General features: G+C 30.3%; 2 protein-coding genes across 4 annotated transcripts; one reads left to right on the top strand and one right to left on the bottom strand.

Moving 5' to 3' along the window:
* Positions 1–54,173: 54,173 nt before the first annotated feature.
* LOC107453924 (gonadotropin-releasing hormone receptor-like) lies at positions 54,174–243,583 on the top strand. Its single transcript, XM_043048890.3, has 3 exons — positions 54,174–55,867; positions 230,307–230,490; positions 241,740–243,583. Exons 1-3 carry the CDS (start codon positions 54,833–54,835, stop codon positions 242,111–242,113), a joined length of 1,593 nt encoding a protein of 530 aa, XP_042904824.2. The 5' UTR covers positions 54,174–54,832; the 3' UTR covers positions 242,114–243,583.
* Positions 54,886–93,914, bottom strand: LOC107453925 (uncharacterized). 3 transcript variants are annotated; one of them, XM_087154023.1, is made up of 10 exons: positions 92,847–93,913; positions 91,287–91,512; positions 87,484–87,800; positions 80,694–81,685; positions 73,605–73,723; positions 71,293–71,392; positions 70,189–70,302; positions 68,390–68,662; positions 64,051–64,315; positions 54,886–55,099 (listed from the first exon to the last, which is right to left on the bottom strand). In XM_087154023.1, exons 1-10 carry the CDS (start codon positions 93,885–93,887, stop codon positions 55,091–55,093), a joined length of 3,456 nt encoding a protein of 1,151 aa, XP_087010149.1. In that variant the 5' UTR covers positions 93,888–93,913; the 3' UTR covers positions 54,886–55,090. The 3 variants fall into 3 exon arrangements, with proteins under 3 accessions (XP_087010149.1, XP_087010148.1, XP_087010147.1); XM_087154022.1 differs by lacking the exon at positions 54,886–55,099 and adding an exon at positions 61,120–61,347 and having other exon boundaries at positions 71,293–71,389; positions 92,847–93,914; XM_087154021.1 differs by lacking the exon at positions 54,886–55,099 and adding an exon at positions 61,120–61,347 and having other exon boundaries at positions 92,847–93,911.
* Positions 243,584–277,675: the final 34,092 nt, after the last annotated feature.

The raw sequence follows: 277,675 nt of genomic DNA, 5'->3' as shown, positions 1-277,675 counted from the left end.
AATTGCCGTTTGAAACTACTTTATATTAAATTCTGCTTAAAATAATGCTTGAATTTGATTTTATTTCAATTCTTATTTCTCGTGGATTCCTCATAAATACATAAATAACTGTGGTTGGCTTAAACTTTCATTTCATTTTCATTCCATTTATTAAAACTGCATATAAAATTGTCATCATTTGTTATTGTGAGAGTAAACAACCAATATCAATTCAATTATTATAGTTTCTTGTTGTTTATAAAGTTCATATTTTAATTTTAACTTCATAAAAATAACTTTTCTAACGGTTTTAAAGAAATTAGATTTAGTGAAGATGAGGAAATAAAAAAGGATTTGACGATATGTAATGGAATTGACTGGTACTAAAAATTTGGCGACTTCTGAATACTAGAGAAAAACATTATTTAATACATTTTTTGAATTGATATAACATTACATTGGTGTTTTTAATTTAGGTCATTCGTATATATCTCAAAAATCAAATATTCTTTAAATTAGTTCATAGTTTCCTCACAGAAGCGATTGCGAAATTTTGAATGACGTTAAATGTTTCTGTTATTTCTGTTCACTTATTGCTTTCTCCCGATTTTTGAAGCAAGAATTCCAATACCTTATGTTTTTTTATAAAGTTAATTTAGTTTAGATTGCTCATTGAAATATTTTAGATTGATCATAATTTTATAGTTTTGTAAAATTTATTTCGAAAAATTTTAATGGAGAAAAATTACAGCTAAAAATTGTAATCGTTTCCATAGACAAAACTTAAACGTTTCACTTGAATTTACTTTTCATTTATTCAGTTGTTTGGATTTGTTTTATATTAATATTATTACTGCGCAACGTCAAACGCATTCATAACAAATTTAAATTAATTGACTACTTAGAAATTTCAGATCAGGTTAAACATTTCAGAACCACGAAAATTTTTTGAAAAATAGCATACGTGATGTATTATAAAATTTCATGCAATTATAAAACGTTTTCATTCCTAATTCCGTAAGATTTCTATATTTTTATGTATAACCTTAATGTAGCTAAATAACCTAAACCTTAATGTAAAATGTAACCTTAATGTATGTATAGACGGCTCATAAAAAGTTGGTTTCTGATTGTAGAAAATTATTTAATTTTTAATTATATTCATAAATAATTTGTTTTTGAAATGAGTTATATCTTTAAAATGTAGGAGAACGGGTTAATATATATATTTCATTTTTTTTTGAAATTTTAATTCGATTGGTCATATTATTATTCGAAATTTAAACGTTTACATTGCCGGAATAAGCTCTATTTTTCCATGTTGTTAAACTATCGAATATAGAAACACAATTTGCTGTAAGTTAAATTTGGCTAATAGACACATTAGAAAAAAAAAATTTGGATTTAATTTTAAATTTTTATACGAGTTAAGTCTTAAAGCCTAAAAATACTATTCATACTGAGACAAACAGGAGGGCCGAGCAGAATACAGATTTGTGCATTTTATTGACTGATGAAGAATTAGTGAATCTTTTTCTACTCATAAACTGATCTTAATTACTATAAGTGACAACTGATCCGCAGTGGCTCAGGGGATACAGCGTTCGCCTTCCAATCAGGTAACCTGGGTTTGAATCCCCAGCGATGGCTGGTCGAAACGAATCCGCATCCGGCTTGCACCGACCACAGTGCTGACGTGATATATCCTTAGTGGGAGACGGATCATGGGTTAGAGTCCTTTTGCTGTTCGGCTAACCGTGGGAGGTTCCTGTGGTCCTCCTCTCCATGTAACGCAAATGCGGGTTAGTTCCATCAAAATGTCCTCCACGGAGGCTAAATTTCTCCCTATACTTGATCCAGGAGTTGCCTTGTCTTCTGGATAGGGTTCAAAATGACAAGGCTAAGGAATTAAACATTAGTAGTCGTAAACCCAAGAAAACTGGGTCGACAGTCCAATGGCGGTTGTAAAATAAAATATAAATGACCACTGTTTGTTTTTGAACACGTTGAAGAGGCAATTTTCCTTTTTTTTAGGTTTCTAATTTTAAAAAAATTTAGTTTGTTATTTTTCGGAATGTTAATTTAAAATTTACAAACTTATTAAGTGAAATTAAGAGAAACATGTTTAATTATTCGAGTTTAATTTATTATAACAAATTATTTGCTGAGCGGGCCTCTATGTGACCTGTGCACTAAGATGTAGTCCATAAAGATAACTTAATCCTTGTTAATTACCCTTTATATTTACAACCAATTGTGTAATTTACTAGAAAGGAGAAATATAAAAGCATTGTAAAAAGCGTTCATAAATTTATATTTTAGTAAGAGTTGCAGCATATATTCTATTTTTTTTAATCAATAACTAAAAAGAAAAAAAAAATTGTAAAGAAATTTTCGTTCAGGCAAAAACTTAGGTTTAATGTTTCCACTGAAATGAAATTATTCCAGTTGTTTTCATAAAAAAAAACTGAAAATGAATTGATGTTTCTTTATCAACATAAAATGAGTTTCAGCTGATCCATTTTAGAATATTTTGGATGTTGTAGAGTTGCATATTTTTGCCTTATTACATTATTTCATAAATATTTCGCGGTACTTTTCGGTGAGCTAGGCGCATGGAAATTCAACTAATTATTTTTAATTTTATTTTATTTGAACTGTCAATAAGTTATGCGTACTAACAGTGTCATTAGTACACTGTTAAGAAGTTCCAAGTAACACTGTTACAACGTCATTTTTTTAATACTTATTTAGATTTTTTTTATGAACATCTCGTTTTCCCAGTGTTTAAAAAAAATAAAATAAAAAAGTAGTAAAACTAAAAAGTAAGCAGAGGTGTACATTTTTTTCTTCGAATTTCCACTTGCACCCTTATTGTTATGGGGGAAAAGTACCTTTTCACTCATCCTGAGTGTATTTTCCTTAATGTTTAATAAATCAAAGTGATCTTAGTGTCAGTCGTAACCTTTTACAAAGAAATAACGCAAAATTTTACAAAAACTAATTCACCATTTTATTATTCTTTTTTCATCCATTCTTCAAAAAAAAAACAAAAAAAAATGATCATATCTATAATATCAAGCTTTTAGCTCGCAACATCAGAAAATGCGTGTTATTACATCACGTGACCCTGACACCTTCCCCCCAGAGTCATATTAGATCCAAAGATCGAATATGGCAAATAATTTAAGGGTCACACTTTACACATAAACAAACTATGTTTCACATTCACCCAAATATTCACTGAATCTTAGGTTTAACTTAACACTAGGTATTTACTTTAATCACCTAATAATAATAATAGGAAAAAATGTTCAGAGTCTTATTTTAGTTTATATTTACAGTCTGGACAATGCATCTGCATTACTAAGTTTCGATCCTTTGATGTGACTTGCCTCAATATCATGGCGTTGAATGGCTAACGCCCATCTCTGCAACCTCGGGCTTTGGGGTGTCGCACTCGTCAGAAATACTAGGGGATTATGATCAGTTAATAAAATAATCTTAGCACCACAGAGTAAGGTTTCAAATCTCTGCAAAGCCCAAATAATAGCATAAGCTTCCCTTTCAATTGTAGACCATTTCTGTTGAGTTGAATTCAGCTTCTGGCTACCGAAAGCTATGGGACGAATATTTCCTTCTTCATCTAACTGACCTAAACAACATCCGACCGCATTTTGAGATGCATCCGTATGCAAGTAGTATGGTTTCTCTATGTCTGGGACTTGAAACTCTGCGATCTTACATAGCGACGTCTTCAATTCCTTGAATGCCTTCTCAGCTTCTTCGCTCCAAGGAATCTCATTAGGAACTTTCTTTTTAGTAAGCTCTGTTAGTGGAAGAGCAATCTTTGCGAAGTTTGGAATATACTGCCTGTAAAAGTTGCATAATCCCAAAGCACTTCTCAGTTGTTTTTTGGTTTTGGGTGCCTCTAATTTCTGTATTACTCTTATTCGTTCTTTGTCAGGAGCATGTTTACCTGAACCAATAATATGTCCTAAGTATTTAACCTTTTGTCTAGCAAATTCGCACTTTCTCAAGTTCACGGAGAAATTAAAATATTCCAATCTCTTAAAAACTTCTTCAAGATGAATCAAATGTTCCTCCCACGTATCAGAAAATACTGCTAAATCATCGATATAAGCACAAGTGAAATCAGACATGGACTGAACCACTTTAGACATAGCTCTTTGGTAGGTTGCAGCAGCATTTCTTAATCCAAAGGGTAATACATTCCATTGGTACTGGCCTCGGTGAGTTCGGAATGCTGTGAGGTGTTTGCTGCCGTTCTCCATCGGTATAGCCCAATATCCCTTCAACATATCTAGCACAGTAATGAATTTCTTCTTTCCTACTAAGAAATTCAACTCCATCATATTTTGCATTGGATATGCATCCGGAACGGTAAGAGCATTCAAACTTCTGAAATCAATGCATAACCTGATTGTTCCGTCTTTCTTATGAACACATACTACCGGGTGTGCTATCTCACTTACCACCGGTTCAATCAGTCCTAACGCTAGCAATTCATTGATCTGTGCATCCACTTTCCCCTTTAAGTTTTCTGGTATCTTATACGTTTTTGGTTTCATCGTATCCTCCTCAGCTTTCAGCTTTATCGCATGTTTCCCAACTTTAGCTATCCTTATCTTCCCCGAAAACAACGTTTTGCGTCTATGTAAAAGATCTTTCAATTGATTTTGTTGCATTTTGGGTAAGTAATCCAAATTTAATCCTTTCAATGCTTCATAGCTTTCCACATCTGTAGGAAGAGTTGGTGTTTCGTATATTTCACCAAATTCATCATCAATATCATAGACAACTCCAACTGTTTGAATTCTCGCTTTGTATTCTCTCATTTTGTTAACATGCAATAATCTTAAATTTCCTTCAGGCATTTGCAAATAATACGAATTCGGTTTCACTCTTCTAATTACCTTTACTGGACCTATCCATCTGGCATATAATGAATTGGATGAATCATGCATTAGCACAAGTACTTGATCTCCTGGCGCAAATTCCCGGTATTTTTTCCTTCTATTGTAATATTTGGCATAATTACTTTGTTGCACATCACTTGTTAACCTTGCCTTTTCGGTTGCTATTTCTAATTTTCCTTTTAACTCTTTTAAATATTCCTCCGCTGATCCTTTCAAATTCAAAGGTAAAAACATATCTCCGGCCCAAATTGACTTCAAGATAGATAACGGGCCTTTCGGTTCTCTCCCGTACATTAGCAGAAAAGGTGGTACTCCTGTAGTTGCATTTGGAACTTCTCGATAAGCCCATAGTACAAATGGTATATGTCGATGCCAATTTCTTCCTACTTCTCTAATAATGTGATGTAGCATATTTTTGAAAGTTTGGTTCCATCTTTCAATCAATCCGTTCCCTTCCGGATGGTATGGCGTTGAAAATCGCGGACAAGCTCCTAAAACCTTCAAAAACTCTTGCGTTAAACTTGCCGTAAAATTTGTCGCATTATCCACCACGATTACTTCTGGAATTCCTGTCCTACAGAATATTTCGAGCAGTGCTTCACATGTATTCCTTGCCGTTAACGATTTGAGCGGGACTGCTTCAGGCCATCTTGAATGTTGGTCCATCAAACAAAGGATATATTTATGTCCTTGTGCTGATACTGGATCTAGAGGACCAATTAGATCTACGTTCACCACTTGGAATGGAAGTTCAGGACGTGACACAGGTGTTATCGGAATTTTGTCTACTGAACGAACAACTCTTCTACCTTGGCACCCATGACATGAGCTACAATAAGCTTTAATTTCCTTGACCATCCCTGGCCAATAAAAGGAAAATTTAATTCTTTGAATTGTTTTACGAGCTCCTAGATGTGCTCCGAATACTGACTCGTGGGCAATTTCTAGTATTTTACCTTTTCTAATTTCGGGAATTACTAATTGTTGTATTCTATTCCCGTCCAACAGCTCTTCATGGCATAGTATATTATTTTGTATCACATGCCCTCCTTTATTTTGCTTCCCCAATTTCCATGCTTCTTGGAGAGTATCGCAACTTTGTTGTTGTATCTTGAATCGTTCGGTTTCATTTCCATTCTTTTTATCACCGCATTCACCTACTGTTGGCTCCTGCTGCTCTTCTCCGTCACTTGCACTCATATATAACTGCTCCTTTCGGGAATCTGATCTTAGCTTCATAGCAGCAGTAAAACTGGGATTGTATACTCTTTTTTGTTCTAATAATGCCTCATAAGTTTCAGCATCCAACAAAATGTCAGCATTTAACCCATTGACGGCTGCTATCATCGTTTTAATTATAGGCGTAATATATCCTTCCGTTACCAAAGCGATTTCCACTTCTTTTAATTCAGCTTTTAGACTTTCGCCAAACGCAGGTTGTAGTATTATATGTCCTTTGTAATCCACTTCCTTACCCACTATATCGTTTTTAAATACACTTATTTGTGCACCAGAATCTACTACAGCTTCGTATTCATTTCCATTATATGAAATTCTAACTTTCTTAAGGGCAGCTATTTTTGGTTGAACGCCTTTACATTTTTTGTTTCCTATCATGACTTCACCGTTAAATCTTGCAGTGACTACTTTGCTTTCGATATTTCCATTTCTGAGTACCTTAACTTCGGATACTTGCCCTTCCGATACTTGAACCTCGGCCACTTTGCCTTCAATGTTTCTTCTCCTCTCTTTATTATCTCTACAAAATCGTGCCAAGTGTCCTACTCGTCCACAATTAAAACATGTGACTGGATTTTGGGAAGAACTCCGCTTATCAATTCTGCCATGGTTGTTATGCTCATGTTTATATCCTTCTCCAAATGTATGATATCTTCTACTAACCATGTTTGGTTTTTCCCGGTATAAGTTCCTATATGGTTGAGAAGCAATGAATTTAGTAGTTTGGTTATATTTCCTTGCATTCTCGTACTCATCTAACTTCTCAGCAAGTGTGTCAACTGAGCAAATTCTACTCCACTCATCAATAAAATGATTTTGTATGTCTCCAGGTACTCGTTCTTTTATCTGTTCGACAATGACAAGTTGTTTCAGGCTGTCGAAATCATTAATTTTTAGTCCCGAAACCCATTCGTTAAAATAGTTCGCCAATTCAAATCCAAAATCTCGCCAAGTGCTCTCAGCCGCTTTACAATGTCTCTTAAACTTTATTTTAAATGCTTCTGGGCTCAATTTAAACCTTTTCAATAACATACATTTTACATGTTTATAATCATTTGCTTTTTCTTCAGTCTCCCTTGCAATTAAATTCGCCATTTCTAGAGGCAATAATCCAACAAGATGCGTTACCCAATCTTCTTCTTTTATATGGACTCTTCGTGCTTGTCTTTCAAACAATATTAGATAAAAACTTATATCACCTTCTTTTGGATCAAAAGTACGCATTAATTTTTGCAATCCACCAGGTACATGTTCTCTTGTTTCTTCATTTCGAGAGCTGCTCGTCTCTCCTATAGTACCAGTATGTACCAATGAAGCTTCTATCTTCAACCTCTCCAATTCATATTCCTTTTCTTGCCGCTTTAATTCATCTTCCCTTTCCTGTTCTCGCCGCTTTAATTCACCTTCCCTTTCCTGTTCTCGCCTCTTTAATTCATCTTCCCTTTCCTGTTCTCGCCGCTTTAATTCGTCTTCCCTTTCCTGTTGCTTAATTTCATATTCTTGTCGCCTAATTTCATCTTCTTTTTGTTGGCGCTTTATTTCTTCTCTTCCACTAACTATTCTTTTTAATAATTCCTTCACAAACTCCTCTTCGTACTCCGTACTTGCCAATATAATCTTCTTTAATTCGGTAACTCTCATGTCTTCCGTTGCCGTTTCTCCTAACTCTTCCGCCAAACACTTCAAATCTACTTTTAAAGCTCTTCCTAAAAATGCCATTTTTCACCTACTACTTTCTAAACTGCACCTTCTTACAAAAAAAAATGCCACTTCCTAAACCAATTTCAAGACAATCTAAATAACTCACTATCTTCCATCAAACAACTTGAAATTCATAGAACAAACAACTACCAATCTTTTATTTTGAAATCCATTGGGGTCTCCCCGCGCATTTGTCAGTCGTAACCTTTTACAAAGAAATAACGCAAAATTTTACAAAAACTAATTCACCATTTTATTATTCTTTTTTCATCCATTCTTCAAAAAAAAAACAAAAAAAAATGATCATATCTATAATATCAAGCTTTTAGCTCGCAACATCAGAAAATGCGTGTTATTACATCACGTGACCCTGACACTTAGTACCAAAAATGATGTGTCAACAAAGGACATTAATGGGAATTTGAGAAAATTGAATTTAGAGACACTAGGCGAAGTGTTTTTCGTTTCGAATTAAAACCATGTTATTTAAATTAGAAGTAGAATAATTCAAAATTTTTATATTATTGATTTTAAAATTCCACAGGGAATTTTCCATGAAAATCCAGTATTTTTGAATTATAAAATTTAAGAAATATTAAAATTTTTATTAAAATATTTCTTCTTAATGCTTTTTAGTTGTCCTTTTTATAATTGGAAAATGAAAATTTGAAATTAAAATTTTGCCTGGATTATTCATTTATTTGTTACAATAGAAATTTTTTTACAAGAAAATTTTCTGTCACAAATATTTTCCCACCCATTTTTTTAATAATGGTATTGAATATTAAAGTGGAGCCCTTCATCTATTGGTCCATTTTAAACGAATCATTGTCTAGCATTAGTGCGCATGTACTTAAAAAGAAAACATACTCTACCACAGTGTATTAAATCAATTCTATTTGAAATATTTTGTGTGTATGCATTCTGATTAATATACAATTCTATATCAAAGATGTTCAAGAACATAAGAAAAATGTAAGTAGTTTTAAAATAAAATTTAGTTAAGATTAATAAAAATTTAATTTATAATGCTTTTAAATATTGACTTTTTTTTAAATATGTATGAATAGTTTAGTCCTTTACATTTACAAGGAAACATAAAAGAAGATTACCACTCTAAATTAAAAATTAAGTCGTAATTTATTTCAAAAACTTTACATTTGAGAAATTATTAATTTAAAATTTAAGAGGTCATTTGTATGCAATATATAGATCCCTAATATGAATTAATTTAAGTTTACTATGCTTATTTAAATTATATAAAGAGATATTTATAGAATTATACTGATATTCATTAAGTATAGTTCCGCTTGTTATTTATTATTTACCTATAAAAATATTTTTAACTACCGCTTGAAACTACTTTATATTAAATTCTGCTTAAAGTAATGCTTGAATTCTATTTTTATTGAAATAATTGCTTCACGTGGATTCCTCATAAATACATAAATAACTGTGGTTGGCTTAAACTTTCATTTCATAGTCATTCCATTTATTAAAACTGTATATTAAATTGACATCAGTCGCAATAATGAGAGTAAACAACCAATATCAATTCCTATCATTATAATTTCTTGTTGTTTCCAAACTTCACATTTTCATTTTAATTAAAAAAATAATTTCATTTAAAAAGAATAAACTTTTCTAACGGTTCTAAAAATATTAGATTTAATGAAGATGAGGATATAAAAATGGTTTAGATGATACGTAATGGAAGTGACTGTTAATAAAAATTTGGCGACTGCTCAAAATAAAAGAAAAACATAATTTAATAAATTTTTGACTTTATATAATAATACATTGGAGTTTTTAATGTCGGTAATTAGTATATAACTCAAAAACAATATTTCTTTTAAATTATTTAATAATATTTAAAAGAAATATTGTTAATTTATAATTATTTAATAATTATTTAATACCTCACACAAGTGATTGCCAAATTATGCATGGTAGTAAATATTTATGTTATTTATATTTACTTATTGCTTTCTTTGATTGTTGAAGGAAGAATTTTAATAGCTCAAATTTTATATGAAGTTAATTAATTTCAGTTTGATTTTTGAAAGATTTTAGATGCATCAGAATATTTGCACTGTGGTTTCGTTCAGTTGCTTTAAAAACCTTCTTATTAGAGAAAAATAAAGCTAAAAATGGTGATCGTTTCCATTGACCAAACTTGAACTTCTCACTTGAATTTTCTTTAAGTTTATTCAGTTGTTTGCATTTATTTGATATTCATATTATTACCGTGCAACGTCAATCGCACCCATAACGAAACCAAATAAATTGACGTTTTAGAAATTTCAGATAAGGTTCAAATGTTTAGAACCACGAAAAATTTGAAAAATAGCATAGATGATTTATTTTAAAATTGCATGCAATTATAAAACTTTTTCTTTCATAATTCCGTAAGAGTTTAAAATTTTTCTTACGTATAATCTTCATAAAGTTAAATAACCTTAGTCTTAATGCAAGAATGTAGCCTTAATGAATGCATAGACGGCTCATAAAAAGTGGATTTCTCTTAGTAAAAGATCATTTGAAAAATTAAATTTAAATACAATTTATAAATGATTGGTTTTTAAATCAACTATTTCTTCAAAATTAAGGAGAATTGGTTAACATATATGTTTCTTTTCGGTTCTTTAAAATTTTTATCCGAGTTCTCATATTTTTATTCGAGTTATAATACCAGATGCGTTTAGTAAATTTGTAGCAATCATTTTGTTGCCGGGACTGAGAATACTGCCTATTTGATTACAAAAGGGCTTAAATATAAGTTTTAATACCAACACTACCGGAATAAACTCAACTTTTCTAGGTTACTATTTTATCGAATATAAAAACATACATTGTTTTAACTTAAATTTTTCAAAAAAAAAATTAAAGAACGTTAAAAAAAATTGGATTCAGTTTTTTAATTTTTATACGAATTAAGTCCACAAGGTTAAAAATAATATTTATGTTGTGACAAACAGGAGGGCCGAACACAATACATATTTAAGTATTTTATTGACTGACGAAGATTTAGGGCATCTTTTTCCATTCATAAACTGATCTTAATTATTGTAAGTGACCTCTGTTTGTTTTTGAAAACGTTGAAGATGCAATTTGCGATTTTTGAAGTTTCTATTTCTTAAAATAGTTTCATTATTTTTCGGAATGTTAAATTAAAATTTACAAACACATTAGGTGAAATATAAGCGAAACATGTTTAATTTATAAATAAATTATTCGGAAAGCGGGCCTCTATGTGGCTGATGCACTAAGATGTAGTCCAAAACGATGATAACTTAATCCTTGTAAATTACTCTTTATATTTACAACGAATAACGTAATTCACTACAAAGGAGAAATATTAAAGCGAATTTTAAAAAAAAACGTTCATCAATGTATATTTTAGTATGAGTTGCAGCGTCTATTCCATTTTTTTTCAATCAATAACTAAAAAGATATAAATTCAAAAAAAAAAAATTCGTTCTGGAAGAAAATTAAGTTTAATGTTGCCACTGAAAAGAAATTATTCCAGATCCTTTCTTAAAAAACTGAAAAAGAATTTATGTTTCGTTATCAACATAAAATGAAGTTTAAACTAATCCATTTTAGAGTATTTTGGATGTTGCAGAGGTGTATATGTCTGCTTAATTATATTACTTTAAGAATTTGTTACGGTACTATTCGGTGATCTAGGCATATGGATATTCAACTGTTTTTTTTTTTAAATTATATTTTACTGTTAATAAGTTAATGCACTAACGGTGCTAATATTACACTGTTAGGAAGTTACAAGTAACATTGTTATAGTGTCATTTCATTTTCGTAACACTTATTTAGTTTCTTTAGGAACATCTATTTTGTCCAGTGTTTAAAAAAATAATTTTAAAAAAAAGTTATAACACAAAAAATTTGGCAGTGGTCTATATTTTTTTCGACTTTCCGCTGCTTGCACCCTTTATTGTAATGAGTGAAAAGTACCTTATTCAATCTTCCTGAGTGTATTTTCTCTAATATTTTATAAATTAAAGAGATCTTAGTACCGAAACATATGTCTCAACATAGGTCATTAATGAGAATTTTCAGAAAATTCAATTTCGACGCACGAGGCGGAATTTTTCTTTTCAAATTAAAACAATGTTATTTAAACTAGAAGTAAAATAGTTCAAAATTTGTATATTATTTAATTCAAAATTCCATACTGAATTTTGTTTGAAAATCCTGCATTTTTAAACTTAAGTTTATTAAAAAATTTATTTACATCTTTCTTATGAAAGCTTTTCAGTTGTCCATTTTATAATTTGGAAATGTAAATTTTAAATTACAATTTCGTCTACTTTTCTTACATTATTAAGGTTTCTATAAGATTATATTTCCTCACAAATATCTTTTATCCAATTTCATTAACAATAGTATTGAATAGTGAAATGGAACCCTTCTCCTATTGGTCCATTTTAAACGAATCATTGTCTAGCATCAGTGCGTATGCACTTAAAAAGAAATTACACCATTTTAAAGAGTGCAATAAATCATTTCTATTCGAAATATTTTGTGTGTATCTGCTCTGAGTAACATTCAATTCTAAATCAACGATGTTTAAAGCGATCAAGAAAATGTAAGCAATTTTAAAATAAAATGTAGTTGATACCATTTTCAATTAAACAAATCAAACTTTTTAAGTTTCCTTAAATTTTGGGTAATAAGTTCGAAATTTCTCACAGAGAGAGAGAGAGAGTAAAAAATCACCATTCTAAATTAAAAATATTTGTCAAAATCTATTCAAAACACATTATACATAAGTTAAAAATTTATTTGAAAGTTTAAAATTTAAATAGATACAATAATGCAATTCACTCCAAATGCAGATGGTAGTACCATAATTTAAAATATAGCCATATAATTTAGTTTAAAAAAGGAAATATATTTATCTTGAATTAATGATGCACTGGTAAACAAAATAAATATTTTGAATTGCTGTTTAAAAATATTTCGATAAATTTTACTATGCTTAATTGAACGCTCAGTTTAAATTTCATTTAAATTAATATTTCACGCGGATTTTGATAACTTTAAAAAATGAGGTTAGCCTAAACCTGCATTTCAATTTTGTTTAATGTATTAAAACTGAATAATCAATTTATATACATTGGCATTGTGGAATAAACAAACTATAACTATTTTTATTATTAATATTCCTTGATGTGTTTTATGTTACACAGATTTCATAAAGTTTTTGAGATGGAAAAGAAATGAAATTTGGCGACTGCTCAGCACTAAAGATTAACTCTTATTTCTAAGATGTTCATAGTATATATTTTTCTACTAATGTTTTGAGTGCAAGTAATGGGAAAACATTTGTATAATCGGAGTTTCATTAGATTCATACGTTGTTACCAAACACAAGCAATCGCCAAATTAAGAATTGGGGAAACTTTTTGTTCTGTTATTTATCTCATTCTGCTTTCTCTCAATTCTTGTTGCAAAATTTCCAAAGAACTTACATTTTTTTAATATTATAAGATAAATTTTAGAGTGATCTTAAATTCATACCTGTTACTGTCAATAAATCTTAATTGTCTTTCTTTAACAACGATATGGAAATTGCTTTTTATTAAGTGCTTCATTAAACGCAGCAATAATTAAATTTCATTAAATAATGCTCATTTAAGTTGTTGGGCTTCATTAAACTCAAATATATACGTATCAAACTTTTTTACGATGTCTATTAAAATGCTTTGTTAGTAAAAGCTTTTAAATTTGGTGTTTTAAAGAATATTAACTTAGAAAATATATTAACATCCGGAAAGAAAGACATTTTCATAAATAAGTCGTAGTCGTGTTTAGAAAGTTGAAGGAAAAAAAAACTTTTAACATCTTTTGCATATTTTTTTTTATACTTATAGAAACATTTTTTGTAACTTTTGCTCTGAATAATATTCTGAATAGTAATACGAGCTTGACTTTAAACCCAATTAAATACTATATACTTTTATAAAAATGTATTTTACCATCAATTATGTATTTTTACACAATTTTTAAATGATTGATTCTCCCCGTTTCATACATTTTTGATTTTCTTTGTAAAAAGAAATCCTGATATTTCATAAGAGAGATTTCTTCTTGTAAATTATTGTATTTCAAACCTTAAAACTGTTTTGCAAAATATCATAAAACAGAAACAGTTATAAAAATTCCTATTGTCAATATTCAGTGTATATTTAGGAGGATTTTAATTTCTAAAGCACAGTTTTAAGTGTTTAGTGTATGGCATAAGAGTTGGTCAAAAAAATAATAACTTTTTCTTTGACCAAGTTTAAACGTTTTACCTGTATTTCAGTTTAAAGTTAAAATTTCGCCACCAGCATATTATTTCCAGTAAATTAATTTAGCTACCATTCTTACACAAATTTCTCATTTTATGTTATCATTATTTTGTTATTAAACACATTTTTCTTCTAGTTAAGAAATGCATCATAATGTCATCCTTGTTTTACGTAAATCATACTTTAATATTCGATTCTTATAAAAACTCATTGATGGAGGCAAGTATAAAGGTTTTTATTTGTATTGCTGCCATTTATTATTTTCAAGAACTACTCAAAAGTAAAGTTTCTCAATGTTTAGAAGAATACTTACTGCTGCAAAAAAGGTTTCGATAATTAAAAAGCACTGCCTCCCAAAAGTTGTATATTGACTAGTATATCTCACGAGAATTTTTTTTAGATATTTTATGCATCATCTTCATTCCCCGCAAAAGTCTATCGCAAAAGTCTAAGTTTTAAATGTCTTAAAAAACAGCAATTGTTTGTAAATTTTTCAAATTATTAAAAATTGTGTTATGAATACAAATTGCCAATCAAAAGTTGTGCATTGAATGAAAAATTCTTTGTGAAATGTTTAAGAAATTTTAAGAAATTAAGCCATATTTTCACACTTTGCAACAACTGTGAAAAATATAAAATTTTACAAAAAGTGCAAATTTTTTAAAAAAAAACGAAATTTTCAAAAAATTGCCAGGAAAAAATGAAACACTTCGCCAACGTTGGGTATTTTTTGAAATATTACTCATGGAATGTTTTGATTTTTTTCTGGTTCATTTTCTTCTCTGATCAGTAACGGGCTCTGGAAGTTTTTTTTCCTCTTTTACTTAGAGTTTTTCGTAATTATAATACTATTATGAGGCTTATAAAATTACAACAAAAAGTAAACAAGAGAGAGAAAACTAAAGAGCATCGATTTAGAAACATAACATTGATGGCTAATTTACATTTTGAAAAAAAAAATCACATTGCAGTATATACTTTCATATCAAAGGAAGTTAATTCTTTTAAGTGGGTCGATGGATCTGATTTTTTTATGTCAACTCAATGAACTTTGCTTAGCGTACTTTGAAAGCTTCCCACGTCTTAATGATACCAAGTGTGGTGGATATTTGGCAGAATAAACTGTTCATTAAATATTTCTGATCTGTACTGAGATCAGAAATGTTATATTTCTCACTTCTGACCAATCTTTTGCAATTCGTTGAAACTTGTGTTCACTGATGAACTCTTGCCCATTGGTCAGACAAATCCTTAAGGACCCACTCTCGTACCGTCCATCTAATTCATAATACCACATTAATAGCACATTTTAGAGAAATTCGCCTATCACCCATCATTGCAGACCTTCTTCGAACTCCATTGAAGCAGAAAAATAACGCCTAATTTCACACATTTATTATAGTTCAGTCACAATCAACTACAATAAACTGAGAAGCATCATTTCCTTAGCAACGATTTTATTTCGACCCAAGTTTTGCTCTAAAATGGCTCATTAAGGGCTTTATATGAACGTGCACCGAACAATCAGTATTTGGATATCAAGATTTTTTAATATAGGTCTTATAGGGCCAATAGAGGGCTTATATTATGATGAATAATACATAAATTCTACATAAATTCTCCAAAGAAACTACATTCCACTAGCCACTATGAACTGAGAATTTGAACTAAACTTTTGCGAAAGTTTTATAGTTATTTTATATATTTATCGCGCATTATAAATTTATTAGCTACACTTTTCGAATGCAAACAACACAATCGTGTTTTTTTCCCTTTGAGTTTGAATTTTCACCCAAATGGAAATATGCTAGTAAATTTTAAATTTAAAACACCTTCAAATTTGAGAACATTTTGAAACTAGATGATCAAAAAATTAGTTTAATTTTTTTTTTAATTTTTAAATGGAATTCATTTAATTAATGCATTAAATACAGTGATCACATTGTGCTGTTACAGCCCCTAGCTAAATTACTAGACACATTATAAGATTCTATGTAAAATCTTAATTATCGGGTGATAATATACAGCTTTATTGTTTCTATGCGGCTGAAACCGGTTCACACTTGTTTGCGTTCGTGTATCATTTGGTTAACATTGTAAAGCAATACGATAAAAATAAATGCAAATAGGAAGTACATAAAGAATTTCCTGCATAAAAACCCATTACATGTTCGTTTAATTATTAAAGTCTTGAATATAAACTTGTGTAAAACATGTAATTATTAAAACACTACAGAGCGTTTAATAATTTGGTCTGATTATTATAATATACCAAAATAATACATGATATAATAAATATTCCATATTTATACATATCGTCGAATTTGTCCAACTATCGAATTTATATTATCTATCGTCTTATTTAAAAAATTGATTTACGAACGTTAACAAGTGCAAACCGGTCTCGTAAAAAAACGATAAAGCTATACATAGAGTGTCACCTGATAATTAAGATTTTACATGGAGTCTTAAAGTTCGTCTAGTAATTTTGCCATTGATTGTAATTTAAGTTTATAACCTAAAAATGTAATGCAAATTAAAATTAAATATTATTTCCTTCTTTTTTCTTTTTGTGTGTGCGTGTAGGTTCCGACGGGGAGGAAAGAAAGGGAGTAAAGAAGAGAAGGAAGTACTGGTTGAGAATGAAGAAGTGAAGGTCCAGGAAAAGAAAGAAGAAGAGTTTGTGCAAAAACCATATTGCGCAGAAGATCGTGTGGAGGCTCGATTCGTTGAAGAGTTCGACCGAGTAGGCAACAGCTACCTAACAGTGAAGCCGCCTGCTATTTGGTATCCAAACACTCACACGGATGATTTTGGATGGTTTGAGGAATCGACGTACAACAGCAAGAAGTTTCATGAAATCTGGCAATGGATTGAACCGAAAGATCTGGGTTGGTATCCCTACGAGGATGAAGGGGAGAATGATTACTGTTTCGCTGAAGAGGAAAGAAAAGACCCGAAACCACGACTGTCGGTTAGAGGGCAGGAGGTGATGAAAAACGACAGGATGGGGGACTGGTTGGAAAAGACATCAAGGCAAAAGTTTGCAGCTGCTCATTACGACATGCATGGTTTTGAGAAAGAATGGCATTTTTATGATGACTTCGAGTGGGCAGAGCCTGATGATGAAGTCGGATTGAGAGTAACAGTAGAAGATTTGTGGGACGAAGATTGGATTTCTACAAATTACTGAAAGGTAGAAGCGTAAGAGTATCTAAGTTACAAGTTAGGATTTAAGTTACAAGTTAGGATTTAAGTTACAAGTTAGGATTTAAGTTACAAGTTAGGATTTAAGTTACAAGTTAGGATTTAAGTTACAAGTTAGGATTTAAGTTACAAGTTAGGATTTAAGTTACAAGTTAGGATTTAAGTTACAAGTTAGGATTTAAGTTACGAGTCAGAATCTAAGTTACAAGTTAGTATCTAAGTTACAAGTTAGAATCTAAGTTACAAGTTAAGATCTAAGTTACAAGTTAAGATCTAAGTTACAAGTTAAGATTCAAGTTACAAGTTAAGATTCAAAATACAAGTTAAGATATAAAATACAAGTTAAGATCTAAATTACGATTAAGAATCCAATTGAAAAAATAGTTATAAGAAGAGATATAAAACACTAAATAGCTGTGATAGATGATCTAAATAGCAAAACTGCAGGCAGTTAGAATTAGTCTAAAAAGCAAATTAGCACTATAAGAGGATCTAAATAGTAAAAAAATATCAATAGGAATGGATCTAAAAGACATAAAAAAAACTTAACAATCAGAAAGGATCTAAAACAGCGGTTTTCAATTTTTTTCGGCTACGGAATCCTTATTGATTAGCCTTTTTTTGCAAGAACACCTATCTTAAAAAAATATATAAACTAAAACAATTGTGAAAGTTATAAACAATAGGAGATAAATTTAATTTCGAAATAGTTAAAAAGAAAAATATAGAGCCAGAGTGGGTCAAGAGAAAGAGTGTTCGCATCTACCTGAGGTTACCTGGGTTATATTTTAGCAATGTATGTTTCATAAAGTAACTATGGGCAGTGAAGACTCGGGATCCTTAAAGCAACCCAAAAAGTAACTATGGGCAGTGAAGGCTCGGGATCCTTAAAGAAACCCCCAAAAAAACTATGGTCAGCGAAAGCTCGGGAACCCTAAAGAAACCCAAAAAGTAACTACGGTCAGTGAAGGCTTGCGATCCTTAAAGAAACCCAAAAAGTAACTTATGGTCAGTGAAGGCTCGGGATCCTTAAAGAAACCCAAAAAGTAACTATGATCAGTGAAAGCTCGGGATCCTTAAAGAAACCGAAAAAGTAACTATGGACAATGAAGGCTCGGGATCATTAAAGAAACCCAAAAATAATATATGGTCAGTGAAGGCTCGGGATCCTTAAAGAAACCCAAAAAGTAACTACGGTCAGTGAAGGCTCGGGATCCTTAAAGAAACCCAAAAAGTAACTTATGGTCAGTGAAGGCTCGGGATCCTTAAAGAAACCCAAAAAGTAACTTATGGTCAGTGAAGGCTCGGGATCCTTTAAGAAACCGAAAAAGTAACTATGGTCAGTGAAGGCTCGGGATCCTTAAAGAGACCCAAAAAATAATTTATTGTCAGTGAAGGCTCGGGATCCTTAAAGAAACCCAAAAAGTAACTATGGTCAGTGAAGGCTCGGGATCCTTAAAGAAACCCAAAAAGTAACTTATGGTCAGTGAAGGCTCGGGATCCTTAAAGAAACCCAAAAAGTAACTATGGGCAGTAAAGGCTCGGGATCCTTAAAGAAACCGAAAAAGTAACTATGGTCAGTGAAGGCTCGGGATCCTTAAAAAAACCCAAAAAATAATTTATGGTCAGTGAAGGCTCGGGATCCTTAAAGAAAACCCAAAAAGTAACTTATGGTCAGTGAAGGCTCGGGATCCTTAAAGAAACCCAAAAAGTAACTATGGGCAGTGAAGGCTCGGGATCCTTAAAGAAACCCAAAAAATAATTTATGGTCAGTGAAGGCTCGGGATCCTTAAAGAAACCCAAAAAGTAACTTATGGTCAGTGAAGGCTCGGGATCCTTTAAGAAACCCAAAAAATAATGTATGGTCAGAGGAGGCTCTGGATCCTTAAAGAAACCCAAAAAGTACCTATAGTGAGTGAAGGCTCGGGATCCTTAAAGAAACCCAAAATATTGCTATTGAGAGGGTATGTTTGGGATTGTTTAAACGAGTTTCACCGTGTTTAAACGAGATTTGCTTTTTTTTTAAATGCTGTTGAACTCAATTTTAAAACAACGGGAATGTTAGGACTGTGAAGTGTTTACATCACAGATTGTGTAAGCACTTAAAAAAATTAATTCTGCCTGTTTTTATTTGAAAAAAACATGCTGATAGTGAGACACATGTCAGAAGGCTTTGCTTTGCCACCCAATGGTATGAGTGTACGGGGAGTAGAAAAAAATGATCAAAAACTCTTGCTTTTTTCACGGAATCATTTTCAAAGAAGTTATGAATTCAAACTCTTCCTCAATAGAAAAGCTGCATACAATTTTGAGAGCTTTTTTCGAAATTTAAACCACAGATTCCATTTAAGTTAGTTAAGATTCATTTATATTATTCTCTTGTTCGCCCTCTATATTTTGATTACGTCATTACAATTTTGGAATGTGGACCTTTCTAAATTGATTATTTAAGATAAAAAAAGAAAGTGAAGAAACTTTCATCCATTCTGTTTATAATATGTTCGGCTTGTTGTGTTCAAAAATCAAGTCTTAAAACGTTGCATGAATGTCGTTACATTGTTCAGCTTTTCTATTTACAAAATGTTTGATTCCTAATTCAATGTAAAATGTTTTCTTGAGATACGCTGGGCTTCTGATTTTTTCTACTCCTCGGGGGGCTGCTGAGAATGTCAACAACCGGGAAGAAAAAAGTAATCGCAGCCCCTTCGGGGAACTACACTGACTTTTCAATAATTAATGGCTGTATGCAGTAAAGATAACTGATTGAAAAATTTAAATTACTTTAATTATTCCTTCCTTGTATTGAATATAATATTTTCCTTCGTATTATATAACTGAAACCAATTTTCTTTTTTTACATTTTGAATGACAAATGTAAAAAAAAAAAGATGTATTCGAAGAAGCATTGAAAGGAAATCAAGCAAAGAATAAAAATATAAGATTAAAAAAATTACTTTATGCTAAAACTTTTAAACAGATAATAATGTTTCAATTATTTTGTTTATAATGAACATAAGTCTTTTTTTTTATGTTGAAAAGTCAGGTGTTAAATAACCTTGCCTCCTCGATTGGCGTTCCCTGGGCAACGCTGCAGTTGCAAAAAGAGAATTGTTGAAATCTCTTCAACTGTAGTGGCTAAGAGGTTATATGTAGCAGTGGAATAGCAACTAAGCAACTAATTGTATATAAGGCAAAAAAAATGCATAAACAGTGATGGGTACAAAAGAAACCAATAGTTCCAACTCCAAAAATGCTTCACACAAATTTAAAGATGACATGCAAGAAGTTATCTCACCAAAAGGAAGCAATGATACAGAATCTATGTATTTTTATAAGATAAGATACATGCCTTACAGCAGTGTTCCCCAACCATTTTAACACTTCGGACCTGTCAACGTTTGATAATTTTACAGCGGCCCGTGAGGGGGGGGGACGTTGATTGTTTATATTCTAGATTATTTTGATTTATGAATTTTAATTTAATTGTATTTAAACATGCCTCCAAAATAAAATACAGTTACACTACAAAATAAATATAAAGCGATTTAAAATTTTAACTTACGTTGAATCAATGAGTCACGATCGAGAGAGAAGACTTCATTAGTTCCAATGTAAATTTTTTACAGTTATGCTGATTGATTTTTTTTAATTAAAACTAATTGAAAGAGAAAATAGTTGTATGTTTTTTTTCTCTTTTCTTTTTTTTCACTTTTTAAATCATTAAAAAAATTTACGGCACTACCTTCGGGGATCCTTTTTTCTTAGAAAAATAAAATTTTAATGGAACGAAATTATTCTTAATTTGGGGTATAAACCTAGAAATTTAAATTCCGCTTCAATGAAATCGGCGGCCCGGAACCATTTAATCCACGGACCGGGGATTTAGGAACACTGCTTTACAGCAGTAAATAGTAGAAAGCTCATTTTGGAGACTATCACTTCATCGACAACCCATTTCATCGACACCACTTTATCGACAGACTACTTAATCGACAGACTCATTTTATCGACAGGTTCAATTAATCGACAGGGTCATGTCGTCGATAGGATAATTTTATCGACGGAGTCATTTCATTGACTAGGTCATTTCGTCTATAGAATCGTTTCGTCGACAGGTTCGTTTTATTGACAAGGTCATTGATGGACTTAGTCATATTGTCGAAATGATCATTTCGTTGGCAGGGACATGCGCAAATTTGAAACTATTTTTAGGGATACTTTCCTCTTCATCACAATTTAGAGTATTTTTACGCCAGATATCTATGCATGATTCCTTATCGCCTTACGAGATCATCCCCAACAATATCAATTATTTTTATTTTTTGAAATGCCGGATTCTATTTAGGCAAAGTATGAAATAATCGTCCTGATGAGGTTATTATGTAAATGATGTGCATGTTACTGTGAATGACCAAAATCGGTGATTGTTGACTTTCACCAGCGAATGCTGACAATCAAATTAGTAGCTTTGATGAATGTCCGAAATATTTAATACATCCGATTAGATATTAATTTATTCGTGGATATAATTAAATTTATTCGATATTTTAATACTTACTGACTATAGATTAGAACAAACATCAATGTTTGGAGTATTGGGAAAATATATAATGGGGAATGGCACTTGACTTTAAAAGAACATCAATGTAGGGTATAACGGGCAAATGTATACCGAGCAGTGGCACTTGACCTTAAAAAACAACAGTGTAGAGTATACCGGGAAATGGCACTTAACCACACCTAGTATGACTAGACCTTTGGTAAATGTCCGAAATATATACTAGATCTAGTGCCACTTTTTTCTATAGCTTAAATATTTAAAAAAAATTAAACAAAGCGTTTGAATCAAATTTAATCTGATAACGAAATTATTGCGTTAAAATTAAAAAATAACAATAAAAACTGCGCCAGATAAGAGTAATTGAAGTAGTTGCTTTATACAGCGCATGTGCGGAAAAAAAATTTAAAAAAAAATTATACGGGTGCATCTAAAACGGTATGAATATCCCAAGACACCAAAAAATTGATATCGCCTTCTCGTTGAGCTGCACACTCAGTTAAAAAGAAAACAAAACTTTTGTGTGCTCTATTTGTAGTTTTCAAGTATTTCTTTCTCAGATAAATTGTTTATTTTTTAAAGTAAGAGCATTATTATGGATTAGCATCATAAAGCCATTTCCTATATCTACTGAAAATGATTTTCGATATAGCAAGTGAATGAAGGTGGAAAGAACAAGGAACAAAATGAACTAATGAATCTCCAAAATATTAAATCCTAAATGAGAGAATAACGATTTTAATTTGGAACGGAAAATTACATATTAATTTCGTTTTTCAAATAAATTGATAAGTAGTTGAGAAGCGTTTAACCGAGAACAGCTGATGTATCCAAAATCTACTTTCCTATATCAAAATTGTAATAGAACAATACTCGTTTTCAGGGTAGGTAACGATCGCCTTTAGATCAATACAAAGCCTGACAGTTGTCAACTGTCTTTTGTGGCTAAATTGTGAAGTTAACAATCAAATTATTTTTAATATCAAATTAAATTAATAATTTATAATATTGTAAGATATAGGCGTAATGAAAATGTATTACAACAAAAATTTACAGTCTATTTCATGAGCAGAAAACTCAATTCTTGGCTGCAAAAATTGTTAACAATTTTTAATTTAACTTCAGCAAAACGATGGACTTAAGTGTAGCTACAACAGCAATAAAAATACTTATAGATCTTAAATATCATCATAAAATTCATCGTTTACCCCTACCTGCCTTAGAATAAGCTTTATATAATGTACACAGTACAAGAATAACAATTTCTTAATTTTAACGCTATTATTTGCAATTAGAAATTAAGAAAAATAATACTTATAAGAGAGAGAATATTTTAGTGAAATTAAAAAAAGCTAGGAGGCTTCGCCCCCTGCTCGCTGACGCTCGCCAACCCCCGGAACTGCTTTCGAAGTTGATTTCGGATTGCTTCGCAATCCGATGCTCGCTTTGCTCGCTCATTGGATGCGTTCTTAACGTCTAGATTTTGTATACTTTTTTGAGCATTGAAGTTCCGAAAACTTTTCACTGTAGAAAATTCTAAACCTGTGCATTTCAATATTAATTTGAAATTGCAAACAGTTCACATATTTTTCTTAATCACACTATTCTAAATTTCAGTTGTTGAGAAAAGTAACTGTTGTATTTGTAGTAGTACTGAACGCCGGATGTAAAGCATCGGCTTCGATGAAGATAATTTTGTGAGAATTTTTTTGATAATTCGGTGAGAATTCACCCGATTAGCCATATGATATTCACTACGTGCTCTTGCGCGCCGAAGCCTATCAATTAAAAATAAAAACTGTTACCAACGCTAGAAAAAAAATATCATCGGTTTTATTGATACATACGTACGTATTAGCGTTTTATATAATAAGATAGATTCTTCCGTTATAACAAAGTACTAGCCATTAGTACAGAGAGGCAGAATGCCATTTTTATTCTAACTTCACAACATTAGAAAATATTTAATTAGGTTTACTATTACCTTCTTAAAATTCTTCAAAAAAAATAATGTTTCCACTACTTCGTATTTTAATTAATTTTTTTTGCTACGTGACAAGATTAATGGTACTGTTATTTAATATACTGTTCTGACACTTTATATCGAATCCATCGTTTTTTAAGCATACACAGTAAAAGATTTCATATCAAATTATGGTAAAAAGCAAAGGCACTCTGAGCCCAGCCTCCATGAAATTTTACGATCAAATAAAGTTTTCCTTCAAGTTTTATACCGTAATTTTTACAACGATATTTTCTTAAATACAGTTGATTTTGGAATTTTATAGTAAATATTACTGTAAAAATAATGGTATATCAGATTTTTGTTACTCAAAATTTTGCTATATAATTAGAACTTTCGGTAAAAAGTACTCGCACTCCGGTTGCCGGTACTTCTTTGTCTTACAGTGTGTAAGTTTTTCGAAAACTGCTACACTGCAGCATACTGCCTTTTTTTATTACAGCTGTTGCTTACAAACATTTCAATTTAAAATGTCCTTTATTACCCACATCGAGTTTGAAGTTTATGGGTGACATAGTTTTCATTTTATTTTTCATAAATAAATCATTTTGAATTACAGTACAGTGGGTGATCGGTTAACGAACAGATCTGTTAACGAACAAATCGGTTAACGAACACTTTCACGAAAGTTTTTTGCGTTCGGATAACGAACACATATTCGGATAACGAACACTTTCAAAAAAGATTTTTTGAGTTTGGACAACGAACGGATAATGAACAAACGAATTCTAACGAACACTTCTCGGCCTGAAGAGAACTTAATATTAAGCATTTGTTATCATTTTGCATACAAAATAAGATCACTGAAAGGGGAAATGTTTAAAGCATGCTTAGTATATTGATAATTACTAAATTAAACTTGAATTAACAATGAATTTAAAGGTCATTCAATAATTATTATTATGAGGAGCTGAAGGAGTAACGAAAATCACATCTGCGACGCAAAGAAGTGCCATCCATGATAAAATGGAGAGGTTGCTTTTAGTTGATGATGATAAATGAGTTGATGATGATGAAATGAGGATAAATGAACTGGAAATGAAACGAGATGTAACTAGTATGCCTATCATTCAAGAGAAGGCTAGAGAAATTTTTGAGAAATTGAAAGAACAAACTTCAGGTTCGTCATCCGAGGAGTTAGAATTCAAGGCTACCACTGGCTGGTTTACAAAGTTTAAAAGAAGGTCTGGAATTAAACATGTATTAATGCGTGGTGAGTCTGCTAGTGCAGATAAAGAAGCAGCTGAGAAGTACTGTCTCAAATTTCAAGAATTCATTGAAACGGAAGGGTATCGTCCACAACAAATTTTTAATTGTGATGAAACTGATAGGTTTTGGAACCTCATGCCGATCCGTACCTACATCACGAAAGATGAGAAAAGTGTTCCAGGGCATAAACCAATGAAAGACCGATTGACGTTACTTTTGGGAGCTAACGCTAGTGGTGATAAGAAGCTTAAACCACTTCTCGTTTACCACTCTGAGAATCCCAGAGCATTAAAAACAAATTCCGAGCAAATTGCCAGTAATGTGGAGATCGAATCAGAGGGCATGGGTCACGCAGTATCTTTTCAAAGAATGGCTATTTAAAGTTTGTAACCCGAGCATCAAGGACTACCTTGATGCCAATGACTTGCCGTTGAAAGCACTGCTGCTATTGGACAATGCACCAGGACACCCAAAGGATCTTGAAGATAATTTGTTGACAGACTTTCCCTGGCTGACAGTTCAGTTTTTACCTCCGAATACGACTTCTTCAGCCGATGGATCAGGAGGTTATTGCGGCTTTCAAGAAATTGTACACTCGCGCGCTGTTTCGTCGGTGTTTTGAAGCAAGCTAATTCTCCTCAACAATGACTTTAAAAAAGTTTTGGAACGAAAAATTTGACATTCTTGAAGATATTCGTATCATTAAAAAGGCGTGGTCAGAAGTCACACAGCGGCAGTTGATTTCTGCTTGGCGGAAGCTGTGTCCATCCTTCGTTCAAGGAGACGGAGGTGATCAGGGAGACACCCCTGAAATTATGGATGAAATTTTGACAACTGCTAGAGATCTGGAAGTGGAGGTGAACGAGGATGACATAGAAGAGCTCATAATGGGATATGAAGATGAACTGACGACGGAAGAACTCCAAGAAATTTTGAATGAAGAACACCAAGAAACACAGCGAAATGTGTCTCCTTCTGAACAAGAGGAAGACGAAAGAGGACCAATGCCGACATCTGCCATTAAAAATCTTTTGAAAAAGTGGGAGGATGTCAGAGCAATGGTCTTAGAATGGCACCCAAACCAAGCTGATGTCAGTAGGGTTGGGGATCTTTACAACGATAATGCTATTAATTACTTGCGGAAAAACCTGAAAAAGAGAGAAAAGAAATCAACATTGGACATGTTCTTCAATGCCCCATAAGCAAAAAATTTAAAGGACTGATTAATATGCAAGACTATATGTATGTATTATTTTTAAAAAAACTTACTAAGAAATCATACATTTTTTAAAATTTAATTTTTAGGGTCTCCAGAACGAATTTATCGATTTCACATAGAAGTCTATGGTGAATCGATGATCGGTTAACGAACAATTCGGATAGCGAACATAGTCTCGGAACGGATTATGTTCGTTAACCGATCACCCACTGTATTTTTAAATATGCAAATTTAACTACATTAATGTTTTTCTAAACTTCCTCCTTCTTAATGATTTTCAGTTGCGCTTTTTATAATTGGGAAATGTAAATTCAAAATTAAAAATTTGCCTGGTTTATTCATTAATTTTTTTACAGTATAATTTTTTTTCATTAAACTATGTTCTCTCAAACATTTCTTTCCCCCTATTTTATTATAACAATGGTACTGAATATTGAAATGGAACACTTCTTCAATTGGTCCATTTTAAACGAATGATAGTCTAGCACTAGTGCGTATGCACTTAAAAAGAAATTACTGTATTTTAAAGAGTGCAATAGATCGTTTCTATTCCAAATATTTTGTGTATCTGCTCTGAGAAACAAATTCTAAATCAACGATGTTTAAAGCGATCAAGAAAATGTAAGCAATTTTTAAATAAAATGTAGTTAATACCATTTTCACTTAAACAAATCAAACTTTTAAACTTTTGTTAATTTTGAGTAATAAGTTTGAACTTTCTCACACAGAGAGAGTAAAAAATCGCCATTCTAAATTAAAAATATTTGTCAAAATCTATTCAAAACACATTGTACATAAGTTAAAAATTAATTTAAAAGTTTAAAATTTAAATATATACAATAATGTAATTCATTCCAAATGCAGATGATAAAGTGAACTAGAACAATTTCATAAACCGAATTCGTTGATTTGAGTTTACTTTAGTACCGTAATTTAAAATATAACTCTCATTTAAAATGAAATATATTTATCTTGAATTTATGATGTGCTTGTAAACAAAAAAAATAATTTGAGTCAATGTTTAAAAATACTTTGATAAATTTGACTATGCTTAAATGAATGCCCTATTTAGATTTTATTTAATTTAATATTTCGCGCGGAGTGTGATAGCTTTGAAAAAATTAGGTTGGCTTAAACCTGCATTTCACTTTTGTTTAATCTATTAAAGCTGCATATTTAATTTATATACATTAACATTGTGGAATAAACAAAACACATCCATTTTTATCATTAATGTTCTTGGAAGTTTGTAATGTTAATAAGATTTTATATAATTGCTGACATAAGAAAGAAATATGCGATAAGTAACGGGACTGAAATTTGGCGACAGCTCAATACTAGAAACTAAACCTTATTTCTAAAATGGTCATGGTATATATTTTTCTTTTGACGTTTTTAGTGCATGTAATGGGAAAACACGTCAACATTCTAAGTTTTATTAAATTCATACGCCATTACCTAACACAAGCAAACGCCAAATTTAGAATTGTGAAACAATTCTCGGTAATTTATGTCATACAGCATTCTCTCCATTCTTGCACTAAATTTCCAAATAGCTTAGATCTTTATATAAAATTATGAGATTAATATTTATTGTATAAATTAATATTTATTGACTTGCTACTACAGTCATTAAATATTAATTGTCTTTCGACAACATCGATCTCGAAATTGCTTTATTTAAGTTGTGCTTCATTAACCGCAAATATAAGTATATCAAAGTCTTTTCCACTGTTTATTAAACTGGAGTTTATATATATTTCCTCCATGCCCTTCAACACATGAAGAATTTCGAGTGCCCATTAGATTACGAAAAGCCAAGCTCCTATGTCTAGTTAAATAATAATTCTCAATGAAAGTAACAATGAATGTAATAATCATAGCATCGAAACACAGCAATAAAAATATTTATAGATCTTAAATAATTATCTAAGCATAAGTAAAATGATTCGCATGGTATTTTGCGAGTAAATTTAACAAAAATGTAGATTTGAAACATGTTAAGGAGTGTCAATTCAAATTTTTCTGTTTTGGCGACGAGGAAAAACTGTGTTACATTTTTATATGTTAGTTTTCGAATAGTTTTGTTACCAAGAGTTTTCAAGGAACTAAATGAATGCACATGCGATGTTTAGGAAATTACTGGGGCGAAAGTGGCAGATTCCTACAATATTTAGCAACTACCTATAATATTTAAGAACTACCTACAATGTTTAACAAATACCTACAATATTTCACATTTCCTACAATAATTATTAATTGGGAAACACTGGCATAAAATCATTATAACTTAGCAAGAGTGTTAGCGCTTGTTCTTTAAAAAAGTATTTTTTTTCTATGCATAGAGTTTTTTAAAAATAATAATAATAATAAAAATAAAGAATTAATTCCTTTTTATTTCCAGTATTTATATTAGACACATGATAGTTAACAGAAAATCTAACCTCGAATTTAAGCGTAAGAACTATTACTCAACAAAAAAAGAAAATAAAATTCTTGGAATTAAAACTTCCTCTACTTCTTGACTAGTCTATATGCTCAAATTTTAACTAGTGGCTACACAACTAATTCAAAATGTTCAGTTTATTTGCTATATCGTAGTTATTTGCGGTTTTTTCTAAATGTAAAAATCATAAAAACCAATTAGACAGGTTTCCTCCCCTCCTCTGAATAGGAATTTATAGAACCATTTTTTCAGTCGATCATTTCTATTGCATCACATACCCAGAATCATTTTGAACTTTTTTTTTCCTCTCTACATTATCGTTGTTTTTATTTTATAAGGTAAAAGAACGAATTTATAAATGTTTAAGGAATCCATAGGATAAAATAAAGCTATAAAACAATAAAGTGTTATAAATAAATAATTAAATAAGCTGGGGATGCGAGAACAAGTTTTTTTGTTTTAAAACGTTTCAAATATCTATATAATATCTGGTAGAGAGTGAAAATTATAGATTAAAATTAAGAAAAGATTTGGGGCATTTACATGTAAATTTACTACGCACATTTATATGTGACCAACAATTTCCCAATTTCAGCGTTATTAATCGCACTTATAGAAAGAAAAACAAAGGATTCAAGAAAAAGAATATTTTATTTATGTTATATTATTTAAAACAAATAAACTTTTATTTTAATTCACTATAATTTTCAAGCATTGAGCATGACCGGGTATCGAACCCCGGATGCTCAAGAAAAACAATTTCTTGATTTTAATAATTTAGACATAACGGCCACATCAGACTTGACTGTCTACATTAAAACAAGCATTAACTAATTTCTAGCGCTTTTTCTATGGCTGTATTGCACCACATTGAGACCTTTAATTAGTTTATAATTATTTCCTTTAATAAGGTAGTAAAATATATTATATTATAATATTGGATCGGGTTTGAAAATTAAAGATTAATATTTAGGAGAGGTACGAGGCAATTTTTATGCACAGTATACGATCAACGTTTTCCCCATTACTACGCTATTATTCGCACTCAGAAAGAAGAGAAATAATAATTATAAGATAAGGATTATTTTATTTACTTTACAATATTGTGAAATAAATAAAAAAAAATATTTATTGTTATTAAAAATAATTTTTCAATATTGACCATGACTGGGATTTGAATCCTGAATTCTCAGGACTAGCAATTTTTTCGCTTCCAATCATTTAGTTTAAACAGCTACACCATACCTGGCTGCCTGACTTATAACAAGCTCTTTTTTTTGGCACCATATTGTAACTCATTGTGGACTCTTTAATTTCTGTATAATTATTTCCCTTGCTACTGTGGTATAGTATATCATAATATAATATCTGGTCAAGTTTGAGAGTTATAGGTCAATATTTAAGAGGAGATATGGGGCCATTTTTACGTACAGTATATGAGCAACGATTTTTCATTTCAACACTGAAAAATAATAGTAATAAGAGAAATAATACTTGTGTGAAATAAAAAGTGCAGAAATAATGAAAAATGAAAATGCTTTCGTAATAAGAAGAAAGTACCATTAATACCGAGAGGCTGAATACCATTTCATTCATATTTCACTGTTCTAGAAAATAATAAAATAGGTTTACTATTATCATCGAAATACATCATTGCTATAAAAAGAAAAATTAAATTTTCACTGCATCGTATTATTATTTTTTGTTACGTCACAAGGTTAATGGTACTCTTATTTAATAAAGTATTCTGACATTTTATATCAAATCCGTCCATTTCTAAATGCACAGTGCAAAAAATTTCAAATAAAATTTTGGTAAAAAGTAAAGGCTAGTTTTTAACTATAACTATTGGCTACAAACGTTTTAATTTAAAATGACCTTATCAACCCCCATCGCGTCCGCAGTGATGGGTGACGCAGATTTAATTTCACTTTTTTTTAAATAAATCATTTTGAATAACAATATTCTAAGTAATCCCATTGAATTACAATATTTTATTTCAATCATTTTAAAAGGTACCGTTCCAATTCAAATTGTAATATTACCAAATTTTGCTAATTTCTAGAAAAATGTGTTTTAAATATCACGCTCGGTTTTATTCACTTATTGTAAACAATTTAAACTTACTCATTGAAAGAAAAAAAAGCTTAAAAAAAGCAATGAGATTCGTAATGATAGTAATCTTAAATGGTATAAAAACAACTGAACTATCAAAGGTAAAGAAAAATTGTATTACAAAAACATTGCATAAATCTTATAATAATATGGTTTAATTTAAATTATGTACTTCAGTCTAACTTCTGAAATTTCATTCCATTAATTTCATTCCAATGAAGTAAAGCATTCAATGAAATTCATGACTGACATTGTTATTCGGAATACTTATCAAAACATCAAAGTGTCATCAAAAATATATATCTATTGAATAACGTTTCAGAAAATAAATTTAGAAATAGTAGGAAGCTGTTTTTTCATCACTAAAACCATTCTATTTAAAGTTACTGAAATAAATTAGACATTTCAAAATTATAAAATATATAATTCTATGGAAAATTATTTCATATAAATTCCATATTTTTAATTTTGGAAATGTAAATATTTTTAAAAATTCATTTAACAAGTTTCTTTGTGGAGCCAAACTTATTTTTTAAGCTGTCTAGTTTTATGAATTTTCTTGGATAAATACACGCTGGAAAATTTCTATTATCTTTATACGTGGAAGTTTAATTTTGAATTTAAAATTTCGAGTAAAAATTATTATTTCAACCATATTTTTTATTAAAAAAATCTCGTACAAAAACACAGTTCCTTCAATTATTCTAAATAATGCTATAAATTTTAAAATAGAAACCTATCTTCTATTGGTCCATTTTAAGCGAATCATAGCCTAGCATTAGTGCATATGTACCGAAAAGGAAAACACCATACTTTACCACAGTGCATTAAATCATTTCTATTCGAAATATTTTGTGTGCATTTGCTCTGAGTAATATTCAATTCTAAAATCAACGATGTTTAAAGCAATCAAGAAAGTGTAAGTAATTTTCAAATAAAACTTAATTAAGATCAATTAAAATCTGAATTACAATGCTTTTAAAATTGAACTTATTGAATTAGAAGTGAAAATTTAGTCCTTCACATATAAAGGGTACCTTAAATGTCGATTACCTTTCTGAATTAAAAGTTAAGCTTCCTTCATTTCAAAAACATTACACATTAGACATTATTTATTTAAAATTTAAGAGGTCAGACATTATTATATAATATATAGGTCCCTATTATGATTTAATTTAAGTTTACGATGCTTATTTATATGATATAAAGAGATATTTAAAGAATTTTGATGATATTTATGAAGTATGATACCATTTATTATTTACCTAAGAAAATGTTCATGCAATTGTTTGAAAATTTTTTAAAACTCCCGTTTGAAACTACTTTCATTAAATTCTGCTTAAAATAATGCTTGAATTTGATTTTATTTAAATTCTTATTTCTCGTGGATTCCTCATAAATACATAAATAACTGTGGTTGGCTTAAACTTTCATTTCATTTTCACTCCATTTATTAAAACTGCATATTAAATTGACATCAGTCGTTATTGTGAGAGTAAATAACCAATATCAATCCCCATTATTATAGTTTCTTATTGAATATAAAGATCATATTTTGATTTTAACTTCATAAAAATAACTTTTCAAACGGTTTTAAAGAAATTAGATTGATTGAAAATGAGGAAATAAAAAAGGATTAGACGATATGTAATGGAAGTGACTGGTACTAAAAATCTGGAGACTGCTCAATACTAGAGAAAAACATTATTTAATACATTTTTGACTTGATATAACATTACATTGGTGTTTTTAATGTATGTCATTCGTATATATCTCAAAAATAAAATATCCTTTAAATTAGTTCATAGGGTGCCTCACACAAGCTATTGTGGAATTTTGAATGACGAAACTTTTTTCTGTTAGTTTTGTTAACTTATTGCTTTCTCCCGATTTTTGAAGCAAGAATTCTAATAGCTTGCATTTTTTATAAAGTTAATTTAGTTTAGATTGTTAATTGAATAATATTAGTTTCATCATAGTTTATAGTTTTGTTCAATTTCTTTCGAAAAATTTTAATAGAGAAAAAAAATAGCTAAAAATTGTGATCATTTCCATAGACAAAACTTAAATGTTTCACTTGAATTTACTTTTCGTTTATTCAGTTGTTTGCATTTGTTTCTTATTTATATTATTAATGGGCAACGTCAACTGCACTCATAACAAAACTTAGTTAATTGACTCTTTAGAAATTTTAGATCACTTTCAATATTTTGGAACCCCGAAAAATTTAAAAAATAGTAGAAGTGATTTATTTTAAAATTGCATGCAATTATAAAGCGTTTTCCTTCATAATTCCGTAAGATTTTTATGTTTTTCATATGTAAAACCTTCATGTATTTAAATAACCATAATGTAAAATGTAACCTTAATGCTTGTATAGACGGTTCATAAAAAGTGGCTTTCTGTTATTAAAAGATTATTCAAAAAATTAAATTTTCGTTCAGTTTGTAAATAATTTGGTTTTTAAATCAACTATATCTTCAATATTTAGGAGAACTGGTTAATAAGCCTTTTTTTTTAGTTTCTTAAAATTTTAAACCGAGAAGTCATATTTTTATTCGAGTTATAAAAGCAGAAGGGTTTAGTAAATTTGCAGCAATTATTTTGTTCCCGGGACAGAGGATACTGCCTATTTGGATACACAAAGGCTAAAAAAAAGTTTTAATGGCTACACAGACGGAATAAGCTCTACTTTTCAAGGTTATTACAGTCCCTGGCCAAATTATTCGACGCGCTGTAAAATTCTACGTAAAATCTTAATTATGAGGTGATACTATACGGCTCTAGTGTTTTTGCTCGACTGAAACCGGTTTGCAAACCGGTTGTTATGTATCAAACATTAACCGACATTACATTAACCATAAAACTATGGTTTTAGTTTGGAGGTGTTATTTTGTCTAGTTTTCTGCCCACTAATAAGGAGATGAGTGCCTTGAATCGTGAATGTAAAGAGCGTACGTGAAGGAAAAAAAGAAATTTTGAGATTTTTTATTCAGATTTTTTTTCAAGCTGCTCATACCTTTGTTTATTGATTATTACCTATTTTTATGAGTGTATCTTTTTTAATGTTTCCTTATAGTGTAAAGATATTACAACCAGAATTCAGAAATTTCAATGTTATTAAATATATAATTATATGATAAAGTATTTCTTATAAATTCCATGATTCGAAATTCGGAAATTTAAATATTTTTTAAAAAGTCATTTAACAAGTTCTTTTGTTGTGCCAAATTTTATTTTTTACACTGTCTAGTTTTATGAATTTACTTAGATAAATACATGCAGAAATTTTTTTATCATCTTTATACTTGAAAATAAAATTTTAAAATTTTTTATAAAAATTATTATTTGTACTATATGTTTTATTAAAAATATCTCATAAAAAAACGATTCTTTCAACTATTCTAAACAATGTTATTAAATATTATAATGGAAACCTATCTTCTATTGGTCCATTTTAAACGAATTATAGTCCAGCATTAGTGCATATGTACCGAAAAGGAAAACATATCATACTTTACCAAAGTACATTAAATCATTTCTATTTGAAATATTTTGTGTGCATCCACTCTGATTAATAAACAATTTTATATCAAAGATGTTCAAGGCAATAAGGAAAATGTAAGTAATTTAAAAGTAAAATTTAGTTAAGATGAATAAAAATCAAAACTATAATACTTTTTCAAATCAAACTTATTTATTTACGAATGAAAAATTTAGTCCTTTACATTCCCAAAATAAGTTAAAAGAAAATTACCATTCTAAATGAATTTGTTAAGTCTCCATTTATTTCAAAAACATTACACATAAGAAATTATTTATTTAAAATGTAAGACATCATTATTATGTAATTGATAGGTCTATTATGTTTTAATTTAAGTTTACTATGCTTATTTCTATAATATAAAGAGCCATTCTAAGAATTATACTAATAATTAAGAATGATTTCGCTTGTTATTTACTATTTACCAACGAAAATGTTCATGCAATTACTCGAAAAATCTTTAAAATTGCCGTTTGAAGCTATTTTATATTAAATTCTGCTTAAAGTAACGCTTGAATTTGATTATATTTAAATAGTTGTTTCACGCGGATTAATCATAAATAGAAAAATAACTGTGGTTGGCTTAAACGATCATTTCATTTATTAAAATTGCATATTAAATTGAAATCGATCGCAACTTTTACAGTAAACAACCTATATCAATCCCTATCGTTATAATTTCGCGTTGTTTCCAAACTTTTCATTTTTATTTTAACGTCATGAAATAAAGTTTTTTAAAGGTTATATAAAAATTAGATTTAGTGAAGGTGAGGAAATAAAAAAGAATTGGACGATATGTAATGGAGTTGGCAGGTACAAAAAATTTGGCGATTGCTCAATACTAAATAAAAACATTACTTAATAATTTTTTGACTTTACATAATATTACATCGGTGTTTTTAAAGAAGATAATCAGTATAGATCTGAAAAATCAAATTTCTTTTCAATTAATTTATAGTTGCTTGCGAAATTTTGCATGGCGTTAAATTTTTCTGTTAGTTATCACTTAGTGCTATATCTCGATTATTGTAGCAAGAATTCTAACATGCTAATTCATTTTAGATTGATTATCAAGATTGATCGTTGAATAATTTTAGATTGGTCATAATTTTATAATTTACACTGTAGCTAAAAATGGTGATACATCCATTGACCAAACTTTAAGCTAATTCAGTTGTTACTATTTGTTTCATATTTATATTATTTCTGTGCTACGTCAATCACAACGATTAAAAAACTAAATTAATTGACGTTTTAGAAATTTCAGATAAACATTTCAAAATTTTAGAACCACGAAAAATTTAAAAAATAGCATGGGTGATTTATTTTAAAATTGCATGAAATTATAAAACGTTTTAATTCCTAATTCCGTAAGATTTTCTGAATCTTTCTTATGTATAACCTTAATGTAGTTAAATAACCTTAATGTAAAAAGTAACTTTAATGTGTGTGTAGACGGCTCATATAAAGTGGTTTCTGTTAGTTAGAAATATTAATTTTTAATTCAATTTATAAATAATTTGTTTTTTAAATCAACTATATCTTTAAAACTATATTTTATAAATTTAGGAGAACTGGTTAATCTATATTTTAATCGTTTTTTGAAATTTTAATTCCATTGGTCATATTTTTATTCGAGTTATAAAACTTGAAGTCCTTAGTAAAATTGTATAAATCATTTTCTTGCCAGGACTGAGGATTCTGCCGATTTGATTACACAAGGGCTCAATTATAACTTTTAATGCCTACACTGTCGAAATAAGATCTACTTTTCTAGGTTCTCGCATTATCGAATATAAAAATACACGTTGTTAGAAGTTAAATTAGACTAATAGTTTTTAATTTTAGGAAGAAATATTAAAACAATTTTAAAAAATAATTCATAAATTTATATTTTAGTATGAGTTGCAGCGTTTAATCTATTTTTTTCAATCAATAACTAAAATTAAAAAAGAAATTGTAACAAAATTTAACCAAGGAAGAAATTTAAGTTTAATGTTGTAACTGAGAAGAAATTATTCCAGTTCTTCTCTAAAAAAACAAAAAAAAATTATGTTTCTTTATCAACATAAAATAAGTTTCAGCTCATCCATTTTATAGTATTTTGGATGTTGTAGAGTTGCATATGTTTGCTTAATTATATTACTTCATTAATTTGTTACGGTACTTTTCGGTTAGCTAGGATAATGGAAATTTAACTGTTTCTTTTAAATTTATATTTTACTTAAACTGTTAATAAATTATGTGCACTAAGTGTAAATATTACACAGCTACAAGTAACAGAGTAATAGCGTCATTTTTTTAATGCTTATTTATTTTATTAAGAACATCTTTATTGTCCAGTGTTAAAAATAATAAATAAAATTTAAGAAAAAAATAGTAACAGAAAAAAGTTGGCAGAGGTCTATATTTTTTCGACTTTCCGCTTGCACTTTTGCTGTTATGAGGGAAAAGTACCTTTCTACTCGCCATGAGTTTTCTTTTCTTTAATGTTTAATAAATCAAACAGATCTTAGTACCAAAACATTTGTCAACAAAGGACATTAATGAGAATTTGAAAAAATTCAATTTCAAAACACAGGGCGAAGTTTTTCTTTTCGAATTAAAACCTTGTTATCTTAATTAGAAGTAAAATAATCGCAAAATTTTTATATGATTGAATTTAAAATTCTGCAGTGAATTTTCCATTTAAATCCAGTATTTCTTACATTTATAAATTTAACTTGATTAAAATTTTTATTATTTTCTTTCTCCTTAAAGCTTTTTAGTTGTACTTTTTAAAATTGGGAAAAGTAAATTTGAAATTAAAATTGGTACTTACGTATTAACGCAACCGGGCCAAAATTCGCATAAATCGCCAAATTTGGCGACCCTACTTACGGCAACCCTACGTGTTATACGTGGTTTTTCGTAAACAAATTATTTTGCTTACTGGTTAGATCAGTGGTCGGCAAACTTATTAGCCAAAGAGCCAAAAATGAGCATTACAACAATATTTAAAAAAATTGGGAGCCAAATCTGCTTGTTTAGTAAACTTTTATTACACTAAATAAGTAGTACGCTAAATAAAACTAAATTTCATACTTAATAAATATTTATTAATGCGAACACTGCCCCACTTCTTTAGAAAAAGTATGCGATCTCATGCTTGTGGTATCTTTGTATCACACCGGAGTAAGCCGTAAACATACGAACAATTTCAGCTGGTAGCTTGTACATGGTTTGGGTGAACGTTTACGAAAACTAATAAAATTAAACTCGATGTTCGTTACGTATTTTTACAACAATATAAAATTTTAAATACCTATCGATCTTTTAACTTAAACAAAAAATTATACATGTTCTCGATTTATAGAAGAATTTTAATTTATCAAAATAAGATATAATTTTTTTCTTACCAAGTTTTTTTTTAAATGAAAATATTATTGCGCCTTCCGTGGATATTTGTGATAGAGCAGCACTTAAGGAGCTAAAGAGCCACATGCGGCTCTGGAGCCGCACTTTGCCGACCACTGGGTTAGATTGAATGCCGTGAAATACTTTATTGTATTTGTAACGAGAAATAATGCACTATGTGATGTCGAAATAATATGTAATCTAAAAGGTTATTAAAATATATGCTTATAATTTTGTTTATAAAATACTTTGCTTTATAAAAAAAAATTGATTTCAATTTTTTCCACTTACGCCAAATTTGGCGATTTATGCGAATTTTGGCCCGGTTGCGTTAATACGCAAGTAACTTAAAATTTCGTCTGGTTTATTTACTTATTTTTTTTACAATATAAAATTTATATAAGACTATGTTTTCTCTCAAATTTCTTTTCCCTATTTCTTTAACAATGGTATTGAATATCGAAATGGAACCCTTCTCCCATTGGTCCATTTTAAACGAATCATAGTCTAGCTTTAGTGCGTATGCACTTAAAAAGAAATTACTGTATTTTAAAGAGTGCAATAAATCATTTCTATTCGAAATATTTTGTGTGTATGTGCTCTAACTAATATTCGATTTTAAATCAACGATGTTTAAAGCGATCAAGAAAATGTAAGCAATTTTTTAATAAAATGTAGTTAATACCAATTTCAATTAAACAAATCAAACTTTTAAAGTTTGTTTAAATTTTGAGTAATAAGTTTGAAACTTTCTCACACGGAAAAAGAAAAAAATCAACATTCTAAACTAAAAATAAAAGTCATAATCTGTTCAAAACACATTATACATAAGTTAAAATTTATTTAAAATTTAATTAAATCGATAGCATAATGTAATTCACTTTAAATGCATACGGTAGTTCCAGAAGTAACAGTTAGTACCATTATTTAAAATATAGCCATATAATTTCTTTTAAAAAATGAAATATACATATCTTGAATTAATGATGCAGTGGTATAAGCAAGATAAATATTTTGAATTGCAGTTCAAAAATACTTCGATAAATTTTACTATGCTTAAAAGAATGCTCAATTTAGATTTTATTTAAATTAATATTTCACGCGAATTTTGATAGCTTTAAAAAAATGAGGTTGGCTTAAACCTGCATTTCAATTTTATTAATGTATTAAAACTGAATATTCGATTTATATACATAGCATTGTGGAATAAACAAACTATATCTATTTTCATTATTAATATTCCTTGATGTGCTTAATGTTAAACAGATTTCATAAAGTTGTTGAGATAGAAAAGAAATGAAAATTGGCGACTGTTCAGCACTAAAGATTAACAATTATTTCAAAGATGTTTATAGTATATATTGTTCTACTGATGTTTTGAGTGCAAGTAATGGGAAAACATTTGTATAATCGGAGTTTCATTAGATTCAAACGTTGTTACCAAACACAAGCGATCGCCAAATTAAGAATTGGGGAAAATTTTTCTGTAATTTATCTCATGCTGCTTTCTCTCGCTGCAAAATTTCCAAATAACTTACATTTTTTTAAAATTATAACATAAAATTTAGACTGATCTTAAATTCATACCTGTTACCGTCAATAAATCTTAATTGTCTTTCTTTAACAACGATATGGAAATTGCTTTTATTTAAGTGCTTCATTAAACGTAGAAATAATTAAATTTCATTAATTAAAAAGCACAGTGGTACGACAGCGAAACCGCACTTTTTAAAAAATTATTCCTAAGCGCACAACGGTCAATCTCCGAAACCAATTATTTTAAAGTATTATTTTAACTTTTCTAAACATCACCAGATAGCAGCACTACACTTAGATTATATCTTCCTTTGAAAAAAATAAAAAGTTTTCAAGGCTCTTTTTCATTACTACAAGTTTATTTTTTTTACTCAATAAAATACAAAAAAAGTTTGAAGTATATCACTCAGATTTGTTGTTTATGAGCTCCTTTTGACACACAAATTTTTCCCAATAAAGATTCCTCAGAAAAGTATTTAATTTTTACGTTTATTCTTTTTGGTTTCAGAGTGAGGCCACTGTGCCCCTAGAACATTACATTCACCAACTTGTGTCTTTATCCTTTTCCCCCCTTCATTCACTCAGATAGTGAAGTGGGTAAAAATTTATTAGGGTTTTTTCTTGCATGGGGCTTATAAATGGAGAGCAATGTGTCTCTTATCTATTTCTATTGAAAATAAAGTCTATTACCTCAAACTTCTTATCTGAAACAAATTTATTCTGCTCATTTGAGTTCTTTTTGAATAAGCGAACAGTCGAATTTAGTTGATGATATATCTATTTTCTACTTTCACAATTTTTCTGCGTTTCATTTCTCTTAAAAATTAAGAATTTAAATTTTTTTTTTATTATTATTAATTTATATTGTTGATTACAATTACGGGATGAGAGTTTTATTCTCAATAATAGAAAAGTTCCTTTGTTTTGAAAACTATTTCAAAATTTAAGTATTTTAGTAGCAGTTTTTCCCTATCTAAATGTCTCGCCGTAAAGGACTTGGAAGGAATATAAGGAATAATTAATATTATAATATTAAATATAAGGAATAATTAAATTAATTATTTGCACAAGATAATACTGAAGAATAAAATTACATTATTATATATCACAGTGAATGCTGCAGTAAGATATTTACTTTTTATTACATTTTATTATACATTTTATTATATATTTTATTTTTATTATTATACATTTCATTTTTATTATTATATATTTCTGTACTATTTATTTCATCGTAATATTGTATAATATATATTATATTTTACTTAAAAAAATCTTTGTGTTTGAAATTCATACGTTTTATTTGCACTAATTTATATTTTATAATATATTATCTTTGTATTATATTATATTTGTCAAAGCCTTTTTTGGTCTTTAAAATTATATAAATAATATTAGCATTTAAGTTCATTGTTTGATTTCTGAAAAGTGAAAATTTATTGTAAAAAAAGTTAAAAAAGATAATATTTTTTATCACATGAAAATGTTCTATGTGGACAATGGTTAACCACCGAAACCACCACCCCCTTTGTGGGACAATGAATCAGAATTTTTTTTTAATGTAATTTTCCCCTTTTTAGACCCTATGCATCATAATTAGTTTCTCAATTTTAAAAAAATATGAAAATTTATGTTCGCGTGCCTCAAAGGGTTAATGCTCATTTCAGTTGTTGGGACTTATATATGTATCAAACTTTTTTACGATGACTATTAAAATGATTTGTTAGTAAAAGCTTTTGAATTTGGTGATTTTAAGACTATTAACTTAGAAAATATATTAACGTTCGGAAAGAAAGACATTTTCATAATTAAGTCCTTGTCGTGTTTAGAAAGTTGAAGGAAAAAAAAACTTAACATCTTTTGCATATTTTTTTTATACTTATGGAAGCACTTTTTGTAACATTTGCTCTGAATAATATTCTGAATAGTACTACGAGCTTGATTTCAAACCAAATTAAATACAATGTACTTTTATAAAAATGTATTTTTACACAATTTTTAAATAATTGATTCTCACCGTTTCATATATTTTTGATTTTCTTAGTGAAAAAATCATGATATTTCATAAGAGAGATTTCTTCTTGTAAATTATTATATTTCAAACATTAAAACTGTTTTGCAAAATATCATAATACAGAGACAGTTATGAAAATTTCAATTGTCAATGTTCAGTGAATATTTAGGAGGATTTTAATTTCTAAAGCACAGTTTTAAGTGTTTAGTGTATGACATACATGGCATAAGAGTTAGTGAAAAAAAGGATAACTTTTTCTTTGACCAAGTTTAAACGTTTTACCTGTATTTAAGTTTAAAGTTAAAATCTCGCCACCAGCATATTATTTCCAGTAAATTAATTTAGCTACCATTCTTACACAAATTTCTCATTTTATGTTATTATTTTGTTATTAAACACATTTTTCTTCTAGTTAAGAAATGCATCATAATGTCATCATTGTTTTACATACTTTAATATTCGATTCTTATAAAATTTCATTGATGGAGGCAAGTATGAAGGTTTTTATTTGTATTGCTGCCATTTATTATTTTCAAGAACTACTTAAAAGTATAGTTTCTCAATGTTGAGAAGAATAGTGACTACTGAAAAAAAGTTTTCGATAATTAAAAGGCACTACCTCCCAAAAGTTGTATATTACCTAGTATATCACACGAGAATTTTTTTCAGATATTTTATGCATCATCTTAATTCCCCGCAAAACCATTAAAATTTTAAATGTCTGAAAAAACAGCAATTTTTTGTAAATTTTTCAAGATATTAAAAATTGTCTTATGAATACAAATTACCAATCAAAGTTGTGCATTGAATGAAAAATTCTTTGTGAAATTTTTATGAAATTTTAAGCTATATTTTCACACTTACCAACACTGTAAAAATATAAAATTTTACAAAAAGTACAAAATTTTTAAAGAAGACGAAATGTTCAAAAAATTGCCGGAAAAAAAATAAAACACTTCGCAAACGTTAGGTACTTATTGAAATATTACTCATTAAATGTTTTGATTTTTTTCTGGTTCATTTTCTTCTTTGATCAGTAACGGGCACTGGAAGTTTTTTTCCTCTTTTACTTAGAATTTTTCATAATTATAATATTATAATGAGGCTTATAAAATTGCAACAAAAAGCAAACAAGAGAGAGAAAACTAAAGAGCATTGATTTAGAAACGTAACATTGATGGCTAATTTACATTTTGAAAAAAAACATGACATTGCAGTATATACTTTCATATCAAAGGAAGTTAATTCCTTTAAGTGGGTCGATGGATCTGATTTTCTTATGCTAACTCAATGAAGTTTGCTGAGCGTAGTTTGAAAGCTTCCCTCGTCTTAATGACACCAAGTGTGGTGGATATTTGGAAGAAGAAACTGTTTTGCTTATAGTCATTAAATATTTCTGATCTGTACTGAGATCAGAAATGTTATATTTCTCACTTCTGACCAATCTTTTGCAATTCGTTGAAACTTGTGTTTGCATTTGAACGCTTGACCATTGGTCAAAAAATCCATAATGACTCAGTATTGTACTGCCCATCTATATCATAATACCACATTAATAGCACATTTGAGAGAAATTCGCCTATCACCCATTGCAGTATTTATTCGAACTCCATCATTGAAGCAGAAAAATAACGCCTAATTCTCTACATTTCATATAGTTCCGTCACAATCAACTACAATAAACTAAGAAGCATCATTTCCTTAACAAACATTTTACCTTGATCCCAGTTGGGCTCGAAATTGGCGCAATATGGGCTTAATATGAAGATGCACCGAATGACCAGTATCGGGATGTCTAGATTTTTCAATATTGGTCTTATGGGACCAATAGAGGGCTTATATTATGATGAATAATACATAAATTCTACAAAAATTATACATAAATTCTACAAAGAAACTACATTCCACTAGCCACGATGAACTCAGAATTTTAACTAAACTATTACGAAAGTTTTATAGTTATTTTATATACTTTTCGCGAATTATAAATTTATTAGCTACACTTTTCGAATGCAAAAAAAGATACACACTCTTGTTTTTATGCCTTTGAGTTTGAATTTTCACCCAATGCAAATATGGTGGTAAATTTTAAATGTAAAACACCTTCAAATTTTAGAACATTTTGAAACTTGATGATCAAAAAATTAGTTTAATTTTTTTTTTAATTTTAAAAAGGAATTCATTTAATTAATGCATTAGTTACAGTGATCACATTGTGCTGTTACAGTCCTTAGCTAAATTACTAGACACATTATAAGATTCTTTGTAAAATCTTAATTATTGGGTAATAATATACAGCTTTATTGTTTTCACGCGGCTGAAACCGGTTCACACTTGTTTACGTTCATATATCAATTGGTTAACATTGTAAAGCAATACAATAAAAATAAATACAAATAGGAAAATTATAAAGAATTTCCTGCATAAAAGTTCATTACATGTTAGTTTAAATATAAAAGTCTTGAATATAAACTTGTGTGAAACATGTAATTATTAAAACACTACAGAGCGTTTAATAAATTGGTCTAATTATTATAATATACCAATAGAATATCCGGTATAATAAACGTTCTATATTTATCTATATCGTTGAATTTCTCCAACGATCGAATATATATTATATATCGTCTTATTTAACCAATTGATTTACGAACGTAAACAAGTGCAAACAGGTCTCGTAAAAAAACAATAAAGCTATATATATATATAGTGTCACCTGATAATTAAGATCTTACATGGAATCTTAAAAATGCGTCTAATAATTTGGACATTGACTGTAATTTGAGTTTATAACCTAAAAATGTAATGCAAATTAAAATTAAATATTATTTCCTTTTTTTTTTCTTTTTGTGTGTGTGTAGGTTCTGCCGGGGAGGAAGGAAAGGAAGTAAAGAAGAGAAGGAAGTACTGGTTGAGAATGAAGAAGTAAAGTTTCAGGTGAAGGAAGAAGAAGAGTTTGTGCAAAAACCATATTGCGCAGAAGATCGTGTAGAGGCTCGATTCGTTGAAGAGTTCGACCGAGTAGGCAACAGCTACCTAACAGTGAAGCCGCCTGCTATTTGGTATCCAAACACTCACACGGATGATTTTGGATGGTTTGAAGAATCGACGTACAACAGCAAGAAGTTTCATGAAATCTGGCAATGGATTGAACTGAAAGATCTGGGTTGGTACCCCTACGAGGATGAAGGGGAGAATGATTACTGTTTCGCTGAAGAGGAAAGAAGAGACCCGAAACCACGACTGTCGGTTAGAGGGCAGGAGGTCATGAAAAATGACAGGATGGCGGACTGGTTGGAAAAGACATCAAGGCAGAAGTTTGCAGCTGCTCATTACGACATGGATGGTTTTGAGAAGGAATGGCATTTTTATGATGACTTCGAGTGGGCAGTGCCTGATGATGAAGTTAGAATTGGATTGAGAGTAACAGTAGAAGATTTGTACGACGAAGATTGGATTTCTACAAATTACTGAATGGCAGAAATCTAAGAGGACCTAAGTTAAAAGTTAAGATTTAAGATAAAAGTTAGGATTTAAGTTACAAGTTAGGATTTAAGTTACAAGTAAGGATTTAAGTTACAAGTTAGGATTCAAGTTACAAGTTAGGATTTAAGTTACATGTTAGGATTTAAGTTACAAGTTAGGATTTAAGTTACAAGTTAGGATTAAAGTTACAAGTTAGGATTTAAGTTAAAAGTTAGGATTTAAGTTACAAGTTAGGATTTAAGTTACAAGTTAGGATTTAAGTTACAAGTTAGGATTTAAGTTAAAAGTTAGGATTTAAGTTACAAGTTAAGATCTAAGTTACAAGTTAAGATCTAAATTACAAGTTAAGATCTAAGTTACGATTAAGAATCTAATTAGCAAAATAGTTGTAGGAAGAGATATAAAACACTAAATAGCAGTGGAAGATGATCTAAATAGCAAAACTGCAGGCAGTTAGAATTGATCTAAAAAGCAAAGTAGCACTATAAGAGGATCTAGATAGTAAAAAAATAGCAATAGGAATGAATCTAAAAGACATAGAAAAAATAGGAAAACTTAACAATCAGAAAGGATCTAAAACAGCGGTTTTCCTTTTTTTCAGCTACGGAACCCTTACTGATTAGCCTTTTTTTGCCAGAACACCTATTTTTAAAAAATATATAAACAAAAAAATTGTGAAAGTTTTAATATAGGAGATAAATTTAATTTCGAAATAGTTAAAAAGAAGAATAGAACCAGGGTGGATCAAGAGAAAGAGTGTTTCCTGAGGTTACCCGGGTTATAATTTAGCAATGTATGGTTCAAACGACGTGCCACAGTGCTGACGTAAAATATTCTCAAACGTAGACGGATCACGAGTTAGAGTCTCCTTGCCGTCAGGTTAACAGTGGAAGGGTTTCATAGTTTTCAACTCCATGTAACGAAAATTCAAATTAAAAAATCCCTTGTCTAGTCGTTCATCATTGGTAGTCGTTCTAAATTAACGACTACCAATGTTCGACTCCGCAGCCTTGTAATTTCAAACTCAGCCCAGAAGACAAGGGATATGTATACGTATCCCTTGTATATATATCCCTTGTCTTCTGGGCTGAGTTTGAAATTACCAGGTTGCAGAGTCAAACATTGGTAATCGTTAACTCAGAATTGGTTCTGCTGCTCTACGTCGGTTATAAAATATAATAAGAGGAATGATTGGGTAGGCTGACAACATCGGCTTTTAAATTAAATAAATAAAAAACAAATTAAATAATTAAATTGAAGAAATTTTTTCTCGATTTTTCCTTATTATTCTAAAATTAGGCATAATAAATCCCACAGTTTAACTCACACTTCCAGAGCTGTATCTAGATTAGTTTTGAATTAGTTTTTAGTGTATTTGCATTAAACATAAACTGAAGATAAAATGAATTAGCCGAATTATGGTTTCCGTTGAAATGACAGCTTTAAAGATATGCTTAGAAACTTGATAATGATAACCAAAGCAATATGTAACAAAGTTAGTTATTTTAGTTTGTTTCATAAATATAAACGAATTATTAAAGAAAAATTAATATTTATATAAAATTTATAATCTAATTCGATGTAAATATAAATACAATTTTTAAGCTATTATTGTGAGATCGTAAAAAAAAATTCTTAACTCGAGGAACCCTTTTCACCCATCTACGGTACACCATTTGGGAACCGCTGATAGAAGTAAAGATTTCGTACATATGATAAAACTAGACTAAACACAAGTTAAAGTTACCGGAGAAGGTTAGAATTAATAAGATTAAAATACTGTAAACCACTAAAAAGAAAAAGCGATGAAAAATAATACTTTTTTTCGCTGAATTGACTGCAAGGTTTAAAATCCATGTGTTTAAAATGGTAGAATTAAGAATCGAACCAGTCTATCTAAAAAGAAAAATTTATTTTCAAAATCCTCAAACAAAATCCAAGACGTTACTATCATCAGTGAAGGCTCGGGATCCTTAAAGAAACCCAAAGAGTAACTTATGGTCAGTGAAGGCTCGGAATCCTTAAAGAAACCCAAAAAGTAACTATGAGTAGTGAAGGCTTGGGATACTTAAGGAAACCCAAAAAGTAATTATGGTCAGGAAATGCTCGGGATCCTTAAAGAAACCCAAAAATTAACTTATGGTCAGTGAAGGCTCGGGATCCTTAAAGAAACCCAAAAAGTAACTATGGTCAGTGAAGGCTCGGGATCCTTAAAGAAACCCAAAAAGTAACTTATGGTCAGTGAAGGCTCGGTATCCGTAAAGAAACCCAAAAAGTAACTATGGTCAGTGAAGGCTCGGGATCCTTAAAGAAACCCAAAAAGTAACTTATGGTCAATGAAGGCTCGGGATCCGTAAAGAAACCCAAAAAGTAACTATGGGCAGTGAAGGTTCGGGATCCTTAAACAAAATCCCAAAAAAACTACGGTCAGTGAAGGCTCGGGATCCTTAAAGAAACCAAAAAAGTTACTTATGGTCAGTGAAGGCTCGGGATCCTCAAAGAAACCCAAAAAGTACCTATGGTCAGTGAAGGCTCGGGATCCTCAGAGAAACCCAAAAAGTACCTATGGTCAGTGAAGGCTCGGGATCCTCAGAGACACCCAAAAAGTACGTATGGTCAGTGAAGGCTCGAGATCCGTAAAGAAACCCAAAAAGTAACTATGGTCAGTGAAGGCTCGGGATCCTCAGAGAAACCCAAAAAGTACCTATGTCAGTGAAGGCTCGGGATCCTCAGAGAAACCCAAAAAGTACCTATGGTCAGTGAAGGCTCGGGATCCTCAGAGAAACCCAAAAAGTACCTATGGTCAGTGAAGGCTCGGGATCCTCAGAGAAACCCAAAAAGTACCTATGGTCAGTGAAGGCTCGGGATCCTCAGAGAAACCCAAAAAGTACCTATGGTCAGTGAAGGCTCGGGATCCTCAGAGAAACCCAAAAAGTACCTATGGTCAGTGAAGGCTCGGGATCCTCAGAGAAACCCAAAAAGTACCTATGGTCAGTGAAGGCTCGGGATCCTCAGAGAAACCCAAAAAGTACCTATGGTCAGTGAAGGCTCGGGATCCTCAGAGAAACCCAAAAAGTACCTATGGTCAGTGAAGGCTCGGGATCCTCAGAGAAACCCAAAAAGTACCTATGTCAGTGAAGGCTCGGGATCCTCAGAGAAACCCAAAAAGTACCTATGGTCAGTGAAGGCTCGGGATCCTCAGAGAAACCCAAAAAGTACCTATGTCAGTGAAGGCTCGGGATCCTCAGAGAAACCCAAAAAGTACCTATGATCAGTCAAGGCTCGGGATCCTCAGAGAAACCCAAAAAGTACCTATGGTCAGTGAAGGCTCGGGATCCTCAGAGAAACCCAAAAAGTACCTATGGTCAGTGAAGGCTCGGGATCCTCAAAGAAACCCAAAACATTGTTATTGAGAGGGTAGGTTTGGGATTGTTTAAACGAGATATGCTTTTTCTTTAAATGCTGTTGAACTCAATTGATAAACAACCGGAATGTTAGGACTGTGAAGTGTTTACATCACAGATTGTGTAAGCACTTAAAAAAATTAATTCTGCCTGTTTTTATTTGAAAAAAACATGCTGATAGTGAGACAAATGTCAGAAGGCTTTGCTTTTCCACCCAATGGTATGAGTGTACGGGGAGTAGAAAAAATGATCAGAAACTCTTGCTTTTTTCACGGAATCATTTTCATAGAAGTTATGAATTCAAACTCTTCCTTAATAGAAAAGCTGCTTACAATTTTGAGAGCTTTTTTCGAAATTTAAACAACAGATTTCATTTAAGTTAGTTAAGATTTATTTATATTATTCTCTTTTTTGATTATGCCATTAAAATTTTAGAATGTGGACCTTACTAAATTGATTATTTAAGACAAAAAAAGAAAGTTAAGAAACTTTCATCCATTCTGTTTATTATATGTTTGGCTTGTTGTGTTTCAAAATCAAGTCTTAAGTCGTTGCATGAATGTTGTTACATTGTTCAGCCTTTCTATTTACAAAATGTTTGTTTCTTAATTCAATGTAAAATGTTTTCTTGAGATACGCTGGGTTTCTGATTTTTTCTACTCCTCGGGGGGCTGCTGAGAATGTCAAAAACCGGGAAGAAAAAAGTAACAGCCCCTTCGGGGAACTACACTGACTTTTCAATAATTAATGGCTGTACGCAGTAAAGATAACTCATTGTAAAATTTAAATTAATTTAAGTATTCCTTCCTTGTATTGAATATAATATTTTCCTTCGTATTATATAAGCGAAATCAATTTTCTTTTTTTTTACATTTTGAATGGCAAATATAAAAAAAGAAGATGTATTCGAACAAGCATTGAAAGGAAATCAAGCAAAGAATAAAATTATAAGATTAAAAAATTACTTTATGCTAAAACTTTTGAGCATATATTATTGTTTCAATTATTTTATTTATAATAAATATAACAGCCTTTTTTTTAATGTTGAAAAGTCATGTGTTAAATAACCTCGCCTCCTCGATTGGCGTTCCCTGGGCAACGCTGCAGTTACAAAAAGGGAATTGTTGAAATCCCTTCAACTGTAGTGGCTAAGAGGTTATATCTAGCAGTGGAATAGCAACTAATTGAACATAAGGGCTACAAATGCATTAACAGAGATATGTATAAAAAAAAACTCATAGTTCCCACTCCAAAAAAGCTGCACACTAATTTAAAGATGACAATCAAGAAATAATCACACCAAAATTAAGCAATGATACATAAGGTATGTATTTTTATGGGATCAGCATATATATCTTAAAGGGGTCTGGTATATTTTATCGTCAATCACTTCATCCACAGACAATTTCATTGACAGGGTCAATAACTAGGTCAATGTATCGACTGAGTCATTTTATCGACTGAGTCCGTTAATCGACAAGGTCATTTCGTCGACAGAATTATTTCATCGAAAAGGACATTTCGTCGACTGGATAATTTTTACGATAGGGTTCTTTCATTGACTGGGTCATTTTGTTGACCCAGTCAATGCAATTTTGAAACTATTTTTAGGGATTGTTTGTTTCTCTTCGTAATTTACTGTATTTTTATTATTAATTAGAATAATACTATAATATATCATTTATACCAAAGCAAATCTTTTTACTAAGTAGCAATTGCCATAAAAGAAGCGTTTTTTTTCCCCTTAAAAAATTTATATCACCCACTCCTTTAGCTGTACATCCAGTTAAAAAGACGAAACTTTTGTGTGTTCTAGTTATAATTTTCAAGTATTTATTTCTCGGATAAATTGTTTCTTTTTCAAAGTGAGGACATTATTATGGATTCGCATCACAAAGGCAATTGTGATAATTACTGAAAATGATTCTTGATATATCAAGTGATTGAAGGTGGTAAAAACAAGGAATAAAATGAATCAATAAATCGCCAAAATATTGAATATTAAATTAGAGAATAATCATTTAACTTAGGAACTGAAAATTGCATTTTAATTTTGTTTTTCAAATAAATTGATAAGTGGTTGAGAAGCGTTTAACCGAGAACAGTTGATGTATTTAAATCTACTTTTCTATATCTAAATTGCACGAGAGCAACACTTGTTTTCAGGACAGGTAAGAATTGGTCAGATCATTACAAAACATGACATCCTGACCGTTATCAACTGCCTACCGTGGCCAAAGTGTGACGTGGTAATTGACTTTTTGCTCTTTTACTATTTATTCTCTTTTGTGATTTCTTTAAACAACCAGAAATTAAATAACACTTTAAAATGAAATATCGATAAGTTGTTAGGGTTACCGAGCAAAATGATTATTTTTAAATATTATTCTAATAAAATTGGGTAGTGAAACCACATTTGAGCTATTACATAAAATTTTTTTAGATCTTTCAATCGAATAAGCTTTCATATAATAATGCAACAATCAAGACGGTCAAGTTAGTGTGACAATTATAAAGGTTGGTGAGGGAAACGAGCGGGGGGTTGAGTGCAGTAGTAATGTATAATATTTTAGGGATTTATCTTCCAAACTTTCAAAACCTCTCATATTTTAGATTTCAAATTCTCATTTAGTTACGAAAGAAACGTTTTTAAACTCTGACCAATAGAGATTGAGGTTAACCTGTTTAGCACCAGCGAAATCAGAAACATGCATTGCAACATTTTTGCGCACTCCAAGAGAATATGCACACACGCGTCTAGGCGTGCTATATATATATATATATATATATATATATATATATATATATATATATATATATATATATATATATATATATTTAGGAAGTGATAGTACACACCTAATCAAAAAAATTTTATCAAAGAATGCATGGTCGAAAACAAAACGCAAAAGTGCTGGTGCATTTAGAAAGTTGTTTCATGCAAACGTGAAAGCCCCATTCCTGTTGCTAGTTACCGCGCTGCGAGTTATTATTTGCATGTTACGGGAAGAAGAAGAACGCGTATACAAATTTTCGTCATAATTCATACATAAAAGCTGCTGATTAGAGAGTGCATTGTCAATCGCGGTAGTTACGCATCTGAAGATGTTGCCCTTCTCTCATAAGGAAAAAAGCCGATATGCATTTTGTCTATGCATTTGGTTTCAACAGAACTCAGCACCATCTCATTGTGTACGAGAAGTGCGAAGCTATCTGGACGTAAACTTTCCGAACCGGGCGAGGTGGTCTTATAGCTTGGCCACCGTGCCCGGCAGATCTTTCATGTACCGATTTCTTTTTATGGGGACAGCTGAATGCTCTTATGTATGAGACTCACATTGAATCTGCTGAAGAACTTGTCGCCAAGCTTTCAGTCGCTGCAGGGGAAGTTCGCGATATGACTGGTGAGTTTTAGAATGTTCGCCAATCTTTTCTTTAGCGTTGTATTGCGTGCATAGCCAATGCTGGCCATTGTTTTGAACACTTATAGTAATCACATGTCATTAAATTTAATTTTATAACTTAATTTCATCGCTCTTTGTGTGTTTTAGCCTCATATAAGAATGAAACTTTTGACGTTCTATAACGGTTTTGTAATTTGTTTTCGACCATGCATTCTATGATAAAAATTGTTTGTTTGGGTGTGTACTATCACTTCCTAAAATTTTGCCCATCTTCTTAGAATCACCCTGTATATATATATATATATATATATATATATATATATATATATATATATATATATATATATATATATATATATATATATATATATATATATATATATATATATATATATATATATATATATATATATATATATATATATATATATATATAGCTCAAGAAATAATGTCAAAAAGAAAAAAACAAAGAAAATTAAGAAAAACAAATTTTATTTACTGCGCACAAGGTGCATGTAAATAGAACTCATAAAATAACTTTCAAAATGCAGAGAAAACATGGAAAAAATTAACAGAATAATGAAAAAAGAGAAATTATAAACTTCTTTAAATTATCCAGTATAATATTACCTTGTTCGCATCCATTTTCGGGCCCACCCTTGATAACTAACAAATCAAACACGCTTCAGTACGGCAATAAGAACGCTTTATAAGACAAAGTCCCACTATTTATGCTTTAATCTTAATTTGCGCTTCTGTTTTCATGTTTTTTAATCCGGCAATCTTGTTAAGAAAGTATTTTAAATCATTTTTTAAAATTTTTCCGTTCATGTAAGTTCATTTGAATTCGCTACTCGCTTTATAGATTTCGTTTTATGTTTTCTTCTGATTTTCTTAACATTTAAATTTTCTGTTTTTAAGTGATACTTATTACTTACTAAGTTCTATTCTATTTTGTTTTTTAAAAAAGTAAAAATTTTGAATTCTCCACACACTATTGTATTGATGTATTTTGCTTTGGATATATTGATGCAATATTAAAAAGCACTCCTTTTTACGGATATAATCGTGAGAGCTGATGAAAAGATTGCATCTTTCTTTCTTTTCCGGATTTTTATAATATTATTTCTTTATTGGATTTTTATTATTATTTTTTCTCTTTGTTCATTATTTTGTAATTTTTTCTATGACTTCTCTTCATTTTCAAATATATATATATATATATATATATATATATATATATATATATATATATATATATATATATATATATATATATATATATATATATATATCAAAGAAGCGAGACAACAGCCTCTGAGTTATCACGCGCCAGATGTCGCTCGCCATAACGAAATGCAACGAACTTTCTCGATGGGAAAGAAGAGTTAGTCAGTTGAAGTTGTTTCTATGTGAAACTGGAACCTGTGTGGTTCGATCTTAATTGCTTACGAGTCTTTGTGACTCATGTTATTATTAAAGAATAAGCATAACCATTAATGGTGTTGGTTGACTTCATTAATGGTAACCAATACCATTACACACACACATTATATATATATATATATATATATATATATATATATATATATATATATATATATGAATGAATGACAAACCAGAAAGCAGTAATCACGTGTTTAAAGAGTTGAAAATGTGTATTTATTTATATATTAACATCTTTCAATACCCTTGAGAAAAAAAAAACAAAATTAAAAAACAAACAAACATGAAACTGAGAGCGCATATTGGAAGTTCACGCCTGTAAGACATTATTCGAAATTTATTGTAGATTTCAACCGCCATCTAGCGAAAATTAAAAATTGAATTAAAACATTCCAAATTGGTGTCATATGGTTCATGGGATACTGGAGTTTCTCTCATATAATTATGATACGTGTGTCGTAAAGAATGAATCACGTCATCACGACTTAAATTGGTTAATAGGACCAAACGAGGGATTAGATTATTCTAAAATCAATACATCTGAAGAGATGATGAAGTTTAAAGGAAAGATGAATGATTTCCATAATTAGAAAAAAAACTTTTTTTTTCTCTCGATTATACTCCCCCCCCCCTTTCTCTTTCTGACTTCTATAGTGCAGCATAACTTCCATATCGTAAAAATTACATAAACGACTATTTTCTTGTCATTTAATACATTTGTTTTCAAAAAATTTCACATGTGTGTAAAAATAAAGTGTTATTGTTGGATCAGCTTTTACAACAATTAATTTCTCTCTAATGTAAATTACAGTTTTTTAAAAGAAAAAAGTTCCATAGGAGCTACATCAATTTATAGTTTGTCAATAATGTCTAAACTTCATTCAACTCCTCCGTGAATAACGGAGAAATATTTCCTAGAGGTCGCTGTTTCTGAAAGTTGGAGGCGTAGTTGAAACCCAATGAAATCGCGGTGTTTCAAATCACTCTCTCACACAAAGCATCGGCTGCACATCTTCCTCTGGCCGGACACAGCCAGTAGGAACTTCTTCCGGACTATCAGGCACTTATAACTTAACTGCACATAGTCGGAAATTACTGCATATTTTTCTAAATTTTTCGACGGCTTGCAATTGATAAACAGGGACTTAGTTTCCAATTTTAATTAGGAGTTTTTGAATTTATAAAAAATTACTGTCATTTAGTTAGTTAAACAAAGCTATCATTGATTTGTATAATTTTATTATTTTCGATACTATTTCTGAATAAGAACTTTAATAAGTTTGTTTAAATAAGTAAGCAAAGTGAAATCTAAAATAAATTTAGGAAAAAAATTTCGGATCTCTGAAAACTTTGTGAGAGGCCTTTTTAAACAATTTTTTATTTATAATAAATAACAATTTGAAAAAATAAAATAAGGCAAAAATTTATTGATATTTTTAAAACTTGGTATTTAATTGTTTTTTATTTATGTATAAATTATTATTTATGCAATTTAGCCTCAGCAAGATATTAACGATTTAGATTTGTGTTGTTTATGTTAATGGAAAAAATATTTTTAAAAATAACTTTGCTGTTTATATGGATTTTAGAGTGTCAGATAGCACTCAACTGTTGTTGAAAAAACTAGCACTTTACTTTGAATTTTAAATATGCACACAGTACTCATCGTCATCATAATAAACTTATTAATTCAAATAAATGCGGATCATCCTAATGTAACCATTGGAACATTGCATGCTTTTAATGAAAAAAATCCTACTTTAACAAACAGTATTTTTGCTAAAAATCTTTCTAACGTAAACTTGGGCATCAAGAAAGTACAAACTTTAGATATTAGTAATGAAATTGTAGCAAAATCCATTGTAGTTACCTTGTCTTCGATAGATGTTCCACGACCACAGCACTCTTCAAACAAGCTGAAATTTGAAATAAATTTAGTCAATATTAAATTGTCTGCTCAAAATAATGAAAAGGATTATTTTACGAAAACATTATCCAATGTTAAATCGTCTGCTGAAAATATTGAAAGCGATAACTTTTCTAAACGCTTAGCCAAAGTTAAATCGTCTGCTGAAAAAAATGAACACGATTTTTTTAAATCAATTAGTGAAAGTAATGAAAACGATTATTTAGAAGGACTGTTTAGTCCACAAATACCTTTACCTGGCGAGGAATACTTTGTTACTGTGGACTCGAGTGAGGCCACTGACCAAAACTGTACGTATCAGAATCAAACTTGCGAGGACATTCTAGAACATGCTCCAGTTTTCGAACAAAAAACCCTGATTAAGGTTGTTATTTTAACCTTAATTGCTGGGTTTGCTTTGGTTGGAAATATAGCAACATTATCGTCCATTGTAATCACCAGGCGACAGGCGACGTCTACGGTGTATACATTATTGGTTCAATTGGCCATTGCTGACATTTTAGTAGCCACTTTCTGCTTGTTAGCCGACGCAATTTGGAAGATAACGGTGCAATGGTATGGTGGAAACTTCCTGTGCAAGTTCGTAAAATTCATGCAAATGTTCTCACTGTACTTATCTACGTATGTGTTGGTGCTAATCGGATTTGACCGATTGAGTGCCGTTCGTTTTCCGATGAGCAGAGCTCGATCAAAGAACTATATTCGAAATGGAATTATTTTTATTTGGATTCTCAGCGCATTTTTCAGCTCACCACAAGTAAGATCAAATTTTAGTATTTTTTCTTAAATATAAGTATGTTTAATGAATGAATTTCTTGTATGTTAAAGTAGAAAAGTGTTTCAAAGTGTACAAGTTTTCTGTTAAAGATATCTACGATTCTTTTTAAATTTTTTTTTATAAATTTTAAAAAAATAATGGTTTTATTTCAGTTGGTGAAACATTTATTTATTTTTAATCGCAAGCGCAAAATGTTTGTAGTCAACTCAACCTGATTGTAAAGTTTTGAACTCTTTTTTTTTTCTTCATGATAATTTTTCTACATGTTTCTTTTCCATACATTAAAACAATATGTCTTCAATATTATAAGAAATAACTGAATCAACTTTGAAACACTTAAGTTTTAGATAAATGTTTAAGTTTTTTTTCTAAAATTTTAAAAAAATGAATTCAAATAATGAATGTTTTCAAAAAATAATAAAAATTAAAAACTATTAGTTTAATTTTTGAAAGCATTTGCTGAACGAAAAAAAAATATTTTTATTAAAGAATTAAAATTTGTTAGTATCTTTATATATCATGAAAAGATGATCGTTCTTTTTTATTGTACAAAAAGAAAGCGTTGACAAATATTGACATCATGATCATGACATATTGAATCAATGACAATATGAACAAATATTTGTCTGACATCAGTATACATACAACTAATAAAATTTTTTTATGATATTTAAAAAAAACCTATTTATTTAACCTTTTTTTAAACAAATTTACCAGTAATTATTAACCATCATATGTTACAATTATTTTCTATTATTGTTATGTTTTTTAATTCTGATTATTATCAAAATATGAGACTTAAGGCTTTCTTTTAAGTGGCGTTTTCTTTTGCTTAATTATTAAGTAATAAATAATATTGCCAATTATTCAACATTTTATCATTGAGATATTTTTAAGATTTTATGATTATGATTAAGAAACTGATCTAAAATTATTAAACAATAATTTATTTTTTTAATAAATTAAAAATTTAATTCTTTAATAAATTAAACTAAAATTTAATTCTTTTATAAATTTTATGTAAAAATGTGTTTATTCAACGTATGAAATTAAAACAATAAATACCAAAGCACTATTTAAAGTTCTAAAGTAATATTAGAAATAGATTTTTCGTTAAATTGCTAAATAATATCCTAGGTTGAAAAATATTATAACGTGTTTTTTAACTAACAAAAATTAAATAAAAATTGCAAAAGGCAGTTAAGGGTTAAAGTTGCAAAGATAAACGAACAAAAGGATCTGATTTAAATATTATCCTACTAGAATCGGAACTAAATATGTGGAACCAAGTAAGTGTTAACACAATAAAACATTTTTGATTTTTTTCCTCGATAATTTGTAATTGTAATATAAAAATCTGGTTATCATTAGTAAACAAAGTTCTTTGGGAAGTATTCTTGGACTGGGTATAATATTTATATTTAATTATATTTTTATTTAATTATAATTTTATTTAATTATAGTATAATATTTTAAATTTTATAGAGAACTATAAAAACCTGTAAAAAATATTGTCTATTTAAAATTATTTTAAAATCTCCAATGGTAGACTAATGAATAATTTATATGCTAAAATGTAACAATAGAATGAAATAAAAAGTTTTAACATTTCAAATCCATTTTAACATTAGTTTGCAAGACGTTAGAACGATTCAATGTTTTATTATATAGGCAACGTTAACTACTTGGCGGTATCACGGACGAGCCAAATATTCAGAAAATATTTACTCCTTCATTCAATATTATTTCTTCGAGTAACCTAAGATTTACAGTGTGTTGAAGTGCTATATTGCTGTACTATTGCTCTTGTTATAGGCCTTGACGTCATTGTAATCTTTCTGGCGGTGTAGTATTTGAGCTGACAACATAGTATTCTTTATGAGATCTATTAATTTGATTTGATAGTAATTGATCGTAAGACTTGATAACAATTATGTTATTCGAATAATACGCACGCTGTGATTTATTGGTATAGGACTTTTTTTTTTAAAAAAAACTTTGTTTTCCATTTGTATTCAAAACTATTGACATCTGAAACTCTAGGCAGACATTTTTTTCCAATTTTTCTTTCCGCGAGTTCAACACGTGTAATTTTTCATGTGTAATCCAACGTGTATCACGTGTAAAATTTTAAGAGTTCCTCACTTTTAATTTGTGTGTTAATATTTTTTTTTTTTTTGTTTTTAAGAAAATTTTGAAAATAAAAGGTATTTTAATCTCTTACGTAACCCTTGAACATACCCCATTTTTGTTTTAAAAAAAGAAAGAAAGAAAATTACAAACCCTACTCACTTTAGGTGCTTACGCAATATTTGAGCAGCCTCTTAATATATATATATATATATATATATATATATATATATATATATATATATATATATATATATATATATATATATATATATATATATATATATATATATATATATATATATATATATATATATATATATATATATATATATATATATATATATATACCGTAAACCGGGGTGAGTCTACCCATCCTGGGGCGAGTCTACCCATTTTAGTTTTATTTCATTTTCACTATTTTAAATTGCAAATAAAATTTTTTTTACCGACGGAGGACTTAGTTCAGACTCTAAGGAAGATGGCGCTGTAGTAGTTTGATCCGTTTTTATTTATTTGGTGTCTTTTTAACCGACCTGTTCAAACGTCTTTTGAGAGATTTGTATTGAAAATCAGGAAACTTTAAGTTGGTGCTCCGTAAGTATATTATTATTGTTACTATTTTCACTTTGGTTAAGTGATAAACTTATCTAAGACTAAGATTACATTAATTTTATATGAAAAAAAACAAGAATGTAAGTTTTGCTGTTGTAAACAAAAAGCCAGAATTCGCGGGGCGAGTCTACCCATTCGTATTTAGTTTTAATAAAGCATAATAATATAATTTAGAACTTTGTTTATATTAAAATTAAGTCATTTTAAATTAATTTGAGGATATTATTTTAATTCTGCATTGATAAATTTATCATTAATAAGAAAATTTATAGGTTAAATATAAATGTAAATATAAAATATGTTTATTTTACCTATTTTTTCAATTTTTATATTACAAGATTTTTATATTTCAATTTTTATATTACGAGAGCTCATTCAACGAGAAAACATTGTAAGAAAAATCACACCTCCCAAAAGAATGGGAAAAGGATTTTTCATGATTCCCAATGTTTGAATTTCGATTTTGCTAATAATCTTTAATTATTATTATTTATTAATTATTTAATTGTAAATTTATATTAATTTTAATTTATTTTTATCAACAATAATCAGAAAAAATGTTATTTTATAATGTTAATGATTATAAAAACAAAACTGTGATCAAAATGTGATAATCGATCAAATACTCAATTTGTGTTATTTTATGAATAAAAAAATGGAATATATAATAAAGTTATAAATTTTACTTCATAAATATCCTATATAGTAACTAAAATAACAATTTAATAGTAAAATTTGATTATTTATAATGTTAACATTCATTTTAGTAGAATGGGTAGACTCGCCCCATACGAGAGATTTGTCAGCAGTTCTATAAAAATATACAGTAACAGCGTAACTGTTAATATTTTCTAAAATCGATTTCACAGCTTTAACCCTTTCGCGCCGACTGTCACAAATACGTGACAGCATAAAACCGTATCAATCAGGGTAAAAATATAAAACTGGTAATCAAATTATTTTCTTCGCAGTTTATTTGTGGGCGGAGTTATAATTGTTTGATTTATTTAATTCACCATTACTTTATTCAAAATAAAACTATTTAGTTATGCTTTGAATTAACATTGATTATAGATATGATTAAACTAACAATAATTAAAGTAAAAGCAAAGTAAGTCTATCAAATTAGCAACGACTACATTTAAGTTACCGTTTTTTATTTAATTACAACTTGATTCTGATTTCGTACGAATGCTTTTCTGAATCACCCGTCCTCAAGGGGTTAAAGAGGGATAAATAGCGATTCCGAAACACCTATTAAAAGCCTTTTTTCTTTAATATTTACAAAAGTTTGACCACTTGAAAGTTGACAAACTGAAAAAATGGGTAGACTCGCCCCAGTTTACGGTATATGTTTTGCTTGTTCAATCTTGGGGTTATATTTTCCATTTTAACATCAGAATAATGATTTACAAAAGAAACCATTTTAAATTCTTAAGCATTTATAATTCAATAAGTTCTATAAATTTTTTATAATGAAGAAAATGAAAAAAGTGGTCGAATTTTTTAATAATAATTTTCAGACAATCCAATTTTCTTTCAAAGAATTCACTTTAATTACTTTTTGAAATCGCTACGAAATATTTGGCTTTTAAAGTATTTCCTGCTTATACGATATTAATGCTTTGACGTTGATGTGGGTTTAAACATGAAAGTAATTAATTAATCAATATTATACGTATGCGACCTTATGAAAATTGAGAAAAAAATCATGTAATCATAATTAAAGCAGGAAAATGAAATTTATAAAATATAAGGGGAAAGTAAATATTTAATCAATATATGAATAATAAACGAACGATATTTATTTCTAATAGAAGCATAAAATTAATGGGGATTTAAATATACGGTTTATGTTTTTAAAATACTTATAATCTTATGAATAATAAAAGCAACATAATGAATTTTTCATAATCTCAAAGATTTAAATCTTCTTTATTTGAATCAAATGCATTGTTGATTTTTTTAAGAGCATGTTTAATAAAAATTCTTAATTCATAAGAATTGTGATTAGTTATATCAACATTTATTTATTGAAGTATTGATGTATTTAATAAGGCTAAATGTAATAAACTAATTTTGCATACTTCAAGAGAAAAAAAAGGCTTGAAATCAACAAAATTACAAGAAGTAGTAAAACATTGTGTAAAAATGGGAATAATTATGAAAATAAATAAATAACGTTTCAAGATTTGGAATTTGATTCACTCTTACGCATTGCTGAAGTTGTTTATTGATAGTTGCCTTTCATTTAACTTTTCATGTGCAATTCTGATTATATATATATATATATATATATATATATATATATATATATATATATTGGCGTAGTTTAGAAATAGAGTAAAAAATAAATTTTAAATAAATAAGAATAAAAGGAAGAATAAAACAATTTATTGCTCTCACAAGTAAATAAACTGAGTGTTCGTTGTTTTCGCGTGATTTTGGCTATGTAATACAAAAAAAAATATGTAATTACACCAATGTAGCTTTAAAAGCAATTTAATGTGGGAAATACAAACGAAAACAAAAATAAATGTTTCGACCATCAAGATATTTTGTTATTATCAAAATGAACGTCTTTTGACCAATGCACTGGCCGATCCTCTGGCCTGGCGAACATCCTCTATACTGGCGAGCTCATGTAATGACTTCATGCAAAGTCGTTGCAATTCTTCATCGGTAAAATCAGATAAATAGCTTGGATCCAACACCTGATACCATAAAAAAGAAAGTATGTTCCTAAGAATTAAAATTGGAATACGTAAAGCTCGAAAAGTGAAACTGTTAGTTTACTTATTTTCCTATAAAATTTAAGAACGGATGTAAGGAAGTGCATAGAGTGCCAGTTTTTATCACAATCTAAGTAACTCTACTTTACAAAGTAATTATCTAAGTAACTGTTATTAATTTAAAGCATCTTTCCCTTTCGAAGATATTGAATTCAATTCATCATGAATCACATAAGCAAAATATAAACATTTGAACTGTACAAAGTATTTAATTTGCAGCATATTACCTTCCATTCAAATTATGAAATATAGAATGAAAATTAAATTTGATCGGTAGTTTTTAATTGGATCAGTTTAATTTTTACGGTCCATTGTAAAAGGATATTAATTGAAAAAAACTGTATTTTTCAATAGTTACTTAATATACCCTACAAATAAGCTCCTTCTTTGAAGAATTTAGTCTATATATTAGCACTATGCCGTCCGCTAGCGTTTGGACAGCATAAACCACTTTGACCGTTTGTAGACCCTCTTTCGGTTTCGACTCCACCCTAGAAACAATTCTACCTTGACCCCAGTTGTGTTCAAAATTGTTTCCTCCATGGGTCCAAAATTGGCTCCTATATGGGTCCAAAATTGGCTCCTATATGAGTTCAAAATTAGCTCCTATTTGGGTGCAAAATTGTCTCCTATATGGGTGCAAAATTGGCTCCTATATGCGTTCTATAAGAACATGCATCGGGGGATCAATATTGAGATGTCAATATTTTGCAATATTGGTCCTAGAATGGCCTATATAGGGCCTACATTGAGCAGCGTAAAACCTATATTGGCTAAATAATGGCTATAAAATGTCGGGTGCATCTTATAATTCTATATAGGACCGATATATTGGTTGTAAAGTGACTGTAAAATATCGAGGGAATAGGTAATTTCTATACAGGACCAATATCGGAAAAATAAAGGTCCTTTGAACCCTTACTGAGCCAATATTCATGAGTATTGGCCCAGTGAGCGCCCAAGTTATTTTTCTGCTAGGGTATACACAGGCGTATCTAGACGGTATCAAAAATACTTGTTTAGAAAAATGGACACTGCTCAAAATGCATGTTTAAGAAAATGGACACAGCTTAAAATGCGTGTTTCAGTAAATGGACATTTAGACTGAAACACGCTTTTCAGTAAAAGTGTCATCATGTTTAAAAAAAAATAGACAGATTTGATTCCGTTTATTTGTTAAAGAATAAACAAATGAATTCTGAAAAATCAGGTTGCATGTTATCACTTGGCACATATTATTTAATTAGTCATTTTTAAGACTTTAAAAGTGAAGTCAGCAGCTGTTTTTACAAAGTTGCCACGGGTGATATAGGTTTCGTAACAGCAGTGGAAATTTACGTAGTAGGAATTCAGCGTTTTAAAATTCAGTTCTAACTTAAGAGTTCTGAGTATACGCAAACGTCGCCTTATGTGTTACATTTGTAATGCATTTAGCCATCCAGACTCTGAAATTCAGGACTTAGCTCAACAATTATTTTTTATAACCGTCGTTGAACAACCTACCCAATTTTCGGGTTTACGACTACTAATGTTCAACTCCGTAGCCGTGTAATTTTGAACTCAATCCAGAAGACTAGGAAACTCCTGGGTCAAGTATTGGGAGAAATTTGCCTTTGTCGAGGACTTTTTGATGGAACTATGGTACCGGGCCACACATTTCACTCAAACTGAATTTAAATTCCTAAGTTTACACCCCAAATTAAAAATATTTGTGCTTCATTAAAACTCTATTTATTTAACACGTTCACGCCGAGAAAAGTGAAAATACTGGTACGGGAAAAGAGAAAATACTGGTAGAAGAACTATTTCAATATTAGATAATATTCGGGAGGAGTTAATCTATTCTCAACAATAACAATTCATTGTAAGAAAATTTATCACGGCGAAGAAGCAATTCAATATAAAAATTGCATCCGTTAAAAACAATTCGTAGTTATGGTTTTTTATTATTCCCGGAAAAAAACTAAAAAATGAAATTTATTTGTTACCAGTTTTTACTCCGGTGCGCTGCCAAAATGAGACAATCTATCGTGACCCACCGGTGGGTCACCCCGGCGTGAACGTATTAAAAAAAGGGGACCCCCGAAGACAGTGACATAAATTTTTTAATATTTTAAAAAGTTAAAAAAAAAGAAAAGAAAACCTCCGAAACAATTTTGTCTTACAATTAAAATTAATAAAAAAAAATCAATCATCATAACTGTAAATATCATAAATGAAACACGAAAGCGCGGCTCGAAATTTACAATGGAACTAATGAAGTCTTCTCTCTCGATCGTGACTCATTGATTTAACGTTCCAGTAAGTTAAAATTTTAAATCACTTTATATTTATTTTTTGGTGTAACTGTATTTTATTTTGGAGGCATGTTTAAATACAATTAAATTAAAATTAATAAATCAAAATAATCTAAAATATAAACAATCAACGTCCGTCCCCCCAGCGTGACATTGTAAAATTATCAAACGTTGACAGGTCTGAGGTGATAAAAAGGATGGGGAACACTGATCTAGGTAATAAAATGGTTCAGCGCATTGTGCTTTCATGCAGAGATAATTCTAGAAACTTGTAACATACCTATCGGGAAACAATGCTATTCGAAAAAATTCCGGAAATGTTACTTACTGATATGAATCCTCTTCTAATGTGCTTCAATTCATCTAGGCATTTTTCGACCAGTATCCACTTCAAGCACCGTTCAATATACCAGAACTTATTCTCTTCCGTCACTAATGTTCCTTTCTGCAAACCATACTCCATTGATTCACCACCCAGAGAATCCTTCACCGTGAACGACATCTTACGATCTGAGATATCATTTTCTTTTATCCATACTAATTTCTGGTAGAACAAAGGATCAATTTCTTCTAGATCTTCAAGGCATAGCGGCCTGTTATGGGAAAGAAAAACTAAAAATAACAGCGAAGATTACAGAACATAGCAATTTCTTCTATATTTAACATTTAGTAAGATTTTAACATGTTGAAGTTTCTGTATTTGGCGATAATTTTCGAGTGAAACTTCATTAATACTCGATAAACTAATAAAATGTAAATTAAGTCTGTTTTAATGTTTGAGGTGCAAAAGCTCTTTAGGTGCAAATTCTCTGGTGCAAAAGTTCTTTAACACTTTATTTACCGCTTCCCTGACTATCCCGAGTTAACTCCGATATGTATATATTGCAAATATTTATTATCCCGAGATAACTCGGGTATGTATGTATTACAAATATTTATTATCCCGAGATAACTCGGGTATGTATTTATTGCAAATATTTATTATCCCGAGATAACACGGGTATGTATGTATTGCAAATATTTATTATCCCGAGATAACACGGGTATGTATATATTGCAAATATTTATTATCCCGAGTTAACTCGGGTATGTATATATTGCAAATATTTATTATCCCGAGTAAACTCGGACATAGCAGAATTCGTCAATACGTTTTGTTTTATCACGTTTTTATTCGACCGGAAGCAAAGCAAAAAATAATAATAATCTGCTGTGATTGGAAGTTTGCCAACAATTGTTTGGGAGTTTTGCTATTTGTCGAACTGTAGACGTGTTTTGTACAATTGTATATACGATGGTCGATGAATTTACACAGAAAAAATAGTAAACAAAATGGCGTCCATGAACGAAAGTGAAAGTAATGCAGATGATTTTTCACATTATGAAGATGTGAAGCAATACAAAGACTAATATTTAACTTTTTTCATTTGCCCGAGATAATTTGAGGTAGTAAACTGATGGCAAATTAAATAATTTTTACACATAAAAAAAATTAAAACTTGTGTATTATGTTTTGTTTTAGATCTTTGTATTTATTAATCAAATAAAAAAAATATGTTGATTTTTTGAATTTTTTTTTTTATCAAAAAAATTGGTAAGGGAGGGAAACGGTTAACTATTCTATAGCAAAATTATAAAGTTTAAAATTTACGATCTATGATGTCATTTTTTTTATCCATACTAATTTCTTGTAGATCAAATTTTTCTAGATCTAGAAGAACTAATAAAATGTAAATTAAGTCTGTTTTAATGTTTGGTGATATTTTTCTTGGTCTCGAGTAAAAGTTTTTTAACCCTTTAATAACTAATCTATAGCAAAATGATAAAGTTTAAAATTTTCATATTCGGCGATAATTTGCTGTGTTTAGGTGGATTAGTTAGGGGGATACAGTAAAATTTTAAAATATCAAAACTTTCCAATTTGACAATAATTTTCTCTGTTTCCGGGAGAGGGAGATTTCATTAACGTTATATTAACACAGCAAAAACAGGGTGTGTAGCGAAATTATTCAAAAAAAAAAAAAAAAAAAAAAAGAAAGAAAGAAAATAAGCACATTTTAAGTACTCAAAAAATATTTTTAAGCACCTTAAAAAATTTCATAATTAAGCGGAGTAGGAAAGTTTTTGACAATTAGCGGTTTTATCTTGTTTTAACCGTCATGTCAAAAAAAAACAACCTTTTGCCAAAAGCCTACCAAATAACGTGAAACTTTGAATCACGTAAAACGAATTGCGTTTTCATACGCTACGGACTGACTATAAGCCGAAATAGATTGGGGTTGAATTAATTGTGAAAACGTTGAATAGAACAACGTGAACTGTGTCTTTTTGCATTATTCGAAGCGAAAATCAACATAGCGAAGGAAAGATCTCATTTAGAAAAGGGGAAAATTAAGCACACCCAATGAAAAAAGCACCTGCAGAGATGAGAGAAGTCAGATATATATATATATATATATATATATATATATATATATATATATATATATATATATATATATATATATATATATATATATATATATAGAGAGAGAGAGAGAGAGAGAGAGAGAGAGAGATACAAAAAAGTGCGATTTTTAAACTTGTATACCATGTGATTATAAATCCTGATGATTAATTTTAAAATCGTATGAATATATGAATATGAATCACATGCATGATTTTAAATTGAGAGAATATAAATCCCGATATGAGGCTTTTAAATCACATGAATATGAAACTCTATATAGTATTTAAAAAATGCGAAAATACAAATCATGATGCGTAATTTTTAGATCACGTAAATACGAATCACGATGCATAATTTTTAAATCGCGCGAATACGAATCCCAATGTCTAATTTTTAAAGCACGTATAAATACGAAAATCAATGTTTGATATTACAACCGCAAAAACGAATCACGACATTGAACTTAGAGAGAAACTTCAGAGGGAGGAATGAGGACTTCAATACTTTTGCTCCGCGGAAAATTAAATTCCTCATAAAATATTTTAATTTGTGCAAAAAATATTTTCCGCTGAAATTAGCGGAAAAAATGGAAAAATCTGAAAAAAAGCGGAAATCCGCGGATCCGCGAAAGAATCACATCCCTGGCTCACCTGTAAAGGCTTTTAAAAAACGAAAACAAGCACTTTTTAAAAACGCTACGCACCCTGAAAAATTATAACGCATCAAAAATTTTATACATGGCAATAACTCGCTTTATTTGGGGGGGGGGGAGGGATTTCCTTAGCAGGGTAAAAGTGAGTAAAATTATAACTCAAAAATATTATCTTTCTTACCCTAAAATATTTATAACTTCAAAATTATTAGTTCTATATAGTATTTAATTGCATTCTATTCCGTGGAAAAATTCCCTTGTCTAAACACCTATGTCAATAGATCCACGTCTAAAATTGTGTTCTTCTTTAACCCATAATAGTTTCCAAATTATTAGTTTCATTGGTTCCGTCTCATTCGATTCTGCCGGAAATAATTCCTCGTTTGATAGAATATTTAAGTTTCTTGTTCTGCTGACACACGTTTATGTAACTCACTATGAGGAGGGCCCTAGATATTTTGTTCTTGGTGAAACATGGGTAAATACTTGGGAGAAGCCCTATTTTTTTGTAATTTGCCATCAAAAAAATGATGAAATTTTTTTTAAAAAAATCTAAATATTTAGAGAAGTTTTTTGTAACATTTAATGCGTTTCAATATGTATATAATGCTTGACACACATCAAGGCAATCATAAAATCTCTCCACATTTCATGTAAATCGCTTCAATGTGGCGTCATACCATCAAAAGTTTTTTCTAGGTTCTTAATCATTATCATCGATTTTTCTAGATTTTTAACAATTAACCGTGGTGGCTCAGAAAAAAGAACGTTCGCTTTCTAATAAGGTGAACCAGGTTCGAATCCCAGCGATGGCTGGTATATACAAATTCCGCATGCGTCTCGCACCGACCATAGTTCTAACTCAAAATAGTAGTCCGTAGACGGATCACGGGTTAGAGTCCACTTGCCGTCAAGCTAACCATTGGAGGTTATCGTGGTTTTCCTCTCCACGTGCCGTACTCATACACCGAAGAGCCATTACATTATGACCACCCTGCTAATAACATGTAGGACCACCTTTGGCCCTTAAAACTGCTAGCACCCGCAGTGGTATTGATTCCACAAAGTGCTGATAGGTAGTCTGAGGTATCTGGTATCAAGCGCTCACCAACTGGTCCTGCAATTCCCTCAGATTGCGAGGGGGTAGCGTAGCAGCACGAATGTGGTTTTCCAAGTTGGACCACAAATGCTCTATTGGATTAAGGTCAGGTGAGTTTGGGGACCAAGACATGACTTGAAAGTCACTGGAATGGTCCTCGAACCAATCCATGACGATTCGACACTTATGACATGGTGCATTATCCTGTTGGTAAGCACCATCCCCCGTAGGAAAACTGTCTCCATGAATGGGTGAACCTGGTTTGCAACTATGTTCAAGTAACTTACAGACGTCAGGAATTGTGCTATCAGGATTATGGGTCCTAATGTGTCCCATGAAAACATTGTTCCTGGGCGAGAAACCATGAAAACCTGGGAGAGCCCATTGTTATAGATGCAGGGTGGTCATAATGTAATGGCTCTTCGGTATATATATATATATTTCACGGTACAAATCTGAAGACTTACCTGTCTAGGAAGCAGTTGAAGAAGCACTTTGGGAACTTGACCTTGACAGGGTGCTGGTGCACAATGGTGAGGGCCAAGACTACTCCGGCAAACTCAAACCACCGAGGATGAGAATGTGTTCCGTGATTCGGATACAAATAAGTAGAATCTTCGCTGGGATTGCAGAACAAGCCTTTGTGCTCAACAGAGAACAGCCTCTCCGTCATCAGATTGAAGAACTCGTCGGTCTGGTCTTCTTCCAGTTCCCTTCTCTCAAGACCAGAAAAGCTCGAACTAAAACAAAAGATTATGTATTTAAAAATGAAATTTACAATTTTAACATGACGTTTTTAAAGTGGACTAAAAAGAAGAACTCCTTGGTCTGTGCGATGAGAGTCACATTGACCATGTCAACCTTCACCTATGTTAAGGTAGCAATTCATAGAATCGAGTTAACATGTCTCATAAACTAGTGAATTGGAATTGTATTGTTGTAGTGGTAGACACACTACAGTACTACCCCACCAGAATTATAGCTGTGATAGAATTTGATGAACGGATACTACTAGTTGACTCATTGCTGTTTTGTAAAAATCCGGGAGAGTTGTATTAAGATCACCGTAATTTTCAGTGGTGATCGTGAGAGTTGTATTAAGTTTACGGTCGTGGTCACTCCTGTGTTGCTTTTAGCAGTCGAGTGTATACGTTTTACGTTGTGTGCGATCGAGACTGAGAAGCAACAGCGTGAGGAGGACAATGTCGCAGTCACCAGTATCAAGTCAACTGTTCAATGTGAACCATCCATCGAAGTAGGCGTGTTCACATCACGTCCGGGTCACCAATGTGCTGAGAGTCACATCGACCATGTCTTATATACTAGTAAATTGGAATTGTATTTTTGTAGTGGTAAACACACTACAGTCTGGTTATTTTTTGATTCTCTATTTATTTGTGACCAAAATCAAATATTAAATATTTAAATGAAATTAAAATATTTAAAAACTACGTTTTTTAAAATGGAATAAAAAAGTTAAAACACTTCGGCCTGGATTTCCGACTCTCTCTAAGACTAAAATAAAAAATTAAATATAAAAAAAATAATATATAAAATATTTTAAAGCAACGTTTTTAAGCGATCTAAAAGTGAAAACTACTTGTTCTAGTTCTAATCCGAGTCTCTTTTAATAAGATCCGAAAAATTTGAGCTGCAGTAAAAGATGAAAAAATTTGATGATGATTCTAAAAATACTTTTCAATCGAGCTAAAAGGAGTAAAGAATTTTATTTTTTGTAATGCTTAAAGTGGCATAAGACATATGGCGCATAACTTTCGAAAGCGTCGAGCAAAGTCTTATTGGTAATAGTAGTTAACTGTGTGATGCGTTCTGTATTGTTCATATTCGGCGTAACAAAATATATATGTTTCCTTTTTTAATTCACTTGAAAAACGCAGTATTTTATCTCCCTCACTCATTAGATCAATTTATTAGAAGCACTGTAGTTTTCTAATAATTTCATGTTTCGCACAAGTTTATAGGCAATACTTTTATATTTAAACATACATGTAATGGGGTTTTTACTCAGGAGATTTTTTTATATACTTCCTATACCAATTTATTTTTAACGTATAGCATTGCAATGTTAAAACCAGTTGATACCGGAGCGTAAACAAGTGCAAACCGGTTTCTGTCGTGTAAAAAGCTGTATAGCATCACCTGATAATTTACAATTTTACATAGAATCTTATAGTGCGTCTAATAATATGACAAGAGACCGTACAAATAAAACTAGAGTTATATTTTAGATAACAATAAATCTTACATTCTGTCCGTGATGTAAGCCTTTATGAATCGATAATGATTTAACGGAACCCTTGAAGGTGCCATCAAAAGCAGGAAAGCGTCTTCCAGAAGTTGATTCTCTCGAGCTTTGAGCCTGGATTCAAAATAAACTCGCATTAATATCAATAAGTTTGATTGCATTTTTAAAATAAATTATTCAAAACTTATAGAAACGATTAAATTCAAAAAAGAGCAACTGGTTTTTTTGATAATTCTTTTTATTAAATTATGGAATATTTACACAAATAAGAGAAATTACAGACTCTTTTTATTTATAAGAATTGAATTTTAATTTAAAAACTTACTGTGTAAATAGAATTCAGTTCAATTAGGTTATCAAATTATTGCATAGCGGAATAAAATTTAGAGAAAAATGTTCCATATTCGTGTATTTAAAATGGTATTCAATCGCAAGGAAATTATTTTTATAAATAAAGGAAAAATAAAAGATGCATAACTTCATACATTCCACAGCTGAGATGGAAAAAATAAATACAAGGTAATTAAGTAAGGAGGTCGCAAACGTGGTTTAGAGGAATTGTGTATCATAAGAATTAAAAATTGCGTAGCTACCCATGCCCGGAATTTCACCGTTATGAACTGACTATCCATGCGCAATTGATAATTTTATTTACATAAATTACTTTAATTTTACTTTACTGTTCCGTTTTGCGAGAATTAAAGTCGAAAGTTACACTTAAACAGAAAGAAAAATAGTTGTTTTGTCTTAAACTTTTGACTCTTGTTCTGCCTAAACTATCGGGATCTTATTTATTGAAGGCCCAGAGTACAAATCTACGAAAAAAATTACTTTTATTCAGAGACTTCTTTTTGTTCGATTTCGTAATTTAAAATATCATCTGTTACTTGACTCTTCTATTTAAAATTGTTTAAAATCGTAAGCATAGTCACCGACAGGTCTCCAGGAAACTGTAAGGGGAGTTAAGTTAGACAGACAGTATCTTTATAACAACATCGATTACATATTAGCATTCAAAATTGCTTTTTTGATGCATGCTAACTCAATTGTTACCATAAAGCTAACTTAGAACTTGAAAATAATAAAAAACAATGTACAGCATACACTAAAGCAGGGCCATTAAATAATTCGCTGTCCTCTAGGTTGTCGTATAAACTCCACAACTTATCAATTATAGTATGCTTCCTTCTCTGTGCAAAATCTTCTAAATGAGAAAAAAAAATTTATTCACGGTGATTATAATTAAAGTTTCATATTCAAAAAGCTGCAAAAAAGAAACTGCTGGTAAGAATGACTAGCTATCTTCTTTGAATATAATTAAAGCAATGAAAAGTCATTTTTAGGAAACAATAGTTCTAAAATTAGCCGATAGACGGTGCTGTAATTTTCTTGTATACTAAACGTTGACTGCCTCAAACATGCTTTTTTCTTTTTTTATATTTTTTATAACCGTCGTTGAACAGCCGATCCAATTTTGGATTTAGGACTACAAATGATCAACTCCGTAGACTTGTAATTGTGAAACAAACCCAAAAGACAAGGAAACTCCTGGATCAGTACTCCTAGAGGTATTGATTTGTATTGGGAACATGGAGGACTCAGTGCCTCGACAGATTTAACGTGCAGCAGTCACCATTAACTGCACGGAGACTCTTCTTCCAAAGGGGATCGAACCCAAGACCTCTTGGACATGGGCCCCGTTCCCTACCCACCCGGCTATCCCAGCCAACGGTAACACTATAGTAAAATTCAAATCTGCGTTAAATGTAAGACGAAAAAAAGGCTCGTTACAAATATGCACATAATGTGTAGAGGCCAGGAAATCCTCCTCTCCCACGGCTGTAAACCACTTCATTGGAATATTTACTTCCCGATGTACACAGGCCAAAACATTGAGGACAATATCGTCGCCGTTAAACTAATTGAAAAGCATAAAAGTTAATATGACATCGAAAACAATTTGTACAGACAGGCGTCCGAGAGCAATGTCGTCACAAGACAGAATTAATGTTGTAAATAAATTAATGTTGAAAAGATGTTTAAAATTTGCGGTTCGAATCCCAGCGATGGATGGTCGATACGCATCCGGCTTGTGCCGATCACAGTGCTGATATAAAATATCCTCAGTGGTAGACGGATCATAAGTTAGAGTCCCCTTGCCGTCAGGCTAACTGTAGGAGTAATATAAATCTAGGTATTTTTGAAGAAAGTAGTATTTAGTTTGGTAATGTGTTCGATTGTGGGCAATGTCGTCGGTTTTCAATCTTCCGTAAAATGATTTTTCTTAGTTTTTCATACACTCAGATGAAGCATCAGATTATTTAAATAAAAATAACCGAGCAGTTATTTTTATTTAACAATAGTAAAATATTAATAATAAAAAATCTGCCTTTTAAATCTATAAAGCAACTTAATATACGAACAACACACTAACATTGCATTAAAAGTATTAACTTAATTCAGTAAATTGTAAAATATCTCTTTATATTCAGTCGTTTCGGGTGTTAAACATTTTGTGACAACTAGCAACTTGACAATACAAAAATATGTGAAAAATGTACAGGTTGTACAATGGAATGAATATTTTATATATATATATATATATATATATATATATATATATATATATATATATATATATATATATATATATATATATATATATATATATATATATATATATATATATATATATATATATATATATATATATATATATATATATATATATATATATATATATATATATATATATATATATATATATATATATATATATATATATATATATATATATATATATATATATATATATATACTGTTTTCATTTATTTCGTCTAACTACGTCAAAAAATTCCGTATTCTTAAGTTTAAATTTCTTTTCAAGTGCTATTAATTGCTTTTCAAATTTGGGTAATCATTACTTCGCTACAATTAAAATCCATTTAAGAAATGTTCTTAAATAAAATGTTAAATATATACAATTCATTAACAAAATACTCACCATTTTGTTAAATAGATCAATTTAAGAAGAAAAAAAAAGGAAAATTACAGAGATTGGTGAGCAGGGTTATATTATAATGAAATATTGTATAAATTTAAATACAAATGGCAAATTTTTTAAATCAATTTGTTCAAACCTATATCATCTTTAAGTCATTGAAAACCATTACGAAGTATATTTTAATTGAGAAGTCATAAAAAATCACCCAGCATATATTAATGATAAAAACAAATAATAAACACAAAGTTGATTGTAATGTAGTACAGTAAAAGAGTAGTTTTATTTGAACATTTATAAAGAAATCATTGAAAAGCGCAATAAGTTAAATATTTTGTACGATATGGATGAAATTATTTATAATCACGCTAATAAAACACATAATATAATAAAATGTTCAGTGTGGGAAAATTACCTGATTCTTCCTCGGTTTTCAAATTCTGCGCACTTTCTCTTTGTATCAAGCTCTCCATGGAAACATGTTTTTGAGGTCCGAATTCCTTTGAGTGCTTTGCAGCGATTTCTTGCACTATTCTGAAAAGGGGGGGAAAAGACAGCTTTTTTAACCGGCTTTTCGAACCTATCTTTCTTCAACGAGCATACTACTTCAGTAAATGATAAAACTTTGCACATAATTTTTGTTTCTGCGTATACTATATATATATATATATATATATATATATATATATATATATATATATATATATATATATATATATATATATATATATATATATATATATATATATATATATATATATATATATATATATATATATATATATATATAATTAATCTTGAATTTGCACTAGGCATATAAAACTGGCAAAAATGATATAATATGATCAAGCAGTATTTTTTTTTTTTAGATTTATCCGAAGTACTCGTAGTACTTCAGGGTATGCCCCAAAAAATAGGACCCTTTAGACATTTTAAGTCTGGGGTCCCAAAATACACTCTATAACAAAAAAATCGACGCACCAAGAAGCAATTATCTGATTGCGTTGAAATTTCGTATGCATGAATGTTTTGAACAGATCAGGCTGGGGATGTATCGTTCATCGAAGACGTGTTTGGAGACACACAGGGCAGAGGGGGGATCCTGCCTTCACACCGGCCCTCAACAAGGCATTATGGTCTGGGGTGAAATTTCCTTTGACCTCTTTGGTCGTCATTAGAGGTACACTTACTGCACAGCGGTACGTCGACGACATCCTAAGACCTGTTTTGCTACCGTTCCTTTTGTAGTGACCTGGGCTGGTTTTTCAGCAGGACAATGCCAGACCACATAAGTCACGTGTTGTTATGAACTGTCTGCAAGCTTGTCAAACTCTGCCTTGGCCTGCCAGATCACCAGATCTCTCTCCCACCGAGCATGTCTGGGATATGATGGGAAGGCGATTGCATCTGGCACGAAATGTTGATGACTTCGTTCGACAATTGAATCAAATTTGGCAGGAAATATCGCAAAAGACCATCCGGGAGCTCTATCGGTCTATGCCACGGCGTGTGGCAGCTTGTATCCAGGTTAGATATGCATACCCTCCAACTGCTACGGAATTTCCGTAGTTTCAGAAATGTTCTTTTCACACGGTAGCAAAATTAATGTCTTAATATTTAAAAAAAAATAATTTTAGCGTAACTTGTCCACTATTACTTATAAAAGTGCAAGTCATATGGCTAGATTCTTAAGTTCTGATAAAAGTTTTATGAGAGATCCATTTGCTTTAAAAATTTCTACTTTGGTTCGCTACCACTAGAAAGAATTATTTTCAAAATCCTCATAAGTTGGAGGGTATGGATATGGGTCAACACCTTATTGAACTTGTTACTGTAACTCTGCAATAAATTATTCAATTGTTCTGAAATTTTAATCATTTACTATTCTGTACATTGTCTTCCTATCCACCAGTTTTCGTTTCAATCGGAGAACTCCTTCTTGGAGCGTCGATTTTTTTGTTATAGAGTGTACCTTAGTGAAAACTTAAAAATTATCGCACAGAATATTCTTTTACTGATACACCCTTAGAGGCGAATTTTCTAAAAGAAATTTTGTTTTCTAAGATCAAATAAGGCGACGCATTACCTCAGACAGAAACAATAGTAGTACTAGATTGGTTTTATGAAAAAGGCCCTTACCTTATGAGGCCCTTGATCTTAAAAAAAATAGATCCGTGTAGGGCAGACCGAGTAAATGTATACCGGGCAGTGGCGCTAAACCTTAAAAAACAATGATGTATGGTATACCGGGCAAATGTATACCAGGAAGTGGCACTTAACTAGACCTATTACGGACATTTACCAAAGCGACTATGATATTGCTAACATTCAGCGTTGGAAGTCAACAACCACCCATTTCAATCACAGTCACATATAGGGGAGAGTCGGGTAGCTCCGCCCAGCGGGTACCCCCGCCCACCGTCAATTTCATAAGTATAGAATGTTTTTTCAAGTCAATGGGCCATCGGACATTGAAAATAATCCTTTTTTAATATAACAATTAAAGTTTCAAGTATTTAAGAATCTGTTAACATGGTAAACAATAGTTTTGAAAATATGTTGAACACAGTAGTCATGAAATTAAGAAAAATTGGTTGAATGTTTCGATTAAACTTCATTTTAATACTAAAAAAATAATTTTTTCTATACATACAGCATTAAAGTATGACGTCTTAAGTTTAATTTGCAGGCTTTTATGTGAAAAATTGTTTGAGTAATTACAAATTTACAAAAAAATTGGATTTCGGGTATCACCGCCCAATCTTATTTCGTCGATAAATGTACGGTTGCATAGATTATTATTTTATTGCTTCAAATTTGAATATTATATGCATTTTTAACAACAAATATTGTTCTAACTAAATGATTGTTAATAAATGATAGAATTCACTAAAAGTATATAAATATGTAATAAATAAAATAATTTTGTGATAAAAATGATAAATGAGGTTTATCTATTGTTAATACATTGGTCACTTTCATTTACACCTGAAAATACAGTCAAAAAACAAAATTTTTGGAACTGGGCGGGGCTACCCGACACAATTTGAAAAGAGCTGTAAAACATTTTTTTTTTTAATTTCTATTTTTTTAAGTTAAACTATTCTTTTTTTGGTTTATTCTATTTGCATTATTTAATTAGATAATAAAACAATAGAAACATACAAAAATATTGATTATTACTCAATATTATACGGAAATACACTGGTTATCATAAATTAAGGAAAAATCACAAAAATAGCGATAACTCTTTCAAAAGTAAGCCAAAACGTGCAAAATTTGCATATGTTGTCCACTAAGAGTAGCTGAGTAAAATTGCAATATGCAAATTAGTGGCGCTGCACTCGGCTTACGTCATCTGCCTGGAGCATAAAAGTCCAAGTTTGAGAGAAAGCACACAAATTTTACTGTGATTGCGACATTGAAAATCTGAGATAGCCAATTCGTAATAATGACCTCTAGGCATCATTTGCCTGAAGAACTACGATGGAGAGCCATCGGGAGACTAGAGGCAGGGCAGAGTCAATCAGAAGTGGCCAGATGGCTAAATGTGAGTCCATCTGTGGTTCATAGACTTTGGAGGCAATTTCAAACCACAGATTCGGCATCTAGGAGGTTCAGTCAAGGACGGCCAACTGTTACGACCAGTGCCGATGACCGATATTTGACATTAAGTGCACGCAGGAATAGAACCGCTACTCCGACACATCTTAGATCCTCTCTTGCTGCAGCCACCGGAAGGTTGGTGTCAACGTCAACTGTGCGCAGAAGGCTCCACGAAGGTGGTCTGTATGCGAGACGACCAGCCATTTGCGTGCCGCTCACATCACGCCATAGGAGAGACCGTTTGCAGTGGGCCCGACAACATGTCCACTGGACGTCAGATCAATGGAGGCCTGTTCTCTTTACGGATGAGTCCAGGTTTAGTCTAGAAAGTGACAGTAGACGTTATTTGATATGGAGAGAACCTGGGACCCGTTATCATCCATCAAACATCCGTGAAAGAGATGCATACGGAAGAGGCAGTGTCTGTGTTTGGGGAGGCATATCCTTAGGAGGGCGCACATACCTCCATGTCTTTCCAAGGGGAACCGTGAATGCTCAGGTTTATCGAGACAACATCCTTGATGCTTATGTGCGCCCATATGCCGGGGCAATTGGTGATTGCTTCCTGTTACAGGACGATAATGCAAGACCACACAGAGCTCGCATTGTTGATGATTATCTTCAACAGGAAACAATTACTCGCATGGAGTGGCCAGCTCGATCCCCGGACTTGAATCCTATCGAGCACGTTTGGGATGCTCTAGGGAGGCGTGTATCTGCCATCAATCCGCCCCCTCAGACCCTTGCCACGCTTGCAACTGCTTTACAAGAGCAATGGCTCTCACTTCCTATTGAACTGATAGACCGCATAATTGAAAGCATCACACATCGCTGTTTGTGCTGTTTTGCTTCTAGAGGCAATCATATTCCATATTAAAGGTACTTTTTCTATTGCAAACCGATACTTCCAATTTGTTTATTTTATACATGTGCTAATTTCTATACTACTATTAATGTCTGATAATTTCTTTTTATGTTGTTTAATACCTTACTATGTGTTGTATATTGTGGGTAAGTTTCATAAAATTCCATGTGTAATTTCTTGAGTTATCGCGATTTTTGTGAATTTTCCTTAATTTATGATAACCAGTGTATAAGCAATACTCCTTAAGTGGGCGGGGCTACCCGGCTCTACCCTACATGTAGAAATGCACTACTCAATCAATTTGTTTTTAGATATCAATGATAAAAAAGAGAAACAAAACTTTCACATTCAATAATTCATTAAATTATTTGCCCCTTTGCCATAAAAGTACAGTCTCAACCTTTCAGAGAGTACTTTCAATAATTCTTAGCATGACACTGGTGGTATTTTTTTTTATCCCCTTAGAACAGGGTTTCTTAACCTGTGGTTCATGGACCCCTTAGGGGTCCATGGGTCATATTTTGGGGGTACGCCAACTACTTTTAAGACGATTGGATCAATAATATTTAAATAACATTGATCTTTTTTTCTAAAAGGTGAAAATACATACATATTTGAAACTAGGTGATTGAGATACCCCAAATTCAGTACGGACCCTCTAATATCCCTATCATATTTTTAACATTCTACACCAACCGGCTTTCAGTTTGCACTATCAGGGACAACCCCCTGATTACGTCCAATTTGCTATTTTTATAATCCTTTATCAACCCTTCATTTTTTGTGAGTCGATCTTTTGCCCTTTCTTCTTAGATATGCCAGCAATCCTCCACAATATGAGGAGCCACATTCGCAAACCATATAAAAATTTAACATTTTTAAAAACACAAAGCAGCCTTCGCATTTTATTTCAATTGGAAATAAAGTAAAGTAAAAATAATTGATGGTTTTTGCAATAATTTTTTTACAGGGGGGGTCTGTGAGTTCTCAAAAAAAATTTAAAAAGGGTCACATTATACCAAAAAGGTTAAGAAACACTGCCTTAGAATGAAAAGGACATGCAAATTTCTTTACTTATTTAAATAGCTTTTCTCATCCCTTAACACAGATGTCCAATTCTGGTGAGATTTCTGCCATTTTCGGTTAATCTGGTTGTAAATATACCAATTCACGGTGAACTTTACAACATGGCAGCTTATCTTATTGGATTCAACATGCAGGTAGTTCTACAAGTAAAACTACCACATAAAGGAAGACTGTTATCCAAGATAAGGGCAGTATATATATATATATATATCCTAAATAAGTATAAATTTGGACAAAGGTTTGCTCCTCACCATAATTATGCTTCAGCCTTTTTTTGCAACGGATGTCCAAATACTTATTAGTAGTCGATAATACAAGGTATATCATAACTTAACTACTATATTTAAGTTGAGAAAATTAACTATTATATTATGATAATGTGTACATTTTAACTATTACAGTGCCTGGGCAAATTATTAGGCACACTATAAGATTCTATGTGAAATCTTAATTATCAGGTGATACTATACAGCTTTATTGTTTCTATGCGGCTGAAACTGGTTCGCACTTGTTTACATTCGTGTATCAATGGGTCGAATTGGACGATATATAATATAAATTCGACGGTATATTACATAAATATAGAATATTTATTATATCAGGTATTATATCAGAAGATTATAATAATAAGACAAAAATATTAGACGCAGTGTAGTTTTTTAATGGCTGCATGTTTTGCGCCGATTTATATGCAATATTTTTATATTTAAACTTATATCTAAATGTTTTTTATTGAGGCTTTTCTTATATACTTCCTGTTTGCTTTTATTTCTAACGTATTGCCTTACAATATTAACCAACTGATACACGAATATAAACAAGAGTAAATCACGTAAAAACAATAAAGCTGTTAATAATATTTCTGAAACCCAACAGATGGCGTTGTGAAATCATTAATTGTAATCAGTTTCCTCCATGCCACTGTATCATGAACATCTTCCATGTTTTGTTATTAAATATATTATGTTAAAGGCGTTTATAATGGCTTAAACCCCGTCGTATTTAACACTGAATCTTTTACATAAGACTCATCTTCCAATTATTGACTTAATAATTTGCCTGCCTTTCGGAATCCAAAATTTCTCTCGTACTTGTGATAGTGTGTTTGAAATACCAGAGTGTACTGTCTTTCACTATCAGTTCTGTAAATTCAGTTTTTGATGGAAATAGTATAGGGTATTTTTCATAATAGTTCAAATTGGGGTGTCTTCCACCGACAAGTAGAATTCCTTTAGTAGAAATGAACGGATTTAAGTTTCTGAAATTTTATCAAATCGGTAAATTCTGTCCTTCCTTTAAATAATCTATATCCTTTCAGAAGTTCTTTGCTTGTACGTGTCTCAACCATAATGTTTTTAGCTTCTTCTAATTCTTCTGCGGTTAAAACATTTTTGATTCTATCTTCTTTCTTTAGTCTCAAATTTGTTACAAATCTTCAAATCCAGGCTGTTATTCGGAAAACCTTCTTAATAGAACTAAATTTATGGATATCGAAAATTGAATAGTGAGCATTATTTTCACTTGCATAATTTCAGTGTTAAATACGACGATCTCGGGGTTTAAATCATTACAAACACCTTTAACATAATATATTTAATAACAAAACATGGAAGATGTTCATGATACAGTGGCATGGAGGAAACTGATTACAATTAATGATTTCACAACGCCATCTGTTGGGTTTCAGAAATTATTATTAGTATTAACATTGAGAAATATTATTAACAAAAGCTGTATAGTTATCACCTGATAATTAAGATTTTAAATAGACTCTTATAATGCGTCTAATAATTTGGGACTGTATATTTTGTTATTTAGCAGATTTTATTATGTAAGAAGTACTAGGAACACGAAACAACACTTGCAACACGAACGAACAAACAACACGAACAAACTTGAGAATATGCTAAAAAAAACATTTAAAAAATAGCTTTCAATCTTACTTACTCTAAATGAGTAGCCGCTGCCGATTTTCTTGGCGGTGTGTAGCGTTTACTATAAGGAGGGTGAAAAATGGGATCGTCTTCTTCGAAATTTTGGTGATCCGCTTTCAAGGAACCTAAAGTGTCCAGAATATTCGTCACCCACCTTTCATCTCTTGCACTTTGATCCGAATTCCTCTCCCCCAATGTTACTTTGATGCGACCATTCGGAAGAACTTCTCTAATTTCAACCAGATGCTTGTCTTCTAGGTCAACATCCTTATGAAGCATGGAACCTTTTCTATAGTAAAGAGCAGAAGGCACGGCTACTGGACTTAGTTGAGTGGACAAACACTCACTCAAAGAAAATATTTCATCGCCTTCATAGGAAGATGAGCTTAGGTGGTCACTTTCGTCCTGTTTTGGTTTTAGGTTTTCTTTATCATCCATTGGGAATTTCTCAGCAATATTCTCACTTAATTCTTCAGCCAAAACGGGTTGTGGCGTTGTTAAATGTTCTGACTCAACTGATTGAATCGTTTCATATGGGTTACTTGGTTGGTTGATTGTTCCATCTAGGCGATCGTCAGGAGTATTCGTTTTATCTGGACTAGGATGATAATTGTTCACTTCATTTTGATGATCATGATTAGTAGTTCCATTTGGGTTATCGTGAGTTCTGGATAATGTATCAATATCTGGACTATGATGATAATTGCTCACTTCATTTTGATGATCATGATTAGTAGTTCCAGTTGGGTTATCGTGAGTTCTGGATAATGTATCAATATCTGGACTATGCTGATAATTGTTCACTTCATTTTGATGATCATGATTAGTAGTTCCAGTTGGGTTATCGTGAGTTCTGGATAATGTATCAATATCTGGACTATGATGATAATTGTTCACTTCATTTTGATGATCATGGTTAGTAGTTCCAGTTGAGTTATCGTGAGTTCTGGATAATGTATCAATATCTTTCATAAGTGGCTTTACTTGCTGCGTATCTAGTGATTCCTGCAAAAAATATCATCTTATTTTATATTCTAAAATAAAAAAGAAAGCAATCATAACAGTAAGGCTTAAGAATATTAATAAATAACTCAGTAATAGCACCGCAAAGTGACCATGGAAAGTAAAGCGTATAATAGTACATATTAGACGTGTGTTGACTGAAAATTTCTATTTTAAAATGTGCTATGAGAAGTATTTCACTGAACAAATAAAGAAACATTTGATAAGATTGGTACAATACAGTCCCTGGCCAAATTATTCGACGCACTATAAGATTCTATGTGACATCTTAACTATCAGGTTATACTATACAGCTTTATTGTTTTTACGAGATAGTTTGCACTTGTTTACGTGCGTGTATCAATGGGTTAAATTAGACGATATATATAAATTAGATGATTGGATAAATTAGTACTGTAGTGTTTTAATAATGACATGATTTGCACGAGTATATAGGCAATACTTTAATATTCAAGCATATATGTAATGGGTTTTTATTCAGGAGATTTTTTATATACTTCCTATTCGTATTTATTTTTAACGTATTGCATTACAATGTTAATCAATTGATGCACGAACATAAACAAGTGCAAACCGGTTTCAGTCACATAAAAAACAAAGCTGTATAGTATCACCTGATAATTAAGATTTTACATAGAATCTTATAGTGTGCCTAATAATAAGGACAGGGACTGTATTTCACTGAATAAATGAATAAATATTATTTGCTTAGATTGGTACAATATATTAGAAGGTTTCATGATTCCAGTGTCGATATGTTATACTTAAAGTTCGAAAGCCGTTAATATTTGAGTATCGTTTAAGTTCGAAAGTATGTTTCTCTCTTTCCATTAACCAATTCGTTGATTGTTTGATTGAATTTATTGACTTGATACTTTAGGTCAGCGGTTCTCACTTTTTTTGTTTGTACCAGAATTCTTTTGGTGGAAACCTGGCCTTAAAAATAAGTTTCATTAGAAATGGTGAACATTTCATATAAAGACATATTAGTAATTATTTTGAAAATATACGATGTAAGGAAGTATTGTCATCGTTTTATTAATGTTCATAAAATATCATTAATTGTTAATAATATTCATCCCGAATTAATTTATAAAGTCATGAAATGACGCTTTATCAGTTATATTAGATTCGCAAGTCAAGAGCAATTTCTAATCTAGTTTTAAATTTGTTTTTCTTCTTTTTTTTGCATGCAGTAACTGAAAAAAGATGCGGAAAGTTACGAATTTCATAAAAAGGAAAATATATAATTATTGACATTTCTGTATATTGTTAAAATTGAGTTATTTAATTTCGAATTAAAACGCTAGATAAGAAATACAAATGCAATTTTTGAATAATTTTCATTCCTCTATGTAATTTATACTAAATATGTATGACATTAGAAAATATCTGTATGTATTTTTTTTAAAATTTGTCTTTATTATTTTTGCTGGTATTTTACATAAAGCGCTTTATCTCCGAGACCATCCCAACCTTCTCATTCATTGTTTATGAGTTCTAGCCTGATGTATAAAACATACTTACAACAAATAAAACTATTATAACAAATGAAACTATTCTATGATATATTATTTCAGAATGTTTCTAGGAAACGTCCATCATTCAAAAAAATGTTGAGAACATCTAAATTTGACTGCTTTATAATCCCAATAATTTCTGTACTTCCTACTTAAAACTATTATAAAGAGGATGTCAGAATGAGATACCGATAATAAAATCTAATTCAATTTTACACAGGGTTTCTTAAAGGTAACTTCACGTAAACTTTATTGATGTCGAATACACATTCTGGTTTAAATTACTTTAAGGAGTTCTTAAGCATGCTTCATTTACATTATAGAAAACTAGTTGGCTCCGCCCCTTGCTCGCTGACGCTCGCCCTGCTTTGATGGCGGCCAAAACATAATTATATTTCAATAAAACATTGGCAAATTTCAACAAAACATCGGCCAAAACTTTATAAAATTGCAATGAACCAAATAGAAGCAAAATTAATAAACCCAATAAAATGCATTTTGAATCGAAACAAAAATTAATGGAGTGAACACAGAAAGAATAGAAAAAAAAAACAAGTCACTTCTTCATTAAGCTTGAATATCCTCAGAATAAGGTGCACAGAGTTCTCTAATAGCAGTTAGATACTGTCTATATTTATCATGAATAGAATGTGTGTACCTCCATCGCCACATAAATTCGGCGAAATACGAATCGAAAACGGCGTCTGTGGTACCGGACTGGCGGTGACATTTCTTTCTAAAGTCCCTTTTTATGACTGCCCACACACCTTCGATCTTATTGACCAGAAACAAAAGTAACCTTACCAGCCGGTATCCAACGTAGAACTAACGGACCTCTGAAGTTACATGTACAGATGAACATTTAAAAATAACGCTAAAATCTAAACCAATCAGAATCACGATTGGGTTTCAACATCGCCCATCTTGGCGATCAACCGCGATCACAACTTGGCGAGAATCAAGAGGCACCCTCAAATATAGGCAACCACTTTATCTTAAAATGTAACATAGAATTACATTATTCTAGTAATAATAATAACAATCCTCTTAAACTCTTAATTCAGAAAACAAACAAATTCCAAAACGTAATAATAATAGTACGGGTAAATACCTTTAAATTAGGGATACCAAAATATTTATAGGAAAACAATACCTTTATCACTTATATAAATTGTATGCTGATGACAACCAAACCAATATGAAAACTGATGCGGAAAAATCGATCCTACCATGTGATTTTTCGGTCCATAAAAATGCACCGTCAACAATGGATAACTGCCACCATCATTAGATTTTTATATACTAGTGGGCTGCGCCCCCTGCTCGCTAACGCTCGCCAACCCCCGAAAATTGCTATGTAATCTCATATGGCTTGCTTCGCAAACCAAACTCGCTTCGCTCGCAACTAATTTAGGGACATTGCAAATGCACAAAATTCTAAGAATTCAAAACAATCATTCAAATCCATATAATAACTTTTTTTAAAAAAAAAATTACATCTTTTTAGTAAATACTTAGTCATTAAAATAAATTTGAATTCAAATAAATGACATGTAATTCGTTAAACCTATTAGAAATGTGTTATAGTATAAAATCTTAAGATAAAATTTCTAAAACTGATATCTCTTTTTAAAAAGGTTAAAATTTTGGCTATAATTAAGTCTATTAAATATTGAAATAAGTAAATTGCAATGGAAAAATGTGCATAAACAAATAAATTCTAGTAAAACAAATAAATTCGTGATATAAATCAAAAATCGTCAAATAAATTCGTAATATATAAAATCGTGAAAAAAAGCGCTTTCGACAAAATACTAAAATAGAGATCTATCGACAAAGACTACTCACTTCTGCCTAGCTTATGCTCTCTCTGGTTATTTCAGTTTCCGTTTTTAAAAGCGCTACATGTTGAGCCATCTCAGCTAGATTTGGCATGTGACATTTTTAGCGGCAATCATGGGTCGATTTTCTAGCCTTGTCATTCGGGGAGTTGTAATGAGGCTTTTTTTTTGTCGCCGTGTAAGAGAAATATGTATATAGATAGTTTGTTATTTCATTGAAGTGGCATATTTAACAAAGCCTAGTATTGTAAAACTGACATTTATTAGGGTGAAGGTTTCTTAACATGAGAATATTAGGTACTTATTCGCTTCGCAAGGGCCTGAAAAGCTATTAATTTAGTACCTACATTAGTATATTAGGTGCAGAATCTATTACCTCAATACCAGGAATACGTATGTGAATACAAATAATTATGCTTCATTGGCATAAATCGTAACAATAGTTCTTACTTGTTTTAGCATTTTATTTTTTTATTTTATTTTATAACCATCGTCGAACAGCCAACCCGATTTTTGAGTTTACGACTGCCAATGTTCAACTCCGTAGCCTTGTAATTTTGAACTCATTCCTAAACACAACGGACATCCTGAATATAATATTGAGAGAAATTTGCCTTCGTGGAGAACTTTTTGATGGAATTAAAACGCGTTTCATGGAGAGGTAGACCACCAAAACCCTACCATGGTTAGCCTGACGGTCAGGGAACTCTAACCTATGATCCATTGAGAATATTTTACAGTAGCACTGCTGTGTGAGGAGGAGGCGGAATTCGTTTCGACCTACCAAAGCTGAGATTCCAACCCGGGTCATTTCATTTTAAAGCGAGTTCTATATACACTGAGTCATCACGGCTCTTGTTTTAACATTTTAATCTATTGTGAATTTTACGGCACCTTATAGGGCAAGACCAGGAAAATTTGTTACTGGCTAGTTTTAGCATACTTTTCCAAATATTGAACATTTTAAACAGTTAAAATCTATGTAAGATACTTCCTTAAAGTATTTCACGAAAAATGGGAGGTAAATGAGTCACAGTGTCCTCAGGGAACAGAGAATTTGCCTCACAATGAGATGACCGAGGTTCGAATCCCAGAGGTAGTTGATAGATACGAATTTTGATTCCGACTCGCACCGACCACAGTGCTAGAGTAAAATATCCTCAGAATATAGTGGATGATGCGTTAAAATGCCCTTGACGTCGGGATAAATGTTAGAGGTTTCCGTGGTTTTCCTTACCAAGTAGCTTTAATGAGAGTTAATTCTATCAAAAAGTTCTCTACGAAGGATAGTTTGTCCTAATGCTTTATCCAGGAGTTCTATTGTCTTCTGGGTTAGGTTCAAAATTACAAGACTACGGAATTGAACGTTGATAGTCGTAAATTCAACTGTTCAACGCCTGTTATAAAATTATAAGATATGGCAAATACTTAACAGTTTATTTCTGCAATGCAAATGAATAAAAAAAATAAAAATAAATGCATAAATATAATAAAAAAATAAGTAAAATATAAATAAAACATTTGATTAAGAAACAAACGTCAAGTAAAGTCATTATTTTAAAATATACATAATAATTCAATATTTATTAAAAGCAATAATACCAAAATGCACATAGAGTACATAAATGACAAAAAAGTGATGATTGGTAGACAATTTCTTAATCGCCATTTGTTATATTTAATCTCCTTGAGTGCTGGTAGCAACCATTACAGCCCGATATCCAAAACGGATAATTACCGAATATTTTATGTATCGCAGCAATAATGTACTACGATTTATCTTATATTTTAACTAGCTTTCATCTCTGAAAATGTGAAATCATGTCATGAAAATATCGGCCACTTTCTGCAACCTAGAGTACTTAGGTCAGAATAATTCGTTCACCAGGAGTTGGTACCTGGCTCCACCTTCTCGGACGCTGAGTTCACTTCAGAGTGGAGTAAGAGGAGAAACATCTCCGCGCTTGAAATTGAGACAACCCTTAATGCGTGCCAAACGCAAACAGTGAATTTATTATACCTATCGTTACTCAAGCTAATTAAACATATTTTTAATTTAAAAACTGCTGTTTTCTCTGCAAAACGTCTCAAAAAGGACAAACTATTCGCTCAAAAGAGAGAAATATGGTCAAATTTATGAAATATTTAGTGTTAAAATAATGCACATAAATATTGCGAAATAAATATTTTTGCAATAAGATCGCCAAATAGCAACCTTTTTCACATCCTTCTCCCGAAAATAGCGAAATAGTATCGTCCGATACCACGTGATGCAGGCGGAGCCAAGTGCCTATAACGAACTATACTTGGGGTTTTAGTTTGATGACGATGCAAGTTTTTCTACTTAACTTTTTTTCTTAACTTTAAGTTCAAAAAATATTTTACTCGATTACCCCTAATTTTTAAACAAATAACATACCCTTTCTTTTTCTCCTTTCTCTGTTGAGAACTTTTCATTGGCAGTCGCTCTGGCATCCCTTTTTCTATCGACGTTTTGCACCGCGATTCGAATACTTTCCTCTGCAAACTTCTTCAAAATTTCATTCAATTCTTTATGGCTGGAAGTGACGTGACTCAACATTTCACTGCGTGTATCTTTTTCTCGGTTATCGTGAAAATTATTTTTATCATCGATGAATTCTCTTGAAACTTCTACTTTCCCTTTCACTGATGAATCCTTGAAGCTCTGAATGACGATATTCAATATGGAAGAGGCCTCAAAAATCCGAGAATTATCTGAAAAGCAAATTAGCTTTCTCTTTGAGAATAGAATAAGAGTTTTAAAGACCTGTTTATACTATTCAAGTTCTTGGACGAAGATTGATAAAAACTTATTTTGCTTGGATCGTCTAAATGATCATCCAAGTTCTTGGATAATAGTGGAGCATGTTCTACTTTACATCCAAGTTTTTTCTCCCTTAACCAATCAGCTTAACTTTCATGACGTCAACAAGCAGGCATCAGATTATGTCATTTTGTTGTCTGTTTTCACATATTTTAGTAGAAATAGATTAATCTGTTATGGTATATTTGTGCTATTATGATTTTATTCGAATTTATTTAGTAATTTTGAATTCTTGTAAATATGATTTTGTAATGTTGAATATGAACCATGCGCATGCGCTGGTTTTTCATCCGACCCATCGGTGACCTTCAAGAACTTGTCGACGAATCATCCAATTTCTTGGAGAGAGAAATAATTCCTTCAATTTCTCGGATTCAAGAACTTAGACCGTGTAAACAGGCCTTAAGGCTTTCGTCTCTCTCCACACTTTTACCCTCCCCATTGCCATAGGAACGGGAAATCTTGGTTTTTCCCCATGCAAAATCAGTTCGAAAGCGGGGGCTCAGGAGATTGAACTTTCACCTTGTAACGAGATGAAAATGTTCGAATATAGTTCGTTCACCAGGCATTGGCACTTGGCTCCGCCTTCATCACGTGATATTCGATTATACTATTTCGCTTTTTTGGATAGAAGGATGATTATAGAAGGATGTGAACGATCCAGAACAAGGTTGCTATTTGGTGATCGCATGACAAAAATCTTATTTTATAAATTTGACCATATTTCTCTCTTTTGAATGAATACTTTGTCCTTTTTGAGACATTTTGAAGGGAAAACAGCAGTTTTAAATTTAAAATATATTTAAACAGCTTGAGTAACGAAAGGTATAATAAAATTCATTGTTTGCGTTTCGCGCGCATTAAGGGTTGTCTCAATTTCAAGCGTGTAGATGTTTCTCCTCTTACTCCTGCCCTGAAATGAACTCTGAGGTCAAAGGAGGTGGAGCCAAGTGCCAAATTCTTGTGAGCGAACTATATGAACAGTTCCACGAATGAACAGTTCCATAAAGAAGGCGAATGTTTCGGTGTTACGAATATTTCTCAAAAGCTGGAAACAACAGATAATTTTAAGAGGGGAGAGTGTGGTAAAAGCATAGAGAACAAATACAGGGTGCCCCGAAACGACCGCATAAACTCTGCACAGTTAGATTCCTCGTTGGGAGTACATAAAAACTGCCCAAAGAAGCGTTCCTGTACGATCCATAGCTTACGAGAAAAATACAAAAAACAAAGTAGGACGTCACTGCCGGTGCAAGAAAAAACACTTTATTGGACATATCTACGGTGTACTCAAGCCTACCTCGATATGCGCGGCAGACACTTTAAACGTCTGCTTTAAATTGTGCACAGTATACTGCTGTTGATATGTTCAATAAAGTGTTTTTTCTTGCACCGGCAGTGACGTCCTACTTTGTTTTTCGTATTTTTCTCGTAAACTATGGATCGTACAGGAACGCTTCTTTGAGCAGTTTTTATGTACTCCCAACGAGGAATCTAACTGTGCAGAGTTTATGCGGTCGTTTCAGGACACCCTGTATAATAAAGCGCCATAATTTACCTATTACCATTATCCCTTTCCCTTTGTTATTTCAAAGAAAGGAAATCGACGCAGGAATTTCAAAACTAAAAATCTTGAAATATGGTATTTTACTGTTTTATTTTGGCAGACAGATTTGTTAAATGAGGTCCTTAAATATTTCATGAGTAAGTTCATTTATCCCTTTTAGGAATTACATATTATTTATTGCCCATTGACAAAATGGGTCTTGTTTTGAGTTTGATGGCGTCATCACACTTTTCAATTGTGTTTAAGAGTAATACTAAACAGTGTGCATGCGTTGCTATGACGATCGCTGCTGTGTGATGATTTTTTTAGAATTCTTTTTTTTTCACTTTTAGTTTGTTATGCATTAAGATGGTGAGTTTATTTTTGAGATATGGGACCAGAGAGATCCCATAAATACTTCTTGAGTTGCGAATAAAAAAGAACTTCATCATTTGAACGATATTTTTGTTTTTACTGTTTTAATTAAGAATCAGAAATTCCAACCTACAGTTCAAATTGGATCGTTTTCAATACTAATTCAGGTGAATATCACACATAAAGAGGGTCCCAAACTGATTGACACTTTCCCAAAGGAAAAAAGTAAGAAAAAAATAGATGCCAAGGCCTAAACTTACCGAGGCTGAAAGAGCTAAAGTCAAGGAACGTAGACGGGAAAAAATTAGACAACAGCCATTTTGCCAATAGGTAAAGTGTGATCACATTTCGACGATCACATTAATTTTTTTTTATTATTGAAATTAACTCTTAGCAATTGTAGATTTTACTTAAAATAGAATTTCCTTATATTTCTTTCATAACAAAGTCCGAACCAAGATTTTTAAAAATTTCTTCAAGTGCCTACTAAGTGTCTCCACTTCTCTGGTACGTTGAGCGTGGTAGAAAGAAGACAATAATATATTTCTGCACATGATGCAATACGTTGAAATTATGTCATTTTGAAAGGAGCAGACAAAAGCATGTATGTATATAAAAACCTATACGCTCTTTACGAACTTGTACATTAGAGCCGCTGGGTCAGGGGATAGAGCGTTCGCTTTCCAATGAGGTGAACCGGGTTCGAATCCCAATCGATACGAATTCCGCATCCGGCTTGCATCGACCACAGTGCTGACGTGAAACATCCTCACTGGTAGACAGATCATAGGTTAAAGTCCCCTTGCCATCAGGCTAACCGTGGGAGGTTCAAGCGTTCTTCTCCATGTGACGCAAATGCAGGTTAGTTCCATCAAAAAGTCCTCCACGAAGGCAAATTTCTCCTAATACTTGATCCAGGAATTTCCTCGTCTTCTGGATTGGCTGCGTAGTTTAAAATATTAGCAGTCGTGAACCCAAAAATTGGGTCGGCTGTTTAACGACGGTTATGAAAAAATTAAAAAAAAATACAAATAAAATAAAAACTTGAACATTAAGTCTAAAAAAATACCTATAAAAAATACCTATAAAAAAATACAAATAAAATAAAAACTTGAACATTAAGTCTAAAAAAATACCTATAAAAAAATACAAATAAAATAAAAACTTGAACATTAAGTCTAAAAAAAATACCTATAAATACTATTTTTTAAAAACATTCTCTACCTTGTGTAACAAACCTAATTCCAGATTTGAAATCCTGACGCCCGAATAAGAAAAGAAAAAATACTTGCATTGTATATTTTCCACTAAAAATTTTATATTTATCAAAATTGGGAGATTCTATATAGATTTCTTTCCTATACAATACACTTCATTTATCACACGGTATGTTACATTTATTTCCTCCAGTTTTTGGAGAAGAAAAAAAAGGGGGTAAAAGAAACATATAAACTACCTGGAATTTGCCATGGTTTCCGTGATATATACTTAGTGACATCTTCTTTCAGGCGTGAAGCGAAGGTTTCAACATTAAATACTCCGCTAATGCGTATCTTCTGTATTTTAGTTGGACTTTCTGTTTCTTTAACGCTCTGCAATGGATTAGAATCCGGAGTCGGGAAAAATTTCAGGAACTCTGTTTCCGGACACACACAAGCATTTGCAGGAGATGCTTGAGAGCACTAAAAACATTATAAAAACTATACTATACAGCTTTATTGTTCTTACACGACTGAAACCGGTTTGCACTTGTTTATGTTCGTGTATCAATTGGTTGAATTAGACGATATGTAATATAAATTCGACAATTGGATAAATTAGACGATGTATTATATAAACATAGAATATTTATTATATCAAGCATTATATTCAATAAGACCAAATTATTAGACGCGCTGTAGAGCTTTAATAATGACATGATTTGCATGAATTTGTATGCAATACTTTTATATTTAAACATACATGTAATGGGTTTTTATTCAGGAGATTTCTTACATACTTCCTATTTGTATTCATTTTTAAAGTATTGCATTACAATGTTAGTCAATTGATACACAAACGTAAACAAATGCAAACCGGTTTCGGTCACATGAAAACAATGCAGTTGTATAGTATCATCTGATAATTAAGATTTTTCATAGAATTTTATAGTGCGTACGTAGACAGTACGTAGTAAATAAAAATCATTCATTTAGATATCTCTAAACCCGGATAAAAATTGCGTTTTATAAACGTGCAAAATTAATTCTTAATAAAGGGTTTTTAATTTTAATTCTCATTTCGAGAACAACAGTAGTTTGCATATAATTAAGTACCGATATAATGCCGTGTAAGTTTAAATTCAGATACTGCAGTTTATAAAAATAAAGCAGAATGTTTATATGCTTGTGCAGTGCGCCAAAAAAAGGACTACCCTGAATAACTTTCGATCTATTGATCGGATCTTCACGTTCTAGAGCTTAACCTTAATGGCTCGAGGGTATGACTTCAATTGTGCTAATTAATAAGCGCAGACGCTATTTTAAATTACGAAATCAAACACAAAAACGTACTTTCTCTGAATTAACATACCTTTTTTCCCACCGGATTCGGTCTTTTTTTTATTTTACTGGTAATTATGACACATAACTCCCCATCTAGAATTTTATTTGTGATAGAATTCGATGAACGAACACCACTAGTTGACTAATTCTGTTTATTTAATTTTTCTTACTTATTTCGCTTGTTATTTTTTTTTCAATTATTAGCCGGGAGAAATGTATTTACTTCACCGGAGTTTTGAGAGCTATTTTGTGAACAAATCAACTGTTCATTGTGGAGCACCCATCGATGTTCGCGAGTTTATATCACTTCCGGGTCACCATTTAAAGGGAGAGTTTTTCAACCATGTCAGTTTTCATCTATCTCAAAACTCCTCCAGGTCGAATCAAGGTAGCCCGTTTTATATACTAGTGAATAGGTATTTAATATTTATAGTGTTAGTAACGCGCCACAGACAGTTTTAATTTCGACTTACTTCTAATACAGGTTCATCGCTATGTTGCGAATGGCTTGGAAATGAACTAAGGCTATCCTGAAGTCTAGTGAGTTTTTCAACGCAGTCACGGCAAGGGATTGCATTACCTACAGGCGTGCCATGACTCAATCCTTGAACAGCTTGTTTCTGAGATACATTTGAGTCTTGAATCCAATAAAGCATTTTTTCCGACAGAAAAATAAGGAGTTGTAAAGCATCGCTGATACGGTGGCGAAGACGACCATCTGTCACATCTGGATTCGCCAACGCATGAAGTACTTCTCTTTCATTTTCAAAAGAAACTTGGGGTTTCCTGCTGGTGGATTCCGCCATGGGTGCGGCGAATACCCTAACCATAGCAGGTTCTTCTCGTTGGACACTCTGGTACTCATTTTCATGATCTGGGCTGCTTCTTTTAGTGTCCTTTTTTCGAATGAACGAGTACGACGGAAAAGAGTCTATACCCGTTTCTCCTTTTACGGGTGCTGCCGGTGAATCTTTGCTGGTCTCCTGGAGAAGCGTCTCCGAGAGTTTAGTAAACTGCACAGTTAAAATCTGTAGCAAAAAGTAAATAAGTTGAAAAACGTAATGAGCGTAGTAAACATTGAAAGGAGCGGAATCGGGATCGATGTTCAAGTTGTCTTCCGCGTAAGCACGCAGCGTCAAGTCGGAAATGATTTCCATGATTCTCCACAGCAGTTTCTTCATCGTGAAGAATGCGTCTCTCAAGGCTGCGTTTTTGGATATCAAATTACTCTGAGGCGATCTTATGAGCGACGGATCAGATTTTTTGCGGGGAGAGGGGAGCGGGGATACCGTCACCATTTCCCATTCCGTTGGAGCTTGTTGCTGGACTTCTTCGACGAAAGCGACAAATCCATTAAACTCTTCCCGGATCTCTGAAATGGCATTGTCTAAATGTTCTTGAACGAAGGTTTTCATACCAGGAGTTAACGTTGAATAGGATGGTTCTTTGTGAAGTTTGGAAGAATGTTGATCTTCTAACAAATCTTCAGATGATTCGTTTTTCATCTCCTCCATTGGTTTTAGTTGAAAACAAATGCACTTAGCTGTCAAAATACACAGTTAAATAGTAGAAAACAAACCCACTACTTCTAAAGTAGATATTTTTTATCGTATATAAATGTATCTTGTTTAAATGTTATAAACAGAAAATAGTTTCAAGTCTGCTTACAGTAAATTATGTTTAAATTAGCCTAATTTAAAATGGCTCAGTTAATAATGCTTAGGTGTACCAGAAAAGAATAATGCTTATTTGTACCAGAAAGAATAATGCTTGCCAGTGAATTTGAATTTTAATGTTGTCATAGTGGAAATATTTTGATTCCTATCAGGCTTGAAATGTTTTGAATAAGAAAATCGAAACCTTTTGGGTGGATCCAATCAGAGCAAACGTTTAAGCGAACAGAATAAGATAACTTTCAATAATATTTATTATTTTTCGTTATTTCACTTAATAATAGTCAAAAAAGTCGGCATAGACAAATTATTGCATCGTTTTAAGGAATGTAATTTTAGATTCGCGATCGAAACGAACTATAGGAGGCGTTGTGTGAGACGAATTCCTGATATTTACATAAGAACAGTCATTCAGTTGCTCTTGAAATGTCTTCAGTGTAGCATTGTAACGTTCTTCCCTTATTGTGGCTTATTAAATTAAAAAAAAAAATTTGATATTCTTTCTTATGCAAGCGAAAACTAAATGGTATCTCTTTAATTTTTTGAGAAGGAACATCCAAAACTCATCGGAAAAATATTTGTAAATAAACAGGACAAAAAATATGCATCTTCTTATTAGTGTTAAAATTTAATGCCTGAGAAATAGTTTTACTAAATTTAATGATATAACATGAAAGGCCTATTTAAACTTTACATTCCATACTTTTAAGAATCATATTGCTCAAACATTAAAATATGCAAAAAGTATGCATAGGTTCACAATTTTATCAATTTAATTTCGCAAAAAAAGTTTTTTTAGAACTAAGAAACTTAAAATAAAGAATGCTTACGAAACGATTCTAAAAATTCCTCACATTAAAATAAAAAAAACTTTTATGCTTCTTTTTTGCTTTTTGTATTCATAATCGGACGTAGAAAACAATTCTTTAGAAAATTATCATCAAATAAGCAAAAAAACTATTTACAAGTAAAAAATTTTATTATAAAATTCTAACACTTAAATGCTTTATAAATCCAGAGAATTCCAAAATGATATGTTCATTTGAAAACTTAATTTACTTTAAGATGACATACCACACAATAAAATTTTATAATTACAAGATCTCGATATGAATTTCAATAAGTAACCTCAAAACAGAATAGCTGAATTCTAGTTGAAATTTCTCATTTAAAATTATAAGAAACTTACGAAGAAAACGATCAAAATTTATTAATAAACATAAATGATATTATTTCAAGTAACTCGGATGACTCTTTATTGTTGTTTTCTGAATTATATAGATTAAGAAATATATACTATTCTATAACAATTAAAGTTCTGCATGTTCTGAAATTACATTTGTTCATTGGAATGAAGTAAGCAATGTTGACTTCACCTTAATTTGTAATGAATTGAAGACAAAAAAAATGGATTTTACCATAATACACACATTTGTAACAGTATGGAAGTTATCGACTACAAGTTTGTTGATAATAGAAAGATAAAAATTATTGAGAAATTTCTTCAAATGTTGGGCACGTTCTGTTTCTGAATGATTTGCCAATGTTCTGGGTCATTTTTTTTTTCAAGTTCATCTGCCTCTTCCTTTAAAGTTTGGTTCTTATTTGCTACTAAGAAAATGGCGTTCGACTTTGTCAATGATTATAATCGAACTAAATGTCTGATATTTTTACGTTCCCGCTAGAGGGCGTACTCAAGCGTTGCGATCGCGAATTGCAAAATATTAAAAAACTAGAAAGAAATAGAACGATTTGCTCAAATTTTGAATGTCATATTTTAAATTTCGATTTCTCAAAAAAATATTCGAGTGATTTTACTAAAAAAAATTTTTTAAATTTAAAAATAAAAGGTGTGTTTATTCATAGAGAAAATGTTTTTTTGTTGTTGCTGGATTTCATAACTTAAAATATTGTCCAGTGATCTCACTAAGCGTTTTTAGAATGGCGGTCCGCCTTTCTAGCCCTTGAAATTCGTTTTCTCTCGGAATAATATTTCATAAGCATAAACCTTTCTTTCCTCTTGATCTTCATGTACGTCCTATATCCTTCGTCCTCTATGTATCGTCCTATATCCTTTTCCTTTAATTGTTTATTAATTAAAATAAATGGATATAGGACGATACATAAAAGATAATCTGCAGTAATTAATATATTATTCAATATTATAACTACAAATGTGTGTTTAAGAATTTTGGTTTTATCTTCTGTTGACATTTAGTTGTACAATTGTCATTAAGGTTGACAATGCAGGGATGGACTATTCAGTCCTTTAGGGATTAGGCTTCATAACGGGGGAGAGACAATTAAATATTCAACGAACCGAGCGTTGTTCATAAAATGGATTTAGCCTCTCCTAGTTTTTAGAAATTCATTAAGTGCTCTCTGTATTGATTTTAATCTCTGGAATAATGAAGGGATGCTTTAAAGTTTAATGTTTATGACGTCATGTTAGCTTATATTATTAAATTACGCAGTCAAAATAGAAAGTGGCGAAATTAATTAAAACTAAATTCAACCTGGGCGCTTAATTTCATTCTAGGCAATTTTGACATTGCATATCTCGTGGTTAGCATATTTTTGGTGGTAATCATCATAAGAAATATTTAAATTCTCGTCGCAAATATTATACGTAATGAAGGTTAACAAATCAAAATGGGTGTGATTAAATGCTGTGGAGTCGGAGTTTTGTGTCGAAATAGGTGTAAAAAATGTAGGGCTGTGGATTCGAAGTTGGAGTCAAACATTTTCATGACTCCGGTTAGTTAAGAATCCGGTTACTTTAAAAAAGAAATATTCTTGGCCTCATGAAAATTATTTAGACTAATATGGTTATTCAGCCTATATTCTTTGATATGTGAGAAAGACATTTTTTGAAAATAATTCTGCAGTAAAGGGGAAAAAAGGGTCTGCAAAAAAAAAATTCCAATAATTCTGCAGATAAATTTTTTTTTTTTTTTGCTTCCCAAATAAAAAAAGTCTTTCCGCAAGAACTCCGTGAAGTTCTGCGATAATGTCACCGTGTCGCCAAGATTCTGCCACGGGTGTCTGAAAATTGCTTCAGTAGATATGAGCTCTTTAAAAGAAATACATTATTTAACTAGATTGACCGATAAAAAATATACTTTCGAACATATACTTTAAATAGTTAACGTTTGTGCTTAGTGCTGGCCGAACAAAATATAGTAAATGATACAACCGAATAATGTAAAATAGTATTAACTGAAACCATAACCATAAGAAAAAGATATTAAATACTGTCTTAGATGCTATCAAAGGTAACCTTAACGGGTACATGTATCTTAATAACTACTCGTAGAGATATCTGTTACTTGTTCACTTTCCGAACGAGTAAATAGAGCTTTGAAATTGTTGTTCAGAGGCTTCTGGAATCGTTATTGTTCGTTTTTAGTACAAACAAAATCGTCCTTATACTTCATAGATGTGTTTTTTCTCCCAACAATGACAACATTTGAGTAGAAAAAGACAACTCAGGAAATTTTATATAGCTTACAATCTATCTGAAAATGATTTTAAAAACATGTCTCGTTATAACAGATCAAGTAACTTGGGAATATTGCTTAAATCGTTGTTACATCGTAGTAGGAATTTATTTTTGATTAAAGTTTCTAATTGTAACTTTTTAATAGGAAATAATGCTCATGGTGTTGGCCATTTTAATATGTATAGAATTATTTGTGTTTTTTTTCAAACATAAGACATGGATCATGGTAGACATAGATTTTTTTTTTTTGCTATAACTTTCAAAAGTTTCAATTAAATTAAGCAAAATTCTCAAAACAATTTTAAATAAATAACGAAAATATTGTTTTCGAATTTGAAAAAAAATTGTCAAGCATTCAAATTAGTTCTTTGATATTGCGCATGCACAAAAAAATATTTAAAAAAATCATAATTTTGTAGTGAATTATATTTGGTAACTAAGGATTTTCTAAGTAATTTTCGTATTTTTTAAAAAAAAAACTCTTGAAATGATAACAATTTTCCACAAGCTTTATTTTGATAAAGAGGCAAAATTTAATATCAACTAATGCCTTATAATAATCATCTGCGTACACAAGTGTAGTAGTATAAAGAAAGAAAATATACTTTTATGGGGTACGGTCCCCCACAGAGCCAGCGTTAATTTTTATAAATGTTATCTAATAGTACAAAATAAGATTTGTAAAAAACCCGTATCCTTCAGAGTTTGTTTAAGAAAGTACATAAACTACTTCGAAATTTGTTAGAAGCTTTTTAAATTACGAATTGAACTTTTTCATTGGTTATTAAATACAATTGAATATACAAAATTATGAAAAAAAACTAAATATTTCAGAAAACTATTTTAAATGCTCAAATCTTCGCAATTAACTAATTTTTTTTTAAAAAAATCAAATTTTCAACTTTGTTTTTTAATGAAAATTCATCATCATCATCAGCACTGGCACGACAGCCCTTTGTGAGCCTGGGCCTTCCTCAGAAGCTTTTCTCATTCTGTCCTTCTCCCAGCACAATTGTTTTCCAGTTCTTTACTATTAGGATGGCAAAATCCTCATCTACACAGTCCTTCCATCTCTTTTTGGGCCTTCCTCTTGGCCTTTTATTGGAGGGGGTTGCATTAGAGACTCTCAATGCTGTTCGTTCTGGGCTCATTCTCACTACATGCCCGGCCCATCTCATTCTACTTAATTTAATAGATTTAATGATATCATCGCCATCAAAAATCCTATATATTTCAAACTTATATCTTTTCCTCCAGTTGTCGTTATCGAGTATAGGGCCAAAGATAGTTCGTAGGACCTTCCTTTCGAAGGTTGCTAATAACTTTTCTTCACTTTTTGTTAAAGTCCATGTCTCTGAAGCATAAGTCAAAACTGACTTGATTAATACCTTATAAAGTAAGATCTTAGTCTTTCTTTTTATTAAGTGAGATTTCAATAATGATCTTTTAATGAAAATTACACCAAAAATTATGTTTAGAGAAAAAAAAACGTAATACAATAGTTTTTTTTTTAGAAAAATGTCCCAATATCCATAAATATTCCAGGCAATTAATAAAAATAGCAAACAGAGTAATTGATGTAACTTTCAAGCTTATTGGAACATTTGGGGTGTTCAAAATTACATGTTTTTGTTCATAAGCCATTGCCTCAAACCACTGAAAACTTTAGAATTTATTGAAAATCGAAGGCGAAATAACATAATCTAAACACCTCTAAAGTTATAAAATAATAATCTAATTATTTGAGAAATTTTTAAAAAATTTAGGTCAAAAACTGAACTCTCTTCTATCATTGTAGGATATCAACATTTTTTCTATAACAATGGCATTTACTGAAAAAAAATGACATTAAAATAACATTTGACATTTTATTCCATTAATAAAAGCTCTTGACATTTATTGAACAATGGCATTTGATAAAGAAAAATATTTTCTACTATTTTATTAACGTCTAAATTTTTAAAAAATGACTAGAACGCATTTTATAAATTGAGCATATATAATATAGGCATTCTATAATTATGATTACATCGTAATGGCTACATCTTTATGACAACAGAAGGTAAAGAAAGAAGGAGGAGAAGGAAAGGGAAGAAGAAGGGAAGAAAGAATGAATGAAAGTTGATGTGAAAGTTCTAATTTATACTTAATTGCTCATTATTAGTTTGGATAAAAGTTATAACAACTTAACGAAAGAAAATAATCTTTAACTTATTTCAATTTATTTAAATAAATAATTGTGCATGTTCATTCCCCCTTAAGATATTGTTCTAAAACCAAGCAATGAAGACCTTCATTTAAATTAAAGACCTTATTCTAAATCGTGGCAAAAGTATTTAAAAATTTCCAGCGAAGAATGAAGTCTTCAGCAAATAAAGTGAAGACTAGACTTATTAATAATAAAAACATTATAAAAAAAGAATCCTGAAAGAGTAGAAGATCAAAAGAAAGAATAATAATGTATGAGAATGAAGAAAAAGCCTGAAAATGTGGTCGACCTTTCAATTAAAAAATTCTCAGCTTTTTATTTGATCAGCGATTGTTTGGATTTTTTTTCATAAAAAAACTAAAAGAATAAGAATATGTATTATTGAATTTATTATTATATGTATTATTATTGAATTTATTTAAATATGTTAGTTTTCATTTCAACAACCCACTTAAAATATTGATCTATAGGAATGAACAAAGAATGTCATTACGAAAAATAAATTATGACTAAAAAGTGTTTAATTAATTTGAGAGAAGGATTAAGTCTGCTGTTGATAATAAATAATATAAAACTGATAATAAATAATATAAATACATCATAAATTATATAATTACATAATAAATAATATATAACTGAAATTATCATGACGTAAAACAATGAGTTTTTTTTTTAAAATTTAAATACTAAATATGTCGACACTAATAAGAAACTTCTGTTTCGTACTCCAGAATGGCTGAATCTCAGTTATTTATTCCTGTGTACATTGAAATAGTTAACTTTTCCTTCAAGCTGCGTGAAAAATTTCACTCGGGAAGCTTTTAAGGGCATTTTAGTGATAATAGTTAAGATGTTCCGTGTAAAAAAGGTAATTTATGGTCATGTCTTCGTGACAGTTTTCATTACTATGCATTTAGGAAACTTTCTTCAGCACTTTATTGCTTAAGGCTGAGTCAAGGGAAAAAGGTAGAAGATGGAATAAAACTTTTTAATTTTTGAGAAGAAATAGAGATTGATTAAAGTCAACGACCCAAACATGGTTCGCTTTTTTTAGGTGGATCCCCCAAACGTCTTCTTTAAAATAACTTTAAAGTGTTATAATTTTTTTTAAACTTTGTTAAATATATTTTTTTTGTTAAGTAAATACAGTATTGAAAACGGGCCATAGTTTAGCTATTAAAAATATCATTTTTCAAAGCATTTATTAAATGGTAGAAAACATTACGACGTGAGATTCTAAAACGTGGAAAAGTTTAAAAAACAAGCGAAAAAAGAAGTAATTTTCAAAAACTTTATGATAATTCCATATTTAATTAGTCCCGCAGAGGACTGGTCGCAAGGACACGGTTCCCCGTAGAACACTGAAGTCAAGCATCACTGACTGCGTTCAGTAAGCGGGTGGGTGATCACTTTGATCAGCCCGTGTAGGGACCGAGGCTGTGCGGTCATCGGGTTACCAACGCAGGAGAGTCATCTCCTCTGAAGAATATCAAAATTGCGAAGGCATGTCTTGGGATCATCCTCAGGAATGTTTCCTAGACAGTCACCAATAGCCTATTGTGCAGCTCTAGTGTAAAGTAAAGTAAAGTACCTACCATATTTAATTTTATTACGAAAATATTTTACATCATTTTTTAAAATTTTTCCGTACATGTCTGTTCATTTGAGTTCGTTACTCGCTTTATAGATTTCGTTTTGTGGTTTGTTCTGTTTTTCACATTTTATTTACTGTTTTTTACGTGATATTTCTTACTTAAAGTATTCTATTTCCTTTCAAAAAAAATTTTGGAGTGCTCCTCACACTATTGTATTGATATATTTTGCCTTGGCCATACAATATTAGATAGCACTCTTTATCGCGGATATAATCGCGGGAGCTAATGAGGAGATTATAGCTTTTCTTTTCTCCCCAAATTTTAATTATTTTTTTTAATTATTATTTCTTCTTTTTTTAAGAATAATTTTTTTCCGTCTCTTTTTATTTTCCTGTAATTTTCACAATGCAATTTGAACTTGCAAAATGGGTGTGTATGTATGTATATATATCCAAAATGTAGAGAAAACATGGTAAAAATTACAGAGAAATTAAAATAAACGGGAAAAAAAGAAACAATTAAAAAAACAACAGTTCGTTTCAGCTTTTATTTGCCTATGTAAGAAAATAAATTTCCTCGAATTTGTGCTATGAGACGTGTTTTCTTTAACATAGATATTATAAATTAAGTCAAAAGCTAATGTTTAAAATTTCGAGCTTTTTAAAAAGTTTAGCACTCAGGGGGCCCTTGTGAATCGTACTCTTTATAAATTGTATTTTAAAAAAAAAGAGTAAAAAAATTTCATTCTAAATTGTGTCATTTTAAAGAATGTAATTTTACATATCGAAATACAAAATTTGAACAAAATCGGTTAAGTAGTTCATGAAAAATTTAATTTCAAAAATTTTGGATATTTGAAATTCGATTTCGCAGGAACTACCTTTATTTTCTTAAAACAAAATATATTTTAATATATTTTAATTAAAATTCTTTTATATTTATATTTCAACTTATTAATTTAACTATAAAAACCGAAAAAATTATAAGCATACACGTATTTCTTAAATGGCTTTTCGTAAACTCTAAAATGGGTAGGTTGTGCAAAGCCTGTCATAAAATAAAATTAATTACTCCACAGCAGTTATGAGTAGTGTTTTATATGAATACATTTTTTCGCAAATCAAAAAATAGTTTTCTTAAAAAAAAAATTTCGATTTTATTCATAGAAAGTATTTTTTTTTCAAGCAAGAAATGTTCCCGATTTATTTGCTTCTATTATTCTTTTATTTCATATAAAAAGTAAAGTACATTTTATTGTTATCACTTCTAAAACAACATTACAGAAAGAGATCAACTTAATAGTTATAACTCGTAGCCACCCTGGGCAAACATCTACATATTTTTTTAAGTAAATTTGAAAATTTAAAATCTATTTGGCAACTTGGCTATTGTAGTTGGTGCGCCAAATCACGATACATAAATATGCCAAGGAATTGCGTATTTTCATTATAGGACATTAATTTTTCTTATTTTCTTCTTTAAATATTTTTATTTCGTTCATCATTGAGAAGTTTTTTTTTAGATTTGACTGTCAATAATCAAATTAAAATGTGTATATTATCAATGTAAAAATATTTCTTAGGTTGAAACTTTCCTTTAGAATGGGAATGATTTTATTCTGTACTTATTATAATGAAATACATTCTTCAAGACTTAAAAATAAGGTTGAGAGGGAAACGTGAAATCCTGGTGTTTACTATGAAAATTTACTGAGACTGTAACATAGGATAAAAATCTCTACAGGCGAAAGAAAGATGACTTTGCATCAGTGCCTATTTATTAGTTTATTGATTTTGTAATTTGGTACACTAAGGATATTTTAATTATATAAGAACTAGCCTATGATTTGTATATATTTTGTGGAGAGTCATAGTACAGGGTGCGTAGCTAAATCTTTCAACAAAAAATAAGCACCTTTTAAGTACTTTTTAAGCACTCAAAAATATTTTTGAGCACTATATACATTAACAAAATGCAAAATAATTTCCGTGATCGTAATAAAATGACCAGTTTCTGACAAAGAACTCTTTCTTGATTATATTGGCCATTGTAAAATGATCAAGAGATTTTTCAGTTCGATATCAGAGGGCGGAAAATGAAGCCTGAAATTGAGAATAACTTGCAAAATGCAGCAGAATTGCACATGAGAGTGCAATAATCTCACCGAACCCAGCTTAGTCGACGTACATGCGATTTCATCAAACATGTAAAATGATTGGCTCTTTTATACTAGACAAGACGGTACGCCGAAATAGATTGCAGTTGAATGAATTGTGAAAACGTTGAATAGAAAAATGTGGAAAGCACGCTTATGCATAATACGGGGCGAAAATCAACATGGTAAAGAATAAAATATCTCATTTTCAAAAAGGGGAAATTAAGCTGTTGTTGTTGTTAATTTACGTCACACTAGAGCTGCACAATGGGCTATTGGCGACGGTCTGGGAAGCATCCCGGAGGATGATCCGAAGACATGCCATCACAATTTTGATCCTCTGCGGAGGGTATGGTACCCCCGCTTCGGTAGCCCGACGACCTGCGCGCGAAGTCGAGCACTTTACGGTAGCACAGTTTAACGAGGACCCATACCGCACACCCTCGGTCCCTACGCAGACTGATCCAAGTGGTCACCCACCCGCACACTGACCGTAGCCAGTGATGTTTGACTTCGGTGATCTGCTGGGAACCGTGTCTTAACGATCAGTCCACTGCGGGACGGAAAATTAAGCTCTTTTTAAAAATATTCAATGAAAAAAGCACCTATAATTCTCCTTTGCTTATATATTCCCTTTGTATTAAATTGCGATAAAAAATTGCCGTCATTCCGGATGCCGGTACTTTTTACCTTAAAATCCACTTTTACCGGAATATTTCACGAAGAGGAAAAACTGATATACAGTAATTTTTACCAGAAAAATTAATGAAATTTTAGATATAATTCTCTGAATTCGTAATTTAATATCTAGTCTACACTAATCAAGATGTTCAAATTATGCCTTTTAAAGTATAAGAAAAGTACGTAACATGTGAAAATCTGAACATTGTGCTGAAACTTAACCCAATAATGATGCTAACATGTACCAATTTTAACAAAATAATTAAATGACAAACGTTTTGAATTGCATAACTAAAGGGTGCAGAGATTTTTTGAATTTGCAAGATATGTTCTCAAAACTTTGATAAGAAACATACAATCTTTTTTCAACCGTCATTCTGCTCAATACACTTTAAAAAAAGAAATTCTATTTTTGTAATACTTTGTCAGATATTTTCGATTCACGATTTTCTTTTATGTATTTGTCAGGAAAATGTTATTGTTATAGATGCCTTGTTCGAAAAGATATCAGTCGACTTGAAATACCCACTACTCTGATCGATTTAGTCTGGGAAGCTAAAAACCACAAAATACTTTTTCTCTTTTTCTTTCTTCGTTTTTATCTCCTTTTTTTCTTCTTTTTTTAAGAGCCAAGAATTTGAAAAATAAAGTTAGTTGTCCAAGAATTTCTTTCCTCGTAATCTTATGACTCTTAAAGAGTAGAGGTTAATCTATAGAAGTAAAACTTTTGTCGAACGTAAGTGTTCTCTACTAAAGTTTTTTTTAATTCTGCAGATCTTTAATGGCATTTATGATTTATACTTTTAATTTAACGCACTTCAAGAGCTTCCAAAGATAAAACAAGTGAAAATAGATAAGTTGTGTAAGCAAGAATTTTTCTCAGAGCAAACTATAACTTCCTAGTTACAGTTTGATTAAATGTTATTCAGTGAGTCGCATTGTTTCTTTTTGTACTCAGAGGTTTATGCATATCTAAGTAACGTAGCAACTTAGATTAGTTGATGTGATTTTAAATTCATATAAGTTTATGATAGCAATTGAAAATTCGTCAATAAGAATAATCTTTTGAATCACATATTAATCAAATTTTTTAAGGTTATTGTACGTCCCACAGCAGACTTATCGTAAAGAAACCGTTCCCAGTAGAACACCGCATCACCGACTGTGGTCAGTAACGCGTAGGTCGTCTGGCTACCAAGACAGGAGAGACATAACCTCCTGTAGAGGAGCAAAATTACGTTTCCCAAACCATGGCCAATAGCCCATTGTGCAGCCCTAATGCAACGCAAATAAAGTACCTGCCTACCTGGAATTTGTATAATGATCTCCTTTAGTCTATTCTTGTAGAACACTTTCCAGAGTTGAAGTCAAAAAGCAAACTTAATAGGGTGTTAAGCTCGATGAATTCATTAAAAAACCACGAATTAAAATATTTATAAAAAATAATATATTCAAGCAAAAATTAATAAAAGTTAATGTATGTTGCCCGTTTAATTTTGAATGGTAACTAGACAACGGAATGTATAGCAAAAGTACAAAAACTATACGCAAAAATCTTCCTAGCACCAATCTTGAAAATTGGTATGCTGTTCCAAATAGAGATGTGATATTTATCTGTGGTTTGGGGATGCAGATTAAACTTTTGCGAAAATTTATAGGATAAAAATAAAAAGCTTGGATTTCAACGTTTTTACGAATTTTTGTTGAAGGAACACTGTAAAAATTCTTTAATGTACATATCCAGGGGTCTGTTTAGAAGAAATTTGGGTCCGTTCAAAAATATCTTTTCACCAAAAAATCTCCTTCAAAAAATATCTTTTCATAAAAATGGACCCTTCACAAAATATTTTAACTTAAAAACGAACCCTTCATAAAATAATTTATCTTTTAATGGGACTCTTCACAAATTTGTTTATCTTCATGATTGTTTTGTTAATCATATAAACCCTTCCCAGGAGGGGGGGGGGGGGGAGACAAATGTAAACGAACTAAGTTCTGCCAGACGCTTCTTCCTTTATTTGTCCGAAATGAATATTCTGCGTTCAGCAGCATAGGCTGAATAAACAAATATTTGTAGGTTGCATCTTTAATTTAGTAGCAGCAATTGATGTTAATTCTTCAAAATTTAATTTTTTTTATTATAATTTTACAGTGTTGAGCGTAATCTTGTATGTCTTTACAATTTAAAAACTCCTTGAAAAAGTTTTTTGTAATAACAGAACCCTATTTGCACAAATTCACCAAAGCAGAACCCTGGTCGAAAGAATGTGACTTAACGTTTATTTTATATTCACAAATTACGAGTAATTTTTTCACATTTTTACAAAAACGGACATTTCGCAAAATGTCTGGACAGACCCCTGATATCTTAATTACTGTGAATGGCGGAAATTGGTGACTGTTGATTTCCACCGGTGAATGTTGACAATGACATAGTCGCTTTGGTAAATGTCCAAAATATATACTAAGTCTACTTAAGTGTTAAAATATCAAATAAATATAATAATATTAACGAATAAATCAAATTGGATATAGCAAATATTTAGGGCATTTACGGTAGTCCAATAGTCATTGTGACCTTCAATTATGTTCATAGATCTTCTATACTGTGTTATGTTTACGTATTCATTTAACACAGAAGCAATCTTGATGTTTCATAATTTATAAAAATTAATAATATTCAAGTATACAAGAAAACGGCAAACAATTTCAGCTTTCAGTACAAATAAAGTTTTCAAACATTGAGCCGGCCGACGTTAACCTTACCAACCTGAGCCATCGTTAGGGTGTTATCTTGTAATGGATGTTAGGGACATAACTTTTAAATAAAGTAAAATTCGAAATGAATAATTTGAAATTTGCTATGGGAGAAACCTCATTTATTAGGAAAAAAAAACATTTTAAATTGAATATTTATATATATATCTACATTATTATACTTATATATATCTACATTATTATACTTATATATATCTACATTATTATACTTATATATATCTACATTATTATACTTATATATATCTACATTATTATACTTATATATATCTACATTATTATACTTATATATATCTACATTATTATACTTATATATATCTACATTATTATACTTATATATATCTACATTATTATACTTATATATATCTACATTATTATACTTATATATATCTACATTATTATACTTATATATATCTACATTATTATACTTATATATATCTACATTATTATACTTATATATATCTACATTATTATACTTATATATATCTACATTATTATACTTATATATATCTACATTATTATACTTATATATATCTACATTATTATACTTATATATATCTACATTATTATATTTATATATATCTACATTATTATATTTATATATATCTACATTATTATATTTATATATATCTACATTATTATATTTATATATATCTACATTATTATATTTATATATTTCTACATTATTATATTTATATATATCTACATTATTATATTTATATATTTCTACATTATTATATTTATATATATCTACATTATTATATTTATATATATTTACATTAATTATATATATTTGCGTTTGCGAAAGCATATAAATGTTTTCATTTAACCTTTCACAAAGCATTCATTCGTTCCAAACAACGTTTTTCTTTTCAGTTTTTAAGCAGTTGCAGTTAAAGCATTTATACTTCTAATATTAGCTATCATAATGTAACATGATATCGAATTAATATAACCTGTCGGGAGGTTGTATTGTATGATTTATTTTGACAAAGTGTTCTGGGATCTGGAAACGATATCTAAATTTCCAACGCTTTCGGAATTCAGCTTAAATTATTGAATTAATAGGAAACCTGTTGGAGAAACGCCATATGTGTCACGTGGATTATTAAATGTTTCGCCTATATACTTCGCGTTAAGTTAAATTTGGCATAGCTGCGGAAGCCGCGATATGTAGTGTTGCGCCAAAGAAATATAGTTCTTTGATTTTTCTTAACAATTATCGTCAAAAATCATTGTTTTAAAATTAAACTGTATATAAAATGCAAAATTACTGAGTGTTTAAAATAACTGTTAAATTGTAGATAGTTATTTACATTCATTTCTAATTTTAAATTAATTTAAAATATTATGTAATATTATGCGAAGCTACGATACGTAATGTTACGCCAATAAAATATAGTTCTTTGATGTTCTAAACAATTAGCATTGAAAATTATTATTTTAAAACATAATTGCAGGTAAAATGCAAAATTATTGAGTCTTTGATATAAGTGTTAAACTGCAGAAAACTATTTTCAACTATTTCAAGTTTTAAATTAATTTAAAATATTATGTGTTTCATTATTAAAAAAAAAGCAAGGTATGGACAACATGCAACGTAGTAAAATCGATGTAGGGACAACATCAACATGCAACGAATATCACTGAAGTGCGTACCGGGCTTAGGGACTATATGCATTTTTGTCGCATTTACCAAACCACGTGGTTATTACAAATAACCACTAGTTATTATAAATGAAATACCATATTAATCGGAAAAATAAGCTGACAAAGATGCATGGGCTATTGCTTAGTACACACTTTCTCGATATTCTCTACAGTGTTTTTTAAGGTTAAGGTCATTGCCTACAATGTTTTTTAAATTTACGATCATTGTCTACATTGTTTCTTAGGGTTAAGGTCATTGCCTACAGTGTTTAAGGTTAAGGTCATTGCCTACAGTGTTTTTTTAAGGTCATTTTGCCCGGTATTCCAAAAACTGATGCTTAATTAAGGCTAAAAAGGGTGTAGAAGGGCAAGACCTGGTTTTTCAGCACTGATTTTTTAAAGAGAAATTACTATTGCCCGGTCTTTCCTACATTAACGTTCTTTTTTTTTATCTTCTCTATACTGATATTTAATTTTTAAGTTAGAATAATTTTAACGCATGCGCAGTACAAAATTTTCTTTAAACGTCGTTTTGATTAGGAGCAAGTGAAATAAAAAAGTATTTCTTTAAATAAGAGCAATCCTAAATTCGAAGGCAGACAGAAAGAAGAATTTTTCCCAATTCTTAAATAATATTTTTAAATAATTTGAAGTGTGGAATAATTTCATCCTGTCTATTAACTCTTTAAAAATAAACTAAGCGAATAATTTCTTCGATGTTTAAATATGTATCAATTTTAAAACCGCAACCCTTTTTTTTATCTCATTTGAAGCTTTATTGAAATAAATGTGGTGGAAATGTAACCGAATAAAAAGAAAAAAAGCGAAAAAGGGAAACTAGAACTACAGTCTTTTCAATTGCATTTCCAAAAAGTATTTAGAATAAGCCAAAAACTTACACAATAAACCAGACTTCTTTGAAATGCAGTTCTTTTTTTTACTCTTGTAGTTATACCTCAAGTTTAATTACGAAGCCTCTAATCTTTCATTTTCCAAGCTGTTGCCACTGATAATTCAAAAGTGCCGTAATTAAAGAGAAATAAATTGAGAAAAGAATTCTGTCGAAAGAAAATGCATGACTGTAACAGTCAAGAAAAAAGTCATATTACTTTATTTTTATTTTTGCACTCACTTCTTTCAAAAACCATAAAAAATTATTGAAGTTTGAAAAAATTAAGTGAAAAAAATAAATATATTCATAAATTATTTAAAAAATTGCATAAAAACTTGATTACTGCCTTAAATAGGGTTCAGGTCGCATAATTTGGTCCTCTACCATTTTTTTTAACTTTGCTGAAGTGTAATAATTAGAAATTGAAAAAAAGTCACATTTTTTGGCTATAATTTGCATTTTTTTAAAAAAGGAATAACATTAGTACATACAGAACATACCTTACGAAGTATTTTTTGATTAATTAATAAATTTTATATAGTTGTTTTCGACAAATTTTTAAGTATTTTTACAATAGGTTAAGATAAAGTGATGATGTTACAAATAATCGAACAGAAAAGAATAAGATTAAAGATCTCTAACTTTTTACATAGATCTTCTAACTTTTTTAAAGTCAAAAGATCTATTTTTAACTTTTTAGAAGTTAAAAATACTCAGATATTTTTGTAAGAGATTAATTATCTAAAATTGATTAAATAGCAAATTTTTAAGGTCAAGTAAAATTATGCTAATGAAATTACTACCAATTATTATTACTAATTACTAATGAAAAACAAGTTTAACTCATAGTTATTATTATTTTTAAACCCAAACCAGGAGAATAAATGTGTGCCATTTCTATCAAAATTACATCTAGTTCAAAAATTATTATTTCTTTTATCCAAAACGTTTAATTTAGTTATTCAGTTTTACGCATTTGTGTTAGAAATTACAAAACTGATAGAAGGAAAAAAAACTTACCAAAAAAGAGGGGGAAAAAACTTTTTCACCAAACGATTTTTGAAAGCTTACAAAATGGCGCTTAAGCGACTGATCAGTTTAGAGTTATTCTGAATTTAACATTTAAGTTAAACTCTGCTTAGAAAGTAAACTTAATTTGCTAATTTTAAATAATTATGATGAGTATAATGACAGCTAAACGTGAATATAAGTTTTTTTTTATAGAATTAGGAAAGATTATCTAACTGTATCTCTGTGATTTAGAATGAAGATTTACCTGAATCATTACGAGTTTGAATCAGGTACCTAATGTTTCGAATTATCTATGTTCGAAAGTATATAAAGAATCCCTTGTATCATATTAAAAAAATCCTACTTTCGATGTTTAAAATAAAATAAATGGGTTTTCAAAAAATTACTCATAAAAATAAACGCGCTCATTTTTTTTAAGAAAACTTTTTTTTAAAAGTCCAGGTGATAATATTCAGTATCTGGAAAAAATATTCTTTTGTAATTTCCAAAGAATGTTCCTTTTGTATGAGATAGGAAATGTTTTTTTTAAAAAAAGGAATTGTTCGAAAAAAGTATTATTAAAAGATTTTAGAACGTGCTTGGAAATCCAGCCGTTCGATATATTTTTCTTAGACCATTTATTTTTATTTTTTATTTTTATTACCTTACTTTGATAATGGGTAATGTTTCAATTTTAAAAGTTTTTATCGCTCTCTTTATTTTTCTTCAAAAAAAACGTATCAAGTTCTTTTATGTTTACTTCAAAAAAACGTATTAAATACTTTAATTTTTTTAATAAAAAACTATTTTAAGATAGCTGATAGAGGAAAACTGAGATCTAATGAGATTAAAGAAATAAAATAAAGGAGTTAAAAATATTTTGAATGAATTTTTCTTAAAATCATAATTGAACAAGAATCGTTTTATTAACAATTGTCATGTTTTGTTGCAATATGTTATTAATAACAGTACATTGTATAAGATATTTAATTGCACACTAAGAAAAAAAAAGGGGAAAAAAACTATCAGAATAAGCGAAATTAATCGTGTTTCTAGCTCTATGGGAACACCAAAAAGCATGGAAATTTTTACCGATGCTCTTTCGTAATGACTTTTGTTAAAATAAAGAATAAAATTAAATTTCATTATCATGCTGTATGGTAGAAAATGTGGTAATTTCACCGTAACACTCTAGGAACGGGGCATGTATTCGGTAAAATTTACTTTTCAGTTTTGTATTTATGAACACTATGTTTAGTCGTATGAGCTATAACTTTAAAAACCGGAATTTCCAGTAAATCGCTACCAAGCAAACGGTCAAATTAACAAATGAATGGTTTAAATATCGTATTTTGGTTTTATTAGCATAATTATGTTTTTTCTTACTTTTTTCATAAATGTTATTATCTTACAATCAAGGTCATTTTATCGGAATTTCTTTTCCTCCTGCTTAATACTGAAAATGTGGCTTTTTCTTTAACACGCTTTTTGTGCTGCATTCATTGTTAAGCTGTTTTTATTAAACACACTTTTTGAGTTATATTCAGAATGAAAACCTCACCAAAGATGTTTTAAAAGCATAATTTTAAACCTAATCACTTTAAATAAATAAATTTTATTACATTCTAAATATTAAAAAATGTATCTATTTCTACCAAAGTTCAAAGTATAATTTTAGAGGCGTTCAACCTTATAGTTAGGTTTAAAAAACTAGACAGCGATGAATAATTTATTTTTAAATGTTACACTTTTTTATCCTACTTTTGAGAACTGATGCACAGTTGCATCTTAACTATTCAATTTAAACAATAGTTAAGCACCAGCGAAAAGAAAAAATGAATTTGTATTAGTGACAAAGCAATTAAAGCTTTTTGTACTGTTTTATACGGTATATCTAAAAAGCAATGAACACTAAAAATATTTCAAACAAACAATGGGAAACTTTTAAAATACAGCACACACATTACCTTTATTTATGAAAGTAAAACCCTGGAGTTCGAAGATATTTGTCCGACTTTGTGAAGGATTTAAATATTTTTCTTTCTAAAATTTCTTTTCTCTTTTTTTTTTTGAAAAAAAGAAGAAATGCGAAATGTAAACGTGATACTTTTTTAAATTTTTAAAATGGGATCATTTCCGCTTTTTTTCATAAATAATCCGTTTTATAAAAATAGAATTCTAGTATCAAAAATTGTTTTTTATAGAAATACAAACAATGGGAAATGAAATAATTTAAAAATTTTGATAAGCTTAACTAAGAGTTGAACCATTTATTTATTTTAAATTTGCTTCTTACTAACAGCTTTAAGTAAAGAATATAAAGATAAACTCTCTTACAATTCCTTATTAGGATTTTAGAAAAAAAATTTTTATTATAAATTTATATACTTCACTAAAAACAAAATGTTTAAAAATCTCTTTTTTCCATCTCTAAAATTTTCAAATAGAAAAACTTTTCTAGGTTTTGAAATTAACGGAAGCATTTACTTGAAGTTACACATTTTTCTTTTATTTTTTATCTCTACAATATTTTTATCTTTATTCCTTTCCCCCCTGAATATCAAAAGTTGATATTTGCGCTTTGATATTTGTTAAAGTTGATATTTGTGATCGCTTATGTTTGATGCTGAAGATACTTATCTTTATTAAATCTTTTTTTTTCAAAGGCTCTTACTCATATTGAATAAACAAGGCCTTATAGTGCTTTTATTCTTGAAACGGTTGTGATTTTTTAATTTTCTGTCTATCTCTCACCAGCGCCCTCTATGTTGCTAATCAAAAAAGCACGAAATTTCGATATGGGCAAAATCCATTGTACCCATAATAAAAACGCGAATTTTTCGATAACACGAAAAATCTAAATTCCCTACCTGTTTAATGTATTGATAATAGGATTAAAAAAAACTTATTAAACCAACAACATTTAAATGATTTCTTAAAATCCTCTAATAAAAAAAGATGATTACCATGTTTGAAATGAGGAAGAAGTAGTTATGAGGTGAAATGGGAAAAACCTGAAATATTAAAAGAGGCATCTGGAGGTATGTAAGAATGACGTAATAAAGGAGCGATAGCAAAGCATATAATCATAATGAAAAATAAAGATAAAGCGTTTGCCTTCCAATGAGACGAACCGGGTTAGAATCCCAGAGATGGCTGGTAAATACGAATTCTGCACCCAGCTTGCACCGACTACAGTGCTGACGCAAAATACCCTCTGTAGTAGACGGATCATGGGTTAGAGTCTCCTTGCGGTCAGACTAAGCGTGGGAGGATTTCGTGGTTTTCCTTTCCGTGTAACGCAAATGATGGGTTAGTTCCATCAAAAAGTCTTTCATGAAAACAAATTTCTCCCAATATTTGATTCAAGAGTTACCTTGTCTTCTGGATTGGGTTCAAAACAAAAAGGCTGCGCAGATGAACATTAGCTGTAAACCTTAAATTGTCTTGGCTGTTTAACGACGGTTATGAAATACGAATGTAACAAAACAAGCTAATTATTATCGCCATATAACATGTTAAATTTCGATCTTGTCAAGAAAAGAGTGAGAAAAAGATAGTTTAGAAGTGGAATTAATTGATATTTTAATGTTGTGAAGAGCGTTATTTTTAATTCCAAGCATTAAGTTTTTTTTTTAAATAAAACATTTTATGTTGTGTAAGTGCTTTGTAAAAAAAAAAGATTTTTTTTTTCTGCACACAATGTGTTAGATCTTATTAAGATTGAATATTAAGCAACGGTTTTATGCCTTAAAAACTATTTAGTACTTACTATAACTATTTTAAATAAAACATTATTAATATAATCAAATTATCCCAATCATTTTATACATTGTTATTGATTTCATTATTATGTTAGCAAAGTAAAGATGTATAAGTGATAATTAAAAACATCTCTAGTTTATAAAAAAATACTTATAATTCAAGTGTTTCGTTCTCTTGGGATTTTTCAAGGGCAAGTTAAAAGGTATTAACAATTTTTCATTATGATAAATCATATTTCATAGCAAATATCTCATTTCATGAATTGGCGTTGCCTAAATTATAACCAGAAATATTGTCTAAGCGTAGCAGATTCAACTATTGTTTGCATAGAGGGAGCTTCTCTCACAATAGAAGCAACATAGCTTTTGAGACAGTATAATGAGATTGTCTAATACTTAACAGTTTAGTCACTGATATAAATCAGCAGCTGTCTGAAAAGACTACTGATAAACGCGAATGTTCAGATTACGTCACCAAATTAGTATTGCGTAAATAATCTAAAATTAAGGGTGCATTTTGTTTATAGTTACAGTTAAGAAACATGTTTCTATGAAACTGTAGTGAATCTACCTTTTCAAAAATACAATTCCGATTCACTAGTATATAAGACATGTTAACTCGACTCTATGTTGTGGTACCTATGAAGATTGACTTTGTTGATATGACACTCCCCACATTGGTGACCTTCGGACGTGATGTAAACAAGCCCACCTTGACAGAAACTCCCACTTCGATCAGAACACTCCTACTTTGATGGATTGTTCCCGTTGAACAGTTCACTTGCTACTTGTGACTTTTACAATATCCACCTCACGCTGTTGTTACCCAGTCTCCATCACACACAACGTCAGCCTGTATACACTCGTCTGTTAATGGTAACACAGGCGCGACCACGACCGTGAACTTAATACCACTCTCACGATCAGCATTTAAAAGCACGGTGATCTTAATACAGCTCTCCCAGCTTCGCACAAAACAGCAATGAATCAACTAGTGGTGTCCCATTCATCGAATTCTATCAAAGATCAAATTCTGGTGGGATAGTACTATAGTGTATCTACCACTACAAAAATACAATTCCTATTCACTAGTATATATATATACATGTTAACTCGATTCTCTGTTGGGGTACCTTTACCGATATGATTCTCCCCACAGAAACTATACTTAAAATCAAAGATAATTCAGATTAAAATATGTATATATATATTTATAAACTAAGAATATTAATGCAGAAATGTTATTTGTTCTTTCAAAGAACTGGTTTTCACCTGGTGTGTTACAGAAATTGGAAGATAGATCGCGAATCCCGTGAAACATATTTATCAGAATAATGAAGACATATTCGCTTCGCTTTCGTTTAAAATGTTTTGCAAGAATTAAAGCCTTTGTCTGTCCTTCAGGCATCCGGCCAAATGGGCGTTGTCCGAATTCACAATAAACTGCGTGTTGTTAGATTTCCAAAATCTCATAACCGTCTCCTCCACAAAATCTTTTTCCTATTCATCTGAAGAATGTTGAAGAAAAAAAAAGAGACTATTTTTTATTAGCTCTCAGTTAACACTTTCCGAAGCCTATTTCTGCCAGCTTTAAGATTTTTTAAATTTAATCTTAAAGATTAATTTAAACTCAAGCTAAAACAAATTCATAGTTAATCGTAATGCAAGCATCATTTCCCTGTTCTTAACAGTTTTTTCATATATATATATATATATATATATATATATATATATATATATATATATATATATATATATATATATATATATATATATATATATATATATATATATATATATATGTAATAACAGGGCTACAACCTTGTTATCAGTGTTGTATTTAGCTTAAAATCATGCAGTCGTAAGCCATCAGAAGTTCTAAACAGGTTTATTAAATGTAGGCTGGTATTGATAACAGTTCACTTCCACACTCCCTATGGGAGGGGAATGTACAAGACTTCTGACAATTCCGGAACAGCTTATCAGGATCACATCATGATGAAAAGGACACGCAAAACTATGTGTTCTTACGTTTTATATCTACACAGATTTGAGGTAAAAAGGCACACTTCGTACATTCCTTGTAACCTTACGCATTAAGGAAAATCATTTACTGCTTCCTTATATGGAAGTGAAAAAGGGAACGATTCTAAAAACAACTCTTCCTTTGAAATATAAATCTATTTATATTTCAATGGTATGTTTTCAGCCTTGAATCCCCAAAATAGAATCTCTCTACGCTTATTCTTTAACAAAGACATTTTATGAAAACGAAAGAGTCTTAATTCTTTTATTAATACAAAAGTATTTAATTTTTGTATTATGTATTATATATATATATATATATATATATATATATATATATATATATATATATATATATATATATATAATGACCTGGGCATTAGTTAATAGTAATAGAAGGCCGCGATGGCACAGTGGTTAGGTTTTTCATCTAGATGAAAATTATTAAAATCAATTAATATTTGCCAAATTGTACAAATTTTTATGAGATCATGTAACGCAATGATAGTGAATTTTTAAATGTTAAAAAATTAGGCCACAAAACGCTTTTCATTTTCGAAAAAAACCACGGCTTTTCTTTAACTTGACGCTTTGTAAATTTAATAAAGATGGCACTGGCTAAAGACAAGCCTAATAAAGAAAGGCTAAATTCGGATTCCGATCTCTTGCTGTTAGAATCATCGTTATTACTTCATTTTTTAACCGTTATTTTATTTATCACTGTTATTATTTCTTTTTTTCTTAACTTTTTTTGTACGGTATCGATTGAAAATTTGATTCATTCGTGAGGTCATAGGTACGGTTTGTCATAGATGACAAAAAGATGAGCCATCAGAGTAAATGTAAGTTATTTTTTATTCTATTCAAAAAACATTAAAAAAAATTTAAATTATTACAATTTCATTAATCAAAAAGCAACGTTGATTCTAGTAATAATCGCCAACTTGGCGAGATTTCAAAAAGTAGCCATGGGGTGGGCCATTCTATGATTTTACCGTCGTATACTGTCATAACAATTATTAAAGACAGAGCGTACCATTTTCGAGCATTAAGTATTATACTATATTAAAGCTTTGGCTTGTGAGGTTCGTAAGGAAGTAGTGCAGCTCATATCGGAGCATTGGAATGTGTTTCATACGTTATCTCAAGACAAAGATGGATATAATTTTAATATTTTTGCCGACCAACTATGCTTCAATGTTTCGAACTTATGGTGGTTTGTGCAGTAGACATATTTTAAATTATTACTCAAATTCTCAGAAGGAAAAAAAAAAGTTGATGACAATATTGTAGACATCTTTTGAAAATAGCTCTTCCACCACGTCAACAGATAGTTATTTTAAGAATACTGTTTTATTTTATAAGAAATTTTAGAGACGAATGGATCAGGTTGTCTATTTTACCTGTTAATAATTTTTCAGACATTTTCAACTTTTGAACATCCAAAAAAAAATGTAACGTTTAGTTAAACTGTTCATCTCTTCGCTTAAGAAAGTCCACCAAATTCACTGGGAAGCTAAAATTACGACTTTTAAATTTACGACCCATAAACTCTGCTAATGGTTCCCTTTATTCCTAAAGTGCCACGGGGAAATTGCTTCGTTTTAAAAGGAAGTATTCACGGACTCAATTTATTTGAATGCATTTTTCAGATTTAATGAGCGCATTCTTTGAAAATATTGATAGTTTTTCGTTAAAGTTATTTGCTTAGAATAAGAAATAAAATATTGCAAAATGCTGCTCTTCATTGGTTATAAATTCTGCGTTAGTAATTTGGAATAAACCGTATTTTAATTTATAGTGTAATCCGTGAAATAATGCTTTTACCAATTAGTTTCTAACAAAATTGCTTTCAGATGTTGGAATAATTTTCTGTTTGATTGCAAAAATACAAGGAGATTTAAACTGCAAAAAATATGTGATTTAAAATACCGAGTGTTTTCATAAAGCTCTCAAAAATAAAATAGCAAAAATAGCTGCTTTCATTCGTAATAGCAACCCAACATTTCTCATGCGGTGTTTAGCTGTCCAGCGTCTGCAAGAAAATAGTAGTAAATATAGTAGTAGAATAGTAGTAAATATAGTAGTATATAAAATAGTAGTAGAATATTTGAAATCTTATCTGCTTTATCTTTCCAAATTAATATTCTTAGAACGGAGACTCCTCACAGAAATTCTTTTTCACAAAAACATTTTTTAAAGTAAATTTATGAGTTTTCAAAGGTCTTTTAGAAATTTTACGATAAGTTTTTTTAGTTTTTTGAGGCTAATGGTCACTTTGTTGTACTGCTTAAAGTTTTTTACTTCATTGTTTTTATTTATTTTTTGATTTTCTTCAATTAGTTCCGTGGGAGCAGCAATGGCTCAGGAGATAGAGCGCTCGCCTTCCCACGAGGTGAACCGGACTCGAATCCTAGAGATGACTGGTCGATACGAATCCGCATCCGGCTTGCACCGAATACAGTGATGACGTGAAATATCTTCATTGGCGATCATGGGTTAGAGTCCCTTTACCGTCAGACTAACCGTGGGAGGTTCTCGTGGTTTCCGCTCCGTGTAACGCAAATGTGGAATAGTTCCTTCAAAAAGTCCTTCACGAAGGTGATTCCTCTCAATACTTGATCCAGAAGTTTCCTCGTCTTCAGGATTCGATTCAAAATTGCAAGGCAACGGAGATGAACATTAGTTGTCGTAAACCCCAGGGAATGGATCGGCTGTTCAACGACGGTTATAAAATAAAATAAAATTAGCTCCGTGGATTGTTTTATGTTTTTGTAGCATTATTTTACAGTTTCGCGGATCGTCTAAGGTTTTACTCTGTATTGCATCAAATTCTTGTGGATTATAAAAGTCTTAAGTTTTATTTAATATATACATAAATTGTTTGATGCTTTTCGTGTGGCTTTTATAATTAAAGAGGATTCGCACGACAAAAATAAATGTTGTTGTTGACGTATGCCTGTTTAGGCAGTGGGGATGCGATTGTTCTTGTTTTTCAGTGGCGCCATCTATGGCCAAGAATTTGACTTCTGCCAAACCATACGTCACACCAGTTTATAGGGCGGACCCATTCATATATCCATTCACTCATCCACAGATCGTAATTTTGACCTGAATCAGAGAATGATTGATCTAATCCAGTACCCCCAGAGGTATTGATTTGACTAAAATAAATGAGTAGTAACTAAGATTTTTTAAGACTACTGAAAAATGCCTAAATTTTACCTTTCATTCGTAAATTACGAAATTATGCCCGAATTATTTTTTGCCCCCATATATATTTCCTGAAAATTGAGTATTTATTGATTGATTAAGAAATCTACACTTTTGCTACCACATAAAAAAAATTTACAGACCATGGTAATAAATCAAATGATTGTTTAAGTTTTTTATGTTTAATATATTGACTCAATAAAATATTTTGTTTTTCTGCGTTATTCATATTTGAATAAATTGTTTTATGCTTTTCAGGTGTCTCTAGTCATTAAATTTTTGTTACGCTTTTCAAGTATTGTTTCACAATTTCACGAATTTTCTTTTACGATTTTATCATGTTTCACTTGGGATTTTATGATGTTCCCAAAAAAAAATAGAAATATAAAATTTGATTGTTTCACAATTTCACGAATTTTCTTTTACGATTTTATCATGTTTCACTTGGGATTTTATGATGTTCACATAAAAAATAGAAATATAAAATTTGAAGTTAAAATTTATTTAGTAATAGTATAAGTATAGTATACTCTCGATAGCTCGAAACTCTTGTCGAAACTCTCAAACAAATATTTTTCCCCTTGGCATTGAATATTCACCACCTAATGTTAATTCGAATGCCTGTGTTGAAGGTTTTGTTGCACGCCGGTACGAGATTAAATAAAATAACTTAGTTTCCTCTGCATAGCAACACCCTCGTGTAGTAGTCGTTAGTAAATAATGGTAGATGGTGTTCTTTCAAAATATACCGAAGTTGTGATTTAATTACGTTTACACGAATCAACAGGTTTCTTCTTAAAATCTTGCTATGTTGATTTTTTTTTTCGAAATATAAACTGGAATTTTTCGGAAAAATCAAACTATAAGTTCAAAGTTTATTATAAACCAACTATTTAATGCATAATTATTTTTGTCTCACTTTTAAAAACAAGTGATACGAAAAAAAAAATTTAAAGTCAATTACTACTTAGGTCAACAACGAAAAATTTTATTTTCGTTACTTTTTATTAAATAATTAAAATTTTTCTCCCATATAAAACTAAAATTAATTAAATTTAATGAACGAATTTATATTTGAAAAAACTATTTACATCAAGTATCATCCACTACAAGTTTAATAAAATGTATTTGAACTGGAGCGAATGAATAAAAAGTAGTTTATTAACGATGGAAAATTTAAACAAGATATATAAATACTAGGAGGCTTCGCCCCCTGCTCGCTGGCGCTCGTCAACCCCCGGAACTGCTTTCGCAGTTCATTTCGGATTTCTTCGCAATCAGATGCTAGCTTTGCTCGCTCATTGGATACGTTCTTAACGTCTAGCTTTTGTACACTTTTTTGAATACTGAAGTTTCGAAAACTTTTCACTGTAGAAAATTCTAAACCTGTGTATTTCAATATTAATTTGAAATTGCAAACAGTTCACATATTTTTCTTAATCACACTATTCTAAATTTCAATTGTTGAGAAAAGTAACTTTTGTAAGTTTTGTTTTAAAGTCTTTCCCACCAGAGGGTTAAGACCATGTGTTGTAAAACAATATGAAATAGTACTGAACGCCGGATGTAAAGCATCGGCTTCGATGAAGATAATTTTGTGAGAATTTTTTTGATAATTCGGTGAGAATTCACCCAACTAACCATATGATGCTCACTACGTGTTCTTGCCCGCCGAAGCCTATCAATTAAAACGTATTAGCGTTTTATATAATATAGATTAGCCATATAATGCTCACTACGTGCTCTTGCGGGCCGAAGCCTATCAGTTAAAAATAAAAACTTTTGCCTACGCGAGAAAAGAAATATCATCGGTTTTATTGATACATACGTACGTATTAGCGTTTTATATAATACTAGGAGGCTCCGATTGAAAAGCTAACGATTGAAAAGTTGAACAAGTTATAGAGTGTGTACTAATAGTAGGAATTGTATAATAATAAAAACATTCCTTCAACTCTTAATTTAGAATAAAAATAAGATCAAAAAACATAATAACAGTATTATTTTAAATTAGGGTTGCAAAAATATTTATTGGCAAGCAATATCTTTATGACTTTTGTCAATTCTATGCTGACGACAACCAAACCAATATGAAAATTATTGTACTAGATACGACCATGTGATTTCTCTGGCCAATCAAAATGTACCGAGAACAATAGAAAACTGTGACACCATCATTACATTTTATATATAGTTATATTTCAATAATGCAAAACATTGTGCAAAAAATATGATGGAACTGTTTACGCATTTTGACTGCATTGATAACGTCATTAATCAGAGAAAAAAATTTTAGTAGGTATATTATTTTAATATATAAAATAGGTAAACATAAATTTATGTATATATATATATATATTAGTGAGTTTTCTTTAAGTAAACAATTTTTTGAAGTATAAAATATTGAGGACATAAAGGTATAGATATAAAAAATATTTAAAAAAAAAACTTTTTTTAAACAGAAATAAGTTTGACATTTTATCTGCAAGAAAAAACAAATTTCTAAAGAAAAATAAATAAAATGAAATACGAAAAGTCGAGAAAAGAAGCGAATGCAAGATATTTTGTATGTATTTTTCCTGGTCAAATTCAAATATATGCCAACAAAAATTCAAATTCAAGGCTTTCGTTTTAGAATTTGATTCAAAAAGAATGGAATGATCTTAAAAGATAACGTTTGTAAAAGGGAGGATTTCTTTCAGTGAAGCACATTCTGCAAAAAGAAATAAAAATGGAATCCAAAAGTAAGAATTTTCCTTTTTAATGCAAAATTCCTTTAGAATATATAAAATAATGCAAAATCAACAATAATTCAACATCGCAATAATACGAATACAATAATTCAAACGATTTAGATTAAGTTTTTATAATTTTAAATGTAGAAACTTGCATTTAAAATTTTAATTACTTAAAGGTGAGGAGTTTCAATAATAAACAACAAAACGGTTGCTTTAATGACATAAATTAAATTATTCCATGCTTCATAAAAGAAAGTTTAGTAATTTAAAATTAAGAACAATTAGTGATTTTCTTAAAGGATGCAAATATTATTTTTTGATTCGCGATCGCAACGCTCGAGTACGCCCTCTAGCGGGAGCCTGTAAATATCAGACATTAATTTATCACGTTTTCATTTAGTTCCATAAAAATCATTGACAGAGTCAGACGCCATTTTCTTATCATCAAATAAAAATAAAAATTTTCCTAAGGAAAAGCCGAAGAATTTGAAAAAAAAATCTCCAGAATATTGAGATATCTTTCAGACCCAGGACACGCCGAACATTTGAAGAAAAATTTCTCAATAACTTGAAACTTCTATTATCAACAAACTTGCAATTGATAACTTCCAATTTCGCTATCGCATACTGTTACAGATGTGTGTCTTAAGGTAAAATGCATTTCTACTGTCTTCAATTCATTAGAAATTAAAGTGAAATCAACATTGCTTTCGTCATTCCAATAAATAAATGTGAATTCAGAAGGCACAGAACTGTAATAGTTACATAGAATATTCTTCTTCGTTATAGAATAGTAATATTTCTGTATCCATATAATTCGGAAAACAACAATAAAAAATTATCCAAATTACTTGAAATAGTGCCATTTGTGCTAATTCTTAATTAATTTTTATCGTTTTCTTGGTAAGTATTTTTTAGTTTTGAAAGAATAATTTCAACTAGAATTCAGCTATTCTGTTTTTAGCTACATATTCAAATTCATATCAATTGTAAAATTTTGCTGTGTAGTATGTTATCTAAAAGTAATGAAGGGATAAACTATGTATGTATTATTTGAGAAAAAAGTTTTCAAACAATGAACTTATCATTTTGGAATTCTCCGGGAATTATAAATCAGGTAAGTGCAATGATTTTTACAATAAAAAATTTGCTTGTAAATATTTTTTTTTCATTTGATGAACGTTCTCTACAGAATGGTTTTTTACGTCTGATTAAGAACTATAAGAATAATAAGAAAAGAAACAATATGAAAGTTTTTATTTCAATGTGAAGAATTCTTAGAATTGTTTTTTATCCTAAGAATTCTTTATTTTCCGTTTTTTAGTTTATAATTTTTTGATAAAAAGTGTTGTCAAGAAACTTTTTTTGAAGAATTAAATGATATAACAATATGTGTTCATGTATACTTCTTATATATTCTAATGTTTGAAGTAATATGATTCAGAAAAGTATGGAATAAAAACTCGGTACTAACGTATTAACGCCACCGCCGCTACAGATTTGGCGGTTTTTAAGTGCCGCCAATCTACACTTAAAATTTTTGCGACAAATCATAAAATAAAACACTTTATTTAAAATCAAAGTAGTCAATCGGATTTCGGTGGAAAATGGCCGATATAAAGTTTAGCATAGATTCAAAACAATCATATCGATCGCCATATGAACTTTGATAAATAAGATTCCAAATGAAATAACATTTCCAAAACGTAAATTTACCAAGATAAAGTTTCATGTCGTGGGAATTGGTACATTTTCGTTTTTTCGGTAAAATATTTCGCTCCTGAAAAAATAAAATTGCATCTTGTTTTGTTTTTGGCAAATCCCACAGACAAATTTTCGTGGCACTAAAAAATGGCGACAAAAAAGAATTGTTTTTTTTTTGTTTTTGTTTCGTCAGAATTCTTTATTTTAAGTTTTTTAGTTTCTAAATAATGATTTTTATTGAAACTTGAAATTTTTTGATAAAAACTGTTGTCAAGAAACTTTTCTTAAAAAATTAAATCTCATAAAATTATGAGGCTTATGTGTACTTTTTGTTCATTTTAATTTCTGAAGTAATATGATTCTTAAAACTATGGAATGTAAAGTTTAAGTAGGCCTTTTATGCTATATCATTAAATTTAGTAAAATTATTTCTCGGGCATTAGGTTTTAACTCTTATAAGAATATACATATTTTTTTCTGTTTATGTACAAATATTTTTCCGATGTGCTTTGGATATTCCTTCTCTAATAAAAGGGGATACCATTTTGTTTTCGTTTGCATAAGAAAGGATATCAAACGTTTTTCTTTTTTAAATTTAATAAGCCACGATAAAGAAGGAACGTTACAATGTTACACGCTACATTAAAGACGTCTCCAGAGTAAATGAATGACTGTTCATATCGAAATCGCAGGTATTAGTCTCATACAACAACGCCCCCTATAAATCGTTGCGATCGTCCGTCTTAATAACTAAATAATAAGTATCGTCTGCAAACTTTTACCAAATATTTTAAGGCGCCTATAAATACTTGGAAACAGTGGAAAAAATGTATTTAATTTTATCGTCAGAAAATAAATTACTTTTTAATGGGAATGAAACTTCAATACATTGTTTTTCTGAAATGGCGAATGTTATTCAGCAAAGAACATACATAAAAAGTAGCAATCGTGACAAAATCTTAGCTACAAAACCATTTAATACGTTGTAAAAATCTTTTAACGACGGCAATTCATGAAACACAAAAGAATTGTTTAAAAGGTTCAAAGATACTTGAAATTAAGCGAATTTTTAAGGTGAATACACAGTCCATGGCCAAATTATTAGACGCACTGTAAAATTCTTTGTAAAATCTTAATTATCTTATCTTATTTATTGTTTTTACGCGACTGAAACCGGTTTGTAATTGTTTACGTTCGTGTATAAATTGGTACAATTAGATGATACATAATATAAACTGCTGTTTGTAGAAAATGCAACACCATGAAAGAATCATCAGAATCAAATGAAATTTAATGCAGAAACGACTTGTACTGATACAAATAAATGATGAAATTTTCAAAACAAAAGAAACAAATTAAGCGTCCGAAATCAGTATTTGGTGCAGCCACCACGCGCTGCAATAAGTGCTGCTATACGACGTGGCATGGAGTCAAACAGATGTTGAATATCTGCTTGAGGAAGAGAATTCCATATCGCTTGTATGCGCAACCAAAGTTCGTCTTTGGAAACTGCAGGACGCGGATCACGAGTGAGACGCCGACCAACATATCCCACACGTGCTCAATAGGCGACATATCCGGCGAATAAGCAGGCCAAGGAAGAAGTTGCATGCGTTGTGCTGAACAGAAGTCTCTAACAGTCCGCGCAACATGTGGGCGTGCATTATCCTGCAGAAAGATAGCTCCAGGGATGCCTTGAAGGAAAGGAACGACTTCGGGCTGTAGCACTTCACGGACGTATCTGTTGCTATTGAGATTACCCTCAATTCGTATCAAATTGGATCGTCCATGATACGAAATCGCACCCCAGACCATAACTCCGGGTGTTCGACCACTATGTCGTTCAATAATACACTCAGGAAGGCAGCGTTGACCGGCATAACGTCTAACACGAACACGGCTATCATGGGTCCACAAATTGAAGCGTGATTCATCTGAAAAGACAACTTGGTGCCAATCAGCTCGCCAGTCTCTGTGCTCAAGAGCTCACTGCCGACGCAGCCGTCGATGATCCGCCGTGAGGGGAATCCTGTATAATGGCACCCTTGCACGCAATCCACGGCGCAGCAGACGACGACGAATTGACGAAGCCGACAATTGTACACCTGTAGCAGTAGACCAATGTGCTGCCAGCTGCCTGGAGGAAGCTGTGCGATCATTCACCGCCATGCGGAGCAGGTGTCGATCATCGCGCTCTGACGTCACCTTCTGTCGTCCAGTGCCTGTTTTTCGAGTTGTTCGGTGCTCGTCGGTCCACTGCTTCCAAACTCGCATCACTGTGGAACTGTTCCGCTGCATACGAGCTGCTATTGCGCGATAGGAAAATCCTCCTTCTCGAAGGCCGATTATCCTCCCTCGTTCAAACTCCGTAAGTTGCTTGAATTTCTTATTCTTCCGTCGTGGAGGCATACTCAGGTCTCACTAAACGTTTGCCACTAACAAATAATCATAGACTATTTTCAACGTCCCGCTACAGCACTTTATTTATACGCTTTCAGCATCAATTCAGAGGGCGCTGCGCGCGCCACGCACGCGCGATGGCTCTGAAACTTTATTAACTTGCATAATATCCTATAATTGACATTTGCTGCGAATTTCATTTGATTCTGATGATTCCTTCATGGTGTTGCATTTTCTACAAACAGCAGTTTATATTCGACAATTGGATAAATTAGACGATATATTATGTAAATGTAGAATATTTATTATATTAGATATATTAGTATATTATAATAATTAGACCCAATTATTGGATGCACTGTAGCGTTTTAATAATTGCATGTTTTGAACGAGTTTATATGCAATACTCTTCTTACATTTAAACATAAATGTAATGGGTTTTTATTGAGATTTTCCATATACTTCCCATTTGTATTATTTTTAACGTAATGCATACCAATGATAACTAATTAATACATGAGCATAAACAAGTGTAAACTGGTTTCAGCAGCGTAAGAACACTAAAGTTGTACAGTATCACCCAATAACTAAGATTATACATAGAATTTTACAGTGCGTCTAATATTATTTCACCAGGGACTGTATTTCTTATGTCAATTAATTCTTGTCAAGCAATTTAAAAAAAACATTTAGGTATTTGGAGAGATGTATTTGGAGCATTTCCAAGAAATGCTAATTTTTTTAAAAAGCAACAAAGTATTCAAGTAGCCTGTGTAAACTCATAGGCATCTTGAACTTCTTCACGTTAAATTTGTTGATCAGGTTGGTGTAAATTTGCCAGCGTGTGCAAAGAGCGATTTCTCGTTATAACATACCGTTTAAAATTCTGAAACTGAAATCTATGCTTTTGAGGCAGAAAAAAAACTCATTTATAAAGAGAATAGCTTGAAAGGTGAAGCAAGACCAAAGGGATCAGGCCAAATTTGTTAAAAAATTAAGTTAATGTTTATCGTAAATGTCACTATGTTGGGGATTTTAAATTCCTAACATTCGGCCAGATGGTCAATAAAGAATAATCTTTGAATGATTTTGTGACCTGAAGCACTTTGCCGAAAACGATAAGGGTGAGTAACTCATAGGTTCAGCCAGTTACTACTTTATATTTTATATCCACCGTTGAACAGCCGACCCAATTTTGGGTTTACGACTACTAATGTTAAACTCCGTACCTTTAATTTTGAACCAATCCAGAAGACCAGGACACTCCTGGATCAGTACCCCAAGAGGTATGATTTGTTATGGGAACATGAACGGCTTCGTGACTCGACAGATTTAACGTGCATCAGTCACTATTTACTACACGGGGAGTCTGGCCGGCGTGGATCAAACCCACAAACTCTTGGACATGGGCCCAGTGCCCCACCAACCATAGTTACTATTATTTTTTTACCTTTTGGAAGGGCATTTAAAAATTAAGGCCCTTTAATCTCTTGATATGGCCTGTTTTCCTTAACGTTGAAATTCTGTGTTCGTGGTCGTCGTTTTGAAGTCTGTGATTCGATAAAACAAAATTAGCTAAGAATGAAATTGACAAAAACGATTTTAAGGCATGATTTGAGGAGAAAAAACGCTGGTAGAAGTGTATTGAAATCGGAGGAAAATATTAAGAAGAGGAAAATATTAATATCTTGCCAATAAATTGTTTATGAAACAATTCTAATTGCATTTTAATAGCAGTAGGGGAGAGTGGGGTCAATTGTAACAGGGTACGATTGTAACAGAGCAAAAATTTCGAGTATCGGGTTCTAGATTTGGTTCCTAGGTGGCGCACAAGGTGTATTTAGTAAATCTACATGTACAACCCTGCTGGCAACCATTTTTATGTACTTTTGAAAGAGTTACATCACAAAAGATATTTTCACGCTACGTAAGTACTTTTTTTTGGTATTAGAATATTATATTGTAACAAAGTAATTTTGCTTAAACAAATAAAAATTATTAACCGAATATGTAAGTGGACACCTTAATTAACATTTCAATAAAAAAAATAGTTTTGTTAATTAACTAGCAATTTTTTTAACAAATGAAGCTGAAATGGCATCTTGGGGACGATTGTAACAATAGGTAAAGGGGCGATTGTAACAGCCGAAAATAAATAATCTTATGTTTACAAACCATTACTTAACTCTTTAAGAACCACCAATAGTTTCCTATATCATTTATATTATGTTGCATGTGCATTATTTTATTTGTCACCTTTCACGGAATAAATAAAAATTTTTAACCCTTTAAAGTTAAAAGTTTTACCCTTTAGGTCTCTGTTCATAATTATTTTTACTCCTAAAATATCACTACTATTTTGATCAATAAAAAAATATATCACAACTATGATAATATGTATAATTAACTATGTTTCAGTTGAATTTGTGAACTGTTACAATTGACCCCGTAAGTGGGGACAATTGTAACAAGTGCACGACTGTCAAAAAATGTTAATAACTAATATAATAACATTTAAAATAAGGCATTTATTTTTTTTTCTAGTAGAGGATAGTCTACTTTACTCGTCTGTCAATTAATACTAATAATATATTGGATTTTTTGTTAGTTAAAAATAGTTAAGTAAAAAATGTTACAATTGACCCCACTCTCCCCTAGTATTTTGCCCATTAATAATTTTTTGGACAAAGCAATAATAACCTATTTTACTTACGAAAAACATGTTTTATTAAAATACTGATGATGCATTTAATCTATTAATAATTCACTTTTTAAAAAATAATTATAATACATTACATTTATAGAAGATGTGCTTTATTTTAATTTATTCTGATGCATTTCAGTTAGTGAGACATTTAAAAAAAATAACACTCATTCAGTGCAGTATATACAACTCCTGGTCTAATTATTACATGCACTATAAGATTCTGTGTGAAATCTTAATTATCAGGTGATACTATACAACTTTATAGTTTTTACTCGGATGAAACCGGTTTACACTTAGTTAAGTTCGTGCTTCAATCGGTTAAATTAGACGATATATAATATATATTCGACGACTAGATAAATTGGACGATATATAATATAAATATAGAATATTTATTATATCATGTATTATTTTGGTATTTTATAATAATTAGACCAAATGATTAGACACACTGTAGTGTTTTAATAATGGCATGTTTTGCACGAGTTTATAGGCAATACTTTTATACTTAAACATACATGTAATGGGTTTTTATTCAAGAGATTTTTTATATACTTCCTATTTGTATTTATTTTTAAAGTAAAGTATTACAATGTTAACCAATTGATACACGGACGTAAACAAACTTAAACCTGTTTCAGTCACATAAAAACAATAATGCTGTATAGTATCACTTGATAATTAAGATTTTACATAAAATCTTATTATGCGTCTAATAATTTAGCTAGGTACTGTACGTATGTATTAATCTAATAACTCATTACAGTATAAAAAAATTTACTTTATTGAAATAACAGTAATTCGTCCTTCATAAGAACACATTTTGTTTATTACCTAAATTGCAAAAAATATGAAAAAGTAATTTCAAGTGAAAACTTGAAAAGTTTATTATTTGAAAAAAAGTTTAAATTCTTTTGAATTTAAATGATTTAAATTGCAGATAAAATTCTCATTCTAAAATAAATTTTTAAAGATATTTTAAGAATAATACTGCCGACGCGAAAAAAATAGATGCTAATACTAATCGTATTCACATTTTTGAAAATTAGTTATAAAACTATTTCACTAAAAAAGCATTCGGACATTAGACCTAAATTACATTAGATACATTAAACTAAATATTTAGATATATTAAACCAAACATTAGATATATTAAACCAAAAGTAATATGTAGCGTCTGGCTTTTTGCATTTAACTAAAAGTTCTTGAAATTTATGCCGTTAAAAAAAAGTAAAGTTTAAAGGAGTCATTTTTAATTGGAAAAGTAAAGTTTTGTTACGCTTCTAAGCTTTTTTCGTGTAGCTTTCTTTTCTAAAAAAAAAAAATAAATCTTAAAAAGTGGTGAAATATTTCTAGAAAATCATTTTTCAGGAAGATAAAAAAGAGGATAAAAATGTAAGAAAGTTGCCCTTCATTAACGAGATTACTTTGATTAAAATTTATATAGACTCTTGTTAGTTTTTTGGCTATGAAAATAGCAATGCTTCTGCAGGATTTTCAGCTTTTGCATTTATTAAAATGTATTCAAATCTTATGTTGTAATTTTACAATACATTTTTAATCATATTTTATTAAGATATTTTCAACTGAATAACTATTTCAGAATAAATTTTTATGAAAAATTAAAATAATAAAGTGGTTACTTTGAAAGAAAATACCCCTTAAATGGGTTTTATTTGTAACATTTTTTTTTACTATTTGCGAGAGTTGTAGGCAGTTTTGCTTATGAAAGATTGACACAATGTACACAATGACAGTTGCGTGAAATCTGGAGAGCTGGCCGTGTAAATCAACGGTCAGCCATCTTCTTTGAGGAAAAAAGCCGTACATCCGTAGAATTATTCAAGATTTTTTAAACTATTTACCAATCAAATTAGATTCAAACCAGGGTTGGCAGGTTTTTGACATGTGACAGTTTTTGACGGTTTAAACCATGGTTTAAACTGTCACGTCAAAAACCTCACTGTCAAAAACCTATATTCATATGTGAAATTTAATTAATACATAAAATTTATATATTTTTTATAATGGATAGTGTTTCTAAATATGTTCTAGAAAAAATAAATTTTAAATTTTGAAGAAACACTTATATGTTGAATAGTAACCAAAATCTTGTACTTTTGAAAACTCACATCTTTTGTAATATTATGTATTCATTTTCATGTGTTATTGAAAATCTGCAGTGATATCATTAAGAAATTTATTTTCAAATTTACAAACTGGATAATAAAGATATTCGGTATAACATTAAAAATAATTTTTTATACACTTGTATCAAGTTTGTATTTATACAACATAGCTTGTAAGTTCCTTATAAATATTAGTTTTGTGTTCCTTATACGTCAAAAATGCATAGTAATAAACTTTTAATTTTCTTAAATATCAAAAAAAAAATTTTTTTTTCTTCAAAATATAGATATTTAAACAATTTTTTTGCAAAATTTTTCTGCACATGCATTTGAATATAAATTTCTGAGATTTTAAATCTGTTATTTTACCTTAATTTTAATTAAAAAATATTTTAAAACCTGCTGATTACCTATAGTATAATTAAATTTCAATATAATGCATGGCAACTATTGGTAGTTTTGAAGTTTATATATTTTCTTGGCAAACTTCAGTTTTTGACGGTTTAAACCAGTATTATACCCTTGTCATGTCAAAAACCACTTTTTGACGTCAAAAACTCAACCCTGATTCAAACTCAACATTTTATCTAAATAAATGATTATTGGACAGAAAAAGGTGGGGACATAAGCGTAAGTAAAAATAGTTATTTTCGAACATATATCTTAAGTAAATAGTTTGGACTTGAGCAAAAAAAATAGCTTTACGCTACGAAACAACAATTATTGCAAAGCCATTATTGGGGATAATGAGCGATAATAAACAGAAAACTTAGGCCCCTAGTTTTAGTGATAAAAAAATAAAGAAAGAAAGATATGGAAACACTATTGAGGAGATTGGAATGAAAAATAAAATATTATTTTGACTGCCTGATAAAACTTAAGATATAATAAGATAACTTTTAATAATCGACTTCTAACTCTTTTATGTTTTATTTGGCAATCAAACAGGTTTGAATGTTTTTGTCACGCCTTCCTTATTAACAGATTCATTAGATTTTAATGGAGTTTTAATATATCTTAAATATAAATTTTTGGTTACAAGGATAGAAAAAAATATGTGTTAAGGGTGGTCAATACGAAACCCCCTCGATATTTTAAATGAAGATTGATCAGAAAGTTTTTTTTTTTCAATAAATCTGTGAATCATTTTGGTATTATCATCTTGATTAAAAAAATAATTGAAGTAATTGTAGTAGGAAAATTACTATACAAAGAAAAAAGCTATCCATACAATAAAAAATTGTAAATTTTGTATGCTAAATTTAGCTGTTCACTGTTGAAAAATAGATCAAAAGCTTTCATTTGAAGTAAGTATATTAATTCAAGTCCACCTGACCCTGTACTTTCAATATTGTCTAGCGAATATTCTTGCATGACTGCGCAGATTTTTTTTTAATCTCATGCTGTTTTGAGGAACTTTTGTATAAAGATAGTATCACATTCGATCAAATTGTTAAAATTGAAGAAAAAAAAATTACAGTGATAAATATACTTCTGGGGAGAGTAGTTATCGACAATGTCAACCCTCATCTATGACAAGATATCCCATCATAGAATCGAGTTAACATGTCTTAATGAATTGTATTTGTAATTTTGTATTGGTAGACACACTACAGTGCTCCCACACCAGAATTATAGGTGTGATAGAATTCGATGTATGGATACCACTAGTTGATTCATTGCTGCTTTGTGAGAAGACGGGAGAACTGTATTAAGATCACCGTACTTTTTGAGAGCTGATCGTGAAAGCTTCATTTAGTTCACGGTCATGGTCGCTCCTGTGCTGCCTTTAGCAGTCGAGTGAATTTGTTGTGCGTTACGTGTGATCGAGACTGAGTAGCTACAGTGCCGGGAGGTTTGCTAATGTAGCAGTCACAAGTCAACTATTCAATGTGGACAACCCATCAAAGTAGGAGTGTTAAAATCGTCGTGGGTTTTCCGCTCCAGGTAAGCGTTTTCCCATCACGTCCGGGTCGCATGTAAACTCTCTTTACATCTATAGTATCCCCAAGAGATTTTGAGCTCGCTGATTGGATTTCTCGTCAACGCCTTCTGTGACGTATGGCTATTTCATTCTGCCATGCTTGTTATTTTCAGCATTGAGTGATTTTTTTACTCCAGTTTTCATTAGAAATTTACTCCAGTCTTCATTTAAAAGTGAAATAGAAACTATTTCATCAAATATTATTACCCTTTACCCTTAGAAGCAATATTCTAAACTTAGAAGATTGCAACAACTGGGTAAATGAATTTGGGGAACTTACAAATACGAAATAGAATTCCAGAACTTCGAAACCTCAAGGAAGAAAGATTTGTTTGTTGATAAGTAACTAGTTTAGTTATTTTAAGAAGAAAATTTTTTTTTTTTAATTTTTATGGGAAATGCTTTTTTGTTAAATTTATGACTTTATTTTGTTAAATTAATGCTTTTTTGTTAAACTTACGAAGCTAATATTTATCGAATTTATTGAATAACATTGAAATCGAAGTTCAATTGCCTTGCTCAATTCCTTTATCCACTATGAAATGAAAACTCAATAGATTTAACTTGATATTTATGGAATTAAATTAATGTTTATCGAATTAAATTAATATTATATTTATCTCTTGTGGATTACTAAAATTAAGTTTTAAATTCAACATTTTTTAAGCGGAGCCATCTATTTTTATGAAATAAAACTAAAATATATGCTTAATGCCTACCAACTTATAACTTGTTTTTAATTTTGTTTTAAATTTTTTTTTTGTTTGTTAAATGTTATAATACCGAAAAATTATTATTTGACATCTAAGAAGAAACTATCTTTGAACTGTCAAGAAACTGTCTTTTAAGATGTTTATTTTATTAATTTTTGATGCATAATTCCCATCAAAATCAGAGTGAATGATTATGAATTTTCCATTGTACCATGAGTAATGGAGGAATAAATTTACAAAAAATTCTATCTTTTCATTCTAGTACATTTCTATTGGATTGTAAGTATTTTTTTATTAATTAATTACAGAAAATTTTTTGTTTCTCACCACAGTGCGTTTATGAAAGTGCCGCGGGAAAAATGTAAAAGAAGTATCTCAAAAAACTCAAAAAGAACAGAAAATCTACAAGGAAATCAGATTCCTTTATAAAATAATATTTTCCTGTCAGATATGATAAAGTCTTTTTCAAATAATCAAACATAATTTTACAATAATATTTACATTCATTTTAAAATCTCATATAATAAATTGAAACTGAACTTGGTTCTGCAATCATACTTAATAAATTAAAATAAGATATTTTGATTTCTAAGTGCATAATGAGTTTCATAATCTATTCAATTTGAATATTAATCAATTCTTATATTTATTATAAAAAAGCTAGCTAATAAAGCTTTAATTTATGTTTAATAATTATTATTGTACTAATTTGATGTTTCACCAAAACATGGTTGTTTACCTTGCATTCACTTGAAATTCATAGCATTAATATTGAACATTATTATACTGAAGCGTACAAAAAAATTTTAAACAAATAAGAAAAAATATAAGAATAAAATTTAAAGCAAATTAGATTGAAATAAATGTGTCATTATTAAAAGACCATTAGTGACGCTATTTCGTACAAAACTTTAACATTTGTCTTAAAATTAGTATGAGAAATATACAGGGACTGATTTATGATTGATATACATTTTGTGAACAAACTACGGAGAAATAATATTGGGGAGGAGCTTCAAAAAGAACAGAAGACAATGCGGAGAAATCCAATCAGAAAGCTCAAAATCTCTTGGGGATACTGTAGATGTAAAGGTAGTTTACATGCGTCCGGGTCACCAATGTGGGGAGAGTAGTTATCGACAATGTCAACCTTCATCTACAAAAAGGTACCCCATCATAGAATCGAGTTAACATGTCTTATATCTAGTGAATTGTAATTTTGTAGTGGTAGACACACTAAATACTTAAACGTAGTAATTTCTAGTCTCCTATAGAATCAAAATGTAAATAAGAGGAATTTTTAAAGTATGTTTTTGAAGTAGGATTTCATTTTGAATTGTGGTTAATTGTGAATGCTGACGATGAATCTGTGGATTTGAAAAACTAAATTTTAATGCTCGATTATTTAAAAACATTCTATCAAAATGATATCTAATCATATTCTATTATTTTGTTTAATGACAAAAAAATAACAGCTCTACTTATACAATTCTAAAAATGTTAAATTGATTTTCAACGATATTTAATTTGACAATAATATAAAACTTAAATTCAACATTATTATACATAAATTGGACAATAATATAAAATTGGAATAAAACAGTAATAATAACAGTAAATTGGGCAATGACGTAAAATTATGACCAGCTATGTTAAATCGGAAGGTAATATAAAATTGGATTTTTGATATTAAAGTGGACAGTAATGAAAAAGTGAATCCAATTGAGAAATATTAAAAAATTGGAATCCAACAACGTTAAATTGGACAATATAAAATTGGCGTCTAAAAATACAATTTACAATTATACAACCATACAATTTATATAATTGAACAATAATATAAATTTGGAATCCAACAATATTTAATTGGGCAATTACTTATGAATTTTTTAAACAAGAATTATTATTTCTATATATCACTATTTATTATAATAATAATTTATATTATAATAATAATTTATATTATAATAATAATTTATATTATATTAATAATTTATATTATTACAATAAATACTATTATATTATATTATAATGCTATTTATTTTATGTAGTAAGAGTTTTATTTAGCTAGGGAATTAAATTACAATTTTCAAAGATCTTCTACAAACATAATTTACATAATCGATGTAAGTACAACTGCCTAAAGAGATGACTAATAATTAAGCGTTTAATTAGCTCGCATAGAACATATAAAATTTTTAATTTAATCGACTTCAGAGTTTGAAAATCTTGTTAAGAACAACTTAGATTTATGTTGGGTGTTTTATTAATCTAAGCTAAAGCAAAATTAAAGGATAATTAACTTTTCAAATTTAATTATAAATTGATTAAATTATTCTGAATGTAAAAATATCAAATAACGCATGATTTTAAGTGTAAAATTGCATATGGTTATTCAGCTAAACAAAATGATTAAAATTTGTGTTGTCATTTACGTACACTCTAAGATTTTCCATAAAATTTAGAAAGCTGGCCAACTTCCATGCGTCCAGCTATTTTATTTGACAACAAAAAAAAAGCCCAGTGCTCTCAATTGTCACCAAAAAAGTCAATAATCACCAAGAAAGTTAAACGTCAGTCCGAATCGCAGCTTTTTTCAACTTATTAGAGTATTCAATTTTTAATTAAAGCTAGTGCCAAGTGAAAATACAAGTCAAAATAGCTTTCCGAACATGGCGCGAAACATTTCGTGATTTAATAACGAAATAGAATCAATTGCTAATCGAAAAATTTTGACCACTTTCCGACTAGCTAGATAACTTGTATTCAATTGGAGCTATGTACCTGATGATTTACTTCCTAAATGGTGGAAGTAAAATGTTTCAATATTTTATCTAAAATACTAATTTGCACGACTGCCTATGAACAAACTGAAGGAAAGTTGTTTAAAAATAAGTTTTAATTTTTTTTTTTAAATTTTATTATTATTTTACTTTATGAAGAAAAATATATAAATGCTCAAAATTACTTTTTGCATTATTATTTTTCAAGTGACATTTTTTTTGTTATCGTTGGCCATGAAGGCATGGGGTGCGATTGTTCTTGCTTTCCAGTGGCGCTATCTATGGCCAAGAATTTAACTTTTGCCACACTCATACGTCATGCCCGTTTATTGGGCGGACCCAATTATACATCCATTATTCATCGACAGATTGTAATTCTGACCTGAACCAGAGAACGATCAATCTCCAACTCAATACCCCCAGAAGTATAATTTGTTATGGGAACATGGAGGACTTTGTGACCTATCAGATTTAACGTGTATCAGTCACCTTTTACTACACGGGGAGTATTCGGCTGGCTGGATTCGAACTCCCGTTCTCACGAAAGTGAAACCAGCACCAGCGCCCTTGCATTCAAATCTGTGTTATGATGATTATACAAGAGTGATGTAATTATAAATCAGTGCTATAATTAAATGTGCTATAAATGTTTGGCTCCAAATATATGATAAAATACGTTCTAAGTGAAAAATAACCGGCCGAAGCGTTTGACCGACCTTTCAACTAAACGAGTGTGGCTTTATCTTGCAAACAAATACTATATGTTTACATAATTAGAGAGTTTTACTACCTGATTGGGATACATCGCTCTCACGACCTGAAGTTTGTATCAGTCATAAGGTAAACAATAATTTAAGATGAAATATGTTTTCTGTTTTGGGCATATTGAATTTATTTCCGAATTTTTGTTTATATTCTTTCATACATAAAACTAATGAATAACAATCAGGGGTCTGTTTAGAAGAAATTTGGGTGCGTTAACGGACCCTTCACAAAATGTCTTTTCATAAAAACGGACCCTTCACAAAATATTTTAACTTAAAAACGGACCCTTCACAAAATAATTTATCTTTTAATCGGACCCTTCACAAATTTGTTTATCGTCATTATTGTTTTGTTAATCCAATAAACCCTTCCCAGGAAGAGAGGAGGGAGAAAGACAGATGTAAACGAACTAAATTTTGTCTTCGGCAGACGCTTCTTCCTTAATTCCTCCGAAATGGATATTCTGCATTCAGCAGTATAGGCTAAATACCAAATATTTATACGTTGCATCGCTAATTTAGTTGATTGATTGATTGATTGATTTGTTCATTTACGTCGCTCTAGAGCTGCTCAATGGGCTATTGGCGAAGGTCTGGGAAACATCCTTGAGGATGATCCGAAGACATGCCATCACAATTTTGATCCTCCGCAGAGGGGATGGCACCCCAGCTTCGGTAGCCCGACGACCTGCACGCGAAGTCGAGCACTTTACGGTAGAACAGTTTAACGAGGACCAATACCGCGCACCCTCGGTCCCTACGCAGACTGATCCAAGTGGTCACCCACCCGCACACTGACCGCAGCCAGTGATGCTTGACTTCGGTGATCTGCTGGGAACCATGTCTTAACGATCAGTCCACTGCGGGACCGCTAATTTAGTAGCTGCAATTGCTGTTTATTTTTTAATTTTAATTTTACAGTGTTGAGCATAATCTTGTATGTCTTTACAATTTAAAAACTCTTTGAAAAAGTTTTTTTGCAATAACGGACCCTATTTGCACAAATTTACAAGAGCGGACCCTGTTTGAAAGAATGTGACTTAACGCTTATTTTATATTCACAAATTACGAGTAATTTTTTTCACAATTTTACAAAAACGGACCCTTCACAAAATGTCTGGACAGACCCCTGACAATGATATTGAAATACTAACTTAGTGATAATTTTACTGATAAATGATTTTAAATTCTCTGGTGAAATTAACTTTAGAAAATAAAACTTCAACTGTTTATAATTTCGACAATGAATGGAGGTTAAGGTCATGATTGTGACACAAGCATAAAAATGGGAGACATTTTTAATGCCATTTGTTAATTTGATCGAATTCATTTTTAAACCTTTCAATGGAGTTTCTGAACCTTCATGAGGCAGAATTTTTCGAGCTATCTACGACAAAACTCTCTAGCACTAATATCTTTCTGCAAGATACTTTTAATAATAACAAACATGTATGTTACTAATTTAAAATCTCAAAAGTGCTGTGTTTACAGAAAAAAAAACTTTATAATTTTTTAATAGAACTTGTCATAATTTTTATTCCAATATTATGGGTAATATTCTCACATTTGTTTTTTTTGGGGGGGAAGCAATGCACAATCTATTTTCTTCTTCGCATTTTGTAAATAATCATCACAATAAATCACAATAAATTCACAATAAACTCATTTTGTAAATAATCATCACATTGGCAACGAAATCGTGCGAAATAGAGTTCTCAAATGCGTATTTCGTTTGGAGATTAGGTTGTTACAATAAATAATATCGTAAAAAAAATATTGAATTTAAAAATTATGGTGAAATCATAATTAGCAATAACTGTCAAAAATCGATAGAATTATTGCCTTAAAAAGTATGTATTCAAATGCACGATTCGAATTTTCCATATTGTTTGAAATGTATCGGAATATTAAATTTGCATCTACTATCGGGATAATAATCAATAATAAAACCAATTATATCTAATATACATAATTCTCTTACGTGGCTCCCAAATTTTGGCTGTATTTTTTTCCGCCGGTGGCAACGTTTGCTTTGTTTTGTTTACGTTACTATTTCTCTTACACGGCGAATCGACCCATGATTGTCGCTAAAAATGTCACATACCAAATCTAGCTGAGGTGACTCAACATATAGCGCTTTTAAAAACGGAAACTGAAATAACCAGAGAGCATCAGCTGCGGCAATCTCATGCTATGAAGATAGGCAGAAGTGAGTAGTCTTTGTCGATAGATCTCTATTTTAGTATTTTGTCGAAAGCGCTTTTTTTCCACGTATTTATATACTACGAATTTATTTGACGATTTTTGATTTATATCACGAATTATACTATAGCACTAGGTTTAACGAATTACATGTCATTTATTTGAATTCAAATTTATTTTAATGACTTAGTATTTACTAAAAAGATGTAATTTTTTTTTAAAAAAAAAGTTGTTATAAGGATTTGAATGATTGTTTTGAATTCTTAGAATTTTGTGCATTTGAAATGTACCTAAGTTAGTAGTGAGCGAAGCGAGCTTGGTTTGCGAAGCAATTTTCGTAGCAATTTTCGGGGGTTGGCGAGAGTTAGGGAGCAGGGGGCGCAGCCCACTAGTAATCAATAATATACAATCGAAACACTACATCTATTTACGATATTATCAGCGTAAATTGAGATCTTCAAAAAATGATTATCTAAATGCTTGATTCAAATGTTACATGTAAATTTTTGTTATAAAGAATAGTAATTTTTTTTTAAACTTTTCAAAAGAAATTCTTTCTGCAAGAGCTTTGTAATGTTCTGCGACAATCTCGCCGTGTCGCTGCGATTCTGCCACGGGACTAAGCCTAAACGACGGAATAAATATTATATTTAAGTATTTTTTAGTTGAAATATGGCAGAAAGATAAAACTAGTTTATGCTAAATTGATATTTATTAAAGCCTATTTTCGAAAAATATGAAAAAAGACAAATCACATTATAACACATCAACTTACAATATAAATTGATAGTTTAGCCGAGTTTGTTAAGAAATTTATGAATATTTTCCAGAAATTTACAGCAAAGCTATGTCGATAAAATCTACAATAAAGTAAAGAACGAATTCATCCTAATTACCGAGGACAAAAAGATATTTCTTTTGTTTACATAATAAGTCGATGTAACGAGAAATACTTAAATTCATTAAATATTATTTATTAAAGTTTTGTGAGTCCTAATTCCTAATTAACATAGTTAATTAGGAAGGAGAAAATATTTTCAAATAAAAAGAGATTCGATTGTGACAAATATTACGATGAATCGATATTGTCTTCAAACAATAATCAGCTAATTAAATTCAAAAGATACCTTCATTCTTTTATGACAATATTTATAATCTTTAAGATCAGTTTTAAATAATCGCTTTTTTTTTTAGGTAAATAGAATTTTTTGAATATATTTTATGTTTATTGATTCGTATGCATTTGCTTATATTTCATAATTTCAATTTGGTATCTGTCATTGCTATATTTTGTATGCTGTTATTATTTTTTGAAAAATATTAGGCACGCTTATTAGCTCAATTTTTTCATTGCTGTTGTAGCATTTGTGGTGGTTTAAAGAAAAAAACTTTTGACGTTAGTCCTGATAAACAAATAAGATGCTGAAATCTGTCTTCGGCAAAAAACGATAACAAATGTTATCTTGCTTATGCCAGAAGTTTATTTGGTGCTCTAATTAATATTTTACACCTCTGTTTTAACATTTTTGTTTGCTAGGTTTTATGCTTAAAAGTTTAAAACTTATTTTATGTCATATTGCTTATCATAATAAAAGTTCGTCTCTTTAGTGTTTCTCTTGTGACTCAAGAGCCGCTTGTGAAATTAAGGCAGGAAATTTTAGGACTTCAACCTTAAAATTTTTTTAAAAATTTTATTCGGAAGGAAATTTTTGTTCAATTTGTTCGTTCGATTCGCTTTCAATTAGTTCGTTCGAAAGAAACTTTTTAAAAAAGGAATTTTTTTTCCATACGTTTAACATTAGTCATTGTAATAAATTAAACTTTTAACTATTCTGTTTTTGTTTTCAAATAGTAAAAAAGATAACATAAGCGATGTTTTCTATCATTAAGCTCTATTCAATCAAAAAACGAAATTTATTACACGTTCTTTTATATTTAGTTATTTGTTATGACAGATAAGTCTGAGGCGTATTTACTTTATTTACTTTAATGATAACTAGGTAAAAAAATTTTCATAATAAGGTAATAGAAATGCAAATCATTACGGATTATTTTTCTCACTATCGCTAAATAACTCATTTTGAGAAAAATATTAAACTGGAAACTTGTTCGTGAAGTTACAATTAGATGGAAGCATCCTTTAGAGGTACAGTACATTTGTCAAACCAATTACAAACCATATTTACACATTAATAATAAAGAGGTAAGAGAACTAAAAAAAATACTTGAATTTATTTATAAAAATATTTATAATAAAGAAGAAAGGCAATTAAGAACTTCAATAGAGCTTAGAAACATCTTTTATTTAAAGTTTGCCTGATTTTCTAAATTAAAAATTTTTACTGCTCCCTTCCAAATTGTGTTTTCTAACTATAAAAACTAAAATAAAGGAAACAATTTACCAGTTACCCTACTTCTTAATTTTGTTACTTATATATTTGATCCTAGAAAGGTTCCGTCAGTTTTATTTTTGTATTATAAAATAAACTTAGTATAACCAAAATAAAACTTCATATAACTATATATATATGTATAGAAAAAGAAATGTTTACAAGATTTTTATAAACTTGTTTTCGTGTCTGTGTGAGGGGGGAATCTTGTAAATAAACTAAACTTTAACAACTTTCTGAAAGGCTAGAGAGTTAATTACTGAAACTGCAAGTTTCAATTATTTCCAATAAATACAATAAGTAGAATTTATTTCCAAAAGAAATTGATCTCTTTTGAATATAAGTAAATAAACAGGCACAAAACTAATAGTAAGAAAATAATTAAATAATATGAAAATTCTTAATAATGGTTTTCTTAAGAGGTAAAATGAAGAAAGTAATTACTTTGTCACTTCTATAACGAAAAACGTATGGAGCGTCACTTTTGAAAAAAAAAAATTATCACCAACGAAATTCGCCCGCACGTCTTCCAGAAGTGACGTGCCGTACGTTTTATGTATAACAAAAATAGAATTATTTTTTTTTCTATTTTATCCCTTTAAAAAAGTAGTTTTTAAACTTTATTTTATTTTGTTAATTTGATAATTTTAAATAATCAAATTGCGACTTTGTGCAATTATTCGAAATATCAATTTTAAGGGTATACATAGAATCCTTTTCATTTTTAGCCACTATGTTTTTACCCGTAATAACAAATTAAAGATTTGTTTATTGATATAAAATAGATAAATATTTTAAAAAAGGAAAACATGAAAAATCTATATTTTAAGACTTTTATTAGAACATAGTAATCTACATTTCAAATTTGTACGAGATTTGCGGATGGAAAAAAAATACTTTTGCAATTCAAATGTAACAATCTCTCTAAATCCGCAAAAGTTATAAGATATTCCTTTTAAAAAGGAATTTTAGATCTCTGCATAATCGATTTTTCGCTGATATTTTGTGCATTTGGTATGCCACTGCCGTCTCGCCATTACTTATATTTTCCCAGAAAAAAAATAAAATAAGACTCAAGAAAAAAGTTAAAAAACATTAATTTTTCCTTGTCTAATATATATAATTCTCTTACGTGGCTCCCAAATTTTGGCTGTATTTCTTTTCCGCTGGTGGCAACAGTTTTCATTTTTAAAGAAGTACTTTGTACAACTAAATAAGATTCTTTTCACAACACTTAAAAATTTACTTTATTTTCTTCATATATACAGAGAACAGTCGGCAAGGAATTCCGTTAGGTTAAAAAACATTTCGCTACAAAAAGAACGAATTCTAAAATAAATAAAAAACTTAAAAAATATAAATGCTGTTGCTAGCCATAGAATTTTTGAAAGCAACTTAAATCAAAATGACATAGAAGCGCAACTAGATCAAAATTATGATACCTGAGCGCTTGACGTAACAAATCCTTCAATTCTATAAGTGTTGTATCGCCAAATGCCCAGATTAACAATTGAGTTTTTAAAGAAATTCTATAAAAAGTTTTAAACGAAAAAACTTCTATCCAGCTACTTCTACAACTGCTTCTTGAAGAACTTGACTCATTGATTAAAAATATTGTTTTAATTTTACTCTACTAACTTTACTTCTACTAACATTATTGCTATGACCCTCTTTCATTACATTTTACAACTTCATGCTAAATTTGAGGACTTTAAGTTGTTTTGTGGTTGAATACTGACATTTAGAAATGTGTACATAAAAAAAAATAATATTTAGAAGTTAAGAGTTGCCTCAGAAAAATTTGAATTGTTGACACCGAATTTAATAATGGAAACAATCGTTTTTGTGAAAAATTTAATTGTATTGCTGACATCAAAACTAAAATTATTGTGTTTCAACTTAACAATACTACCTTAATTTTACTGACATTTTGAACAAAATTAAGCTTTAGAATTGCCTCGGAGAAATTTGAATTGTTAATAATGACTTAAACAAAAAAATTTATTTTAACTGACAAATACTATATTATAATTTTAACTTTTTCTATGACCATAATCATTTTCTTACTCTTTTCTTTGTTTTTTATACATTTTATATTTTTGTGATAAAATAAAAAACTTATAGTTGTTCTGCTTCTGAACACTGATGAAAACACAAAATGATGGGCTTCATCAACAATCGAAAATATCTACATTTATTTTACAAATTCCATATTATTAGGGTGGCGCCCTTCAGAGAATTAAAAATACAAAATTATCTTCATCGAAGCCGATGCTTTACATCCGGCGTTCAGTGGCAGACTACTATTTCATATTGTTTTACAACACATGGCTTTAGCCCTCTGGTGGGAAAGACTTTAAAACAAAACTTACAACAGTTACTTTTCTCAACAACTGAAATTTAGAATAGTGTGATTAAGAAAAATATGTGAACTGTTTGCAATTTCAAATTAATATTGAAATGTGCAAGTTTAGAATTTTCAACAGTGAAAAGTTTTCGGAACTTCAGTATTCAAAAAAGTATACAAAAGCTAGACGTTAAGAACGTATCCAATGAGCGAGCAAAGCGAGCATTGGATTGCAAACCAATCCGAAATGAACTGCGAAAGCAGTTCCGGGGGTTGGCAAGCGCCTGCGAGCAGGGGGTGAAGCCTCCTAGTTAGTTAGAATTATTGTGCATGCATGTAACAAGATCATTACGCCAGTAAGGATCTCAAATTCCAGTTTTTGCATAATTTTAGCTGTGTGCTTGAAAAAAAAACTCCGAATAGAATTTATTTATTTTTTTGGAAAAGCTGGGATTTTAAAATTTTAACAGAAATTTTTGTTAATTATTTTAACTAAAAAATTTTATAAATCGTAAAATTATTACATTATTTAGATACGGAGTAAGCCTCTTTCGTATGTTAATACAAATCCATTTTACCCATTCGCAAAATGGGTCTTGGTTTGGATTTGATGGCGTGCACACACTTTTCAACTTTGTTCAAGAGTAATAGTAAACAGTGCGCATGCGTCGTAATTGCACGCGTTGCTATGGCGACGGCTGCCTTTTTATTTACTCCAGCAGGTATTTTTAATGTATTTATATAATAATAATATAAAGTATTTTCATATTCTTTTTAGTATTAACTTATAATTAATGACTTGACGGTGATTTTAATATAAATATGAATACTGAAGAAAGAAAAGTATTTTGTGACGTCTTACTACTAGGCAGGATATGAAAATCAATACAACGACAAACAGCGATTAAGATTGCAATCAATGATTTGAAATGTTGTAGCGTTTAAAGGAGTCGATTCAGAACGAAAAAGCATTTGACCAAAGGGTAACCAGTGATAGTAATAAGGCGATCACAACTTTTTTATTGATTTTGTTTTTATTTTTATGCAAAAAAAACAACTAAATAGTGGAAGATTTAAAAAAACACCTTGATTAAGAATGCTGTGCAAAATCAATTTTTAAAATTTTTTATTTATTTTAAAACTTATACATCCCTAGCTTATTTCTGCTGTCAATTAGTGGGCAGCAAATATCAAAAAAAAATGTGAAAATTATTAATTCATTAGACTTAAAGACTTTGTGAGTTGTTGAAATTTAAAGCTTTGTGAATACAGATTGAGTTGGCTCACCATTTAAATAAAGACTTCAGATGAAATTTATATTGTCATGCTCGCGGTGCACCCTGGGTAAGGCCTAATCTGTTACAGTCATCGTCATTATCTACGTGAGGAGTACTGAGTTTCCAAATAACACGATTGCGGCTACTATTTTTATTGCGGCTGAGTATTTTTTACTTTTAAAATTATATAAAATTTATTTTGATACTTGTTCTAGGACTTCTTCGGTCTTTTCCTAGGTTAAATTAAACATTATAAGGATACTAAATTTTAATCTACACTAAGAGACAAATATGGCAAAAACTACCAGAATATGGTTCAAATTTCTGCGTTCGTGGTTCTAGGGTTTTTACCGTGGTTTTTACCGAAAAATTTTAGTAATGATTGTGGTTTAATTTACCCTAAAATATTGTGTTATAATATGTGATAGAGTTTAGTAAATATGGCTGAATTTTGTAATTTTATCAAGATTTCTTGAAGCGTGGCGTAAAAACCATTTATTCAGTTAAATTTACTTATCAGTTATGTATTTTTTACTGAATGTTTAGTAATAAGAACTATAAATTTGAAAACCAGAATTTCCTGTAAACATATATCACATGAATCAAAAAATTATCAAATGAATGGTTTATGAGTACTTTATATTTTGTGCTTTATTACCAGAAATATGATTTTCTTTTTACCAGAAAGCTATAACCGGTTTGCTCTAGTTTAAGTTTGTGTATCATTTGATTAGCATTGTAATGCAATAAGTTAAAAATAAATGTAAATAGGCAGTATATAAAAAAATCTCCTGGATAAAAACCCATTACATATATGCTTAATTATATGTTTAAATATGTTAAATACGAAAGTATCGCACATAAACTCGTGCAAAACATGTAATTATTAAAAAAAACTAGGTGCGTCTAGTAATTTGATCCAATTATTACAATATGATAATATAATATCTGATATAATAAATATTCCATATTTATATAATATATCGTATATTATGAGGAAAAATTTGCGCTAATTAGCACAAAAAGTGTTGATGCCATTTTTAAATCCATTGTCTTGAGAAGCCAACGGTGAACATAAATTGTGTCATCTTGTAGAAAAAAAGACAGTTTTTTTTGGAAATTTTAATTATTTTCTCAAAATTTAGTGTTCCTTTAAAACTACATCTGATTGACTACACTTTCTATTCAAAATGTCAGATTTATCTGGCTAAAATTTAATTTCCCCAAACAGTCGAAAGTTGCTGGAAGGCAATGTAACTGTGGGAGAAAAATATGATTAAATCGAAATAAAAGAAAGTTTGAGATATGTGTGACTAATGGTTCTTTCTTGTGATATTGATCTAAGATAGCCTCAAACTAAAAAAAATCAATAGGTCTTTGAGAGAAAAGGTGATAGAACGAAAAAAAGTTTTAAAATTCTTAGACCATGATTTTTCATTGAAACACCGCTGAATTATTCATTTATTTTATTAAATTCAGTCGCTTAATTCAACTATTTTTTATTTAATCTTATTTTATTTATTCTTTCTTAAAATGACATCCCCAAATTTAATAAACAAATCATTAATTTATTTATTTATGATCGTAGTTGTACAGCCGATCCGACTTGACCTTACGACTAACAATGTTCGAATCCGTAGCCTTGTAATTTTGAATCAAATAAGACGAGGAAACTTCTGGATCAAGTATTGGGAGGACTTGGCCTTCGTGGAGGATTTTCTGAGGGAACTAACAAGCATTTGCGTTACATGGAGAGGAAAACCACGAAAACATACCACTGTCAGTCTGACAGCAAGGAGACCCTAAGACATGATCCGTCAACCGCAGAGAATAATCTACGTCAGCACTGTGGTCTGCGCAAGTTCCCTTTCCGTCAGGCTAACCATGGGAGTGTTTCGTGGTTTTCCTCTTTATGTAATGCAAATGCGTGTTAGTTCCATCAAAAAGTCCTCCATGAAGGTAGATTTTTCCCAATACTTGATCTAGGAGTTCCTTTGTGCTCCGGATTGGGTTCAAAATCACAAGGCTGCGGTGTTTAACATTTTTTATTTTATTTCCAATGAGCTGCATTATCGGTCTTGCCGATGAGCAGACCTAGTGCGTTCTCCAGAGGTGGTATCCACTCTTTCAAGACCACCACAATGGGTGAGATACCGTTGGTCATGTTAATTTGGACGTCTAGTTTCTGCCACACCAGATGGCAGCACCGAGACTCTATTTGGATGCTAAAGTGCACTAGGAATTTAATTTTGCCGGAAATGCCAAGAGCCAATAAGGCACTCCAGGGATCTTTTACATGCCGCATAATCATACGACATGGCCGCTGAGGATTTTCTGCATCCCGAAAATCCGGTGTCTGGGCCGGGGATCGAACCCGCAGACTTGGGCTCAGAAGGCCGACGACAAACCAACTGCGCCACCCAGCCACCCGGGGTTTAAAATTAGCAGTCGTAAACTCAAAAGTCGGGTAGGCTGTTCAATGACCGTTATAAAATAAAATAAAAAATAATTCCCAGTAATCTATCCCCACAGTAATCTATCTCTTGAAGAATTATTGCATGAATATAAAAAAAATAATAATGCATAATAGGAAACCGAAATTTAATCTAACAAATTATCTGTTTCTTTTTTGTACAGTGCGCCAACCTGAATAGCTTTTGATCTAATTATCGGATCTTCACGTTCAAGGACTCAATCTTAATAGGCTGGAGCCAGAGTCTTTCAACTATGTCAACCTTCATCTATCAAAATGTACCTCAAGATTATATCGAGTTAGCATATCTTATATACTAGTGAATTGATAATTAGTAATCGTAATGGTAATTACACTAATGGTAGAGCACTAATAAAAAAAATCAACAAAAACTTGTGATTGCCTTATTATGATCACTGGTTACCCATTAGTCAAATGGTTTTTCTTTTCTGGATTGACTCCGTTAAACATTTCATATCATGGGTTGCAAAAACTGTCTCCATTGATGTTGGTCGTCGGATTGGTTTTCATATCCTTCTCTATGTACGTGTTTCAAGACGTCACAAAATACTTTTCCTTCTTCAGCATTCATATTTATATTAAAATCACTGCCAGTCATCATGCGTTTATAATAAAAAGAATATAAAAATACTTTAAATTATTGTTATGTAAATACATTAAAAATGCCTGCTAGTGAAAATGAAAAGAAAAACAGCAGAGGTCGCCATAACAACGCGTGCAATGACGACGCATACGCACTGTTTGTTTACTATTACTATTGAACACATTTGAAAAGAAAACACATTCACTGTTTACTATTACTATTGATTAAAAATCCAAACCGAGACCCTTTTTGCCAATGTGTAACGTAGAAGTAAACGACAATTAAAGATTTGACCAAGTCATTGTCTTAAAAGTTCTCTAGCATACCAGCGAAGTGATGTCTCAGACTTGTCATATATCGATGGAATCATCGATAAGTTAATCGATGGAGATATCAAATTTCAAAGGGGGAAATCAGGATTCGAAAAGATTACAATGCCATGAAGATGCTCTGCTGCGTCTAGTCAAATGACGGAATTGGGCTACAGTTTGAGAAATGTTGAGAAGATGGAATTAGGCTACAGCTTAACAATTTGTTCAGCATTTCAACGCTTTTATTACATCGGGAATTTAAATTATTATATATATATATATATATATATATATATATATATAAAATAAACGTTAAGTTACATTCTTTCAACCAGGGTCCTGCTTTCGTGAATTGGTCCGTTATTGCAAAAAAGCTTTCTCAAGGAGTTTTTAAATTGTAAAGACATACAAGATTAAGCTCAACACTGTACAATTATAATTAAAAAAATTAAATTTTAAAAAATAAACAGCAATGACGTCTACTAAATTAGAGATGCAACATACAAATATTTGGTATTTAGCCTATACTGCTGAACGCAAAATATTTATTTCGGACGAATAAAGAAAGAAGCGTCTGCCGAAAACAAAATTTAGTTCGTTTTTATGTCTTTCTTCCCACCCCCCTTTCCTGGGAAGGGTTTATTGGATTAACAAAACAATAATGAAGATCAACAACTTTGTGAAGGGTCGGATTAAAAGATAAATTATTTTGTGCGGTCCCAAATTTCTTCAAAACAGACCCCAGATTAGGACTGGGCTATAAATCGATATATCGCGACTTATCGATTTAACGCCTATATCGGCAAACCGATACAGCAACTTTCATTCCAAGCAATGCATCAGAAATCTGATTTAAGCCGTCGAGTGAAGAAGACGATATAACGATATAGCGATACACGCAAGGACTTTCTCTTACGTTCCGATGCCAACTCGCGCTGTGGAAGACGATATTGTTTCGTTTTGTTGAGACGGCCTTGACTGATGAGCGGTAGAATCAGAATCACTTTTGAGACCTTATATCGTTATATCACATGTTCGTTTTCGCACCTTCGCGATTTGAAATCGTTTCTTGTAGATTATTTTCAATGGGATTAACTTCGTGATCGCCGTCGTAACCTTGTTCTGAACGTAATCTATTATTGAAAAGAATTTTTAAAGAAAAGTTTCTTCATTAATTAGGTAAGTTTCTTATTTATTTTCTGACAAAACTTTTTTTATATTTTTAAATGTGAAAATTATCGGAAATCTAATTTAAGGCACCCATAAGGAATTAAATTACAAAGTAAATAAATTTGTTAGGTTATTTTTTTACTTTCTTTTAATTTATTAAAAACCTTTCGGATAAAACTTCTAATAATTTAATGGGCTTCTATTACTGATTTTAAATTTATAAATCTTGAGTTGTTTTTATTTTTAGAAATAAAGTTAAAACAAAACTTATTTTTTGGACATAAGTCAATAAACTTTATTTGTTCAAAAGAATTTGAAAAGTTTGCGAATTTTATTCATTTCTTTTTTTTTTTATCAATTACTACTTCGTTTTATTAGAGAGTAAAATCATTATTTTTTTTTAATTTTCGTTTTATATTATTAGTTAATTAGCTAAATATATTACCGAATATCACAATTCTTTTGTTTTTATTTTTAAGAATTTAATTAAGAAACTTTGCCTTACTTTGTTTTTCGTTCATAATTCGGTCATTATTTAATTTAATTTAATTATTTATATGAAATAATAATAAAAATAGTGTTTAAGAAGCATTTTTTTCTAAAATTTATTTAGCTCTTTGTTTTAAGCATACAAATAATTTTTTAACGAACTTATTTTTTAAATTTTGTTTCTATGCTGTTAGGTAAATATATTGATAAATTTCACTTTTATTAATTTTTTTATTTTTAAACTAAGAAATCTTTTGTTATTTGCGTGATCATTTTTAGAAAATATAACAAAACTTGTGTTTACTTCTTCATTCAGAATTTGAACATTACGATCGAACTTAATAATTCTGTAATTATTTACGCATAATAGTACAAGCAAATATTGATTTGTTAAAAAAAGTTTCTTTTTTTAAAAAAAAAAAAAAAAAATATTTTTAACACTTTGTTTTAAGTGTATAATGAATTTCTTAACAAACTTTTTTTTTAATTTTTTAAATTTTCTTTCAATAATTTCAGCTAGATATCTTCATAAAATTCCCTTTTTATTTTTAAACTGAGAAATCTTTCAGAGAACGAAAATTTTAAGAAATTATTACAAATCTTATGTTTACGTTTTAGTTTAAAATTCGAACATTTTTAATTTTAAACTTCGGCTTTTAGTCAATCTAACTTTTATTTTAATTAAAATATGTTTTGAAATTTTAAAATCAGCTTTTGTTTAATAACAATATTTTTTTTCATTAAGGGTGTTTTAGGGGTTAGCTTAAATTAAGACTGCTTATACCTTATAAATGATAAAGAAGTGCAAATATTTCATTCTGTATCTACACACATTTTTTTCAATAAATATTTTAAGTAAGATTTGTACATCTTAGTCAATTTATTTAATATATTTCTTTAGCAAAACATATATATTTTCAAATTTATAAATTGATTTAAATCAATATGCGTATGAAGTCTTGATAGAAATCTGACTTTCTGTGCCTTAAAGTAAATGAAATTCAAAAATACTATATCGCGATACATCGCTATATCGCGATGCAAAACTGACGATATATCACGATATATAATTTCTAATATCGCCCAGTCCTACCCCAGATATATATATATATATATATATATAATACTTTGTGAGAAGTTTTAATTCTTTCTTTTCTTACACATTTCTCATTTTCCTTTTGAATTTTTCCTCCGTGATGATTTGATTTCAGTATGAAAAAACTTTATTCCATTTCGATTGTTTTTAAACCATAATTAGGCTATCGATGCGAGTGAGGCAAGATTTCGAGGATTATTTTTATATTTTCTTCTGGGGAGAGAATGTTAGCAGTGTTACTTAGCTTCTTTGTTGCCACCATCAAAATGTACCCCTTTTTACTCCACCTCCCTTCCCATACTTTTATGAACAATTTGGGGAAAAGATGCTGATTGCCTTATCTTTAATTCATAGACGAATCCGAATACCGTTCCAGGAAAAGAGACTTCATTTGAATATATTGATGAGAGTAACGAAAAAGACGAGCAAATTTTTAGGCAGACATTGTTTGATTATGTTTATTTACTATCATTTCACGTTTATTTACTTTCTGAACAAATATGAAACTATTTGGCTGGTTCTCGTGAAAATTTAAACAAGCAAATAAACATATGGCTGCCTTGTTTGTATTTTTTTAAATCATTGTAATATTCTCAAAAATAACAGCTGGAGGATAGCAGTTTGTTCCACTCCTTTGGAGATTATTGTTGGAAACTTAAATAAACAGAGGACTGTGTCATTTGTTGCATCGTTAATAATTCACAACTTCGTAGAAAACTATAATAATTTAAACAATTTGTCACTTTACAGTTTCGTCTTTAAAAAACAGCTACTGCCAAATGCATTGGATATTCGTAAGATCACAACATTAGTGCTTATCGATAAAGAATAAAACATTTAAAAATAATGAACTTGCACACCTTAAATTACAAATTAATCTGTTTATTTAAAATTATTAACTCGTATTGACCTTGTAATGTAATCTTAAATGTATTTCTCGTAATGTACTAATTAAATGTACTAATTAAATGTACCAATCTTAAATGTTTTAATCTTTAAAATGTAATCCTACAATACATAATTTGATTTATTATTTACCTGTAATGATAAATTCAAGTATTAAAACGACAAAAATAGTATGATGATGTTTTTTTTTAATATTCGTCGTTGAACAGCGGACCCAATTTTTTGGGTTTACGACTACTAATGTTTAACTCCATAGCCTTGCAATTTTGAACACAATCCAGAAGACGAGGGAACTCCTGGATCTAGTACAGGAAGAAATTTGCCTTCGTGGAGGATGGAGCTAACCCGCAATTGCTTTACATGGAGAGGAAGACCACGAGAACCTCCCACGGTTAGTCTGACGGCAAGGGGACACTAATCCATGATCCGTCTACCACTGAGAATACTTCACGTTAGTACTGTTGTCGGTGCAACCCGAATGCGGAATTCGTATCGACTGGGATTCGAACCCGGTTCGCCTCATTGGAAGGCAAACGGTCTATCCCCTGAGCTATCGCGGTTCTTGATGACATTGTTTCTGATGATACTCGGACAGGCTAAGCTCGCCATCTATTCGAGATCACAGCCCTCGAATATAGTTTGTCTACAGTAAGAGCTCTCCCGGCCACAAAGTTTGAGGCTGTCTGCTGCTATGGAAACAGGAATAGTGCATTTCAGAAAGGGTATCTCCTCTTCACTCTAGGGCTAACACAATACACCGAATAAAAAGATTCCCTTTCTTTCGCTGACCAGAACCGAAACCTTTCCATACTTAAAATAGTTATACCTCCTTAATATAGTTACCACCCGGGTCCAGACGAATGGCTAGGAGAGTTCTTCCTTTAGACAAACTATACGTTATGTGGGGAGAATACCGTTAGACCCTTCCCCCTTCTCTCCTCAGTTGTATAGGAATGTAATACGATATTTTCTCCATTTTTCGAATTTAACTGTCAAAAATATTAATGCTCAAAAGTTTTTTTAATCGAATTAAAATGCATTAATAAATTTAAGAACGAGTTTTTAAAAAACTTTCATAGCAAAAATTATATTCAGCATGTGGAAGCTTATAAAATGTGTGCGAAGTTAAAACACAAAGTTGCTTTTCACTGAAAAGATTTATTATTTCGTGTAATATAAGTGGTACAGTAAAGAGCGTTAAATTAACTTAGAAACACAAAATTCACCCTCTTTGAAATCCAAATCTGTTTAAGCAACTAATAAATTCCAAAGAGATATAAGACGTTAAATAAAAGCCAAGTTTTGTGCCAAGAGATTTTAGCCTGGCGCCATTTATTGCTTTTCAGATAAGGAGTTCTCTAATTTTCAAAGAGAGGAAGATTCCTTTTGCATTCAAGTTAAAAGTTGTGTCGTAACTCCTTTCGAAGCTTAACGGTTCGAATTAATAGTCGAACGGCAACTCAAATAAGCGATGGAACAGAAACTAGTCACTTGAATTAGATGACCCGAATGAATATTTCGTACTTCTTAAATTTGCTTTGTTCGTACGGATCTAAAGAATTTACTCAGAAAAGATTAGCATTCTATATTAGCTTTCATAAGATTATTTTATTCTGATAAAAATTAAAATAATGCATTCAATTAATTAAATTTATTTATTTTTTTTAATTCCGTATTATCAATCTTATGCTAGTCAAACCACTTGATCGCTGCGATCACCAACCCTCAAGATTGTTTTGCTATCAATTTTTTTGGCACTAATAGTTTGTTAAATCAAGGTAATTAATTAAATTATTTCAATCAATCAAAATATTCAATTGGAGTATCTCAAAATGTTTTATCGTATTTACAAATTTTTGGTTTAACAGATTTTGATGTCCTAGTCTACTATGAGAAGATATAAATCTTCTAAACTATAAAAACTTGCTAAATATTTTTTTTGCTCAAGAAATTATTTAACAATTATGCACTAAGCCATTTCTAAGTCAACTCCCGCTATAGTGAACACGGTTTATAGTGAACTCCCGGATATAGTGAACGAAATGTTCGGTCCCGTGCCTTGCTCTACATGTATAATAATATTTTTTGTGGATATAGTGACTTTTTTTCTGTCTTCGACTGATTGTTTTCTTCATTTTTTTGTAACAATTTTGAAATTTCCACTTCAAAATAAATACATATACCAATGTTTGAAACCATCTGTAGAGGGGAATGTAGCGATAAGTTTCTTGTTTGCTACTTTTATCTCACTTTCCATTCCCTAAACAAACAAACCAGATGTTTCTAACCCAGGCAGATGATCCACCTGTAAGGTGTAAGTGGGATCAATATGCATTTTCAGTCAGAGGGAATGAGTAATTATTCATTATTGGTCAAAGGGTTGAACACGCTAATATGTGTTGATAAGGCCCTCATTTCAACTCCTTTTTGCTCTCAGTTCAGTTAAAAAAAGTCTGCAAACAAGAGTCTCAAATTTAAGTATGGCGACCAGTAAATGTAAAACGTTCTCCATTGATGATAAAACGGGCGTTATCAGAAAAATTGAAAATGGATGTAATCAAGTTGAGACAATATAAACTATCCAAATCTGCAGTTTGTAACATATGGAAAAATAGGCAATTAATAATTTATGCTCATGAAAAAAATTTAAGAGTCAGAAAAAAGTTGAAAAAAGCAGATCACATTACTGAAGTGGTTCACCATTCGAAGAAGCCGCAACCTTCCAGATCTGGACAAATGTCGATGAATTTGCTAAGCGATTTTATGAGACTACTTTTATGTGCTTGTTCGAAAGGCAGATTATACAGTTTTAAAAAGCGGAATAACAGAAATTCAGGAAAAATTATCTGAGAGTCAGGAAATGTTTCCTTATCTGATGTTGAAGATTGCTCACCAGCTAAAAATTATTAAATTCTTTTCACACGCAAGACGAAAAGTAATAAAAAAATAATACATGTTTTGCTACTAGATAACATTTTTCAGTCATTTATTTGAATAATGTGTAATAAAAGGAAGGAGTTTGGGAACCATTAGTTAAATTAACTTCGTAACGGATATAGTGAACCCCCGGTTATAGTGAACCAAAATTTCGGTCCCTTAAAGGTTCACTATAGCGGGGTTTGACTGTATTGGTTTTAATTCTTCAAAACTTAGATATTTATTCATAATTTTACTTGCATACGTTGAACGAACAGAACTTAGAAAAATATGAATATAACTTATTAAGAAGTAAGTTTATCATAAAAATAATTTTTAAGTGGTAGTAAATGTTGCAAAATTGGGTAATATCATACGATTACTTAATAATATAAGGAATTAACTGTACTTTGAATATTTTAGGCTTTTATTTTTGAGTAATAGTGTGTAGTATCAGAAGGGTTGATAGTTAAATATTACTAAATAAAAGAGTAATACCGTAAAAACGAGATGCAGGGTGTGTAGCCAAATTATTCAACAAAAAATAAGCACATTTTATGCACTTTTCAAGCACTCAAAAAATATTTTTTAACACTTTAAAAAATATCATAATTAGACAGGGTTGGATAGTTTTTGACAATTGACGGTTTTATCTTGATGTCAAAAAAAAAACTTATGGCATGGTTTTTGACAATTGTCAAAAATCGTGAAATTTTGAATCAAGTAAAACGACGGTGCGCCGAAATAGATTGGGGTTGAATTAATTGAGAAAACGTTGAATAGAACAATGTGAACTGTGTCTTTTTGCATAATTCGTAGCGAAAATCAACATGGTAAATTAAAAATCTCATTTTGAAAAAGGGAAAATTAAGCACTTTTTAAAAAAGGAAAATCGAAAATAAGCACCTTTAAGCACTTTTTAAAAACTCTACGCACCTTTAAAAACTCTACGCACCCACATCTTTGAAATAAAGTAGAAATAAAAGAAAGTAAGCTTTCTCACTTGGGTAAAAAAGCAGAAAAAATCATGTTTTAAAAGGCAGACGGTATCAAAAGAAGAAAATATCTTTATTTAGAAAAATAAATTAACTAGAAATTTTAAATAATTTATTTAACAATGCAATTTATTTTCTTAAAAGGAAAATAGTTACCTACTTTTTAAAACTTTATTTAATTATCCGTAAAATTTCAGGGTAGATATTTAATTTACTAAAAACAAAAACAACTATCTTAACTTATCTATATTTTCATTTACTATTTAAATAAGAAACATAGGAAATACAACGTTAAATTATTTATTTAAATGCTCTAGCGGAAAACTAAATAGATTCCTATCTTAAAGTTTATAATCACGAACAAAGATAAATAAATTCGTTTTTTTATTATCTAATTTTAAAAGAAGAGTGATTTATTTTGTTAAAATTCGTTTAAAAAAATAAAATTGAAGAGCTTAATTAAAATGTAAAAATAAACTGCTTATTTAAAACTCAATGAATAAAAAATGAGGAAAGAAAGAGACTTCTTAGAATAAACTAAAAAGAAATTACAAAATTAAAAAGACATCACAACATACACTGGTCTAAGAAATTAAGAGAATTTGCAGACTTAGTCGATTATCTCTAGAACTACTGGACCGATTTTAATGAAATTTGATATGTACATGCATTGATACAATATAAAACAAGTGAACAGTTAATGTGAACAGTTAAATAAAAAGTTAGAAACCAAAAACAAGCAGAAATTAAATTCTAAAGATATGTATATTAGCAAAAACAGCACTTCATCAAGAGACACAATGTCTGCTTACACACTGGAGTCTTTCAGTAGTCTGGTTAAACCAGGAACTGACTGTGCTCCGAGGCCCCATAACTAATAAACTAAATAAGGAAATGAAATCAAAAATTCAAATATTGAAATAAAGTTAAAAATTAAATGATACACAAAGTCGAAAGTACACTGAGAAAACATTAATAAGGACACACAATTATATGTAGATGTAAGAAGTAAAAATAAAGTTATAGTTAAAATAACCAAATCAAAATAAAATATAAATTGCCAGATCTTTAAAAAATTTAGTGCTGACCCCTTCCGAAAAACTTGAAAAGTAAAAACATTCAATGGTTAAAAAATCCAATAGAGTGCTGCCATCTACATTCTTCAGGAAAAAGAAATTTTAAACTTCACTGAATAGGTCAATTTGCGGGCTTCAAATATCGGCCAAATTAGACTTCATATGGAGTACTTATTTTGAGATCGTTGTAAGTAGGGGAGAGTGAGATCAATTGTAACAGGGTACGATTGTAACAGAGCAAAAATTTCGAGTGTCGGGTTTTAGATTTGGTTCCTAGGTGGCGCACAAGGTGTATTTAATAAATCTACATGGCAACCATTTTTATGTACTTTTGAAAGAGTTACATCACAAAAGATATTTTCACGCTACGCAAGTACTTTTTTTGGTATTAGAATATTATATTGTAACAAAGTAATTTTGTTTAAACAAATAAAAATTATTAACCGAATATGTAAGTGGACACCTTAATTAACATTTCCAAAAAAAAAGATTAGTTTTGTTAATTAACTAGCATTGTTTTTAACAAATGAAGCTGAAATGGCGTCTTGAGGACGATTGTAACAATAAGTAATGGGATGATTGTAACAGCTGAAAATAAATAATCTTATGTTTACAAACCATTACTTAACTCTTTAAGAAGCACCAATAGTTTCCTTTATCATTTATATTATGTTGCATGTGCATTATTTTATTTGTCACCTTTCACAGCATGAATAAAAATTTTTAACCCCTTAAAGTTAAAAGTTTAACCCTTTAGGTCCCTGCTCATTATTATTTTTACTCCTAAAATATCACTACTATTTTGATCAATAAAAAAATATATCGCAACTATGATAATATGTATAGTTAACTATGTTTTAGTTGAATTTATGAACTGTTACTATTGACCCCGTAAGTGGGGACAATTGTAACAAGTGCACGACTGTCAAAAATTGTTAATAACTAATATAATAACATTTGGAATAAGGTATTTATTTATTTTTCTAATAGAGGATAGTCTACTTTACTCGTCTGTCAATTAATACTAATAATATATTGGATTTCTTGTTAGTTAAAAATAGTTAAGTAAAAAATGTTACAATTGACCCCACTCTCCCCTACTGTTTCTTTTTTTTCAAGAATATTCTTATTATGGGTGAGTAAAAGCCGTAAAGGTAGATAAAACCATGAATCAAAATTTTTGACTGCATTTCTGCTGCCATTTATCAGATATCATATAAAAAAAAGTTGGAAACAGCGCCGTACAATTTAAAGATGAATGAAAAACAGCAGAAGCTATTTGCTTGTTGACACCAGCGATTTTAAAAATTTGATTAAAAAAGTGATAAAAATTCGATTAATTCTGTCATTATGAAATGCTTAATAATTTCTATTGGGTGAGTTTGACATCTTATATCTTTAGTTATTGTAATTGTATTTTTCTCAATAATATTTTTCTCAATAATATTTCACGTTAAAAACTGAGATATCACTAGAAGTAAATTGAAAGTTTTAAGGAATAGCTTAGAACTATTTCTCCGATTCTTTGTGATACAAGTTAACAAAAGTTTGTTATTTTAAGCTTATGGAAATCTTTAATGACATGAAGAGATACTGACTTTGACATGTTATTCCATTTATTTCAAGCGTCAATCAACCGAATTTAAAAGCCAATCAAATTTCAGAATTTCTCAGCAATTTATACACACGCCTGAGTCAACCCAACACTACTTGTTAGATATTATGAGTTTGTGGATAATTGAAAATTTACAGTCAACGGAGATTTTACTATGGTTCATTTTCAAAACTCATTTATGTAAGCTCATTAAAACATTATGATATTAAATTAACAAATGAATAAATATACCTCTAGTATCCTGATTATAATAACGTCAATTATAAATATAATGTACTAAGATATAGTTTCAAAACTTGTATAAGTTAATAATACTGCGCAGTATGCAGGTTAAAACTAATTATAAATATGTTCCAGTTTGCGAAAAATCATTTTCTGAGATATGGTTGACTCTTGTGATCATTCGTTGATGATATCATCATCATCATATCATTATCTGAGATGTAGTTGACACTTGTAAGAGCTACGCTAATGTAACAAGCTAGAACTAGCTATTGCCGTTTCCTATTATTAAAAATTTATTTCCTGAGTTATAATTGTAAAATTTTTTAAATTTAGCAAATTTAGTTTAAAATAAATAATAGTTCATTTAAAAGGATAATGCACGAAAAATAAAATTTTAGATATATGAATTTTTAAAATTTAGTAGCTTAGAAATGATTTGATCGATTTCATTCAAAATCAGTGTTTTGTAGTTTAAAATTACATGCTCTTAAGTGGCGCAAAATACCTTTTCTTTTCAAACTTTTTTAACTAGTACTAAAAAAATAATAGATAATGAAAAGTTATTTTTAAAATTGAATAATCTTTGGATAAAGGAATTTTAAAACTGAGTAAAATAAATTTTGATTTGCTTAACAAGTTTATGAGAAATATTAAAAAAAAAAAAAAAAAAAAAAAAAAAAAAAAAAAAAAAAATTTGAAGTTAAAGGATTCAAACCTTTAACAGCACTTTTGCGAAGAACGTTTGGATCATATATTTAGGATAGAGGCTACACCCCACAGTTTGAAGGTCAAGAAATTGGTCAAAAATTATTTTTATTTCGAGAATGTATATTTCCACGTTTAATTTCACAATTTAAAAAACTGTGTGGCGTAACTACCACTACGATTATTAAACCTCAATTCATTAATATATCAGACATGCTCACTCGACTCAATCTTGAGGTACCTTTTGATACATGAAGGTTGTCATTGTAGATTTCTACGCTCCTCGCATTGGTGACCCGGACGTGATATGAACTCGCCGACGCCTAGCCAATGCCAACTTCGATGGATGGTCCACATTAAACAGTTGACTTGCTATTCGTGACTGTGGAACCGTCCTTCTCGCACTGTTGCTTCTCAGTCTCATTTACGCACAACCGAATCCTGCACACACTCGACTGCCAATAACAACGCAAGAGAGACCACGCGCGCACAATCGTGAACTCAATATAGCTCTCACTAGAAACGCTCAAAATCAGATGAACTTAATACAGCTCTCCCGGTCTTCCGCAAATATGGCAACTAGTGGTATCCGTTCATCCAGTTCTGTCTCTGATAAAATTCTGGTTGGGGAGTATTTTATAACCGTCGTTGAACAGCCGATCCAATATTTGGGTTTACCCCTACTAATGTTCAACTCCGTAGCCTTGCAATTTTGAACTAATCCAGAAGACAAGGGAATACCTGGATCAGTACCTCAGAGGTGTGATTTGTTATGGGAACATGGAGGACTCAGTGACTCGACAGATTTAACGTGCATCAGTCACCATTTATTACATGGGAAATCTTTGGCTGGATCGAACCCACGACCTCTTGGACATGAGCCCAGTGCCCTACCAACCAGGCTATCTAGGCACCTAATTATTTTTTTTATTTTTTCATAACCGTCCTTGAACAGCCGACCCAATTTTATGGGTTTACGACTACCAATGCTCAACTCCGTAGCCTTGTAATTTTTGAAATAAATCTAGAAGACAAGAGAACTCCCGGATTAAGTATTGGGAGAAATTATTGATTAGATCAAGTATTGGGCACTAATTATTATCCATATTTAAGGTGAGGAACCATTAAGATTGAAAATCCAATCATTGAATTACAAGCTACTTTGGATGTACGATTCTGTTTCGTGCACTTTAAGTGGAAATTCAAAAAAGAATAAAGGCTTTTCTTTTAATAGGCTTCCATTTACAAAAATAAAGAGTGGAGAAACAACACTAAATGCATTTCTTATTATTTTAACAGCTCGTTTAGAGCTCCTGAAAAATAAAATTTACAGAAAATATCAGTATTTTAAATACAATAACGAAAGTTACCAACTAAAAACATATTTCCTGTTTGTAAACAAAGTTTAATATTAGAAAACCTTTTGTTCAACTGAAATTCCAAACCAAATACCAATTTTCCGAAGTATATAGGATTTTGGAAACTTTATTGCATTTTCCTTTCTTCGTCCGAAACATTGCAAAACTTTACTTTTAAAACAAATAACTTTGTTCTAGATAAGTTTTTATAGAGGAACATCAATTTAAGTTATACGTTATTTTTGCAGGTAATCTAAGCCGTCTTTAGCTTTTTAAAATTTCATTTACTTTTTAAAATTTATTTACTATTTCTTTTTATTTCTTTTGCAATGTAATTTCGTGAATTCTTTTCAAATAAGAAATAAAAACTATTCTTAAAAATGCTTTTTTTTAGCATTTGTAGGACATACTCAATAAATTTTTTTCTTAACTTGCAATTCTTTGTTACGTGCTTACTTGCAATTCAGCTGAATAGCAAATTTTAAATGCGTTTATCAGATCAAACACTTATGCGCATTAACCAAGGAAGTCATTTTGTCTGCTTTTTAACTGCTTTTTCATTTGAAAAAAAAATTTACAAAATAACAATGCATAATTTTGTTTTTCAAGTGAAGAATTTTTTTATTGTTAATATTTACTAATAACTTGTTATATAACTGTAAATAATGTAAACAATATTAAAAAATAATTAAACAAATTTCGTTACACATTAGTTATTTTTTCACAATGGAGTTATTTTGACTGCTTTCGGGCAATAAAGGTACATACTAAGTTTCAGTTTTTCTAGTGTTAATAGCGCAAAACAGATGAAATTTTTTTCGAATCCTCAACGAAACGATAAAACAAATTGAGCTATAAGTTGAGGAAAAATAGATAGTTAAAGCAGCAATTTGATTTAATTTTGAACGAAAATCCGACACAAACTTAACTTTCCATTTCATTTCAAATTATAGCTAACAAGTGGCAAGTTCTCATAATTTTCAACGAAAGCCTAATACAAACTAAGTGATAAGTTTGGCAGAAATTGAAGATTTAAAGCAACTAGTAGTTACAATTTTCAACAAAACGTGAAACAAACCGAGCTATAAGAAATAGAAAATAAAAATCGATCAGTTGTTATAATTTTCAATGAAAGGCTGAGAAAAAGTAAGTTATAAGTTTGGCAGAAGTGGAACGTTAAAAGCAAACACTTGATATAAACACACAAATTCGTTATTTCTCGCAAAATTATGCTTATTAATTTACACACGTAACCTAATAATTTTGAGTAACATTTTGTTTAAATGATGCTTAATAATTAGCGCAGAAGAGACTAGAGTTTAATCTACGTAAAATATACGTCACTCTACCTATATGATTCTACCTATATTTTTTTGTTATCCCACTTTGGTAGGTATATATCACAACTTTACTTATGTATTATTGTAAAGACTAGTAATAACGTATCGTAAAAAATTAATTATTCGAAAAAATTTTGCTCATTTTTTTTATTTACGTTTCGGAAAAAATATGTTTTTAAAAGAAAATCAATAACATTCTAAGCTATACATAAAGCATTATTTTCTTGCATCATTACTGCTTTATTCAATTCCTACCATTAGTTCACACTCTCATTATATCTTGTTCAAATTTTCATCTGATTGGTTAAGCGTTAGTAATTGTTTTAAATCTATAAATAAAACGCTAATACGTACGTATGTAACAATAAAACCGATGATATTTCTATTCTCGCGTTGGCTACTGTTTTTATTTTTAATTGGGTATACTATAGCCTACGTCACAGATCGTGTTATTCCTACTAAATTTAACTAGTAAACAGCATTTTCTGCGAACCTGATTTCTAGCAACAAGTAAAGGCATCAAACGAACTGTCTTGTTTATAAGTCGCTACTCGCCAGGTTAGAATTGTATTAGTCTAGTTCCTTTGGAAATAATTTATATTGTTGTTTTACCGAAGTTTATGAATTTAGTAAACATATTTAAAACTCAGTTTATTAATTAAACTAAAAGGTAAATGTTATTCCTAGTAAGTGGAAGTAGTTGTGCTTTTTTCATATTATACCCAATTGATCGTCTTCGGCGCGCAAGAGCACGTAGTGAGCATCATATGGCTAATCTATATTATATAAAACGCTAATACGTTTTAATTGATAGGCATCGGCGCGCTAGAGCACGTAGTGAGCATATATGTCTAATCGGGTGAATTCTCACCGAATTATAAAAAAAATTCTCACAACATTATCTTCATCGAAGCCAATGCTTTACATCCAGCGTTCAGTACTATTTCATATTGTTTTACAACACATGGTTTTGGCCCTCTGGTGGGAAAGACTTTAAAACAAAACTTACAACAGTTACTTTTCTCAACAACTGAAATTTAGGATAGTGTGATTAAGAAAAATATGTGAACTGTTCGCAATTTCATATAAATATTGAAATGCACAGGTTTAGAATTTTCTACAGTGAAAAGTTTCCGGAACTGCAGTGTTCAAAAAAGTATACAAAAGCTAGACGTTAAGAACGTATCCAATGAGCGAGCAAAGCGAGCATCGGATTGCGAAGCAATCCGGAATGAACTGCGAAAGCCGTTCCGGGGATTGGCGAGCGCCAGCGAGCAGGGGGTGAAGCCTCCTAGTTTTACTATAAACGATTCAGTTTATCAAAAATTTTAAAGATAACATCAGTGATAATTTCGAACTTATAGCTCTATTTGAAGAAAAAAATAGCTTAATGCGAGCATTTAATTATTTCATATTCGCTGTGCCAGATACATTCAATAAAGAATAGCACGTTTTGTCACGGGTGGTCCACGTCACCAAATTTATACTTTTATAGTTGCCTGATACAACGTAAATACTCATAGACGCTTTTCCCAAACAGGTAACCGAGCTCAAATCTCAGGGATAGCTGGTCAATAGGAATTCCGCACCTGACTCGCCCAGACTACAGTGCTGACGTAAAATATCCTCAGTGGTAGACGGATCATAAGTTAGAGTCCTCTTGCCGCCAAGCTAATCGTGGGAAGTTTTTTCTGTACATGTAACACAAATGCTGGTTAGTTCCATCAAAAAAAAGATAAAATTGTCCCATTACTTGATCCAGGAGTTCCCTTGTCTTCTGAATTGCATTCAAAATCACAAGCTCACATTTTTAAATATACTTAACATTGGCAGTCGTAAACTTAAAACTTGATCGGCTCTTCAACGATGGTTATAAAATAAAGTAAAATTAGTATCTATTACCAAAATTAACTGAACATTATAAAAAGTAATATAGTAGTGTACCTCTCTTTGACTAATTAGTACTATTTCCCCATTAATATGTCCTTTTTGTGCATAACTTATTATTTTACTTCAATTAATAAATGTTACTAAAACTAATATTCGTTACCATCATTAATAATATTTTAGTTTTTTTTTACTTATTCTCAACAAATTAATACCATTTTTCCATTAATTTTGCTTTACCATACAAAACTTTTTCACTTCAATTACTGTTTTAAATTATTAGGTTCAATATTAACGCGTTTTAAAGGCATCTATCGCGTTTATATTTATATAATATATCCTCTAATTATTCCAATCGTCACATTTTTATTATATATCACCTAATTTAACCAATTGTTACACGAACGTTAACAAGTGAAAACCACTGTCACCTGATAATTAAGATTTTACTGTCACCTGATAATTAAGAATCACCTGATAATTAAGATTTTACTGTCACCTGATAATTAAGAATCACCTGATAATTAAGAATCACCTGATAATTAAGAATCACCTGATAATTAAGAATCACCTGATAATTAAAAATCACCTGATAATTAAGATTTTACTGTCACCTGATAATTAAGAATCACCTGATAATTAAGAATCACCTGATAATTAAGAATCACCTGATAATTAAGAATCACCTGATAATTAAGATTTTACATATAATCTTAGAGAGCGTCTGATGATTTGACCAGTGACTGTAGATTTATAGGTTGGATGCAATTTGTTTATAAAACAGAAGGAGTAACACTTTATAATCTAAAACACATAATTCTCTTATATCGTTACTACTTAATTTTATTTATATATTTTAATTAATATGTTTTTAACTGGTAAATTATTAACATATGAAGCTATAAAATGTATTATTCTCTCATATCATCACAGCCTTATTCTAATTAAACACATTACTTATAAATAGAAATGAGTAACAATAATGTATTGTCCTACAATGAAAGTTGATAAGAATAGAATCTCGTTAACATGCTTAAAAATAAAATAATTTCAATTACGGAAAGAACAACAAACTGCTTCGCTACGAAAGTTCTGATAATGAACTAGCTTTTGTTCTACATTTATTGCATCCAGGTGCCACGAGTATACTTTTGTTTCGAATAAATAGCTATTTGACAAGTTAGAAATTAATTTTGACATTCGTTATAAGTGAATTATGTTTGTTTCAAATTCAAATGAGTTTCTGTTCTGAGAAAATGCTTGAAGTTTTTAAATTAGCTTCTATGCACATATACTAATGATTTTCTTTCCTTCTTTTCTGTTTTTGAAAATTTTGTTAGTTTTTAATTTGCAGAAAGAATGTTTATTTATTTGATACATTTCAGTCTGATTCAATATGCTAATTACTGCACATAATAGCAAAAATAATTTGATTTTTGTAAACGTATAATTAAAACTTTCTTCACTTTTAAAACTCATAATTTATAACAATAACATAATTTTAGAAAAAAAAATATGCAGAAGTAGATTAAATTTTATTGATTAACATATGACACATAGGATAAAACAAACTTTTTCTTAAATCTAAGTTTTTTAGGGAAATTTTCCTTTTATTGCTGCGTAAAACCTTATTAAAAGCTATTTTTTGCCAGTTAGACTTTCAGTACTTTTCAAAACTCAGAACTTCTGAAACCGATTGGTCCAGTGCCTGGCTTTTTAACTATTATTTTAGTTCTTGAAGAAATAATGATCTAATGTTTATATGAAAAATACTTTACATTGATATTTAAGTTTAAAATTTATTTTTCATTTTATACTTATCAATATTCGAAAAAAGGATGTTCAGCATATTTTACGTATTTTTTTAACCCTGTTATTTTGTTAAGATATTTTTGATACTTTTTTTTCAAATTTTCTATTCTTTTAAAAACAGTGATTTCAAAGACTCTTCATACAACTGTGAAATACTCATTTTACGCTCTAAGCTATGAATTTTTCAAATAGTTTTTACAGTATTTTATTTTCTATTTATTTTTCTAAAAATACTATTTTTCTTAATATATATATAAAGAAAAATATTATGGTATTTTGAAAGTTTTCTTCCTTTTTTGTTATCTTAGCAGATGCTCTTTTGCTGTTGACTCTTAGAGAAACAATTTATTTTGTATATACTTTTGATATTTTTCTTTCCTCAGTTTGATTCCCAAATACGTGTCAGGGATTTTAAAATAAGTTTTGGCAGGCGTAGCAAGAAAAAAATATTTTTCTAAACAAAATAATTTGCCCATTACCAGAATGTTACTCAATAAATTCATGCCTTATGAATTTAAATAATTTTTTTTAAAACAAGAAACCATAAAATTTTTAAAAAAAGAAACCATAAGGTTTTCTGAGATAAAACTTGTATAAACGTCAACTTTGACATCATATTATTTGATATTGGCTTAATATTTCACTAATTCTACTTTTAGAAGAAAATTTACGTACCTAAAAATATTGAATATATTTTTTTTTAAAAATGTTATTGAAAAAATTAACGATCGTAAATTTACACAATTATATAGTGTGAATTCTTACATGCAACTACGGTACCGCAGACCTCACGAAAAATTTAAAAGGAACTAGAGGGCTCCCCGACCCCCGAAGGTTGCAATCTCATATTGCTTGCTTTGAAAACCATGCTCATTTCGTTCACTTCTAAGTTAAACATATTTGAAAAGTGCTCTAGAGAAAATTCTTAAGAATTTAAATAAACTAATCGAACTATACAGGGTAATTCATAATTCCCTCTGTTTAATACAACCTTATGTTAACTACAACTGGCTTCAGTGGTACATGTTACTGCCATCTACCGGCAACTGCATAAATTAAAACTTGAATACCTTCGGAATAATTTCATATGTTCTTTTTTGCCATATTCGTCTTCGTTTTTTTACTATAACGCTTCGAAGTCGCGGAGGGAATTATGAATAACCATATAATATATATATATATATATATATATATATATATATATATATATATATATATATATATATATATATATATATATATATATATATATATATATATATATATATATATATATATATATATATATATATATATATATATATATATATATATATATGGCATATATATATATATATATATATATATATGGCATATATATATGCTTCTATTGTTTTATCATCTAATTAAATAATGCAAAAGGAATAAACCAAAAAAAGAATAGTTAAACTTAAAAAAATAGAAATTTAAAAAAACATGTTTTTCAGCTCTTTTCAAAATGTGTCGGGTAGCCCCGCCCAGTTACAAAAATTGTGTTTTTTGGCTATTTTTTCAGGTGTGAATGAGAATGACCAATGTATTGACAATAGATAAACCTCATTTATCATTTTTATCACAAAATTATTTTATTTATTACAAATTTACATACTTTTAGTGAATTCTATCATTTAATAACAACAAATGTCATACTTTTTATCATTATTAATGTATATTAATATATTATAATATTAATATATATTTATACTAAATATTTAAGGAAAACAATTTAATTTAAGTAACAATAATTAATAACAATAGTTGTTTTTCAATATGAACTTATTTGGTTGATCTCTTCTTATAAACTTAATGTAAAATACTTCTTATAAAATTACAAATTCCCTTTGTATTTTGATTGCATTCAAATGCTTCTGTAGATTGATTCGTTCACAAATAAGTGAAAATAAATAAGTAAGAAAATAGTTTATCATAATATTTATGATTTCTTGACATTAAATTTAATTTGGATATATCAATTACATTTTAAAAATATTTAATTTTTCATTTTTAAATATAGAAATTTATGTCTCATAAAATATTAAAACATATATTTGTTGTTAAAAATGCATATAACATTAAAATTTGAAGCAATAAAATAATAATCTTTGCAACCATACATTTATCGACGAAATAAAATTGGGCGGTGATACCCGACATTCATGTGAGCGGAGCTACCCGAAATCCAATTTTTTTGTAAATTTGTAATTACTCGAACAATTTTTCACATACAAACTTCTTTCTTTTTGCAAATTAAACTTAAGACTACATACTTTAATGCTGTATGTATAGAAAAAATTATTTTTTTAGTATTAAAATGAAGTTTAATCGAAACATTCAACCAATTTTTCTTAATTTCGTGACTACTGTGTTCAACATATTTTCAAATCTATAGTTTACCATGTTACCAACTGCATAAATACTTGAAACTTTGAAAATAATCTTTTTTTAATATAACAATGTCCGATGGCCCATTGACTTGAAAAAATATCCCATACATATGAAATTGACTGTGGGCGGGGGTACCCGACTCTCCCATATATATATTAGTCACATTCTTTCAACAAGGGTCCTGCTTTTGTGAATTTGTGCAAATAGGGTCCTATTATTGCAAAAATTGCTTAAAAACATTTTCAAGAAGTTTTTAAATTGTAAATGGATACAAGATTCTGCTCAACAATTGTTGCTACTAAATTAGAGATGTAAACATACTAATGTTTGGCGTTAAGCCTATATTGCTCAACACGGAATATTCATTGCAGACGAATAATGGAAACCAACTCACTCACTTTTTTAATAATTTCAATTGACATATTTTAAATAACATAACTTAGCAATGTATCACTTTTAATATGTTACGCATCAAGTAAATTTAAACAATACTGAAATTTATAATATTTTATTTAAAAAATTTCCAGAAATCTATTTTTTATTTACATAATATTCTATTAATTAAATTTATGAATAAATATAAATTGATCAATTATTTATTTACAAAAAAAGTATGATTTAATATTAATAAGAATGTGAAGTTTGTAAAAGTAGAAATATTTTCTTAGAATACTACATTTGGAATTTAAACTTAGGGAAATTTAGTTTGTCCTGAACCGTCTTTCTCCCCCCCCCGCCTCCGTGAAAGGTATTTTATATATATATATATATATATATATATATATATATATATATATATATATATATATATATATATGTATATATATATATATATATATATATATACACATATATATATATATATATATACACATATATACACATATATATATATATATATATACACATATATATATATATATATACATATATATATATATATGTGCAAGGCAGTGTGAAAACAGCAGACGACACAAAAGACCATGGCGAAATTAATGGAATTAGTACTTCTTTAATATTATTCATATTTACTAGACCTATCACTAATTAACTAACACTTTTTAAAAAAAATAGTTGAACAACTTTAATTATAAAATCATTTTCTTTTAAAAATGTTGTAAAACTGGCTTTCCAGGATTTCCTTGTCTCCCGTCTGCTACTACTTGATGGCGCAATCTGTAGCTTATTTTGCATAAGTGTAAAGAAAACATAGGTGTATATTTTGATGCATATCGCCGAACTGACTGTGTAGGGATCAAGGAACTAGCCTTGCATCAGAAAGGTTCTGAGTTCGAATCCCGGGCAGGGCATGGGTGTTCTTTCCTTCTCTGTCAGGGTGCGTAGCCAAATTAATCAACAAAAAATAAGCACCTTTTAGGCACTTTTCAAGCACTCAAAAAAAATTTTAAGCACTTTAAAAAAATATAATTAGGCAGGGTCGGAAAGTTTTTGACAATTGACGGTTTCAACTTATTTTAACCGTCATGTCAAAAAAAAAAACTTTATGGCATTGTTTTTGACAATCGTCAAAAATCATGAAATTTTGAATCAAGTAAAACGAATGGCGTTTTCATACGCTACGTACTGACAATACGCCGAAATAGATTAGGGTTGAATTAATTGAGAAAACGTTGAGTAGAACAATGTGAACTGTTTCTTTTTGCATAATTCGTAGTGAAAATCAACATGGCTAAGCAAAAATCTATTTTTGAAAAAGGAAAAATTAAGCACTTTTTAAAAACACCAATTGAAAAACGTACCTTTAAAGGCTTTTAAAAAGCAAAAATCGAAAATAAGCACCTTTAAGCACTTTTTAAAAACACTACACACCCTGTCTATACTATCAGTTCTTAGTGTTGGAGCAACGTTGGCCCACCTAATAGGGGGCCCATGAAAGTGTGGACAACAAATATTATGCCTGAATTAAAGGAAGGTTAAGACAAATGGACATTGGAAATAAAAAATAAAACTTTGATGAATAAAATAATTTCTTATATCTGAAAACTATCAACCCACTTTATGTTTTTTCTACAACTTTCATTATCTGAGTACAAATATTACATCTGTAATAGTGCCATTTATTATATTATTTACTCGCTCCATAAAATGTGTTCTTCGAGATAAATATTTTTATGGAAATCTAAGGAATGAGCAGTATCTATACTTTAATAAAAACTATAAACATTACAACATTTTTGCTTTTATTGACTCTTCTGTAGAAATGGATGGGTACGACAGATATACACTCGTTTTTATGCTCTAAGATCACTCCCAAGCAGTTTCAATTTTAAATTATATGAAATATTAAAAGAAACATTCAAATGACGGTCATAAACAATAAAATAAGTAATATCGCTCTCAAAGTTATTTCGAAGACAATTTCGGATAGATCACGAGCGATCTTGATTATGCTTTCTATTTTCGGAAGGATATAACGAATGGGTTTATAAAGATAAGAAGAGAAATTTAAACATACACTATATTGCTCATCTATTTCAATATATTCCTTTTTGTTTTGGAAAAAAGTATGCAAAATGCTGTTTTTAAATTCAATATTCACAAAGCAGTTGCTCATAAAACTACTTCCAATCATTTCTTCAAAAATTACTGGATAAAAATATATTTTACTAGAATTCTTTTTCTTAAAGAAAATTTCCAGGCTAAGATTTGGTTACTTTATTATATTATCAAATGATGCATGATGCAGAGAGGATTGTGAGTCCAACTCAAAAATCCCGAACATTTCTTGAGTAAAATCATTAATGCCGCATTTCAGACAATTATTGTCTCAATAAATTTAAATCATTGATATTTTCAAAACATGAAATTCTAAATAAACTATATGCAGCACAATTTAAATGAATAATTATGTATAGGTTTATTTTTATCTCTAATTACATTTATTATTCTACCAGAAGAAATATTTACAAATGAAAGAAATGCTCAGTATAAATTCTAGTTCTAATATTTTTAAATGAAATATACAAGAATTTTTATACATACAAATGTGATCGATGATTTCTTGAAACTTTTGAACCTTGGATTACCGGAAATTTCCGGAGCACAATCATCTCTGATGTTAGATAAATAATTTGAAAAAATGCGTCCTACCGTAGTTTTCCGTAACTACCATCCTTAGCATGTATTTTTAAATTTTTTTTTAATCAAAAAAGAAATTTAAAATATTGCATTAGGAATCTGAAATTACAAGTTAAGCAAAGAAAAAAAAAACGCTATCGAAATTTGACAAATTACAGTAAATGAAGGAGAACATGATCGACAAGAAAACAGGTTTGATTGCAGGAGGAAACGAATTGAAATTATTAGAAACACCTTTAAGAGGACACCATACCACGGGAGAAACTATTCATCGCAAATTTCATTCTACCTTTATGAATAATTTAAAATTTATGGTATAGAAAAAGTGATTTCTTACAAACCTAGAGATAGCAATGTAGTTTCCATTTGCCGAAAAAAAAATATTCATAACATCCAAAATGTAAAAAAATTATTGGTAAAGAAACTCTCCATTGCGTAATCCTTAGTTGTCTTCTCATAATTTACTTTCATTTTGACATTTTGAAAATGACTTTTCAATACTTGAAATTTCTGGGTTTGCACTAGGTTTGTCTGAATTTTTCTATACTATACTTTATCAGAGTGCGTAGCCAAATCTTTCAACAAAAAATAAGTACCTTTTAAGTACTTTTTAAGCACTCAAAAAATATTTTCAAGCACTATATACCTCAACAAAATGCAATATAATTTTCAAGGGCTTTACATGATCATGATAAAATATCTAGTTTTTGTCAAAGAGCTCTTTTCTTGATTATGTTAGCCATTAAAAAATGATCGAGAGATTTTTCGGTTCAATTTCAGAGGATGGAATATGAGTCTTGAAATTGTGAAAAATCTTGCGAAATGCAGCGGAGTTGCACATGAGAATGCAATAATCTCACCGAACCCAGCTCTTTATACGCATATTCGGACTCGTGAGTATTTCATCAAATCTGTCAAATGATTGGAGCTTTCATACGCTATGAACCGATGGTACGCTGAAATAGAATGATAGAATGAAGATAGATAGAATGAATTGTGTGAACGTTGAATAGGACAAAGTGAAAAGCAAGCTTTTGCATAATACAGGGCAAAAATTGACATAGTTAAGGAAAAAAAAATCCTTTTCGAAAAGGGAAAAATTAAGCACTTTTTAAAAACACCCGTGGAAAAAAGCACCTTTAAGGGCTTTTCAAAAATGAAAATCGAAAATAAGCACCTTTACGCACTTTTTAAAAACGCTACCCACCATATCTATACTAAAAATTTTAAATTACTAATGGAGGTTTGCGGTTTTTCCAGTGGCATAGCGTCCTTTTAAGTTTCAACTGCTTGCTAAACATTTCTATTATAACAGGATAAAATTATTTCTGTCACATCTCATGGGAATAATATATATTTTCATCATAAAAACTTAAGTCAACCAACTTCAGTTTGCATTTAAGTAACTTCTATTCGACATTAACTAACAATTACAACAATTCTAAGCAAAAATCACATCCCTTGAATACATAAGTATAAATCATTTTACATCACCGCAATATGACTGTTCTCGCGATGAGAAAATTCATGGCGCTTTATTAATTAAAAATGATAGATCGCACTTTGATAGGGGTCGCAGAAGTATTGACCGTGAAAAATATGAGGATCCGACATTTTTAGGGAACAACAATTTATCATGAGGATAAGAAAGTCAACAAGCCGTATATGAAGATGTCAAAAGTTTTAAACGCCAGGCAATTTGTTCCGATCTCAACTAAATTGGAAAAAGATTATTTCTTCTCGTTTTAGAAGTTACTGTAGATGTTTAAATCTTGGAAACTACTAGCTGAATTCCAGTTTTTTGTACTGGGTAGAAGATAAAAAATAATTAGTTAATAATTCAGTATCATGACATAACGAAATCATGTACAAAACTGAAAGGCATAAATCAGACACAATTAGTTGTTTTTTTTAATATTATTTGTTTACTTTTATTACTAGTTTTTTATTTATTATTTTTATAATTTAATATTATAGTTTTTTCATTCAATATTGTAGTTTTTTTTTCTTTAATATTATTAGTTGCTTTCCTGGTGATTTGAAATTATTAGAATAGGCAAACCACAGTTCATCAATTTAAAATTAATTAATTATACTCAGAATTATTCTGCATGATGTTACAGCTCTAGCTGTGATAGTCAAAACAAAGAACAAAAATAATTTTTCTCTTTTATGCATATTTTATTGTTTTTATTTCAATAACCGACGAGTCTAAAATTACTTAATTTTATAGAAACGCGCTTCAAAAAATGCAACTGTAAAGAGAATAAACAAGTGTTTGTTTTTAATTTCAAATTATTAATTCGAAAACAACACCCCACATCGTTTTTTCAGTACCTAACTAATTTTTGTCTGTACTTACATGATATAGTTGATATAACCTTTCAAAGATCGGTTATATCAATTATATCAGGCATTTTATAGTTAACCGTTATAAAGAATGTGCAATAAAACCTGGATTTGATTAATCAGAGCTAAAAGCTAGAAAATATAGCTCAATTTTTATAACTTTCAAGAAACAGAATTCGCGATCGCAACGATTGAGTACGCCCTCTAGCGGAGCCTGAAAATATCAGGCATTTATTTAGTTCTATCATAACCATTGGCAGAGCCGGACGCCATTTTCTTAGTAGCAAATAAGAAGCAAAATTTTCTTTAAGGAAAAGGCAGAAGAACTTGAAAAAACTCACCTGAACTTTGGTAAATCTTTCAACAAAAGAACACGCCAAACATTTGAAAAAAAGTACTCAATAATTTTTAACTTACATTATTAACAAACTTGCAACTGATAACTTCCGATTTCGGGATCGCAGATGTGTGTATTTATTAAAATTAATTTTTTTTGTCTTCAATTCATTACTAATTGAAGTAAAGTCAGCATTCCTAACTTCATTCCAATAAATAAATGTGATTTCGGAAAGTACGGAACTGTAATAGTTATAGAATATTCCTCTTCTTTACAGAATAGTATATATTTCTGTATTTATATAATACAGTAAATAATCATCCGAATTACTTGAAATAGTATCATTTGTGTTTATTATTAATAAATTTTTATCGTTCTCTTGGTAAGTATTTTTTAATTTTGAGTGATAAATTTCAACTAGAATTTAGCTATTATGTTTTCAAGTTACATATAGAAATTCATATCGAGATCTTGCAATTATAAAATTTTATTCTGAGCTATGTCATCGTAAAGTAATCAAGGGATAATCTATGTATATATTATTTGAGAATAAAGTTTTCAAATAAAGAACATATAATTTTGTAATTCTCCAGATTTATAAATCAGGTAAGTGTTATGATTTTGATAATAAAAAATTTACTTGTGAATAATTTTTTTTCTAATTTGATGATAGTTCTCTTTAGAATGGTTTTCTACATCCGATTAAGAATTAAAAAAATCAAGAAGTTTTTTATTTTAATTTAAGTAATTTTTGGAATAGTTTTTTCTTTTCGTAAGCATTTTCTATTTTGCGTTCTTTAGTTTATAAATAATGATTTTTATTGAAACTTAAAATTTTTTGATAAAAACTGTCCAAATTTTTTTTTTGCAAAGTTAAATAATAAAATTATGAGCTTATGTATACTTTTTGCATATTTTAATGTTTGAAGTAATATGATTCATAAAACTACGGAATGTAAAGTATAAATAGGCCTTTCATCTTATATAATTAAATTTAGTAAAACGATTCCGCAGGCATTAGGTTTTAACTATAATAAGAAGATACATATAGTTTGTCTCAGCTAAGAACTCCTCCCGCCACAAAGTCTGAGACTGTCTAGTCCTATGGAAACAAAAATGACGCATTTTAGAGAGGGCAGCTTCACTCTCGGACTAACACAATAGATCGAAGAAAGATATTCCCTTTCTTTCGCCGACCAGAGCCGAAAACACTCCAAAACTGTTACCAAGCACTCCTGCTTGAAATAGTCATACCTCGTTACCATAGTCACCGCCACAAGTCCAGACAAATGTCTGGGGGAGTTCTTAATTTAGACAGACAATATTTTTTCCTGTTTATTTTCCGATGTGTTTTGGATGTTTTTTTCCCTAAAAAAAAGAAATATCATTTTATTTTCGTTCGCATAAGAAAGAATAGGTACTAAACATTTTTCTTTTTTAAAATAAATAAGCCACAATAAAGAAGGATCGTTACAATGCTACATGCTTCATTAAAGAAGTCTCCAGAACAACTGAATGACTGTTCATATGGAAATCGCAGGAATTCGTCTCATACAACAACTCCCCCTATAGTTCGTTGCTATCGCGAATTGCCTACGGTTTAACCTCCTAAAGCACGAGGTTTGTTCGGAAAAACTGGTAAAAGATAGTTTTTTTTGGGGGGGGGACAGAAAATGAATATATTCGTACAATGTAACCTAATTCTTGAAATTTTAGTTGCTGAGGGGGTGACTAAGGAGAGGGGGGTTGGCGTAAAAGTTATAAAAATATTACTATCCAAACAAATTTTAAACAATTTGATAACAGATTTATTTTGAATTTCAAAATATTAAAATAAAATGTCAACTCAGGAGATCATCATCACTGAAACTTTCTGATAATTTGGCCTATTCAAAATTATCCGGGTAACTCATTATCGGATAATTTTTTCAAAACAAGTTACAAGAACACTTAGTAAAAATTTATTTATGGTTAACTGTTTACTTTTATGATATTTAACGCAATAAAACTGGATTTATTACCTCTTCAACACCAAACAACTGCTTTATCACAAAGGATTCCTAACAAATTTATAGCTAATCATCAAATTGCACCATGTGCTTTACACTAGAAATGCGGCTCAGTAGTGCCATCTATTTTAAATAAATTTAATTATAATCTAGCATATCCACTTTTGATAGAACGGATCTCAGACGGACACTACAAATAAAATAACGTGAGATACAAGATCACGTGTGTGACCCGGAGAAATGCGTCAAGGAGTTAACATTACCAGGGGTCTGTTTAGAAGAAATTTGGGTTCGTTAACGGACCCTTCACAAAATTTCTTTTCATAAAAAAGAACCCTTCACAAAATATTTTAACTTAAAAACGGACCCTTCACAAAATAATTTATCTTTTAATCGGACCCTTCACAAATTTATCTTCATTGTTTTGTTAATCGAATAAACCCTTCCTAGGGGGAGGGGGAGAAAGACGGATTTAAACGGATGTTTTATCTTCGCAGACGCTTCTTCCATTATTTATCCGAAATGAATATTCTGCGTTCAGCAGTGTAGGCTAAATACCAAATATTTACATGTTGCATCTCTAATTTAGAAGCAGCAATTGCTGTTCATTTTTGAAAATTTAGATTTTTTTAATTATAATTTTACCGTGTTGAGCATAATCTTGTATCTATTTACAATTTAAAAACTCCTTGAAAAAGTTTTTTCCAATGACAGGACCCTATTTGCACAAATTAGCAAAAGCAGGACCCTGGTTGAAGGAATGTGACTTAAGTTTATTTTACATTCTCAAATTACGACTAATTGTTTCACAATTTTACAAAAACAGGACCTTTCACAAAATGTTTAGACAGACCCCTGATAACCCAACTTAAAGCTTATGAGAAAATTTTATTTTTCAAACGTCTCTTTCAAACAGATTAGTTGATATTTAGGATTGGAGGCAGAAATGGCCTCTTTCACCCACTGTCAGAATTTCACTGCATTAGGCAACAAACAAACATATCATTTTTTTTATGCATAACTTTTTATTATTCACATTTTTTAACAAAGTAGATGCTATTTTTCTTGTGTAAGTCTGTTTCCATTTCATCACTTTCCTCCTGATTTTTTTCCTTTATCTCTATTACGAACACTGTGGTAGATTTTTTTTTCTGGCTTTCTGCGACTAACTTCCCTTGCCCTAACATATTTTGATTTAAGATATTTTTAATTACAACAATTACTAATTTAAAGTAGCAGAAACGTTGTGTTTACAGAAGAAAATATAGAATAAAAATATATAAAAAAATTTTAATCAAAAGTAATATTTTTTTTTTTAATTTTAATATTATAGGCGATATTCTCGCATTTTGTAGGCAGAAAAATGCACCAATTATTTCCTCTTTTTCGAATTTTGAAATTCACTACACAAATTAAAGATCTTAAATAAATTAAACGAAAATAAATTAAAATTCGCACATAAATTAAAAATCATGAAATCCGTGCAGTAACTTCCAAAATAAATATCACGAATAGCGCGAATAGGACTTTAAAAAATATAGGTACTCAAATAAGTGAATGTAAAATATAGTGTTCTTTAAAGGAAAAAAATGAAAGAAAAGACATCGCTTCTAGAGCGAACTTTCTTTTAAAAGTTTCGCGATTTCTGAATTTTTTATTTTATATTATTAATTTGAAATTCTAGCTGAAGCCAGTCATTACCGATTTTTTTTAAAAATCTGAAATGAGAATAGAAAAATCACACGGTTATTTCTTTTGCGCAAGAAAGACATCTTCGAAAAAAATTCTGTAGAAAAAAAAAATACATTTTTCGAAAAATTATGCAGAAAGGAAAACCAAAATTTTCTGCAAAAACTCTGCGCCAATATCGCCGTGTCGCCCCAATTCTGCCACGAGGATTACGATGTTACGGTAATACGTTCGTAAATCGACTGTTTAACAAACTTACTTTCAATATAAACTTTTTGAATGATTTAAAATCATTGTGGTCAGACAGAACAACCTTCTGATACTCTTTTTAGAATCTCATATCTATACTACAGCTTAAAGTCATCAGTAATTTAAAGTCATTAAGAGATATAACATAAATAAACCATTGATAGATCAGAAAATCTTTAAGTCATTAATTTTATTAATCACACGACGGCTTATCGCGTCATTCTGGCCTCTAATGACTCCGAGAAAAGATGATCTTTCGGATAATTGGGACGCTATTGCGAGACAATTAACGTAATGATTAAACTGAGACAAAGGAAAATTAAACGAAAATATGAATTATCCCACCACATTTTAAATAGCACGCACTTCAATAGCATGGAAACAGAAATTATTGTCCATTTTCACTATAAATTTGATACTTAATTTCACTTCTTTGCATTTAAATATAATGTAATTTCATAGATTATAAATTGAACAGCTTGATTTTAAAAATTGGATAGTTATACAAAGGAATATTTTTTTTAATTATGCTAAACACAAAAAAGCATGTACTGGGTACACATAAAAAGTATATACTGGGTACAAAGGTATATACTTAGAATGCACTGCTCCATAAATTTGATACTTGATGCAAAGTAAACTCTAAGCAAATACATTGAGCAGCGATGGCTCAGGGGATAAGGCGTTCGTCTACCTATTAGGTGAGACGGGTTCGAACCCCAGCAATGGCTTTTCGATGCGAATTCCGCATCCGACTCGCACTGACCACATGCTGCTATGAAATATTCTCAGTGGTAGATGAATCACGGATTAGAGTCCCTTTACTGTTAGGCTAACCATGGGATGTTCTCTTGGTCTTCCTCTCCGTGTAACGCAAATACGGATTAGTGCCTTCAAAAAGTCCTCCCAATACTTGATCCAGGTGTTCCCCTGTCTTCTGGATTGGATTCAAAATTACAAGTCTACATTGTTGAACATAGTCGTAAACCCAAAAATTGGGTCGTCTGTTCAACGACGGTTACAAAATAAAATAAAACAAATACATTGCTCTTAAAAATGTTATTGTAAAAAAATATTACTTTAACAGTTTGAAGATTAGAATTCATTATTTATATAAACGAACAGTTGCATTTCTTTTAAAGTAGTTATACACTTAGCACATAAAATTATCTTTAAATGACTTTGCTAGAAATTTTAATCTAAATATTTTGCACTAAGATTTTAATTTAACAAATTGGTGTTTGAAATAGAATATAAAAATAAATAATAAAAAAGTAATTATAATACGCTTCAAATAATTTACACTTGGTAAACGGAGCTAAGGATAGAATATACTGCACCATAAAATTACTTCTTAGTGCAAAGTTAACATTAAACACAATGTCCTTCTTAAGCATTTTCTGAAGGGCGCACCCCCTGCTTGCCCTTTGATCCCAATAAATGCGTCCACTTTGCCCTATTTTTGAAAATAAGCATTCATTCGTTAAAAATACTGTTTTTTATCATACAGATTTCATTTTGAAAAAAATTAATTCAATCTATAAATAATAATTACACATTAGTAAAATTGTCTGTGTTTATAGGTTTAATTTTGATTACTGTAACAAATATTTACTTTGTAAGGATTATTCTCAAATGGTTAAATTTTTTTAAGTATCATTTCTCGGAAGGGGGGGGGAGATATTAATAAATTTTTAAGTGATTTTAAATTTTAAAATTATTTTTTAATATTAAAAAATTTAATTTTAAAACTATTTTAAATACCTTTTTCTTTAAAAAATGCATCTTTAAATGTTCAATTTCTCAAAATTTTCAGTTTAAATTATAAGCTTTTAAGCTGTTTATGAATCGATAATTTTTTTGTTAGTTTACTTTTTAAAAAAATTCAGTTCTTACAATTCAAATTTTTTTCGACCATTATTAAATAAAATAATAAAAAAGTAATAAATATAATAAATTTTTACTAAAAGTTAATTTTAGCATGGAATTGCGTCAGGTTAAATGAAGTTCGTAATTATTTGCAAAATTTTTTTAATTCACTTAGAAAGTTCGAGATGTCGAGAAAGACGCAAAAAATAAAATTAACATTAAGGGGTCCAAACTTTGCAGCGCTCTCCTGACCAAACTATTGGGACCATAATTCCAAGATTGCGGCTATCCCTATATTTTGGGGTTAAAAATTTGAATATGTCGAAAAAAGACATCTTTATTCAGAGAATTTACGTTGTCGTGTCCGATTTCGAAACTTAAAATATCGTCTGCACTTATTAATTAGCATATTTGTGTCCCCCCCCCCTCAGCCATTAAGGTTGAGTCCTAGAACGTGAAGATCCGATCATTTGATCAAAAGTTATTCAGAGTGGTCCATTTTTTTGGCACACTGTATTTTTAAAATTTATTTCGATATGTATTATAGGGTATATTTATGTCATAAAACTAATTCTAAAATTAAATACGTTTCTAATAGGGATATAAAATTGGCACGTAAATAAATTGAATAAAACTTCCAGCATTATATTTAATTTATTTTTGCGACACGAACTACAATTTTTCTGAAATGCAAAATTGTTACTAATTGCAATTTGCACTCATTTTAATAAGTGCGGCCCTCCAATAACCCCCACTTACGTAAAGTGATCCCTACCCCAAACCAGTAGCCCTCCTCTGAATTAAATTAAAGTGAACTAAATTTTTAGCATTGTTAAATAAATTTAGTTATATTACTGTAATGTTTTTAGATGTTTAATAGATAAGTTTAGTGTGAAAAATTTTTTTTTATGTTCAGTAGATTAAATTACACTAAAATTATTTTTTCCTGCTCAATAAATTATAAAAAAAATAACATGTTCAATATTTTATTTCTGTAATTTTTGCTTTTTTCATTTTCGGCAAATTAATTTGTAGTGGAATAATTTCTTCGTAAGTTTTTAATGGATTAAAAAACAGTGAATTCCTTTTTTACGCCACATGTTTGTTATAAGTTCAAATTAAATAATATATTCAATAGGTTTTTTTAGTGGAATTGTTTCTTTTGATTTTAACACAGATTAATTTTTAGTGGAATAATGTCTTCATTAATTTATAACAGATTTAAAAACGACGGCACAATTTCTTTTTCTTACATATGTTACTGTGAATGACCGAAATTGGTGGGTTTTGACTTCCAGTGAATGTTGACAATCACGTAGTCACTTTGGTAAATGTCCGAAATATATAGGGGAGTGTCGGGTACCCCCGCCTACTGTCAATTTCATATGTATAGAATATTTTTTCAAGTCAATGGGCCATCGGACATTAATTGTTACATTAAAGAAAGATTATTTTCAAAGTTTCAAATATTTATGCAGCTGGTAACATGGTAAACAATAGTTTTGAAAATATGTTGAATACAGTAGTCATGAAATTAAGAAAAATTGGTTGAATGTTCGATTAAACTTCATTTTAATACTAAAAAAATAATTTTTTTCTATACATACAGCATTAAAGTATGTATTCTTAAAATTAATTTGCACAAAGAAAGAAGTTTATATGTATAAAATTGTTCGAGTAATTACAAGTTTACAAAAAAATTGGATTTCGAATAGCCCCGCTCACATGAATGTCGGGTATCACCGCCCAATTTTATTTCATCGATAAATGTACGGTTGCACAGATTATTATTTTATTGCTTCACATTTAAATGTTATATGCGTTTTAAACAACAAATATATGTTTTAATATTATATGAAACATAAATTTATATATTTAAAAATGCAAATTAAATATTTTTATAATGTAATTGATATATTCAAATTAAATTTAATAAGGAAATCATAAATATTACGATAAGGTATTTGCATACTTATTTATTTTCCCTTATTTCGAACGAATCAGTCTACCGAAGCATTTGAATGCAATCAAAGTAAAAAGAATGACATTTGTTGTTATTAAATGATAGAATACACTAAAAGTATATAAATATGTAATAAATAAAATAATTTTGTGATAAAAATGATAAAAGAGGTTTATCTATTGTCAATACATTGGTCATTTTCAATTACACCTGAAAAAACAGTCAAAAAACATAATTTTTGTTACTGGGCGGGGCTACCCGACACATTTTGAAAAGAGCTGAAAAACATGCTTTTTTAAATTTCTATTTTTTTAAGTTAAACTATTCTTTTTTTGGTTTATTCTTTTTGCATTATTTAATTAGATGATAAAAACAATAGAAACATACAAAAATATTTATTATTACTCAATATTATACAGAAATATAAGCAATACTCCTTAAGTGAGCGGGGCTACCCGACTCTCCCCTACTACTATGTCTAGTTTAGTACCACTGCTCGGTATACATTTCCCCATGTATGTATATGTTACCGTTAAAGTATGAAATCCGTTATTTAATAGAAGACCTAGTTATTCCATGAAATAACTGATCGTGTCCGTTAGAGTGTGTAATATGTTATTAATTTGACACTTTAACTAGTTATTCTATGAAATAACTAGGTATTCTATAAATTAACTAATGAGAGACAGTTAAAGTGTAAACTAAACAATTTATCCAAAATGAAATGACTAGATATTCTATAAATAAACTAATGATAGACAATTAAAATGAAAAAGAAGCAATTTATCTAATTTATGCAGCGTATAAATGGTATTTATGGAAACGTACCATAAAATCATTTGTTACAACAAGGATTACTAAAATGACACTTGGAATTACAAAGAACATTATTTCTAAAACAAAAATATTTTTTGTTGACACACTGAGTTTAACACGAACATTTTTTAAATCCCAGATTACCTAAACTGTGAGCTGTAGCAACCGACCGGAGCGATATTTCTACATCCGGTACTTCTTCGATTTTAATTCATTTTTGTTCGCAGACACTGAACTAGGATCGGGAATATAATTGTTTTATGCGGCCGTTTCTTGTGCCCAATTGGAAAAATCCTTCTTCGGTTATTTTTATGATGATAGCTAAAATAGATAAATGTATTTGTCATGCGAGATATGATATAGATTATTTTACACTTTAACGGGAAGCAGATCGTTATTCTATGAAATAACTAGTTAAACCATGAAATACAAGAGAGTTTTACACTTTAGCTGACACGATCAGTTATTTCATGGAATAACTAGGTATTCTATAAAATAACGGATTTCATACTTTAACGGTAACATATACATCTCCAAATATTTCAGACATTCACCAAAGCGACTACGTGATTGTTGACATACACCGGTTAAAGTCGATATTCTTTTGATAATTCACGGTAACATGCATATTTGACATGAATGAAAGATATTTTTGAAAAGGAAGAATGCAAAGCAGTTAAGATCTGCATTGGAATGGAATTAAGGAGCATGATTGAATTCCTTGGATAGGGTAAAAATTTGCAGCTACTGTTGCCGCTGGATTATAATATGCCCTTCAAGTTTCAGTTCATTTACTTATTAAAACTCCTGTTGATTGATACAACAATAAAATTCTCTACCTTCTACCCGAGAGATTAAAGGTTCAAATCCCAACTGCAACGTTTGAATTACATTTCTAGATATCTGATTAAATAAGATTGATAACCATATAGTAAGTTTTATTAAAATATATAAAATATTTTTTTTAAATTTTTTATATATTTTTATATGTTTTTATTTTTATAAAAATATATTTTCTAATTTTTGAAAATAAAAAAGTTATTTTACTGTTATTATTTTTTAACTAAAATATATAAATCATTTAAAAAATAATAATTTTTAATTGAAAAATTTATTCTTTTCTAAATGTTTTTAACTGAATTTCTTTTATAATTGTAATAATTTTTTAAGTTTTGATTAAATTTAATTTTGAAATTTTAAACAAAACTACATTATTATTCTTATTAAAAAAATAGATAGAAGAAATATTGAAAAGAATTATTTATAATTGAAAAGAAGATTATGACATTAGAAATAAAAACTTTGTTGGTAATACGGGATTTTCTTTAACAAATTTACATTTTTCTAATTAAATTTAATAAAAACTTAAAATGTTTTGAACAAAGTAAAAATGATGCTCCGTTAGTTAAAGTAAAAACAAATTTAAACTACATGTTTTAAAAATACTTCCTATATTTTAAGACAAACTTTACAGATGTACAGTACTCAAAATAAAAAATGGAACGCACTGAATAACTTTTGATCTAATGGTCGGATTTTCACGTTTTTGGACTCAATCTTAAAGATTCAAGGGGATGGATCTCAAACATGCTAATTAGTGCATACGATATTTTAAATAACAAAATCATGCACAAAAGTGAGTTCTTAACCCCAAAATATGGGGGTAGCCGCAATCTGAGAAACGTGGTCACCATTGTTTGGTCATGAGAGCGGTACAAAGTGTGGACCCTTAATGCTAAATTTACCCTTTCTGCGTATTTCACCATATCTCCAAAAATTAAGCAAATTTGAAATCAATTACGAAAAAAATTTGAAAGCAATTATAAATTTAGTTTATCCAAAGATAGTTCCATACGAGATATAACATTTAGTAAACATTTATTATTTTATATTATTTTATTAGATCGTAGCCAAAGTAAATTGAATAATTAGGTAAACAATTTACTGCATCATTTTAAAGAATGCAATTTTAATTGACAAAATTTAAGTAAAACTGGTGAAATAGTTCATGAAAAATCAAATTTAAAAAAAATCATATTTTTAAAGTTTAATTTTCAAACTATTCGACCAATTTTGCTCAAATTTTATCTTGTGCTATTTTAAATTCATTAATATTAAAAGATTGATCTTTTATGTCCATTAAGTATAAAAATAAAATCGTATCGTGATTAGACTTTTAGTATAGTTTAAAATACCAATTTTTCTACCATTTTTTAAAATTAAACTTATTTACGAATAAATGGAATGAAATAAAACAATATTATTTTCTCATTTCAAAGAAGTTTAACAGCTGAAAATATTGATTTCTCGCATTCCTTTTGTTCAAATGAATTTTTACGCTTCGCGAATTAAATAAAATGTATTTTATTTCAACTAACATTCGAAAACTGAATGCATTTCCTATTAAAGGAAATACAAGTTTTGTCAATTGCTTTCGCTTTAAATTGCTTTTTGAAGAGCTTCTTACATTTGCTCCTTTTTGTTCGAATTGAAAGTAATAATACAAAATGAAACAAATTGAAATCTAAGGACGTCGATTTATTGAAATGTCCCTTTGATGATATTTTCAGTTTTATTAACATTCATTAAAAGTTATTTAAGCTACTTGACGTTTTTGAAGGTTAGTTTGGTTCAAATCCATGATAGCACTAAAGAAAATTGAGTTTAAACATTTTCTATTATTTTCATTTATGTATGGTAAATAAATATATATAAAAAAGTTTTTGTGTTTATAAAAACTTAAGATGCTTAAAGAAGTTCATAATTTTTAATTCTCATTTTCATAAAATACCTACACTTTTAATATTATTCAATTCCTACTATTAGTTCGCACTCTCCCTAAATCTTGTTCAAATTTTCAATCTTTAATAAAATACTTTTTATTCATCCATAAGTTCAAATACATTTTTTTTTAAAACTTGACACTTGATGTTAATACAGTTTTTTCAAATATTAATTCCTTCATTAAATAGTGATGTGATGAGTGAAAAACGAAATGAAATTTTCCGATCGGTTAAGCGTTAGTCATTGTCTTAAATTTTACTATAAGCGATTCAGTTTTTCATATATTTTAAAAATAATATCATTGATAATTACACATTGATAATTACACTGATAAATCATTGATAATTACATTGATAATTATAATTAAATCGCATCACCTCCCTTGTGGAGTGGGGATGTGAACTGTTATAACCACCAACCTACCTTTAAATAAACCTTTTTAGAACGTTAAATAAATAGAAGTTCAAGATGTTTCAGTAAAAGTAAACATTGAAAAAATAAAAATGATGAAAAAGATGATTCAGTAAAAGTAAACATTGAAAAAAATAATGTAAAGGGTAACAAAAATAAAAGAAAAGGAAAAATTATAAAATGAAAGAATGTCCAAGAAATCCCACTTTGAAAAAACCCGCCCGGGTTTTATTGGGTGGGCCCACCTTGAAAAAACCCACCTGGTGGGTTTTTTCACAAATTGTATTTTTTTTTTAAATTTGGTTAAAAAATAATTATCTCCTAATACTGTCATAGGACACATCGTGGACGTTAACAAATATTTTTGAAATGTGCATCAAGCACATGGATGGGCAAATGAAAAAAACTCCTTGATGCCCCATTTACCAAATGATACTAGGTGGAGTTCATATTGTGAGCGCGTAAAAACTTTTGCCAATAATTATCATAAATATCAAGAGATTACTCTTGAACATCAAAATGAATCTAATAATTATATGTCAAAAATACTAAATAATGTTTGGCATTACCAATAAACTATCAATTTGGAAAAACAGATATCAATTGTATCTGAAGCTTTAAAAAAGCTTCAATTAGAAAACCTTTCAATTTCAGAAGCTGTTATGAATTAACTTACTATCGTTTGATGAATTGGAACCCCATAAACATTTTTTATAGAGATTCCATCAGGCTGTTCAGCCACCTCATTTATTAGCGTATGCATCCTCGATCCCGAAATAAGGGGACAATTTTTAAATGATGAACAAGACCAACTAGCAGAAAACTGTCTTTCTAAGCATGATCCAGAATTTCTGCCAGAGGTTATGGCATTCAAAATTACGAATCCTGAATACTTTCCAAAATCAATGATGCTTCACATCGTTGCTCTACAGTTTTCATCAAAAAATAGTGGAAAATTACGGCAAAAAAAAAAACAATTATGAAAAAAATTCCAAGTTTCCACAAAATTTCTTTACACTCAGCACCAGCATTCTCTGTCTCTATCGAAAGATATTTTTCAACTTTCAGTTTGATGTAGAGTAAACTTCGAAATAGATTAGGAATAGATAAAGCTACAAAACTCGTAAAAGTGTATCACCATCTAAGAGAGAAATGGATCTTTTTTTTAAGTTAACTCTTAACATCTGCTGACAATTTTTAACTATTTAGAGAAAGTTTATCACAATTAAAAAACAGTTAAAAATTAAAATATTACTTGATTTTTTATATATTATTTTCAAGATTTTATTTGAATATAATTTATTTTGTTTCTTTTAATCATGTTTAAAAATATCTAAAACAAATGAAAAAACATTTTTTATTAAGTGATACATTAAACAACAATTAACAAATTCAAAGTTTTACTTTCTGATTTTAAAAAAATAAGCTAAAAATTTTTATATATGCTTTTTTGTAATTTTTAAATTAATTTGTTTTTTACAATTATAAAGTTAAAATTTATCTAAAAATACAGTCTTTTTTCTAAGGTTAAATATTTGAAAAAAGGGACAAGTAACTGATACTCTTTATACGTAATTTAATTTCACTTTCTATTATGTTTATTTATTTATATATATATATATATATATATATATATATATATATATATATATATATATATATATATATATATATAAACATAAACAACAAACGAAAACCAAAAGATTAATAAACTTGTCCCTTTTATATTACTGTTGCAGTTATATTTTATAGTGCGTCAGTTAAAAATTGTGAAAAGTTATGTATTTAAGAATAAAGATTCAAACATATATTAGTGATAGTGCATTCTTTAAACTTATTTTAATTATAATATATACATTTTATATAAACTTCACAGTAATTTTCACAGTAAGTAGCTTATGAGCACTAAATGAAAAAACCCAATTTTCCCCTGGTTTTTTCAAATAAAACCCAATTTTCCCCGGGTTTTTTCAATAAAACCCGGGCGGGTTGGGTTTTTTCAAAAATCCCCGGTTTTTTTCAAACTCTGATTATCATGTATTTTATACTTTTGTCATTGTAAATAGCTTTTTTTTTACACATAAGTTAGAAAAAAATATTATTTGTAATAGGGAAAAGGAACTGGACTATTAGTCGTACCAACCTAAATTTTATAAATTTAAAGTATTCCAATTTTTTTTATTTTGACTTACCAAAATTTTTTTTTGGGGTGGGGATGTAATACAAAAATTAAATACTTTTGTATTAATAACAACATTAAAACTCCTTCGTTTTAATTAAATGTCTTTGGTAAAGAATAGGTATAGAAATACTATTTTGGGACTTCAAGGCTGAAAACATACCATTGAAATATAATTAGATTTATATTTCAAAGGAGGAGTGATTTTTAGAATCTTGTCCCTCTTTCACTTCCATATTAGGAAGCATTAAATGATTCTCCATAATGCGTAAAATTACAAGGTATGTACGACTGGAACCTAATTACATCATTCTCTGTTAGTATTTAATGCGAGCACGATGGTTTTCGCATGTCTCTTGCTGATTAACGTGTTCCATAAGACATCTGCCGGAACCATTTGGAGTTTTGTCCACACACCCTCCCTTGTGGAGTGGGGATGTGAACTGTTATAGCCACCAGCCTACCTTTAAATAAACCTTTTGAGAACGTATTATGGCTTATGACTGCATTATTCAAGCTGAATACAACAATGATAACAGGGATGTAGCCCTGTTATTATTTATACTACGTGGTTATTTTAGATGATATCTAATATTAGAAGAGTTGTTTTACTGTGAAGTTTTGGCTTATTTTAACAGTTATTGTCTTAGATATTAAATCATTGAGGCTGAAGGTCGAATATTTAAGGTAGAATTAGAATATAGAATGGAAGGTAGAATTAAAAAAAAAAAAAGATTTAAAAATTTTCAAACACAAAAAAGTTTAAAAAAAATTCTAAATCTAAAATTATGTGAGATATTTATAATTGTATTTAGTGTCATCTTAAGTAAAAAAAAGTAATGAACCGATAGGGAGATTTCGCACTTTCATGTTAGATTCTGTACATTGTTCATGTTAGATTCTGTACCAGAATCTAACATTGCTCATGTTAGATTCTATTCGCACTTTCATGTTAGATTCTTCACGTAATATTGAAGCAACTGCGCATGCACTCGTTTATTTTAGATGCTATGCATCTTTACGTTATGCTGGCATGAATTACTAAGACAAAGCTACAAGCACGCTGTTTATAGCTGTTAAAAGTTGCTTTTTGTTCAAGCCTGTCTTCGAACTAAAAACAATGACATGGAATGAGAATTTGATGAAATGTATTAATGGAATTTAGAAATGAATCGTGTGAACTTACAACAGTTGCTTCATTCAATAATGAAATGATTATATTGGTTTTTGTTTAACATTATGGTTGTCTAATTGCACTAGTGTCATAAGAAACAGAATGCATTTTCGCTATTTTAAAATTATAAATTATACTTATTTTAACTATACAATTTAGTTTAAAAAAGTTAATTAATCAATAAAAGTTCAATACATTTTTTTAAAAATATTAATAATAACAAGTTGCAGTCTTTATTGCTGAATTCATCAAACTCTACCCGATTCTTCCGCACACGCAGTTTTACGTAAAGCATCTTGAATAGTATGACATAGCTTTGAAAAGATAATCTCCATCCATTGTAAATGTTTGTTTTGATTTTCAGGTCGAAGTTAAAATGATTTTCCACTAGGTTAGCGTTTTTAACTTAGATTTTTTTTCAAAATTTCTAGTTTTCCTTCACGTGAATTTGATATTTTCTTCACGGGTGCATGCGCTTTTCACCAGAACTGACGCAGGTGCGCTGGAAGTGCGCATGCGCCATGACTTAAAATCTTACTGGAGCGTACCGAAGCTAGCGAAATCTTCCTATTAAATCTTAAAACACGCTTAATACAATATATTGCTTAAAATTACTTTTGATATTTAGTTAGAATAATAAGACAACAATAAATCGAAATCTTAACACTATTGGTAAAACGAAAAAAATAGTACCTATTAATAAATTATATCTAACAATGAAAAATACGTAATTAATATCTGTAAACAAAAAAAAAAGTTCATGTCAAAAAAAAAGAAGACAATGAGCTTTGAATATTTTAGGAACCTTCAGAAAGGACTGAGATTGCTATTTCGTTAAACAGACTTTCAAAATTTATTTAATTAATTCGTTTTTTTTTTTTTAAATATAATCCCATATGCATTAGTCTATAGGAAATCTTATTAATTTTTTAAGAAGTTCAAACAGGTAGTCGCAATATCGAATAAAAAATGAATACAATTTTTCGTTGATGCCTTTGGTAGAAAAACAATTTATAAGATTTCTAAGTAGTATGCGAAAATTTATTTTGAACCATTTAAGATATTCTTTAAATCCTACAAAATGTGGCAAATATATGGGGTTTTTTTTTCCTTTTAGATTCCGCATCTATAATATCAGTTAAAGAGAAGTTACAAAATTTAATAAGAAGTATAAGAAATAGTTAATTTAGTGATTAAAAGAGAATAAATTATTTGGAACTTTTATTGAAAAAATAAAGAAATAACACAACAATAAAAAAACATAAATATCTTACTATATGGAAAAAAAACTAATGATAGCGTCGCAGTTTTCCATTGTTGTCATACAATTCCATTGTTGAAAATCACATGGAAGGATCTAGTTTTCCCTGTTTATTAATTTTCATATTGGTTTGGTTGTCATCAGCATAAAAATTGATATAAGTCATAAAGTTATTGCTTTATGACTTATATCAATTACGATCGCAACGAACTATAGGGGGCGTTGTTGTATGAGACTAATGCCTGCGATTTCTATTTGAACAGTCATTCATTTACTCTAGAGACATCGTTAATGTAGCACGTAGCAATGCAACGTTCATTCTTTAATGTGGCTTATTAAATTTAAAAAAGAAAAATGCTTGATATTCTTTCTTGTACAACCGAAAACAAAATGGTATCTCTTTTTATTAGCGAAGGAATATCCAAAACACATCGGAAAAATATTTGTACATTAACAGAAAAAAATATGTATATTCTTATAAGAGGTAAAACCTAATGCCCGAGAAATAGTACTACTAAATTTAATGATATAACATGAAGGCCCATTTAAACTTTACATTCTATAGTTTTAAGAATCATATTTCTTCAAAAATTAAAATGAACAGAAAGTATACATAAGCATCATAACTTTATGAAATTTAATTTTGTAAACAAAGTTTTTTGACAACAATTTTTATCAAAAAATTTCAAGTTTCAATAAAAATCATTATTTAGAAACTAAGAAACGTAAAATAAAGAATGCTGACGAAACAAAAACAAAAAATCAATTCTTTTTTGTCGCCATTTTTAGTGCTACGAAAATTCGTCTTTGGGATTTGCCAAAAACAAAACAAGATGAAATTTTAATTTTTCAGGAGGGAAATATTTTACCGAAAAAACGAAAATGTACCAATTTCCACAACATGAAACTTTATCTTGGTAAACGTACGTTTTGGAAATGTTATTTCATTTGGAATCTTATTTATCAGAGTTCATATGGCGATGTGATTGTTTTGAATCTATGCTAAACTCTATATCGACTCATTTTCCACCGAAATCCGATTGACTATTTTGATTTTAAATAAAGTGTTTTATTTTAAGGAATTGTCGCAAAAATTTTAAGTGTAGATTGGCGGCACTTAAAAACCGCCAAACCTGTAGCGGCGGTGGCGTTAATACGTAAGCACCGAATTTTTATTCCATACTTTTCTGAATCATATTACTTCAAACATTGGAATATACAAGAAGTATACATAAGCACATAATGTTATACCATTTAATTCTTCAAAAAAAGTATTTTGAGAACAATTTTTATCAAAAAATTATAAACTAAAAAACGGAAAATAAAGAATTCTTAGGATAAAAAAACGATTTTAAGAATTCTTTACATTGAAATAAAAACTTTCATATTGTTTCTTTTTTTATTATTCTTATAGTTCTTAATCAGACGTAAAAAAACATTCTGTAGAGAACCATCATCAAATGAAAAAAAATATTTACAAGCAAATTTTTTATTGTAAAAATCATTGCACTTACCTGATTTATAATTCCCGGAGAATACCAAAATGATAAGTTCCTTGTTTGAAAACTTTATTCTCAAATAATAGATACATAGTTTATCCCTTCATTACTTTTAGATAACATACTACACAGCAATATTTTATAATTGATATGAATTTGAATATGTAGCTAAAAACAGAATAGCTGAATTCTAGTTGAACTTATTCTTTCAAAACTGAAAAATACTTACTAAGAAAACGATACTAATTAATTAAAAATCAGCACAAATGGCACTATTTCAAGTAATTTGGATAATTTTTTATTGTTGTTTTCCGAATTATATGGATACAGAAATATATACTATTCTATAACGAAGAAGAATATGCTATAACTATTACAATTCTGTATGTTCTGAATTCATATTTATTCACTGGAATGACGAAAGCAATGTTGACTTCACTTTAATTCGTAATGAATTGAAGACAGAAGAAATGCATTTTACCTTAATACAAACATCTGCAACAGTATCCGAAATCGGAAGTCATCAGTTGCAAGTTTGTTGATAATAGAAATTAAAAATTACTGAGGAATTTTTTTTCAAATGTTTGGCGTGTTCTGTTCCTGAAAGATTTACTAATATTCTGGAGATTTTTTTCAAGTTCTTCGGCCTTTTCCTTAGGGAAACTTTGTTTCTTATTTGCTGCTAAAAAATGGCGTCTTATTCAGTCAATGATTTTGATGGAACTAAATGAAAACGAGATAAATTAATGTCCGATATTTACAGGCTCCCGCTAGACGGCGTACTCGAGCGTTGCGATCGCGAATAAATATTTTTGCTTTCCTAATTTAAAGGTTAAAATTACCTGTACTGTTATTGGTACGTTTTTGATTTTGTTTGATTTCTAAATTAAAAGTTTTGGAGTATTGTTTTTATTATTAATATTCTTAGAATAGAGTAATTCTACGCTACAGTTTACGAATGAAAGGGTTAGTTCAAACGAAAATTTTCAAATATTTTAGATAAATACATGAAGTTGCTGTGGTTTAGGGGATAGAGAGCTCGCAGGGTGGCCACTCAAATCAGATTTCAAATTTCCCTGAGTTTTCCAGGTTTTCCAGATAAAAATCTTAAAATTTCCAGGTTTTTGCTTCTTTTTTCTTATAAAGTGTAGGATGTGTGCAAGAAAAGTGTCTATATTATAAAATATTTTATTCAAAATGTTATTTTTTCAATGTATCATCTTGAAAAAAATTATTTATTTTGACAATTTCGCAAGATTTATTTATTTTTTAATGTTTTGGTACAAAATTTGGAATCAAAAATCAAATATTGACCAACAGAAGAGTAAAATTAAATATTAATATATAGTTGGTTCTTAAAAGAACCTTTTTTAAAAATTAAAATATCTTATAAAAGTTTAAAATGAAATATAAAAAATTAGCATTAATGCAACAATTGTAACGATTTGTCGACAAACATTGCTGTTAGCGATTGTAAAAAAAATGTGTGATTGGTTGGTTTGCTGAGAAAAAATAATTCACAGATTTCTTTGAATGGGAGTAGAAAAGCTTTCAGAAAAAGAGTGCAATATAAAATCTATTATTATTAAATTATAACCAACTAAATTTTAGAGAATTTTATAAAGTTAAAAATACAAAAACATTTTGTCAAAATAGGAAAAAAAACTACCACCAAAGCATCGGAACAAACTTGAGCCATAAACGGATTCAGCCCAAGGACAGAATTTAAAAACAGAAGCTAATATCCTAATCCCTTTTTCCACCTCCACCAAAATCTTTCCTAAATTGCACAGTCCCACAGTGGTCAAAGGTTTCTACATTCATTTAGCAACCATGGGAGAATTTTATGTGGCATTCCAGTTTAACAAAGCTGTAATGGAGCCAATTTTGATGCAAGCGAAGTATCACTGAGTTGATGATATTTCAACTGTTTGGTTTCCGTTTAAAAAAAGTGGGTATAATGGATGAAATAATTTAAATTAAGAAAACTAGTAAATAATTTAAAATAATTACATTAAAAAAATTATCAAAGAAAAATTTCCAGCTTTTCTTTAAAATTCCTTGATTTTTCCAGGTTTTTATCCAAATTTCCCTGATATTTCCAGGTATTTTCCAGTATAAAAAAAATTCCCTGATAATTCCAGATTTTCCAGGTGGGTGGCCGCCACTCTGGCTCGCCTTTCAATGAGATGAAGTGCGTTCGAATTTCGGGGGTGGTTGGTTTGTTCGAAATTCCGCACCCAACGCACATAGACCAAAGTTCTGACGAAAAATTTCCTCAGTGGTAGATTGATATACAGTCCCCTTAGCCTCCTCAGACTAGCCGCAGGAGGTTTTCTTCTCCGTGTGACGCAAATGCGGGTTAGTTCCATGAAAAAGTCCTCCATGAAGGCAAATTTCTTAACAATACTTGGTCCAGGAGTTTCCTTGTCTTCTGGATTGTGTTGAAAATTTAAAAAGTTACGGAGTTGAACCATAAACTGAAAATTCGGTGAACTGTTCAACGACAGTTATAAAATAAAATAAATACATGAATGCGTTTGTGTTTTTATTTTTATTTTTTATTTATTTATTTATTTATTTTTTTTTTTTTTGTGTTGGCATCGCAAATATTTTTGTCGTAGAGCATAATTTTATTCAATGAAAAGCTTAAATAATTATTACAAATTTAATATTTTTAAGTCTTCTATAGTTTTCAAATATTTTTTACTTCCTTTACATTTTTAAATTATTTTATATGTTATGCCATTCGTCATTTTACTATATCTACTGCTCACAATGGACTGTCTGTTCTACCATATTTCTCACACACGGCGAAATAAAAAAAATCATTTTTCTTTTAAGTGTTAGCAAAAAAAAAGCTGAAATATCAAGTGAGGGAACATTCGTAAAAGTGAGAGTTTAAATGTTGATTTTAACAAATTTCTGAATTAAAATTCTTTTCTAGCACGGACAATAAAAAACTTAAGCAAAGTGAACAAATGAAATAAAACGATGACTGGTACAAAATAAAAAGGTTTATAGCAAACTGTGTAGATCATCAAACTGTCATTCATTTTTGTTTTTCTCGTATTCGGGTTTAATAAAGTTATATCATAATGTACCTAATATACATTATATTACATAACTTAGAGCTATACTTTAGTTTTAATAATGCCTCGGAATTACCTCTGGAAAGACATGCATTTTATCAACAAAGATCAGTCACGTATACTTAATTGGTTTTCTTTTCGTTGTTTATGATGATACAAAAATTTTATTAGTTTATTCAAGAATAAAGAATAAGTTGCGTTATGTGCGCAAATTGAATTATACGTTTATAAATTAAAGATTTCATAGGATGAATATAGTGCATATTTTTATAGTTTCATTTGAAGAAGAGAGTCAAACATAAACAGTTGAACTACGTATTATTAAACCTGTGCAAATTGATAACTATGTTGAAAAGCTAAACGCAATCGGTTAGATAATATAAAATTTGTATTTTCTGATGCAGTTTTATTCTTAAAATATCCCAACATGTTTTAGTACTATTAACCCGAGATATTTTTCGAAACTCTGTCATTCAAATTATTAAAAAGATAAATATTTGTTACCTTTTTTTAAAAAAAATTGTAAATTTGAATTCACTACTCGCTTTAGAGGTTTCGTTTTGTGTCTTGTTCTGTATTTTCTTCACATTTTATTTTCGTTTTTTTTTTACTCGATATAAACATTATACTTAACGTGTTCTATTATTGTTTCAATTTTTTTAGCGCTCCTCACACTATTGTATTGCTACCACTTAAAATTATTTTGCTTTGGCTATATTTATACAATAATAGAAAGCACACCTTTCTGCAGATATAATCGTGCGAGCTGATGAAGAGATTATAAATATCCATTACTTAGTTTTGCGGGTTTTTAATTTTTTTTAAATAAGGAATTTTTTATAAATATTTTATTTTAATTACTTTTTTTCTTCTCTTTTCATTTATCTTAATTGTTATCTATGTTTTCTCTGTATTTTTAACTTATTTTATGAGTTATTTTATCTATGTGCTTGCAGCTGGTGCTCAGTAAATAAAACTAATTAATTTTCTTAAATTTTCTCTTTTTTCTTTTTGTCTTTATTGTGCCAGATATATATATATTCTCCACTTTTTGGATTAGTATTTCTTTTTCAAAAATATTCTGAATAAGTTTCTGAATAACTATTCCGAATTCTGTATTCTATTTATTTATTCAAAGTTTCATACCAACAAAATCTCGTTCTGAAAATCTTATTTAATAGCAGAGCGTATCTTTAATTTTGTACCTTTTCATTCCTTGACTGACACACTCAGAGTCTAAACACGTCTTTCAATTTCATCCTTTTTGCCAAAATAATGAAGTCTTTCGGGAAATATGGTCCAAACAAGAATGTATCGACCTGTTTCCGAATTCCTGTTCTGTTCTTAAAAGAAGAAATGTGGCCGAGTGTTTCTATTTACCGAGGAGCGTTGAGAAAAATTCCATTTTCTTTCAGGCATTAAAGAGTAAATAAATTTTAAAGTTTGAGAATTGGTTTACTTCTACGACAACTCCTTTCTTGTTTCGTTGTAAATACAATCATTTTTTGGATACTACCGGCTTTACAAAACCACGTTATCCGTTTGCGGACACGTAAAATGATATTTTATGCAACTTAGTATTGAATTCTTCGATTTTTCTCACTAGTATTTCCATGCACATAAATATTCCTTGTCGATAGTATTATTTATATATATATATACAGTGGTGGCCAAAAGTGTGAACATTTTTTGAAAGTTTCATGTTTTTCAACTTTGTGTGCTTGAAGAATATATTAATTTTCACTTAAATACAAGCGTTTATGTATCAGATTAAAGGTAATTTAATGTAAAATTTAATAACAAAAACAGAATTAAAATATCTGTATTACAAAAAAAGTTAAGTTCATTTTAGTAGAACAAACACAAATCGTTTTGAATAAGGACGTGTTTTGTAATAAAAGCGCACTAGCCAATCGCAAACACTGTTATTAGGACCAATCAAGTGTCTGTAACTATAGTTTATTTGGATGGTAAAAGAGTTATTGTTGTGGAAATATTTTGCTGAATGATTCATACTAGTACAATTAAATAAAGTATTGCTCTTTGTTTATTTTTTTATAGTCCCTTTTTTAATTAAACTAATTTTAAACAATGTCATCAACAAGAACTAATTGGACTGATACAAAAAGAAGAGGAATTGTCATATTAAAAGAAAAATGGCTTCTCTTATGCTGAAATTGCAAGACAAGTTGGTGGTTCAGTGACTTGTTCTGTTGTACGAAAGTTTTGTTTAAGTTCTGTTATGAAAAAAAGAAATCAGAGGAAAATGAAGCCAAATCAGACCAAAAAAGTGCTACTGCCGATAGAAAAATTAAACGGCTATGCCTTCAAGATAGAAAAAATTCATCAGATGCCATTAAATGTGAAATGAATGCAACGGGTATTGCAGTAAATTCAAAAACATTAAGAAGGTTATCAGGATTTGGACTACAAGCTAGAATTCCAAGGAAAAAAACATATTTAAATTAAAAGCAACGCGAAAAACGAGTTAAGTGGGCAAAATAACACATTAAATGGTCCGAAAATTAATGGAAGCAAGTAATCTGGAGTGATGAGAGTAAAATATCGCTCTTTGGTAGTGATGGTAGAAAATACGTGAGACATAGAGTAGGTGAAGCACTTCAACCTGATTGCATTGAAGCAACTACAAAAAACCCAACAAATGTCATGAATTGGGCATGTATGTCTGCAGATGGTGTGGACCAAACTGAAGTGATTGATGGCATCCTGAATGCCAAAAAATACATCGAAACTGCCCTGAAACCAAAATTGATACCTTCCATCAGGGATCTCTTCTTCAACAACGCACCATTTATTTTTCAGCAGGATTCAGCTCCATGTCACACAGCGAAAGTATGCAAAGCATGGTTTCAAAATAAAGGCATAGATATATTACCATGGCCAGGAAACAGCCCTGATCTCAATCCAATTGAAAATTTGTGGCGACGCTTGACAATTCTTGTACGAAAAAAACGTCCATCCAATAAAAGACAACTTATTGAAGCTATAATTAATTCTTGGCACCATGTAATTACGAAAGATTAACTCTAAACACTCGTTCACTCGATGAAAAGATGTTGTGGAGCTGTCTTAAAAAAATGAGGGTTATCCTACTAAGCATTGATTGTGAGAGCATCGCTTTAAAAAATGCAAATCTATGATAGATCTTACTATTAAAAAAAAATTTAAAAAATAACACATTAAGCACACAAAATTTCTACTTGCATTTCTACAGGCATTCATGATACTTTTATTACAAGTTTTACAGTTAATGATTCTCGCACTAATAATTAAGTTTTAAATTCTTATCGTAATACCGGTCCCGCAATGCACTGATCATGAAAGAGGCGGTTTCCAATTGAACAACGAAGTTAGGCATCACTAGCTGCCGTCAGTTAACGGGGAAGTTTACCACTTTGATCAGCCTGCATGGGGTCTGAGGGTGCTCGGTATCGGTCCTCGTTAAACTGTTCTACCGTAAAGTGCTCGTCTTCGGTCAGGTCTTCGGGCTACCACATCAGGGGAGCCATCCCCTCTACACAGGATAAAAATCGTAATGACAAGTCTTCGGATCAGGTATGTTTCCCATACAGTTGGCATTAGCCCATTGTGTAGCTTTAGTACGACGTAAATAAAGTGCTTAACTACCTACATCTCAATTGGTAATTTTCTCGAAACAAATAGTATAAGTTTTTAGAATTAGTGTTATAATTAAAATAAGTCTAACATTAAAATATGGCTTAAAAAATATATTCTTGATAAATATATTTTTCGTAACAAGCTTTTCAAGACACATTTAATATTTTTAAAAATAATTTGTAAAGTATTTATGCTCCAAATAAGATAATAGTAGCTGCAGCATCATGAAAACAGCTTTCCTCTTAATTCGTGAAACATGTCGTAAACACCTCATAAAACTTCACTGCTACATTTTGTTTCATCAATTTTTCAACACAGTGAAATTCCGCGGAATTTCATACTCTTAAAAGCTAACCTTCATTTAATATAAATATTATATCATAGTACAATAAGTAAGATATAATAAAGCTGTCATACATTTAGTCTTAGCTTCTAAGGGTGTCTCACATTAATTTAAACTTAATATTTAAGAGTGATAACACTCAAATATTAATTATTGTTAGATCAATATTATTTTTAATCAAAGAATACACATAAAATGATGTTTAACTAAAGGAAACACAATATTTAATAAGAGCAAACATAAGATTTAAAGAAAGAACGATATTTAAATTAGAATAACATAATACTTAAAAGAGAACAGAATATTTAAGTATAGAAAATTACTATTCTATTTAATAAGAGATAACGTAATATTCAACTAATAAAAATTCAGTATTGAAGCGAAGATAATTCAATATTTAATTGAAGACTACATAATATCCAATTAAAAATAGCACAATATTTAAAGATGCTATAATACTTATCTAAAAGTAATATTATTGTAGATATACAATTTTAAAGGGAATCGAATGAAAACAAAATTTGCATAAAATAGCTTAATAATTGCTCGAAATCTCATTTAAATAATATTATCTTGCATTAATTACATTCATTACAGTTTAAATGTTGAATTAAAAATAAAAATTAGAACTACTTGAGCTTAAAGCACTAGGAAATGCAGTCTGTCTTGATAGGCCCTTCTCGGCTAGCGTGAGTTTTTTTTTTTTTTTTTTTTGTGTGCTTTACGCTTATTTTTTCTATTTTGTTTTTGTTCGCAACTATGGGCTTTCGTCTTCTGATCTGTTTTGTTACTTTGGAATGAATGTCTACTTCTGAGTACTCGAAACATGTTGACTTTTCTTTTAGCCTTCATAGCTTTTTAAGAACGTTAAGTTTAACATTTTCAATTATACAGTGAATTGTTTTAAGGGTTCAAAATTGAAAGAACAAACTAAGGAACTCTTATTTAGTGTTTAAAAATTCGATAAATTTGCATTGAGAAGTGCTTTATTTATTAATAATTACATTTACTTTAACTTTCAATCAATTTTCTTTCAATCAATTAATCGTTCAAAATTCTATACTAAAAAAAGTCTATAAGGTCTCACAATGTTTTCTAGAAAAATTCAATACGAAAATACAACGAAAGAAATATTTAAAACAATTTTTGTTTTGTTATAATCTAGTAAGGGTAAAAATGGGGGATATTTTCATTACAATTTTGCTTCTCACGACCCTGATTATTATGAATCGGGTTTAATTTTAATATTCATCAGCAACAGTTTCAATACTTATTAGGATCAATTACAGTATCTATCATGCGTATAATTTTAATATTTGTATAAATTAAACTAAATCTTATTCACAATCAAATATCAACATGCATTGACCTACTTTTTAAAATTAGTTTGAACTAATACTTATTTGTTATCATAAATGATTAATTATAGCGATTGATTCGGAAATTTAATTATGCCCCGTGCATTTTATTTACGTTAATACTTTTAACTGAAACTACATTGGATTAAGTTTTAACTATTTTATATCCATACAATTGTAAGACTTATTGTCAACTGGTTGAATTGACAGCATTTATAGCATTAATCACATTTTAAAAAATAGACACTCAAATTTGATGAACTTTTTTCAGTTTTTGACGAAACCATTTCCTGAGAAACGCTAATGGCGAACAATTCGACAAATTTAGGAAATGACTATCTTCCCTCGTCTGAGGATACAAATTTCGTCAATAGCACAGAATCTTCTCTCAAAGAGGTAACCCGAGCTCGAATCTTGGGGATAGCTGGTCAATACGAATTCCGCACCCGCCTCGCACCGACCACAGTTCTGAAGTAAAATATCCTTAGTGGTAGACGGATCATGGGATAGAGTACTCTTTCCACCAGGCTAACCATGGGAGGTTTTCTTCGCCATGTAAAGCAAATGCGGATCAGTTCCATTAAAAATTCCTCCACAACAATAAATTTTTTCCAATACTTGATCCAGGAGTTCCCTTGTCTTTTGAATTTTGTTCAAAATTACAAGGTTGTGGATTTTAACATTAGTAGTCGTAAACTCAAAATTGGGTCTGCTGTTCAGTGGCCGTTTTAAATAAAAAAAATTAATATATGAAAAAATATCGAATTGCCCAGTTTATAAAGAATAAAAGGAATGCCAGTAAATAAGGTCACCTTTAGGTAAAAACCTAGAAAACCTACTTGAAAGGCGGTTACTCCAACCCCCTGCACAATCTTTCATACAGACCAAAAGGTTTAAAACGAAAAAAAAAAAATCTTTGAAAATACCCGCGAATATAAAAGCAGTGTTGTTGGTATAGTTCGTTCACCAGGAGTTGGCACTTGGCTCCGCCTTCATCACGTGGTATCCGACTGCACTATTCCGCTTTTTTTGGGAGAAGTGAACAATCCTGAACAAGGTTGCTATTTGGCGATATTATGACAAAAATATTTATTTTGCAATCTTTATGTGCATTTTTTTCATCAATCTGATTATATTTCTCTCTATTGAATGAATAGTGAGTCCTTTTTAAGACAATATATAGAAAATATGTTGGAAAAATGCTCAAAATTGGGCTTTTCAGTTTCAAAGAGAAATTGCTGAAAAATTGCTCATTAAAGTTTAAAAATTGCTGAATCGTCAAAGCTGAATCGCTTAGAAAGTTGTGTCGATTGCAATATATTTTCTAAACTATTTACAATTATTATGCAAGATTAGAATTAGTTTCATTTTGAAGGAATCAATCTCCAGTTATGATGATAAGTTGGAATATATTTTACACCATAATCATCTCTTTATTTAAAGTTCAAAATGATTTATCACAAAATCTAAAATAACCACAGAATTAGAAAATGTGTGTTTTAGAAGTTTGTTTTTACTATACGCTTCGCTGAATTGAAAAAAAAATTTGATTTTGATTTATATTTAAAAAGAAATAGTTGAAAAATAATGAGTAGTTTTTATTTCTAATCTTTTTAAAGAACTAAAACAATTTGGGAAATATGGTATAGATAATTTTTGAGATAAATAAACCAACTTACAATAGAAACATTCTCAGTTAAATAAAACATGAAAAATACCATTTTTGTATCAAGTTTTAAATTTGATTGTTTTTAAAAAAAAATATTGAAAACCTGTTAATATTTCGTTACAGTATTAAAGTAGTAAAACCGCACCAGAAAAAGATATACATGCCTTTTTAACCATTTAATGGGTCATTTATTTCTAGTAAGGTCATACAAATACTTTTTGAATTTAGATTAAAAAATTCCTTTAGATCAGTTGATAAAATTAATTTGAATTTTAATAAAAAAAAAAATTTGAAGTAAGAATGTTTATTACTGCAAAACATGTGTTATAAAAAAGAAAATGACTTTCATTTCTTTTCATTTGTAAAATAAACTTTATAATTACTCCAAACTGAAAAAGGAATTATATATTATAACCCATTCAAAATTGCCAAAAAAACAGGCATATTGTAATCAATTTTATTCAATATTACTTCATTAGAGCTGAAAATAATATCAAATGGCACACCAAATTTATAGTGGTGGTAAATGTAATTGCCACGGCCTTAGAAAGGGTTAAACATTTTTAACTGAAATATTTTAAAATCGAAATTTTATTACTTGATTAAGTTTCTAAAGAACTATATGAATATTCAAATTTTTCAATGACAAGTGACGTCATAAAAAATTAACACAACACTTAATGATAAAATAAAGAATCTATTATCACAGTAAGTAGAAATTCTTTTTCACTAGCTATTCTCTTTATAATAATATCCACAAAGCACATCAGGATTTAATAGAATATAAGTACCTCGGGAGGATTTCATAAAATGACAGCAAACTGACAAGTTTAGAAGCGGCGAGGCGTGAATTTTTCTAAGTGAAAATACCTCTCTTTCACCTGCTGTTAAACATGCATAATTAATGAGGACAAATTGAAATTCGAATTTAACGTTCTAATTTCGAGACTATGTAATACACTGGAGACTAAAATAGTCACATTCACTATGAAATGTACTCTTGAGTAGTTAAAAAAGTTAGTTTTCTCTTTCTTTCTATACTCCCGAATCTTTTGAGACTTAAATTTAAACTTAAGATTCTTCCTTATCCTGTCCTCTGAGTAATGGAAAATGGTCTATTTTAAATATGACAAAAATGGCTTTACAAGTTTTTAATTATTAAATAATATCTGAAAATGTCTGCTGACGAATCTTATTTATTTGAATTATATTAAAAACTGACAAACTAATAAAAAGAAATGTTCTACAAAAAGCATACTTTTGGATTTACAAATTTTTCAAACATACAAATTATTGACGCAAAATAATTGCTACTTTAAAAGCGCATTGATACTCTTGAAAAAATAAAAAGAGTTTAAAGTTCGAGTATGGGACATTTCTGTTATAGTTTTCTATCAAATGGTTATCAATTCTGTGTCAATCTTTTGCTTTTGCATCAAACATATTTCTTTTATATGGGAGTTAAGATATTTTCATATACACCGAAGAGCCATTACATTATGACTAGGACTGGGCTATAAATCGATGTATCGAGACATATCGATTTAACGCATATATCGGCAAGACGATACAGCGACTTTCATTCAAGGCGATGCATCAGAAATCTGATTTAAGCCGTCGAGTAAAGACAACGAGCGCAAAACGATATAGCGATATAAGACAGGCAAGGATATAAGATAACGATATAGCGATATAAGAGTCTTCTCTTACGTTCCGATGTCGACTCGCGCTGTGGAAGACGATGCTCGTTTCGTTACGTTGAAATGGCCTTGATTGGTGAGCTGTAGAATCAGAATCAGAGTTTTGAGAACACATATCGTTATATCGCATGTTCCTTTTCGCACCTCTTAGCTTTTTTTTTCTTTGTCGCGACTTTTCTTGTAGATTATTTACAGTGGGACTAACTTCGTGATTGTTCTGAAGGCAATCTATTATTGAAAAGAATATATAAAGAAGAGTTTCTTTATTAATTAGAAAAGTTTTTTTTTTTTTAAAAAAAAACTTTTTATTTTTAAATGTGAAAATTATCGGCAATCTAATTTAGGCGCCCATAAAGATTTGAATTTTTACTTTCTTTTAATTTATTAAAAACTTTATGGATGAAACTTCTAATAATTTAATGAGTTTTTATTACTGATTTTAAATTTATAAATCTTGTTGTTTCTATTTTTAGAAATAAAGTTAAAACAAAATTTATTTTTGTCATTTGGATTTGGACCTAAATCAATCAACTTAGTTTATACAAAAAAATTTGAAAATTTGCGTATTTTATTCATTTTTTTAAATCATTTAGCACTTTGTTTTATTAGAGAGTATAATAATTTCTTATTAAAAATATTCTTTTCATATTATCTGTTAGTTAGCTAATTATATTAACGAATATCACAATTTTTTTATTTTTAAGAAATTAAATCTTACTTTGTTTTTCGTTCATAATTCGGTTATTATTTAATTTAATTAAATTATTTATCTGAAATGATAAGGTTCCGCAGCGGCTGATCGTTAAGACACGTTTCCCTGCAGATCACCGAAGTCAAGCATCACTGGCTGCGGTCAGTGTGCGGATGAGTGACCACTTGTCTGCGTAGGGACCGAGGGTGTGCGATATTGGTCCTCGTTAAGCTGTTCTACCGTAAAGTGCTCGACTTCGCGTGCAGGTCGTCGAGCTACCGAAGCGGGGGTGCCATCCCATCTGCAGAGGATCAAAATTGTGATGGCATGTCTCCGGATCATCCTCAGGGATGTTTCCCAGACCGTCGCCAATAGCCCATTGTGCAGCTCTAGTGTGACGTAAATGAACTATAATAGAACTATAATAACTGAAATGATAATAATAAAAAATAGTGTTTTAAAAGCGTTTTTTTTTTTTTTTAATTTATTTAGCACTTTGTTTTAAACATTCAAATAATTTTTAACGTTGCATTTAGAAATTGAACATTACGATCGAATTTAATATTTATGTAATTATTTATGCATAATAGTACAAGAAAATATTAATTTGTAATAAACGCTTTAAAAAAAGTATTAACTCTTTGTTTTACGCGTATTATGAATTTCTAAACAAACATTTCAATAAATATTTCAAGTAAGATTTGTACATTGTAGTCAATTTATTTATTATCTTTCTTAAACAAAACATATATATCTTCAAATTTAAAAATTGATTTAAATCAATCTGAGTATGAAGTTTTGATAGAAATCTGACTTTCTGTGCCTTACAAGTAAATGAAATTAAAAATAATACTATATCGCGATACATCGCTATATCGCGATGCAAAACTGACGATGCATCACGATATATAATTTCTAATATCGCCCAGTCTTAATTATGACCACCCTCCATCTATAACAATGGGCTCGCAAAGGTTTTCATGGTTTCTCGCCCAGGAACAATGTTTTCATATGGAACATTAGGACCCATAATCCTCATAGAACAATCCCTGACGTCTGTAAGCTACTTGAACATACTTGCAGACCAGGTTCACCCATTCATGGCAACAGTTTTTCCTGCGGGGGAAGGTGTTTACCAACACGATAATGCACCATATCATAAGGTCAAATCGTCACGGATTGGTTCGAGGAACATTCCAGTGACTTTCAAGTCATGTCTTGACCGCCAAATTCACCTGACCTTAATCCAATAGAGCATTTGTGGTCCTACTTGGAAAACCAAATTCGTGCTGCCACGATACCCCCTCGCAATCTGAGGGAATTGCAGGACCAGTTGGTGAGCGCTTGGTACCAGATACCTCAGACTACCTATCAGCACCTTGTGGAATCAATGCCACGGTGGGTGCTAGCAGTTTTGAGGGCTAAAGGTGGTCCTACATGTTATTAGCAGGGTGGTCATAATGTAATGGCTCTTCGGTGTAGAGTTTCTTTACTATTTTCAAAAAAGACCTAAAATCTTTTTTTTCGTTTTGAAAGAAAAACCCTTTTTTTTTTCGTTCCTAACGAATTACAAAAGTCTCAAAGTATCTAGTATCAAGAACAAAGAAAAAGTAAATTCAAGTTTGAAACAAACTTTTGAAGTTTTTTTAACAAGCATAAATTATTTCGAAATTCTTTGTGCAATTCTATCAAAAGAATATTTATTATACTAATTGTGTTTTCATTGTATCATATTGTATAAACATTAATAAATGCATAAAAGTATTAAACTATTATTTACCAATCAATGCATTACCATTTTTTGGAGGGGAGGATATATTTTTTAATAATTTAAATATTTTTTTTAGATAGGATTTAACAATAAAATGGACTTATATTTGACAGGAGTTATATTTGAATGGAGGATATATTTGACAATTTAAAGGAATATTTATTGAAATTAGGGGGGGGATATTTTTTAAAGCTCATTTTGATGGGGAGGCAGTTTCAGTTAAATTTATTACAGCTTTAATCAGCAACTTCGCAATCAACAAAATAACTAATAAGAAACACACCCAATGACTTAGTTAAAAGAGGATGGAAAATTCTCTCTGCGTGGTGATTGCTTTTAAAAATCTTTTTTAGAGAACAATGCTTTTTGGAAAATATTTTAGGGTGATTTTAAACAAGTTTCAACCAAATTTATCTTATATTCTACTTATAAATTCAGTGCTTTACAAAATAACAAATAGAAAAAACACGTTTGCAACGAGCTTTTTTTGTTTGAAACTCAATAGTTATAATTAATTAACATCTTTAGGAGAGAGGGCAAGTATTTTTTATCTTTTATTTTTATTGTATATTTCTTGTCCCTGAAAATGATATTGAGGTTCTTAAAGAACATTAGCCCTTTTTTCTAACTCTGTTCTTAATCACTAACTCCTTTTTATCCCTATATGCACTAAATCCTTGTGTTTATAAAGTCACCTTTATAAAGTTTATAAAGTCTCCTTTATATACATTATAAAACCTTGTGTTAATAAAGTCTCCTTGCCGAACGGATTGTGTAGGAGTCAGGAACTGGCTTTGCCTCAGAAAGGTTCTGGGTTCGAATCCCCGGCAAGACATGGATGTTCTTTCACTCTCTGAACTATCTGTCCTTACTGTGGGAGCAGCGTTTTCCGCCCTAATGTAGTGCCCCTGAAAAAGTGTCCAACAAATGTGCCCTATAAATGCCTGAATTAACGAAAAGTAAACACAGATGGGCATTGAAAGTAAAAATAAATAAATAAAGTCTCCTTCAAAGAAACAATTGATGCATTTTGTGCATGTTACCAATTCAACTTTCAAATTTTTGAGAAAAAGCACCATTTCCTTAAAATATTTTAAGTTTACAAAGAATTGCAAAGTAATATCACTGATAACGTAATCCCTGATGACGTACTTCCAAAGCCGCAGGATATTCTGGAAGTAGAAAAGGAGTTTCCCAAGAAAATTTAAAACGAGAAAATTGATGCAAAAAGAGAAGAAATTGAAGCAAACGAAGGAGACGTATGTCTTTATGGACTTTTAACACAACAGTAACTGTTAAATGTTGTTCCTGAAATGGCATTAACCCTAGAACTACCATAGCGGTCATTTTGACCGCAAATCTACTTCAGGAAACTTTAAATCCTATTAAGAAACAATTATAACAGCTTACGCGACTTTTCCTAATTTTTTTTATACCTTCAGAAGCATTAAAGTTAAATTTTATAAGATAATAAAATGAGTGAATAAAAGGAGAATTTACCAAGAACGTCCGTTTGCAGTCAAAATGACCGATATATAGATTTAAATATATTGCTCGGATTTAGCACGCTGTTTCTCGTCGCGGAATGCCACGAGATGGCGCTCTCCTATTAATTCAATAACATTATTTTCTTTGTGTGTTATTATGATTTTGATTTGATTAGATCAGTGTTTCCCAAAGTGTGGTACGTGTATCCCCAGGGGTACGGGAACAGTTTAGCGGGGGTACGCGTTCTTATATGAAATATATTGCAACAAACAAAAATTTCACAAAATTTTATTTAAAGACAGACCTAGCCATGAAAATTTACGATTACGTATTTTTCTATTGAGTATTTTTTGTAGAGTTAACAGTTAAAAATTAGTGGTGTCAACAGCCAGTTGTGATTTATAACTTTTGCGCAATTTTTTATAGTAAAAAATACATTAATTTTTTATTCGTGGTACACAGCGTTACGAAAAATTTAGAAAGGGTACACAAAAGTCATAAGTTTGGGAAACACTGGATTAGATGAATGTTGAAGGGGAAATGTCAGCCCTTAAAATACTGACTATATTCGTATCTTCATATCATAATCTATTAAAGTTGTTTTGTTTTTAAAATAATGTTTTGTTAATTAATTTGAAACACCGATATGCACTTAATTAACCTTTTTCATGGTGCAAAAGGCAAAATTCATGTTGGATAAACATATCATGCCCAAATACTTCAAGAAATAAAAGGTAGGCTTTTATTATTTTTTCATTACTCGTAATTTAATATATATATATAGTGGGTGGATTTCTGTTATTAACAATGTCTGCAATCGAAATCGCGAAGGCTAAAAGAACAACTGTAAGGAAACTTACTACGCAGTTAATTAATCAAATTGATGCGAAATTAAAATCAGCGGACGAAATTGATGAGCAGGATCTTAGAGACGATTATGAAATTTTAATTGAAAAATCTAGCGAATTAAAAGAACTTGATTCCGTAATCGAAAGTTCTCTAACCCTCGAACAGGTTGAAAAAGAAGTGACAAACATTGAATAATATAAAACGAAATGTTTAAAATATTCAAAAAGAATATCGCGGTATCTAGAAACTAAATGTAAAGTAAATTCAACCTTAAATGAATCACATGATCGAAGTTTAGACACATCTTTAAGTGAAAATTTTAAAAAATCAATTCTTAATGAAATTACTGAAACTTGTCATAGAACAGTTTTCAGGTGATCCAAAACAATGGAATAGCTTTTGGAATAGTTTTTCCTGCTCAATAGACAAACTGAATATATTTCAAAGGAAGAGAAGTTTTCGTACCTCAAATCCTATTTAACTGAACCAGCTGCTAACGTTGTTTACGGTTTCGAATTATCCAGCGCTAATTACGACAATTGTATAAAAATTCTTTCGGAAAAAGAGATAATATTTTATTCATAAATGCATTTATAATTATAAGTTTAGAAGAAGTTAAAAGTAGTTCAAATATAAAAGCATTGCGTAAAATCTATTATGAACTAGAAATTTCGATAAGAAATTTAGAAGCAATAAAAGTTACGTCAAACTCCTTCGGACCAGGATTGGCAGGTTTTTGACATGTGACAGTTTTTGACAGTTTAAACCATCACGTCAAAAACCTCACTGTCAAAAATGTCAAAAACCTATATTCATATGTGAAATTTAATTAATACATAAAATTTATATATTTTTTATAAAGGATAGTGTTTCTAAATATGTTCTAGAAAAAATAAATTTAAAATTTTGAAGAAACACTTATATTTTGAATAGTGACCAAAATATTGTACTTTTGAAAACTCACATCTTTTGTAATATTATGTATTCATTTTCATGTGTTATTGAAAATCTGCAGTGATATTGAATAATTACTTTTTGTTTTCAAGATATACATTATTTGTATTCTTAATACTAGTGGTGAAAAAAAAATTAAGAAATAAAAATTGTTTTAAAATGATAAGTGTAATAATTATAAATATAATAAACAATATGAATTATACTTATCATTATTCATAAATATAACTACTTTTAAATTCAAATTAACATACTGGATAGTAAACATATTCGGTATATCATTGAAAAAAAAAATTTATACACTTGTATCAAGTTTGTATTTATACAACATAACTTGTAAGTTCCTTATAAATATTAGTTATATGTTCCTTATATGTCAAAAATGTATAGTAATTAACTTTTAATTTTCTTAAATATCAAAAAAAAAATTTTTTTTCAAAATATAAATATTTAAACAATTTTTGTGCAAAATTTTTCTGCACATGCATTTGAATATAAATTTCTGAGATTTTAAATCTGTTATTTTACCTTAATTTTAATTAAAAAAAATATTTAAAACCTGCTGATTACCCATAGTATAATTAAATTTCAATATAATGCATAGCAACTGTTGGTAGTTTTGAAGTTTATATATTTTCTTGGCAAACTTCAGTTTTTGACGGGTTTTTGACGGTTTAAACCAGTATTATACTCTTGTCATGTCAAAAACCACTTTTTGACGTCAAAAACCCAACCCTGCTTCGGACATTTGTTAATGCCTATTTTGCAAAAGATTTTACCTCACGATTTGATTTTGAAATTTAATAGACAAAGAGATGAAGGGGATATCGATATTTCTAAATTCCTCCTGTTCTTAAAAAAAGAAGTTGAATATCCCGAAAGCACTTCTTTTGCGTGTAGAATAAATGAAAGTAATGAAATAAATTATAATCAAAGTTATCCTAAAACAGTAAATACAAAATACAATAACAGAAATACACCCACAGCGAGTGCATTTACTGCAGTTACGAGACAGTCATGCATCTTCTGCAATAAATCTCATGACTCTATTAAATGCTATAAAAAACCAGTAGAAAAAATTGCCTTACTAAAAGAAAATAACCGTTGTTTTAAATGTGTCAAAAAAATTTCATATTAGCCGATTTTGTAGAGATAAATATGCATGCGCTAAATGTAATGGGAGAAATCATCATGAATCTGTTCAAGTGCGGGAAAAAATTCGTCGAAAAAATTCGCTTATAGGGCGGACCCATTCAAATATCCATTCCTTCATCCACAGATCCTAATTTTGACCTGAATCGATCGATCCAGTACCCCCACAGGTATTGATTTGTTATAGGAACATGAAGGACTTTGCGACTCGACAGATTTAACCTGCATCAGTCACCATTTACTATACAGGGAGTCTTCGGTCGGCGAGGTTCGAACTTACTAACTTTTGGACATGGGTCCCTACCGACCAGGCTATCCCGGCCGAATTTTAGAGTGGGGAAAACGAATTATATTCAATAAACAGCTCTTGCGTTTAACAATTACGTACGCTAAAAATAATTTCAGTTCATTGGAAAAAAAAAGACTATGAAATTTAGAATAACTTCCTGGCTGGCTGTGGAACTTAAGACCAAACGTTTTTTGAACAGTTTGATAAATCTAGGAAAAGACAACGGAAGAAATAGTTAATGAACATGCCGTTACGTTCCTTTGTAGTAAAGAAATATCGCAATGGGACATCTTTTTACACTCTAAAAACTTGCTAACTATTTTAGGACAAAATTAATTTCAATATTTGAGCCGTTATGGCTCAGGGGAAAGAGCGCTCGCTTTCCAATGAGGTGAATCGTGTTCGAATCCCAGCAATGGCTGGTCGATACGAATTCCGCATCCGGCATGCACAGGCCACAGTACTGACGTAAAATATGCTCAGTGGTAGGTGCATCATAGGTTTGAGTCCCCTAGCCATCAGACTAACCGTGGAAAATTCTCGTGGTCTTCCTCTCCATGTTACGCAAATGAGGGTTAGTTCCATCAAAAAGTCCTCCACGAAGGCAACTTTCTCCCTATGCTTGATGCAAAAGTTCCCTCGTCTTCTGCATTGGGTTCAAAATTACAAGGCTACGGAGTTGAATATCAGTAGTCATAAACCAAAAAAATTGGGTCGGCCAACGCCAGTTATAAAATAAAATAAAACCATTTTAAAAATTAATTAGTATTTAAGAGTAATTTGATGTTAAATGAAAATAGCTGTTGAAATTTCGATCATTTTAACATTAAAGATCTTAAGTTGCTTTAAGAACGTCCCCTCCACCTAATTATACAGATCGTATTATGATATTTTAATCGTGCGCAAGTGAAACTTTTTTTAAGTAATTATTTTTCTAAAAATTGTCTCAAAATGCAATACTTTATAATTGTCTTAACAATATATCTCAAGATCAACCCTGTATGTTAATTGATACATTAAATATGATAGTACCATCATATTAGATGTGTTACTATAAATATATATAATTCAAAATGTCCGTCACTGTTATTCTAAAATTAATTCTGAAATATTAATTTTATTTTTCAAAAATATTTAAATTCTTCAGTACAAATATTTAGTTAAGCTAAATTAACGGGAGGCGAGTCAAAAAAAAAAATTAATAACATTAAATAGTTTGCCAGATTAAATTCAGTTTAATTTTTGAAGAAAACTTTCGTCTACTTCAACAAATTAATTTTGAAATGCAAATAAGTACCCTTCTGACTTTTAAATTTTTTCAGACTTTTACTCTGCTGGGCAATGCAGTTTATAACATGATTATCAGATTAAATAACAATATATAATGTGTATAATTCATTTGTGCAGGTTAAATCCATCATTAATAACCTTATTAGAATAAATATTCGACTGGCCATATTAATAAATTTGACATCAAAAGAGGAAACGTGACTTGATAGAAACTCTCTAACAAATTAAATTTTTTTAATTATTGTTTAAATGTTGATTTCATTTCTATTATTCCGATTCAAAAAAAAAACCTTTGAAACACTTAACATTACCTCCTAAGGGAAATATAAAAAGATATAAAAGTTTTAATTACTATTGAAAATATTATTCAAACTTTAATTTTTTAATTATTTTCAGGTACTTTCTTAAAATAAAGAGGGGAGTAAATATACATACAATTTATTTTAAGTGTCAAATAGTTAACTACAATTAAAATCGATTTTTCTTTTTCGCATCTTAGTTCAACTTAGAAAAAATGTCTACTTCTGATTTTATTTCATATCTATATCATATCGTCATGTATACTTTTTTACTTTAATTAATTTGTTCCTTTTTATGTAAAAAAAAAATTATTTTTCATTAGAACAAATTTTTTTCTTGTTTCTTGATAAATGAACGAAAATGAAAGAAAGAAATATAGCACTAAAATAAAGTATTAAATTTTCTTTTTTGTCAATAACTTATCTCAAAAATAAAATTTCTCAAAGAAGATTATAGCAATCGATTTCAAAACCACAATAAAAATTGCAGTTAATGGAAAATCATTTAAAAGCTGAAGTCAGTAATAAAAATGTTTGACTCTAACTTATAATAGTACTACTAAGTAAATATTAATATCAGTTTATTGATGCACAATTATATAATTAAAGGTATTTTGCTTAAAATTACATTTCTTATTATAACAAAATAGATGAGGCAATAATCTTTACAAAATATATTTGGTAAAAATATTTAAATTATACTTAACCATTACAAGAAAAATTGCTTGATATAATTAGGAAGATTTCGCACTTTTACTTTATCTTTACGTTCCCGTACGTAAGAATGAAGCAAGTGCGCATGCTCATGTTTATTTTAGATCCGGTTAGCAACCAGGGTCCGAGTTTGTGAATTTGTGCAAATAGGGTCCGTTATTGTAAAAAAACTTTTTCAAGGAGTTTTTAAATTGTAAAGACATACAAGATTATGCTCAACACTGTAAAATTATAATTTAAAAAATTAAATTTCAAGAAATAAACAGCAATTGCAGCTACTAAATTAGCTATGCAACATACAAATCTTTGGTATTTAGCCTATACGCAGAATATTCATTTCGGACGAATAATGGAAGGAGCGTCTGCCGAAGACAAAACTTATTTCGTTTACATCTGTCTTTCTCCCCCTTCTAGAGAAGGGTTTATTCGATTAACAAAACAATAATGAAGGTAAACAAATATGTGAAGGGTCCGATTATAAGTTAACATATTTTGTGAAGGGTCCGTTAACGGACCTAAATTTCTTCTAAACAGACCCCTGATAAGAAACTAGATATATTTTCGCTATTTTAAAATTACAAGTTATGTTTATTCTGACTATACAATTTATTTAAAAAGAAATTAAATCAATAGAAGTTCAATAATATTTTTTTGAAATATTAATAATAAGCTGCATTCCTTATCGTTAAATTCATCAAAATCTATAATCAAATTTTTCTGCTCACAAAACCACAGTTTTACTTAGATTAAAGCATCTTTAATCGTATGCCGGCAACTTTAAAGACATAGTCTACATCCATTGTAAATTTTTGTTTTGAGTTTGGGATCGACGTTAAGATGATATTCCACTACGCTAGTGGGTTTTTAACTTAGATTTTTGCAAAATCTTTTATTTTCTCTGACGTAAGTTTGATGTTTTTTCACGTGCAGTTGAGTATTTAACCAGAACTGACGCATGCGCAATTACTTGAAATCTTAAGTACGGGAGTGTAATTTGCAAAATCTTCCCAGCATCTCACATACGCATTTGTTCATTTATAAACGTCATATTTTAGATTCTTTAGAGATTATTCTGGTACTAAAAACCCATTGCAAATTATACATGCAGTACATTTAAATGTACTTCTAATTAAGTTTAAAAATAAGCTAAATAAACTTGGTTTTGGGATAGATATACTTTTTAAAGATCGTTCAACCGAATGTAGGCTCAAAAACATACAAGTGTGATAAATTAAAGTTGAGTTATAATATAATACAAATAATGCTCATAATATTCATTTGAGAAATATTTTTGTTCACATCGCAGTCGTAAATTAATTTATAAGACCTCTCTTTTAGCCAGAGTTAGAGTGAGGCAAATTTTTCTTATTTTCATAGACTCCCTCCCGACGACTTCAATACCCTTATTTGGTTTCATTTTATAACCGTCGTTGAACAGCCAACCCAAAATTTGGGTTCATAGCTACTAATGTTCAACTCCGTAGCCTTGTAATTTGGAACCCAATCCAGAAGACCAGGGAAATCTTGGATCAAGTATTGGGAGAAAATTTGCTTTCGTGGAGGACTTTTTGATGGAACTAACCCGCATTTGCGTTACATGAAAAGGAAAACCACGAAAACCTTTCATGGTAAGTATGACGGCAAGGGGACTCTAACCCATGATCGGTCTACCATTGAGGATATTTTTGCGTCAGCACTGTGGTCGGTGTAAGCCGGGTGCGGAATTCAGATTCTAGCCATCACTGGGATTCAAACCTGGTTCATCTCACTGGGAGGCGAGCACTCTATCACCCGAGCCACCACAGCTCCACTACTCTCATTTGCAAGAATCAGTTAAAATATAAAACGATTCTCTGTTAAAATGGGAATTTATGAGAATCTATCAAAACCCTGTTCTTAGATGCGACGTTAAGTAGTGAATAAGTTGAATCTTGTTAGAACAATTATAAAAGTTTCGGAGAACTAACTAATCTTTTGGAAACATTTGTCATTATTTTGATATTTTTCTGTGAGATTCGACGAAATTATCATCCGTGCCTCATATCTCTCTTTAAAGTTGGACGGAAACATGGAGCATTCTATCTTTCAAAAGATATTGCTGAGAAGATTAATCTTAAGAGCAATATTTTGTGGAGGGAATTTAGTTCGTGAAGATGAAAATAATAAATGCCCATTCAAAATACTCCCCCAGTCCATAAGTATAGATGATAGGGAAGAGGGTGGGTACATGAACCACTTCAAAAATTAAAATCCCTTTAAAACTCCTGCTCACTTTTTCAGAAAAAAAAACTTTTAATTAATCGTCATCGATTTAAATGCAGTTAAATTTAAAACACATTAAAAATATCAAAAATATATGCAGTTTTACAATTATTTAGCTAAAAAAGAAAACCTCTTTGAATTTTTTTTTTTCGTTTTTTTCTATGAGAAATATTTATAGAATTCCTGTGATTCTATAATGTAATTTTGCAAAATAATAAATAAATAACGGACACCTGAAGTGTGACTGTCCCAAACCGATCACAGCTTGTAAAGAAATACTGTCTGTCTAACAAAAGAACTCCTATCCCCAGTTATTTAGGCACTGTCAGTGGTTACAGTTACGAGGTTAAACTGCTTCCAATAAGAGTGTGGGTATAGATTTAAACAAGTTTTGAATTGAGTTGGCTGGAGGAGCATGAATACTCTCCTCAGTTGCATTTTTTTTTTTTTTTACATATTCTTTACTTGAATAGATAAAATAAAGAATAATCTAAAATAGCATCTTTTTTACTATACATTATCAGAAATAGTTTTGACACATATTTGTTAAGTTCCAAAATTCATGTGTTTGCAAATTTATGTTCTGGAAGCCAAATGAAAAATCGAAATTTAAAGAACTGAAACTAGAATACTTTATACTGAGCCACCTTTTTTGTACTGCTGATTTTTTTAAATCATATTCAAGCAAGTCAGTATGGCCGTTTTTTCAAACATTTTGTTTTAAGAATTGAAAACTTTTTTTTTCTCTTTTGCTACTTTTGTGTTTTTATCATAGCGTAGATAACCGAGATCAAAGAAAGAAGCGATTTTCAACATTAGAGTCGTATTTTAAGAAATAAGGAAAAAATATTCTGTTTCTCTCTAGAAGTTTTTTTATTAACTTTTCTTTCTAGAAGAATTTTCATTATGACAAATCATTTATTAAAAAACTTTTCTAAGGAATGATATTCTTTTATTGTCACTGTTTTCTAAAAACACAGCAATGTAAAAAAGTTAAAGTTTTCAGAGTTAAACTTCTCGTTTAAAAATTTGAAATTATTTTGATTTGGTTTCCCTCTAGTTTTTTAAAAAACTTATGTGTTTATAGAAATTTTTATTATTAAAAGGGTTTTTCTTAGACTTTATTCTTCAAATTTTTTCCTGAAAATACAGTCATTAAAAAACTTGAATGTTCAGCTTCAAAAAATTTTTTTTCGAGAATTAAGATCGATTTTTATTTGTTTCGCTATTGTGTATAATCCTTTGTTTTTACGGGCATTTTTATGATAATGCGGAATTTTTAGATCGTTTCTGATAGACTATTTTTTTGTTTTAAGTTTTATGTTTTTTTTTCTTCGTAATATTATTTTTAGCATTCTATTTTTTTAGCTTTTTCAACTTCACTTTCATATAGCTAGTAGTCAGTTTCTTATTTATATTAAATATTTCGAATGGATTACTATTGCACTTTCTACCCTTCATTCCATACCAATAATATAGCTAAATTATGATTAATTTAGAATAATAACTCAACTTATTTTTATTAAAAAACATTTATTAATGATATTTATTAAAACAAAATTGTAATGCTACTCGGCCGCCGAACATTTTACATTCTGCCTATTTTTTGCCGGGTATTCGGTTTTTGGCCAAACTACTATTCGTTATATTCCTAATCCATAATCATTACAAAGTTACTGCTTGAGCCGCGATGGCTCAGGGGATAGCGCGTTCACCTTCTAATGAAGTGTGCCGGGTTCGAATCTCAGCTAATGGCTGATCGATACGAATTCTGCATCCGTCTCGCACCGACCACAGTGCTGACCTGAAATATCCTTAGTGGTTCTTATGGTCTTCCTCTTCATGTAACGCAAATGCGGGTTAGTTCCGCCAAAAAAGTCCTCCGCAGAGCCAAAGTTCCCCCTATACTTGATTCAAGAGTTCACTTGTCTTCTGGATTGGGTTCAAAATTACAAAGCTATTAAGTTGAACATTAGTAGTTTTAAACCCAAAATTCTTGTCGGCTGTTCAACGACGTTTATAAATTTATAAAATGAAAAAGTTACTAGTTGTTTCAGCTGTGAGATTGTCACCCGTGGCATGTATGAAGTCATGCTATGTATTCTATAACAGAGGTCAGCAGTCTCTTGATTCTCACGGGTCACCAATTAGAAAATATTTAGTCTCGCGGATTGCTACCCTACTTTTTGGAGGAAGCCGTAATTTCCCAGCTGATTAGAGTGGTTTTTTAAATGCCTTCCTCTAAAATAAAATTGACGTTATTGAATTTAACTAATTAAAATTGACGTGTTTCAGTGATTTTTAAAAATTTTACTTAAAATTTTAAAGCTATTCAAGGTTGCAAGTTTTTAAACGAACGCTCTGTATATTTTTATGAACATTTTGATTAACATAAGGAACATGGATGCCAAATGTGGAAAATGATTACCGTCGTCTGGGGCTACTTTGTGCAGCGAGGGCTACTTTGTGCAAATTCGAATTTGGCACTTTTCAAGTGCTGCAATTCACTATTATTTTTTTTAACGTTAAAAATGTGTGGAATTTGAAGATAGAAGTCTTCTCTATTACCACAAACATTTTTTCGAATTTTAAAACAATCTCTGAATGTGTTTTGTTCATCCAATGTCAACAACTTTCCGAGAACGTCGGACGTCGAAAAGTGTGCGTGTAAACTTAAGCTGGGAAATGCAAAGACGTTGATAAAACAATTGTCATAAGTGCAAAATTTTTTATTTATAGTATATTAATAAACAATTATATCATGTGAGCGTTAAAAAAAAATTAAAAATAACAAATAAACGAAAAATGAAAAAAAATGCACTGTGGGGCTACTTTGTGCAAAGTTTCATTCGTTTTTTTTTCGACAGAATAATTGTCAGAAGTTATAAAACAAATACCTGGAACGAGAAACTACCGTGATTACACTTTAGAAAAGCTGCAACAATGTTTGCAAGCAGTTGCTGGTGGTATGCTGATTGCAAAAGCTTCTCAGAAGTACAAAATCTACAGAAATACTATATCTAATAAAATTCACAAGAAACACGTGAAACTAGCTGGTAAACTATTATTTTTCTTCTACAAAGATTTTCTAATAAATTAATCAAACGATTTAACACATAGAAATATATTTTATAGGACATTAGGTGATTTTGACAGAAACTGAAGATCAAGTTCTGTCATCTTCATTAAAGCATGTTATGTTCAAATTTATCAATATTATAAATGTTAATGACTATGAAATAATTATAATTTTTGAAATTTCATCCATTTCAATGTTCAAAAATGTATATGGTTTCCTTTTGTCTAAACTCAAATGTTTTGAAATAAACATTCTTTTTAAGAAAAAATTCTTTATAAAAAATGGTTTTTTAACGCTGAAAATTATTTTCAAACTAATATCTTTACATATCTCGATGTTTTTGTTATTAAAAATGTCAACAATTAACTTTTTTAACAATTTGATATCAATATTTTACTAAAAACATTCTTAAACTGAATTCCTATCGCTGCACAAAGTAGCCCCACTTGGGGGCTACTTTGTGCAAGGTATGTTTTGACTTATTATTCGTAAATATTACATACAAATAATGCCAATATTGATCAAATTCACGTGTCTGAGTTCAGTTATGAATATAATATCAATAAATTTCACTAAAATTTGAATTAACATAGTTTTTTTACAAGTCAAAGTTCAAAAACTGCGAAATCCTGCACAAAGTAGCCCCACATGACGGTAATTAAAGTTTACTTATTAGCTACAATAAAAGGAATAATACTTAATCATTGTGACCTCACAACTTCTTATTAGTAATAAGACGGGAAATTTCACTGATTTTAATAAAGCAAAAATCCTCGTTCGTTAACAACTCTTTCTCGGACCGAAATTTGATGATCGATGTTCCATAATTTTTACAACATGCGTACTTTTTAAAATTCATTATTTTTCAGTAATTGGTGCCTTTCATTTACCACCCACTTCTCGAAATACATTTACCTTAAATCATATTATATTTCGTTTATGTTCAATTCTCGTCATCATAAGTATGACAGCCCCGGGTGGGTTTTGGCCTTCTCTAGCACATTCTTCCATGTCGCTGCCAGGTCCAGATTTACGTTCATTGCATAACTTATTAATAAAGAGACATTGATTTTTCAAATGTTAAATTTGTCTCAGTGACTACCCGTTTTCAGAAACATAAATTATTAAATCATACTGATATATTGTTTTTTAACATAAACTCGTAGGCTTATGAAACGCAGTTGCACACTTAGGGGATTTCAACCATTACGTAAGCATGTTTGAGGAATTTTTAAACTCTAAAGCAAAAATAAGTAATTCCCAAACCTTTCCTCTGTCAAGTGCTTACTTAATATTTGAAATCTGTCTTATAGTAGCCGACAACAAGTTAAATAATCATTTGCACTTTGATATACGATTTCGTCTCTAAATACTGAATTTTTGAAGTAAAAATAATTTAAATTGTGATCATAGAACTGCACTGCGCGTACACCATTCATACACATTCTCTGGCCAAATTATTAGACGCACTATAAGATTCAATGCAAAGTGTTTGTACGCGGCTGAAACTGGTTTGCACTTGTTTACGTTCGTGTCTCAATTGGTTAACATTGTAATGCAATAAGTTAAAAATAAATACAAATGGGAAGTGTATAAAAAATCTCCTGAATAAAAACCCATTACATGTATGTTTAAATATAAAAGTATTGCCTATAAACTCGTGCAAAACATGTCATTATTAAAACACTACAATGCGTCGAATAATTTGATCTAATTATTACAATATAGGAATACCTGATATAATAAATATTCTATATTTATATAATACTAGCTGTACCCTGCGTGCGTTGCAACGCTTTCAATTTGAATTTGAATTTTGTATTTAAGTGTGTAAATGACATTTGCGATTATGATTTGAAATGCAAATTTTATTTAATGGTGAAAAAAAGCAGTTAATTCTCTAGGATATCATTAGTGCATTTTCAAACAGACATGTATGGTGATGCACACGGAGCATGAAACATATTTTGGACAATGATCTGAAATAAGACTGGATCTATGGTGACATCAAGAATTTCTGCTGATATCTGATCAGTTTTAGAAGGTGGTTTTTTTTCAATAAGCCAAATTAGAATGTGTGCCTGAGGCAATCCTCGTTTTTGCCATTCAATAGAGTACACCCAACACCGTGTCTCTCTAAAAACATGACGCTTCACAATGAAATCAAGTAAAGATTATCATTTTTGTTTGAACACACGTGCTGTAATATCATGACGATCCGATGATGATTGTCCTGGTAACAAAATATCTCTAATTTCAACCCAAGCAGAATTGCACGTAAATGTAATAAATAAATCTAGGAGCCCATATGCGAGAACATATGTCATTGCATCCTGTGAGTATTCATACATGTGCCTTGGAGTCCAAGGCACATGTATGAATACTCAGACATGTATGAATACTACATTTGCAGGGAGTCCAAGTTTTTCTCCCTGCAAATGTAGTCGGCAATATAATCATTTTCCCCACATCATTAGGATTAACGTTACCATCATTAATTATTGCATCCCGTAAATGAATGCATTCTTCTGAACGTAATTTGGTTTGATTTAATTTAATATACAGTAGGCGTTCAGTTTCAATTTTCGCATACATATCGACAATGTATTGATGAACTAATTGTCGACATTTTAAAGTATGATTATCAGCGTTTTGGCAATCATTAATCTATATGCATAAAAACTTATTGCACTTGCTTTCTTACTGGTTTTCTCGCCTGTTTGCGGACTTCTTAATTTTATGTTAAAATAATATCCCTCCTCTCCTCACCAAAATAAAATAGGATATTGCAATGCATCATATGATCGATACGTTTCTGAGAACTCTTTGAACGTCACGATTTCTGCGATGAAGAACTGTATCGCGGGAGGTAAATTCTTCGCCAACTATAACAATAGCCACTTCATCCAATGTTGGCGCATTGTATTTTTCTTTGTGGTGGCCTACAGGTGTTTTTTCAGCTCTAATAACAACTTTGTAAATATCGGATGACATTTAGTCTAGGTCAATTGTGAACAGCCTAATTAACTGATTATGTTGATCGAAAAATTTTTGTAATACGGTAACAATTTTTCGTTTAGTGCCATTGTTTACCTGACAACGTTAAATGACTTGATCATTTGTGTTATCCATGAAATAAATTTGTAGAAATTTATGATCTGCGTTAGGCATTGAAAGAAGTGATCCTTGCACGATGATAAATTTGGCCTTGCACTTTGAATGTTGGGATGTAATTCTCGTTCAGGATACGTGTAGCACCGAATAAAGTCATTTAGAAACACGAATTGTACCGGCGTATATGCGCCAAAAAATGTTTCGATTGGTTTGTTTGACCTGATACGAAGGTTGATAATGTCTCGGCAGGCGACGTAAAATCTTGTAGTTTCTGTATGCTTCTAGAACAGCAAATTTCAGCTGTTTCATTTTTAAATTTGAGAGCATTACAAAACATACATAATTGATATATTTCTCCGATGATGACACTTGGGGGAAGACTATAGTTTGTTGTCGGATCATAGTGAAATGCACTGAAATTCAAATCAGAGTATTGGCAGCGTCTGAATAGCGAAATGCGTTCTCGGTCGGTTTTCATTCTTGCTTCCCGTTGCTCTGATGTTTCCGACGAACGGGCTTGTGTAGTTCGTAGTTGATTTGTTGACAGTCTTCTTTCCTGTTGCTCAGACGTTTCTAAGGAACGGGCAAAAGCATTCTGTTCTCGATTAGTTTCAAGTCTTTTTCCCGTTGCTCCGATGTTTCTGAAACACGGGTAGTTCTCTTTTTGCGCGCTTGAGATGTCGACCGACTAAGAGCGATTTGCTTAGGCGGCATATTTTTGCAAATATTCTTTCTGACAACGAAAAAGAAATGTAAAAGTTGGCAGTGGTCGCAAATTTGCTAAATCGAAATATCACATACATATTTTAAATAATAAAAAGAGCAATAAAAATTAGATGAATAAGAAATATGAAAATTATAAGATTTAAAACAAAAATCAATTTTATAAATGAAAGAAATAAAATGGATGAATTCGAAAACTTTGCATAAATAAACAAACAAACTAATAGTTTTCAAATGACAACTGTCACAGCACTGAAATCTTCGAAAAGTATATTTAATTTTGCTAACCTAAAATTACGTACTAAATATAAATATTTCTGAAAACGTGCAATTTGAATGAAATTTGCTTTTGTCTTTATATTTATTAAACAGTTTTCACAGTACTGAATCCGTGATACGATCAACAATTAAGAAATCTATTCTCGTTGATTTTACTTGCTTGTGCTCACCTGACATAAAGAAAAGCGCGAATTAAAAATTAAAGTATATGCAATTTACTTTAATTTACTTTTCTAAATGAATAGAGTTATAAGATAGAAAATATCACTGTTGTTATCTTCAAGATATTTGAAAATTGAATCGTTTATAGCAAAATTTAAAACAATGGCTAGCTTTTAACCAATCAGAAAATTCCATTTCGACTTTCACTGATATCGCTGGAACGGTTTATCGCACGGGATAAAAAGTATCCTATGTCCTTCTCCTGGCTCTAAACTACCTCCCTGCCAATTTTCAGCTAAATCGGTTCAGCCGTTCTTGAGTTATAAGTGAAGTAACTAACACGACTTTCTTTTATATATATAGATATCGTCTAATTTATTCAATCGTTGAATTTACATTATATATAGCCTATTTAACCAATTGATACACGAACGTAAACAAGTGCAAACCAGCTTCAGTCGCATAAAAACAATAAAGCTGCTTAGTATCAAATGATAATTAAGATTTTACATAGAATCTTATAGTGTGTCTAATAATTTGGCAAGAGACTGTATCTTGATTTGACCTTTTAGTTTTTAAATAATTCTTGTAAAAAAATAGAGCACAAAATGAAAAGATTTTAGGTATAAAATGTAACAGTTTGTAACCCTAACAGGATTTAGTATTTAAGCCCAAAACCTGTCTCATGTGTCACAGAGAAGAAGGGTTTATAATAAAATGGAACAAAAAGAATTTCTCGGGGACGGATAAAACGATTTGAGATGGTAAACTGTCATTTGTGAGAGAATGTCGGAAAGGAATATCCTGAAGAATGTCATGGAAGAGGATAGAAAATGGATGTATTTTGATTCGCTACGTTGATCCAGATTTTGAGTAACGTCCAATCAATACTCTTGTCAAAACGAATGACATCACTTTCTATAGTGTTTATCCTTTATTCTAGAAAAAGATTGGAAAATATTTTTCGCCAAAATGCAAGAGCAACAAATGTTTGAAAGACAATAGTTCAAGAATAGAGAATTTAAGTAAAGTTTGATTTTGGTGGAATTTTTTTATAATAACTACGATTCATTTAAATCTATTATTCGTGTTTAGATATTTACATTTTACTAATTTTTGTTGGCAAATTAGTTCTGCTATGCTGTTAAAAATTCCAGATCAAATTACAGTAAAAAGTAACGGCACTGAGAGAATCGGTACTTCCTATTTTAAACTATTTTTTTTTTCTGGAACCTGTTACGGTACAAAACAAAATTTGATACACAGTAATTTAAAATCGCAACCACTCTAATTAAATAAGTATTACTGAAACAATTAATAAAAAGAGAAAGCAAAACTCATGTATAAAGCAGTTAAATACTACAATTCCAAAGGAAAGTTGCGAAATGCAGCAGAAATTAAACAAGATAAGTGAAACCAGGGGTCTGTCCAGATATTTTGTGAAAGGTCCGTTTTTGTAAAATTGTGAAAAAAATGACTCGTAATTTGTGAATATAAAATAGACTTTAAGTCATATTCTTTCAACCAGGGTCCGCTTTTGTGAATTTGTGCAAACAGGGTCCGTTATTGCAAAAAAACTTTTTCAACGAGTTTTTAAATTGTAAAGACATACAAGATTATGCTCAACAATGTAAAGTTATAATTAAAAAAATTAAATTTTTAAAAATAAACAGCAATTGTTGCTTCTAAATTAGCGATGCAACATACAAATATTTGGTATTTAGCCTATATTGCTCAACACAGAATATTAATTTCGGACGAATAAAGGAAGAAGCGTCTGACGAAGACAAATTTAGTTCGTTTACATCTGTCTTTCTTCCTCACCCTCCCCCCTTCCTGGGCAGGATTTATTCGATTAACAAAACAATAATGAAGATAAACAAATTTGTGAAGGGTCCGATTAAAAGATAAATTATTTTGTGAAGGGTCCGTTTTTAAGTTAAAATATTTTGTGAAGTGTCCGTTTTTATGAATATATTTTGTGAAGGGTCCGTTAATGGACCCAAATTTCTTCTAAACATACCCCTGGAAACCAATAAAAAATTTTTAAAGAAAACAATGAGAATATAAAAATGACTACCGAAGCTGACGCCATCAGGGGGTTCCAGCTCCGGAATTCATAAAAACAGGAAACCTTTTCTATCGAGAGAGCACGACAAATGTCTAAAAATTGCTCTCTCTGTACCCCAAAGGTTTTGTAAAAAATCCAGGAGTTTCTTTTTTCTTTTTCTTTTCCCTTTTCCTTTCCTTTCCTTTCCTTTCAGCTTCGGTAGTCATTTTTATATTCTCATTTTTTTCTTCTTTAAAATTTTCCGTCACTGAAAAAATTAAAGTATATTACGGTGAAAATGGATTTTATGGACAAATGAATTTTATGGATGATGCACTTAAAGTTCCGGTACTTTAAACAGTAATTTTTTACTGGGTAGAATTAAGCTTGATGCTTCTCACGAAATACACATTCTCAAACAAGTGAACAGATTTCTAACTACGACGAAATATATAATTCATTATAAACCACGAAATTTATCTAAACATTTTTCAAAATTTAAATAGAGTGCGATGGGTGCTGACAAAATATGTGGCTGCAAAAAAAAATCATAATTCACCCTTGCTAACAATTTTCGCAAAATCGAATAACGTTGCGGAAAAAAAAAAGAAATCTTCAACTTTGGGGTAAAATAACTGAAAAATAATAACAGGACGAAATAACAAATATGGCGTCAGAATAAGTTTTTCTAAAAATTTCTCTAGACATGCAAGAAATTTTTACATTATTTTATCTAGTAGTTTTTGAGTTATGACAGTGAAAATTACGCTTGGCGAAAATTTTCTAAAACAGCAGTGACGGCGGCAGTGACATTTTTTATAACAAAAATAAACATGAAATGCAAATAAATTTATTCAATTTTATTAAAAAAAAAAGAAGAAAAATACTAGCTTTCAAGAATTAGAAACGCTGCCGTTCAATTCATGTATTTTCGCTCACCTCAGGAAATTTCGGATAAATTTATTCGATTTCTGCGTTTATTAAAGTTGCCCTGCATCTATTTTCTAATTTGAAATACATTCGAAACATTCTTTCAAGTATTAAGAAGGTCGCAAACATAAAGATTCATTAAACTTAATGGATATTTAATGAATTGATGCCTGCTATGTGTTCTCATACATGTAGATTCTATCGAATAGAAATGTTCTAAAGCACCCTTAGGATCATTTATCAACGGTAGTCATTCCCATAAGAGTAGTGCAAAGATATCCAATGAAGGTATTTATTTTTTTTAACGACAGCATTACTTATTTCTACCCAAAAAAAAACATGAAGAATACGATGCTAATGAAGTACGTTTCGTTTAGGAGCAATTTATATTTTTCCTCTTTGAAATATATAAATAAAATTACGTAAGAAAATTAGTTTATAGAATCACTTCCTTAGGCTAATAAAATGGAATAAATTGGAAACAATTCAATGGAAGACATATTTACATTTCATATTGATTTTCTGCATCACATTGGAGTTTCACTAATGTAAAGTTTGTAATATAAAAACATGGAACACTTTTAATAACTTTTGATTGAGCGATAGAATTTTCTTGAAAACTTAATAATTAGAGAATCAAAACTTAATATTTCTTAAGTTCTGAAATCAAACGCAGTTTCCTGTACGGCAATTTTCTTTCATTTTTAAACTTCAGAACGGATTTAATCGGAACGGATAATTATAGACTGGGTCTTTTGTAACTAATATCCAAAATTTATGCTTAAAGTTTTTGCAGATTTCATTTAAAAAATGCCACCTGTGGACAATTCTATTATATATATGCTATTAATTATTTTCATTTTATTTTTTAGTAATTAATTTATGGTGAATATTCTTATAGTATCATCCAAAACATGCAGAACACAAGAGGGCAGTATTATATAGTATACAAGAGGTAGTAGAGGGCTTCATTACTCATTCTCTATTCATCGTCAAATTCTCTATTCATTATTTTTTATTAAAATTAAATTAATAAGATTCCGTAAATTGTATTTTTTAAAGGAAGTTCAATATTTGTTTGTTCTTCGATCTTTAATTTTCCTAATTAAAGTTACTTTACATTATCAGCATCCAAATCAGTTTTTATTGATTTAAGCTTGTAGAGTGTCTACCACTACAAAAATACAATTCCAATTCACTAGTATATAAGACATGTTAACTCGATTCTATAATGGAAATTGTCTAGTAGACCAAAGAAACGCAATGATTGCATTCACCTTTCGTTAGTAGCATCTAGGACCTTTCCGATCAAACTGTAATGGCTGGCATTTGCGTTTGAAACCGACTGGTCGAAGCATGTTTTGCAAGTAGGGGTTTACTTTTACTAAACTCTACTGTACCTCGGGTTTAGTTGCTAGCGGAGGCTAGTGATGCCAATTATCTAATCGAGATAAGTAATCTTAAAAACAGAGAAACGTTTTCTTCAAGCAAAGCACAGTGGACTCAGCTCATGATGAAGGGCCATCTCGGCCTCAGGCACCCCGACCAACCACCAAACCAAGTCTATGATGGGGTACCTTTTCATAGATGAAGGTTGACATTGTCGATATCTACTCTCCTCACATTGGTGACTTTCGGACGCGATGTGAACACGCCTACCTTGGCAGAAACTCCCACTTCGGTTTGAACACGCTGACTTCGATGGATTGTTCACACTGAAGAGTTGACTTGCTGCTTGTGACTGCGACATTATAATCATGCTGTTGCTACTCAGTCTCGATCACACACAACGACTGCTAATCTCAACACAAGAGCAACCACGACCGTTAACTTAATACAACTCTCTCGGCTTTTCACAAAACAGCAAAGAATCAACAAGTGGTATTCGTTCATCGAATTCTATCACAGATATGATTCTGGTGGGGGAGTACTGTAGTGTGTCTACCACTACAAATATGCAATTCAAATTCACTAGCATATAAGACATGTTAACTCGATTCTATGATGGAGTACTTATCCATAGATGAAGGTTGACATTGTCGAAAACTGCTCTTTAACTTTATTTCAACTTTAATAAAATTAAATATTAAAAACATCTGAAAACAGAAAAATTTATAATTTTAAGTTACTTATTCAAAACCACAAATCGCACCATTTTATTAATTTGCACTTTTGAAAAATTTTGATGGAAGTTTTTAAAATTATTAAGCAACATTTCTCCTAATCTGATAAAGCGATCTGTTTAAATTTATTATTTTCTAAAAATTATAGTGTCGTCACAACTAGAGTGTGTACACAATATACCCAAAAGCTAATTGAATACAAAAAAAATATATTTAAAAAATGCAAATCAAACATTTTTATCTGACATCTAACATGGCGCGAGGAAAAAGGCCTCTTAAGATATCAAACATGTTTCTTTTTTCTATATCCCTTCAAAATGTCAGGTTTGAATTCTTTTGTTTTCTTGCGAAGAAATTTTTTGTTTTAAAGTTTGCGGAGAGAGTTTAATTAATTATTAAAACACTTACTCTTACCAACTTTTAAACGATAATTATTTTACTTTGTAAAATATTTAAAGCTGTCAGACTCGTTCCATTTAACTGCAACAAATTGCAGTTGAATGTTTGAGAATGCAAAAAAAAAAAATTATTCTTAACTCATTTCTGAAGGTAAACAAGATGTCAAACACGATAAAAAGAAAAATTGTTTATTGATTTATTCATTTTATTCTGTATCTGGAAACGATTTAAAAACGAAAAATAGAGGGCGGTGTAGTAAACTCATTACGGATAAAGTATTAAAATGTAAGTGTAAAATTCTGCATATGATAACATTTACCATCGAGAACTGATGAGCATTCAAGAAGACACATTTAAATAGTTTTTTTTTTCTTCTCCAATATTCTACGACGCTTTCGTTTAAGGGAAAATATTTTTGTAGCAGGGAAAAAATTTATTTTTCTTCCGCGGGATAAAGTGAGGAATGTATTGAAAAACACCGCTAGAATTAAATTCTCAGGAGAAAGAAAAAATGCTTTCGAGACTGAAATTAAGCTTCCAAGGATGTTAAAAAGAGGTTAACAAAACGTTAAAAAAGATACAATTTTGTAGTTAATGTTTGAAAAGAAGTAACATTTTATAAAATCTATCATGAATTGATTGTTGCAAATTTTGAAGAACCACAATATCGTTTCCTTTGCCGCAACCAGGTGCTATTTTAAACCACATTATAATATTCTATCCACTCAGCATGGAAGAGTAGGAGCTTTTTTGTGAGCTTTCACTTATTTTGAGCTGTGCACAACTCAAAATATGTGTTTACAAAAATGAACACAACTCAAAATACATTTTTATTTTATTTTATAACCATCGTTGAACAGTCGACCTAATTTTCGGGTTTACGAGTAATTATGTTCACTCCGTATTCTCGTAATTTTGAACCCAATCCAGAAGAGAAGGAAACTCCCGGATCAAATATTGGGAAAAATCTGCCTTCGTAGAGGACTTTTTGATGGAACTAACCCGCAATTGCGTTACATGGAGAGGAAGACCACGAGAATGCTCGTTATATTTACTTTTGTTTTATTAAATTTGTTGTGTTACTGAAAAGGTACCTTCAGTGATCCGTTTTAAGCATAAACGCATCAAAATCCAGGCACTAACTGTTGTTTCACTTTTTCAGGCATTTATTTTCAGCGTGATGAAGGGTCCCTTCATAGAGGAGTTCTACCAGTGCGTCACTTTTGGCTTCTACACGGCGGCGTGGCAGGAACAGTTTTATACAACCCTCAGCCTCATTTTGATGTTCCTTCTACCCCTCATCATCCTCATCGTCACGTACATAACCACCTTCACAACAATAGCCAGTAAGTCGCTCTTTACTTTTTCTTAAACTATCATTAAAACTCTATAATTAACAGAGGAAAGAGGGGCTGCCCAAGTCAAAATTCTTGATGGTCCCATCAAAAATTTTTGATGGTTTATGTTGATTTCAGTCTGATTCCTGATGGTCGAATATCATTTGATGGCCACCATCATCCAACATTTTCTATTCTGTGCTCATGGTGGTTGATATTCCAACGAACTTCCATCATTCCATGATGAAAAATGCTACTTTAATACTATGACGGTTAAGCACCAAGAGTAATTTATTCTCATTATCCAACAATTCATGATGATCCGTGATGGTCCATGATGGTTCCAACTATTCATTACGATGATGGTTGAATGGGAATTCTTGTTGGTTCAGCAGGAATATACCATGAATTCATTTTATGTTGGACCATCATAAATCAGACCGAATTCTTACATTGAGGTAATGGCGGTTCATGACCTTTCCAAGATTTGCTTTCTAAGAAACTATGATGGAAATTCATATTGGTTCAGCATGAACAAACCATCAAAACAAGTTGCTATTCTTATATCCGACCATCGTGAATCTGTCTGAATTCCCTATATTGGGATGATGGTTACTTATGTTGGTTACCATCAAAAGATGTAAGGGTTCATGATGGAATAATTGATGGTTACCATCAAGATTATGTTGGTCCATTAAGGGAAAACCATCGAAAATTTTGACTTTCTGTTGATTCCACTCAAGATGATGCCGTAGCACGGAAGAAACTTTGCATCGCAAATTTTCGTTCACGTTTATTTCTAATTTAAAAATTTAAAAAAAGAGAAATTGAGTACACACTAACTTAGAGAAAGCAATTAAGTTTCAATTGCTGAAAAAAAAATGTTCAAATATCTAAATACAAACAAATCATCGGAAGAGAACTTCTCCACTCCGAAATTCTCAGAATTTATTTTTTATTTTGTTTTTCTTTTCAGTTTTTGAAACTTTATTGTTTTTTCTGAACTCATTTTTTCTATACTTTAAATTACAGAGTTAAAAGAGAATTTGCTACAAAAAGTTTCTCCCGCGGTATGGCATCCTCTTAAAGTGTCAAACTCGTCAAAAATTGTAGTGGACACGCCAAAAATAAGTTATGATGCTTCCCCCCCCCCCTGGAATGCGTAATTCTGAAACACGAAAAAAATAGCCCATCAAGCATATCTATAAAAACAAAATTAAACCAAATATTTCATTGAACTTTTTTTAAAAAATTTCTATTTCTTCGCTGCCATGCCTCCATGTTGTGATGGCGCTGTCATCAAGGTAGAGGTTGTAAAAAGAGAGAGGAGGGAATGCTCTGATGCAGAGCAGAAGTGAATTGTTTAGATGTCTTGGTCATATTAATTTTCTAATCTTTTATCATTATTAGTCAATGTTTCTCGTGTTGTTAATGGGTTACCATTTTTTGACCAATTGTGTTTTTGGGAAGTATCGGAGTGAACAAGGGAAAAGGAGGAAAGAATATACGTTATACCACATTCGCTATAACCGAAGAAGGTAACTAAAATCATGATGAGTCTCAAATTACGTCGTTACTTTTAATTGAGGCAGGTGTTTGATGCATTATAATTAAATGCCTCGATTGTTTTGATTGTTAAAATAGTTAAATATGCAAAAACTAATAAGTATTTAAGTAGGTACTTGTTTCATATTTTATATAAGAGTCAGTTTTATAAAAAGAGACCAAGAAATATGGAAGTCCTGTGTCGTTAGGACACGTAGTATCTAGAGTACAGCGATATCATATCTGTATAGCACAATAGCATTCTTGCTAGTGCTGCCCTCCCTATGTTTTTTTTTAATTTATATATATATATAAAAAAAAGTTTTCTATGAAGATGCGGAATCGTGTAGATATTGTAAAGCGAAAGGACTTAAGGGCGATAACAAAAGACAATGTTTCGTTCTTTTTTTTTTTTTTCCTGAAAAATTATTGTCTCAGCCAATTACAGACCCGCATGCCGCAATTCTCTAACTACGTTTGAAACCAGGACTCAAAGGTAAACTAAAAAATTTACAATTTCACATAGTCTTGAAAAATTATTAAATAAAGCAATTTAAATTTTGAAATGTATTTCATTTTAAATTCAGAAACAAGTCGCGAGATGAAGTACAGCCCCTAGCCAAATTATTCGACGCACTAGAGAATCTATATAAAGCCTTAATTATAATTTGATACTATACAGCTTTATTGTTTTTACAAGACTGAAACCGGTTTGAACTTGTTTACGTTAGTGTATCAATTGGTTAACATTATAACGCAATACGTTAAAAACGAATAGAAATAGGAAGCATATAAAAATCTTTTGAATAAAATCCCAGTATATGTATGTTTAAATAGCATGTATGCATTGCCTATCTGGGGTCTGTTAAGAAGAAATTTGGCTCCGTTAACGGACCCTTCACAAAATATCTTATCATAAAAACGGACCCTTCACAAAATAATTTACCTTTTAATCGGACCCTTCACAAATTTGTTTATCTTCATTCTTCATTATTGTTTTGTTAATCGAATAAAACCTTTCCAGGAAGGGGGGGGGGGAGAAAGACAGATGTAAATGAACTAAATTTTGTCTTCCGCAGACACTTCTTCCTTTATTCGTCTGAAATGAATATTCTGCGTTCAGCAGTATAGGCTAAATACCAAACATTTATATGTTGTATCGCTAATTTAGTAGCTGTAATTGCTGTTTATTTTTTTTTTAATTTTATTTTTTTATTTATAGTTTTACAGTTTTAAGCATAATCTTGTGTCTATTTACAATTTAAAAACTTCTTGAAAAAGTGTTTTGCAATAACCGGACCCTATTTGCACAAATTCATAAAAGCGGACCCTGGTTGAAAGAATGTGAGTAATTTTTTTTCACAATTTCACGAAAAACGGACCTTTCACAAAATGTCTGAACAGACCCCTGCCTATAAACTCGCGCACATCATGTCATTATTAAAAGATTACAGCGTGTCTAATAATTTGGTCTGATTATTATAATATAATACTTGATATAATATAGTCTAATTTACTCTATCGTCTAATTTACATTATATATAGCCTATTTGAACCAATTGATACACTAACGTAAACAAGTACAAACTAGTTTCAATCGTGTAAAAACAATAAAACTGTATAGTATTGCCTAATAGTTAAGATTTGACATCTAATAATTTGGCCAGAGACTGTATTTAAATTTAACAGTTTAAAAATTCATTGAATTAAATTTTATCGTGATTCCATGTTGTAATGCTATATTTAAATTGCTGTTTTCCAAAAGGTTCCACCATAAATAAAATAAATTCTTGTATTTTAATTAGCTCATTTCAACTTTAATTTAGTTCAAATTTTAATTAAACTAATTTACATCAATGAAAGTGTTGTAAAAGCAGTCAAAATCCGAAAATAATTAGTTTGTATCGCATTTAAATATTCCTTGATAAAGCAATCCAATTAAGAAGTCATCTAAGAACGAAAAAAAGCATTTTTTCGTCAATGAATTTATACTTAAACTGCTTGCTCACTTGTTAATTATAGAATATTTTACTTTTTAGTGCCTCATTAAAAACGTTATTTATTTCATTTTTTAAACAATCGTTGCGCTTTTTGTATGCAGAAATTTAAATATTTTTTCTATAAGCGATAATGTGAGAGAAATGTATAACATTTGACGTTAAAGAAATTAGAAACAATTTAGAGTAAAAGGAAGCAAATGTCACCTGTTAAGTTAGTCCTTCAAAAGCTCTTTCATTTACACTAACTCTTTTTAATGAACAATTGGAGAAATACATACGGCATAAAAAAATTGGCATTTTTATCTCCAATTATAAAATCAAAAAAATAATTAGTTTAAGGTAATTATTAGTTATTAAATGTAACTAATGTAAGGCAATAAAATAAATTATTAGACTATAAAAAAGTTAAAAAACGCTTAAAAAGTAACCAATCAAAAACTCATTAAATAGGATTTATTCAAATAAAATTTTGCAAAGCCTCTCTAATTTCTTTAAAACTTAAAAGGTAATTGAAAAAGTGAAGAAATACAAAAATTACAAAAAAGTAGAGAACAAAAAAAAGGTAATTTTTAGCTAAATTATTTTTAAAAAAATGATGGGTAACGTTAGGTTATTCAACCTCATAATTATCAGATTGTATCAAATTATTCTGCGGAAAATTATTCTTTGAAAAACACATTTCAAGGAAATTCTAGTATAAAATTGCATGCACTCTTTTTTCACTAAAACTTCAAAAAAAATATAAAAAAAGAAAATGTAAATTGCAAATTGCTATTTAAAAAAAAATTAACACAACTCCAGCTGTAAAATAATAATTAATTAAGGGTTAAAAATATCAACAAAAAACAACGTTTTATAAAACTGTTAAAAATCGACTTGAAAAAATAAAGAGAAAAAAGGAACAGAAATTTTAATGCCTATTAAGTAGTATAGAACACTTTTCGAATAAATACTTAAACTAAATTTCATAAAAATGAAAATAGTTTTAAATTCTATTAAAGAAAACTAATTCATTTTTTTTTCGGTAACAATTGCTTTTTCATCTTAAAGTAGAAAAGAATTATTACAATCCAAAGTACTTTGTAGACATAGAACTTCTTTTACTTTGTTCCGGTTGATCGAGCGTACCTTAAATGCAACAGACATTCTTATCTAAGGAATCGAATGAAAAAATGATAGGGGTGAAGTCAGTTTCCTATTACTTAATATAATATCGCTCCAATAAAAGCTTCTTTTTGCTTCGAAAAAGAATAAAAAAACATTCTATGGAGGAAGTTATCAACATTCGAATAGAGTGATTGATGAAATTACTTTCAAAAATTCATTAATACACTATGACAATTTATATTTCATTTTAGGAACTAGATTCAAATTTTCGCTTACAGAGTAGTGTTTTTTAAACAGAATGAATAATGATGAATGAGTTTATACTTATAAACTTTTTTATAGGGAGTACAAATTAGTTCGGTCCGTTTTTTTTTGTGGTCAAAAATGCATTTATGTTTGAACAAAATGAATTAACAGATCAATCATAGTATTGTCCATCGCTGGCTACAACTTTTCCCCGCCTCTTAGGTAATTTTCGAATTCCCTCTCGAAAAAATGTCTCGTCTTTTGAGGCGATCCAAGTTAGGGGCCAATTTTCGATTTCTGCGAATAAAGTAAACCTGTGACCTGCCAAATCGTGCTGGATCCGTTGGAACGATCAGTAATCAGAAGGAGCAATGTCCGGTGAATACGGCAGGTGCGGCAAAATATCCCACTTGAGCGTTTCCAAATAATTTCTTACAACTTTTGCGACATGGGGCCGACCGTTATCATGCAGAAGAATAACTTTGTCATGTCTTTACTCGTATTCCGACAGTTTTTCCCGTAATGCACCACTCAAACGAATCGCCTATCGCCCGTAATGGAATCGGCAGAATGCAGCAGTTCATAGTATACAACACCATTCTTCATTCACCATTCTTGAAACGTCGAAACCATTCCCTACATGATTTCTCAGTTGGAGCATTCTCACCATAAACTTCTACAAGCATTCGATGCTCTTCAGCTGCACTTTTCTTCCAATTAAGGCAGAAACATAAAACCTCTCGCAAAGGGTGCTTAGTTAAAACAAAATTTAACATATTCAGCAAAGTTAAAATCAGGGTTTTCGTACAAAACTCAAAGCGATATAAACTGAATATTACTGACAGATGTCTAACCTCTCCAAAACCACCGAAACCAGCTGTCACTATGAAACATTCATAACAGCCAGAGCCATCTTTTGAAAACGGATCGAACTAATTTGTACTCCTAATATCATATAATTTATGAATTGTAATTTGACGACATTTAATGCTGTAATAATCTTCCAATTACATTACGTACATTTGTATTTGTTTAAATTTGAAGATAATTATTACGGAATAGTTGTATTCAAGCGGTGACTTTGGTATGAGGAAGAATTACGTAGAATGAAGGAGGAAAAGGAACGAAGCACCTAATAACTTTTATAGTCTGTCTATTTTACATTTTATAACCGTCGTTGAATAGCAGACTCAATTTTTTTGGGTTTACGACTGCTAATGTTAAACCCCGTAGCCCTGTATTTTTGAACCCAATCCAGAACACAAGGGAACTCCTGGACCAAGTTTTGGGAGAAATTTACTTTCGTGGAGGACTTTCTGATGGAACTAACCCGCATTTGCATTACTTGGACAGGAAAACCACGACAACCTCCCGCGGTAAGTCTGACGGTGAAGGAACTCTAACCCATGATCTGTTTATCACTGATATTTTACGTCAGCATTGTGGTCGGTGCATTGTGGTCGGTCCGACCAGCCATCGCCGGGAATCGAAGCCAGTTCATCTCCTTGGAAGGCGAATGCTCTATCCCCTGAACCATCACAGCTAATATAGTTTGTCGATGTAAAGTATTCCCCTAGCCATTCGTCTACAGTAGCGGTAGTGACTATGGTGACGATGTTAAACTGTTTAAAGGCTCCGGGTCGGCGAGAGAAGGGGTATCAGGGGAGAAAGACGCTCCCCAAATTGAGATGCACTATTTCTTATTTTCATAGCAGCAGACAGCTTTAGAGCTCGTAAGAGAGGGGAGTTCTTTCTTTAGACAAACTATACTTGCTTTTTGCATTATTAATGTGAGGACTTAATATTTACTTGAAATTCGTTTGAGAAACACATTAAATATTTAGCGTTAACTATTAAAGCTAATCAGCGATGTAAAAAAATTTCATGCTCTTTTGAAATGAATTATTATTATTTTTCTTATTATTTGGATTCTAGACTTTAACAATGTTTCTCGGTGTCTTTTCGCCAAGGAAAATAAAGTTTAAGTACTTCACACTTTAAACAAAAGTAAAATTTTAAATTACAGTGAGACCTGTTTTTGTGCGGTCCTTTTTTATGCGATTCTGTTTTTGTGCGATTGGTTTTATGCGATTTTATTTTTGTGCGATTTTTTTTGTCGAATTATTTTTATGCGGTATATGAATCTTAACGGCGTTAGCACCAGTTTAATGTTTCCTATCAATGTGCATATGCATGTTGTGGACGAACTCTGATTACGTGGTCTCCTTGACAACGATGTATCTGAACTTCGCGATGCTCTGTTTATTTACTTTTATTAGTTCATTTATTATCGTCAACTCCATTTTCTCTTCTGTTTAAAATTTATTCTGCGCTAAACGAGTTGAAGTAAATCAGTAAAAAATCGTTTGCTGTGTTAAAATACTTAGTATTTTAAAATTAAACCGTTATTTTTATTTTGTAAATTCTCGTCTGCGTGTATCTCAAATACTATACGCTTCGTATTCAGAGTTTTATACACGATTCATTAGATTAAGGATTCATTTTATAGTGAGATTAAAGGTAAAAAAATTAATTACTTTTGTTTCTATTTATATGTAGTTTTTATGATTTTTATTTTATTTTATCTGATCACTGACTTTATGGTACCAAAAAACAAATCATCGAAATCCTATCTTCAAGCGATTTTCAACCAATTCATTCCAAGAAGATGCGCGTTTTGGATTACGACGAGTAGCAGCAAACTATTTAATGTATAATTTGAAAACTTCTACATGTATATGTACAATGGAGAATTAAATATTTTTAAAATTTCTTTAGGTCTAATTTAATTATTTAATTTTATTGAAAGCATTCTCTTATCTATTTCATAAATCATTGATGTATTTTCTGAGTCCGACTTTTTTTATGCGGTCCCTATCAACCGCATAAAAAAAGTTTTTGGTGGTATATGGTACAAACTTGTTTATTACATGTCAGAATTTATAAAATTTTCGAATTTTTTTTTTGTGCGATTTCTTTTATGCGGTCCCTATCCACCGCACAAAAAAAGGTTTTACTGTACTTATACCACCTTGGAGTAAAAAATTATTTCGGTTTTACTTTAAATTTTAAAAATTATTAACTTTTTTAAAAATATCCAAACTAGCGTGAAAATTAGCTTTAAGTTAAAAGTTTGTAAAGCTTGTAAAGCTTTTTAAAAAAAATAAATAACCATTCTTGCAAGGTTTTTCCACCTGGATAGTAATTACCAAAACTAATGAATAATTCTCAATTTTTTCAAATTTAACCCATATAATGCCTGTGTTATACCTTTTTACCATCTAAAAGATTAAAAACTATATTACATACTCTTTTCATCTTCTCAACACTGTGGCTTTTCTATATATTGATGTCTTGTGTCCTTTTTCAAATACAATCAAACCCCGCTATAGTGAACACGGTTTATAGTGAACTCCCGGATATAGTGAACGAAATGCTAGGGACCATGCCTTGCTATACACGTATGTTATTTTTTGTAGATACAGTGAACTAAAAAAGTGAGGAAGTTGGATATGATGAACTTTTTTTTTCTGTTTTCGACTGATGTTTTTTCATCATTTTTTTAAATAATTTCGAACTACAAACTTCAAAATAAATACTTAAAATAAATACTCAAAATAAATACTTATATTGATTTTTGAAACTATCTAAAGAGTGAAATGTAGCCACAAGCATTTTTTCTTGTTCGCTTCTTTTATCTCACTTTTCCATCCCTAAACAAAAGCCAACGCAAGCAGATTTTTTGGACAAATTTTTCCCTGCATCAGCTAAAGATTACTAATTATTTTTTTTTGTACACAAGACAAAGAGTAATAAAAAATAAAAGCAAGTTAACACATTTTTTGTTACTACATATTATTTTTCAGTCATTCTTGTAATTCATTTACTTGGTCATTTATTTAAATCAGAGATCGCCAAAGTGGTCTATATAGACCCCCAGGGGTCTATTTAACAAAAGTTAGGGTCGATCTGAGCCAGGGGATCGAATGGGGGTCGAAAAAAAAACAGTTCTTAATACGCAAATCACACATACCTCATTGAGTATGTAAAATTTGTGAATGTTTTTATAATTGACTTAATATCAGTTTCTTTATAGAACATAAATTAATAAACGTACATTTATTCGGGTGAATCAGGTGTTTATGTACCAGAGCGCAGTGGCATGAACTCAGCACTTCTGGTTTATAAGTCATGTGCATATGTGCGCTTGTCCAAATGTCACGTGTGACGAGCATTGACGTTACAAACACAAATATTATACGCAGTTTCAGCTATCTTTGCAAACTGTGAAACAGTGTTGAATATTTGCAGTGTCATTATTAAAACTTTTATAGTTTTGAATAATTAGTTATTGTTTCGTTAAAACCATTCGTTTAGCTTAGATATCAATTTTAATTATCAATACATGTAAAAAAGAAGGTAAGCATTAATAATATGGATTTGTACAGGCCACGACAAAACTATAGCACACTTTGTATTTTTTTACGGAAATTACAAAATTGACCAATTTTGAACCCAATATAGCGAACCTTGCAAAAAAACACCAGGCACACCCATCTCATTGATTAAGAAGCAATAAACTGTAGTTTCTTTACTTATTATTTCTACTTATTCATAATTACTTATTATTTAATAAATATTAAGGTATTTAAATTTCAACATTAATATATTTTTCATAAAACTACTGTTACACTATGTACTATTACTTTAATAAATGTTTAAAATCATAAAATAAATGTAGAAACACAGTATCTAAGGGAGTTTTATTTTAATTAACAGAAAATTACTTTTATGGGGGTCGATGGAGATTTCGAAAAATTATGTAGGGGTCGATGATCAAGAAAGTTTGGCGACCCATAATTTAAATAATGTATAATAAAAGGAAGGAGTTCGGAAACATTTATTGTTATTATTGTTTGCGGAACGGATATCGCGAACTCCCGGTTATAGTGAACCGAAATTTCAGCCCCTTGGAGGTTCACCATAGCGAGGTATGACTGTATACATGTACCTTCACATCCTTCTAAAAATATATTTCCTTCATATTGACCTCACATACGCTTTTCATTCACTGAAAACAGTGGCTTTTCTTTATATTAACGTCTTGCTTCATTTTGCAAAGATATGATACATTTCCTTCTGCAAATATATTTCCTTCATATTGACATCTCGCTCAATATTCTAGCATCGAGGGCATATTCTAGCTAAATTTAGGCTCAACTTAATCATAACAGTCATGATTAACTGTTACAAACTCATAGTAGTTATGAAAATAGCACATTATTCGCGAGAAAACGTTATTTCAAATGGTGACAGAGCCTTCAAAAAAAGAAGCTTAAAAATAGGAGAGAAGATCAATCATAGCATATCTCTTAGAAGTAACTTTGCGGTAACTTTTTAAAACTTGTTTTCTTAACGATAAGTTTAAAAAAAATAGCTTTAAAACTTATCTTTATTATTTTTTTTTACCCAATGGCAAAATGGGTCTTGATCTGGATTTGATGACGTCCACCACACACTTTTCAAGTGCTTTCAAGAGTCATAGTAAACAGTGCCCATGCGTTGCTATGGCAACCACTGATGTTTTTCTTTTCACTACCAGGCATTTTTTAATGTATTTACATAACAGTAATTTAAAGAATTTTTATATTCTTTTTATTATTCACGTATAATTACTGGCTTAACGGTGATTTTAATATAAATATGAATGCTGAAGAAGAAAAAGTATTTTGTGACGTCTTGAAACACGTACATAGTGAAGGATATGAAAATCAATCCGACGACAAACATCCATGGAGACAGTTTTTGCAACCCATGATTTGAAACGTTTAACGGAGTCCATCCAGAAAGAAAAAGCATTTGGCCAATGAGTAACCAGTGATAGTAATAAGGCGACCACAACTTTTACGTTTCATTTTTAAATTATATTAGTTAATAGTATTGAGAGGAAATTAAATGTAAAACATTGAAAATATTTGCATCATTTAAAAAATAAAATAAAAAATCATTTTTATTCATCTAAACTTTTAATTGAGAATTTGAACTCATAGGGGAGAATTGAAATTTCGGAATTTTTATTACGAATTTTAAGAAGTTAAGTCTTTCAAACCTAGTTAAATAAAAATTAAAAGTGACTCTTGACGAAAGATGAATGTATTTTTGTCATATTAGAGAAAACCAATTTTGATCAATTTTAATCCCTAAGTTGCTCTTCATGACCTCGATAATGATTCTCAAGATTTAGCGAAACGGTTTGATTTGTTGTTTTTCTTCTCATTTAAGTATTAACACGTTATATTAATTAAAACGATTGGTTAAATATAGTTAAATCAATATTTAATGAAAATTTATCTTTTGCAGGCCAAGAAAACATGTTCTCGGAATCCCTCACCAGATCACCACTCGAAGATGCTCGGCACAAAATTTTGCACAAAGCCAAAATCAAGACGTTAATGATAACAGTGGTCATAGTTTTGACATTCGTGGTCTGTTGGACACCCTATTATGTGACAATGGTTATATTTATCTTCTTGGAACCGAACGAAGAACTAAGCGAAAACCTCCAGGCTTTCGTCTTCTTCTTCGGCAGTCTGACATCCATGATCAATCCTCTCATCTACGGGGCTTTCCACCTGAGACGAAGGAAACCGCGTCCTTCCAAATCCACTACCTACATGAATAATAGCAGTTCTTCACGAGTGGATCTCTCGTTGGCCACTTTCCACAGAGGTTGAACTGATAATTAATGCCAAGTCGCCAACTGCTCTTAAAGAAGTTCGATTCAATCAAACAGCGTTACAAATTGAGGCGATTTTTTCCTAATATCCTACTTGGCAAAAGGATAATCCAAATAAATTAACTTAAAACTTTAATGAATAATCCAAAGAAACATGCAGGGGAATCTATTACTTAGAGTTTTTGGCCAAATTATTAAATGCACTATAAGATTCTATGTGACATCTTAACTATGAGGTTATACTATACAGCTTTATTGTTTTTACGCGACTGAAACCAGTTTGCACTTGTTTCTATACGTGTATCAATGGGTTAAATTAGACGATATATAATACAAATTCGATGATTGGACAAATTAGACTATATATTATATAATTGTGCGGAGGTAGCGTAAATGAAGAATAAAACTGCGTTTTTTATTAAAAAATTAGTTTATTAGCGTTTTCCTTTTCGGGTGTAGATGCGTGGACTGTGTTGGCGCACAAACATAGACTGAGTTTAGAAAAGGTTGTGCTTGCCAAGTTGGCGGAATTACCGTGCGCCAAGGGAGGTGCTCCAACGCCAAGAGCGTAATTTACAAATACGGAACAATAATCATAGAATATTTATTATATCAAGTATTATATTATAATAAAATTATTCGATGCACTTTAGTGTTTTAATAATTACATGTTTAGCACGAGTTTGCATGCAATACTTTTATATTTACACTTACATGTAATGGGTTTTTTTTTCCAAGAGATTTTTTATATACTTCCTATTTTTATTTATTTTTAACGAATTGCATTACAACGTTAACCAATTGATACACGAACATAAACTAGTGTAAACTGGCTTCAGTCACGTGAAACCAATGCTGTATAGCAGAGGTCGCCAAAGTGGTCTATATAGACCCCCAGGGGTCTATTTAACATAAGCGGGGGTCGATCTGAGCCAGGGGGTCGAATGGGGGTCGATCCGAACCGGAAGGGTCGATTGGTCGAAGGATTATCAGTATTTTTCAGATATGTGACAATTAGAAATAAAAGAAGACTTGGAAATATATACAGGTAATCTTCAAAAATTGAGCGATGATTTTAAACTGCGTTCTGTTGATTTGGAAAACATTGACATCCCTGATTGGATTATTGCGCCATTTTCTGCTCAAATTGAAAACGTGGGTATCAACCTGAAAGATGAGCTTGCTGAATTATTATGGGGATTTGAAGCAAAGACACTTTTTAAAAATTTAACAATAAGCAAATTTTGGACAAATATAAATATAATGCAAAAATATGTAAGACTTTAAGAAATAGCTCAGCCATTTATGATAGCATTTCCAAGTTCCTATATGGTTGAAGCCGGTTTCAGTCACGTAAATTCAATCTTAACTAAGAACAGAAATAAATTAAACGTGGAGTTTCGAGGGGATTTAAGATTAAAATTGACCAATTTTGAACCCAATGTAACGAACCTTGCAGAAAAAAAAACACCAGGCACACCCATGTCATTGATTAAGAAGCAATAAATCCGTAGTTACTTTACTTATTATTTCTACTTACTTATAATTACTTATTATTTCATAAATATTAAGGTATTTATATTTCAACATTAATATATTTTTCATAAAACTATTGTTACACTATGTACTATTACTTTAATAAATGTTCAAAATCATAAAATAAATGTACAAACGCAGTATCTAATAGAATTTTATTTTAATTAACAGAAAATTACTTTTATGGGGGTCGATGGAGATTTCGAAAAATTATGTAGGGGTCGATGATCAAAAAAGTTTGGCAACCCCTGCTGTATAGTAACACCTCATAATTAAAATTTTTCATAGAATTTTATAGTGCGTCTAATAATGAGGTCAGGGACCGTATATATAAAACATTAGGTCATTCATATACAAATCAGGACAGGATAATAATCTTTAAAATAAATTTCAGAGCGCATCTTGTTTGACCAAAGTACCCATGCTATGTAGATAAATCACCCCAAAATTATAAAAATGAATTGGATCTTTAAGAAACTTGAGATTAATTTTGTTAACATGTCGACATTTCTTCATTTTAATTATAAAGCTAATGCATTTTTATTGACACGTTATGTTATTTCTAAGACTTATTAAATTATTTTGACCGATTTTGTATAGAAACAAATTTGATTGAAAGTTTAACTATTAATGACTTCGGTATAAAAAAACTTGTTATCACACATACAATTAAACTGTCTTTAATTTTGAAATAACAATTTAATTGCAATCGGGTATATGATGAAACACTCAGAATAGCGATTCCAATGTGGCACTGTTTTCGGTAAAAAAGAAAACCTCAAAAAATATTAACCAGCATTTTCTTAACTAGAAAAGCGTAATTAAACGTTGCTTCCATCTGTTTCAGACTGCACAATTATTAAAAACTATTTTTTTTCTCTTTAAAGCATCAAAAAAGAATAAAATGAAATGAAAACTTTTCATCAAATGAAATTTTTAAAAAAATAATGCGCCTTGTTACGATTTATTAATGAAGATTTAAGTGAAAAAGAACAAATAGATTTTTAAACCCTGAAAAACCATCGATAAGAGCAAAGGATAAATTGAAGAATGCGAAAGCTAAGTTTGTAGTGTTGGTTTTTAAGGAATCGTTTTTCTGATTTATTCTCAAATAAACAGGTTTTAAATCAATTTAATGTTTCCTTTGCTCTTATCAATCTCTGTAATGAGTGATCAGGTCTTTAAAACTTCCTCCTTGTACAACAAACCTTTAGAGACTTGGCCTTCAAGATTTTGTATCAATCGGGGTAATTAAAATACTTTTTTCTTTTCTAGTAAAGACAAAAGTCATGAAGCTGACAAAAGTTGGAAGTTTTAAGTTAAAAAGTTTGAAGTTTTTTAGTTGACATTTAGTTGAAACCTTAAACATAAATACATTATTAAAAATGTTTGCGCATCGATAACATCGTCCCTATTTGCTGGAACTTTAAAATGGTCTTCGAATTGGAGTGTCCCTAGTCATCAATATTGGAGATATCAGACATCTTATCTGTCTAGTCACGAACCATGAATTGAAAGATTGAGTCAGTCTCGAGATTTCAAGCTATTGCTCTAACAGTTCAGTGACGTTTGCAGAAGTATGGGCAGCCAGTGGCTTCTACCAGCGGTTTTAGCAGATTGTGGCTTTTAATTTAATGTTGATGCTACATCATAGACAAAATAAACTTTAGTAATGATCAAAGATAAACCTGGACATATCAATGGCGACACGTCGTAGCTACAGAAAAATCCGGGTTCTGTATACAACACTATAATGGCCACATCCGTGTGTGACAGGATGCTGCTAATTTGCTTTGGACATCCTCATGCTGATCCATTTCATGAAGTTGATGGCATGGGGTGCCATTAAATTGCCTTTCAATCACCCTAAGTTTGCATACCCGACATAGGAGTTTTTTAGCAAGACAATGCCCAACCGCATTTAACCGAAATTTCCTGATTTTATTGGATACAGAATATCTACGGCAGTTGCATTGATCAACGTGTTTTTTTGTTCGCTGAACAATTAAAAACGTGTGATCAGTAGTAACCGAGAGATTGATACGCTGTGACTCACCAATCACTTTTGTCCCTGAGCAGTGTTAAGGCTGAACTGGTTCCCGGACTGCTGCCATGCAATTTCTGCTTAAAGATGGATAAACGCTGCAATTTCTGACAGAAGTGACAGATCTGGGTCTTGATTTTTTAGGATTCTTATTTCATGTAAATTTAAACACTTGCTCTTTTCAGTAAAATGTAAGTGTCCAATAAAATATTCTCTTGCTCGCACTCTTTCCTGGTTAGCGATTTCAATGGGCAGTAGTACATTATTTATGTTCCCGAATTTCATACATTTATTGAAAATGCTCTTTTACACCGAGAAGTTGGCTATAAGTATTATGCATTTACAGTTAGAGGGCAAACTAAATTTTGAAAAATTATACTTAACTAGATCTACACAAAAAACTTTTGTAACCTACTATATGAAGGATTTATTGTAAAAAACATATTTTGCGATTCATACTTTGTCAAAGATTATTTATTTAATTCTCTATGGCGCTATGCGTCCTTTATCAAAATGGCCGCAACATTTCATTAATTCTTAAAATAATAATAGTTTACGTTCTATAAATAGTGATATCGAGTTGAATTTTATTGTATATTACTTTTGAGTATATATATATATATGTATATATATTCACCCAAAGTCCTTAGAAATAGAACAATAATATCTTAAATATAATCAGTAGCAAAGTTTAATTTCTTAATTTATAGTTAAATTTCTTGGAATTTTTTTGCAATATTTTATTGTATTAACTTTTTTATTTCAGATATTCAATGATCTTGCTAAAATGAAACTTACGATAAATTACAATTTTAAAAAATAATTACTATTTTATTGTAAGCTACGCGGGAAAAGTAGTCCTGATAAATAGAATGCTAACCTAATTTTGATCTATAATGACGTTACGATTAATTTTTTTTTCTAAATTATTTTTACATTTTATTGTCACTATTTCACAATAAGATCATCACATAACTATGAAATAATATCGAAAAAAGTGTGAGGTAAACATAAAGGATATGACACATAGGAGAATATAGAACATAGAGGATGATCAGCAAAGGACTGATTTCAAAATTAAAAATCTCGGAAACAAAAGGCGATAGAGGAATAAAAAAAAACTATAGGTTTATTGTGAAAGTTGTAAACTTTTTAAGCAAACATTTTTGAATTTAGTAGCCAAAAGATTGCGTTATGCTTTTTACAGAGTTCTTCAAAAGAATAGGTAATATCAATCACGTTATTTAATAGAACACATGGTTTAAAATTCCTAATGTTGTATCTCCTTTTGCGTTTTAACGAACTTGCATCTCCAGCAATTTTTGATAATATTCCTAACTAAATTTCAGATTTTCCTGAATAAAATCCCTGGCCAAATTATTAGACCAGCTATAAGATTCTACGTAAAATCTTAATTATCAGATGATACTATACTTGCACTTGTTTACGTTCGTGTATCAATGGATTAACATTGTAATGCAATATGTTAAAAATAAATACAAATAGGAAGTATATAAAAAATCTCCTGAATAAAAACCCATTACATGTATGTTTAAATATAAAAGTATTGCCTATAAACTCGTGCAAAACATGTCATTATTAAAAAACTACAGTGCGTCTGATGATTTGATCTAGATATTATAATGTACTAATATAATACATGATATAATAAATATTCCATATTTATATAATATATCGTCTAATTTATTCAATCGTAGAATTTATATTATTTATCGTCTAATTGAACCAATTAATACACGAACGTAAACAAGTGCAAACCGGTTTCAGTCGCGTAAAAAACAATAAAGCTGCATAGTATCACCTGATAATTAAGATTTTGCATAGTGCGTCTAATAATTTGATCATACATACCCTTTGTTTCAAATGAGATTTTTAATTTTGAAATTAGTTAGTCCTCCACTGCATATCTCGTATGCATAGAACTAAAGACAGGGGTCTGTCCTGACTTTTGTGAAAGGTCCGTTTTTCGTGAAATTGGGAAAAAATTACTCACATTCTTTCAACCAGGGTCCGCTTTTATGAATTTGTGCAAATAGGGTCCGTTATTGCAAAAAAAAAAAAACTTTTTCAAGGAGTTTTTAAATTGTAAAGACACACAAGATTATGCTCAACACTGTAAAATTATGCTTAAAAAATTAAATTTTAAAAAATAAACAATTTCTGCTTCTAAATTAGAGATGCAACATACAAATATTTGGTATTCAGCCTATACTGCTGAACGCAGAATATTCATTTCGAGAATATTCATTTCGGAGGAATAATGGAAGAATCGTCTGCCGAAGACAAAACTCAATTCGTTTATATCCATCTTTCTTGTTTTTTGTCCTGGAAAGGGTTTATTCGATTAACAAAATAATTATGAAGATAAACAAATTTGTGAAGGGTCCGATTAAAAGTAAAATCATTTTGTGAAGGGTCCGTTTTCAAGTTAAAATATTTTGTGAAGGGTCCGTTTTTATGAAAAGATGTTTTGTGAAGGTTCCGTTAACGGACCCAAATTTCTTCTAAACAGACCCCTGAGAGAAGTTCAATAAATTTTCATGAACTTGAATACCTCTCGACTGATTAAATTAATCGGCACTAAGTTTCTCGGAACTACAAGTCTTTACAAATTTAATAGAAAAGTCATGAAACGGCAAATAGGAAGTATGTTTGAAAATATAACAAAAGTTGGTGGGCTCGTTTAGTTGCGGAAAATAAACTTCCTTCGTGATTTGTCAAAAAATCTATGGCAGAAAAACAAACTACAAGCTGACTTCTTGGTGAAAAGAAAATATTTGAACGCACAATTTATGTAATGTGTATAAAATTCTGTAAATGCTGTGTGCAATTTTTTCGTTAGAGTTAATCTTGCCAAATGAATAAATATTTGTGAATAAATATTGTATATTAATTTATCACAACGTGTACGAAATTGTGACTTATTAAACTTGCTACATGACTCGGTTCTGTTATTCCATTCCAAATAAAGCATTCACAAACAAAGAAAATAATAAGTTTTAGAAAAACAAAGAAAGTCCCCTAAAAAGAATAAAAATATATATCCCATTTAATGTATGTATCCCATTATTGCCAATGTAAAGAACTACAATCTTTTAAAATTATTTTACAATGTATCAGAACCTCGTTAGCACAAAGTCTCAGAATAACAAAAGCACTTACCGTTAACCGAAAATCGTATTAACCGATAGAACATCAAAAGATATTTGGGATGATTTAAAAAAAAACTCAAAGCGCTAAAGCAAAGCTATCAAAGAATTTAAATAATAACTGTTAATGAATAAATTAAAAACTAAATGCAAAATGCCATTTATTACTTAAATTTTCTTCTTCTTAAACGAAAATTCGTGTTAAGAGAGTTTTCGTTTTAACAAAGTTTGACTGTAACTATTTGGCATATAAATAATCGTGATAAATAAATCATATATTAAATAAATGGTTACGGATGAAATAATATTGCTATACCTCCTATAGCAAAGTGACAATTTCACTTTGCTATAGGAGGTAACTTTGCTATGGGAGGTTTAGAATTTGAGATTGTCACGGACATATTGTCGGTATCATCTGCGACTTTAGAGTGAATAATTGTATTTTTCTATATTGAGTTGTAAGTATTTTCAAGAGGCGCCATATATGGAAACGAATTTGACTTATGCCACACCCTTACGTCACACCTGTTTCTAGAACGGACCCATTCATACATCCATTCATTCATCCACAGATCATATTTTGACCTGAACCAGAGAACGATCAATCTCCAATCCAGTACCCCCGAAGGTTTAATTTTTATGGGAATATGGAGGACTTAGTGACCCGAAATAATTAATGTGTACCAGTCACCATTTATTACACGGAGAGTCTTCGGCTGGCTGGATTCGAACTCCCGTTCTCACGAACGTGAGTCCACCGGTTCATTGGAATGCACAAGGTGTTCAATTGAGACTGCCCTTAATATATATTTTAGTTTGTAAAAAACGAACAGTGCCACGTATAATATGCAGTGAAAACTAAAATCATGTGAATGACAAGTTATTCAATTAAAAATTAACTTAGCAATTTTTCAAATATTTAATGATGTAATTTTTTAAAACTTACATAGCTTTTATAAAAAAAAATTAATAAGACCCAAATAATTTTAGCGTAGAAATACCACTAGTCCTCATAAAAGAACTTATAATTTCGTTTACAAAGTATACGAGAAATCCGCAATAGTAAATCAATTAAAAGTAGAAATAATGCTATTATTTTTGTCAAGGAACGAAGTTAAGCTCTGCACGTAACGAAGGAATAACAAATAAATCAAATGAACTTTACTTTAGATTTAGAACACCCAAACATCTTTCTTACTTTCCCGACAAATCAACTTACCTCATTGTTTGTACTTTTTCTTACTTCAACATAACTCATTTAAGTAAGGAAAGGATATTCGATAGTAAAGAAATCAAACAATTATTTAGTAGACAGTGAAAAAAAAATAAAAAGTTCTAATTTTCTCATTTATTGACATTTTGTAAATTTCATTCAAATTTAGAGTACCCGGCTACTCTTTTTAAGCCGATTTTGACGAAAAGATAACTTTTTTTTTTGCTTTTAATGTAAAATAAAACTATGAATTTATCTTTCTAAAACCGTTTGCGTCTTGTTTTAACGTCGAATTGAACAGAAGTTACGATGATGAATTATAATACAAATTAATCAATTAAAAAAAGGAAAATAAACTGTTTCTCTAAAAAACGTTTTTTTTTAACTGGTGACGCCTTATCGGCTCAAATTGATGATTGTATAATGAAGCAGTCACGTGTGTCAGTTAAATACGTCATTAAATGCCCGTATGTGATATACGAACTGTTGATTGGCTTATAATAACACTCCAAGCTCAATTTCTGCATCTCAAAAAGAGCGGGAGCACTTTTTTATTTTTCAAAAACTCTTACCCGTTTGTATTTTGATCGATTTCCATTGCCATTCAGTGTAAGCAAAATACTGGAGAAATGAAGTGAATTCGTGAAATATTTTAATCAGAAAAACTGAAAGCGTAATTTTGGAGTAATATCAAAATGTTTGAATAATGAGAAAAAGATTAGAGGAATTTGCGTAGAGTATAAGTACTTGAGCCGTATGCTGAAGAAAAACTTTTATTTTAATTCTTCTGAAAAATAGAAGTAAAGGAAGACACGGAATGTTATTTCTTCGTTGTGAAAACAGAGGAAACAGAACGCTATTTGAGAATTTCTTTTTGAAGCAAAAAATAGCGCAACATGAATAAAACGATTTTTTTTTAGAATATTTTTATTTTATTTAATTCGTTTGAATATAGATTAAGATTTCTCTATCGAATTCATATGTTATTGATTAATCCCAATACCTTATTAGGAAAGAATTCCTTACTGTTTCAAAACCTCTGATCTCTTATATTTTAATAATGTAAGTACACTTACTATGAAAAACTATGATCAAAATAATAACCTCTTTTTCTCTTCAATTTATTAAATTCAGAAGAAATTATAGGTTTAGTCCCTTTGTGAATGACATATCAGTTTTAAAAATATACGATTCGAAAAATTTACTTAAAAATTCAAAATATTCAATAATTAAAAAAAATTAAATCTTTTAATGACAAATTTATCTTTATTCAAAAGTCAAAATATTCAGCTTTCAAAAAACACTATTTTTGATACTCAAAAGGAAATTTTTAATGTTCAAAAGACGAGATATTGAATATTGAAATCTAGAGCAGATCATTTAAAGGGTGAAAATAATTTGTCCACAGATCGGAAAATCGAGCACTTTTATTAACTTTTGATTTAAAAACCGTATTTTCATGTACTAGCACTCCATCTTTATTCTGCGACAGCCTTACATTTCTTTTTTTAAGAGAAACAGGAACACCATCTTTTGGGTTGAACACGAAGAATTTTCAGCGTCCTACACTCTCCAATTTGTGACTCTGGGCTATTAGAATACGATACTGTCATTCACGAATAGCTCCATAAAGCTGGTAAACTATCTCCAATGTATAGTTAAATTTTTTTCTTAAGGTTTTAAAACCATGCTAGTTGTAAATGGTTAAAAACCGTGTAAATGTGTATTCATGGTTTTTGATCATACTAGTTGTAAACGATTTCAAAACCATAAAGGTGTCATTTTTTTCTTTTCTGAGACTGATATGGATTCGTGAACCTTAAAATATGAGGGAATTTACGGTGGTCACCACAATCTGAAAAATGGGGTCCCAATACTTTTAGCACTATGTAATTAAATGTAAAGACTACTTTATGAGCATTTTACCATATCTTGGGGTCTAATTAAGGGAATATAAAAATTTTCTACACAGTTATAAAACTTGTCCAACCTTACCTAACTCCGTCCTGCAGTAGACTGATCGCTAAGACACGGTTCCCAGTAGAACACCGAAGTCAAGCATTACTGGCTGCGGTCAGGGTGCGGGTGGGTAACAACTTGGATAGTCTACGTAAGGATATAGGGTGTGCAGTATGGGTCCTCGTTAAACTGTTCTACCGTAAAGGGATCGACTTCGCGTACAGGTCGTCGGGCTAACAAAGCGGGGATGCCATCCTCTTTGCAGAAGATCAAAATTGTGATGGCATGTTTTCGGATCATCCTCAGGGATGTTTCCCAGACTTTCGCCAATTGCCCATTGTGCAGCTTTAGTGCGACGCAAATAAACTGCAACAACTACCCTACATAACTCCATGCAAAAAATTATTTTTTATAATTATTTTTTATTTAATTTTCTACAGACCGAGAAAATTTTGGACTGTGATGAAAGCAAGTTTTACGCTTATTTTATGTAATTAAAACCCAAAGTTTGAAGGAGGGTGATTGAAAGACTTTTTTTTGGATGGCGAAATACGCAAAAAAATAAGATTAACATTAAGGAGCTAAAACTTTTGATTGTTCTCTTACAATCTTACATTAACTCTTGGAATTCCATTTTCTGTATTGCAGCTAGCTACCCCCCTCACTATTTTTAGAGTCAAAGTTGTTAATTCGACGGGAGGTAATATTAATTATTAATTTGTCGCTTAAACTGGAAAACCATTAATTCGCACCCTGTGGCAGAATTTTTTCGAGCTATCTGCGACAAAACTCTAACAGTAATATCTTTATGCAAGCATAATATTTTAATATTATATATATAATATTTTAATGCAATAGTATATAATATTTTAAATAATTCTGTCAATAAATAAATAACAATGTATGCACATTTAGCGAAAACAGAATCAAACTATATCATTGTTTATTATTGAAAACACGTTAAAGTGAAAGTGTTCAAGAGTTCTTGATTTTTTTTTAAGAATTTAAATCACTTTTTTAAATAAAGAATTTAAAAGTTACAATTAATTAAATTTCATAAATCAAATTGAGATATTTTGAAAAATAAATTATCACAATATATTTAAAACTGTATAACTACATGAAAAAGCCTTTCATACAGGGTTCATATTCAAAAAGAAATTTTTTCACTGATTTTTCCAAATCAACTAATTATAAAATTCCAGAAAATTTTCAAAAACTTTACATAATTATGATAAAATAACTAGTTTCTGCTAATTGTTGCAGAGAAAATGGTGAAAAACTTGCATTTTTTTGAAATTTAGAACAATTGACACGGGAAGGAAAAAAAATCTCTTTTTAATAGATAGAAAATCAAGCACCTTTTACAAACCCCAATTTAAAAAAAAGCACCTTCAAAAAACATAAATCAAAAATAAGCACTTTTTAAAACCATTCATTTTTTTGAAATTTAGAACGACAATCGCCAGGGCAAGAAAAAAATATCTTTTTTAAAAAATCAAGCACTTTTTACAAACCCCAAATAAAAAAAGCACATTTAAAGGCTTTTAAAAAACGTAAACCAAAAATAAGCACCTTTGAGCACTTTTTAAAAATGCTAAGCACCCTGTATAAGACGTAAAAAAATATATTTAATCCAAAAAAAACATAATCATAACATTATGAAAATTGAAAAACTTAAAGATCATAGAGAATTTAGATCAAAAATTAAAGTTCATTTAACATCCACCCACTATGTCTGCGATTTAAAAATTAAATTATTAAAACCAGTCATTTTCAAAGCCAAAACTGTATGTAATGTAAACTAGATAAATCAAAGCCAAAACAGAGCATCAAATCCAACAGTCTCTCATGACTGCATTTTGCAACTCATGCATAATTACAGGATTGCCATTGAAATCTAGAATAAAAAAATTTCCCATGTTTTCCCTCTAAATAGTATACACAATATGTTAAGAAGAAACAATTACTGTGCTCTTGTTCGAGCTATATTAGCATTAGTTTTAATTGCTGCAAATAAAGAACAGCTCAACATAAAAGAAATAATGATATAATAAATTAAATAATATAGCTGAAAAATTATCTTTATATATCCCATAGATTGTGCTTTGAAAAGTCTGCATTTCTTAAGAGACAAAAATTCCCTGTTTGCAAGGAAAAATTCATAATTCCCTGCATTTTCTACCTAGCTTGAAGATATTTAAATAATGCTGTAGTAAATTAAATGCATAGCTGAAATGCCATCCTTAAATATCCCATAGATTATGCTTTGACTGATCACCATTTTTTTAACGGACAAAAATAAAAAATGAAATTCCCTGTACTGTCTAAGTTTGTAAAGAAAATCTCACAATTCCCTGCAATTAATTTTGGTGATTTTTAAATTTTCTGTATTATACAAGTTCTCCCTGTGGAGTGGCAACCTTGAATTATCGCAAGATATATACAGTAGGGAGCCGATTATCCGGAACGATCGGGACCATCGCTATTCCGGATAACTGATTTTTCCGGTTTTCTGAATAGCTACAAAAAGTCGTTTTTTTTTCATTGTTAAACCCAACTAAAAAAAAATTTGGAAATAATTTTAAAAAGAAGAAAAAACGATGAAGTAATACACTAATGATTATTTCCAAAATGATGGTAAGGTAAACATCTTTCAAAAAAGAAAGAAAAATCCTAAAATCTTATGAGGAAAAAAAATGTTTTTTTCTAAATGGCGGGAAAATTTATCGAATTTTGTTCCAGTTTTTTGGTTTTCCGGTTTTCTGACTTCCGGATAACGGGTCATGTACTGTATTTAATTTGATGTCCTAAATCTAACAGAAATTCTCAGTTTCACTCTAAAGCAGAAAAGAAGTTATACGATCTGGGATCTTTCACATAATAAGAAAAGAAATATTAAACCATGTGAGAAATTTCCAGTAATACTAAAAAATATGTGATTTGAGTGAACAGCATTTGTATGTTTGTGTATATTAGGCATTGCTACCCATTAGCAGATTTCAGGTTCTGCTTTACTTTGCTTTAAAAAAGTGCACTGCTTATTTTATTTGCTATCACCAGCAAAAACAGAACTACAGAGAAATTTTGTAGATCAAGTTGATAAGTAAAATACATTCTTGGGGTAACTATGGATACTGAGTGTATGTAGGGGTTCTGAAATGTCTCTTCTAACCAGGGTTACCACACCACTCATTTCTATTAAAAGAAATTCCCTGTGTTTTCCTTGCACATCTTATACACTATCATAGCTGCTAACATGGATAGGGAAGAATACGGTAGATTTTATAAATAACTTAAATTTCATGATAATTGTTACATAATGTACTTAATGTAGCATTTTACACGTAACGTACCATTTTACACGTAACATTTTACACGTAACATTTTACACGTAACGTAACATTTTACACGTAACGTAACATTTTACACGTAACGTAACATTTTACACGTAACGTAACATTTTACACGTAACGTAACATTTTACACGTAACGTAACATTTTACACGTAACGTAACATTTTACACGTAACGTAACATTTTACACGTAACGTAATATTTTACACGTAACGTAATATTTTACACGTAACGTAATATTTTACACGTAACGTAATATTTTACATATAATGTAATATTTTACACATAGGGAATTATAGGGAGTTTCATAGTCATCAAAATAGAAAACCATAGCCATATTTTCTGGTTATGATTGGCATTAAACATACTTGAAATGTTATGTATTATGTTTAACTCATAATTTTTGAATATTAATAGGCTTTAACTCAGCAAACATAGTTAAAAGATTTTTTTTAATTAATTATAAAAAGAGATCTGCGAATAAAAATAAACCGAACATTTTAGAACAAAAAATGCTTTGAATTGATTTCTATAAATGAGGTGCACTTGATTATGAAGTAGTAATACTTATTTAATTATTCAAGCAAGCAATAATCTGTACAAAAATTCTATTTCAATATGGATTTTTTTCGGAAACTTACTCAATTTTAGGGAATTTTCTAAAATGCACAGAAACCTAGAGAATTTTAAATAAACCAGTAGATCAGGAGAAATTGCCAAAATCGAGTAAAGTTGGCAGCTTTACACTGTTATGTGGAAACATACATTGATTGTTCTCTTGAGTGCTGTATTACGAAAACGTAGTGAGTTTCAGTTGCTGTAAAAACTTAAAGAAATAAGGAACAACTCAACATAAAAGAAACAATACTATTATAAATTAAATAATAGCTGAACTATCATCTTCATATATCCCATAGATTACGCTTTGAGAGTTCTGCACTTTTAAATGACAAAAAGTCCCTGTTCTTCCCCAGTTTGTAAGGAAAAATTCAAAATTTCTTGTTTTTTTAGATAATTTTTAAATTCCCTGTATTTTCCAGGTTTTCTCTATTCTCCCTGTGAAGGAGCAACCCTGGTTACACACACTTTTTTTTTTAGTCCACAGTAATTGTTAACTTTACTTGGTAATTGATTTATTAAAGATTAAAACTTTTAAATTTGGCAAAAGCTAAAATATAAACAGACCTTTGATTTTCTTTAAATGCAATGATGGGCTGAAACTGACTATAGTGATCCAATATAGTGCGCACATCTTCAACTTCAACGGTGGCAATGGCTACAAACACAACATAGTTTAATAAAATTAAGTTCATTAAAATTCATCATAATTCATCATAATTTTAACAGATATATTTTTAACATATAGATTTTATATAAATGTCTTTTGAACATTTTGGTACAAAAGAAATATTTTTACAATATTTGAAATCCAAATTTTTTGTATTTAATACTTTTTATATTTATTAATTTTAAACCCTGTGGCAGAATTTTTTTTTCCAGCTATCTGTGACTAAACTCTATCGCAAATGCGGGTTAGCTCCATCAAAAAGTCCCCCGCGAAGGCAAATTTCTCCAAATACTCGATCCAAGAGTTCCCTTGTCTTCTGGATTGGGTACAAAATGACAAGGCTACGGAGTTGAACATTAGTAGTCGTAAACCCATAAAATTGGGTAGGCTGTTTAACGACGGTTATAAAATAAAAAATAAAATAAATCTGCACAATAGCTAGCTGATCTGTAGAATAACTGATTTCTTCAATTTAGTGGTAACATATGCACTTGGTTACGTATCATTTATGTTGGAATTGATGATTACGAAAAAAAAACAGAATTACAATAAACGAAAGGAACATTTATTTTTAGAGAAAAAAAAAGAAATCTAATAATATGTTTTGATTTTAAGCAACCTTTTGCAGTAATAATGCTTAAGTCCGATAAACATGAGAACACTTTTCTCACTCGCCATTTTTAAAACTGATAAACGACAAGGGTGAAAAAAAAATATTGTGTGACGCATTATATGGTAGAATTGCTTTAAAACATTGTTTTTTTCTTTTCCTGATACGACACGAAAATTGAAAGTAATGACTTTAGGCTTTGATGCATACTTGTAAAACACCGTACACCTCTATCGATCTGTTTTTTACGACAGTAAGAAGGGAGAAAAAAAAACTCTTAACTTTAAGAAAAAATTACAGTTTTGTAAAAATCGAGAAATTAAAAATATTAGGATTGGAGTAGGTAATAAAAAACTCCAGTTTAAAAAAGCAAGGTAAAAAAAATCTTTTCACGGGAAGTTAAAAAAATTTTTAAAAATTAAGAAAAAAATCACTACAGCGAAGTAATTGAAAAAGTCATTTAGAAACAAAAATAAATAAATAAAATACCGTAATTGACGATGTGAAATTATAATGAAAAAAAAATCCTTCTTTTAAATAATAATCAATTTATTGGCGGAATCTCCTATTTTGAATCCAATATCATGTATATGCTACCGGCAAAGTATGAAATCCGGCATTGTATAGAATGACTAGGCATTGTATAGAATGCCTAAAATTAACCGGCAAAGTATGAAATGATTTATATTTCAAACATTGCCTAGGCATTCTAGAATGCCAAATGAGAAACCGGCAAAGTATAAAATACATCTCCGATTCGTCAAAATGTCATTCAAAAATGACAAATTCAAAACGTCATCCGATTTTATATTAATTTATTCGTGGATATAATTACATTTATTCGTTATTTTAATACTTACTGACGACAGATTACATTTATTCGATATTTTAATACTTACTGACGATAGATTAGAAGAAACATCAGTGTTTGGAGTATCGGGCAAATATATAACGGGCAATGGCACTTGACCTTAAAACAATATCAGTGTAGGGTATACCGGGCAAATGTATACCGGGCAGTGACACTGAACCTCTAAAAGAACCTCAGTGTAGGGTAAACCGGGCAATGGCACTGAACCTTAAGAAAACATCAGTCTAGGGTATACCGGACAAATGTATACCCGGCAGTGGCACTTAACTAGACCTAGTATATATTTCGGACATTTACCAAAGGCCTAGTCATACTAGGTCTAGTTAAGTGCCATTGCCCGGTATACATTTGTCCGGTATACCCTAGACTGATGTTTTCTTAAGGTTCAGTGCCATTGCCCGGTATACGTTTGCCCGGTTTAACCTACACTGATGTTTTTTTAAGGTCAAGTGCCACTGCCCGGTATACATTTGCCCGGTATATCCTACACTGATGTCCTTTTAAGATCAAGTACCATTGTTCGGTATATATTTTCCCGATACTCCCAACACTGATGTTTCTTCTAATCTATCGTCAGGAAGTATTAAAATATCGAATAAATGTAATTATATCCACGAATAAATTAATATGAAATCGGATGTAATAAATATTTCGGACATTCACCAAAGTGACTAATTTGATTGTCAACATTCACCGGTGAAAGTCAACAATCACCAATTTCGCTCATTCACAGTAACATGCACATCCTTTACATAATAACCTCATCAGGACGTTTATTTCATACTTTGCCTAAATAGCATCCGGCATTGTATAGAATGCCTAGTCATTCTATACAATACCGGCGTTTCAAACTTTGCCGGTAACATATACATGAAAGCATATACTGCTTAATATGTGTACAACGGCGCATTTTCACTGCATAAAATGCAGTGAAAACTCGATATAGAGAGTGCTGCATATTACGAGATGTTCCCAGAAAGCATGTAACCACCTTACGGCAACCTTTTGTCGGAATTTTCTTTCTACTGTCATGAAAATGTTTACACTAAAAACTTTTTTTCAATAAAGCAAAAATATTGCAGTTTCAAACCTTTCATCCTAAAAGGATTAAAAATTATTTTTTAAAGCTTTTTTTAAAAAGTACTGTCACTTAAGTAAAATGGTGACGTAGGTCCATAATGACGTTTTAGCTGACGTCACACTAGCGATAGGATCAAATTGCATTGTCCATTAAAATTTCATAACAAGGTGGATTTTAGATCAGCATACAAGACTTTACGAAAAGAAACCTTATAATCACCCAGGTTTAAGATTATTTTCACCTTAAGACTAGCTTCATGAAAGGATTTTTTTCACGCCTGAAAACCCTAAGTAAACCTTGATTTAAGGTTTTTACTTAGGTTATTTTTCCAGGTTTTGGATGAGGGTAATGTGCGTATAATAGAGCAGATGGTCACGGATCTCGTTTTAAGGTTAGAAGGTTTGCACGTAAACCGCATAAACCTTTTCAGGTTTACATCAAAAGGATTTTTGCTGAGTGAAAATAAACCTTATTTTGCTAACTGGGGTTAAATTTCAAAATCACCTTCAAAATACTAAGATACAAACACTTTATGCTAATAATAACTAAAATTACTAGCAATACCCTATTGAGTCAAAAGTGTTTTTAAAAAAAAATTCATTTTTCTGGAAAAAAAATTTATTTTCCTTAAGGTATCCTAAATGTATTTTCCTAATGTTTTCCTAATGTAATCCTAAATGTATTTTCCTAATTATTAATACATTCAACACATTAAGGGAATTTCATTACTAATAAACCATGTTAAGGAAAATTTCGAAATATAAAAAAATTATGTTATATTTGAAGCATTGTGTGGTGGATAGCTTCATATTTTAGCTCATACTTAATAGTTCAGAAACTTAACTAAATAGTTCATACTTAACAGTTCTTTTTAGCTCATACTTAATAGAAATCAGAGTTATTAATTTTTTCGCTATGATCAGGGTGCGAAGCCAAATTTTTCAACAAAAATAAGCACCTCTTAAGCACTTTTCAAGCACTCAAATATTTTTAATCACTTCTAAAACATATAATTAGACAGGATGGGCGAGTTTTTGACAAATGACGGTTTTATCCAAATTCAGCAGTTATGTCAAGAAAAAAAAATTGGCATAGTTTTTGACAACTGTCAAAAATCATGAAATTTTGAGTGGTAAATCGAATGGCATTTTCATACACTGAGGACCGACGGTACGCCGAAATAAATAGGGGTTGAATAAATTGTAAAAACGTTGAATAGAACAATATGAACATTGTCTTTTTGCATTGTAGTGGCAAAAATCAACAGGGTAAACAGCACTTTTTAAAAACACCCAATGAAAAGAGCACCTTTAAGGGCTTTTTAAAAACCAAAAATCAAAAATAAGCACCTTTAAGCACTTTTTAAAAACGCTACGCACCCTGTAGGATTATATTGCAAATTTAGTTAGCTAAATTCTCATTATAAATGAGCAATACTAAATGAAAACCAGTGACCCAGTTGGAGACGTGATTACGTCACAGCTTCTTCTCACCATGACTAGATTAAATTGAGAATTTGTCATATTTCCGTCACATTTGAATCGAATTTGTCATATTTGTCACTCGATAACGTAATTAAATGACCCATTAAAATCTCATGTTAACATCGGAGTGACGTCATCAAACCAAAGGTGAACATAGTAACATTTTTAGACCCACGCATCGACGTCGCCGAAGTCACATGTGACTTTACAATTGAGTCCCCGTGACTATCGCATTTTCGTTGCGATCCTCTTACTAGGGCGGATACTGAATATTCATTGCATTAATTAATTCTGACATTTTGTTTTTAAAGCATTCTGTGGATAAACTTTATTTTTAAATCATTCCAGCTTGAACTCACTTAAAGAATAGATAGAGTTTAAACTTTGGAATTTAGTTTGTTTTTTTTTTCAATTACTATTTTAATTGTTGCTACACATTGCTGAAATATACTACGTACAGGATGCACACTCAATTTCAGAAAAAAATTTTCCTGACTTTTCCTGGCATATCAAGAAAAGTTCAATTAAAATCTAAACCACCCATACCCTGCATTTTTCAATCAGAATAATCAGATTTTTTTTTTATTTGTAATATCAAATATGTATTAGATTTTGCGAGCAAAAAAATTTGCAAGCACGGAACTTGCTCTAAAATGTGAAATTTTTGCAACAAATAATTGTATTAGATGTTAGAATTATTTAACTTGAATTTGAATAACTGATTACGGTTACTGACTATTATAAAACTGGTTATTTTCCAGGTATAATGTAGGAATTTTTTTTAGTTTTTGGAGAGAAAGAAAAATTTAAACTTCCCCTGCTTTTTTTTAAGAATAAAAATAAAATTCCCCGATAATTCGAGGTTTTCTCTGTTCTCCCTGACCGGTGGGAGCCCTGTACTAGAGCATCACTAAGCATTATCATTCTGAATAGAAATAAGAAATAAAAAAATACAAATAAATTTTAAAGAAATTAGAATTAATAAAACGTTACCATATTTATTTTCTGAAAACTGCTTGTAAAAATATGCAACTTTCAAACATTTGTCCCGCAGTCTACTGATCGTAAAGACACGGCTCCCAATATAACACCGAAGTTAAACATCTCTGGATGAGGGTAAATGATCACTTTGATCAAACTGCGTAGGGACCGAGAGTGGGCGGTATCGGTCCTTGTTGTTCTTCACGCGCAGGTCGTCGGGCTACCAAAGTAGGGGAGCCATCCCCTCTTTCCCTGACCGTCGCCACTAGCCCATTATGCAGCTGCAGTCTGACGTAAATAATGTATCCACATACCAAACAATTATTTCTGTTTACATGGATAAATAGGCTTGCAATGCATAAAAATTATGTCTATAAGCTATAAATTTCAATATTTCAATGAGCCCAGTTCATTTTGAAAAATTTTGATAATGCTAAAGATTATTTATTTATATTATTAAATAAATTTGTGTATTGTGAGAATTATAAATTGAAATATTAAAATAATTTTGAAAAGACCCAGTTTCCATTTGCTATTGCAAGAATTTTTTTTTTTTTTTGAATTAAAATGAAACTTAAAAAATATTTTATTTTCTCAAATGTTCAATAATTTGTGTATTTAGTGAAAAAGGTGAAATTTTAGGAAAATTGAGAAAAAGTTTCAAAACGTATTGACGAATAGGGTGCATTGTAAAAATTAAGAGAAAATAAATAAATATATATATATGATAAAAAAGAAACAACATTGACTTAGCAATCGAAAACTAATTCCCAAAGAATATTAGCAAAGAAAGAACCTTTATACAACGAAATTAAATAGTAGACGTAATAGAAAGTGAATTCAAAACATATTCTTTAATTATCAATCTTAAAACATTAACTTATTCTAATTAACCTTACATCGCAAATTCTCAATACATTTTGTCACACCAGAGCAAATATACAAAAAAAATTAAAAAAATTAGTTGGACTTACCCCTTTTATATGATTTTTCTCTTTTAGCAGCGCGATCGAACAAAACGGGATTTACGAAGCTGATAAATCACTTTAGGTTTTTTAAACAACCACTACAAAAGTTCTCAAAATCACAGGCTTCTTGGAATGCAATGACTATTAACCAAACCATAAACGGAACAAAGCTTGTCCCAGTTTATAAACTGCATTCAACAAAAATTATCACATATTCGAAATATTCCATTTTTGGTAACCTCATCGTTGCTACAATTGTCATAAGAGTTCTTCGGATATGTATTCAAGCGAACTATGTCATTGCTAAAGATGTCTAGCTGCTCGTCCTTTTTCTAAATAATACATTACAACTAAGTAACTAAGCATCACCAAAAATCAACAGTTAGCATTTAATATACGTAGAACAAAGCTCTTATAAAGCAAAAGCATATGTAATGGTTTTCAACAGATTCAACGTAAATCAATGAATTTTAGTCTTGAAACATAATTTTTACGAACGATTATTGGTTCAATTTTAAGCGACAGCATCAAAGCTTTAAATTCCTTAATTTGAGCCACGCTAAGAAGAAATAAAATATGCTGACGGTTAAAAAAATTGCAGCTGTGGTTCACGTTTGATTTAAAATCGTTTGCTTTTTTCGATAACAACCCGATGTTTATTCTTTAGAATGATTTTCACCCGTTAACTATCTCTCCATTTACCGAAATCTCTCCATTTAAAATTTCACACTAATTATTATTTGCGTTTTAAATTACCGATTATTTAAGATACTTCAAAGTGTCTGAACGCAATATATACTTCAATTGAAAGGGCTTCATATTGTATGGAATATTTGTCTTCATTTTTTCATGAAAATAAATTTTATGGGAACTCTAACCCATGATCCGCCTACCATTCAGAATATTTCATGTCAGCACTGTGGTTTGAGCAAGCCGGATGCGGAATTCGCACCGACCAGACATTGCCGGGATTCGAACCCGGTTCGTCTCATTTCAAGGCAAACGCTCTTAAGGCGAACGTTTCAGGAACAGAATTCATTGCGAAGCAATCATCGGGATTGATGAGAGTCGGCGAACAGTCACTGGGAAGAACCGGAACAATCACAACATTGAACAGTCATTGTAAAGAACTGGAGCTGTTGTTGTAGTTAATTTACGTCGCATTAGAGCTGCACGATGGGCTATTGGCGACGGTCTGGGAAACATCTCTGAGGATGATCCGAAGACATGGCATCATAATTTTGATCCTCTGCAGAGGGGATGCCCCTCCCCCCCCGCTTCGGTAGCCTGATGACCTGCACGCGAAGTCGAGCACTTTACGGTAGAACAGTTTAATGAGGACCAATACCGCACACCCTTGGTCCCTACGCAGACGGATCCAAGTGGTCACCCACCCGCTCACTGACTGTAGCCAGTGATGCCTGGGAACCGTGTCTTAACGATCAGTCCACTGCGGGACTAACCACAGCAGCTGCTTGAAGCCCAATCAATTTCATATAGAGAGGTACCAGTTTGACTAGGAAGTTAAGACTGCCTCTGCGCAATGTTGACCACATTGCCATAATCATTCCGTTGTTCGCAAAATTATGGAGCTTTAGCCTTTATGATTGCCTTAGCCAACAACGGGCTGTTCCGGGAATAATTTACTTCGATTTTCTAACATCATAAAGTGCCGTCGTGGACTGATCGTTAAGACACTGTTCCCAGCAGATCACCGAAGTCAAGCATCACTGGGTGTGGTCAATGTGCGGGTGGGGGACCATTTGGTGAGCAGTATCGCTCCTCCTTAAACTGTTCTACCGTGAAGTGCTCGACTTCGCGTGCACGTCGATGTGGTACCGATGCGGGGATGTCATCCCCTCTGCAGAGGATCAAAATTGTGATGGCATGTCTTCGTATCATCCTAAGAGATGTTTCCCAGACAGTCGCCAATAGTCCATTGTGCAGCTCTAGTGCGACGTAAATGAACAGCAACAACAACATCATAAATATTAGGTTAAAATTTTGCCCATTTTAAAAAACCGTCTTCTATGTTATAAAAATCATAAAAATTATAAATATCGCCCAAAATTTTAAAATCAGAAAGTGCCACAGTTTTTCAAAAATGAATAGCTTTTATGACTTTATTTATTTTTGTAACATCTGAAACTTACTCTAGCGTTGCTTGTTTTTGATTTATAAGAATATTAATTAAAAAATGGAGAATTATGTATTGAATTTAATGATTCTTATCTATCACATTGGCAAAGAAGTAACTTTCGTTTTTAAATGAGGAAAAAAAATTCTATTATTTTTCTATACAATAATTTAACTTCAATCAATCAAATAACTTTCTGTTGAACGACCTTTTATCCATTTTTTTGTTACTTCGTGATCCAATGCTCAAAAAACTTCTGGTCCTTATCAGAAATAAATTCAACCAAATGCGATTTATGACTTATGAACGTTACTAATGAAATTTTTAACCATTTAAAAAATTTAGTAAACTTCGAAATAAATATTAATCCGATGGTGCAAAGTCGAAGACATATGGGGGATCGCAAATGGCAAAGAAATCGTTTTTCACTACTCAATATGTGGCCTTATACTTCTTAAGCAACACGTTCGAAATTATTGGAATTTGGTTGGGAAGTGTTGTCAAATCCGCCATGTAGACTCCACATTGCCCCAAGGATTATCCTTATTTCGAAGTCTACTAAACTTTTTTAAATGGTTAAAAATTTTCATAATAACGATGACTTCAAACCGCACTTAATAAAGTTTTTGTTCTTTGTCCCCCTATAAAAACCAAAAGTTTTATGATAGCGGTATCACGATGTTGCTAGAAAAAAGGTAAATAGATATAAAGCAGAACAGAAGTTATACAACTGATTAAAGCTACTTTTTCTGTTTAGAAATGATTAGATAATAATTTAATACATTGGGCATGCAATCTTCTGTATTTTATCAGTATATAAACGTAAATTTTATTTCTTATTCTGTTTTTTTTTTTACATATTTTTCTCATCTTCAATAATTATATTTTTTACTGTATACTCGTGCTTCTCTTCCCCCATATTGCTTCATCATGCGTAATAGGGGAGAGCCCGCGATAGAATCGTGGCGACACGCCGACATTGTCACAGAATGTTACAGAGCTCTTGCAGAAAGATTTTTCCTTTGGGAAATAAAAATTTTTACACTTCTTTTGTGCAGAATTCAAAAACAATTTCTTTCTTCAGAATTATATTCAAAGATTCTTTTCTCGCACATCGGAGTGGGAAAAAAATGCTTGTGATTTTTCGATTTTTATTTGAGAATATTAAAAAATAAAGAATAATGAAGTGAAAAATTTTGTTTTCTTTTCTGCAGAAATTTTCGTTCTATTTTTTTTTATAATGTTATTACTATTGATTTCCACATAGCTTTTAAAAATACGATACTTTAAATGCGATATTTTTAATACTATATTATTTATAACAACAACTGAATTCTGAAATGAAAATACGCATTTGAGTAACCCCTTTTTGAAGAGTCCGATTCGCGTGATTTCGTCATCGATCTTCTTTTTTTTTCGGTAGTTACTACTGCTACTTATTTCACGATTTTTTAATTATTTTTTAAATGTGATGATGGTTTGCAAAATGTGAAAAAGGAAACAGTGCGTTTTTCCCCGCAACAAAATGCAAGAATATCGAAAATAATAGTAAAGCAACAAAAAATATTACACATTCAACTTAAAAAAATCATTTTATTTTATCCGAAATTATTTTTTTCTTCTAGAAGTTGACGCTTCTGTTATCTTAAATTAGTAATATGTATATTTGTTATTTTTATAAGCATCTTACAGAAAGTTACCACTATTTGAGAGGTATGTCGCAGAAATATTTATTTTATTTAATCCGAAATTATTTTTTTTTCGTTGAAGTTGACACTTCTGTTACTTTAAATTAGTAACATGTATATTTGTTATTTTTATAAGTATTTTGCAGAAAGATATCAATATTAGAGAGGTATGTCACAGAAATATTTATTTTATTTAATCCAAAATTATTATTATTTTTTGAAGTTGTCGCTTCTGTTACTTTAAATTAATACCATGTATATTTGTCATATTTATATAAGTATCTTGCAGAAAGATATCAGTATTAGAGAGGTATGAAGCAGAAGTATGTATTTTATTTAATCCAGAATTATTATTATTATAATTTTTTTGAATTTGACGCGTCTGTTACTTTGAATTAGTGACATGTATATTTCTTTTTTTATAAGTATCTTACAGAAAGTTATCAGTATTAGAGAGGTATGTCGCAGAAATATTTATTTTATTTAATCCGAAATTACTATTATTTTTAGAAGTTTACGCTTCTGTTACTTTAAATTAGTAACATGTATATTTGTTATATTTATAAGTATCTTGCAGAAAGATATCAGTATTAGAGAGGTATGAAGCAGAAGTATGTATTTTATTTAATCCAAAATTATTATTATTATAATTTTTTTGAATTTGACGCGTCTGTTACTTTGAATTAGTGACATGTATATTTCTTATTTTTATAAGTATCTTACAGAAAGTTATCAGTATTAGAGAGGTATGTCGCAGAAATATTCATTTTATTTAATCCGAAATTAATATTATTTTTTGAAGTTGACGCTTCTGTTACTTTAAATTAGTAACGTGTATATTTGTTATATTTATAAGTATCTTGCAGAAAGATATCAGTATTAGAGAGGTATGAAGCAGAAATATTTATTTTATTTAATCCAAAATTATTATTATTATAATTTTTTTGAATTTGACGCGTCTGTTACTTTGAATTAGTGACATGTATGTTTCTTATTTTTATAAGTATCTTGAAGAAAGATGTCAGTATTAGAGAGTTATGTCGCAGAAAGCCAGAAAAAAATCTGCCACAAGGGGGGGGATGAAATAGAGGATAGCTAATACATTATTAAAAATTGTTTTGACTCGGACTATGAGTTTTTTTTTGTTTTTTTTCGTTCTCAAAAGAATTCGGGAGAACACCATTAAAATATAAATTAATAAATACTCGACAGAAATTATCTGAATGTTTTGATAACACAAACTAACAAATGCATACTAATCTATACAGCTAAGAGTTTCATTATAAAGATTACACACATTTCTTGTCTTCGATAAGCAATAGATCGGAAAAAGGTAATCACACACGTCAGTGGTTACAAGACTCCACTGACAATAGAATGGGACTGTTGGGAGGCACAAAAATAGCTTTTTTACGTCTTCCGAAAACCCTCCTAAAAGGTCACATATTGCGACGTAACAACTCTCTTACGTCTTTATTAGATATTTAACTGTAATTGGATATTATAGCAATTGCAACATGTCAGCGTTTTGGGATCAAATGTCTGAAAGTATTGACAAAACTCAATTTACTGAATTTTCTTATTTTGGGACCAATCGCCACAAGGGAAATTTGTAAAAAGCATATTAATTTAGCAATATAAATTAGATATTAATGTTAACACTAAACATACCAACGCTTAATCTATAGCTATTTCTACCATAGCCGGCCAAATGACCGAATTTAATGTTTCTTGATTGAATGTATGAAATGTGGATGTTAGGAAGGAAATAAACGAAAACAACATTATTATAATTAAACAAAATTGTATATTGTCAATTTTTATGTATTACAAACACAAAGAATAAGAAATTTTAATTCGTTGCTCAACGCATTTTTTACATATGGGTCATTCTCACGAAAACTGTCATTTTTCAGTTCATAAAATCCCAAAAAAGTAAAGTGAATAAAAAGCTCTGAAACTTTCTATATTAATAGAAATATGTAATGGCATTATAAAGAAAGTATATATCCTATAAATTATACTTAATACTTAAATTAATTAATTTTTTAAATAATTAATTAATTTATAATAATTAATAATTAATTAATTAATTTAATAAATAAATTAATTAATTTAATAAATTAATTAATAAATTAATTTATTAATTTATTAATTTATTGTCTTAAATTTATTAATAAATAAATTAATTAATTTCACTATTTAAAAAGTGAGGGAATGACACTAATAGTGAGGGAATGATATTTTATTTTAATACATGTTTTTATCTAAGTTACATCTACCTAAAGTTTGAAAATGATAACATACTAAGCATATCTAATATTTATTATAATTTACTCTTATATATTTAATAGTTTTTACAGGTTTGGGGAAAAAATTGGCTGGCACGATTGAACAAAAAAAAAATTTAATAATATTCTCTTCTTGAATCATTCCCTCACTTCAGCATCATTCCCTCACTTTATACACTAGTGAGGGAATGAAAAATTTAATAAAATGTAAAAATAACAGTTAGGCCTAATTAATTTCTGAAGTCAATCACATACAATTATATTAATACAAGAAAGCAACATATAATTATCCACTTTCTCGATGAAGTAGTATTTTATTTTACTCTAAAAAATGACATGAGGGAATGACAAATGTAAAAAATTTTACCTGGTTTGATTCATTCAAATTTATTCCACAGCGAAGCTTCTTTAAGTTGAAGATGGAAACATACTGCAATTTTGTTCTATGATGCCAGTTGTTAACTGCTAAAGTTTTTATTAAAATATTTTTATTCTAAGATTGCAGGTGATAAGAACATTGATGTGAGGGAATGACGCGAAACACTAGGGACAAAGTTTAAAATAGTACTGTGTTAATATTTTTTATCGGAAATTAAATTTAAAATTGATTTTCTGAATTCTATATTTCAATATTCTGAAATAAAAAACACGAATTTGTAAAAAAAAAATCTTTATTTCAGAAACAATTTTTCTCTTTTTTAAAATCAGCAGTGGGGACAAGTGAGGGAATGACATATTGGTATATTTTAATTACCTAAAATAAATAATAAATAAAAATTGATAATTTTATTTTATTCTTTTGTTAGCCTGAATTCTGAAGGACACTTTCTCTGAAAAAATTTTATCGTAAATTGTAAAACAAACATAAAATATACTGGGGACATGAAAATGACTGTTTTTGCGAGAATGACCCATATACAGGGTGTTTCCATTGTGTGTTTTCCCCAAACATATTCCTTCTAACTATTATTATTTCTATAATTCTGATAATTATCCATATTATAATAAGAATGTATAAGAATTATGATACTTAAAATTATTCTTATAATTAATATTATTTCTTCTAAGAACATGTGCTGTCTCGATTGAAAAAACTAACCGTTAGTTAGAAATGAAGTAAAGCTATCGAAGTAAAATATAAGCTATTGACTAAAACATCTAGTTTTTGTCACTTTTTCTGACACAAAAATGCCAATCTAAAATTTTAGCTACTTTCTTGAAATTTAAATTCACAGTTATTCTGATTGAACTCACTACGCAACAGTCTTTGCAGAAATGTGCAACTCGTCGAATGCAATACGTTGAACACGCATTGCATCGTCATTTCTGATCCGATAACCTTATAAAGCAAAATAAATTGTTCTCCCGATTAAATGACCGGTTGTGGTCGAAATATGTATGCGACAAGTATTATTCGAAGCAAACAAAATACAAAAATTACTAATAATAGAATATTAACTGTATATAACTGTTAGAGAAAGTCATGAAGTCAAATGTGCAAGAACAATAACATGATAACAGCATTTTCGATGCAAAAGTTCTTAAACTGTCATTTAACCAGTTATGGTATGTTTAGTGTTAAAATTAAAGTCTCGACAAAATAAAATGATATTTTGGTTTTAATCTCCGAAGCGTCTAACAATATTTTATTTTATTTTATAGCCGTCGTTGAACACCCGACCCAATTTAGGGTTTACGACTAACAATGTTCAATGCCGTAGCCTTGTAATTTTGAACCTAATCCAGAAGACGGGAGGACTCCTAGATCAAGCATTGGGAAAAAATTACCTTCGTCGACGACTTTTTGTTGGAATTAACCCGCATTTGCGTTCCATGGAGAGAGAAACCACGAAAACCTCCCACGGCCAGCCTGACGGCAAATAGGCTCTAATCCAGGGATGGCGAACCAATGGCACGCGTGCCATTTAGGACACGAGACACAATATTTTAGGCACGGCAAAGATCACAATTGTTGTTACACTATGAATTGTTATTACAAAAATGCTATTGCACTATGAAGCATATGTAACAATTAAATTAAAATTCACAAAAACAAACAAAATAATAAACAATTATTAATAAAAAAATTTACAATTAATGCTGAAAAGACAATTAATAGCCATAAAAAACAAGCTAACACTAAACAACTAGCAAAAAAAAAATAACAGTCCTGCTTAAACTAACATCTTACAACCTAATATAAGTCATTTGTCATCGAATCTGCAACAACAGAAGTCACACTGATGTTACTTTAAGTTATTTTAAGACATGGCAAAATGTTTTTTTTTTTCAATGTAAATCAAGAGTTTTGAGTTGATAGTGTTTAGTATTATTATTTTCCCAATAATCACGAAGTCAAAATTATTTGACGGCACGTCTATGACCTCATTAAACAATTTTTCTAGAAAAAATGGCTCGTTGTAGTATAAAGGTTCGCCACCCCTGCCTAACCCATCATCCGCCTGGATGATATTTTACGTAAATGTTGTATCGGTGCATGCTGGATGCGTTATTCGTATCGACCTGTCATCGCTGTGATTCGAACCAGGTTCACCTCATTGGGAGGTGAGTGCTTTATCCCCTAAGCAACTTCGGCTCGTCCAACAACATTTCTTCATTTCTTACGATTTTATTTAGGATTTTTTTGTTTATAAAGAAATTATTTATGAGTTGAAGACTTTTTTGATTGCGTGCCAGTTTAAAAGCTTAATTGAATTTACCCTCTTTAGGCGGAGGTTTTAATGATAGCGAAAAATAATAAAAAAGGAAATAAAGGGGACACAAGTAACATTTTTGATAGTTTTATGGTTAAATATTTTATTGCTTGAGTCTAGTGGATTTTGCTTCACCACCAAAATGTAAAAAAAAAAAAAAAAAAAAAAAAAATATTTCAAATTAGTATAATTAATCTACAGTATGCAAAAAATATTAAGTTATTATTTTTAAGAAGTAATTAATAATGACAGAAAAATTTTATTACGTTAAATTACTCGAATTATTTTTAGAAAAAACTTAGTATCACATTTATCAATTCACCTCTTCCAAGTTACATATTTCTAGGTTTAAATCGCTTTTTCTGTCATCTATATATATATTTCTCTTACACGGCGATTAAAAAAAGCCTCATTACAACTCTCCGAATGGCAACGCTAGAAAATCAACCAATAATTGCCGCTAAAAATGTCACATGCCAAATCTAGATTGGGTGGCTCAACATATAGCGCTTCTAAAAACGGAAACGGAAATAACCAGAGTGTAAAATATTATGTGCTTATGCGCATCGTATTTTTTGTTAAATAATTTATTTATTATATATCAGTTTATAGATGGTAACGAGAAGAGTTTTGTGGTTGCTATGGTGACTAATTAGAAGGTAAATTGTTTTTTTGAGTGAGTGTGAGATTTGTTTTTTGGAACTGCAATGCTGTAATTTTATTGTTTAGTTAATAAATCTTCCTTTTATATTAAACGTGATAGTAGTTTCCTTAATTATTTGATTCGAAGTCCTTGGAGTTTTATTTGAGGTCAGTTTATTTTGTATTTTTTGACAAGAGAGAGCATTCTCACCAAACGAGATTTCTTCCGAAATTCAATGTTTTGTTTATGCAGGGTTTTTCCATTGCAATTTCTCTTATTTAAATTTTTAATAGACTTAATTATAGCCAAAATTTTAACCTTTTTAAAGAGATATCAGTTTTAGAAATTTTGTCTTAAGATTTTATACTATAGCACATTTCTAATAGGTTTAACGAATTACGTGTCATTTATTTGAATTCAAATTTATTTTAATGACTTAGTATTTACTAAAAAGATGTAATATTTTTTTTAAAAAAAAAGTTGTTCTATGGATTTGAATGATTGCTTTGAATTCTTAGAATTTTGTGCATTTGCAATGTACCTAAGTTAGTAGCGAGCGAAGCGAGCTTGGTTTGCGAAGCAAACCATATAAGATTGCGTAGCAATTTTCGGGGGTTGGCGAGCGTTAGCGAGCAGGGGGCACAGCCCACTAGTTATAATATAATTATCTTAAATATAATTATATAATTATAATGTCATTATAATAAACTTTCCGAGATCCAAGCTAAATATTATTAAGCTTGGATCTCGGATAGTTTAGTGACAAAAGAAAGAGTAGGTGCGTCTGTGTTCGTGTGTTGAATAGTGTTAATATGAGGAAATTTCAATACAATATTCTGTAATACAACATGGCCCCATATCTCCCATTAATATTGACAAATAATAGTATTCAAATTGGATCACGCATTATATTACCGGGTGCTAGTGTACCCTACCAGAGGAAATAGTTATAGGGGTTCACAATGTGGCCCCATAGGTTACTAAGCATGCATGTATATATATATATATATATATATATATATATATATATATATATATATATATATATATATATATATATATATATATATATATATATATATATATATATATATAAAAATTCAAGATAAAGAATAAAACAAAGAAGAGAAAAAAGAAAAATTAAAGACATATGAAAAAAGGGGGAAATAATAAGTAAAAAATAACAAACAAAAAAAGGGGGGAAGGGAAGAAATTTTATTTAAAAAACCGGAAAAAAAAGATATAATCTTTTATCAGCCCACACGATTATATCCGCAAAACAGAGTGCATTCTGATATTGTATCAATAAATCCAAAGCAAAATATATTAATACAATAGTGTGAGGAGCACTCAAAAAAAAAAAATTTTATAAAAATTACAACAAATAAAATAGAACACAAAAAGTAAAAATAAGTAAAAATAACATGTAGAAACAGAAAATAAAATGAAAGAAAAAGAATACAATATCAGAAAGTACTCTGTTTTACGGATATAATCATGTGGGCTGATGAAAAGATTATATCTTTTTTTCCCGTTTTTTTCCGGTTTTTTAAATGAAATTTCATCCCCTTTCTTTTTTTTTTAAATTGTTTGTTATTTTTTGCTTATTATTTCCCCCTTTTTTCATATGTCTTTAATTTTTCTTTGTTTTTTTCCTTGTTTTATTCTTCATTTTGAACTTATCTAATGGGTTCTGTTTACTTACAGCTTAAGAGCAGTAAACGAAACTTATTGTTTTTCTTAACTTTCTTCGTGTTTTCTTGTATTTATTATATATATATATATCCGGGATCCCAGATCCCATATATATATATAATATATATAATAGTGGGTCTGTGTGTAAATCCCCCTCTTATAAGTATTATAGGTGTTATAACTATTAGGCTTACGATCCTAAAATTTAAACAGTGGATTCAATAAATATCACGAAAAATTATTTATATGCAATGAATGTAAATCTTTATATATAATGTTGTTTCGTTAACACTCATAGCAATAAAAAACATTTATTATCCTTTCTTTCCATATTCATTATTTTCATCCACAACTTTTTTTCTTTCTGAAATTCATAGCCACATTTCATACGAAAACCTGAATCGGATCAATTCAGGAAGCAGACCTATAAATATTGATAAGAAAAAGTGATAAATTTTTATACTGAACACGAAGAGCCAATCATTCTTTGGAGCTCAAAACAAAAATAGTTCGGTTAAGTATATAGTCCTGCCCCGAAACACAGTTTTGTACCCCTTTCCTCAAAATATATTTTCTCACTGCGTGTTTACTTTTTCTCCGGGATTATTTTTACCCCAGAAAATAAATTCCAGATAACCCATAAAACTTCCGCCAAGTAATCCTCCCTCGGAAGTACTTCTGGCGGAATTGAAATCCGAGATGAAATAATAGTTAAGTCGAGGAAGAATTCGATAGTTGACGTTTACGTGATTTAATAGCCATTTACTGGAATGCAATGAAAAAGGGAAAAAGTAACTTTTCATCTAAAAATCTTTTTTAGTGACTTTTTATTCCTTCAAAAGGTTTTCGAAATGGAATTAATTATATTTCATTGTTAAAAGAAATTGGAAGGGCTTCCAAATTTCATAATTCAAAGTTACATGAAAAAGTTTGTAGTGTGTCTACCACTACAAAAATACAATTCCAATTCACTAGTATATAAGACATGTTAACTCGATTCTACTGTAGGGTACCTTTTCATGGATGAAGGTTGACTTCGTCGATTACTATCTCCACATTGGTGACCAGTACGCGATGTGAACACACCTAACTTGGCAGAAACGCTCATTACGATTTGAACACACCTACTTCGATGGATGATCCACATTGAACAGTTGACTTGCTACTTGTGACTACGACATGGTCCTCCTTACGCTGATGCTTCTCAGTCTCAATCGCATTCAACGTATTCACTCGACTGCTAAAGGCAACACAGAAGTGACTGTGATAATGAACTTAATACAGCTCTCCCGGCTTCTCACAAAACAGCAATGAAACAACTAGCTGTTACATAGCATCCGTTCATCGAATTCTATCACAGATATAATTCTGGTGGGGGAGTATTGTAGTGTATCTACCACCAGAAATGTCAACTGCTCCGGATTATCCAAAATAATTACAAAAACGGTAAATAACTACAAAGTAAATTTCGCAAATATTTAACTATTTTTGCTTGCTTTTTAAAAGGTATAGTATGACATAAGTGCTATACAGTGGTACAGTACATAAGCCTACGAATTATTTAGAAATAGTGGTGGATAAAAATCTACTTAATTGAATATATTACAAGAACCACAATTGATAAACTACCACTACAAAATATATACTTGCTGTCCGGAGCGAGTTGTCATCTCTCTACCACTACAAAAATACAATTCCAATTCACTAGTATATAAGACATGTTATCTCGATTCTATGGTGGAGTACCTTTTCATAAATGAAGGTTGACTTTGTCGATTACTTACTCCCCACATGTTAAATAGAATTTTCTACATAAAAAAAGTGCAAAAAGACACAAATATATCTTAATTCATGATGAACTATAGTGGTCTAAGATTCCCCACGACGCCAAATCCTTCTCGACATTTCTAATAAAATCTTTTGACACATTCCCTAACTTAGAAAGTGCATCTTGAGTATAAAAACGTTTCCTGTGGGCACGCTTTCTCAAGGAGCTAAATCAGAACTATACGGAAGATGTTCAAAAATTTCCCACTCATAACCCATCCACTGATAATCGGTTAACTGGGTTAAGTAACACAAAGCAGATATTTTGACTTATTTTTAAAATCGTGAATAAAATTTATTTTTCTCCGTTCATATTTTCATATTTATTATTATCCTTGATGGAGAAGGGCGTCAAAAATATTTTTGCTTACACGTGAAGAATGTGTGTGTGTGTGTGTGTGCGTGTGTGCGTGCGTGCGTGCGTGCGTGCGTGCGTGCGTGCGTGCGTGTGTGTGTGCGCGCGCGCGCAATAATTCTGCAATTAAAAAAAATAACTAACTTAAGAGCTTTAACTATAATTGAAAATGTTAACTTGGAAAAATAGCTGACGTTGACTATAACAAAATTTCTTTATTTAAAACTAAAAGAAAAATTTCTGATGCCCATTTAGTCAATATTTTAGATGAAAACTAGCTTTATTAAAAGCTAGATTGGCTATAATTATTTCCTTAAAAATGCTAAATCATTTTTTCAAGCATCATGATTTAAAATATTCCTATAACCTCTTTTTCAGTTACTTATTCCTATTGAGAATTAGCTGAATGGAATCACTAAGGGTTAAGCTTCAATACCCCTCATAAAAATTAAACTATTTATAGCGATCAATTAATTTTTTTTGTCCTAAATATCTTTCCGATTTCTGTTAAAAACTAAACTATAAAGTAAGAAACATAATTTGTTAAAATTTATTTTTTTAAATTAAATTACCTTTTCATATATAAATTTTTAATGGCTTTGCAATCTTTACTTTGGTAAGTTGGTAAAGAAAACAAAACGTGAAAATGCACACTCATTTAAACACCGATAGCATGCTAATGACGATAGGAGAAAAACATTCACCCCCTGAAAATTTATTATCAAAAAATCCATTTTAAGTGGGCCCCTGATCATTGGGGGCCCCAGGCCATGGCCTAGTCTGGGCTAATGGATAATCCGGCACTGCCTAGACGGGTATGTAGACGAGGATATGTTTAGAAACTGCTCTGGTATGGCTGGTGTTTTCTACACTAGGGAGCGCTGCAAGCTCGGTACCGCCTGAATTTCCAGGTTACTGTTTCCGTTGTATTTCAAAGCCATTTGGCATCATTGTGTTTTGAGATTCTTGCAAACAATGTATTTGATTACTTATTACTTGTGTTTACAATGCTAAAAGGGTTAACACTAACGTCAGATGGTGCACAGCTTGCAACAAGAACAAACAGTAATAAACTTATGGAAAGGGGCCATATCAAGACTGCCAAAAACGCGAGTTATTCGAAATCTAGCAACCATGTCACCTTTTTAAACAATATAACTAAAAAACTAAAACAAATTTTCACTTCAAACTCACCAGAATTACACATTCACATTAATATCTTATGAAATATAGCAGATTTGAGCTCAGAAATTATCTAATTTATTTCTTTTATTGGAAACAAAATTATCCATTTGAAAACATCGCCTAACAGAATAACATGTAGTAAGCAGCTGTAAGCTTTTTAACCGGAACTAGAGTACCTAATATGGCCTAACATGACCTAATTGGGGTCCGGGGTAAAATTTTTTTGGGGAGCCCCCTCTGCTTCACTACTTCAGTAATGAGGGTATTTAATAAGAAGGAATTTAAGGGTATTTAATTTTGAGGTATTTAAAATTTTCACCTTATTATAGATAACGAGAAAATTGACTAGAATCTAAAATAGCTATGAAGACCCTCCCACTTCAATGGTCAGACGAAATATCGTTCTATTGATCTTCTGATAATTCTATGTCCATTCTATGTGCGTATGCAGTTTTCTGATTGTT

The sequence above is a fragment of the Parasteatoda tepidariorum genome, chromosome 10 (assembly GCF_982258835.1).
Source record: "Parasteatoda tepidariorum strain Cologne lab strain chromosome 10, Ptep-v5.0, whole genome shotgun sequence".
Classification (NCBI taxonomy): Eukaryota; Metazoa; Arthropoda; class Arachnida; order Araneae; family Theridiidae; genus Parasteatoda; species Parasteatoda tepidariorum.
The sequence above is the reverse complement of the archived record's forward strand: the minus strand, read 5'-3'. Positions and strand labels throughout refer to the sequence as shown.

What these genes read in the sequence shown, in the direction of transcription:
- LOC107453925 (XM_087154021.1), bottom strand. Translation starts at nt 93,887, where the DNA reads ATGGAGGAGATGAAAAACGAATCATCTGAAGATTTGTTAGAAGATCAA. An exon ending in GCGATGAACCTGTATTAGAA is followed by an intron (nt 91,513 to 92,846) that starts GTAAGTCGAAAT and finishes TAATGTTTTTAG; the next exon opens with TGCTCTCAAGCATCTCCTGC. An exon ending in TTTAATGGCCCTGCTTTAGT is followed by an intron (nt 70,303 to 71,292) that starts GTATGCTGTACA and finishes TTTTGAATCCAG; the next exon opens with GCTCAAAGCTCGAGAGAATC.
- LOC107453924 (XM_043048890.3), top strand. Translation starts at nt 54,833, where the DNA reads ATGCACACAGTACTCATCGTCATCATAATAAACTTATTAATTCAAATA. An exon ending in CATTTTTCAGCTCACCACAA is followed by an intron (nt 55,868 to 230,306) that starts GTAAGATCAAAT and finishes TCACTTTTTCAG; the next exon opens with GCATTTATTTTCAGCGTGAT. An exon ending in CACCTTCACAACAATAGCCA is followed by an intron (nt 230,491 to 241,739) that starts GTAAGTCGCTCT and finishes TATCTTTTGCAG; the next exon opens with GCCAAGAAAACATGTTCTCG.